The 288,358-nt window shown below is 36.7% G+C and overlaps 2 protein-coding genes across 9 annotated transcripts; one reads left to right on the top strand and one right to left on the bottom strand.

Annotated features, from left to right (window-relative positions):
• Positions 1–10,803: 10,803 nt before the first annotated feature.
• Positions 10,804–150,717, top strand: PFKP (phosphofructokinase, platelet). 6 transcript variants are annotated; one of them, XM_056800005.1, is made up of 23 exons: positions 55,709–55,839; positions 76,511–76,584; positions 93,674–93,751; positions 97,370–97,559; positions 100,305–100,470; positions 101,167–101,211; positions 103,162–103,270; positions 106,008–106,103; positions 109,439–109,531; positions 110,349–110,474; positions 112,335–112,399; positions 114,232–114,301; positions 116,959–117,105; positions 120,183–120,253; positions 122,311–122,398; positions 123,570–123,722; positions 134,827–134,979; positions 137,678–137,842; positions 140,024–140,085; positions 144,001–144,112; positions 145,029–145,128; positions 147,805–147,910; positions 150,306–150,717. In XM_056800005.1, the coding sequence occupies exons 1-23, from the start codon at positions 55,746–55,748 to the stop codon at positions 150,451–150,453; spliced, it is 2,511 nt and encodes an 836-aa protein (XP_056655983.1). In that variant the 5' UTR covers positions 55,709–55,745; the 3' UTR covers positions 150,454–150,717. The 6 variants fall into 6 exon arrangements, with proteins under 6 accessions (XP_056655981.1, XP_001374019.3, XP_056655983.1 ...); XM_056800003.1 differs by lacking the exons at positions 55,709–55,839; positions 134,827–134,979 and adding an exon at positions 10,804–10,942; XM_001373982.5 differs by lacking the exon at positions 134,827–134,979 and having other exon boundaries at positions 55,152–55,839.
• A 5,977-nt stretch (positions 150,718–156,694) lies between these two features.
• PITRM1 (pitrilysin metallopeptidase 1) lies at positions 156,695–198,878 on the bottom strand. 3 transcript variants are annotated; one of them, XM_007504710.3, is made up of 27 exons: positions 198,708–198,878; positions 194,671–194,773; positions 193,761–193,867; positions 193,089–193,240; positions 192,134–192,248; positions 191,961–192,057; positions 189,676–189,836; positions 188,618–188,744; positions 188,284–188,372; positions 187,667–187,795; positions 186,666–186,779; positions 186,298–186,394; positions 184,553–184,687; positions 182,384–182,522; positions 178,540–178,656; positions 176,064–176,196; positions 170,278–170,398; positions 170,078–170,154; positions 168,791–168,956; positions 167,623–167,723; positions 165,728–165,848; positions 163,151–163,219; positions 161,778–161,890; positions 159,038–159,163; positions 158,205–158,350; positions 157,637–157,739; positions 156,695–157,190 (listed from the first exon to the last, which is right to left on the bottom strand). In XM_007504710.3, the coding sequence occupies exons 1-27, from the start codon at positions 198,743–198,745 to the stop codon at positions 157,097–157,099; spliced, it is 3,090 nt and encodes a 1,029-aa protein (XP_007504772.2). In that variant the 5' UTR covers positions 198,746–198,878; the 3' UTR covers positions 156,695–157,096. The 3 variants fall into 3 exon arrangements, with proteins under 3 accessions (XP_007504772.2, XP_056655979.1, XP_056655978.1); XM_056800000.1 differs by lacking the exons at positions 156,695–157,190; positions 157,637–157,739; positions 158,205–158,350 and adding an exon at positions 158,375–158,673 and having other exon boundaries at positions 198,708–198,868; XM_056800001.1 differs by lacking the exons at positions 193,761–193,867; positions 194,671–194,773; positions 198,708–198,878 and having other exon boundaries at positions 192,134–192,244; positions 193,089–193,221.
• Positions 198,879–288,358: the final 89,480 nt, after the last annotated feature.

Consider the following 288,358-nt stretch of genomic DNA (forward strand, 5'->3'; position numbering starts at 1 on the left):
ACTCCAATAAGGACTAATATGATTCATTTGTGCCCTCTTATTCGGTGTGATTTTTTCCATATCATCTCATAAATCCTCCATAGAAGGGCTTCATCTATTTTTCTTGACCTGTGGATACCAGTGGAGCATGGGAGCTTCTACCTCTTATTATTTATCCCCATCATATTTCCTCATCTCTATTCATTTACCTGTCAGATGGTGCCCTATGCCAACCAAGAATCGTATGAAAGAAGTGACGTGATGTGTTGCAGCCTATTCATATTCACCATGGGCCTTTTGATTGCCCTTTGGGTAAACCATAATTTGAAAGATTATGGTGTGCTTTAAGTATTACTCATTTCAAGATTGTGCTTACTATTCAGATTGAGCATTCCAATTAGGTCTATAACAATTGCTAAAATATGTGTGCATATAAATGTGTCTTAGACTAGGGACAATAAAAGTAGATAAGGAATAACAGGCAAGTTTTTTAAAAGGCAATCCTTTAGTGCTGTTAAACTATTTTTGGTTAACTCTAACTTAACTAGGTACATCATGTAAAGGAAAGAAACTCAATAAAAAGCTTGACTCCTGCTTCTTCAATCCATTCATGCAAGAGAATCTTTCAATGTTTGTTTGATTTAATAGTCATCATTTCTACATTCCTTTACAAAAGTATTACACAATTGATTCAACCATTTCTCAGTGAATGGGCACCTTCTTTATCATTCTTTGCTATTAAAAAAAAGGTGATAAGTATTTTTGGTTGTTTTATATTGAACCTTAGTTTGTGTCTTTTGGCCTTCTGGGATTAAGCCTAGCATCAGGATGACCTGGCAAAAGAATAGAGACAATCTGGTCACTTTCCTTTTATTACTCATCATTCTTTAGATTAGCTAGACCAAATTATAGTTATACTCAGAGTATATGATTGTGCCTGTCTTCTCACAACCACTTCTACATACATAGGCTGCTTTATCAAATTTAAATCACTCTTAAGTGGAAGTTGTAATTGATTTAAAACTCTAAATTGTACCTGGAACATTGGCCATAAGTTATATAGTGAACCAAAGTAACTTTTCAAGGGAAAAAGTTAAGGGACTCAAACTAGTCATATAAAACTGTAGAAAGAGCACTAATTTGTCATTTAGAACACCTGGGTTTTCATCTCAGCTCTGCCATTCTATCTGAAAAAATCTTAGGCAACCTCTTTGATTTACCTAGGTCTCAGAATCCTTATTTGTAAAAGGAATAGATTGGATTAGGCAATTTCCAAGTTTTTTTCTTGCTGTAAAATGACCTGATTTTAATATTTCCTCCTATATCATAGATGAGGCTTTATGTATATAGAATTTGGTTTGAATGACCTGCTAAAGGTCACCTAAGACTTCTCCTTCCAAGCTGGACAGTCTCTTGAGGTGAATAATATATCAGAATCAATTGAATTCTCATTTGCCAGCTTCTCCCAGTTCCCATTATTTCACTCTCTTTGGAACATTAAGCTTCTGCAAGTAGTAACCTGTGAAAATTTCAATTTGATTTTGTTCCTTTGGCTGTAAGATTTCATTTTCAGTTTTACCTTGGTCATATACAAATTGATAAGTTCCTTTCCCCCTAACTTTACTCTACCTTCCTTTACTAGCTTGATTTGTAGCCTTAACTGCAACTTGGAATCTTTCTTACATTTTTTAAACACTATCCACACATTTGTTTCTTAGATTCCATGTCCTTCTTTCCTACTAGGCTGGAATTTTTCTCACCCACCTGCTCACTCAGCATCACATTATTCAAGAAAAGCTAGGGGTTTTTCCCCCCTCTAATTTTGTACTTTGAGACTTTTCAAAAGAATATGGTTTTTGAAAACCTTCCCATATATTAATTGGTCTATCTATAATATAAAATTGAAATCTTCTTCAACACTGAAACTGTTGTAGTTGTTCATCCTTCATTTTTGAAGAGGACCAATAACATCACAGGGTGACATCTTGACTTGCAGAAGAATTGTATTTAAATGAGGCGGAGTTGCATGAAGTTGTCAGCCTTATTCCCACTTTCAAAGTCATCAAAGTCTAGTGGTAAATCAGGATGACAAGTGGTAATCCAGGATGCAGAGGAAGACCATGGCATCTTCAGTGTCTGACCAGACTCCAAGTACTCCACAGCATCCACTTCCTCTATCTTCATAGTTGTGGTAACCTATTGTTCTCAACGGCCCATTCTGCGAGGGAAGTCCGCATATGCTTGGAGCAGACAGCTTTCTATCCATTATACCACAGTGCCTCTAAGCTCTCTGCTTAGGCAAACATATTAAATTAATGAAATAGATATATCGATAGAGACTAGTCTAAAGCCACACAGTAAGAAAGCAGCTTATTCAGATCCAAATTTAGGCCTCTTGAAGCTCTGGTCATAGAAGCATATTGCTTTTCAAATAAAGGTATTTCTTGCCATGGTGAATCCAGTTTGAAGCTAAGAACTGAAAATTAGAACCCAGAAGACAGCTAAGTTAAAATGGGACTTTATATCATGAAAAACAAAATAGATTAACATATGACATTGCAAGAAATTCTGATCAGTTGCTTAGCATGATGGGAATTTGTTGAATTTACTTTGTTTATATCATCCAACGATATACCCCCAATGCTCCATGTACCTAAAAGATAAATAATGTGAATTTTAAAACTATTCCACCCTAATTAGACTGTACTTTAGAAGACCTGATTTAGCTATTTCCTGTTCAGTAACAATGGAGATACTTGGAATAACAGAATCAGGTCTTAGAAACTCTACATTTCTCCACCCTTCTTAGTTTAACAAGATTAGGAAGGTCTACATCAAACTCAAGATTTAATTATCTGAGGAAATGGCCTTCAACAGACATATGCAGAAAAATGGACAGACCCCTGGGCTGTCCTAAGTCAAACTAAGCAATCATTGGTACAGATGAGATGCAGGAAAGTGACGTAAAACAGTCCATATAAGGCACGTCACCTCCTCTCTCTTCTCTCTGTAGCTATTGTCTGGGTTTGGTGGTGAGTTTGCCCTGGAGCTGATTTCAGGTTTGGGCATCTTGGCTTAGCCCTTTCCTTTTTGGAGTTCAAGCCTGACTCCTTCCTCCTTCATACTCCAAAACCTTATCTCCTAATCTCCCCACTTGGTACTAGCCAGGCGGGCTGGGAGGTGGGGGGAGAAAACCTACTCCTTTCCTTCCTCCTTCTCTTTAATCTCCTCCACTATCAATTAAATCACTATAAAATTTCCAACTGATTTGGATATTTCATTAAGGATTTTTTATAAATAAAATCCTTGGTGACCAAATATAATTATTACATTCAGTCTCAACCATAATTTTAACCTTTACAATACTGACAATAAGGATTGATACAAACTATTACCCAGTAGACAATTAGAATGAAGGGAGGACATATCTATAGCTGAAAACTAGCTGTTTCTGCTCTAAAATAGCATTCAGTTCAAAACTATGACATGAGGGATGGGGAGAGGAAAGAACATCCCTCATTTCCTCTTCCTAAATTCACTTGAACCACCATACAAACTTTGAATGACTTAATGTTCATATAAATAGCATTGTCTAAATATCCATCTAATAATATTGATATCTATAATTATTTTGAGTTTGGAAAATTTCCAAAAGAATCTTGAAAAAATTTACCAACTTATTCAGAGTTAAATGAATCTGTGACCTCACCAGTATGGGTATTCCTACAATGAAATAGATTGCAATACATTTGTGCCTGCTCTTCCCATCTTAATTTGTCTATTTCCAACCATAAATTCACCATAGTGGTACCAGGTGGAGATTACAAATTTAGCCTCAGACACTTATTAGCTTTTTAACCCTGGGCAAATCACTTAACCCCAATTGCCTCATTTCCTCATCTGTAAAAATAACTGAAGAAGGACTGGCAGACCACTCCAGTATTTTTCCCAAGAAAACCCCAAATGGGGGAATGAAGAATCAGACATGATTAAAAAATGCCTGAACAGAAAAAAAAAAAACTATATAGCATTAAGGAAGTAGTGTGAAGGTCATTAAACCAAGGTATAAATTCCCAAAAGTTGAACTGGTTAAGAATGAACCAGTTATAGGGGAAATATTATTGACATGGACTCCAAAGATCTGGATGGAGATACTATTCTGCTCTCTATGTAGCCTCAATCATTTATACTTTCTGGCCCTATTAGGTGGTTTCCTTACTGGGTTTTTATGGTAATTGGAGGTGCTGGGCAAACACACTGAGAAATAAGGTAATGGGAGGACAGAATTCTTTCCCTCCCCATCCCCCCCCCCCAACTTCTACTGTCTTTTTCAGTTGAAATCAAGCTGGGATTCAGAATGGGTAAGTTGACTGAAAATTTAACAGATAACTCACTCTCTAAAATACCAGAAACAGGGACTTATTTTAAGGAAGGAGAGGTAAAGGGAATTTGAATAGGAGAGAGGGAGTTTAGGATTTCCTTAATCTATTATAAATCTCAAGATGAATAAAGTTGTATAGTCTTTAAGAGGGATATTATTAACAGCTTTCAAAGGTCTTCAGAGTCATCCTCCAAATCTGTCAGGGAGAAACCAATAACTAGAAAGGCAAAGAAATCTCCTTTAGCTCTTTCCCCTAAAGTCCCAAGAAAAAGAGAGAGTAAGAAACAGTTTGTGTCTCCTTGTTCAACTGCCTTCTCTATGTCACATTTTTCTCTGGAATTTTCCTTGTTGGACAGATCTTCAAGTTTCAATTCATTGCATCTGCTTTTCTAGGTTTTCTGTAGCATTAATCTCTTACAGCCCTCAGTTTCCACATGTTCAAAATGAGATAGGTCTGTATTATCTCTAGGGTTCCTTAAATTTTAAAATCTTATGTACATGTCACTGGCAAATAGGCAGATTTTTTTTAGAAGTTTTATTAATACTTTGTTTTTATGTTAGTCATTTCTGGAAATATTCTTCTTCATATGCTAAAATAATGGCATAATAATAAAAAAAACTATAAAAGCTCACTATTTCAAATGGAGTCTTCTTTTCTCATCTTTGTATATTAAAATAGTCATGTTTATTGAGATTTATCAATATCAAATCAAAAAAATATCAATATCAAAAAAAGAAAAACTTAAAGATATGTCCATTCTAATTCTTCAAAATTTAACCCCTTCTTTTAATAAAGAAAATCATCTACCTGATAGAGGGCACATATAGCAGTATCTGCAATATACTCTGGGGCAGAGATTTATTTTTTTAATTGAAATATTTCAATTCAACAAATATTTATTTTGTTATCTACTATGTAAAAGAAACTGTAAAGAACTAACCCAAAACAGCATGACTATCAGATTTAGGAGAGTTGTGCTTGAATATTGAGAGGTTTCAGTGGATTATGTAGATTTTTTTTTCACTTCATAAAATGCTTATTTTTAGCTGTGAAAGTGGAGCCACCTTGTGTTAAAAGAATTGATTTCAGACACTGGATAAATAAAGCAGATAAACATGAAAGTAGAGCCATGATATGGCTTAAAAAAAAGTAGGATTAACATGGAATACTGATTTTACTTACTAGATACATTGGATAAATTAATCATGGTGAAAGGCTTCAGAATTATTTTACAACCAAGTAGAGGAGTGCCTAGAAAAAAGGAAAATGTTATACTAACTATTGTATAATGTAGTATACCTATATTATATAATATATTATATCAATAACATTAATATAATATATATAATATATTATATAATCATGTCCATTTGTTTTAAACTAAGCTCATTTTTATTTTCTTTTTAAATGCAAAGTTTAGGGGCAGTATAACCTCTAGGAGATCATAACCTATTCCAAAGTACTATTTCAGATAAGTTCATCTATTTCTGCACTGTACACTGTGAAGATTGGATTTGGTTCTCCCCTGATTGTAACAATGAAGGCACTTAGCTCTTCCTTGATTGTGAAGATTAAATTGTAATCCCCTGTCTATTTTTAGATTTTAATTCCCAAAAGTATAAACACAGTACTTAAAGTTGAATATGGAAATCTACCCATTTTGGATTTTAACCACAAAAAGGTGTGAACACCCATTTCATACACTGAGTGGGAGGTCTGTGACCCACATGTGAAAGAGTGGGCAGTCCTGGAGTGGCATGTCAGCTGTGATTGGTAGACATCAAATTTAGGGGAAGTGACACAAGAGAAAAAGGTCTTTAAAAGTGGAAACAGAGACACACAGAGGTCAGACACTTAGACTTGGAGTGAAGACAGACACTTGAAGAGAGACACTTGGAGTGAAGAGACACACTTGGAGTGAAGAGACAAACTTGGAGTTTGAGGCTGATAAAAGAATCTGCTGATTGAATCGGCAACATGGTGACTGTAAAGGCTGACTTCCTTACTTGCCCTTTCTGGAGGCATGAGCCTCTGGGAAAGGACCATTGTAATGAGACTCCTTTCCCCTGTCTGGGGCTTTAGAATTTCTACCTGGCTCAGAGGAAGCTGGAGCTCTCTCTCTCTCTCCCCTTTTCTCTCTTCCTTAATGTCTTCCCTCTATTGTAAAAATAAACTACTATAAATTACATTTTATTTTAGTAATTCATTTTGGGGATTTAGCAATTAAATCCCTGGTGACTAATTAAATATTCAGTCCAACCATAAATTTAATAACACTTAAGTATTCTCTAATTTTTTCCCCAAAAATCTCCTGTGCTCTTAATACTTCCTTATATATATAAGATCAAGACAGATCAAGCCTACTGAGGAAAGCCACCATGCTTGCCTGAGATTGCTGGCAAGATTCCAATCTCTCACACAAAGGCACTCCTTTCAGCCAAAGGTTACCATTAAACCCTGAGTCCCCCTCACTCTTAAGAGAAAAGAAGTCCTTGACACATCAAGACTGAAAGTACCAAACCCAACTTTCCCTAGGAACAGATTAACAATCACTGTGTCTCAACTTGCTTATGTCTATAATAGCAACCCTGGTAACATTCATGTGTGAAGTCATTTTCATAAACATTATCCTGTGGGAAAGTAACATCTGCCCAAAAATGGTATAATGCTTAATATTTTTCTCTCTATAAGTCTTTCTCTTTGTCATAATAAAGAAAAATCATAGCCCCCAGGCATGGTGCCGTGATTCTTCCACTTGGTCCTTCTCAGGCATGCTGGCCCCAGTCTTTCCTTCTTATCTCACTCTCTCCTAAAGTAACAAAACAGAAAAGGAGAAAAAGCCCAAGACTAGCCCTACAGAGGCATGAGGTAAAGTAACTTCAAAACCAGGAGCAGCCATTATTGAGACTCAAGGCAACAAAATTGGCTGGAGTGGGAGGAGCTCAATGTCAGTCCTAACTGAAGTAATAAAAGGTCAGAACTGGGAGAAGTCCAACTCACTATCAAATAGCCTAAGGCAGTGATGACAAATCTTTTAGAGATGAAGTACTAGGCCCCACCCCCACCCTACCTCCTAGAATAAGTGCCATGTTAGCCTCCCACCCCAGAGACTGAATGCCACACCCTGGCCCCCCAGAGATCAAGTTCCATGCTCCCTCTTATCCCAGACAGGGGAGGGAGGAAGCACTGCCATTTGCTGCTGGGCAGAGGGGCAGGTGATGAGAAGCATGTGTGGAGAGGGGGAGGGGAATTGTCTGAGTGCTCTCCTCCAGGTCTAAAGCTTGTGAACTGCCCACCATATCCCCTGTGCACTCCCATTGGGCTGCTAGACAGAGGTGTGGGTGATGTGAAAAAATGTCATCAGGCATGGTGGAGAGGAAGAGGGGAGCAACTCCACCCACGACCCTCTACCTTTCTGGAAAAAACTCTATGGGGGTTTAGGTGGGAGGGTGACCCAGGTGTCCACAGACAGCTCTCTGAGTGCCATCTTTGAAAGGGGAAGATAGGAAAGGGTAAATTATCTCACATGAAGAGGTACCTAAGAATCAATACAGTAGAAGATAAGATGGGGGACATGGCAGACAATGCTTCAATTTTACTTTCATCAGAATTAGCCCAAGGTGGAAAGAATATCCACATTCATTCAGTTCTAGTAACCTAACTTGCCATAAAGGATGATTGGAGGGAAAGGGGAATGAGAGGAGGGTGGGGTAGACAAAAGTAAAGTGAACTAGAAGAGATAGTTGTCTGAAGCAAAACATTTTTGAGCATGGATAGGCTGAAAGGAGAGAGGGAAATAGAGAAAATAAGATGGAGAGAAATACACAATTAGTAATCATAATAGTGAATATGAATGGGAAGAACTCACCCATAAAACAGAAATGAAAGAAAAAATGTTAAAAACCAAAACTTTGCAATATGCTGTCTACAATATTTAAAGCAGAGAGACACACACAGAGTAAAAGTAAGGGGCTGTCATAATATCTATCTATTATACTTAAGCTAAAGTTAAAAAAAAAAACAGGTAGCAATCATGATTTTAGACAAAGCAACATAAAAATTGATCTAATCAAAGATACAAGTATGGAAATTGCCTCTTGATAAAAGGCACCATAGAAAATGAAACAATATCAATACAAAACATATATGTACAAAATAGCATATCATTCAAATTCCTAAAGGACAAGCTTACATAAGTTACAGGTAGAAATAGGAAGTAAAATTTTACTAGAGGCGAACCTTAACCTTCCCCTCTCAGAAATAGATAAATAAAACCAAAAAATAAATAAGGAAGAAGTTAAGGAGACAAATAAAACTTCAGAAAAGTTAGATATGCATTGGAAGATAGGGGGAAGGGAGAGGCGGAATGGAGTAAATTATCTTACATAAAAGAGACTTGAAAGAGTTTTTATGGTTGAGGGAATGGTGAGGGAGGTAAGGAAAGTAGCACTTTCTTACTCCCATCAAAAATGGCTTCCCGGGAGAACATACACACTCAATTGGATATAGAAATCTGTCTTTCATTACAGGAAAAGTAGGATAGAAGGGATAAAAGGAAGAACAAATTGGAGGAGGCAGGATTCACATGCAAAATCATTATCATATCATATTTATCATATTGTTTATGATTTTGAGGAAAAGAATTTGGGACACCAATTTTTTTTAATTTTTTAATTTTTATTTAGAATATTTTCCCATGGTACATGATTCACAATCTCCCCCATCCCTGCTCTCTCCTTCCCCCTCCCAAAGTCAACAAGCAATTCCACTAGGTGATACATGTATCATTGTTCAAAACATATTTCAGTGTTATTTATATTTACAGTAGAGTGATCCTTTAACATAAAAAACCCTAATCAGATCCCTATTGCACTATGTTATCAAGCATACATTTTTCTAATGTATTTCTCATTCCACAGTTCTTTCTCTGAGAGTGGATAGTGTTCTTTCTCACAAGTTCCTTTGTATTGTCCTGGGTCTTTGCATTGCTACTAGTAGAAAAGTCTATTATATTTGATTGTGACATAATGTATCAGTCTCTGTGTATAATGTTCTCCTGTTTCTGTGCTTTTGCTCTGAATCATTTCCTAGAGATTGTTCCAGTTCACATAGAGTTCCTCCATTTCTTTGTTACTTTCAGGACCACAATATTCTATCACCAACAAATACCACAATTTGTTTAGGCATTCCCCAATCGATGAACACCCCCATCCCCCAGGCAGTGCTAGCCAAATTAAAAGACTATGGTTGGTTCTCATAAAGTAGGGAAGGAACAGGAAGTGACATGGAAAAAGAACTACAAAGTCATGAACTTCCTGTCCAAGGGACTTCTTGAGGCTTCTACTTTGGAGTTTTTCTTTGAAATCTCTGTTCCTTGGATCTTCTCCTTTGGATTTCTTCTTTGGAGGATGGCTCTGGCTTGCTGGTGGGTGACTAGGATTCCCACGTGGAGATTAGAACTCCGTCAAGGAGCTAGCTTCATTTCATCAGATCAGCCTTTAGGGTAGGCTAGGCAGTCTCCTTGCCTCATTCTCTTCCACATTTCCTTCCTTTTACTAATATTCCAATTAAACAAAATTGTTAAATGCTGCTAATAGTTTTCCTGACTTAATGGATAACAGTCGATGACCACTTTTTTATAACTCTCTTATTTAGTCAAAAATCCCAATTTAACCATTATACCTCTCATACATAAGTATGAAGTTCAATCTCTTAGCATCTTCAGTATTCCTCTTGTAATGTCTACATTTCCTAGTCCTTCAGAGTAAGAGTGATCATTTCAGTGAGGATGTCTGGACCATGAAGCTTTGTAGTCTTTTAGCCCTTAATAAATGCTTTTCTAGGATAATGAGGGTAGGGACACTATATATCTTTGATGGGAAACCTATGGTATGCATACCAGAGATGGCACTCATAGACCTCTCCATGGACAAGCATACCAAGGACCCAGTGCACCTGTACATTCAGCAGAGAGTTCACCAGAGTTCTTATCTAGAAAGTCAGGAAGGGGCACCTGAGCTGCAAGCCTCCCCCTTTCCCCAATAGGAATTAGTAAGCAGGTCTTTTCAAGATAGTATCCCTTATAGGACAAGATTGCCACACCCCATTCAGAACACAATGGCCTTTTAATTATCTTTGGCCTGAGTGAGACAAAAACAACTTATGCCTTTACTGTCAGAAGCAACCAATGTCTTAACTGCAAAAAGTGTTTTTGAATTTTTAGGATATGTCTTTTCAGTGTGCTTTAAAAATGTCCAAAACTGTAGTCTAGTGATTTAGGAATAAGTTTTATGAGGCTAAGCTAATAACCTCTTCCCTATTCTACAGCTACCTTCTCTAGTTTCTGTCACAAACAAACACTGGCTGCTTTAATTTGCATTCTCAATCCCCTCCAATTTGCATTCAAAGGGGTGTCTGCCTGAGGGAGAACTGGTGGGCTAGAAGCTCTGAAAAACATAATACTGGCTTGTCAATCTTCTAATCAGTCCAGAATCCAGATTGAAACCTGATTTCAACCCTTGATCATTTGCTAATAAGTTTAATTTGGAGGATACCCCCTTCAGGAAAGCTGGAACAATGAGGTAAATGTGTCAGGATGATGCTGTTTAAACTCAGGGTCATATTTTCCTTTAAAAAGGGGTTTTCCTGTAATCTGGGGCTTTTTTGCTTTTTTCCTAGGTTTGAGGTGATCATAGCTCACATAACTAGAGGGAAGCATAAAGTTTGCATCCCTTGCTTTGTGAATTTTAGATTTACTCCACCCTGTTTAGTCTTTAGAATTTTAGCAACCAGGAATGTATACACCCCCACTTAAGTATTAACTGTGGGGGAGGATCGTCTATGACTGGAGTGTGCTAGCAAGTGACAAATCAGAACAACTGACTGACTCCCCTGGGCTGTCCAAAGCCAAGTTTAAGCCACCATTGGTACATGTGAGACACAGGAAGTGATGTAAAGAACTGCCTTTATATTTCTCATCACTTTCTGTGAGAGGGTCTTGGGTGGTGTAACTTGACTTGGAGCTCAAGCATGGGACCTCAGACAGCTTCCCTGAGATGACCACGTGATAAGGCTGACTCCCCTTTCCCTTGACCTTTCTGAAAGTACCAGTCTCCAAGGAGGCCCCTCATCTTGGAGGAGGCCTTGTGGCTGGAAGCTGAGCTAGATTTAATCTTCTGGGAAGGCCCCTTGGCTGAGGTCTCTGAACTCCCCCTGGCTCAGACCAGGCTGCAGCAGATCTTCCCTTTCTCTCTCTCCCTCATTCTTAATTTCTTCCTTTTATTGTAAATAAACCCCCATAAAATTCCATTCTGACTGGAGTATTTCATTGGGATTTAGAATTTAAATCCCTGGCAACCACTAAAAATATATTCAGTCTCAACCCTAAAATTTACCCTTAATAACTTCTCCCTCTCCCCGAGCCTGACTACATCAACTGCCCCTGCCCCCCACCCAACATTCCAATGGGAGTGCTTCCTACCTCCCCTGGGTAGAGTAATTGGGAGAAAGCAGTTTGCCTGCCACTCAGTGGAGGGAGGGGCATAGAATGTGGTGGTGGGGGGACATGGGCACAGCACCTAGTCTGTGAGGTGGGGTAGGGGTGAGACCTGGCACTTCATCTCTAAAAGGTTCCTTAACACTGCTATATATAGCATGTAAGCATGTAAATCTGCACTTCCAAAGGACAGAATCCTTTATGTCAGTATTTCATTACAAAGATTCAATGAAATTTCTCTAGTATAATAGAAAGCCTTGGTACACATGGTAGTTTGGAGCTCAGAGACAATTTCTGATCTAATAAATACCTAAATACACCCTCCTTAATAATGTTTTAGCAATACATCATGTAGTTGGAGCTGAGAAATGGAAAACTATTGACTCTAAAAAACAAGAAACATAGCATTTATTCAGCACTCCTACCCCATCAGGCATTCAGAAGTCACTAAGATAAATAGGAGGCTTTGAAGGACCAAGAAATATAAGTGTTTGTGTGTATTTTTTTTCTGAATAAGCTTCCCTTATTGGTTATCAACCTGCTTGTTAAAAATACATGCTACTCTATGTAAGCCTTGAGATTAGAGGTCCCAAGCAACTGTTTTCTCCAACCTGTGACTAAGGAACTTCTACAGTCTTTCTAATTCTTGTGATTCAGAGATACTATCAGTCAAGTTAAGAGCCTCTTACCCCTGCTACTACTGCCTATTCAGCTCAGTTCCTTCTTAGTCCCTCTTCTCTATTCTCTCCCCATTTGAACCCTCTACAGTTCCTATCATTAGCTTACCTTCTAGAACACTCACTCATTTTTCAACCATTTTGTGCTTTTAAAAACTTTCCTCTTGTAAAAGACATGAAATCTCCAGCTACCCTTTAACAAAATGAAGTCCTTCATTCATGCTCTAACACACTGGACCAAAAAGAAGAAAAGTTATATTTTTCTATCACCATCATTTCCAGAACCTCTAGCTCACATAATCACTTAGCATTTCTACTTTAAGTTCGCTCTATCAAAAATTTATGTTGGATTTCTGAATGTATGTGCCATCTGTCCATGTAATCAAGGTTAGATCAGCTCCTATATATCTAATCCTTAATTTCTCTGTACCTACTGACCCTCTTCTCACTAACTACAAATATATTTATATTCCCCATCTTAAACAAATAATCCACATGACACTACTGTCCTTTTAACCTATTCTCCTATGTCACGTTTCCATTTCATAAATAAGCTCCTAAAAAAGCTTTCTACATTCTTTACTTCTACCACCTTTCCTCTCATTTTTCAATGACTTGCCCAAGGGCTTCTGACCTCATTCAATTGATACTACTCTCTCCAAAATTTCCTCTCCTTTGATTGCCAAAATCACAATGATCTTTTCTCCATTGTAACAATTAAATTTAGGTTTTGACTCAATATGAGAGTTATAAAATTGGTCACCATTTATAAAATATTAGCCCCTAAGTCAAAATGACTGTTAGTAGCTTTTATTTACAACAAGGTAGATACAGTGAAAGTGAGAAATATAGCAATGAGACAAAGCCTGGTCTAGCCTACCAGCCCTAAGTGCTGCTCCTGTGAAGTCTGGCTCAGTCCCCAGTAGGGGCTTCCCCAAGTCCCAATCTCCACATGGATTTCCCAGTAGTCCTCAGCCAGAAGTCCCAGTGTTGTCTTCTACAAGAGTTCCACCAATGTAGAATGACTCCAAGGAAAAGTGTTTCTCTTCAGTCATACTCACTGATGCAGAATCCAAGGGAAGAGTCTCTCCAAGGAAACAGTCTCTCAAAAACCAAGGAAATCAAAAGAGCCCCCCTCCAGCCCAGTTCATCAGTGCAGAGAGTGAGGAGCCTGAATACCTGGGCTGGCCTTTTTAAAGCAGTTTTCTTGATGCCATTTCCTGTCTCTCCCCCTCTTCACAGGAACCAATCACTAGCACTTCCCAGGGGAGATCAGTGGTTGTGGCCTTTGGAGGTATGAGCTAAGTGATTTGTGAACTCTTATATCTAGTGACCTACCTAAGTAGGGGCACTTTAAGTTCTTGATTTGATTAGATAAAAATAGAGAGAGGGAGAGTTAATCCTATCTTCACAATCTCTCCTGTGATTCTATTGGGAGAAGAGCATATTGAAATCTCCCAGATTTGCCTGACAGGTCTCCCCAATGAATCATTTCACATAACTAGCTTATATTTCTAAAGATCTTCTAGCTAAAGATGAATACAATGTTGCACTTTCAAAGAGGAAGTTACAATAATAGGAGATAAGAGGGAAATAAAAGAGAGCAAAACCAATGATTGGTAGGTGCATTGACAAAAAGCCAATTAGAGGACAGTCCCCTTTGGAATAAGAGTTTACATTCAAAGTAAATGTATTCAACACCCTTTAGTTCAATTAATTATATCCAAATTTCATTCTGGATCTTTAATGCAGTGTGTACTTTCTGCAGGATTTTTTATGGCTCTTTCTCCAAACAATTCACTTTCTTGATTTGAGGAGTTCGTGAGCTTCTTTTCCTGAAATTTCTCTAAAGAAAAAAAATTTAAATCTTGGATTTTACAAAAATTATACAATCTCCTCTGAGGAGAGTGTTGACCAACACCCAGATCAATTCAGGATAAATGGTTGAGTTATGGAGTATATGAGTCAATTGTCAAAAGAAAAACCAAAAACATAAAAAAAGGAAGAAAAAATTAAATTTTGGAAGAAAAAAATCTCAAAATCTAGGTATATAAAAATTATGAGTAAAAAAAGAATAAATCCCTAGCAGGTCCTTATTTACTAGCAAGGCTCAATTAAAGTGGTTTATATCCTACAAGTCTGCAGGACAATTATAGTAATATAGCACTTACCCAATTGGCAGCCAGGACTATAGAAAGTTGCCATTGGTTGTTAACTATTGTGGGTCTTCCATTAATAATTGTGTCTGATTCCAGAAGAAGGGATAAAAAAAAAAGCCATTGTACAGTGTCAAAAACAAAACAAAACACATAAACAAACAAATAACCCCCCCAAAAAATAAAACCCCACAAGGTCAAGGAGACCAAAAATCCTTGTGTGATTGATAAGATCTTCTCTAAAATAGAGGACTTGTTTTGAGGTTTTAAGAAGTAACTGTTTGACAATGCCAGACGCTGGGTTCCTCCATTGCAGATTCAGACATGTACCTAAGTTTGGCTGCCGTTTTGGCTCCCCTTTCCCTGAGTTTGAAGATAAAATCAGACCAGGGAATAATATATCTTCCCTTTTACTTCAAAATCTAGTCCTTTTTCTCTCTCTCTCTTCATACTATCTTTAACTTTTTTGAAAACTCGGATGCATTTGATACCACTGACAACTCTTCTTGTTTTTTCTTCTTACTCTTGCTTCTCTTTCTACCCAACTGCTTCTTCTCAGTTACCTTTCCTAGATCAGTCATATTCCATACTTTAGAGACATGATCTGTTGCCTCTTTGGCTTGACCAGTACCAAACTTCCAGAAAGAATGGTCTGTATTTGTTGCCACCATTTAACTAATGAAATTACTTACTTCACAGATACCAATGACCTCTTTATTGCTAAATACCCAGTCTTCATTCTCATTGATTTTTCTAGATTTTAATGTCCCATATTAACATTAATAAGACACAAGGGCTTACCTAGTCAAGAATCTTACTATATGCTTTGCCTTCTCTCTCTCTACTTAGAATGACCATCCAGAGACCATCCTATTCTTTCCATCTAGTTAATTAGTTCAGATCTAAGATTGGGCTTTTTTCTTCCATTTTATCATAGCAGAAGCCTTAGAAGTACTGATTTCTCATCACAGAATTAGAAAGTATAATTTCTATTAGATACAGCTTCAGTCCTGGGAATTCTATTGATATCCCTTGGTAAATGAAGGAAAAAGACCTATTGCCTCCATCTTACTACTTCCCATGTTCATTTTCCTCTGCAATTTGCATCTGTGATTTCAGTATGGTCTGAATATAGCTGCCATTTTTTCATATCTCTACCATACCTCTCATTTATTGCCATTCCCCATAAGTCTTTCCTTTTAAATTACCTGTCCTTAAGGGATAATATCACCATGGAGCCCCAGAAGGCTATGCATAGAGATTTAATCCAAAGAGAATTTCCTCCAAATGAATAAAACAAAACAAAACAAAAATCATGATGGAAACATGATAGCATGGAATCTAGGCACAATTAATAATCTATTTTAGAAAAGGGGACAAGAAAAGAAAGAAACATTCTGCCTTCCCTCACCATTAATAAAAAAGCAAGAATTGCCAAAGTCCATTTTTAGTAATTCTGAAATATGTAAAATTTCTCAGGAGTATATTCTAATACACTCCATCTTTGCTAACAGCATACTCTCATTCTGCTAAATAGTTCCTTTCAGAGTCAAGCATTATCTTACAAAAGAAGGAGAGATAAGACTAGGCAAATTTATTTTACCTCCATTTAAAATGCAGCATTTATAAAACTTTCCCTTCTGCTCTCTAGTTACTTTACCATCATTAATTAGGAAACTGACACAGCTCATTAAAGGTAAATCAGTGTCATTTTCACAGTAGCAGAAACATTAGAAGACACAAGATCACAGCAACAGGAAATTTCCCGACAAGAAATAAGCATTGTGCACATTAGTCTTCTCACTTTCTCTCAAGTCACAGCTTCAGAGAAAGTTTGTTTCACTCTGCCCAATAAAATCCATGCAAAAAACATCAGTGTGGAGATGACTACACAATTTTTTCAATATATGGTTCTGCTGTAATGAAACTGGAGATTCTTAGTTAGACTAATCTAGATTTAGCATATTAAATTCCCCTAGTTTCAAGTTCAAGAATGTAATCAAACCAATTCTGAAGGACTTATGACAAAGAATGATATCGACTGTAAGGATAATTTAGATTTGTGACCTAATTTAAGTTTGATTTTTGGTCACCAGGGGATATCCTAAAGAAAATACCCAAGTCAGTTTGGAAATATATGGTGGTTTAATAAATATATAGGGAAGAAATCAAGGAGAAGAGAGAGGGAAAAGTGTAGGATTTTTCCCACCCAGCCTGTGCCAAGGGAGTTCAAATTCCTCCACCATGAGGTCTTAGAATATTAGAGGCTTTCTCTAAGAGGATAATGTTTGGAAGGTAAAGGAGAGAAAAATCAGCCTAAACTCTGAGAGATCTCAGAGAAAAGCCTCACTAGAACTAGGTTACTAGACTTCCTCCAGTATGGTATCAAGGAAAATTCACCACTAAACCTGGACAATAGCAGTCGCCACACCAAGATACCAACTCCTCAGCAAGCTGCTACCAGCCACCTCTCCACCATCCAAGAACCTGGAGAAAGGAAGTGACGCAAAATATATAGATGGTTTTATATCACTTTCCTGCGTCTCACATGTACCAATGATACCTTAGGTCTGACTTAGGCCAGCCCAGGGGTCTGTCAGTTGTTTCTAATTTGTCATTTGCTAGCACATGTCTGTCATAGGCCATCCTCCTAAATACTCAATCCTTAAGTATGGGTGTAGACATTCCTGATTCTAAAGTTCACAATTTCCTGATTTTTCTTAGACTAAGTAGGGTGGAGTAATCTAAAGTTCACAATCCCCCCTAATGATGATTGGGAGACTAGTCTCCCCAATTGATCACTAAACATAATCATCCTGCACCTTCAAATTTTCTAGCTGCAGGTGAATACATAATTTCAACTTCTAAAAGGAAATTACAATAATTAGAAGAGGGACATAGAAGAAAGACAGACAGCAAAATCAATGTTTGCTGGACACATTGACAAAAACCAATTAGGGGGAAGTTCCCTTTTGTCATAGGAGTATACATTCAAATAAATGTTCAATCAAACTTCAGTTCAATCAACCACACCCAAAGTTCATTCTGGATCTTCTTGATGTAGTGTAGGTTTTATGGCACCTTTCTGCAACAGTTCATTCTCTGGATTTAGGAGTTAGCAAGCTTCTTCCTTGAAGATCTTTTCTTGAACAAAATTTCAAAATCTTGCATTTTTATTAAAATACAATCCCCCCCTGAAGTGGATGTTGAAAAACATCCAGTTCAGCTTAGGATGCATGGTTGAGTTATGGGGGTGTATGAGTCAATTATCAAAAGAAGAGAAAAACAAAAAAATATATAAAGGGGACAAAATGGAAAAAAGTTAAACTTTTGGAAGAAAGGGGAAAAAATTCAAAATAGGCCCTTATTTAGGTTTAATAAATTTCTAACAGACTCTTATATGGGTCCAATTTAAAGTAATTTCTATCCCATAAGTTTGTAGGACAAAATGCAATAATATTTCACTTACCCATTTGCAGTCAAGACTACAGGAAGTTGCTATACTATAAGAAGAAAAAGAAGTAGAAATTTATTTTGATAGGAAGTGTCATTCCTTGGTCTGATTTTTTGTCATTCTCAGGGATATGGGGAGGCAGGATGATAGTCAAACTTGGTACTTGTCTGAGTATTTCACAAAGAGGGTAGATACAAGGAAGTCTTATGACTTAACATATGTCAAACGTCTCAACCTCGAGTCTCACACTAGTTTTTCCTGAGTGCTCTTTTTAGCACTATTCAGGTTGTCTGTGCTCCTTGTTTTTATCCAATTTCCTAGAATCAGACACAAACATTAACCACAATCCCATAACATTTTATCAATAAATGGCAGGTTCACACAGTTTAAAGCTTTATGTATGCATTGATATTATAACATGCATATATATGTACATATATATACATATATACATATATACACATATATACATACACATATACACATATATACATATATACATACACATATATACATATATATATAAAACTTATATTAATGTAGAAAAATAATATTAATTGTATGCACCTTTAGTACAAGAAATGAGAAAAAGGGGAAAATCAAATATTCTAATCAAAATAAAAGAAAAGCAATAATAAAAATAAGGGGGAAAGAAAAAAAATCATGAATTCAATGTTTTCTCAAAAAACAGCATCCACTTGTCAAGGGATTATTATCTCCAATGCATGTGATATTCTTAATTCTCAACAGAAGATGCTCTCTTTACATGTGAGCAATGAATCCAAGAGTCCTTCTCTCCAACCTTTATAGATGTTGGAGTAGTTAACAATATTTGGAATGCTCCTTCCCAGGAAGGCTGAGTTGCTCCAGTACACTGGAAGTTCTTTATATACACCTTGTCTCCTGGGTTCAGGTCGTGAAGTGAAAAGTCTATTGGTTCAGTTTGTATTGCAGCTCCGGATTCATGGAGTTCATGCAGAGAGAACTATTGGAGTCAGATGCAAATCAAAATATAAAATCTTTCACATTAGTTTATTTTTTATTTATGGTTTTATTTGGGGATTTTGGTTTTATGTTAGTATTTTCTCATAACAATGACCAATATGAAGTATGTTTTTCATGTTAATACATGTATGACCCAGATCTAATTGTTTACTATCTCTGAGAGGAGGGAGGGAGACTATTTAAATGTTAAAATTTTGGAAAGAGTATGATGACAAGTGCCCCACTCAAAAATGAGCACCAATGCCCCACTTACTCAAACAAAATCTGGAATCAGAAGGTAGGCATGAAAAGAGGCGTTGTTTATCCCCTTCCTGAAAGAGTGCACTCCAATGATGGGCTAAGAAGTGCCAACTAACTAGACAGCAAACAGGCACTATATATAAGTCTCCAACACAAGGTTCCTCCTCCCTCCCTTATCAGGTCTCCTTACTGGGCCTTAACCTACAATACAAAGCACCTGTGTTTCCAAAACAGTTCAAGTGAGGTAAAGGGAGCAACCAAGTTTATTGCCTTTTTTGTCTTTTATCAGTCTCCCTCCCAAGCTTGTCCCGGGGTCCTCAGTCAAAAAAAAAGGTAACAAACTAGCCTTTGTAAGCTGAATACTCATTCTGAGAATAGTATACTCAATTCTTTCTCACACAGTCCTCTCTTTATTTTCATAGATGTGTTATTCTCACTTGCCTCAGTTTCCTCTTCTAGGTTCAATACAACAAACAATACAAATTAAAGTGCCTAAAAGTCCACAAATTCCCAGTCCAAATATAATCAGACCAACCTCATCATCAGTCACCAGTGTCCTTCTGAATGACACCTTCAGGATTGTTCCTCCAAGGCCTCAGCTGTCCAAGAGACAAGTGGAATTGTTGGCCCCTTCACTCAGGTGTAGTAGATCCATCCTTCCTCAGCCACCCTTACAGCTGCATCCATTCCTAGGCCGACCTGGAAGGGCATCTCTCAGACTGGGCTCCATCCATTGTTTTTGTCAGGATCCGGTCCTCTAGCCAGAGAGTTCCCTTTTTTCTCCCACAAACTTAAGGACCACTTTTTGCTCTCCTCCACCAAGATGGCAATGGCAGCCATAGCTTGGTTGCATGTAGGCCACCTTCTACTCAGTGGATTCAAGATCTTGGACAGGGAATCCATTAGCCTCTTTTGTCCCCCAAATATCCCATGATCAGAGGGAGAGACACATACAAACTTAAAGCACATAAAATCACATTACATCTTAAAACACATAAAATAGGTCTGAGGCACTAGACTTACAAAAGCAAACATGAAAGAGTTAAACAACTTTGCCTCAAGTTCTGATGCTCGAGCTAAACCTCCCAGATCTGCAAGAGGGGGAGATAGGCCCTTTTTCAACTCTTTGGATTTCCCTGGCCCATTCCCAGACCTTTACTAATATCAAAAGCAAGGTGTCTAGAACCCTGTCAAATTCCCACAGGCAGGTATTAGGCTGCTCAATCCTAAAGCCTGTGAGCTATCTTCCCTGATTCACTCACTCTCCGACTCAACCGATCTTTTACTGTATATTGTCTGAGATATTTTGCAAATCAAACCCTAGATTGCATCCAAACCTCAGGCTCACTAGCCAAGGCCATACTGCAGACCAGCCAGGGTGTTTCAGGCTTTCAAAATCTCAACAGGTTTGGGATGTTGGCACACAAACCCAGATTCTTGTTGAGCTCTCACCCCTCGCCATCTGAACCTTCTCTGCTTTTTAATCTCATTTTCTTATCCCTTTGGGCTTGGAAGCTGGAAGAGGCTCACTCGAATGATACACATCATTATCCCTCACCAGGTAAAGGGGGAAGGGGGGGGCACCAGTCTGACCAGTGGGACATCCTGCCAATCAGGGGAGACGGGAAGGATGCTGAGGTTATCTCTACCATTCCAGGAATCCTAGATGAGCCCATATCTGTGTGATATAAAAATGATGACTTACTAAAAAAAAAAATTCAGAGTCAGAAGGTAGGAGTAAAAATAGGCAGTTGTTTATTGCCTTCCTGAAAGAGAGCCCTTCAGTGATGGGCTAAGAAGTGCCAACTAACAGGGGGCAGCTGGGTAGCTCAGTGGATTGAGAGTCAGGCCTAGAGACAGGAGGTCCTAGGTTCAAATCTGACCTCAGACACTTCTCAGTTGTGTGACCTTGGGCAAGTCACTTAACCCCCATTGCCTAGCCCTTACTGCTTTTCTGCCTTGGAGCCAATACACAGTATTGACTCCAAGACAGAAGGTAAGGGTTTAAAAAAAAAAGTGCTAACTAACTAGGCAGCAAACATGCACTATATACAAGTTCCCAACACAAGGCTCCTTCCCCCTCCTTTGTCAGGCCCCCACTCTGGGCCTTAACCTACAATCCAAAACACCTGTGTTTCCAACCCAGTTCATGTGAGGTAAGGGGAGCAACTGAGTTGTTTATTAACTTTTCTGTCTTTCATCAGTCTCCCTCCCAAGCTTATACCAGAGTCCTCAGTCAACGAAAGGAACAAAGTAGTCTTTGTAAACTGAATAGTTATTCTGATAATAGTATACTCAATTTTGACTCATACACATGCAATTGGGAAAATGAAATATCTTTGGATTTTTAAAAATGGAGTCAAAGGACTAAATTGGCTTAATAATTATCCTTTGATACAGAATTAATTTTATGAGGAAGTAATGCTCAGTCAATAAACATTTATTAAATGCCTGCTATGTGCCAGGGTGATTTTAATTCATCTCAAAACGTTCTGGAACCATTCTACTCCTTTTTATAAAATTGTATAATGATTACATATAATTTGAAACACTAGAAATAGGCCTAGCTCTAAATGAAAACTGAGAATCAACCTTTCATTCCATATTTCCATCTATCTGCTGAATTCTTTTAATGAATTACCTGGAGGGAGATGCAAAAACAAAAGCAGTAGAAACTAGTACACCTGAATTTGAATTCCAATTCTGTCTCTTATTATCTGTGTGACCCAGAGTTAAGTGGTCTGTTTGAGTTCAATTTCAAGCCTTTTCAATCTATCTGTAGCTACAGCTACCATGTATAAATGCTTGGGTCTGGCCAGATTACCATTTTTCTTGAGGAGTTTTAGTGGTTCTCCATTGCTTATAGGCTAAAATAAAAACTTCTCTCTGGCATTTAAAATCCTTCACAATATGCCTTCAGTCTGTTTTCTTCAAATGACTGAATATTACTCAATTTCTCATATTGAGACCTACTTGTTTTTTTCTGACACATATCATTCCATCTCCTGCCTCCTTGACTTGTTTTTATATATATTTAATTTTTTTATTTCATTTGAATTTTAAGCTATTTTCCTATCAACTTGAAAATGAAGAGGATTATCAAAATAGCACCAAGGATCTTTAGTCAGGGCAAAGGAAATGCTGTTTGGTTCCTTGCACAACAATATTCCCCTATAGAGTGCCCACTCTGAGGAAAAAGGTGCAGGTATAAATAAACTTCAATAGGGAAGAGTAATCAGAGGAGGCAGCAACAGAGAGGAGTGACTAACATTTGATGCTCTAGATATGATTAAGTGGCAGATAATAGGAGTGACTGGGAGGAGTGATGAGAAATCAAAGGCTCTAGAATTTTTAAGTTTTCAGAGAAATCTCAAGACCTACTCCAACTCTCAGGTCAGTGATGTGATAGCCCCTTCTTTTTTTTCCCCCATTTGAATAAGTTTATTTAGTCAATTTAGAACATTATTCCTTGGTTGCAATAATCACATTATTTCCCTCCCTCCCCTCCACCCACTCTTCTTGCAGCCAACTTGCAGTTTTAATGGGTATTACTTGTGTCCTTGATCAGAACTTATTTCTATGTTGTTGTTTACACTAGGATAGTCATCTAGAATCTACATCCCCAACCATATCCTGTGAATTTCAAAACTAGTCCACCCTAATCAGACCATTCTTTAGAAGATGTGATTTAGCTATTTCCTGACCAGTAACATTAGAGATACTTGAAATAACAGAATCAGGTCTTGGAAACTGTACATTCTCCCACCTACTCAGTTTAACAAGATTTTGAAGGTCTGCATCAAACTCAAGATTTAATTATCTGAGGAGATGGCCTTTAAAAGACATGTGCAAAAAAAAAAAAAGGACAGACTTCTAAGCTGTCCTAAGTCAAGCTAAGTCCTCATTGGTACAGATGAGATGAAGAAAAGTGATGTAAAAATGTCCATATAAGGCACAGCACTTCCTAGCCCTTCCTCTTTCCCTGGAGAGATGACTCTGGCTGGCAGCATGCTAAGCATTCCAATATCTTGGAGTGTTGGGTGGTGAGTTTTGCCCTGGAGCTGATTTCAGGTTCGGGCATCATAGCTGAGCCCCTTTGGAGGTCAGGCTGATTCCGTCCTCCTTTATACTCCAAACCCTTATCTCCTGATCTCCCCACCCCATGCTAATCAGGTGGGGGGGGGGGGAGAGAGGAAGAGAAAAAAAACCCTACTCCTTCTTCTTCTTACTTCTTCTTAATCTTCTCCACTACCAATCAAATCACCATAAAATTTGGCAGCTGACTTGGGTATTTTATTATTTGGGATTTCCCTTGGTGACCACTTAAATTTAGATTTTTTTTTCAGGCTCAACCATAATTTCAACCTTTACAATCCCCTTGACCCATGTATTCAAGTAGTTGCTTTTCTTCAGTGTTTTCACTCCTGCAGTGTTTCCTCTGGATGTGGAGAGTGGTTTTTCTCGTAGGATCCTCTGAGTTGTTCAGGGTCATTGCATTGCCACTAATGGAGAAGTCCATTACATTCGATTGTACCACAGTGTATCAGTCTCTGTGTACAACGTTCACCTGGTTCTGCTCCCCTCACTCTGCATCAATTCCTGGAGGTTGTTCCAGTCTCCATGGAATTCCTCCACTTTATTATTACTTTGAGCGCAATAGTATTACTTCACCAAAATATGCCACAATTTGTTCAGCCATTCATCAATTGAAGGGCATCCACTCATTTTCCAATTTTTTGCCACCACAAAGAGTGCAGCTATGAATATTCTTAAACAAGTCTTTTTCCTTATTATCTCTTTCGGGGTACAAACACAGCAGTGCTATGGCTGGATCAAAGGATAGACAGTCTTTTATCACCCTTTGGGCATAGTTCCAAATTGCCCTCCAGAATGCTTGGATCAATCCACAACTCCACCAGCAATGAATTAATGTCCCAACTTTGCCACATCCCCAACAGCATTCATTACTTTCCTTTCCTGTCATGTTAGCCAATCGGCTAGGTGTGAGATGATACCTCAGAGTTCTTTTGATTTGCATTTCTCTTATTATAAGAGACTGAGAACACTTTTTCATTTGCTTATTAATAGTTTTGATTTCTTTAACTGAAAATTGCCTATTCATGTCCATTGCCCATTTATCAATTGGAGAATGGCTTGATTTTTTGTACAACTAGTTTAACTGTTTATAAATTTGAGTAAATAGACCTTTGTCAGAGGTTTTTGTAATGAAGATTGCTTCTCAATTTGTTGCTTTCCTTCTAATTTTGAATGCATTCATTTTGTTTGTACAAAAACTTTTTAATTTGATGTAATCAAAATCATTGATTTTACATTTTGTGTTTTTTTCTAACTCTTGCTTGTTTTTAAAGTCTTTCCTTTCCCAAAGATCTGACAATTATACTATTCTGTGTTCACCTAATTTGCTTATAGATTCCTTCCTTATATTCAGGTCATTCACCCATTCTGAGTTTATCTTGGTGTAGGGTGTGAGATGTTGATCCAAACCTAATCTCTCCCATACTGTCTTCCAATTTTCCCAGAAGTTTTTTTTTTTTTTATCAAAAAGTGGGTTTTGGTCCCCAAAATTGGAATCTTTGGGTTTATTATAGACTGTCTTGCTGAGGTCATTTACCCCAAGTCTATTCCATTGATCCTCTTTTCTGTCTCTTAGCCAGTACCAAATTGTTTTGATAACCACTGCTTTATAGTATAGTTTGAGATCTGAGACGGCAAGTCCACCTTCCTTTGCATTTTTTCATGATTTCCCTGAATATCCTTGATCTTTTGTTCTTCCTAATGAACTTTGTTATTTTTTTTCTAATTTAGTAAAAAAAACAAAACTTTTTGGTAGTTCTATGGGTATGGCACTAAATAATTAGATTAATTTGAGTAGGATTGTCATTTTTATTATGTTAGCTCATCCCACCCATGAGCAATCAATGTTTTTCCAATTGTTTAGATCTAGATTTAATTGTGTGGAGAGTGTTTTGTAGTTGTGTTCATATAGTTCCTGTGTTTGTCTCAGCAGATAGATTCCTAAGTATTTTATTTTGCCTAGGGTGATTTTAAATTGAATTTCTCTTTCTAATTCTTGCTGCTGAAATGGTTTGGAGATATATAGAAATGCTGATGACTTATGCGGGTTTATTTTGTATCTGTGAATTTCAAAACTACTCAACCCTATTCATACCATTCTTTAGAAGATAGGATTTAGCTATTTCCTGATCAATAACAATAGAGATACTTGGAATAACAGAATCAGGTCTTGGAAGCTACAATCTCCACCCTACTCAGGGTAACAAGATTAGGAAGTGCTGCAGTAAAACTCAAGATTTAATTATTTGAGAATATGGCCTTCAACAGACATGTGCAAAAAGGACAGACCTCTGGGTGGTCCTAGGTCAAGCTAGAGCCACCATTGGCACATGTGAGACAAAGGAAGTGAGGTAGAGGACAGCTCAGGAGTTCTCATGACTTCCTGTGAGGAGGGAGAGAGGTGGTTGGAGCTTGGTGCTTGGAGTTGGAGGAACCCACAGACTGTTTTCTCCATTTTGGTCACGTTAGTGATAGGGACTGATCTCTTTCTTTGCCTTGGCTATCCAGGGCCTTGGGCCCTCTTTGGCTCAGCCTAAGCAGAGTGGGTATTTAAGCCCTATTTCCTTCTCTCCCCTTTCCCTCTCTCTTTCTCTCCCTTTAATACTTTCTTCCTCCTGTTTATAATGAAAACACCATAAAAATTGGCAGCTGACTTGAGTGTTTCATTTAGGAATTACATAGCTGAATTCCTTGGCAACCTTAAAAAATCTATATCAGTCTTTTAAGGTGATTTCCTTATCACATATCCTACAACTTTGCTAAAATTGTTGATTATTTCTACTAGCTTTTTGTTTGATTCTCTAGGATTCTTTAAGTAAACCATCATATCATCTGCAAAGAGTGATGGCTTGGTCTCCTCATTGCCAATTTTAATATCTTCAATTTCTTTTTCTTCTCTAATTGCTACTACTAGTGTTTCAAGTACAATGTTAAATAATAGAGGTGATAATGGGCATCCTTGCTTCACTCCTGATCTTATTGGGAAGATTCTAGTTTATCCCCATTGCAGATGATGTTTGCTGATGGTTTTAGATATATACTGTTTATTATTTTTAGGAAAGGCCCTTTTATTCCTATACTTTCTACTGTGTTCAATAGGAATGGGTGTTGTATTTAATCAAAGGCTTTTTCTGCCTCTATTGAGATAATCATGTGATTTTTGTCCATTTGCTTGTTAATATGGTCAATTATGTGGATGGTTTTCCTAATATTGAACCATCCTTGCTTTCCTGGTATGAAGCCTACCTGATCATAGTGAATAACCCTCGTGATCGCTTGTTGGAGTCTTTTTGCTAGTATCCTATTTAAGATTTTTGCGTCTATATTCATTAGGGAGACTGGTCTATAGTTTTCTTTCTCTGTTTTTGACCTGCCTGCCTGGGATCAGTACTATGTTTGTGTCATAAAATGAATTTGGTAGAACTCTATCTTTGCTTATTCTGTCAAATACATTATATAATATTGGGATTAATTGTTCTTTGAATGTTTGATAGAATTCATTTGAGAATCCATCTGGACTTGGGGAATTTTTCTTAGGGAGTTCTTTGATGGCTTGTTCAATTTCTTTTTCTGATATGGGGTTGTTTAGATAATTTATTTTTCCTCTGTTAGTCTAGACAATTTATATTTTTGTAAGTATTCATGCATATCACCTAGATTGCCATATTTGTTGCCATATAATTGAGCATAGTAGTTTTTAATGATTGCCTTAATTTCCTCGTTATTTGAGGTGAGGTCTCCCTTTTCACCTTGGATACTGTCAATTTGGTTTTTTTCTTTCCTTTTTTTTTAATTAGACTGGCTAGTACTTTGTCTATTTTATTTGTTTTTTCAAAGTACCAGCTTCTAGTCTTATTTATTAAATCAATAGTTCTTTGACTTTCAATTTTATAATTTCTCCTTTGATTTTTTGGATCTCTAATTTAATCTTCATCTGAGGATTTTTAATTTGTTTGCTTTCCAGTTTTTTAATCTACATGCCCAATTCATTGTGTTAGATATAAAATGGTTGATGTCTTAAACTGTAGTGAGTTAAAATGGTAGAAGATATAAATTGTGATAGATATAAGGGAGGGTGAGTAAATTTGACCGCAGAAAATATGTTTCACTACAGTGTATTAGTTTTTAAATCAAATATAAGGTGGTCGCCAGGGAAATATTCCCAATTATTCAAATACCCAAGTCAACTGGGTTTTATAGAGGTTTTTAATTAATAATATAATGAGGAATTAGAGAAAGAGAGAAAGAGTAGGAAAGGAATAATTATGAAGGGCCTCAAGCCAATATGGCCTAGACCTGAGTCTTAAGAGAGAGAATCAGTCAGTCAGTCTTTTAACACTCACCACAAGGTCTGCCTAAACAAGGATTCTAGTGACACCAGGCCAGCTCCATTACAGCTGACTTTACCAGAGAGCCTTCCAGCCAGAGACTGTTCCAAAAAGGCCTGTCTCCAGAGCCTCTCTCAAGAGATTCTTCCCAAGCAATCCTCATCAGAGATCCTCCAAAAGGATTTCTCCAAAAGGAATATCTCCAAAAGGATCTCTCTCCAAAAGGATATCTCTTTTGCTTATATAGGGGTTTTTCTCCCATGTCACCTCCCCCAGGTCCTTACATCTACCAATCACTGTAGACGTTTTCCAAAGGACTGCCCATCTGAATTCCTGCTAAGTCGACAAATCTCCTCAGTAAGTCTGAACCAATGAAAACACAGCTGAGTTAACTAATCTCATTAAGACAAAACTTGCCTGACCCTTTTAGGTACCTAGCATCTCATTGTATCAATTCTAAAAACAGGCCTGGCTCAAAGAACTTCTTGCCCCACCATAAGCATGGATCAAAGTACTTTCTTTGTTTAGCAAGGAGTTTTCTGCCCTAAAGCAGTCTTAAGTACGGGTGGAATAGAGCTCCTCCCATTTCTGATCCTGGCGAGTTCTCACATCAAAATGGGGAATGTTTCTCAGTAGGGAATTTGTTCCAATTAAGAATTCCCCGATGGGAAAATTTTTAACATTCACAAGTCTGTGAAATTTTAAGGTTCACAATTGACCTCTGCCCTTCTTAATTTGTTAATATATGAACTCAAGGATATAAATTTCCCCCTGAGTACTGCATCCCATAGGTTTTGAAAGGATGTCTCATTATTGTCATTTTCTTCAATGAAGTTATTAATTGTTTCTATGATTTGTTCTTTAACCAGTTTTGGAGAATCATATTGTTTAATTTCCAATTAAATTTTTATTTACCTCTCCATGTGCCCTTACTAATTATTATTTTCATTGCATTGTGATCTGAGAAGATTGCATTTATTATTTCTACACTTTTGCACTTGTTTGCAATGTTTTTATGCCCTAATACATGGTCAATTTTTGTGAATGTACCATGTGCTGCTGAAAAGAAGGTATATTCCTTTTTGTCCCTATTTATTTTTCTCCACATGTCTACTAACTCTAATTTTTCCAAGATTTTATTCACTTCTCTTACCTCTTTCTTATTTATTTTTTGGTTTGATTTATCTAGTTCAGATAGAGGAAGGTTCAGGTCTCCCACTAGTATGGTTTTTCTATCTTTTTCATCCTTGAGCTCCACTAGTTTCTCCTTTAGAAATTTGGATGCTATGTCATTTGGCACATACATGTTGAGTACGGATTCTTCCTCATTGCCTATACTGCCTTTTATCAGGATGTAATTACCTTCCCTATCTCTTTTAACTAGATTTATTTTTAATTTGGCCTTGTCAGATATCATGATTGTGATCTTCTTTTTATCAGTTGATGCCCAGTAGATTTGGCTCCATCCTTTCACCCTATGCGTATCTACCTTCCTCATGTGTGTTTCTTGTAGATAGCATATGGTAGAGTTTTGGATTCTAATCCACTCTGCTCTTCACTTGAGTTTTATCGATGAGTTTATTCCATATACATTGAGTTATGATTACTAGCTGTGTATTTCCCAGCTTTTTGATTTCTACTCCTGATCCTGCCTTTTCTTCTTTCACTATTTCCTTCTACACCAATGTTTATTTTTAATCAGTCCCCCTAGTTCCCACCCTTATTTTATTTCTCTTTCTACACCCCTCCCTTCTTATTCCCCCCTTTATTTTCCCTGTAGTATTTATAAAATTACCCCCCCACCCTCTCCCTCCCTTGTACTGCTTCCCACCCCACCAGTCTGTTTATTACCCTTCTACTTCCCTATAGGGCGCAAATCTATTCTCTGCCCTAATGGATTGGATTGTTCTTCTCTCTTTGGGTCAATTTCAAAGCATGTAAGAGTTGAATGTTTCCTATCTCCAATCTTTTTACCCTTCCAGTGTATTAATGTTCTCCCCCTTCCTGCCATGAGCTTCTTTGTGACATATTAATTTATCCCCATTTGTTTCTTTTCCCATTTCTTTTAGTATTAACCTCTCTTCTTTAGCTCTAGTTGTATATATATATACACACACACACACACATATGTATATGTATTTATGCATGCATATATCTATATACCTATTATGTCTTGTCCTTTCATCCTATACAGTTTGTCACTGTTTCCTCTAAGTGTAATTCTTCTAGCTGCCCAGATGATAACAACAGTTTTCAAGAGTTACCAATGACCTCTTTTTTTATAGGGATACATATCATTTTAACTTATTGAGTCTCTTAAAATTTTTTGTTTGTTTTGTTTTGTTTTTCTTTTTTCCCTCTTTTTTAATTACCTTTTGATAATTCTCTTGAGTTCTGTGCTTGGACGTCAAATTTTCTGTTCAGGTCTGGTCCTTTCTTTGCAAATTCTTGGAATTCTTCTATTTTGTTGAATGACCATACTTTCCCCAGTAAGAATATAGTCAGTTTTGCTGGGTAGTTGATTCTTGGTTGTAGACCTAGTTTCCTTGCTTTCCGGAATATCATATTCCATGCCTTTCTTTTTTTCAGTGTGGATGCAGCCAGATCCTGAGTTATCCTCACTGTAGTTCCGTGGTATCTGAATGACTTCTTCTTGGCAGCTTGTAATATCTTTTCTTTGATCTGATAGTTCTTGAATTTGGCTATGACATTCCTGGGTGTTGTCAGTTGGGGATTATGTACAGGAAGTGATCTGTGGATTCTTTCAATCTCCACTTTTCCCTCTTGTTCTAGAATATTTGGGCAGTTTTCTTGAATAATTTCCTCTAGTATTGTGTCCAGGCTTTTTCTTTTGTCATGGTCTTCTGGTAGACCAATGATTCTTAAATGATCTCTCCTCAAACAATTTTCTAAATCCTCTGTTTAATGAATGAAATGCTTCATATTTTCCTCAATTTTTTTCATTCTTTTGGTTTTGTTTTATAGTGTCCTGCTGCCTTGTGAGGTCACTTAATTCTAGTTGTTATATTCTGGTTCTTAAAAACTGGATTTCATCCCTGGCTTTTTCTCATCCTTCTCTTTCTGGTCTGATTTTCTATGAAGGTCATCTTTCATCCTCTTTACCTCATCTTTCATTTCCTTTGCCTCATTTTCCAGCTGATTAATTTTGGCTTTCAAGACACTGTTTTCTGTTTCCAGATGACTAATCTTGCTGTTAAAGTTGTCTTCAGCCTCTCTCAATTGTGTTTTGATTGCATTTTGAGTTCTTCCAAAGCCTGTATCCAATTTGCTGGGATTTCTGATTTATCATTTGCTGATCCCTCCCCCTCTGTTCAGTTCACTGTATAGAAGCTATCTATTGTAATTTATTTCTTCTTTTTCTGTTGTTTGCTAATTTCCACCCCTTCTTTGCTCCCTGTATTTGTCTGTGATCTTGCTCCTCTCATTTTTTTTTTGTTTTGGGGGCTTCTGTCAGTCTCCCCTCTTGGAGCTTTGACAGAAGATCTCTCGATGCAGTCTCTGGGGGAGGATTGTTGGGGGTTTGCGCTTCCCTGTCCTCTGGAGGCTTCGATTAGATTAAAGTCCAGCAGTCAATGAGGGAGGCGTGTGGAGCCTGGACTTCCCTGAGTTCTAAAGACTTTTGATAGGATTAAGTTCAGCTTGATTGGGCTGGGTGTGCTCTGAGGCCAACACCTCTTGTAAGGTTGGAGCAAATATGGAGGATCGCCACAGCTCTGGCCAGGTTGCCAGCTCTGTGCTCCTTCTCTAGCTCCTTCCCTGCCATCTGTGTTCGATGCACTGACCTTGGCATAGCCCTGCCCACAAGGTACACCCTCCAGGCCAGCACCTTTGCCTGCCCAGAAGTTCTCACTGCCTCTGGAGTCTCAGCACTCTAGGTGGGTGGGGGGAGGGGTTCTGGAACCTTCATTCTGCCTTTTCCTTAAACACAAGTGTTCTTGGATTCTGGCTTTTTTTTGGGGGGGGCATACCTTTTGAATTGAGTTCAGTAGGAGGGTTCCTTGGCTCTGTCTTGTTGTTAGGTTTGATTTTCAGTCTCCTAGGAGCATTCAGTTTTTGATCCGTAAGGAAGGGTATTCAGAGGGCTGAACTTCTGCTCCTTCTAGGCTGCCATCTTGACTCCGCCCTCATGATAGCCCCTTTTGATAACATTTAATACTTTTCTTCCTCTCACTCTCTCAGTAGGTCAACAATTCTCTCTCTGTGTGTGTCTCTGTCTCTCTCTCTCTCTGTCTCTGTCTCTGTCTCTCTCTGTCTCTGTCTCTCTCTCTCTCTGTCTCTCTGTTTCTCTCTCTCGCTGTCTCTCTCTCTTTTATACACACACACACACACACACACACACACACACACGAAATTATACAATATATAGTTTCAAGAATCAGTTCTTTTTTTGAAAGTAGATAGCATTTTCCTTCACAGGTCTTTTGTAGTTGATTTGAATATTCATCTAATTCAGAATAGTTTAGTCATTCACATTTTTCTCTTTAAATAATATTACTATTATTGTATACAGCAGTCTCTTGGTTCTGCTTATTTCACTCTTCATTATTTCATGCAATTTTTTCCATGTTTTCCTAAAATTAACCAGTTCATCATTTCTTACATCACTTTAGTATTCCATCACAATCCTATATGATAACTTCTTCAGCTATTCTCCAAATGATGGGCACCCTCTCAATTTCCAATTCTTTGCTACCACAAAGAGAAGTGTTATAAAATTTTTAGGACATATAGTTTATTTTCCTTTTTCCCTGATCTGTTTCGGAAAGAGATATAAAATGTATCACTCAAAGGAGATACACAATTTTTTAACTCTTGGATCAAAATTCCAAATTGCTCTCCAAAATAGTTGTATCAGCTCAGTTTCACCAACAATGTATTATTAGTGTCTTTTTTTTTTCAGATCCCCTCTCACTTTTGTCATTTTTCTCCTTGTATTATTTTAGCCAATCTGATAGGCATGAGCTGGTATATGGATGTTATTTTAACTGGCATTTTATAATCATTCATGGCATAGCATTTTTTCATAGATTATATATAGCTTTTATCTCTCCCTATAAAAACTATCTATTGCTATTCTTTGACCATTTATCAGTTAGAGAATGACTCATTCCTATGAATTTAGCAAAGTCTCTATGTATTTGAGATATGTGGCCTTTATCCAGGAAACTACCAAACTACCAAACACCCCCTCCCTAATTTTCTGCATTTCTTCTAATCTTGGCTAAGTTGGTTTTATTTCTGCAAAAGGTTTTTAATTTATATAATCAAAATTATCCATTTTATATCTCACAGTGTTCTCCATCTCATGTTTATTCATAAAATTCTTCTCTTATCCATAAATCGCATAGGTATGTTCTACATTCTTCTGATTTACTTATGATACCGCCCTTTACATGTAGGTCATACATCCATTTTTACCATATTTTGGTAAATGGTGTAAGACATTGGTGTGAAGAGAGCCAAGATTACACATGGGGTCCCTACACTCCTAGTTATATCATCCTGTGAGGGTTATGTGACTGAGTTTGAACTACCAGATGTAATTGAAGAGTACCTGGAAGGGAGAGGGAGGAAAAAATGTTAAAGAAAAGGAAGTAGGGTCTCTTTCTGGAGGAACCAGCCAAGCAGGAGGTGGTTGAAGGAGCTATGTGGAGAGCACCCACATGGCTAAAAGACTTTTCTCTCTAACTCTCTGTCTCTGTCTATCCAATTAAATACTAATAAAAGTCTCTGGAAAAATAAGGACCATCATCCTAATTTTATTTCTTATACTGGTCTATACCTACTATTTTCCAGTTTCCTCAATTACTTTCTAGTTACCCCAAAATTTTTTACTACTGAATTCTTATCTCAAAAACTTAAATCTTTACATTTATCAAATATAAGACAACTATAATTATTTACTATGTTGTACTGTATATTTACTTCACTGATCCAACATTCTATTTCTTAGCCAGAACTAGTCATACCACCTTATACTGTTTGAAATCTGATACTGCTAAAACTCCTTCCATTACATTTTTTCATTAATTCCTTTAATATCCTTAAACTTTTGTTTTTCCAAATGAATTTTTTTTTTGTTCTTTGGTTTTTTGGTGGGTTTTTTGGGCATTTAATTGGCATGACACCAAATAATCAGATTCATTTAGGTAGAAGTCATTTTTTATATAATGGCTCAGCCCATCCATATACAATATTGATTCAATTATTTAAATCTGATTTCATTTATATAAAAATGTTTCATAATTATATTTTTTTTAGTTCTTTGGTTTGTCTAAGGAGGCATATTCCCAGTTATTTTATATTGTGTATGCTTATTTTAAATGAACCATTTCTTTGGCAAGACTTTGGTAACATACAGAAATTCTAGTGATTTATATGGACTTATTTTATGTCTTGCTACTTTGCTAAAATTATTAATTGTTCCAACAAGCTTTTTAGTTGAATCTCTAGGATTTTCTCGGTATGCCATTATATCATCTGCAAAAAAAAAAAAATAGTTTTATTACCTCATTTCCCATTATGATCACTTTCATTTCTTTTTCCTTTCTTATTGCTATTGTTAACATTTCTCGTACAATAGTCAATAATAATAGCAATAATGGAAATCCTTGTTTAGCTTCTGATCTTATTGGGAAAACTGATTTATTCACTTTATAGATAATGCTTGCTGATATTTATAGGTAGACATTTCTTATAATTTTAAGGAAAATTACATTTATATCTAAGCTTTCAACCATTTTTAATAGGAAAGGGTTTTGTGTCAAAAGCTTTTTTCTATATCTATAGATCTAATAAAGATTTTTGTAATTAATGTAATTATGTTAATAGTTTTCTTTATATTGAATCAACCATGCATTCCTGCCATAAATCCCACTTGATCATAATGTATAATATTTGTTATTGTTTGTATTATTGTAGTCTCCTAGATAGTATTTTACTTAGGGTTTTTGTATCAATACTCATTAGTGAAATTGGTCTATAATTTTGTTTTTCTTGTGTGAATCTTAAAAATTCTCAGACCCTACTTCAGATCATTTCCCATTTTAAACAATGAAGGAACTTAGTCAGGAATGTGAGAACTCTACTCCACCCATACTTAAGCATACTTTAGGGGAAGATAAAGTTGTAAACTCTTTACTGAACAATGAAAAAGTACTTAACTCATACTTATAATGAAGCAAAAGCCTTAAGCTAAGTCTATTTTAAGGAAGGTGCTAAGTACCTATGAAGGTCAGGCAACTTGCAAACTTATAAGGGACAAGCCTTAACAAAAGAGGTGTGAGGTTTTAGTCTACTCGGGTGTGAATTAAGAATGGTCAGTCCTTTGGAAAAACAACTGTGATTGGTAGATGTAAAAACTTAGGGGAGGTGACATAGGAGAAAATTCTCTTTAAAAGGAGAATCAGAAGGCCTCTGAAAGAAAGATTCAGCCTTGGAAGCTGAAGTGGAGCTCAGGAGCTGAACTGGTGGGTCTCTCTGAATACTAGAATCTTGCTTGGGACAAATCTTGTGGTGAGTGGATTAAAGACTTACTGATCTCTCTCTTAAGGCTTAAAGCCTAGGCTGGCCTAGCCCCTTTCTCATTATTTCCTCTTACTCTCTCCCTTTCATTAATTCCTTTAATTTGCATTAATTAAAATCTCCATTAAAAACCCAGCTGACATGGGTATATTTCATATTTGGGAATTTTTCCCTGGTGACCACTATATTTTTGATTTGAAAACCATATTTCCGTGGTCACAGTTTAAGGCAACCACTCTTTTATCTGTTATAGTTTATGCCAACCACTCTTTTAATTGTAACACTTGCTTTGCTCTTTATGGTTTAGATATCAACATCATATTTGTTTCATAAGAGAAGTTTGGTAGGACTCTTTCTATGCCTTTTATTCCAAATAATGCATTTAATATTAGAATTCATTGATTTTTAAAGGTGTGGTAGTATTCACTTGTAAATACATTTGGTACTGATCCTTTTTTTCTTAGAAAGTTCATTTATGTCCTATTCCATTTCTTCTTCTAAAATATGGTTATTTAGATACTTTATTTTCTATTCTCTTAATCTGAGCAATTTATGTTTTTATAAGATTTCCATTTCACTTAAATTGTCAAATCTGTAGGCATGTAATTAGGAAAAGTGACAACTTTAATTTCATTTTCATTAGTGGTATATTTATATTTTTATGTTTGATACTAGTAATTTTGGGTTTGCTTTATCTTAACTTTTAGTTATTTCTGCCACTCTAAAAAATCTGTGTTGAGGAATTCGTTTAAGTTATTTGTGGGGGAATGTGGGAGAGCTAGGCAGTTTCCTGCTTTATTCCACAGCTTCCCACAATTCCTTCCTCCTTGACTTTGTATAAGTCCATGTTGGTGAACTTACCGCACACTTGCCAGAGGGGGCTTCTCCCTTCCCCCTCTCTACTCTGCCTGAGAACATTTTTTTCACATCACCCACCCCTCTGCCCAACAGCCTAATGAGAGCTCTTCCTCCTGAACTCAGAAAGACTGTCATTGAAATCTGGCCTCAGACACTCATGTAATGAATATTTTTTAATCAATCTGAAAAACAAACAAAACAAACAAACAGAGACAAAGTTCCAAGTCAGTAACAGGTTTATTGAGAGAAACTTGTGTCTCTCAGTAAAGCATGATCATTAGATTTTCCTCATGATCTAAGACCATTGAATGAGATTTCCCCCCCCCCCCTGCTTATTATGTACCCTAAATATACATTATTCAAGATCCCACACCAATAGTCAATTACCAATCCCAAGTTTCAATGAGCAGGTAATATAATGAGAGACAACTGGAGTGTGATACAAGTAGAGACAATTGGCAGGAGATACATTTTCTTTTTTTTTTTTTAACTTTAAAAAAATGTTTTTCTATGGTTACATGATTCATAATCCCCCCTCCCTCACTCTCTCCTCCCCCATCCCAAAGCCAACAAGTAGTTCCACTGGGTTATACATGTATCAGTGTTTAAAACCTATTTCCATGTTATTCATATTTGCAGTAGATTGATCTTTTAACATCAAAACCCTACTCACATCCCTATCATACTACATGATCAAGCATATATTTTTCTAATGCATTTTTGGTTCCATAGTTCTTTCTCTGGATGTGGATTCTTTCTCACAAGTTGCTCCTGGGTCATTGCATTGCTGCTGGTAAAAAAAGTCTATTACTTTTGATTGTGCCATAATGTATCAGTCTCTATGTACAACGTTCTCCTTTTACTCTGTGTCAATTCCTGGAGGTCATTCCAGTTCACATGGAATTCCTCCATATCTTTCAGCATAATAGTATTCGATTGCCAACAGATACCACAATTTGTTCAGCCATTCCTCAATCAATGGACACTCTCTCATTTTTTATTTTTTTGCCACAAAGAGCACAGCTATGAATATTTTTGTCCAAATCTTTTCTTTATTAGGAGATACATTTTCTAGCCATGATTGGATGCTGTCTTCTTCAGTAGGTGTCTCAGCTTCTAATCGAGTCATGGTTGGTTAGAATGGTCTTCCATCAAATACACTAGCAATGTCCCTTGGTCAAGGGGGCAACACACATCTCCAAGGCCCCCATCACTCATCATCCAGTCATGACTTATATCAGTAATAGAGAACCTTTTAGACATTGTGAGCCATGCCCTCCCCAAATCTCCTCCTCCCCAGACAGGGGAGAGAGAAAGCAAGGAGAATGGACCAGTCTCTCTGCTCAGGGGAGGGAGTAAGCACTTCTGTTGGACTGCTGGGCAGAGGGGCAGGGAAGCTGGTGGAAAGGGGGAGTAGAGCAGCTCTAGCAGGCAACAGCTCGTGTGCCTACAGAGAGGTCTCTGTGTGTCATCTTTTGCAGGCATATCATAGGTTTATTATCATGGCCTTTTGTGGTTGATAGGCTTTCTACTTCCTTGATGAATCAAATCCTATTGTGAATGCTAGCTTATGAGAAAAGAAGAAAGTAGCTAAATCTACTGCATACTTTAGACTTTCCCTTATAAAATATAATTACCGGATTTCTAATAATCTTAATATAAATCTATTAATCACTAAACATTGTGCAAGATTAATCACTGATTGTGGCTAAATATTTATTGTAATAATTGAAGTCATTTAAAATGAATCAGGGGGTCAGTCAGAGAGTCACATTCTTTTCACTTACTAGCTGTATGACCCTAAGCACATTACTTAACCTCATCTGCCCCAGACTCTTCGTCTGTAAAATGATAAATGTTGGAAGGCAAAATTGGGCCATGAATACATTGTTGGTGAAGTTGTTAACTAATCCAAACATGCTGGAGAACAATTTGAAACTGTCCCAGGGGCTATAAAACTGTGCATACCCTTTGATTCAACAATACCACTACTAAGTTTCTATCCCAAACAGCATTTAAAAAAAAAGAAGGGAAAAGCATAAATTTGGACAAAAACATTTAAACAGCTCTTTTTATGGTGTCAAAGACTTGGAAACTGAGGGGATGTTCATTTAATTGGGGAATGACTAGACAAATTGTGATGGAAACTATTAAGCTAGAAGAAATGATGAACAGGATAATTTTAGAAAAACCTAGAAAGACCTACTTTAACAAACGCAAAGTGAAGTGAGTAGAATCAAGAAAACATTGTACACAGTAACATCAATATTGGACTATGATCAACTGTGAAAGATCTGGCTTTTCTCAGCAATGCAGTGATCTAAAACAATGTCTAGATTATGACAAAGAATGCTGTTCACCTCCAAAGGAAAAAAAATGATGAAGTCTGAATGAAGATTGAAGAATACTATTTTCCACTTGTATTTTATTGTGTGTATGTTTATTTTGGGGCTTTGGTTTTATTTGAGTATTCCCTCATAAAGATGTCCAACATGGAAACATATACATCATACATGTATAATCCATATCAAATTGTTTGCCCTCTTGGGAAGTGGGAATGGAAGAGAGAAAAGTAGATAATTTGAATTTTATGATTTCAGAAAATATGTTGAAATTGTTATTACATGTAATTGGACAAATACAATGTTAAATAAATAAAGAAATGAGGTGGAGAAGGAAATGGCAAACCACTCCAGTATGTTTGCCAAGAAAACCTCAAATGGAGTAATAAAGAATTGGAAATGACTGAAACAGCTGAATAATAACTTATAAAAACATATCTGCCAAGTGTTTCCTTCATATCCTAAATGTCTCAAATGCTGTGCAAAGAAGCTTTGTGTTATAGTTTTGCTTACTTTCCTTTTTTTTAGTTGCTTCCTGAATGATAATTTTCAACCATCTCTTCAAAGCCCATAATAAATATATAACTTCTTTCATTAAACTGTTTTTTCTACTGTCCCTTCAATCATTTTGATTCAACTATCACTTAGCAAGCCCCCACTATGTGCCAGACACACTGCTAAGTATACAAAGAGGAAGAGTCTCTGCCTTTAGGGAACTTATACTGAACAGAGATATGTATCCATGAAAAAATAGAGTTTGAGGTAACTGAATTAGATTGACAATACTCCTAACCTCTAACCTCAGGCAATATGTCTTCTGAGAGGTTGATAAGAGTGACATTCAATGCTTTAGGAGAAAGGAAAATGTTTAAAGTAGATACTCAGAGAATGTTAAAGTCAAATAAGAGAACAATAAATAGAATTGTTGTATAGCACTGAGGCTTTAGTTGAGATTGAATTACATGAATTTGTAGGATTACCCAAAAATAATGATAGTATAACTTCCTCCTGTGGTGTTTAGCAGGAACTAAAGACAGATGGTGGAGGTCTAGCAGGAGTTAAGGGAATCTTAAATGCTATGGATGTGGGTGTACATATATATGTATGTATATATATATATATGCATTGTGGAATATTTGTATATATATATATATACACACAAATATTCCACAATGCATATTGTGAGATTTAAAATGTTTGAGGCCTTAAACTGTAGTGATTAAAATAGTGGAAGATATAAATTGTGATAGATATAAGAGAGGGTGAGTAAATTTTGACCGCAAAAATATGTTTCACTACAGTGTCTTGGTTTTTAAATCAAATATAAGGTGGTCGCCAGGGAAATATTCCCAATTATTCAAATACCCAAGTCAATTGGGTTTTATAGAGATTTTAATTAACAATACAAAGAGGAATTAAAGAAAGAGAGAAGGAGAGTAAGAAAGGAATAAGTATGAAGGGCCTCAAGCCAATATGACCTAGACCTGAGTCTTAAGAGAGAAATCAGTCAGTTTTTTAAACACTCACCAGAAGGTCTGACTAAACAAGGATACTAATGACACCAGGCCAGCTCCATCTCAGCTGACTTCACCAGAGAGCCTTCCGGCCAGAGACTGTTCCAAAAGGCCTGTCTCCAGAGCCTCTCTCAAGAGATTCTTCCCAAGCAATCCTCATCAGAGATCCTCCAAAAGGATTTCTCCAAAAGGAATATCTCCAAAAGGATCTCTCTCCAAAAGGATATCTCTTTTGCTTATATAGGGGTTTTTCTCCCATGTCACCTCCCCTAAGTCCCTACATCTACCAATCACTGTAGACACTTTCCAAAAGGACTGCCCAACTGAATTCCTGCTAAGTCGACAAATCTCCTCAGTAAGTCTGAACCAGTGAAAACACAGCTGAGTCAACTAATCTCATTAAGACAAAACTTGCCCGACCCTTTTAGGTAACTAGCATTCCATTGTATCAATTCTAAAAACAGGCCTGGCTCAAAGAACTCCTTGCCCCACCATAAGCATGGATCCAAGTACTTTTCTTTGTTTAGCAAGGAGTTTTTTTCCCCTAAAGCAGTCTTAAGTACAGTTGGAGTAGAGGTCCTCCAATTTCTGATCCTGGCGAGTTCTCACATCAAAATAGGGAATGTTTCTCAGTAGGGAATTTGTTCCAATTAAGAATTCCCTGATGGGGAAATTTTTAACATTCACAAGTCTGAGAGATTTCAAGATATACAATATATATGAATAAGTTGAATATGGTGTCAATACTCTTAAGGGGAGAAAGGCTACATCAGGCATGATGGACTGAGAAATAGAGAAATGTAGAAATTAGAAATTAAAGAAAGAAAATTATCTAAGTAGTAAGGTAGAAGGTAAACTGGGGAGATGGGTGGATAGATGGATGGTGTAAACCTTAAAATTTCTTAGACTTATGAATGTTGAAAATTTCCCCACTGGGAAATTTCATACTTAAAAAAATCTCCTACTGATAGTAAGAACTCTATTGGAATATGAAACTCCTTGGCATGGGAGGATCCTTCTCCTCCCTACTTAAGACTACTTTAGGACAGAAACCTTTTGCTAAACAATGGAAAGGGCTTTGACCTATGCTTAAGCATAGAACAGGAAGTTCTTTGAGTCATGATTGATTTTAGAATTGATACAATAGAGATACTTGGAATGACAGAACCAGGTCTTGGAAACTACAATCTCCACCCTACTCAGAGTAACAGGATTTAGGAAGGGCTGCAGCAAAGATCAAGATTTAATTATTTGAGAATATGACCTTCAACAGACATGTACAAAGGGGGCAGACCTCTGAGCGGTCCTGGGTTAAGCTAGAGCCACCATTGGCAGAGGGGAGAGATCGACAGTGATTGGTAGATGGGAGAACTGAGGGGAGGGAACTTAGATTTTTGGCTTAAAGATAGAGGGGTCTGAGGACTGGAGGAGGTTGATGCTCTGAAGGAGGTCTGAGAGGGGAGAGGTCTTGAAGGAGGCTGTGGAAGGAGAACTCAGGAGGAGTCAGGAGGAGGATTCTCTGGAAACATTTCTTGAAAGGAGGCTCTCTTGAAGGTGGAGCCTGAGGTTGGCATGAGAAGCCTTACCTAGAGAGACCTTGGGTGAGTGATAAAACTAACTGATTGATTTATCTCTTAGGACTGAGGTCTAGGCCTTATTGGCTTGAGGCCCTTCATTCTTATTCCTTTCTTACTTTCTCTCTTTTTCTATTGATTAATCAGTGTATTATAAATTAAATTTCTCTATAAAACCCAGTTGGCTTGGGCATATTCATAAATTGGGAATATATTCCCTGGCGACCATCTTATATTTATATAAAACCAAGACACAGTAGAAAACATATTTCAGCGGTCATAATTGTTATATATTTCCCTTGCTCCCAAACATTTTAATTATCACATTTTATGGCTCCCACTCTCTTATCTACAACTATTTAACGCTCAAAACTATTTTAAATCTAACAATGGGGAGCAGATTTTGATCAGGAAAGAGAATTTCATAGTTCAATTTCATAGTTCAAACATAAAAATGTTACAGTTATGAATAATCAAGCAAGAGCTTTTAAAGTATGACCATCCTTGTGGGCACATGAAGTAGAGTGAAGCTGTATAGAATGCAAGAGCTATAAATTAATAAATAACCTAGGGAAGACAAGATGGTTACTGAGAATTTTTTTCTCCTGAAGTCCCAATCTTTTTAGTTCATGCTTTCATGTCTTGGTTATATTTTGTAAGAGAGGAAACTTAGACTTAATCTTTCTATCCCCAAAACCACTAACATAGAAGTAGATATATATTAGAGTTTGATTCATTGAAGCCTCTTATTTTCCATTTTATAATAAACAAATTCTTTCCAAGATCATTGGGCTGAGGGAGACTGAGATCAAATTGGCATCTAAAGCCTAAACACAGATGAATACATATGTCTCTCCTTATTCTCCTTCTTTGATTATTTCGCATTGACTTACTTCTTTTTATAATATGCTCTCTCGCTCTGTCTCTCTCTCTCTCTCTCTCTCTCTCTCTCACACACACACACACACACACACACACACACAATATGCTTACAATGAGAAAAACAGTTGGGCCATTTATTCCTTTAAATTTTATTATCCTGTCCTTGCCATAGAGAGGTGGGCCTGGAGAGTAGGAATCAAGAGAATCACAAAGGAAGAAGGAAAAAGCAAACCAGGCAGAGCTGTCAGAATGCAATTTAACATACAAAGACAGGTTAGGGGTATTGCCAGTCTAATACAGTCGCCTGGAACTGTGATGCTATGTGTCTGTATCTTTATCTAAAGAGGTCTATCATTCAGGACTAAGGAAGGGTCTTGTACATCATCCAATCCAATCTCTTACTCAATTCAGCAACCTCTTGCACAAATCATCAGATGCATGGTCATCCAAATTTTGCTTGAATAACTTCAATTATATATGGTCCACTTCCTCATTCATTCCATTTGTGGACAGTGGATTCTGGTCTTGATTTTAAGTTCCTTCACACAACTACAATGTGCCTCCCTATGATCTATCTGGTGAACAGTTCTCACAGATGAATCAAGAGATAAAAAATCACAGACATTGTAAACCTAGGTATGGAAGGGTAGGGGCTACCTCAGCAGAAGTAAAGAAATAGGGAAGGTTTGGGGGAAATAATAATGTAATGAAATCTACAAAAACAATCAAAAGCCAACAAAGCCTGTTCATATTGTGAGAGACACTATATTACATTCAATGAAAATGAGGAGACTCTTAAGGGTCTCTGTCCTAGAGTATAAACTACCCCTTGAGGAAACTGATGAAATAATGTAGGGAGGTTGGGGAAAAATATAGAAATTTCCCAATGAGTTTAGGTGATTGGAGCCAGATCAGAAGACAGGAGTTTGGGACCTTGCCTAAATGAGAGCGAAGGAAGACTAAAAGAATAATGGTGTGGATAAATTGGACACAAGCCTACTAACTGACTAATCAAAAAATGGGACACAATCCATCTTTTCAGACTGAGTAACTGAACTCTCACACTTAGGGCCATGTCACCTCCACTCTGTGGGAACCATTCATCTAGACAAACAGAATGCAGGTCCTATTACACTCGAGCAAATTACAGGGGCTTTCCTTTACTCCACTTCCCCCAGGCCCAAATTCCATCCCAATCTCCTTCACAAAGATATTACATGTGGGATCAAGGCAATTCTTATCTTTCTACTCAGGATTTTTTCCCCCTTTCATTTTGAAGATGGTGAAAGAGCAGAACCAGAAGGTTTCCTGTAAGATTAGGACCAGGAAGAGGATGAGAGCCATCAGTGAAGCTCGATGTAGGCCAGATAGAGCAAAAGTAGAACCAAGAACATAGCCCAGTGAAGAATCTGAGCCCAAACTGGAACCAAGCACAAGAAGAAGACAACCAAATAAGAGTACATTTCTATAAAGGAGAAATGCCACAAAGTAAATTTATTTTTCACAAAGTAGAGAAATAGAGAGGCCAAGGAAAGAACCACAGATGGGGAATAGTGAATGGGAATGTGAACACTTGATGAAGGTTAAGGAAACCAACCAAAGTGTGCAGAAAACTCTGAAGGTTTTAAATTTTAAAATATTGCTTGGGATGGGACAGCTGGTTAACTTAGTGGATTAAGAGTCAGGACTAGAGATGGGAGATCCTTAGGTTCAAATCTGGTCTCAGACAATTCCTAGCTGTGTGGCAAGTCACTTAACCCCCATTGTCCAGCCCTTACCACTATTGATTCTAAGGTGGAAGGTAAGGGTTTAAAAAAATTATATATGGTTCCAGTGGAATTGCTTGTTGGCTCCAGGAGTGGGAGGAAGGAGGGGAAGGAAAGAACATGAATCATGTAACCATTGAGAAATATTCTTAATTAATTAATTAATTAAAAATGAAAAAATGAAAAATAAATATAAATCCAATGGTATTAATCTCTTAAGGTGGATGGGAGTAGAAGGGCTAATTTCCTTTTTTTTTTTAAACATTTACCTTCTGTCTGGGGATCAATACTATCTATTCATTCCAAGGTAGAAAATCAGTAAGAGCTAAGTCAGTGTTGGTGAACCTTTTAGAGACTAAGAGCCATGTTCTGCCCCCCCCTCCCCCGCCACAGAATGCCATGCCCTGTCCTCACCCCTTACCCAGACAAGGGAGAGAAGAAGTGCTCCCATTAGTCTTCTGGGCAGAGTGATATGTGAAAAAATGTCCTCAGGAATGTGGAGATGTGGAAGGGAGAAGCTTGTCCCAAGTTCCTCTGGCTTTCTAGCCATGAACTTTGGTGGGCAACAGCACCTGTGCCCATTGAGAGGATTCTGCATGCCCTCTCTGGCATGCATGTCATTGGTTTGCCACCATGGGGCTAAGTAATGGGAGTTAAGTGACTTGCCCAGAGGCTCAGTTAGGAAGTGTCTAAGATCAGATATGGACCTAGGACTTCCCATCTCTAAGCCTAACTCTCAATCCCCTGAGACATCTAGCTGCCCCACTAATGCTTTTCATTATAGCTCTCCAGAAGAGAGGGGGGATCTTATTTGTTACCTAACCTAGAAATTTGAAGTGGCATTTACAGGTAGAGAAAAAATCCTAACCCAGGGAAAGAGATGGAAGGAGGGTGTGTATCAGGTATATGCCAGGGACAGTGAGGATGAAACCAGGTATGGGCTATATAGAGTTGGGAGAAATACATCCTAGACCCAAAGTAATTGAGTTCATGCTTTAGGTGGTCTTTGGAGCTATTCTGCTGGGAGCTCCATGAACTAGTGATAGCTGAAAAGAAAGTAAAATAGGTTAGACTAGAATAAGAGTTCACCCTTGGGCAGGCTGGTAAAACCTGTGGACCCCTTCTCAGAATAAGGTTTTTGAATACATAAAATTATATTACTATAACAAAAGAGACCCATTTTATTAAAATACAAGTTACCAAGATAGTTTAAAAAAAAATGAAACAAGTTCATGCACCCCAGATGAAGATCCTCACGCCTAGAAAAAGAAATTTTTATCACAGCTGTCAATCACATAAAGGGAAAAGTGTTCACAGCTTTTCCTTCCTGGAAAACATTGTGCGAAGGGCCACTAGAGGGCTTGAGTTCTTTAGTGAAGAAGGGAAAGAATACTATATAATAAAATGTGGGATGAATTGTTCTTTTATAGACTACTTCTAAATAACAATAACAAAAACAGAATAGCAGCTTAAAATGGTGGACATAATTTATGGCTTGGAATCAAGCAGATTTGGACTCAAATTCTCAGAATCTTATTCAATGACTCTATGAGCCTAAAGCAGTAGTTCTCAACATTTCTAATGCCATGACCCCGCAATATAGTTCCTCATGTTGCAGTGACCCCAAACCAAAAAATTATTTTGGTGGCTACTTCAAAACTGTAATTTTGCTACAGTTATGATCCGGAATGTAAATACCTGATATGCTTTATGTATTCTCATTGCTATAAATCAAACATAATTTAAACATAGTGATTAATCACAAAAACAATATTTAATTATATGTTGAGAAATATTAATCCAGCAGGAGGCAGCCTGAGCACTGGGGTGGGAGGTAAGTCCTGCCTGGGGAGGGGGTCTGCAGACGCTGCCTTCTTCTTCCTGTCGTCTCCCTCCAGCTTGAGCTGAGGCTTCACTTTGCTGGGGTTACTCGGCTTCATTAACCGCTCCAGGACTCATTCTTAACCCCTCCGCAGCCAGCGCCTGGGTGCTCTCTCTGGGTCTCTGTTTGAGTCCGGTCTCCAGGCAACAGGGTAAATCCATCGCCCCTTATAGGGGGAGGACTGCTAATAAGTAACTAATATTAGTACAATGTGCGGGCAGCAGGTTCCCCATTCTTTCCAAGATCTTGCTGTAAAGTAGCTCAATTTCTCAGTGGCTAAAGCCATTGGAAATATGTATTTTCCGATGGCTTTAGGCGACCCCTGTGTTTTGGTCGTTCAACCCCCACTGGGGCCACGACCCACAGGTTGAGAACTGCTGGCCTAAAGCAATTCCTTAGGACTTGTATATTAAATCATAGCTATAGTTCAATATCCCATAATGTAGAAAAAAAATGAAGAGAGAGCATTACCATGAAAACTCAGGGAGAAAAGGGTAACCAGGAGGAGATTTTGGTTAATACTGTAAAATGCTACTGACTGAAAAAAAAATGCCACTGTATTTAGTCATTAAGAGATTTATTGGAGTATTAAAACTTATAGTTTTTATTAGGAGGTTGGGTACCTGACTACAAGGAACTGAGAAGTGAATGGGATGTGAGAAAGTGAAAGCAAAACTAGCTTTTTCCAGGAATTTCATAATGAAAGGGAGGAGGACTAAGATGATGGTTTGAAGTGATAGGTTAAACTGAGGTCTAGTTTTATTTTTTAAGGCTAAGGATTTTTATAGATAACAGAATTAAGTGAAGGATTGATGATTAGAGTTGCACAAAATGGTAAAGGGTGTTTGCCCTTGGCAAGAAAATGTCCATCTTGTCTTCCAAAGCTGAATCAAAGCAAAATGAGTGGAGAATAATGTTAAGTAGATTAGAGGTATAAAATTAAGGGAAAAGAAAAGAGGGATGGTATCATTTTCTCAATAAAGTATAAGATGATATCCTCAGCTGAGAGGGAGCAGGGAAGAGCAAAATAAGCAAAAGTGTTATAGAGCCAGATTAAACCAAGTTTTCAAAAATATATTGTAAAATTTTGAGTATAAATGTTTATTCTCCAGAAATCAGCAAATGTCAAAAACCAGATCCTGACTTACTGTTTTGTTGATTGTATAGACTAGGGGAAATTAATGTAGCTTGTATACATGGGGAAATGTTAATAATATAAATTAAACTGAAAAGTGTGTGATGTGTAATTTTTCCCTGAGAGAGCTAGACACTAAACATTTACTAGTACATAGTTTGGAGAGTGCAATAAGAAGAGAAAAGGGACTGCCATTCAGTAGTGAGGATCCAGTTGAGAATAAATAACATGAATTTGTAGAATCCTGCTAGCACAGATGTGTGACTTCATTCAGCATGCATATAACAGTATGCAAAGTAGAATGAGAAAAAGCAGAAGATAAGTAGAGATAATCCAGGGTAGGTATTTGGAAAGAAAGGAAGAACAAAGAGATTAAGGAAGCAAGAGACTCACATGTCAGAGGGATATCCTCAAGTTGATCTAGTTAATTCTAATTTAAATTTTAGGAATGGAGAAAAAGGAGACCAAAGCTGTTTTATGGAGACTCAGAAAGCAAGGAGAAATAGCATATCTGGGGATTGAGATTAGGACAGTGAAGGCAGATGGTAAATGTGGGAAATCATCAATCAGTTTTGAGAGATCCAAAAAGGTGAAAAATCACATGGTTCAAGTACATTTGTTCTACCTACAAAGCAAAACCAACAACTTATTTGGACAATATAAATCCTACTAAAAGATAATTTTGGGGGGAGATTCCAAAGTATCTTTATCTTTTGGGGTACTCTAAACTACAACATAGTACTACAAGTACTGAGAAGGCTATGTAGAACTCTAGGAGAAAAGATGCATCCCCAAAATAAGTTACTCCAAGAGCACCCCCCCCCCAAGATTAGATACCTTCTAAGAGGAAACTGGGGAGCTTTTTGAATATATGTGTATTCATTCATGGGATCAAGTACTGTTCTTATCACCATATACATTTCTCTGGGTAGAAATACCTCAACAAACTTAGCTAGATTAGTCTTCCAATGGCAGGCAAATAATATATAACAAGTACTAGACTTGAAGCCTATCCAGCTTGACAGAACATGCCAGAGTGTATTTTTGAAGCGCTAAAGGGCTACTTCCATGTCACAATTAAGACTGTATTTCTTTTCTTTTTTTTTAATTTAAAATATTTTCTTTGATCATTTCCAAGCATTATTCATTAAAGATATAGATCATTTTCTTTTCCTCTCCCCACCCCCCATAGCCGACCTGTAAATCCACTGGCCATTGCATGTTTTCTTGATTTGAACCCATTGCTTTGTTGATAATATTTGCATTGGAGTGTTCATTTAGAGTCTCTCCTCTGTCATGTCCCCTCAACCACTTTATTCAGGCAGTTGCTTTTCCTCGGTGTTTCTATTCCCACAGTTTATCCTCTGCTTATTAATGGTGTTTTTTTCTCCTAGATCCCTGCAGATTGTTCAGGGACATTACACCTCCACTAATGGAGAAGTCCATTACGTTCGATTATACCACAGTGTATTAGTCTCTGTGTACAATGTTCTCCTGGTTCTGCTCCTCTCGCTCTGCATCACTTACTAGAGGTTGTTCCAGTCTCCATGGAATTCCTCCACTTTATTATTCCTTTTAGCACAATAGTATTCCATCACCAACATATACCACAATTTGCTCAGCCATTCCCCAATTGATGGGCATCCCCTCGTTTTCCAGTTTTTGGCCACCACAAAGAGCGCAGCTATGAATATTTTTGTACAAGTCTTTTTGTCCATTATCTCTTTGGGGTACAGACCCAGCAGTGCTATGGCTGGATCAAAGGGTAGATATTCTTTTGTCGCCCTTTGGGCATAGTTCCAAATTGCCTTCCAGAATGGTTGGATCAGTTCACAACTCCTATAGCAATGAATTAATGTCCCTACTTCACCACATCCCTTTCAGCATTCATTACTTTCCTTTGCTATCATGTTAGCCAATCTGCTAGGTGTGAGGTGATACCTCAGAGTTGTTTTTATTTGCATCTCTCTGATTATAAGAGATTTAGAACACTTCTTCATGTGCTTGTTAATAGTTTTGATTTCTTTATCTGAGAACTGCCTATCCATGTCCCTTGCCCATTTACCAATTGGAGAATGGCTTTGTTTTTTGTACAGTTGATTTAGCTCTTTATAAATTTGAGTAATTAAACCTTTGTCAGAGGTTTCTATGAAGATTTTTTCCCAGTTTGTTGTTTCCCTTCTGATTTTAGTTACATTGGTTTTGTTTGTGCAAAAGCTTTTTAATTTAATATAGTCAAAATTATTTATTCTATATTTTGTGGTTCTTTCTATGTCTTGCTTGGTTTTAAAGTCTTTCCCCTCCCAAAGGTCTGACAGGTATACTATTCTGTGTTTACCCAATTTACTTATGGTTTCCTTCTTTATGTTTAAGTCACTCACCCATTTTGAATTTATCTTGGTGTAGGGTGTGAGGTGTTGATCTATTCCTAGTCTCTCCCACACTGTCTTCCAATTTTCTCAGCAGTTTTTATCAAATAGTGGATTTTTGTCCCAAAAGCTGGGATCTTTGGGTTTATCATATACTGTCTTGCTGAGGTCACTTTCCCCCAGTTTATTCCACTGATCTTCCTTTCTGTTTCTTAGCCAGTACTAAATTGTTTTGATGACTGCTGCTTTGTAATATAGTTTAAGGTCAGGAACTGCAAGGCCCCCATCATATGTGGGTTTTTTTTTTCATTATTTCCCTGGATATCCTTGATCTTTTGTTGTTCCAAATGAATTTTGTTATGGTTTTTTCTAAATCAGTGAAGAAGTATTTTGGTAGTTCCATGGGTATGGCACTGAATAGATAGATGAGTTTGGGTAGGATGGTCATTTTTATTATATTGGCTTGTCCTATCCATGAGCAGTTAATGTTTTTCCAATTGCTCAAGTCTAGTTTTAGTTGTGTGGAGAGTGTTTTGTAGTTGTGTTCATATAGTTCCTGTGTTTAAGACTGTATTTCTTGAAGGAAAATGAACAGCTGTCTGCCTAGTGCTTTGAGGTTCTGCCCTCCAATAAATTTGAGACCAAAAAGTCTGAGAACTGCTGCTATTATTGTAAACTACAAAGAAAGAAGAATAGCAGTGGAGAACCCCAGAAACAGGACAATGAAATGGAAGATAGGTTTTAAACCCACAAATCCAAACATTTATTGTGATTGTTGATCAGTCATGTCTAACTTTGTGATCCCATTTTGTGTTTCCTTGGCAAAGATACTGGAGTGGTTTGCCAATCCCTTCTCCAGCTCATTTTACAGATAAGGAAACTGAAGCCAACAGGATAAGGACTTTCCCAGATCACACAGCTAATATCTGAAGCTGGCTTTGAACTCATGAAGATGAGTTTTAGTACTATGCCATATATCTGCCCTCAAACATCTATACAGAAATGGACAATTTAGGAAACAAACAAGAACCAAGCTCTCATAAGGAGGCAAATTTGATTATGTAGTTATCACTGGTATTTGATGTGATGAAATCCATAACTGAATTTTAGTTGTGGATGGGTATACCCTATTCAGAAAAGGGGCTTAGGGTGGGAAGAAGCAAGATTTAAAGAAAGAATGCTCACGTGCAGAAATCAAGGAACCAGTGTAAGGAAATATGAAGGGTGGAGGAAGAATTGGCATTTGGTGAAGGTCATAGGAGGAAGAAATAGAAGTGATTTTGTCATTAGAGTGTAGTATCAACCACCTAGACATAAAGAGGAACTGGACAATGAGTATGAGAACTAGAACTCTAGTCTAGCACAGAGACATGAGATAGTCACTGAGAACTTCTATTATCAAGACATCTGCTGGAGTTTTCTCCCTGCCAAAAGCCAGCTTGTGCTAACTCCTAGAATATAAAGAAAAAACAGAAACAATTCCTATCTTCAAGGAGTTTATAATCTGATGAAAAATCAACTTAGTTTTTTTTTTTCAATTTTGCATTGAAGTGCCAGACAGCAGTATTATGAAGGTAGTAGAAAAGACAAATCTAGAGCTCTGAATGGAAGTTAGGGCTCAAGATATAAAGATGAGAGTTGGGAGCGAATGAAATTGCCAAAATAGAATACAAAATGAAGAAAGGAGAGTTGGTGACAAAAACCTTGTGGTTTTGTACACTTTAAGAACTGAAGAAGAGGTTAAAGAGCCAGTGAAGGAGAGAGAGTGTGCTTGGAAAGATAAGAAAACCATAAGTTTGTGTTTTTTGAGAAATCAAAGGAGATTACAAAGTTCAGAATGAAGGATGGTCAGCATCAAATATTGTCACTTTACTAAGGAGGCTGAGAATTTAAAGGCACTGGAATTATGACTAGGTCATTGATGACTTTTAGCATGACAGTTTTAGTTGTATGAGAATCACTGAAGACATGATTGTACTTTTGTTAAGAAAAAATGAGTGACAAGGAAATGAAAACATTCAGTGTAGACTCCCTACTTCATTTAAGACTCAGTTCGAGCTCTACCTTCTATAGGGAGATTTGAATGCCCAAGTGCTAGTGCTTTCCCTACCTAAAATATCTCCTATTTATTTTGTATTTTGGAGAAAATTCATGGGGGTGGTTGCTGCTACACCTACGTATGTATATGTGGTCTTCCCTTTGTATTTTAATTTAAAATCTAAGAATTTTTTATTTTTTGTTTGAGATTGTGTTTTTATAAAAATCCAAGACTTTGAATTTTGTTCGAAAAAAGATCTTCAAGAAAGAAGTTTGATAACTCCTAAATCCAGAAAATGAATTGTTGCAGAAAGATGCTGGAAAACCCACACTACATCAAGAAGATCAAGAATGAACTTTGGATATAGTTGATTGAACTGAAGTTTGATTGAATATTTATTGTAAATGTATACATTTATGCCAAAAGGGACTGCCCCTAATTTGGCTTTCTGTCAATGCATCTAGCAAAACATTGTTTTTTCTTTCTTTCTTTTCTATTCCTCCCTCACTACTCTAATTTCCTCTTAGAAAATTGAATATTGTATATATGTATAGTTAGAAGTGCATTTAGGACTACAAGATGATTATGTTAAATGATCAATGGGGAGACTAGTCTCCCAATGATCATCAGGGGGGATTGTGAACCTTAAAAATTCCCAGATCCTACTTCATAAGATTGGATTAAGACCATTCCCCATTTGGGCAGTGAACTCTACTTAGATCAGGAATGTGAGAACTCTACTTCACCTACTTAAGTCTGCCCTAGGGGAAGATAAAGTTGTAAACTTTTTTCTGAACAATGAAAAGTACTTAAACCCATATTTATAATAAGGCAAAAAGTTCTTAAGATAAGTACCTATAAAGGTCAAACAACTTGTGAATTTACAAGGAACAAAGAGCTGAGAAACTTACTCAGAGCTTTCCTGGTGTGAATTACTCAAAAATTTACACCTTCTTAGGTGTGGACTAAGAATGGTCTGTCCTTTGAAAAACGTCTACTGTGATTGGTAGATGGAAGAACTTAGGGGAGGTGACATAGGAGAAAATTCCCTATATAAGGAGATGACAGGCTCTTAAGAAAAGACCAGGCTCTAAGGAGGCTGTTGGGAGAGAGCTCTGGAAACAGGCTTTTGGGATAGTCTTTTGAGGACAGTCAGAAGAATCCCTTTCTGGAGAAGGACGGCTGGCTGAACTGGTGTCTATATTCTTGCTTGGACAGATCTTGTGGTGAGTGATTAAGGACTGACTGATCTCTCTCTCTTAAGCCTCAGGTCTAGGCCATGTTGGCTTAAGGCCCTTCATACTTATTCCTTTCTTACTCTTTCTCTCTTTCTTTAAATTCCTCATTGTATTATTAATTAATTATAAAACCCAGTTGATTTGGGTATATTCATAATTGGGAATATTTCCCTGGTGACCACCTTATATATTGATTTGAAACAAGACACTGTAGTGAAAATATATTTCCTGCAGTCACAATTTACTCATCCACTCTTATATCTACTACAATTTATATCTTCCACTATTTTAACTGCCACAGTTTATGGCCTCAACCATTTTAATTATTACACTTGATAGAACCTAAGTATCTTTAGAGCAGAGACCAATTCGTTTTTTTTTAATTTTGTATCTCCAGAAGTTGGCATATACTAGGCATTTGGTAAATGCAGAATGGTTTATTGACAACCTTTCCAAGAAGTTTATCAATGAGCAAGAGAAAAGAAATAGAAAAGTTACTAGTTAAAAGGATCCAAATATTGCTGTAAGATTGGGGAGACTTGAACATGTTTGGGCCAGATGAAAAAGAACCAATGGAGAGGAGAGCAAAGGAATGATTTCTGAATCAAATTCCTGAAGAAAAGAAGCAGTGGAATTAATGATTCAGGATTACCTAAATTAAGGAAGGAATGTGATAAGATGAGAGTAGTTTTTTAGTAATTGTGGGAGTAGAATTGAAGGAGCTCCCTTTTCATAGCCTCTTGCGTCTTAATGAAGCAGATTACTTACAGTCATTCTTTGGAGAGACCATATATAAATCTGGAGCTAGAAGGGACCTCAAAAGTCATCTTGTCCAATCTTTTCATTTTACATATGAGGAAACTGAGGCCCAGGAAGATTACATGACTTTCCTCAAAAAACAATAGTAGTAAGCATCAGTAATGAGACATGAACTTTCCTGATTTTGAGTCAGAGCTATTTTCCTTGTACTAATGCCTTCTTATGAGCATATGCAATGGGGATGAAATTAAGGAGAGAGGAAAAGGTCTGCAAAAGTCATTATGAGGAATGGGGTAGGAAGGCTTGGGGAAAACAGACAATAAAGAGTTTCTGAAGTTTTTTTTTTTCCTTTTAGAACTTTGAGTTTAAGAAATTACCTTACACCCTGTGAGAATGGTATACCAGGCATTTAACTTTCAATAGGTTAGGCATGGAGAAAAACTTCAAGATAAGCCCTTTCTAGAAAGTAGAGATTTTGACCAAGGACTGCTTCTTTGGAGCCCAGTGTGAAGAAGATGGAGAGCAAGGAGTTAAGTTAGAATTTAGGTGGAAGTCACAAATGACCTTGATGTGACCTTGGGCAACCGAACCTCTTGTTTTTATTATTTGTTCTAATGGGGGAAAATAATGTTGCTATTCACCAGTGATGTAAAGAAAGCATTAAGCAATATATAAATGTGGACTTTCCAATGTATAATACAAAGGGTTCCTCATGAGAGGTTATTTGAAAAAAAAATTGATCATTTAAAAATGATCTTTAAAAAAATTTTTGGGGTTGATTATAATGCTAGTTCTCATTGTCTTATCTATTACCCCCCCCCCCCATCATTCCAACTGAACCTTGATTTTTGATCTGGAGTTTTCTGAAAGTGATTTGAAGGTTTTGTGTGTTAAATATTTATTTACACAACCTTTATGACTAGTCACCTTTTTTTAACCAAGAGAGCCTGGCTGGCTGCCACTGGGCTAGCCTGTAATCCCTTTTGTTGAATGAGAAAACGTGCACACCTGCTGCCTAATTCTGGCATCTTCTTTCCACTAGTTAAGTTTTAGGGGATCACAGATTTGCTGCTGGAAAAAACCTCAGAAATGATCTAATCCACCTTTACAAAAGAGATAAGTGAGGCAAAGAAAATTTGCCTAAATGTCACAGATAGTGGCATTTCTTCATCAACAAAGTCACTCGGTTAGGCTGAGCCTAAGCCTCAAAATGCAAAACTCACTGCTCAGCTGACCTGTTCACAATAATCCGCCGGGCGAAATGGGATTTTCCCTGAAGTACATCCTGCCCAAAGGACCTTGCAATGCCCTTCCTCTTCCATCAGAGCCGGGAATCCTTTCTCGGCCTTTAGGCCTCACCCTCCCTCCCAGCCGAGGCACTGAGTGACGCCAGGAGGCGGTGGAAGCATGCATCTCGGCACGCAGCAGCAGCAGCTCCAGCGCCTCCCCGACATTGGGGCAAGGTCCTCGTGCCCATTAGGTTTTACCACCCATCTCTGTCTAGCTTGTACCTTTACGTAAAACAGTAAAGATGAGCGTCACTAATCTAACCAAGGCAGCTTTCCCAGTTTGGCTCTTTAAACCCTCAGTAGCCCTATTTTCTGTTTGGCACCTGCAAGGGGACTCCCACCTGTTCTACTCCACCTCCGACCCCAACCTCAACCTAGTTGGGCTTCTCCTTTACCTCCGCCTCCATCTCTACCCGGTTCCAACCCGACCCAACTTGGGAGCTTTCAGCGCCGACCCAGTATTGGTTCAGGGACCTCCTGCAGCGCGTGGGGATTGGCTGGAGCCGCCGTCCATCCGCGCTTGAAACGTTGCCCGGGAGGAGGCGGGCTGGGCGGAGGGGTGGAGCGTGCAGCGGCCGGTAGGTACTGCGAAGCAGCTGCTGGGTCTTCGGGTTGTACCTCGGGGATGCGCTGACAACCTAGGCAGATTGAGGCTGCAATAGCGACTCCTAAGAACCTAGTGCAGAAGCGGACTGCGGACACGGCAGAAATCCACATCTCCCCTCTGGGCCCCATCTCTCACCATGGCTGAGCGTCATAGCGAGCAGATCGCAAATCGGAGTCTAATTGGTGTTGGCAAAGTCATCGCGGTCCTTACTAGCGGCGGCGATGCCCAAGGTAACACCCACGCCCGCGCCCCCCCCCCCCTCGGAAGGTGTGGGCATCCAAGGGAGGGGGTGCCCAGAGTTGGAATGTGGTATGTGGGTCCGATCCAGATAAAGCAGTTATTTTTTTTCTTACAAGTTAGGAGCTTGGGATATGTGAATTGGAGCGGGGGGCGGGGGGGGGGGGGAGGCTGCTGGCGAATTAAACCCAGATGAGGTTGGCATTGTTTATATGGAAATTTAGACGAGAGGGTTAGTGCTTGGTGCAACTTCTGGGAAACGATCCATCAGTAAACCATTTATTAAGCGCCTCCTGTATGTATCCCTGTTCCTACACATACACCCCTGGGGCGCGGAGGGGTAAGGGTTAAGGAAGGACTAACGTGTTTTCCACTCCTGGATGTAGTTGTAGCTCTCCTTTTCGGGTGGGGTGGGGGGAACCCAACAACAAAACAATCTCCAGAATTCCCCTGGTTCTGTTTGACATCCAGCTTTTCCATTGGTTTGGGGTCGCTCTCCTGTGGGTAGGAGCTGGGGTGGAGGTTGAGGTGTGAGGAGTGGGATGTCTCGATCCTTGGGTATTGCTGCATTGCAGGGAGGCTGTGGTCTATGGGAAGTTCCGGGGGCCTTGCCCACGTTTCCTTGCGCAGCCTGGCAGCTTGCTAACGTTTTGGCCAGAGAAGTTGTCACGCCCTGTCTGCCTCTTTCCTCCAACCTCACAGCCAGAGAGCCTCTTTCCAGCTTTCCTCTTTATAGGACTTAGTTCCCTATCTGAGCATAGGGGAGGCTTCTAAACCTGAGATCTTATGGACGATATTTACTTAGACTGGATACCACCTGTGATCTCTGGAAAATGAGATCTTTGATATCATATATTCCCTCTCACCCAGTCATCAGTGAACTCAAGGCTGCAAACCAGTATTGTTAATCTGGCAAGCGTTGCTGTCCAAATCCAAAGAACATCAAAGGGATAGACCAGCCATCTTAGAAACAGCATCCTAAAGCTGGGGAAGATCTTTCTCAGGAGATCATCAAATTCAACCCTCCTGGTTTACAGACTGAAAGACAGTAGGGAAATAACTTGCTCAAAGTCCCCCCGCATTAATTAATGGTATGGTTATTGCTTGCAGCCCCCTACACCCACAAAATAAAGCTGATCATTGAAATCCTCCTTTCTCTGGATCGAGTTGATCCCTACCTTATCACACTCAAATTATAGGTAGTTTCTGCTCCGGCTTCTAAGGCTCTTGAGTGCGTGAGGAAGGGGGCTTTGAAGGGGTTGACTTCGTGCTCAAGGTATGAAAGAAAGAGTCCCCAGCTGTCTAGAGGACCTAGGCTTAGTAGCGGTGGGATAATGAGGCTCCTCCTTTCTCCCCGCGTGTGTACGTGATTCTCTCCCACGCCTTCCTAATTCCGCCCTCGTGCGTCATCCTAGGGGAAATTGCCTTTCTCCTTCTCCTCCCCAAGCCACGGTAGAATGGGGGAATCCTCCTCTGGCTGGCTAAGTCCTGTCCTCCCAGATCCAAAGATTAGATTCGTTTGCGCTGGGCTGGGCTGCGCTGCGCTGTCCAGCCTAGGTCAGCGGTCCCAGAAGCCCCCGGAGTGTAAAACTCCCTCTCATTCCACCCTCTCTCATGCTCTAAAGCTGCAGATAAGTCATACTGGGGAGCCCAGGTGGACTTCGTAGCAGCTGGGGTGACATTTCTAACCTCTTTCTGAGCCTGGCACATCCCTGACAGGGCTCCAGTCTGACATCCTTATAAGGACAGTTAAAGGCACTTACTCCTTGGCCCCGCCTACCATTCTCCTCCCGCCTCCTCCTCTTTCGCTTCCTTGCAAGAGTTAATTGGGTACTTACAGGGTCGATTTTGGCGTTAAATAGAATCTGGTGACTGTATTTTGTTAGCGGATTGTTTGAAAGAAATGGAAGTGAAAAAACGTAGGCAGCAAGTGGGGGAGAGGGAGTAAACATCTGTTGGTTCTTTAGGAATTCCTTCTTTAAACATTTTTATTTCACTAGTTCCTCGCATGTACCAAGCACCATGCTATTTTAATCTAAGGTCATTTAGGAATAACGTGAAGGACATGAAGAACCTGCAGGCCTGAATCAGACACTTAACTAGAACAAATCATATGGGAGATGGGAACGTGACTCACAGGTTCCTGAGGCCTGTGACTTCTCAAAGTCACCCAGGGGCGTCAAGGTCAGAAGCTGAGAAATGGGCTAATATTTATAATGTGATGGAACAATGCATCTAGGGGCCCCTTTTTGCATAGTGTTGCTTACAATCTCCCTGTACTTCTAGGAATCCTATGTAAACTAGCCTAGCTAGTATCAACTTCCCTCTAATATATTTGCAAATGATTTATTCAGGGAAAGGAAATTTCTTAGTGCCTATCAGAATTAGCCAGCCATCATTTTGCTAAATGATAATTTAAATTCACTTGAATCATTTCTGCATTTACCACTCCCTCCATTTTTTTTTAATTCCTGATACCAAAACCAGATAATTCAGGCATTTGCCAAAGTACTTTATTAGTTTACAGGTAACCTTATGGAGTTAACTGAGCTGAAAAAAAGTCTCCAGTTTTTCTGTTGCTTACTCCAGTGAACACTGATAAATTAGAGGTAGCAAGGGAGAAAGTCATTGATTATTTGATTTTTTAGATATTCTAAAAGCAAAACTTGATTTTGTTAACCTATCTGGGCACATCAGTGTTTGCTCCATGAAAGTAAGCATTACTAATATTTACAAAGCAGCTAGAATGCCAATCTTGTCTAGATTTTGTTTTTTCTATTAGGTTTCTTTTTTTTCACCATCCTTCAGCAGTTGTTAAATATTAGTGTCAGAGTTGAGAGTACAAGCAATTTTAAAATTGTATGAAAAAAGGACTTTCACTTTCTCTGTAGTTATTGAAACATTACCTGTAAATCATAATTATCACCTTTGTGATAAGTGCTAACTTTTGTCCTTTTAACCTCTGATTTATAGAAATTGGTTGGTTTAAATTTTGAATAATCTTGCTAATATGAAGTGGTTAAAAAACAAACACAAACATGGCATTGAAATGAATAGTGCTAAAGTCGTTTCCTGAATTTCCTGGTCAGAAAAGTTACAAAATCCTGGAACCTGTAGCCATGCAGAGGAGAATGGAGAAACTTCTTTTATTCCTTATTACTCCTCAAGATTACATATGTGCTCTAAAGTGATATTCTCTAGGGTCAAATTTTTTTAGATGGATTCTAGGAAGCTTTATAAAGATAGCAGAAAAAGGGACCAGAAGTTCATTTCACCTTCTCGACATTGACCCTTTCTCATACAAATGCTAATTCAGTGCCCTAGACATTACAAAGAAGCTGTAGAAATTGCTGGCCAGCCTTCTGGATTGTGGATGTGGGGAAGGGTTAAAATACCACAAGATTTGAGCTCCAATTCTGTTTAAGGATCCTGATCAATCATGTGAAATATTAGAACTATATCAATAAGTCTGGTACATGAGCACAACTGCTCATCAGTCAGGTTTTGAATGTATGTTAAATACTTTCAAGATTTGTTTATACCTGGAACCCTACAAATTATACATGTGAAGTCATGCAAAATATTTCCATGTTAGTCATGTTGGAGAGGAGAGGCAGGAAGGGGAAAAAAATTAAACTTCAGTTTGCACTAGGAATTTATCAGTTCTCTCTCTTTAGGTGGATAGCATTTTTCATCATGAGTCCTTCAGAATTGTCTTGGAATATTGTATTGCTCAGAATAACTCTTTGACAGTTGATCATCAATGCAATATTACTGTTACAGTGTTCTCTTGATACCTCACTTTACATCAGTTCACATAAGATTTCCCAGGTTTTTGTGAGATTTTATTCCCTCATCATTTCTTATAGCCCAATAGTATTCCATCACAATACTATATGACGCTTTGTTGAGCCTTTCCCCAATTGATGGACATTGTCTGAATCTCTAATTCTTTGCCACACAAAAATTGCTGCTAGAAATATTCTTGTACAAAAAGGTCCTGTTCTCTTTTCTTTGATCTCTTTGGGATAGAGACTGAAAAGGGGTATCACTGGTCAAAGGGGTATGTATTCACAGTTTTATAGTCCTTTGGACCGAATTCCACAATTTTCTCCTAAATTGTTGGTCCAATTAAAACCTCCACCTATTGTACATCAATATCTCATGGAAAAGGCCTTCTTAAGACTCTTTTGTTCCTTAGTTAACAGTTTACTGGAAACTCAGGTCAAGATTTCAAAACCTGTTGTTACTGGCTCTATCTCTGGGAGTTCATTCTGCACTCCAGGAGAAAGAGGCTCTCTTTTAAGGCCTGGCTGTTTATTATAAGCTTTGTGGGCAACCTATTTACTCTGGGCCTCAGTTTTCTCATTTATATCATTAAGGGATGGTCTTTTCTAGCTCTTAAAACCCTTAAGAATTGAGTCTGCTGACACTAAGCTGAAGTTAACTTTGGACTTAATCTGGACATATGATTTCATTGGTGTGGGGGCATTCCCAGTGCATAAATTCCATTCCTCAAAGCAAAGTAGCAATTCATCTGTAATTAAGTCTTAAAACAATTTCATAAGGACAGTGAAAGGAACTGATTAGCTCACACATATAGCTGGTATGTATAGGTGTCAAAGCCAGAACTTGAACCCAGCCTTTGCTCAAGGTTTTCCAGTGAGGGAGGAAATCATTACCTCCTGAAGAGCCCCAGGGAGAGAACCAGGGAAGGGAAGGGGGGAAGGAGGACAGAGAAAGAGAGAGAGAGAGAGAGAGAGAAAGAGAGAGAGAGAGAGAGAAAGAGAGAGAGAGAGAGAGAGAGAGAGAGAGAGAGAGAGAGAGAGAGAGAGAGAGAGAGAGAGAGAGAGATTGAAACAGAGACAAGAGATAGACAGAAAGAGAGACCGACAAAGACACAGAGAGGAGGGAGGAGATTTGCTTTTACAGAAGGAAGGCAAGAATAAGACTCTTAGAGGGTCTATCTATATTTGAGGCACTTGTAGATAGAGTGCTGGCTTTGGAGTCAGAGAATCTGGGTCTGAAACTCAGTTTTCCTATTTGCTACCTTTACAGCATTGGGTAAATCATATTATCATCCTGGGCATGTTTCCTTATCTGCAAAATGAGGGGGTTAGACTAAATCTATTATCCTATCAACATAGCACCTCATAGTAGAAAAATGTATTCCTGGCTCCTGGGTGGGTGGGCTTCTATCACCATATCATGCTTCCTCATATACATTTTCTTTTTTGCTTTGGGACTTATTTGGCCTTAGATCAGAGTAAAGTCTACCAAGAGCTGAAATTAGCAACTTTGATTTCTTTTTTTACTATGCACTAACCAACCAAGCCACTCTGGTTAATGCTTCCTAAATTAGTGCTTCTCAGTCCTGGTTTTATGGTTTATCAAGCTAATTATTAGAAAGTGTCAGTAAATCACAAAGGAAATAAGCATAATTCACATTTTTAAAAAGTCACAGCACTAAAATTGAAGAGAGGTGGCTCAAAAAAAAATAGTATGGTGCTAAAATTCCCAGTTTGAAAAACATTCTTTGTGTGTATGTCTTAATTATGTATAAAAAAAACTAACATGAAATTTTTTGAGTTACAGATTGTCTCCTTTGCCTCTTTCCCCATCCCACTCCTTGAGAAGACAAACAATTTAAGCAAATTTATATAGGTTATACACGTGTAGTTATGAAAAACATTTTTATTTTACCCATATTACAAAAGAAAACACAAACCAAAAGTAAAAACAAGACAAATAGAGTAAAAAAGTATGCTTTGAACTGCATTTATACTCCATCAGTTCTTTCTCATTATAAGTCCTTTGATATATTTTAGAACACTGTATTGCTCAGAATATGTAAATCATTCACACTCTAATCATCTTGTAGTATTGCTGTTACTGTGTATGATGTTCTCCTGGTTCTTCTTACTTCACTTTGCTTCGGTTCATAGAAGTCTTTCCAGATTCTTCTGAAAGCCTCCTCCTAATTTCTTATAGCACAATAGTATTTCCATCACAATCAAATTTGCCTTTCAGAATATCAAATTCCATACCTTCTTGTCCTTTAACATAGAAACTATTATGTCCTGTGTAATCTTCTCTGTGGCTCCTCAATATTTGAATTTTTTTTCTTGCACCTTGTAGTATTTTTTCTTTGACCCAGGAGTTCTGGAATTTGGCTATAGTAGTCCTGGGATATTTTATTTTGGGGTCTCATTCAGGAAGTGATTGATGATTTCTTTCTATTTCTATTTTTCCTTTTTTGTTCAAGGATATCAAGGCAGTTTTTCCTGAGAATTTTTTGTAATATGCTTTCTGGACTCTTCTTAAAAAAAATCATATGTTTCAGGTATTCCAATGATTCTTAGATTATCTTTTCTGGATTTGTTTTCCAGGTTAGTCATTTTTCCCGTGAGGTATTTTAGATTTTCTTCTACTTTTTTTTTTACTTTTAGAATTTTGCTTTATTGTTTCCTGCCACCTCATGATTTCCATTAGCTTCTATTTGTCCAATTCTAACTATAAGGAAGTTACTTTCTTTCTTGAGATTTTGTGTTTCCTTTTCCATTGCCTAATCCTGCTCTTTAAAGAATTGTTTTCTTCCATTCCCCCCCCCCCCTCCACTTCCATTTGGTTGATTCTGTTCCTTAGAGAGTTATTTTCTTCAGTGAATCCCCCCCCCCCCCCCCCAAACTGTTGAATTTTTCTGTCAGTTCTGTTATTTGGTTTTTAAAACTTCTTTTCAAGTTCATCCAGAAATTCTTTTGAGGCCTGACATGTTTTCACATTTTTCTTTGAGACTTCACATGTTTCCTTTTTGGCATTGTTGTCCTCTTCTGAGTTCATATTTTGGTCTTTTCTATCATTTAAATAACTTTTTAAACTCAGAGGTTTATCTTTTGATCATTTTTCTAGTTGTTTCCCACCCATCCCCCATTGTTATTTCTTTCCTCTTCCCTGGGTAGAGGGTACATTGTTCTAAGCTTACAGAGTACTTCTCTTTGGTACTTGAGGTAGGACTGGCTGCCCTTATTCTTCTGGTGTGTCTGTCAAGGAGGTGGTCTTGCAGGCTTGTTTTGGCAATGTTTGTAGCTGTTTTATCCAGCTATATTCCTCATCCTATACTATCATTTCCCCTGTTATTTCATGGGCTAGTCTGATACCCACCGCTGCTTTCCTGCCCCTGCCAAGTGGCCTAGACTGAGGCAGGTTCCTTGCTTTTAGGCTTCATCACCTCAGGCATTTTGCTGCCATGTGGGAGTAAGTGCCTTCACTATCGTTCTAGTTACTCTCTCTGCTCCCTAGAACCCTTTGGGTTCTGATACCATTTGAGAGTTTGTGGGTTTTCTATTTTCTCTACCTGTGTGGAGTGACTCAAGCTGGATTATTCTGTGGGTTGCTCCAAGATCTGCCAGTTTTTGAAAATGCTTTACTGCCTGGGATGCTCTCTCCCCTTACCCCAGTGAGACATGTTCCTCTGTCTTTCCTTTGTTTTGAGGTAATGTCTTGTGTGTGTGTGTGTGTGTGAAAGAGAGAGAGAGAGAGAGAGAGAGAGAAAGTAGAGGGATTGTGGGAATAGTGTGTTCTTTACTATTCCATCTTAACTCCCAGCAGGCAACTCTCATGCACTGAGTCTTGTCTATATTTTAAATAGAATTTAGCTTTCTATCTCTTCCTGCTGGACTTTGGTGATAATATATTGACATGTGGATTTATTTTATATCCTGAAGTTTTGCTCAATTTATTTCAACTAACTTTTGATTGGATTCTCTTAGTATGCCATCATATCATCTGGGAAAAAAAGTGATAGTTTTATTATGTATTATATAATTCCTTCCATTTCTTTCTCTTCTCTTAATGCAATAGCTAGCATTTCTGGAATAATATTAAATAATAGCATTGATAATGGGCATCCTTGTTTCACCACAGATCTTATTGGCAAGGCTTCTAGTTTATCACCAGTAAAATTAATGCTCACTGATAGTTTTAGATATGTACTCTTAGCATTTTATTATTATTATTTTTTAAACCCTTACCTTCCATCTTGGAGTCAGTACTGTGTATTGGCTCCAAGGCAGAAGAGTGGTAAGGGCTAGGCAATGGGGGTTAATTTACTTGCCCAGGATCACATAGCTAAGAAGTATCTGAGGCCAGATTTGAACCCAGGACCTCCCATCTCTAGGCCTGCTCTCAATCCACTGAGCTACTCAGCTACCCCCTTCTCTTAGCATTTTAAAGAAAATTCCATTTATTCCTATGCTTTCTAGTGTTTTTAATAGAAATGAATGTTCTATTTTATCAAAAGCTTTTTCTGCATCTGAGAAAATGATAATTTTTCTTGATTTTATTATTTATATGGACAATGATGCTAATAATTTTCTTGAACCAGCTCTACATTAATGATCTATATATCAATTTCACCTCATCATAGCATATAATCTTCATGATATATTATGAGAATCTCCTTGTTAATATTTTATTTATTTTGCCACAGTATTGGAGAAATTGGTCCACAATTTTGATTGGTTTTTTAATCTTTTCAGGTTTAGATATCATCACCATATTTGTGTGGTTAAATTTGGTAGTACTTCTTTGTCTGTTTTTCCAAACAATTTATATAGTATTAGAATTGTTTGTTCTTTAAATGTTTGGTAGAATTCACTTGTGGATCCAGCTGGATCTTGGTATTTTTTCTTAGGGAACTCATTTATGGATTATTCATTCATTTTTTTCTAACCTAGGATTATTTAGATATTTTATTTTATATTTATATTTATAGATTTGTAAATTTATTTTATATATTTGTATATTTATATATTTGTAAATATTCATCCATTTCATTTAGATTGTCAGATTTACTGACAAATAATTGGGCAAAATAGCTCCTAATAATTGCTTTAATTTAATCTTCATTGGTGGTGAAATCAAATTCACCCTTTTCATTTTTGATACTGGCAATTTTGATTTTCATTGTTTAAATTAAATTCACCAGTACTTTACTATTTTTAAAAAATAAAATAAAACCATCTTCTAGTGTTATTTATTAGCTCAATATTTTTCTTATTTTCACCTTTATTAATATCTCCTTTGTTTTTTAGGATTTCCCATTTGGTGTTATCTGAGTATTTAAAATTGTTCTAGGTTTTTTGTTTGTTTGTTTTTTAAACCCATATTTTCCATCTTAGATTGATTCTAAGGCAGAAGAGAGGCAATGGGGGTTAAATGACTTGCCAAGGGTCATATAACTGGGAAGTGTCTGAGGCCAGATTTGAACCTAGGACCTCCTATCTCTAGACCTGGATCTCAATTCACTGAACTACCCAGTTGCCCCATCCTTCTAGTTTGTTTGTTTTTTTAATTGATAATTAATTCATTGATCTGTTCTTTTTCTACTTTGCTGATGTATGTGTTTAGAGATGAAAATTTCACCCTTAAGTACTTTTGGCTGCATCCCAGCAATTTTGATATATTGTTTTACTGTCATATTCTAATTATTTATCATTTCTGTGATATTTTCTTTCACCCATTCATTCTTTAGGCTTAGATTATTTAATTTCAAAAAATTTTTAAACCCTTGCCTTTTCTCTTAATATTAATTCTAAGAGAGAAGAGTAGCAAAGGTTGGGTAACTGGTGTTAAGTGAACTGGCTAGTTAGTTATAGAGCTAGGAAGTATCTGAGGCTAGAATTGAACCCAGGTCCTCCTGGTTTTAGGCCTGGCACTCTTATCCACTGTGCTTCCTATCTGCCCCTCCAATTGATTTTTAATCTATATTTTTGTGGCCAATGCATTTTTGAATGTAATTTTTATTTCATTATGGTTTGAAAAGGATGTATTTAATATTTCTGCTTTTTCTGCATTTTTATAAGGCTTTTAATGCCCTAATTTGTGGTCAGCTGGCTAGTGTAATGGATATAGTACTTGCTCTGAAGTCAAGTAGATTCATTTTCCTTAGTTCAAATCTGGATTTAGACACTTATTAGTGGTGTGATCCTAAGTAAATCACTTAAATTTTTTTTGCCTCAGTTTCTCATCTGTAAAATGAGCTGAAGAAAATGGCAAATTGCTCCACTATCTTTACCAAGAAAACCCCAAATGGAACCATGAAGAGTCTCACAGATCTGAAACAACTGAACAACAATGAGAATATATGGTCAGTTTTTGTGAAGGTGCCATGTATAGGTGACTAAGAGGTATCTACTTCTTTTTATTCCCATTCAATTTTCTCAAGAGGTCTAACTAACTTATCTAAAATCCTATTCATCCTCTCAACAACTTTTTTTCTTTTTTTTTTTTGTGGTTGGATTTATATAGTTCTGAGAGGAAGGTATACTACAAGAATGGTTCTAGTGTCTGTTTCTTCCTGTAACCCATTTAAATTTTCCTTTAAGAATTTGGATAGAATGCCATTTGATGCATACATATTTAGATAATATTTCTTCATTGTCTGTAGTACCTTTTAGCAAAATGTAATTTCTCGGTATATCTCTTTTAATTAGGTCTAGTTTTGCTTTTGCTTTGTCATGATTGCTATGCTCACTTTTTTTAAAACTTCAGCTGAAGCACAATATAATCCAATCAAGCCCCTTATTTTTACTCTGTATCATCAAGTATATTTCATATATACAATATATTGTTGGATTCTGGTTTTTAATCCTTTCTGTTCTCTGGGTCTATTTTAAGCGTGAGTTCATTCCATTCATATTCACAGTTCCGATTATTATCTTTTTTTGCCTCTATTTATCCTTCTATCACTTTTTATCTTGTCCCTCCTAAAATGTTTGTTTTTCTTTTCTTCTGACTACTACTTCCTTTAATCTGCCCTCCTTTCTTTATGCTCCCCAACTTCTCTTATGCCCTTTAACTCCTGCTTCCTTGTTTGGTAAGATAAATTTCTATACCCAACTGATTATGTATATTATTCACTCTTTGAATCAATTCTGTTAAGAATAAGTTTAAAGAGTTGCCTGCCACTCCTCTTCCCCATTATGTTCTCCAGTATAAAAGTCCTTCCTTTCATGCCTTTTTTATGTGAAATAATTTTCCTCATTCTACCTCTTCCTTTCCCCTTCCCTGAGTGTCTCTCTTTCTTTCTCCTTAATTAAAAAAAATCCTTCTATCTTAGAATTGATACCAAATATCAGGTCCAAGGCAGAAGAGTGGTAAGGATTAGGCAAATGAGATTAAGTGACATGCCCAGGGTAATACAGCTAGGAATTGTCTGAGATCAGATTTGAATGTAGGACTGCCTATCTACAAGTCTGGTTATCTGTCATTGAGCCCCAGATATCCTATCTTAATTTTATTTTTTTGAAATCATCTCAACATAGTCAATTCATGCCCAAGACTTTTGTCTATATATACTTCTTCTAATGATAAAGTTCTGAGGAGTTAGAAGTATCATTTTCCTATGAAAGAATGTAAACAGTTTAACTTTATCAAATTCCTTATACTTTCTCTTTCTTATTTACCTTTTTGTGATTCTCTTGAGTCTTATATTTGAAAGTCAAATTTTCAATTCAACTCTTTTTTTTTAAATCAGGAATGTTTAAAGTCATCTATTTCATTAAATATTTATCTTCTGAATGATTATTCTCAGTTTTGCTGAGTAGGTGATTCTTAGTTATAATAATAGGCTCCTTTGCCTTACAGAATATCATATTCTAAGTCCTAGTTCTTTTATAGACGCTACTAAATATTGTGTGATCCTGACTCTGGCTACATAATATTTCAGTTATTTCATTCTGTCTGCTTTTGTAATATATTTTTCTTTACCTCGGAGTTCTGGAATTTGGTAATAATATTCCTGGGAATTTTCTTTTGGGGATCTCTTTTAGAAGCTAATCAGTGGATTCTTTCAATTTCATTATATCTTCTGGTTCTAGGATATTAGGGCAATTTTCCTGGATAATTTCTTGAATTATAATGCCTTTATTTATCATGGGTTTTCAGGTAGTCCAATAATTTTTTCCAAGTCAGTTATTTTTCCAATAAGATAATTTTCACATTTTCCTTCTATTATTTTTTCATTCTTTTGATTTAATTTGTTTCTTGATGTATTGGGGAGTCATTAACTTTCATTACACAATTATAATTGTTAAGGGATTTTTTTTTCTTCACTGAACTTTTGTACTTTTTTCATTTGGCTAAATCTACTTTTTAAAGGAATTTATCTCTTCAGTGTGTTTCTGTGCCTTTTTCCTTTGGCTGATTCTATTTTTGAAGGTGTTATTTTCTATAGTTTTGTGTGTGTGTGTGTATGTGTGTATGTGCACATGCCTATTTTACCAATATGTTGACTCTCTTTTCATAGTTTTCTTGCAACATTTTCATTGCTTTTCTGAATTTTTCCTCAGTCCATCTTATTTTATTTCTAAAATCCCTTTAGAGTATTTCAAGAATTCTAGCTGAACTTTTCTCTAATTCATATGTGTATTTGAGGCTTTGCTTGTAGCTATCTTGACATCTTTGTCTTCTGAGTTTGTTTCTTCATCTTCCTTTAAGTTTCTATGCTCAAATTAATTTTGGTCCTGTTTGATTATTTTTCTAGTCTATGTCTTGACTTTTAACAAAGCTAAAGTTGGGCTTTGCTCCCAAGGTCAAAAGGGCATTGTTCCAAGCTTCAGGTTTTTTGTGCTGCTGTTTTGAGAGCTTGATCTGGGATCCTGTAAGTTTTCTTTGCTTCCAAGATAGTATGATCTAAGAGGAAATATGGTTACTGCTCTCCTGGCCTGTATTCTTATCTTTATTCAAGAAGATCTTTGTTGCTCTGAAAGCACAAGTGTCTGTGGTCTTGTTGATTCTAGAACAGTGACTAGGTCCTCTGATCTCTGATAGCTACAAGCTCTAATAGTGCTTTCTGCCACCAGGATCTCTGTTCCCTTGTGAGTCACCACAAGCACTCTTCTCCACCCCTAGAACTATTGATATAGACTGTTCCCTTGAAGCCACATGTGCTAAAGTTCCTCTTGGCCCTGGAACTGTGACCACTTCCCTTACTTTCTTATAACTACAAGTCCTAGTGCTCTTCTTCTTTTTTTTTCTTTAGAATATTTTTCCATGGTTACATGATTCATGATTCCTCCTCCCCTTCCTTCTCCAGTCCTGGAGCTGACAAGTAGTTCCACTGAATTATACATGTATCATTGTTCAAAACCTATTTCCTTGTTAGTGATCTTTTAACATAAAAACCCTAATTATATCCATATTGAGCTACATGATTTATCATATGGTTTTTCTTCTGCATTTCTCCTCCCACAATTCTTTCTTTGGGTGTGGACAGTGTTCTTCATAAGTTCCTTTGGATTGTCCTGGGTCATTGCATTACTGCTATTAGAAAATCTATTACATTCAATTGTGCCATAATGTCTCAGGCTCCTGATTCTGCTCCTTTCACTCTGCATCAATTCCTGGAGGTATTTCCAGTTCACATGGAATTCCTCCTGTTCATTATTCCTTTTTGCACAGTAGTATTCCATCACCAACATATACCACAATTTGTTCAGCCATTCCCCAATTGATGGGCATCCCCTCGTTTTCCAATTTTTGGCCACCACAAAGAGCACAGCTATGAATATTCTTGTACAAGTCTTTTTCCTTATTATGTCTTTGGGGTACAAACCCAGCAGTGCTATGGCTGGATCAAAGGGCAGACAGTCTTTTATCGCCCTTTGGGCATAGTTCCAAATTGCCCTCCAGAATGACTGGATCAATTTACAACTCCACCAGCAGTGCATTAATGTCCCAATTTTGCCATGTCCTTGCCAACATTTATTACTTTCCTTTGCTGCCATATTGGCCAATCTGCTAGGTGTGAGGTGATAACTCAGAGTTGTTTTAATTTGCATTTCTCTAATCAGGGATTTAGAACTTTTTCATATGCTTATTGATAGTTTTGATTTCATGATGTGAAAACCATCTATTCATGTCCTGTGATCATTTGTTGATTGGGGAATGGCTTGATTTTTTGTAAATTTGATTTAGTTTCTTATATATTTGGGACCTAGTCCTATTCTTAACCCCTGGACTGTGACCAGGCACTGATTATGGGCAATGAAATGGGGTCTTCAACACAACACCAGAAAAATATAACTTGTAATCTCTTTCTAACCCGTTTTACTACCCCCTTACTGTCTGTGGGCTAAGAACTCCCAAAGCTGTTGGTGATGCATTCCCTTCCAGTTTTTGCTGCTGGCATGACATGACACCACCAGTGGTCTACATTATGCTTCTGGACCAATCCTCCTCAAACCTCCCCCCACTGCCACCCTCTGTGTTACAGACCTCACTGCTGACCTTCTATGTTGTCTTGGGATGGAAAATTCATTCCAACCTCATGTTGGTTCTTTTGCTCTTGATTCAAGACATTATTTTAAAGTTGTTGGGGGTTGGAAGAATTTAGATTTCAGGCGAGTTTCTGCATCTATTCTGCCATCTTGATTCCTCATCAAGAAACATTCTTTAAAACACTGTTTCTCAAGCTTTTTGGTACTAAGACCCTTTTACACTCAAATATTGGGAACCCTTCCAATAGCTTTTGTTAATATAGGTCATATATATTAATATTTGCCATATTATAAATGGAAGCATCTTGCTTTATTGCAAAGATAGTTTTGACTTCGAGGACCCCATTAGATCTCTAGTGCTTTCAAAGCTTCCCAGATAATACTTTGATAACCAGTATCCTAGAAAGGTAGATAAATACAAAAGCAGGATAATGCTTGTGAGTGGTGGTTTTGCAATTTTTTTCCTCTCACAAACAAAATAGCATATAAAAACTTAGGTTCTAGGGCAGCTGGATAGTGGATAGAGCACCAGGCTTGGAGTCTCAATTCAAATCAGGTTTCCAAATACTTCCTAGTCATGTGACCACAGTCCAGTTACTTAGCCCCCAATTACCTAGCTCTTGCTACTCTTGTGTCTTGGAATTTATACTGAGAGAATATAAGGGTTTAATTTTTAAAAAGGTCTTTTTTACTTTGAACTATTCAGTAGAAAGTCAAAGAAATCTTCACAGAAAAATTGATCTAATCCAAGTAGCATTTCTTGAGTACCTATTATATTGTTTTAGAAACTTGAGGTCACAATCTGGCTCCTAAAATCATAATGTGCTAATAGCATCCCTCCCCTTCCTCCCTCTCCCTCTCCCTCTCCCTTTCCCTCTCCCTCTCTCTCTCTCTCTCTCTCTCTCTCTCTCTCTCTCTCTCTCTCTCTCTCTCTCTCTCCCCTCCTCTCCCCTCTCTCTTCCTTCTTTCCCTTTCTCTCTCCCTCTCTGAGTTTTGAGTTTTTATAAGTAAAATCCTCCAATGAATTCCTCTTATTTTGGAATAGAGGTGATCTTTGGTTCTCAAAAAGCTTGCCATCTGGCTTCAGGTACCACTATATCCAAGTTGCCCCCAGGGTGATTAATTTTTGGCCATAACAAATCTCAAAGACCATCTGTTAACTCAGAGAGAGGTAATGAACCTGGTTCATGGAAAACTTTAACCACAAATTTATAGGTCCTTGAAATAGTATAAGTGTATACAATACACACATATAGATGTGAGGGTCATTGATTTCCAACTTCCTAATTTTACATTTGAGGAAACTGAGGTCCAGAAAATGTAAGTAAGTTGCCAAAATCACCCATGTACTAAGCTACTACTAGAGTTGGATTTCAAACTAAGGTCTTCTTCCAGATCTAATGTGTTCTTTTCACTGTACTGTAAGTTACAAATATTTATACTATTCATGTGTTTACAGGATAGCCATCAGTCAATACACTGACCCTTCTTCCTCTGGCTTCAGGAAAGCACCAGATTTGATGTCAGATTTTAAATTGTAATTCTACTACTTAATGGTCTATGAGATTTTGGACTGAGAACTTCATCTATGGGCTATATGGATTTTCTTGATCTAAAAAATGAATAGGCTCTCTAGTTAACCTCAGAGTCCTTTACAGCACTACACCATAAGATCAGAAAAAATAATGTCAGTATGGAAATCAGTACTTACAAAATGAGGGATTCTTCTGATTTGGGATGAGATCTTGCTAGGCTCCTCCATTTCACTACTTTGGTATTGAATTAAAAGGGATCTTAATGATTCTGTCAGTAGCTTTTGTCATGTCAGCATTCATTCAGTAGTTTTCATTCATTCAAACAGTAGATCTAGATAGACTAGATAGACTGATTATAAGATCCCATTGCCATTTAAGTTATATAGTGTGGGTCTTTAGACATTCATAGCAGATTAAGTTTACCAAGGAAAATGGAATATTTTGGAGAAAATTTCAACCCATTTGTGTAGCTTTTAATGGACAGATTTTGTATTGTATTGTATTGTAAGAGATAAGAGTGTATTTCTGCTTAATGTGAAATCCTTTCAGTAAATTGATATATTTGTGAGTGATGTCTTTGACCTTTAAATTCAATTCTTTTGTTAATGTTCATAGCTTTAAGGAAGCCAAAAGCTTTTGGGGGTTAAGTCCAGGTTGCAGGACAAAGCTTACTTATTGCCTTTGTCATCTGAACCTCTACCACTCCCCACAAAAGCAAAAATATATCAAAGCCCTGATAAAACTTTGATCTTTAAAAAAAAAAAAAACCTAGAAGAGATGCACCATATCCATTGGTTTCCAAAGTCTAACAGATTAATTAACAGTTCCCTGGTGAGAGTCCTTTGTCTAATGAGACAAACTGTTTCTTTATGATCTTTTAGTCTAAAAAAATTACTTTCAAATATAATTTCTAATTATGTACTTCATAGATTTTTTGGCTTAATTCAGACTTGGAAATTTGCATTGGGAAAGAATGGTTAAGTAAAAATTTCTAAGAATTTTGTATTTCAAATTGGATTCAATTTCTCATTTAATCTGATCTCTTTGAAAATTGTGATTGATCTTAAATACTAATGTTAGGTCAGTTATTCTTTATAATTAATGCACCTTTTTAAATGACCTGGTACTCATTAAGAGTCATTGGAGCATGATTTTTATCTTTTTTTTTAAATCTTAAGATCTAAAGAAGTGACTCAAAAAAGACTTAAAACAACAACTTTTACCTTTTACTTTAGAATTAACATTAAGTATCAGTTCTAAGGTAGAAGAGCAAAAAGGGCTAGGAGATTGGGGTTAAGTGACTTGCCCAGGATCACATAATTAGAGAGTAAGGTCAGATTTGAGCCCAGGACTTCCTATCTCCAAGCCTTTTGAAATATCCACTGAGTTATCATCCTGCAATCCATGAGCTAAATTTCATTTAGTAAACTCTCATTTGGAAGCCAAAATACCAGGGTTTGACTCCTAACCCTTTCCTGCCATTTACTACCTCTCTGGGTTGCCCAAGTGAAGTGACTCTTTAGTAGCCCAGTAGACTATCAGTCTAGTAAGTTGAAAGTCCCGAGTTCAATCCTTGAAAGGAGAGTGTGATACAGTAGGAGAGGCTTCTAGAGGCAAGAAGAGTCCCTTGGGTGCAGCCCTATCTCATGGGATTGTCTTTACCTTAGGGTCCATTATTCATTATGAAACTACTAGCCTGAGATTCCCTTCAGGGTGGATTCTCCTGGGAACAGGGAAAAAGGACAAACTTTGAGGTCTCCAACTTACAAGCTAGTCCTAAAACTTGGGGTTCACCAGATCTTATGAAGCTACAAGTTTGGGGTTTCTAGATTCCATGTTGACATTATGAAGGAAAAAATCATGGAAATAAGAGTAGGAAAGGAAATAATTCAATTCAAAATATTGATTATGTATCAATCATATGTTGCTAGGAGCTGGAGATTCAGCATGAAAAAAAAAAATGATAGAATCCTTTCCCTAAAATGTGCTCTGGGGGATAGAACATGTTGATACAAGCTAGTGAGGAGTAGGATCAAAGAATCTACTGAGACCATCTGGTTTAGGAAATGTTGGGGAAGGATAGAACCCTTGTTGTGTAGGGGTGGGCTGGTGGGGAGAGTGGGGCTCCTGAAAGGAGTGGCTCCTGAGGAATTACCCCTCCAGGAAGAAAAGATTATGACTGGGAAATGTTTTTAAACAATGAAGTCCTTTCTGGGAATGGACAGAAACAAGAAATAGCTGGTCAAGGAAAAACACTCTAGTATCACATATATCTGAAATATAAATCCTGTAAAGAATAGTTTGAAGTAAGGTCAGAGAGGCAAGTAGGAGCCAGATTGTGGAAAACCTTAACTGCCAACCTAAGAAGGTTGTAATTTGTCCTACAGCTAATTGGATATCATAGAAGGTTTGGAGGCAGGAGAGTGATGTGGTCAAAAGTAATTATTTTTAATTAGAAAAATTATTTTAAAAAATTATTTTGGCAACCGTATTAAAGATGGGTTAGAGGGGATAGGAAGGAACTAATTAGCACACTAGTATACTCTTTGGACAGATGCTGTAAGTGGATTATTATCCTTATTAAGGGCCTTATTAACAAATAACTTGCAATACATAATAACATAAAATTATAATAATTAATACAATAGTTTTTTAAAAATAAGGTCCACAATTGAATTTGAAGAAGAGGGTGGGTTTGATGACATTTTGAAAATGGTTTAATACTTTCAACAATCCCAAGTTGCTTCCTGAGACAAAAAACTTAACTTTTTAACTCATATTTCTCTTGTCCATAGATATGACTTTAGATTGTGAAGCTCCACAATAGCTGATAATCTAGATTGTTAGGAATAGGCAATGGAGGCTGTGTGGTAGCCAGAAGGCTTTATGTCTTATCAGTGATGATAATAGAAGAATTTGGTAGGTTTCTAGGCTGTCTAGGGACCTCTTTTCTCTGTCTTCTCTTTTGGTGGCCTCCTATGGATTTAGTTATCATCTCTTTACAAATGATTCTGAAATTTAGCTGCTGCTTCTTTCCTGAGCTCTAGTACCATGTGGACAGCTTCTTGTTGGACCAGAATGTCCCATAGATATCACAAAGTCAGCATGTCCAAAATGGATCTGCTTATCTTTCTCCTTCAACCCCACCACTTCTCCCACCTTCTTTTTCTATCAAGATCACCATCATTCTTCTGGTTACCTTGGTTTGAAACCCAGGAGTCCTATTTGATCTTCCATTTTCATTTGCTCCACATATCTAATCAATTGCCAAGTCTTATCTATTTTATTTCTAGTTTACCTCTCACATCTACTTACTTGCCTACACTTTCATAGCCACCTCTTTTCTTTTGTCAATTCTCAACTAGACTATTGCAAAAGCCTTCTGGTTGGTCTCTTTTTTCAGTATATTATTTCTCTAATTTTCCTTCACACAGCTGTCAAAGTGGTATTCTAAAGTTTACATCCAGTCATGCTATTCCACTATTCAAGAACCTTCATTGACTTCCTGTTGCCTCTGGGATAAAATATAAATTCCTATTCTTGACAACTAAAACCTTTCACTTCTCCAATTTTATTTTTCCAGGCTGTTTATTGTTATTGTAGACCACTTTAGGAGCTTATAGTCTAATGGGAGAGAAATACATAAATAAGTCAACTGAGGAGAAGTATAAGAAAATTGATCTTGGTGGGGTTTGATAGCAAACATACACTTGTAATTTTTGCTGCCAGGGAGACTGAAGCAGGCAGATTGCTTGAGGTTAGTGGCTCTGACAAGTGGTAGGCTAAGCAATTTGGGTGCCTACACTAAGTTTGGAAACAATATGGTAATATGGTGAAACCTTCACCCCGGGGCTGGCTGGGTAGGATGGGGGTCACCAGGCTACCTAGGGAGTGGTGAATTGGAATAGGTTAAAAACATCAGAAGTCAAGCAAGTCATAGCTCCCATGGCTGTCAGAGTGGGACTAGGACAGTGCAGAGCTCTTGCTCTTTCAGCTTGAGCAAGATAGGGACATCTGGTCTTTTTTATTTCTAAGAAGCTCTTTGTCTTTATGATTGACTCTTTTACTTAAAAAAATTTTTTTTAACTGATTTCAGCTTGATCAATCTTCTCATTTGTTAGATTTGACTCCAAGTAACTTGGTTCAAAGAGCTCAGTTATCCTGGCAAAGGGTGTTCAAAAGAAATTCTCTCTTTGGAAACTAGTTGCTGGACAAGCCACATTGCCCCCTAAATTGGCAGGGATGCTTTCTGCCAATTTTCAGAGCCACTTTTAATGTTTAATCTGATAAGGCTTAGCTAAATAACCATTAAAAAAATTGTGTAGCAAATGTATGTGAGGATTCATGTTGATAACATAGAATTTTCCTAGGTATGAGATTTATTTATAAGAAGAGGACTCAACAAATGTTCTCATTTGTTGCTGCAAAGACTAGAGAAAACAGGAAATCCCATTTAAAATCCCTGGATGCATTTCTTTTGACCTAAGACCTACATGAGTACTACTGTTTACCTCTTTTTACCCAATAATTATATAAATTTAGAACAATTGCTTTGGGGGCTGTGTCTAACTAATCCTTTACAAACAAGATGGAAAAAAAGAGCCATACTGCCCTCTGCAAATTATAGAAATAATTGCTCTCATTATCCCCATGATTTTCTTTCAGTTTGACTAACTGTAATTCAAGGGGAAAAGGGTTCTGTGTTATTTCAGAATTGGTGATAGTTCTCTAGGAACTCTGAGCCAGAAGCATTTGGCTAGGTGACTTTTGGGATTTAAGGCTATGTGATAATCTTTGGGATTTAAGCCTGAGTGTTGAATAGTACTGACCTCTACCTCCTTCCTTCCCAGGAATGAATGCAGCTGTTCGAGCTGTGGTGCGGATGGGAATCTATGTGGGAGCCAAAATGTTTTTTGTGCATGAGGTTAGTCTAATATACGTTCCTTCTTTATCTACATTCATCTGTTTCTTGATCAGTAATGGCAATTGTCCAAATAATTTATATCGCTATATAGATATATACTCACTCTATATACACATCTATATTCATATAGATAATATATTAATATATACATCTGTGTATGTGTTGTGTATTCATCTTTGGGGAAATTTTCATACACATGTACTTGCATATCTATATGGATACCAGAACATGCACACATTTCTATATCTTCATATATCCATGTGTATCTTCACCTGTATTATGCACACACCAACATCTAATATATTGGTAGTGTTCTAAATTGTTCAATCAGACTGAGTCTATTGGTACCTGCCAGTGATACCTAGGACAGAGGCTAGGGGATCCCTTGAATTTGGAAGTTCTGACCTATAATAGGGCTAAATTAGATGTTTATCAATATGGCATCAATTCGGTAGGTCCTTGAGAATGAGAGTTCCCCAGGCTGCCCGAGGAGAGGTGATCCCATGAAGATCAATATAGAAATAGGGCTAATGCCTAGTCAACTGCACCTCTACCCTGGGCTAAACAGAGGCACAATCTAAAAATAAATAAACAAATTACATTTTCCAAGCAATACCACTTGTGTCTTTTGTGTGTCCATTTGAGAGAGGGAAAATGTATTTTGGGTGGGCAAGGGAAGGAATCCCTAGGCTATGTTAATACTGCCCAATCTTGGGCAGCTGGGTATCTCAGTGGATTGAGAGCCAGGCCTAGAGATGGGAGGTCCTAGGTTCAAATCTGGCCTCAGACACTTCCCAGCTGTGTGACCCTGGGCAAGTCACTTGACCCCCATTGCCTAGCCCTTACCACTCTTCTGCCTTGGAGCCAATACACAGTATTGACTCCAAGACGGAAGGTAAGGGTTTAAAAAAAAAATACTGCCCAATCTTTCTAGTTTTTTTAATTGAAAATTTTTATTTAATTAATTAATTTGGAATATTTTTCCAGGATTACATGATTCATGGCCTCCTCCCCCCCACATGCACGCATAGCTGATGAGCAATTCCATTGGGTTTTACTTTTGTCACTGATCAAGACCAATTTCCATATTATTGATAATTGTACTAGCTGCCCAATCTTTTTAGAATCCTGTGGCATGTGTCAAAAATGGGGGCTTTCGAGTTACCTCAGACCCAAGACCTATCAATTTTTTTTTAAAGCCAAAACTTAAAGGAAAAGAACATTTTAAAATACTGAACTTAATCAAAGACTTTACAGGCTCCTGTTTTGCCGCTTCATGCTCTTTGGATGTTAGAAAGCTAGACTGCCATAGACTGGGAATTTCAGTTCCCAGAGCAGTTGCTTTCATAACCAGGTGCCACCATGATGCCTGCCCAGACACTTCATTGGCATGAAACGAGTAGTTGGCACCTTGATGAGCTTGGGATTCCTTTGCCTTCTCCCCTTCCAAGTTGCCTTTTGAACCTCCTTTTGAATGTTAGTGGCATGTCAATATCCAAAATATTCCTTTTCTTGAATCTACTTCCTCTTCCTCCTTTGAGCAATGTAAACTAACATAAATGTTTTTATTATCTTCTTTGTAATTTTTGGCCCCAAGATCTAGCACTTAAGAATTTTCCTGACCCTCTCATTTTTTTTAAACCCTTACCTTCTGTTTTACAATTTATACTCTCTATGGGTTCCAAGGCATAAGAGTGGTAAGAGCAAGGCAACTGGACTGAAGTGACTTGTCTAGGGTCACCCAACTAGGAAGTATCTGAGGCCGAATTTGAACCCAGAACCTCCTGTATCCAAGGCTGGAGACACCACTTATTGAAAATAAAAGTTTTTGAAAGAATTTTTCTGACTCAACATACTTAATATGTTTTTTAAAATATTTTTTTAAAAAATAGCACAAACACATTAGCTTGTTCTCCATAATCCTTTATTTCTCTCCCCATTTTTAACTTCTATAACCTAATAATCTATGGAAATTATTCCAAAGAAAAATAAAATGTTTTCCATCTCTCAATAATATATCATATCATTATGATAGTTTATAATTTCTAAAACGTGTGTGTGTGTGTGTGTGTTTGTATAGTACATATATTTCCTCATTTGCTCCTCAACAATACAGGTAGGCAAAACAGGTAGAGAAGCCACATGCTTTTTTTTTTTTAAACCCTTACCTTCCGTGTGTATTGGTTCCAAGGCAGACGAGTGGTAAGGGCTAGGCAATGGGGGTTAAGTGACTTGCCCAGGGTCACACAGCTAGGAAGTGTCTGAGGCCAGACTTGAACCGAGGACTTCCTGTCTCTAGGACTGATTCTCAACCCACTGAGCTACCCAGCTGCCCCCAGCCCACATTCTTTTAGATGGATTCTGTTAGTCTAACTTCTGATGTCATGCGGAATTACTTTGATAATTTTCTGACTTAACATTATCCTATCTGGGACATTTCCAATTAACTTCACTGCCTCTCAAGGGACCATGCATATGCATTTCTTCTGAATTGCTCTAATGATTAGTTTCTTCTTTGGAACTAAAACCTGCCCCATTTAAACTTCTATGACTTCTGTGCAAGGGGCATTGCTTAGAATTCCTCGGGGCTTAGGGATAGCCTTGCTGGTAGAAGGATAGAAGGTAGAAGCAGAAAGCCTTTATTTACCATGACAAATCTGGGAACAACAGCTTGAGGATTTTGATGGTTCCTCTGGTAGTCTTCAAGTGACTGTTCTTTTCTTTGCCAGTTTTCCTACCAACAATCTCCCTGACTTTTCCTTTTATGAATGTGTGGTGTGGGGGATATTCCTAGGAACTCCCTAAACCTTCCTTTCCCTTCTACCCAAAGATAAGAGGCTCAGAGAGACGAGGTCACAAAGTATTTGCATTGGAAAACTGCTCTATTATTGCTGGAGGGAAATGAGGGCTAGTCTATAGTCTCTTTTTTTGGTGGGCTAATAGAAGAGCCCAGGGGGAGGGCATTGTACAGCCCTTTTAGGAGATATTTTTATCTTCAGTTTCATATTAATATTTTACTTCAGTTCAAGGAACACTTTTTTGAGTACTATGTGCAGATCAGGGAAGATTCCAGAATAAATAAATAAAACACAATTCACTCAAAGATCACTATCTATTAGGAAAGATAAGAAATATACACATAAAGATTTCAAATGTGATAAATTCATCTAATAAATGCTTTGAGAGTTCAGAAGAGGAAAGTGCAGCTTTTGCCTGAGGAAACCAAGAAAGGCTTTATTTTATGGAGAACTTTCAAAGATGGTTAGGATTTGAGCAAATTGAAATGGGAGGGGAGGCAGGGAGAGTATATGCCATTTGTAGAGAATGACAGGGAGGAAGGTCAATGCAATTTAAAATTTTTTGATGATATGTTTATTTCATTGTAAAATTTTTTTGTTGCTATATTTTCTTTCTTATCACTTTCCTATCTTAATGTTTCTTGCCCATGTGACCTAGTGATACATCATTGTAATAAAGTTTTTAAAAAGATGGAGTCATCGCCGAACTTTACATTGTTGCTCCCTATTAGTCAGTAAGCAACTTGAGGGGAAGGTCTATCTTCATTTCTGCATCCTTATCCCCAGTGGTTGACACACATTAAGTGCTTAATAAATGTTTTCTACTCATTTAATGACTATATCTAGCAGTGTATGCAACATTCCACAAAATAATTATAATGGATTTTGTAAATTTATAAAAAATAAGCTTGACTTTAATGAGGAGATAGGAAAAAGTATTTACTTTGCAAGATGGGAGGACTGTAAAATTCAGTTTTTTCCATACATTGATTGTTATGGGGTTCAGATATGTACCCCTGGGGTTCGGGAAGGATACCTTTTGCAAGAATTCAAGACTCCAAAATTTAGCTTAAAAACATAAAGGGAAATTTATTAGTTTAGGGAGTAATGTTGAGAATGGCCAGGAGGATAGCAAGGTGGGACAGCAAGATGGGGAGCAGTTCTTTGGGAGGACAGCATGGATGGAAAAGGCTGTTCCCCAGATGACATCAGTTCTGGGGCTTTTATACTCTTTACAACAGATGCTATATCCTGGTGTGGACATGACCTATAGAGTGTTAGTCCCTCAGGCATTTGGCGGGGTGGGGTGGTCTTCTGACTGGGGTCTGCCTGGAGGCATAAAGATTCACCTCTTTGTCTATCTTAAATCTAGAGGACTATCAAAGAGGATAAACATCTCAGGACCCTGGGGGGTGGTGGTCATTGGGTGTTTCTAGGATGCAAAGGCAAGGGAGTTTCCCTGATAATAGTTCACCTGGGTTTCTGGGGGTATACTGCCCATGTCAATTTGTTTCCCTGACTTTTTCTATTCTTTATCTTTTTTTTCTTTTAAAAGTCTTTTTAAGGTGGCCCTCTGGGAGGGGGTAGAGAAGATAGAGGACATTTAGAAGATATGAAAACAAAAAGTAGCAATAAAAAGGTAGTTTTGAAAAAAGAACTGGAAAGAACCTCAAAAGTTTCTACTGCCTCTTCATTTTACAGATGGTAAAACTGAGGTCCAAAGAAGGTAACTGAATTGATCAAATCCAGCATTTTTTCCACTGACCTACACTGTCTATATTCTATAGCTTCTAACATTATCTAGATCTTTAACAACAGATAGAAAAAAAGTTTATAGGTGAATGTTTTAGTTATTTAAATATTATCATCTTTTATTACTAGAGGGTGTGTCCAGTATGCTCCAGAAGTATTGATGGGTCTTCTAAAGACTGGCATTTTATATGATTGAACCAGTTCTGCCTGGTTTAAACTGGTACAATCATAAATCTGGGACAGATCTACATGTGGTGCCTAATTAGTAAAAGGCATGAATGCAAGACAGACATTTTCAGGGTCTGCTGCCCCAGTAATGAATGCTTTTCTAGCAGAGCAATTAGTAGTCAGTGTTCTGTTACAGAATCCAAAAAATGTCTTTAGAGTGTTAGTCAAAGAATGTCCCTGGCACCAAATACTTTTAAATATAATAATAACATCCTTATGAAATTGGCCTTTTATCTAAGTGATGAAAAGGAGGATGTAGGTTGGCATGTTGCTACACTAGTTCCTGGATATAAGCTTGAAAAATAATTTAGAGCTAAAAACAATTACATGGAGTCGTGAATGATGATTGAACCCTGGTCACTGGACACTGACCCTTGGGAAAGTCAATGCTAGATTGGACTATTCTGAGGAGCCATTAAAGTTGGGGAGCTTAAATACATTTCTAGGTGAAACTTGGGGGCTGAGGATGAGAGGGGCAGTTGATTGATTTTACATTGGTAATAAAGGAGTTCCAGACAGGAATAACAGTGAGGGGCTGATGTTTCACAATGGACACAGAAGGGAAAGACCCATCCAAGGGCTGGGCTACTTCCTAAAGGACTTTGGCCTTCAGGGGAGAAACCATTGGGACAAAAGAGATACTTAACATCTTAGAGTCTATTATTAGTCTAAGACCCTTGAAGTTGGACCCCTGAAGTAGGTTCCCTTGGAGGAACTCTCTTGTGAGGAGGTCAAAGCCTGAGGTTTCCACCTCCAAGCTAAGTAAACCGGGGATCACTAGTTTGGGGACTTCTAGATTCCATGTTGACAGTGGTAGAGAGAAAGGACACAATAAAGAAAGACTCAGAGGGGGCAGCTAGGTAGCTCAATGGATTGAGAACCAGTCCTAGAGATGGGAGGTCCTAGGTTCAAATCTGGCCTCAGCCACTTCCCAGCTGTGTGACCCTGGGCAAGTCACTTGACCCCCATTGCCTAGCCCTTACCACTCTTCTGCCTTGGAGCCAATACACACGGAAGGTAAGGGTTTAAAAAAAAAAGAAAGACTCAGAGACCAGAGAATTTTAGCAAAAACATACTCTGATGGAATAGAGCTTCCTCCTTTCATTGGCATTACCAAAGGAAGGGGGGAAGGGACAAAGGTGGTCCTACAAGTTAGGTAATCATCAGCACACTGCAGTATCCTAAAACAGTGGATGTAGCTAAAGCCCAAAATCTAGAGTCCACTTGGCCTAAGGCAGATGAGTTTGGCTAATAGCTGTGTTAATTGTTGTTGATAAAACAAAGATTCTGAGATATCTGGTCTGTCTTCTGGAGTGTAGCTTCAGGGCTGGGTCCCAATTTGACAAGGTTAAGTACTAAACCAAGGACATAGAACTTAGCTTGGCAAAAATGATCATGTAGGGTGGTACCCCTAAAATATAACCACCTATTTTAGGGTGGTACCCCTAAAATATAACCAAGGACTGCTACAAATCTAAAGCCTATATAGGTTAAATGACTTTGCCCAAAATCTCACAGGTAACAAGGAGCAGAGATGGGACTTGAACCAAGGCTTTCTTTAAAAAAAAAAATAATTTAACTCAAATTTTTATTGATACTTGCTTTTATGTTACCTACATTTCCCTTTATAAACTTCCCACTCCATAGAGAACAATCCCTTATAAAGAAAATTGCTTTCTACTTTGTTTCTAGTTCTTTGCTACCATATAAAAAGTGCTGCTATAAAATATTTAGTATACATGGAGTCTTCTCATTCAGTTACTTTAGGTATATGCCCAATAGAGACATTTTGCAGTGATAATTGGCTCTCCTTAAAAATAAATGTATGCAGGTCACACATTTAATACTCATTAGGAACATTTTCTCCATAGCTTTCTTAAGTTTAGACAAAAAAGGAACCAAAGCCCAGATTTATTGCATTTGCCAATTTTCAAGGTCTCAGTGTTCCTACTGAAAATTTAACAATTGGCTTATAAGAGCTAGTTGAAGCTGGCTCCAAAGTGTCCCTGGATCTCTGGCCCAATGAGTAAGGGCTTTGCATAATTACAAATTGCTTTCCTGAATGGTTGTTAAAGTTTACAGCTCCACAAACAATACTGCACTCCTACATTGATTATTCCCATATTTTGTTATTTTTGCCAATGGGTTAAATGTTAGATGAAACACCAGGATTGTTTAACTTTCATTTTTCTTATTACTAGTGATTTGGAACATTATTTTCATCTTTTTTTTTGTTGCCAGAAATAATTTCATTAAGATTATTTTAATTTGAACATTCATATTTGGAGAACTGAAGACAGGCAGTATCCCATGGTTCTGAAAATTACTCTGTCAAGCCATTTTAAGTTATAATTTCTACAAATAATATTATACCCAAACTATGGAAATCTCACAATATAATAGAACACATTTACAAATTTCACATGAAAAGTTTAGTTAGCTTTTGCTTCTTCAAGCCGGACAAAATATGCTTATTTTGGCATATCCTTTGATAATCATTTCCCTAAAATCATTCATTTCCACTCTGACAACTCCCTCCATGGATTCCCCTTTTCAGCTTGTCCAAGATAAACTTTGAGAGATACTTCCTTTTACTAAAATAATTAAAGATTTCTTCCTTCTCTTAGCTGGATCATTGTTTTCATCTGACATTTGCTGATCTGGCCAAGGATGCTGCTCCCTGGCCACTGCCCTGATGCTATCCAACTTATAGGTGGTTTACTTCTAAGGGAGTGGTTAGGTCTTTAGTAAGGAGAAAGTTTCAGAACTGAAAGTTAAAGAAAGACAAAGTTTTAAAAGTAATCTATGCTCAGCAATTCTAGAATCCCTTTTTCTATCTGCCAATAAGCTGAGAAATATATTACTCTAATTGGATCAATATATAGTAATTCAAATTTTACTTTCATACTTGTTACCAGATGCAACAAGGTTCAAAGCTGAGAATTATTTTTTTAACCTGCACCTTCCATCTTAGAATCAATACTAGGTTTTGGCTCCAAGTCAGAAGAATAATAGGGGCTAGGTTAATGTTGGCAAATCTTTTAGAGACTACCAACATGGAATCTAGTGTATTTTAATTTAAAATCCAAGAATTTTTATCTTTTTTTTTTTGAGATGTATTTTTATGAAAATCCAAGATTTTGATTTTGTTTGAGAAAATATCTTCAAGGAATACACTTGCTAATTTCTATATCCAGAGAATGAACTGTTGCAAAAAGATGCCAGAAAACCTACACTACATTAAGAAGATCAAGAATGAACTTTGGATATGGTTGATTGAACTGAAGATTGAACATTTATTGTAAATGTACACTTTTATACCAAAAGGGACTGCCCCTAATTTGGCTTTCTGTCAATGCGCCTAGGAAAATATTGGTTTTGCTTTCTTTCTTTTCTATTTCCTCCCTAACTACTCTAATTTCCTCTTAGAAATTGAATATTGTGTATATCTGTAGTTAGAAGTGCATTTAGGACTACAAGATGATTATGTTAAATGATCAATGGGGAGACTAGTCTCCCAATGATCATCAGGGGGGATTGTGAATCTCAAAAATTCTCAGACCCTACTTCATAAAATTTGGTTAAGACCATTCCCCATTTTAAACAATGAAGGGACTTAGGAATGTGAGAACTCTACTCCACCTATACTTAAGCATACTTTAGGGGAAGATAAAGTTATAAACTCTTTACTGAACAATGAAAAGTACTTAATCCATACTTATAGTGAGGCCAAGCACTTAAGCTAAGTCTATTTTTAGGAAGGTGCTAAGTACCCATGAAGGTCAGGCAACTTGCAAACTTGCAAGTTGCAAAGAGGTGTGAACTTAATCAGAAGTTTTAGTCTTCCCAGAAAAGTTTAGTCTACTCAGGTGTAAATTACTCAAAAGTTTAGTCTACTCAGGTGTGAATTAAGAATGGTCTGTCCTTTGGAAAAGTCTAGTGTGATTGGTAGATGTGAGAACTTAGGGAAGGTGACATAGGAGAAAATTCTCTTTAAAAGGAGCTAAAAAGAGGTCTCTAGAAGATTCAGCTTGCCAAAGCTGAATTGGAGAGAGGCAGCTTGCCAGAGCTGCCTTGAAGGGCTTGGGTGGCTGGCTGAAAATTCAGTTTGCCAAAGCTGAATTGGAGCTCAGACTAGTTGGAGTAGCTGGGTCTCTCTGAACACTAGAATCTTGCTTGGGACAAATCTTGTGGTGAGTGGATTAAAGACTGACTGGTCTCTCTTAGGGCTTGGGCTGAGGCTGGCCTGGGCTGGCCTACCCTTTTTCTCATTATTTCCTCTTACTTTCTCTCTCCCTTTCATTAATTCCTTAATTTGTATTAATTAAAATCTCCATAAAACCCAGCTGACTTGGGTATATTTCATATTTGGGAATTTTTCCCTGGCGACCACTATATTTTTGATTTGAAACCATATTTCCACGGTCACAGTTTAAGCCAACCACTCTTTTAAATGTCACACTAGAAACCCCAAACTTGGAACCTAGTAAGATCTGATGAACCCCAAGCTTTGGGGTCTCCAACTTACAAACTAGCCCTAAAACTTGGGGTTCATCAGATCCTACTAGGCTACAAGTTTGGGGTTTCCAGATTCCATGTTGACAAAACCAAGTGCCCAAACAGTAACTCTTAAGCCACATGTGAGCCCCCCACCCCCTTGCCCCAGTCAGGGGAGGGAGGAAGCATTCCCATTGGGCTTTGGGGCAGAGGGGAGCACATGGAGAGGCCATAGGTTCACCAATATGGTGCTAGGCAATTGAGGTTGTGTTTTGTCTCGGGTCACACAGCTAGGAAGTACCTGAGGCCAGATTTGAACCCAGGATGTCCCATTTCTAGGGCTGACTGTCTATCCACTGAGCCACCCAGATGCCCCTATAAGAACTATTCTTGATCTTGTACCAGTATGCCAGTATTCCAACATTATGACAACTCTGCATAATAGTGTTGAGGAAACCAATTTTCAGTTTGTGGCAGGCTATATTGATAGAGGTATAGAAAACTGTGCCGTTGGCATAGACAAAAAGTCTTGTGTTCGAGTGTCAAGTTTTCAGCCCCATAATATTTTGGAGTAGACAGATGTCTATACAGATTTAAGCTGTATGGAATTAATATGATCTAATTTAAAGGCAATTAGAATTGAATTTTAATTAGAATTGCTGACCTTCCTGCTGTCAAGTTTGCTAAGTCCCTTTAGCCAAACCTATTACAGTGGACTTCCTAAATCTTATCATACATTGCTACTAAAGCCTCATCTCTAAAGTTGGGGTATATTACAACTGGTTGACTAGTCACTAATTTTCTATTCCATACCAAATACCTGGTTTAATTCCAGAAGCAGTTTTAAATAGATTAGCCTGTTTCAGCAGTTTGGTCATTCATACATCATGATGTATGATATTGAAATCACTTTTAAAAGACTGATATATATTAATTTAAAGTTGCCAAGGAATTAACTTATGTAATTCCTAAATGAAATACTCAAGTCAGCTGCCAAAATTTTTTTATGGTGTTTTAATTACAAACAGGAGGAAGAAAGTATCAGAGAGAGAGAGGAGAGAGAAATAGAGAGAGAAAGAAATAAAGAGAAAAAGAGAGAGGGAGGGAGAGAGAGGATAGAGGGGGGACAGAGAGAGAAGAGAGAGAGAGAGCGAGCAAGAGAGAGAGAGAGAGAGAGAGAGAGAGAGAGAGAGAGAGAGAGAGAGAGAGAGAGAGAAGGATAAGGATAAGAGAGAGAAGGAAATAAGTTTAAATACCAACTCTGGCTCAGGCTGAGCCAAAGCAGGCTTAAGGCCATGGATAGCCAAGGCTATTAGGGATATGTCTAAAGGGATCAGTCCTTATCACTCACGTGACCAATCTGAAGGAAAGCAATCCGCAGGGCTCCTCCAACTCCAAGAACCAGCCTCCAACTGCCTCTAGCCCTCCTCACAGGAAGTCCTGAGAACTCCAGAGGCTGTTTTCTACCTCACTTCCTGCATCTCACATGTGCCAATGGTGGCTCTAGCTTGACATAGGACCACCTAGAGGTCTGTCCTTTTTTGCACATGTCTGTTGAAGGCTATATTCTCAAATAATTAAATCCTGAGTTTGCTTCAGCCCTTCCTAATCTTGTTACACTGAGTAGGGTGGAGATTGTAGTTTCCAAGACCTGATTCTGTTATTCCAAGTATCTTTATTGTTATTGATCAGGAAATAGCTAAATCCTATCTTCTAAAGAATGGTCTGAATAGGGTGGAGTAGTTTTGAAATTCACAGATGAACTACTCAAACCCATGCCAATTTCCCAAAATCCCTGAATCATGATCTAAGCTCCTTTGGTCTTCAGAATGTACTGAGAAATTGAGAGTTGCTGAGGAATTTCTTAATGGTCATAGGTCAGAAGGGATGCTTGATTCTTTGTTTAAAGGGTTAGTCTAACATCCAACAAGGATGAGGGAGGCTATCCTTATGGCTTACAGCTCCTCATTTAAGAAATTATGAACCTCAAAGTATGAAAATGTGCATGTTTTGTTCTGGTGGGATGTTTCGGGTTGTGGGGACAATCTTCCTCTTCAATGAAGAGAATTCTTACATGGTCATCTAGTGCAGAAATGTGGGGTTCTCCCACTGGTAGCCGATTCCTTTAGACTCTTTTCATGATGGCAGTGATTTTTCCTAATTGTACTGATTAGTACCTATGAAGGTTTTTGTGTACATTTTAAACCCTTAGCCTGTAGTTTCTAAAGTTCCTTTACAAATGAGCTATTTGTAATTCTTAAGTATTGTCCCATTAGTGCAATGCCATCAATGTCAGTTGAGTTCCCAGGTCAGCCAGCAGCAGCCTCTTTAATCTATAATGCACTATAATGCGTGTGAAGTAGAATCTAGCCACCACTTATTCCATATTTCTGTTGTAGAATGCATTCAGAGTTCTGACCTGGGGTGCTGCTGTTGAAGTATTCTTCCATTTCCCTCAATTCTGACTACTCCCTCAGAACATGGGAGATCTATGAACAAAGAATGAATAAAGAACTCATAGGTTCTAGTCTTGACTCCCCTGCGTACTCGTACTCTCCTTGTAAATCTGGGGACAAGTTACTGTCATTCTCTGGGTGTTAGATTCCTCATGTAAAATAAGAGGACTTGAAGTAGGTAACTTCCCATTTCCAACTAATAGGATTTCCATGTTCATGTGAATATTTTTTTAAAAACTTTTATGACAAGTAACTGTTACCTTTAGTGTTTGGATTCTTAACCTTGTTTGGATTCCTTTGGTAATCTAGAAAAGCCTATTTTGTCTCTTTTCAGAATAATGTTTTCAAATGCATAAAATAAAATATAGAGGCAAAGAAAACTAATTGTATTGAGAGATTATTATTGAAAAGTTAAAAAAAATAAATGTATGGGCCTCAGGCTAGGAATCCATGTTAAAGTTTTATCTCTTTTACATCAGGGACTGGAGGAAAACATAGAGTATGCTTTTTCCTTTTTTGGTTTGATGTTCTAATTTTTCCTTGAGATTTCTATTAATAAACATGGAGTTGTTATAATAGTGAAGTGAATGGGACAAACCAGTCCATGTGGAGACAGAATGATAATGCCATGCATCTTAAAAATCACTATACTAGGACACATTTGTACAAATGAATACTTCCCTTCAAAATGGAAAAACCCTGGAATGCTGTAGACTTAGTTGTATGATTCTGCAATTGCTGAGCTTTTCTTTTGGAATTACTTGCAAAAACTATGGAATTTTAAATATCTACACACTTGGCAGATTTTATGATTCCAAATTGAGAGATAGACAACAATGGGGAAAATGTGTCTGAGAAGTGAAATGACTTGCTCTCTGTCATACAAGCCAATTTAGAGATGAAAGGTGTGTGAATTTAACATAAATCTGTACCCCTCTTTTATTTTTAAAGGGAAAGTTTTGAAATTCCATCTTAGTCTCCCCCTATACCCACACTTTGTTAGGGTTAAGTACAAGGCTTGAGGCTTATCTATATAAGGAGGATGCTTTGTGGCTTCCTGGGGTCCTAGAAGACTCTTGCCTTATGCCCCAGAGATACCCAGAAAAAGTGACATCACTAGGGTTTATGAGTTATGGATCAAAGAAGTAGTGAGGACTCTTTGCTAGGAAGCATCGGGGATGACATGGGTGAGTGGAGAGCTCAGGATAGCTAGCTAGGTGACTGGCCATGTGATTACATGCCTTTTCTCTCTCCAACCCGCTTGAACTGTTTAATAATTATAAAGTAACATTCAGTCTTCAGAGAATTTTAGTCTTAACAAAGGTCCTTGAAGATCATGTAAGAAAATTGAGACCAAAGGAAGTGTACTTCTCTTGCCCAAAGTCAAACAAGTTTAGATAACAGCAGGATTTGAATTCTCTGGTTTCAAATCTACTGCTCTTCCCAATGCTCCTCATTCATTTGAAGCAAAATCCATTTAAAATAAACAAACAAACAAAAAAAGGTGGACTATCAGACTGGAAGAGTAGCTTTGGAGGGGCAGAACTTAGAATATATAAGACCTGGCTTGTTTGTTTTGTGTGTGTGTGTGTCTGTGTTTAATAAAAAAAAGAATGGAAATGTCTTTATAGTCACACTTCATATATTAATAGAAAATACTTAACACTGGACCTCTTAAAATAACTATAGTTAAGAGTTTTTTCTTCCTTATATTATTTGGGCCAGATAAACCAGAATTTCCTAATGACTCAACCTATTCATGAATATAAGAAGAAAACTTTGACACAGGCACAACATAGAAGACACTGATCATTTTCCCGTTCTTTTCCCCCTGTTTTTCCTTCACTAAAAATAGCTCTTTACTACCTAAAAATAGTAGAATGATTTATGCCATAGCTATTTTACTTTTTTAAATGTATATGTTCTGCTATTTAAAGTAGGAAGATGTGGATGTGTTGATAATTAAAAGAGGGGATAGAAGAGGGAAGGATCCTTTAAAATATATTTTTTCTGCTCTTTAAAAGAAATCATAAGTAAAGAAATTATTATATTGTTGTTCCATCATTTTAATCTATTAAGGGTTTTCTTAAACCCTTATCTTTTGTCTTAAAGTTGATACTAAGGATTGGTTTCAAGGAAGAAGAGTGGTAAGGCCTAGGCAAAAAAATGACTTGCCCAGAGTTACTCAGCTAGGAAGTACCTGAGTTTAAATTTGAACCCAGGACTTCCCATCTACTGTCCTGACTATCTACCACTGTGGCACCAGTTGTTAATATTTTTGACAAGGGTGATGTGAAGAGAGAACTGAAGCTTTCGTTGATACCTAGGTAATGACTTTATAAGAAGAGTCCCTGTGCTCTTGGAGTAAAGTTAAAGACCCTTACAAACAGCATAGCATCCTCAGCCATTCTACACACAACCTTCCAGCACCAAGAGCTGCTTTCCCCATTGCAAAGAGAATTGTGCTTGACTATCAGTTGTAGTTTTTCCTCCAACTGTACCTATGAGAATGAGCCCCAGGGGAGGGAGGAACAAGGGAAAAAGAAGGGAAAAAGATAATTGTCTTTCATTTTTGGCTTTGGCAAAGCCTATGCCCCATGATGACAGGCAAGCATAGAACCTGAGAAGTTGGTCCAAGACATACATCGACATCACCTCTGCTTCTTTCTCACCTCACCCTTGGATCTTGGTGTTTCACCACAGATGGGAAAAAAAAAAAAACTTGAATTGGGATATCAGGAGCATCCTCTTCATATGCAAGCAATTCTTTATGGGACAAGACCAAATTTTATTCAGAAATTCAGCAACACATTAGGGGTTAATGAAGATTTTTATAAAGATATATAAAGGCTGCATCATGGGATTCAAAGGTTTTAGTCTGAGCAGAGTACCATATTTGTGTGGGAGGGAAAGAAAGTTGAAATAGGACAGATATTCACTCTCATGGGGTTTTAAGCAAAGCAGGAACATGAGATCTATAATCAAATAATTCTCATGTACAACTAGACTACATGGTAAGTGCTTGGGAGGTCATTGTAACATCTGGAGGTAGGAAGACTGAGGCATCCCCTTCCTGTAGAAGCTCAGTGAAGCTTTAAGGAATGATTAAGAACTCAAAACAGACAGGATTAGGGTACAGACTTTTCTATTTATGGGGAAAAACTTGACCATCACAACGGCAGGAAATAGGATATGGTTTATCAAGCCACATAGTATTTGAGGTTGCCAAGAGTGCTAAAGAGAGCTAGTAGAAAAAGGCAGTTCATAGTACCATAGCCTTCATTTTAGAGAGAGCGTGAAGAGGGAGTAGTTTATGTTTTTTTGGTTCTTAGTTTTTTAGTGGGACAGTAGGGTGGAAAGTAGAACCCTAGCTGCTGGTAGAATCAGCCCTGTCTCTCATAGCTGAGTTTTAAAGAAAGCTAGGGATTCTAAAAGCCAGAAGTGCATTCTAGACATGGCGGGCAGCCAATCCCAGGATATGGAGATGGAATATTGGCAAGACAGTTTGAAAGGACGCTATAATGTATGAAGAGGACTAATGTATTACAGTCTTGGAAAGACTTGTTGGAGACAGGTTATAAGGAGTTTTAAATGCAACACTGAGTTGTTTGTATTGAGTCCTAGCAATAATAGAGAATGACTGAAATTTATTGAAAATGGTAGTGATGTGGTGGTAGAAGGATAATTTTGAGTTTGACTGTATTTCTTTTCCACACATTTATATGCCTAGAAGAGAAGCAGATCAAGAGAAAGGAGAGATTTTTTTTTTCTGTGCAGGTTGAGTTTGGTATGTTTACAAGATATTTAGGAAGAGGGACAAAAGGAGTAAGTTTTTATATAGCACCTACTATGTGCCAGGCACTATGCTAAGCCTTTTATATAATTTCTCATTTGATCCTCCTAACAACCCTCAACAACAACCAAATTATTCTGATCCCTGTTTTGTAGATGAACAAACTGAGGTGGCTAGGAAATGTATGAGGCCAGATTGGAGCTATCCACTATACTGCCAAGCCAGGAAGAATTGTCTCACAGACTTCTGAAGATGGAGGACTGGAATTCAGGAAAGATAGTAGGATTTGATGTACAGAAATACCAGTTATCTGTTTATTAGAGACGATACTTGAACCCATTGGGAAGATGAGATCACCAAAGGAGATTATAGAAAAGAAAAAGACAAAAAAGTATCTAGGATAAGTGGCATCAAACTCAAAAAGAAATGGAGGCCACTAAACTACATAAGGGCCCCTGAAGACTACACACTGAGTTAGTTTTATAATGTCATGCTATCTATGTTTTATTTTTATTTATTTTGTTAAATATTTCCCAATTACATTTTATTCTGATTTGGACCATACTTTGGGAGTGTTGTGTGCTACATCTGGCCTCTGGACAAAGTATTTGACATCTCTGTCTGGTCTAGGACATAACCCTGTGCTACATCCAGTGTCACTGAAGCCAAACGAAGAGTAGAGACGATGAGGGGGGGTGTGTATGGGAGGATGGGGTGTTGAACTCTCAAAAGCTGAAGGGAAATGAGAAGAAATCTCAGAGCTTACATAGTTCAACCCTATCATTTTATAGATGAGAAAACTTGGGCTGATCATCCCTTCCAGCTTTAAATGTTATGTCTTTATGATCTGAAGTTTAAATCTTTATTAAAATGTGATCAAAATAAATTACCAGATAACATTTAACTAACTCTATGAACTTTTCCTGTTTATCTCTTGTATTTTCCCCTTCCTAACTTAATAAGCATTGGGAATAAATATTCAAACAGAAAGAGACTATCTTTCTCCTAAAGTATTGTAATAAGAGAAGAAAACAAAAAAAATGATTTTGAAAGGAGGGGAAGGGAGATAAGGTCACAGAACTTTGGAAGAAAAAGTTCTGTGAAGAGTGTAGCCTAGAGAGGAATTATCACTTAATCTAAAATAAACACTTTGGGGCTTCTGTAGTCTCTTGTTTTTTTTTTGTTGTTGTTGTTGTTTTGAGAGAATTTAATTGCATATCCTTTAATATTGTTGCCTAAAAGTATACATATATATGTATACATATATAGTTTAGACTGAAAAATCATCTTAAATTTAAAAAAATCATGGTTATTCAGCCTAATTAAAAGACTAGTTGTCATTCTTAAATATTAACTTAAATTTAAATTCTAGATATCAACTATAGACCAACCCCAAATGAAATTCCAATTAGTAGAGTTCGTTAATGGCGTATTGTAATTTATTACTTTTAACTCATAATTTTATTTTCTTATCCTAGAACTGTTAGAAACATGATTTTACTTAGTATTTGTATTTTGTACCATTTAACATTCTCCACCTCCCTTTTCTTCCTTTCTTTTCTTAGGGTTATCAAGGTATGGTAGATGGAGGCTCTAATATTGTTCAAGTGTCCTGGGAAAGTGTTTCAAGTATTCTCCAAAGGGTATGTAATTTTGTATTTGTATATATCTAATATAACTGGGCATTCTTGTCATTATAGGACTTGTAATATTTAGAAACATCTTACTTCAGCAAAACTTCAAGAATATAAAGATGCCAGCTGCCATTTCCTTTACATTACTTAAGCATTTTTTCATATCTTCAAAATATGTATCAGAATTATCTAGAAATGAACTAGAGTAGAATGGTTTAGAATGATCTCCACAGAAAAAGAGCCGAGATAGTATATTTCATCCAGTGTAGAACTTAACAGGTTTGCTTTGGAAACATGAGCACATTCTCTAAATTTTGGTGCTAAATACATTTTTTAGTTTTTCATATTTTTGCATCTGTCTTAGTAACAATTCTAAGACAGAAAGGCAAGGGCAGGCAAATGGGATTCGGTGACTTGTCCAGAGTCACACATCTGGGAAGTGTCTGAGGCCATATTTAAACCCAGGTCCTCCCAACTCCCAACTGTCCACAGTGCCACCTAACTGCCCCCTGTTTATATATGTTTTCATGACATCCCCAAACCAAAACCACATATGCAAAACAATTTGATCTTACATATAAATGAGCACAAAGTAGAACTTAATATTTAAAGATAGGAGGCTATTTTTTCCCAGCACATTGGCATCTACTTTGCCCATTGCGATTAGTAGCTATCTTTAAGAAAAAAATGATGTGAAATTAGGATCCGTAGCTTCTTCTTATTGGGAAGGGAGATGAAGAAGCAGGGCATGGAAGCCTTAAGGCTTCATAGATCGTGGCACATAGTAGGTACTTAATAATTGCTCACTTATTGAGTGTCCTTCCTCAAACCCTCACAGACTTCTCCTAACCCCTTATTCACTCTTCTCACATTTATTTTCCTCCCCTAAAGTTAAAGAAAGTGCCAAGTTTGCACCTCAGTGAGATAGCTCCCTTGATGGAATAATTACCCATATCATTGCCCAATTCCGGGACTAGGATCAAGATTAACTTACTGTTGATCTGCCAGTCAGGATTTGTTAATTCCTGATCTACTTCCTTCCCTGAGGCCATTTAAAATGTGCCTGATATGACTCAGGTTTTCCATAATTCCTTATAATTATAAAGATTACTTTGATTGGCTAGTGTATCATCTTCCAATGAATACCTCTTCCCTCTGTGCTTAATTTCCTAATACTTGTCATGTCCAGGAATATTTCCTTAGTTCCTAGGGTAGCAGACAGCTTCTTTATTTGAGTTTGGAGTTGGATAGTGGTAGGCAGTCTTCTTTGGTTTGTACTTAAAGAAGAATATTTACTAATAATAGCTGGCTTTCCGTCCATTGGGAAATAGTTGAACAAATTGTGGTATATTGATTGTGATGGAATACTATTGTGCTATAAGAAATGATGTTCAAGAGGGTTTCAAAAAAATCTGAAAAGACTTATATTAGCTGATGCAAAGTGTAGTGAGCAGAACCATGAGAAGCAATGCAGTGATCAACTGTGGAAGACCTAACTGCTGTGATCAATACAGTGATCCAAGGCAATTCCAAAAAACCCCAATAAAAATTTTTTTCCACCTCCAGAGAGTGTTGTGGAATGCAGAATGTGTACCCTTGGGGTTTGGGAAGGATACCTTTTGCAAGAATGCAAGACTCCAAATTTAGCTTAAAGGTAAAGAGAGATTTATTAGTAATGTTGCAGTTTTGGCAAGCAAGACAGCATGAGTGGAGGTTGCTCCCCAATGCCTCAGTTCTGGGGTTTTTATATTCAATGAAGACTTGACTCTGGGGCAAGGGGCTGGGGAGGAGTTTTCCTTGAAGGCATGGGGGTGGTTCTTATGATTTGAATCCATGGCACAATCAAAGTAGTATAATCCTCTCAAGGTCAGATGTTTTGGGTTGGGAGTCAGAGGGTATAAGGGAGCAAAGGAATTTCCCTGATAATAGTTTGTCTGAGTTTCTGGGGGTACAATGCCCATGACAAGAGGACTGACAAACTGAGTGCAGACTGAAGAAAGAGTGGAAGTATCTGTGTATCCACATGAAGCATGAAGTACCACAATTCAACATTCTCAGTTTTCTCCTCCAAGACTATATGCATGTTTTCCATGTCATTGGAGTATTTGTAGCTTACAGATTTCATTTCAGCACTATAAATGACATGATCCTGCAAAGATTTAACCAAGAGAATCTTGAACAATCAAGAAAAATTGCTGCTCTGCTAAATACCTGGCAATTTAGACCTTAAATCCACCTTTGCTTTGCATAGTCATAATTTACTTATTACTATTATCAGAAGAGCACAATCACTTGAACTATAGTGGGGAAGTGTGTGTAGTAAAAATTATTCCTGATAAAATTTGAACTTTTACCCTGGAACAGACTTGGTTGATAATATGCCTATAATTATACAAAGGATATTTGTTTTGTATTAAATTGCTTTTTTATGTTTTAGATAGTATCATGACAGCTTTTGTTTTGAAAGGAATAAAACATTTCTAAAATTCAGCTTTACATATTTTATACATTTATACACATTATACAATTTTAATTATTACAGATTTAATCATGTTAAATATATAAGGTAGTTTAGTATTTAAAGGAGACCCTAAGTAAATATTTTTTGTGAAGAATCTTTTTTTTGTTATAAGTAATTATTTACTTCATATATTTTATGAATTTAGATTTTTGAATATCACTTCCTATTAAAGGAAAACATAGTCAAAAAATAAAAATCAGCACACATCTTCCTTCCCTTTTCTCAATTTATATGAGGAGCTGACCAGAAAATGTGAAGCCTCAAATCATCTAGAATGACTTCCTAAATAAGACACTCCCTTAAAATACAGCAAGGTATCTTATTCAGGAAGAGGACTTTATTCTTTTCAGTGTACCTAATGTATAACCATTAAGTACTGATATTACTCTCTATTCTCTTTGTTATTTCTGAATATATGCAGGCCCTTTTTGCATTTATCTATACTTTAAGGAGTAGCATTTTTGTTCCCCCCCCCCCCCCCGCCCCACCCCCCAGGATTGAGTTTGGCTGCCATTCTACTTATCTATTTAAGTGTTCAGATTCCTCATTCTATAATCTGCTTAGGCTGTGTATCTAGACAGCCAGCTTTGCATTCAGAAAGACCAGAATTCAAGGTCTGCTTCCCACATAGGGGAGGGATCTGGGTGCTTTCTAATTCTTCTTCTTAGTGCTTCAAGCAACTCTTTTAAGAGGGTCTTTTACTGACAGTTGTGCATATGCACACAGATAAAATTGTAGTCTCCCTCCTCAAAAAAAAAAAAATCCCCTAACCCAAAATAATTACAATGTAGTAAAGTTAAGGTTGTAAGCTTCTTCTTTGAAGACTTATTTCTATTATCTTTCTATCTCCCCAGTGTGTAGTTCAATTTGTTGGACAGCTTGGCATTTAAATCTTTGTTGAATAAATGAATGAATAGAATGAATGAATGGCAGTTCCCATTCTTTTATCTTAATATATCATATATAATTCTAGAACTCAGGTAGGAGATTAGCAAGTCTTTCTTACCTTCTGAAGTTGGAGGAACTAAAAAGAGGAAATTTCCATATTCTCTGATATCCAACTGTCCATCTACTTAGGAGGTAAATGACTGTGATTTCTTTTCCAGGGAGGAACAGTCATTGGCAGTGCACGTTGTTCAGCATTCCGTAACCGGGAAGGCCGTTTAAAAGCAGCTGCAAACTTGCTTGAAAAAGGAATTACTAATCTGTGTGTGATTGGTGGGGATGGAAGCTTAACTGGAGCTAACCTTTTTCGGGAAGAATGGAGTGGACTATTGGACGAATTGGCTAAAAATGGTACTGCCTTCAGAGAAAATTAACTTTTCTCAATCACAAATTTTGGTAACTTGAAGTAGGTTTTGCTAAGTCACCCTGTGAAGACTTTGATTTTGCCCACTGATTTAGGTAATTTTTTTCTTAAGTTTCTTAGGTAATTCACTAAGTGCAATATAAGATTGTTAACTTAAATTCAGAGGTTCCTTTGCTATAGTACTTTGTACTTCTACAGAAAATTTTCCAAAAATCCTATCTATAGGATATAATGGAATTCATTTTTTAAATAATCTATGCTCCAGATATTTGGATATATATTAATATGTATACATACATATAGAGTATATGTATTTAGTTTAACATGTATATGTAAATACGCAAATATATTCACATATACAGCTGTAATCTCAAATCCATTAAAATATGGTATATATTAATTTCCTCCTTCAAAGTTCTGTTTTAATGTCCCATATGATGCAGAGGTGATCTTGGATTCTTCAAGACCATTCTAGCAGAGTGTAGACTCACTAAACTAGAAGATGGAATCTATGCCCAACAAGACTGTTCATTAGTTATTAATTAGAGGTGCAATGTAGCCAGATCTGGGGTGGTTCAATGTCAGAGTGACATGGGCACCAGGTAATAGACTTTTTTTCAACTACAGCAGCTCAAAAAGACCCCTAAACTATACAGCGTAGCTCTCTGTGCCAGTGGTGGGAATGTCTGAGATGATGACATCTCGGATCCTTGAGTTAGTGATTTTTAACTAATGACAGCTTTAAGAAAGCCTTGGAGCTGGGCAGAAGCAACTATAAACAATTATTATAAATTGCATATGGAGAATTAAGAATGACTGACAAATGGTAATGATCCAGAGCTGAACCTGGACTTTTTCTATTTTTAATGTTTTATTTATGCTCTTTTCTAAAATAGATACACAAACATGATCACTTAGAGATGTCTTTCTATTCCCTCATCCCTCTCCTACTCCCAGAGTTATCCCAGGGTTTTTCCTTGTTCCGTATATTCCTATTAAAAGGCACAGGAGAGCCCTTTAGTCATGAAAATGAGGGATTGTCACCATGTCTTTCTTCCCTCTTTCTTTCTTTCTTTCTTTCTTTCTTTCTTTCTTTCTTTCTTTCTTTCTTTCTTTCTTTCTTTCTTTCTTTCTTTCTTTCTTTCTTTCTTTCTTTCTTTCTTTCTTTCTTTCTTTCTTTCTTTCTTTCTTTCTTTCTTTCTTTCTTTCTTTCTTTCTTCCTTTCTCTCTTCCTTTCTCTCTTCCTTTCTCTCTTCCTTTCTTCCTTTCTTCCTTCCTTCCTTCTTTCCTTCTTTCCTTCCTTCCTTCCTTCCTTCCTTCCTTCCTTCCTTCCTTCCTTCCTTCCTTCCTTCCTTCCTTCCTTCCTTCCTTCCTTCCTTCCTTCCTTCCTTCCTTCTTTCTTTCTCTTTCTGTTCTCTCTCTTTCCTTCCTTCTTTCTTTCTTTTCCTTACATTCTCTTAGAAGAAATATTAAGCATCAGTTCCAAGACAAGAGCAGTAAAAACTAGGCAACTGGGATTAAGTGACTTGTCCAGGATCACACAACTAGGAAATATATAAGGCCAAATTTGAACCCAGTACTTTCCATCTCCCAGCCTGACTCTCCATTCACTGAGCTACTACCTGACCCTTCCTATAAGGAATACTTAGGTACTTCTGACCTAAGCTAATCATTGCCATTTTAGTTCATGCTTGGTATAGGCTTTGAATGCTTAGAAAACTGCCACCTCATTAGTCTATAACTCTTTTTCTGAGTTGGATTTCCAAATATTATTTGGCCTTGCACATCAGGAAAGAAGAGAGGAAGGAAGGAAGGAAGGAAGGAAGAAGGAAGGGAGGGAAGGAGGGAGGGAGGGAGGGAGGGAGGGAGCGAGCAAGGGAGGGAGCATTAACTACTGCAAATAAAAATATAAGAAAGAGAACCATTCCCGATCGCAGGGAGCTTACATTCTAACAGAGAAACACAATTTGCAAAAGCGAACTGGAAAGAAGACATGATTTTACGTTCAGAAAGGAAGGAACAGGGCCAGGAGAGTCAAGAGTAAGAGACAAAAGAGAGACATATTTAAAATATATATTTTTTTAAAACCCTTACCTTCCATCTTGGAGTCAGTACTGTGTATTGGCTCCAAGGCAGAAGAGTGGTAAGGGCTAGGCAATGAGGGTCAAGTGACTTGCCCAGGGTCACACAGCTAGGAAGTGGCTGAGGCCGGATTTGAACCTAGGACCTCCCATCTCTAAGCCTGGTTCTCAATCCACTGAGCTACCCAGTTGCCCCCCATACTTAAAATATTAACAGTACAGTTTCTATGTTGGCTGAACTTCAAGAACATCAATAACTTGAGTTTCTACAGCACATTGAAGCTTACAAGGGACTTGCTTACAACTTTGTGAGGAAGTTACTCGTGCAAGTATTAGAAACTGTGACTTGTTCACACAGGTTATAAGAGTTGGAATCAAAATTTTAAGCCAGATCTCTCAATGACAAGTTAGGTTCTGGCTATTATACCTGTCTGAATAGCAGCTTATTACATGAAAATATATATTTTCTAATCTTTGAAAATCCCTCTTTCCCCACATTCTTGAGAAATTATTTAAAAAATTTGGGAAGGAAAAGTAATAACCTAAATGGGTAAATCATTTTTCACTTAAGATCATTTTTCTTTAAGCATTTTATTGATCCTAGAACAGCTGGTGGTAGTGACCATGAACATTGGCAATATTTTTAAACAGGTAAAATCAGTAATGATGACGTCAAGAATTATTCCCACCTCAACATCGTGGGGTTGGTGGGTTCTATAGACAATGACTTCTGTGGGACGGATATGACAATTGGCACTGACTCGGCTTTGCACAGAATCATTGAAGTTGTGGATGCCATCATGACCACTGCTCTGAGGTAAAATATTAGAAAGAAATGAGCAAAGAGAACAGAACTGGGCAAACTAATTGCCTATATTTGAATGCTGGCAAAGCATATCTAATTAAATTGGAATATCAGGGCAATTTGCTAAGGAAATAATTAAATAGCCCAGGATTCATGATATCCCCAGGAACAACTTGAATGTTTGAAAGTATGAGAGTAAGAAAATGGACGTATGATTTTTTTACTTTCCCTTCACTCCTTAGTCTTAAATCCCCCATGTTAAGAGAATTCACTAGGATTTTCTTATTTTCACAGCCAGCTGGGCACCCTACTTCTGGATTTCTCTTGTGTGAATGTATCCAATTAATGGTTCTTTATATTGGAAATAAGTCTGCTTTTACAAATTTGCTCTCTCCCCTAAATAAGCATGAGAAAGTTTTCTAGAAACAATTAGGAATTCTCATAATCTATGAATGTATTTTCAAAATTGAAAAATGTTTTGAAAAATAGAAGTTTTCAATAAATTGAGAGACAGATTCATACCAAGTAATTTGAAGCATCTACTTGAATAAACTGAAATTTGCTTTTGTAGAAAATCAGTCTTTATGTGGTCAGTTTGCATTGCTATAGAATGTTACAGTAAGTTTATTTGACTTTTTCCCATAGCATTCTCTTCATGCCAGTGTTAAGTTTAATTTATTTCCTTTCCCTATTCTTTTTTTCTTGCAGTCACCAGAGGACCTTTGTTCTGGAGGTTATGGGAAGACATTGTGGGTATGTGTTTAGAAAATAATACGCGTTAGGGACACTAGAGATCACCATGTCCAAATCTCCTCCTTTAACAGATGAGGAAACTGAGCCCCACAGATATGAAATAGCACACTTTGAGTTATTGACAGTCAGGACTCTTGACTTGAGTTTGGATTCAAAATTGTGTTCTCTTTTTAGTTCCCTTTCATGAGATGTGTTCCTCTGTTAGAATGTAAGCCCAGAAAGGCAGGAACAGGGCCAGGAAAGTCAAGAGTGAGAGATGTGACAGAGGCACATTTAAAATATTACCAGCACAGTGTCTGTGTTGGCTGAACTTTGAGGTCACCACTAGTAATCACTTGGATTTCTGCAGCAAGTTGAGGCTTACAGGGAGCTTGCCGTACCACTTTGTGAGAGAGCTAGTGCAAGGATTTGAAGTTGTGACTTGCTCCCACAGATAGTAAGAACTGGCGCTTGAGCATACTATCCATTGTACTGCCCTGTTGATCTTAGTGCCCAGTGTATACTTATTTCACAGCATCCATGATCTTGGTGATGTTGGGGTTCCCTTCATCAGAGTATTTCAAGACCCATCCATACCTCATCCTATGTGGTTTTTGTCCAAGTCTTTTCATGGATCCTCCTTAAATGTTCTGCATTTTGTGTGGTGCAAGAAGCTTGAATCTAGGTCTTGGAACATCGCCTTGGTACCAGTGTAATATTTGGGCTATTTATCTATTTCCCTCACTCTCAATCCATGACCAGCCCTCTTTTTCTGATTACTTACTTCTGAAATGATACCCTTTATGTTACTTCCTATATATACAATCATTGATGATTTAAAGAAAAAATTAGTAACATTGAGAGCTCTCTAAAAACAAAACAGGTTTGTTTCAGGAAGTATCGAGTTTCCCCCATTTTTAGTTCATTAGGTAAAGGCAGAGTGGATGACCCTTCATTGGGTGAGGAATATCCTTTTATTATATATATTTATATATATATATATATATGCACATATATAGAGAGAGAGAATGAAAAAATACTTTTATAGGTCCAGGTTTTTGGACGAAATGGCCTCTGAGGTCTCCTCTGACTCTGAGTCTGTAATGTGCTGTAAACCAAACTTATTTATGCTTACTCTTTGTTTTTCCATTGATTATTGAATCAGTCGCAATTCTGATTCTTCAGGGATTGCATTTTTCCATAATTTCCAGTCATTTATCATCTTAGAAAAAAAAGTTTAATATGAAAAAGATAGTTCTGCAGGTTATGAGTGTTAATATTAAAATTCTCTGCAGACTGTATTTTAATTTGTAAGTATTTACTAAATAATAGAAAGCAGGCCAGAAAAAGAAAAGGCCTATAACCACATGTGGCTGGTCATTACCTTAGGAAGCCTCTCCAAGAGCCAGGCTGAGAGCCAAGAAGAGCTAGAAGCTGAGCCTACCCACACCTTCTCCCCCTGGATTCCCCAGAAAAAAAGTCCCTTCTTTCCTATTCATGCTCAAATTTATGCTCTTCATGATGTCTCTTTCTGAAGTCTCTCTGCCTAGAGGACTCTGACCTCACTCTGGGCAAGAGGACTTCTGGACACCAGAGAGTCACACAGGCAAGAGACAAGGGTCTTCTGGAGGACAGAGGTCTGAAGACCTTGAGAAAAACTTCAGAGAGTGCATGTCCACCATCTTTCCTCTATTCACTCTGCAACCTGATTCAATCAGAGAGTGGGACATTTCAAATTTAATATCAAAACTCTCCCTTTTTAAAATTTAAAGTTAATCTTGCAGTCCCAAAGTGTAAAGGGTACAGGCTAGTGTTCAATGTTCATGTGGGCCCCCTCATTTGTACCAAGGGATCACACTTGGGCTTTTCCCAAATGCTGTTCACCCTGCTCTCTTCCTCCTATTCAATTCTCAGTCCAGTGTAATGTCACCTACAAAACGAAATGTCTTCCTTTTGATATTTCCTGAATAGGTACCTGGCCCTCGCAAGTGCCTTAGCTTGTGGTGCAGATTGGGTGTTTATTCCTGAAAGCCCACCAGAAGACGACTGGGAAAAGCACATGGTAGAAAAGCTATCAGAGGTGATGGATCACTTTAATGCCACTTGCTGTACATGTTGTCTTCAAATATTCATGCATTCCAGTGGTAGCTGCTCTATTGAATTAGCCAAAAACATTTCCTTTTCCCCACAAGTACCAGAAATTCATTTAGGCTAGCTAATGAATGGGTCTCGCCTATGGGTTCAGGGCTTTTGAGAGCATATTTTGCCAGAAAATCCATTTGGCTACACATTAGCTTAACAAATCACCAGAAGATCATATCCAGAATGAACCTATTTTCTGTTCTCTTAGCCTAATTCCTCTTTTCCATCACATGGCAAATGTAGCCATTAACCATGTTCATGATGTCTAAACTTGCTTTCAGGTTTAATGGCTCTTCACTTACTACTTTGGAGAGTACCTTTCCTCCCTTTTGTGGTGTGAAAGTTTTGGTTTTTTCTATGAGAATGTTAAACTGAGAGGTTGAGCTAGAGATTTTAAAACACTTTTCTGTGTTCATGGTTTTAATTAAAGCATAAACCATTTTTACACCCAACTTAGTTCTGAGAACAGAAGCACAATACATGCCTCAGTTGCCTGTTCTTCCTTACCTTTTCTCCATTTTAATAACTACTTTATTGAGCACATATTGTATAAAAATGCTGGAGATTTGCAAAAGGGGATCAAAGGTGCCCATCTTTATTGAGTTCACAATCTACATTAACGACTAGAATGGATATCATCAGTCCACAGATCTGCAGAATATAATTTCTGTGAGTCTATATATTTCATATATATATTTCAGTCATATACTGAAAAACTTTTAAAATATAAAAATGGTATATATAGTAAAGTGCCCAGGCTTGAAGGAAGGAGAGTTTCTTTAGAGAAGTGTGGCACAGACTGGAGGAAGCAAAGATAATTATATGTTCTAAGATTGTGTAATATTTTTAAAAGACTTAATTTTAGCATTAAATATTTTAGTATTTTGAATCAGATTAACATTTTCCAAAGATGGGGTTTTCTTTTTTTCTTTTTCTTTTCTTTTTTGGAGATGTAGATTTGTCCTTCCCTTGTTTACATGAGTTAGTGTTTGAGGGCAGAGTGGGAGGATAGGGAGGCATATCATTATTCAGCCAAAACAACATGTATATTCCTGTAGAATTCTGCCTGGAAGCCTACAAGTGTTACGGTTTTTCTTAGAATCATACATCCTTAGATTTAATTAGAACATTTGCAATCTGAAAATGGCCCTAAGATTTAAATGTGAATGTTTGTGTAATTTCTACAATAGCTATGGCTAAAAGTATATTTTTACATACTCTATTTTAGATTCCCTGTCCTCATCAGTAGCTTGCATTGGGTAGGACTAACACATCAACACATAGCATTTTAGGAGAAAACCAGATGTTCTTGGTCAAGTTTTGAGATTTTCTCTTTTTATATGTGTATTAGTGTGCTTGTTTTCTCTTCACATTTGATTGTTAGGTCCTTGAAGGCAAGTTCTTTGTATCTCCTAAAGCATCCAAGAATAAAAACTCAGTCTGGAAGTATTTGTTGATTGAATTGAAAGGATATAAATGGCAATGCTAAAGTTCTTCCTTTTAAACATTTATGCATTCAGCAAGCATTGCTTGAATACCTACCACATATATATAACAAAGCACTGTATTAAGCTCAACTCCTGAAAGAGATCAAGGGAAATGTGCATTATGGTTAAACATTTTATAATATACTGGGGATATGAGAGGACAAGGGAGTAGATTCACTGTACTACCTAGTAAAATACTATTAAGTTCCATAAGAGAGAGGGGCATAATGGGTCTCAGGGAGAAAAGAGGAATTCCATTTTGAAGGAGAACTCCATTTTGATTTTGGTCTCATAAAGGAGATATTGTCTGGATAGTTGGGCTTGGTAGGATATTGATGGGAAGAAATGAGGAACAGTGGTATCCCCTTGATGTAAGAACAAAGACTTTACAGCAGAAGAATCCACAACATATTTGGGAAATAGAAAGTAGTTCAGTTTGGCAGGGCCAGGCATATGTGAATAGGTAAATAAAGCTGAAAAAGCAGATGGATGCCCCTGAATACAATGCTAAGAAGTGTGGTGGGCAGTGGGGGATCCACAGAAAAGTCTTTTAGCATCAAGATGATGGAAGCAGATATCTTAAAGGATAATTAATCTGGGAGCAGTATGTAGGCTCAACTGGAGAAAGGGGGAACTAGAGGTGGGGAGAGGAGCAAGGAAGCTTTTTCAGTAGTCTAAGTGAGAAGTAATAAAGTCTCGAGTAAAGGTGAGACCAATGGGAATAGAAAAGAGGTGATTGCTGGAAAGATTTTGGAGAAAATAGCTTTTGGTAAATGATTTAAAATGGAGAACAAACAGAGGAAAGGTAATGGAGTGAGTGGGTGAATGTTGGTACCCTTCTTCAATATTCTCTTCAAAAGAACACAATAAAGAAAACAACTTAAGAAAAAGACAATGAAGCAATCATCATCTCCAGTGTGTGTCCTATCCTAGAAATGTTTTATGTCTTCCCTACTCACAAAAATTTCTCGTACCCTCAGTATAAATAGAATGGTGCTAAAGGAAATAGGCAAGTGACTTTTGTTATTTTCTGGCATCCAAAAGGAGGCTGGAGGATGCAGCTCTTTTAGCAGGAGAGTGGTTGATTGAATATGGATTGGAAAAGTGGAGCTTTTCCCCTACAACAGAGAAATGCACTCTTCTCTTTGATTCACATCTTTGAAAAATTCTTATTTTCTTTTCCCATAGAATCGTGCCCATAAGAAGAGACTGAACATCATAATTGTGGCAGAAGGGGCAATTGATGCCCAAAATCAACCTATTACTTCAGAAAAGATTAAGAATGTAAGTTGCCAGGGGAAGCTGAGGGGTTCAGTGGTTTGAGAGCCAGGCCCAGAGACAGGAGGTTCTGAGTTCAAATGTGATCTCAGACACTTCCCAGCTGTGTGATCCTGGGCAAGTAACTTAATCCCCATCACCTAGTCCTTGCCACTCTTCTGACTTGAAACCAATATACAGTAATGATTCTAAGACAGAAGATAAGGGTTTAAAAATTAAAAAAAAAAAAGGAATGCCAGTTGTCTGCTTTTACTGTAATGCTTCTGAAAATTATGAATATAGATAGTTATTTTTGTAAACCCTCACAAAAATAGTGCTTTCCAATGTAGTAAAAGGCATCAAATTTATAATTGTGGAATGCATGTTAATATGAAAGGTAGGAGAGGAAGCTAGGTGGTTCAGTGACTGGAGCCCCAGGTCTATCTGGAATCAGGAGCATCTGGGTTCAAATCTGGCTTCAGACACTTCCTAGCTGTGTGACACTGAGCAAGGTACTTAACACATTGCCTACCCCTTACCCCCTTCTGTCTTGGAAGTGATACCTAGTATTGGAAATGATGCTTAGTATCAATTCTAAGACAGAAGATAAAGTTTTAAAAAAAGAAGAAAAGTAGATACTCAAGGAGTAAAATTTTTTTCCCCCTCAATTAGAATTTTTTCCTTTAGGAATGAGTACAGATTTTAAAAACAGAGATTCTTCTTTTTGAAGCATCCAGTCACTTAATTTTATTTTATCTTAGCCTCCCCACTGCCTAGCCTAGTGCCTGCCCTGTAGGGAAAAGGATATTTATGATTGCTAACGTTTATGTCGCTCTTTAAGGTTTACAAATCACTTTCCTTTTTGTCTCATTTGATCCTTACAGCTCTGTGAGGTAACCTCATTTTACAAATGAGGATCTGGCTTATGGTTTCACTGGGCTAGGGAACTTCCAGATGAGAGATCTGCTTCTCTCAGTGCTGATTATCTCCTTATCTGCATCTCCACAGCAGGAATATTGCCCAGATCTTAAGATCTAGGCGATTCTCATAAATGTACGCAAAGCCACACAATGAGTCTTTGTCAGGGACAAAATCAGAGTTTGTTGGGTTGGACGGGATTGCTGGTTTCTGTCCTGCTGGAACACTTTGGCGTCCTCTCCCGTTTGCTTCCCTTCCAGCCTAGAGAACCAACTCTGAGGTTTGTCTGGGAATAAAGCCATCTTGAGTTTATTAAAAGTGAATCACCATGTTATTTGCAATTCTGAAGAAGGCACAGACAACAGGAGGCTTTTTGTTGGGCTGTCCTGGCGAGTACCAACATCTGTCGGTACAAACTTGCCTCCCCAGAGGCTTCCCAGTTCATCATCCCACAGGATTGCTATTAGGAGGCTCCGCAAAGGAAGCCATCATTGAGAAGTGGGAGTAACTCTTGGAGGTGTTGAACACTGTCGGACAGGACTAGGCACCTTAAAGCGGGTTGTGTCTTCATGCTTATTGTTAGTGATATAAGCAATCAACAGGTATTACTGAATACGAGGCTTTTTTTTTTTAACCCTTACCCTCTTTTTTAGAGTCAGCACTAATTATCCATTCCAAGGTAGAAGAGGTAAAGCTTAGCAACTGGGACAAGTGGAGAGCATCTCTAGGCTTTGCTCTCAATCCACTGAGCCACCTAACTGCTCCCTACCTTTATACTTTTGTCATATAATGAGTTCCAATCCCCAAAAGCTGGGATCTTTGGGTTTATCAAACACTAGATTGATAAGGCCTTTTAAGCCCCATATATTGTGTATCTAATCTATTCCATTCATTCCCCATTATATTTCTTTTTTTTTTAAACCCTTACCGTCTATCTTGGAATCAATACTGTGTATTGGTTCCAAGGCAGAAGAATGGTAAGGGCTAGGCAATGGGGGTCAAGTGACTTGCCCAGGGCCACACAACTGGGAAGTGTCTGAGGCCAGATTTGAATTTAGGACCTCCGGCCTTGTAACAATTAAAATTTGGGGAAACTGAGGCAGGTAGAAATTAGCTTTTCTCTGCAAGGAGTATTTTATTTTTAAAGGTTTATTAAAGGTTGAGAATTTAAGAAAAATACAAGTAAGAAGGGCACGTGCTAGGTGAGCCGAGAGGCCCAATTCAATTTCACTCACATCATGAGACGTGTCTACTTGCCAGCGGAGACAGGAAGAGAAGAGACCCCACCTACGGCAGAGACCCTTTATATCATAATTTGCTTTCGACCCAGGTGAGAATTCAGTGAGATTACAAAGCATTCTGGGGAAGTGGAGCAAGGACTTCTGGGGATTGAAGTCCTGGATTCAAGTCTCCATTTTTATAGTCTCTAGTCCTGGCTCTCAATCCACTGAGCTACCCAGCTGCCCCCTCCCCATTATATTTCTTAACCATCCCTTACCTTTACTCTTAACATACATTTCTCTTATAAATTGGTCTTACTCTTATTAACATGAACATTCTAAATTAAGAGGATATTCACCAATATTTCCAGGAAATAATATTTGATTCTAACTCCAGACCCACCCAGAAAGAATATCTTGTTACATAAAACTCAAAACATTTTAGAAGCTAATTCATTACAGGCTGTTAGCACTAAAAGGAACTTGGGGTAGAACTAGTCTAGTCCCTTCCTTTTACAATCTAGGAAACTGGAATCAGGTGCTTTGTGCAAGGTTGCGTGTCTAGTTGAGAGCAGATTTTAGGAGCTAGAGTTGAGGTCTCCTCCCTTAGGGTACAGAATCTTCCTATTGTGCTATGCTGCCACATAAACAAATACAGATCTGTGATTTCATCAGCCTCCATCATTTTGATGGTAAGTTCTATAGCACTGATTGAGGGCCATGGAGATATGAAGTTACTTACTTACTCAAGATCACATAACTAATAAGTGTCAAAGGCAGAATATAAACCCGTCTTCCTGATTCCAAGCCTAATCCTCAATAACATATTATCTCATACATAGCTTTAAAAACACCAGGCAATTTACATGATTAAAAAAAAATTCTCAAAGCCTCTTAAGTCACATTTGAATTAGTAATAGTTTAGTATATACTGCCAAACTGTTTTCTTTATATTATTATTATTATTTACCTTTTTTTGGCAAAAAACAAATTCAAGAGCAATTCTGAATAGATTTTTAGTTTAACAGCCTTTTTCAGAGGAGAGAAACTGGAGGTTTTAACTTTCTCTGATTATATCCTGATAAAAAAGAGTTAAAATCCATACATTTTCTTCAGCAAAGATATAAAGTGGTCTATACTAAATATTCCTCATATGTTATTCATATGGAAATAATACACAACTCTCTGTTGCTGTCTTGTTTGATATAATGAATTTCTCTGTAGCTTGTAGTTGATGAGCTGGGATTTGATACTCGTGTGACTATCCTTGGACATGTCCAAAGAGGAGGAACCCCTTCAGCTTTTGACAGGATTTTGGTAAGTTTGTAGAGTAGCTACCCTTTTTTATTTGGCATTTCTCCAAGGAAAGAGTTTAATTTTGGACATGCAAAGGAACTAGACTGTAACTTATTAAATAGTAGATAACCTGAAGATAAATTCACAAATAGGGCCATTTGGTAAAATGCAGGATATCCCATTTCTGGGCAGATTTAGGAGCCCTCTCATCCAAGACATTAATGGCCACTTGTATTTGTTTTAAAGTCAGTTTGAGACTAGCCAGTTTAAGAAAAGTAAACCAGATCCTCACTAAAGAGTGCTAAGGGACCTTCTAACTTATTACCATGGTAGCCTTGGCACCAGGAGAAAAGAACCCAGAAGGCAGAACCAAATGGGACAGCTAAAGGTATTGACTTGCTAATGGATGAAAGGTAGGGCAAGAGAATAAAAAAATGTCTATATTGGGGATTCGTGGTTTTATGCATTTGCTAGATTCTTCTCAATGTTAGGAATCCTGAATGAGGCTAACCCTCCTCGATAAAAGTTAAACTAGCAGGTTATAAAGAGAGGGGCTAAAGGCTATTAATATCAATGCCTAATTAAGGTTTTCTCCTCTATTTTAATAAAAAGAACCCTCAAAAAATTAAAGAAGGAGATCTAGCAGGAATGTGGGCAACTATCCAGGTATTTTATATTAAGAATAAGTACCTATGATCTTTTTATTCATGGAGACATCTAGAACCCATATCCTGAGAAAAGGAAGGGTTTGAGATTGTAGACCTCTTCCAAAGGGCTTTTTTCAGAGAAGATAATAGTTGTCTTTTCCCAGTTTCATGTCAAAACATTTTGTCTCCAGGCTAGTCGCACAGGTGTGGAGGCAGTATTGGCTCTTCTTGAGGCTAAACCGGAAACCCCAGCATGTGTTGTGTCTTTGTCTGGAAACCACATCGTGCGTCTGCCCCTGATGGAGTGTGTAAAAATGGTGAGTTCCTGGAATGGAACCAAGTAGTAGTTCCAGTTAAGTGATCCGAGTAAGAAGGTGATGGATGATAACAGATATCTGTTGATGACAATCTGAGGGAAACTTTTCTGTCTTTCCTTTAGTGAATGAACAAAAAGGAGACTGAAATCTCCAAAATCATAATTGGTGGTCTAAAGGATTATATAGAGTAATACCAGTTTAACAGTGAAACACAGCTAGATCCCAAGTAGTATGAATAATTAGTCTTGTGAAAAGGTCACTTGTATTTGAAATCATTCTGTTCAAATTATAATTACCAAAAATAGGATATTTAGTTCCACTTCAATGAAAATATTCAGTGTGAATTCAAATAATGAATCTACTTCATTATTCATATTAATCAGGACCTACCTTTTTATTACTCTTTTATGAAACTAGGGGCAAATATTACTTTATAATTTTAAACATTTTCATCTATGTTTCTTTAATTATAGTCCATGTGATACTTTTAAATAGCCTTGTCTAAATTAGCTGGATTTTTTTCTTTTCTTTAAATGAGTTCTCCCTTGGCATCTTTGGGTTTCCAAGTAGATGAGTCATTAATGATTTACTGAGCACCAGTTCTCTGTTAAACACTGAGAGAATACAAAAGAAGAATAGAAGGGTTCTGCCCTCAAGGGCTTCAGAGTATTGCTGGAATAATGGGATATGCACACACAAAACAATTAGATTACAGCATGAAGCAGTATATAATCAGGTACAAAATTATGTGGTATAGAACCATAAAGAGAGGAGACATCTGAACGGTAACACATCCCATAGTCAGAGAATATTTGTAGCAGTCCGCCCAAAACTATCCAGGTCTGTTAGGAGAGTTTGTGAATCAATAAATGGAAGAATCCATAGGTTTACCAACATGGATGCTCTGTTGATGCATGCTCCACAACCCTTCCATCCCTTCTCATCTGGTACAACTCTTATGCCTGTCCTTCCATAAAAAGCATGGCACAGTGCCTTTCACATATCAGCTCTGAATTAATGTTGAATAGGACTGATTAGAGCCAGTTCCCTGGGCAAATAGCAGATAAAAATTATTGACATTGAAATTCAAGGAGCACTTTGGGCTCACTGAAAGCACTGCAATCCAGCCAGCAGTCCTCCTCTCATTAAATCTTGGACCCATGTTCTGGCCATCCACATTTAGATGACCAAGGTACTGATCCCTCAGGGGCCGAGGCAGCCAAATGACAGTGGTAGTAATGCTGCCTCACCTTTAGAGAACTCAATATTTTTCAGAATCTTTACAAGTTCGATAAAATAGCAATGGAGTTGCCCTGGGGATTGTCATGACTATACTTTGTATATAAATATTAATTCCAGCTTTTCAGATTATTTTCACATTTGTCATCTCTATTATTCTGAGCAATTTTGTGAGATGGACAAGGTAGGTAGTATTATTCTTCTTTAACATAAGGGAAACTGTGGCTCAGAACTCAAAGGTGACACAAGGCATATAAAATTTGCCCAAACATTGGCTCTTTTAGGTGATGGAGAGAGAAAGGAGGACATCTTGGAGGAGGGGCAAAAACCCCGCCATATCTTGTACTTTGAAAATGGAGTTATAATTTTTTTATTTCTAAATTAATATTGCTATTTAAGGAATATGAATACACATATTGTGTATACAGCTTGGTTCACTCATTAAATTATCAAGTTTGCTTTGTTTAACACTCTAAAGGATTAGAGAAAAAAATGAAACAGAAATAGAACCCAGATCTTCTTACTTAGTGACTTTAGGTCTGGCACTCTCTCCATTGTACCAACTTAGGAAATGTCTTAGACTTTGACATTTTTAAACTTGCTTTTATTGTTTTGTTTTAGACTCAGGCTGTTCAAAAGGCAATGGATAAAAAGGATTTTAAGAAGGCAGTGAAACTTCGAGGAAGGTGAGTCGAATTGGAGAGATTTCAGAAGAGCCAAATGTTGTGTTTTGCTTGAGCTGTCAGGGAGATGTGTGCACTTACAAACTCATTCTTAATGTTTCCCTTGGTTATTCCTGTGAATTTACATGGGATTCATATGGATATGCTTTGAAATTGGTGTCGGAAGGGATAAACTACTATTATTTCTTAAATTCTTACCTTCCATCCTAGAATCAATACTGTGTATTAGTTTCAAATCAGAACAATGATAAGGGCTTGGCTAAGGGGTTAAATGAGTTGCCCTCAGTGTTGCACAGTCTGGAAGCGTCTGAGGCAATATTTGAACCCAAGGCCTCCTATGTCTTAGTTTGGTTCTTCACTGAACCACCTAGTTGCCCCTGGCCAATGACTTTCGGTACAATGACTACTTGAAGTATGTGATGAAAAATTCTTGAAAACCATTTTTTGCTGAAATTAAAATATGTAGTAATTATATTGTGGGGCTTTAGAAATTGAATGGAAAATTAGCAAATAATGAAAAGTATTCTAAGACTTGAGGGATGGCCATGTAAAAGAAGCATTCTCAAATTCAGGTTGGGGATCTTGTACAGCAAGGGTGAAGGATTATAAGGAATCAGATTTTTCTTCAGCAAAGAGCATTGGTTGGATTTATGAATCAGAAGGAATGGATTATTAGAGATGGAAACAAGGGCACATATAGTAAGAAGGGAAATGAGGGGAGGAGGAGGGAATGGGCAATAATGCTGAAATATTGAAGAGTTGAGAGAGAGAATTTAGATGGTCTCAGTCTCAGAGAAGCTGACTGAAACCTAAATTAGCTGCTGTGAGTGGGAAGATATGAGAGTGGGAAGGGTGGAATTATATTAGGGTTTGATCAAAAGAAAGTGACTTGGAAAAGTCCCAAAGGATAATGAGATAGGAAATAAATGCAGAGTAAAAGAGAAGGAAATCTGAAACAGCAGACAGAGCCCTTGCTAAGTTTATATAGCTCATAAATTTACTATGGGTGAAATAAATTTGATGTTAGTAATTAGAGCATTCTAAAAATGAAATGGATTGACTTGTTAGGTAGTGAGTTCCTCATTAATGGATGGGTTTCAGCAGAGATTAGGTCACTGTGTGTCAAGGATTTTGGAAATGTGACTCTTGATTGATTATGAATGGGTTAGATGATGGATAGATGGGACTTTGAAACAACAGGCTTCAGGCACTTCCTCAAAATGGGAGGAAGGAGGTATGACCAAACAAGGCCCCTAAAGATTCTTATAGGTCTGTAAGACTGGCTTGAAGATATTTACCTACATATTTTTTGCCCTGACAAAGTTTCGGTTTATTCCCTCATTCTGATCACATGATATTTTGACAGAATTTTTGCAATGAACAGTCACCACAACCACCACTACTAAAAAATAAAACTCAGAACCCATCTCATTATTTTTTGCTATTATGAAGGGATGGTCAGAGGGGAAGGAAGGAGATGAATATTAATTGTCACAATATTGTGTGCTAGGCACTGTGCTGGTACTTTATAGATATTATTTCATTTGATGTTCACAACAACCCTGGAAGGTATGTAGCTCTTAATATCCTTTTTACAATTAAGGAAACTGAAGTAAACAGATTGAGTGATTTGCCCAAGGTCACAGAGTTAGTAGGTGTCTGCGGTGGGATTGGAACTCAAGGCTTTCCAATTCCATGTCCAATGCTCTATCCACTGAACCACCTAACACTGAAAATATTATGTGGCTGAAAACTCCTTAGTATGATCTGGAGGGTAGATCTGTTTTCTTTCAAACATTATAAAATGACAATAAAACATTCTTCATTACTTTTAGGAGCTTTGAGAACAACTTACAAACCTATAAACTACTTTCTCAGAAAGAAACAACGGCAGAGATTCCAAAGGTAGGTGGTCTGTGAGACCAGGGCTAAGAGTCAGGATTGTAAAGTTCAAGGAACATGAGATTAAGTAGATGAAGTAGTTGGATGGAAACTATTGTGAATGGGAATACTACTCTGTGAATGTGAGATTATGAGGAAAGTGTCATTAATTCCAGGAAATTAGGTTCCCTCTTTGCAAGAAGGGTATTGAAAGGTTGTGGGAATAATGACAATAAGGGATGTTTTTTGTCCCTTTCTTGAACCGGTACCTTCTTTTTGTAGAGAGGAAATATTCTAATAAATAATAACGGAATATAAACAATCTACTTTAAATGTGTTTATATGTGCATGTGTGGGGGGGGGGGAGGAGGAGAGGGAGAGAGAGAACAAGCATGTATATTTGCTGAAGCTACTCCTTGAGTTTTGTTTTTTTAAAGCCCATAGGTATTCTTTACCTGGAATTGATGGTATTTTATAATTTTGTTAACTTTTAAGTCAAGCCAACAACCATTTATGAAATGGCTATTACTAATTATTGTTATTTATTAAATGTTGTCTACTACTGCTACTTATCTCATTTCTCAGTTGAATTTTTACACTCTGGAAGCTAAATGGTTACTATAAATGGAATATAAAAACAGTATGCTACCAAATGACATTCTTTTAGGTCTTTTCCTTTCTTCTTAGCATTCTAAGATACCCTTTCCCATTCTCTCCCACCATAAATTTCCAAAGTTCAATCCATGAACAAAGCCTGAAAACACCATAACATTGGATGTGCATTAAGACTTCTGGGTCACAAAAGTGACCCACTTTTCTGGAATTATAGGACATTGAATATCAAAAGAATTTCTAGAATCTATGAGTAATTAATTATTTTAAGAATTATTCTTGAGCAGTAGAATCTATGTGACAGATACTGATAGAAACAACAACATATAATGAATGATACTTTTTAAGAATATAAAATTATTTGTTATGAATTAATGGGGCACAGTAGAGTGCTGGGCCTGGAGTTAGGAAATCTCATCTCAGACACTTACTATGTGAACTTGAAATGTGGATAATAATAGCATCTACCTCCCAAGGTTGTCGTGAAGATCAAATGAGATAATATTTGTAAAATTCTTAGCACAGTGCCTGGCACAAATTTGACTTTTAAAAATGCTTGTTTTCTTTCTTAGAAATCAAAATCCTTGATATTCTTATTTGGTTACAGAATTAAGCCAAATTGAGGACAGTGGTGTGAGATGTACGAAATCAGTTTGATATTTTAAAATATAAAATCAGGTTGAATCTGTGCAATGTAAGCATTCATTAACTGTATGCACATATAAGAAATGTTTGTGTGTGTGTGTGTGTGTGTATACACACACACACACACACACATATATATACATACATATATATACATATATATATATAAACCATAGTTCTTTCTGCATATCAAAAGTCAGACAGAGGTACACAGTTAATAGGCTTAATTTATCAATCATTTTTTATTTTTAGTAAGTCAAATCTGATTCTATCAAAAATGAATGATTTGAAGAGATCCTCTTCTCTAAGGCCATTTTGAAGAGTCAACAAATGCTCTCAGATTCTCAATAACAGGAAATTTTTTTTATTTTTGCTGATAAAGTTGATCAACATTGAGTATTCCATTTCAGCTATATTTAATAATACTATTGAATCTTCTAAAACATACATGCATGTGAATTGGTAAATGATACTGATTATACATTTTGACAGATAAAGTTTCTGGAGGGCCATCATGCATTTTAATAAACCAAGGTATAACTTTTTGCTAATATTTTACAAATACATTTTAAGTCATTGTACTATAAAATTATCATAGCTATATCTATGGCATTATAATGGATACCAGGCTTTGTTTTAAAGCATGACTCAGTGATAATTGAATCATATGGTGCTATAATTGTTACATACTTTTCTCTGCTTCTGTTGTAATATTGGCCATCTTGGATACCTTGCTCATTAGCTAGATGACTCATCTATGACTATACTGTAAGTGACTATATGCTGGGAAACTTTCCAAGATCCATCTATTTCCAGCTCTTTGTGTTTACAGAATTTTCCCTGTGGCAAATGGCTGTATTAGCCAAGTGTTGTTGCATGGATTAAAGAAAGCACTATTGTCAAGGTCTTTCCTGATTCTTAAAATGACAAAAAGAACTGTTTTATGATGTAGGTAAGAAAGAACTCCAGCTAAACTTTTTCCCTTTAAGTTGCACACCATTTTCTCATATAAAAGAAAAACAAATAAACTGATGTTTGTTGGTCCAACTGAGGTTGGCTAGGCTTTAGAATACTAATGTATTCTGAAAGTGATCCTTCAGAAAACCAATGGAAGTGGATGTAGAGGTCCATTGACATAGTAATTAGTTAGATAACTGGGTTTAATTGGTATTCTCTTGTAGCTCTCAGTCAAAAAGATTTTTCTGAACCTAGTATAAAGTTGGCAGATTGTGCCAGTCATTTTCCCCCAAGCTTGTTATGTCACTCCCACTGATTTCAGCAAGGTCAGCCAAAGCATTTTTTCTCTGCGGCACAACTAAGTTCTCTAAGTCCCCCTCACTCCCTCCCCCCCAAAAAGCACTATGTTGTGGTATTGTGCTATTCTTGAAACAGTTGGTAATCTAATTTCTTTTTCTCTTTTGAAGAGCAATTTTAACGTGGCTGTTATGAATGTGGGTGCTCCTGCTGCAGGGATGAACGCTGCCATCCGTTCAGCAGTGAGAGTGGGCATCACTGAGGGTCATAAAATGCTGGTTGTCAATAATGGCTTTGAAGGATTGTCTAAAGGTGAGGTAAGAATCACAAGGCATTAATGGCATCCCAGAAACAAGCCAAAGCACTTTAATGAATGTTGAAGGGACTTAGGTATCATTTAACCTGTTTTATAGATGATGGTGCTGTGCATTTTAAAATGGATCTGAACCCTGAGAGAGTACATTTCCCAGTGCTCTCCAACTTCCTCAAACACATCCCACTTCCTTTGTGGGGGGTGTCTGAGAAAGTATAAAAGAAGAGAGAAGCAAGGGTTTTGGTACCTTTTGCCCTGGAGAGCCCTTTTCCTAAGAAGCACCCTTTCTGAAGAAGTGCCTTTTCCTAAGAAGTGAGATTTTCCTGTAGAGCCTTCTGCCCCCCGGATCTTTGGTCCCTATGTAGCTGCTGGAGATCAAACTTTCTCTAGCTTTCCCAAACTTTTCTTTTCCTAGCCCAAATAAAACTATCTAACTTTCCCTAGAGTCTAGCTTGGTTTAATTTAATTCCCTAGCCTAGTTATAATAAAAGAAGAAAACCTGGTCAATTTCCCTACTGTAATGCAGGGGGGGGGGACCCCTGGCTACCTTCCTTTTTTCCCTACCTTTTCCCTCCTTTTTCCCAATCCACAGTGCTCAAGGAGGTGTAAGATTTAAATTAGGTTTTGACTTAATATGAGCGTAATAAAATGAGATTGTGGTCATCATTTATAAAATATTAGCCCCTAAGTCAAAATGACTATTAGCAGCTTTTATTTACAACAAGGTAGAGATAGTGGAAGTGGGAAATGTAGAAAGGAGACAAAGCCTAGTCTGGTCTACCAGACCTAAGTACTGCTTCTGAGAAATACAACTCAGCCCCCAGCAGGGGCTCTACTGATCTCCATGTGGATTTCCTGGTAGTCCTCAGCCAGAAGTCCCAGTGGTGTTCTCAGCTCTACTCACTGATGCAGAATCCAAGGGAAGAATCTCTCCAAGGAGCCAGCCTCTTGAAAAACCCTCCAGCCCAGCTCATCAATGCAGAGAGCGAATCTGAATGTCCAGGCTGGCCTTTTTAAAGCAAGTTTTCTAGATGCCACTTCCTGTCTCTCCCCCTCTTCACAGGAACCAATCACAGCTTCCCAATTTTCCTAACTGCCCAGGGGAGGGCAGTGGTTGTGGCCTTTGGAGGTGTGAGCTAGTAAGTGATTTGTGAACTCTTCTATCTAATGACCTACCAGTGATAAGCAGGGAGACTTTAAGTTCTTGATTTGATTAACTAAAAATAGACAGAGGGAGAGTTAATTCTATGTTCACAATCCCCCCTATGATTATATTGGGAGACAAACATGTTGAAATCTCCCAGATTTACATCCCTAGTCTCCCTAATGAATACTTTCACATAGCTAGATTATATCTCTAAAGATCTTCTAGCTAAAGGTGAATACAATATTGCACTTTCAAAGATGAAGTTACAATAATAGGAGATAAGAGTGAAATAAAAGAGAGAGCAAAACCAGTGATTGGTAGGTGCATTGACAAAAAGCCAATTAGGGAGCAATCCCCTTCACCATAAGAGTTTACATTCAGAATAAATGTGTTCAACTCCCTTCAGCTTGGTTGACTATATCCCAAAGTTCATTCTGGATCTTCTGATGTAGTGTAGGCTTTCTGCAGGCTTCTTTATGGCACTTTATCCAAATGGTTCACTTTCTTGAGTCAAGGAGTTAGCAAGTTTCTTTTCCTGCAATTTTTCTCAAAAATTTTTAAATCTTGAATTTTATGAAAATTATACAAAGGTTAAAACCCAAATCTATTGATACCTCATCCAGGTCTCTTTCCACTATAATACTACCTCACATTTATAGTGTGTGCATAATATGTACCAGGTACTATGCTAGCACTTTACAAATATTATCTTATTTGATTCCTGCAAATAAGTTCATTATTAACCCCATTTTATGCATGAGATAATTGAGGCAAACAGGTTAAATGACTTGTCTAAGATCACAAAGCTTGTGTCTAAATCAATCAGGTCAAAATCTGAACCCAAGTCTTCCTCAAAACAGGATTCAGGATCCTCACAATTCTTTGTCCCTACTCTACAACACCCCCTCAACTCTCTATCTACTGTGCCACTCAACTACATTATCCCAAACTTCCTCACACTGGCCCTGCCCTAACCCTCCCTCAGAGGCAATATGTGACCACAAGCTAAAGGGCTATATTCATTCCCACCTTTTATTTTCCATTTAAGGGATGCTCATGGGGAGGAGCTAGCAAGTATCACATCACTCCACTCTTCTTCAAATACTCTTTTGCATTAGAGACTTGATCTCAGGTGAATGGTAGTGGCTGAAAGTCAGACAAAGAATAGAGTTGTATTATGTCACAAATACATGCAGGATTCCATGGGGGAAGACCCAGAACTCCTAAAATGAGACATCTTACATAAGCTGGTCATGTTGATGCAAGTGAAAAATAAGCATGGATTGGGGGGGTCTTCTAAGCTGCTTTCCAACTCTTAGAATTCTGTATTGTTATAGTCTGAAGTCATACTATTTACTAAGTTAGATTTCTCTCCTAGACCCTAGGTGGTGCAGTGGATTGGATCTGGTTTCAGAAAATCCAAATTCAGTCTCAGATACTTCCTGACTATGTAACCCAGGGCAAATCACCTAACCTCTGTTTGTCTCAGTTTCCTCTTCTGCAAAATGGGAATAACAATTGCATTTACCACCCAGAGTTTTTGTGAGGATCAAATGAGGTAATAATTATTAAAAAAAAAACCCTATACCTGGCACATAGTAAGTGATGTAAATGCCAGCTGCTACTATTATCTCTTCTCTTTGGTAAGATCATCTACTCTCATGGGTTCATATAACATTTCTGTGAATATGCCTATTAAACCTATGAACTCTGATCTCCTTCCTGATATGCCCTTCTATGTCATCAAATGCATTTGCCCTACATACAGCACTGGCACCTCAAATTGGACATATCCAAAACTGAAGTCTTTCCTCTAAACCTCTGGGCAGCACCATCCTCTCAGCTACCCAGGTTTTAGACCTCCATGTCATCCTGGGTTGTCTAATTTCATTATCTGGAGATTGACTGATCGATTGATTGATTTTACATTTTAGATAAAAGAATTCCACTGGACATGTGTTAGAGGCTGGACTGGTCAAGGAGGATCAATTCTTGGCACAAAACGGTAATTTTCCTATTTTGGCTTTTTCTGATTCCACACTGAAGAAGCTAGGTATTCGAATCCTGTTGTTAAGATGAACGTCTTACTTGAGCAATATCTATTCCCTATCCATAAAGGTCTTTGGGAGAAGTCGCTGAATTGACTACTGTCTCTTCCTTGATGAAGTATCAGCAGCTATACTCTCCTGTTGCTTTTAGTTATTTCTGACTGAGGAGTGTTTTGCCATTCACCATCCTTTCCTCTAATAAGTCATAAAGGAGGATAACAAACTCAAGTATTTATGCAAGACAAAGTAGGAAAATTTATTTGGAACTATACTTTCCTTCTTTGAGGGATCCATATTTCTAAGCATTTAAGATATAAGGAGATAATAAATATCTCTTTGGCTTTTTAAAATAAAGTAAAATTGTTTCATTTATGTTAAACTATGTTGCCACTTTGGTCAGCAGCAAGAGGATTAAATAAATGCGGTAATAACATTGACTGGCATGCACAATGACAAAATAAGTGAGACTATCTGCCATTCTTGGCCAGGTGTGCATGGAAATATGAGCCAGATTTCAAAGTAGTTACCTGAGTGACCCAAAAAGGAGCTCTGTCTTGAATTAATGGAAAACCCCCATTTATCCGTTACAGATAGCAATTTGTATTCTGGGTAATAACATCTAGGTCCAAATCGGTGAGCATAATGAAATGCTCTGAAGTTGTACCATGCATCTAAATTCATACTGCTCAAAATTCAAATTATGTAAACTATGAGAAATGATTCCAGACCAGCAGAAATATGTATTGTGAATTCAAATAATGTAACTACTTTGGGGATTTCATTATTCTCATGAATCAGAACCTAACCATAATACTCTCCTTAATGAACATTCCTGCCTCCATCATATGTGAACAGCCAGTTTCAAAAGGTTAAGAGTACAAAGGATTAAGAAGGCATTAGGAGACCTTGGCAGTGCCTCAGGGTTGCCATTATGAATATCATTTATTTATAAAATAATGTGAATGTGATGAAGAAAAAAAATTATAGCTATTGAACCAGTCTAGCTCTTTGGATTATAAATAAAAGAGTTTATCAGAAAAGAAGAATGGTCTCATCCCTTCACTTTGGCCTCAAAATGTCTTTTCAGTGTAGGTACAATTCCAACTGCAGTGTTTACCTGGCCTCCGGGTGTCTTCTTGTTTTCTTTGGCTCTGTGCAGTGAATGACACAAAGCTGTATTAAAGAGCCTGTTTTGTTGATGTTTATTTTAATCTGGACCTTCATTAATCCCAAAGAATTTGACCACCTCATTTCTCAGGACCTGGTGTCCTAGTTGGAAGTGATTTGACTGGCAGTTGTGGACAAGTCCTGACAGTAGCTCTGAGCATATTAAAAATAGAAAGCAATATTCAAATGAAATTTTGGGGTTTCACAATGTGCCCTGTGTTTTTTAATGTGAGCTGGCATGATTTTTGTGGTCCTATCTGGCCCACTTTCTTGCAGTAATGAGTTCTACTATTCCATGAGCATAAAAGAAACCTTGACATTTTCTTGTGACACATACATGGTCTAAATGTTATCCATCTGGCCTCTATTAGGGTAATACTTTTGAAATAGATGAAGCTCCATGATGGGAAAAGCAAATATAAGTTGTAATTTATATATAAGCTCAATATGGGAAACTCATGTCATTCAGATCCACTTAGAGAAAAATTGTGTGATTCATCTGGACAATATTTTATCATTTCTTTTCAAAAACCTAGTCCTATGGTCCTTGCTTTCTTTCTGGGATCACTTTCTTAAGGGTGCTATAATGCATCTGTTTGCTAACATTTTGGAATGCTGAATTTGGGGTGAGATGGGAACTATTCTATTTTTTATTGAAACTCGAACTTATGAGTTTGAGAATGTGGTATGGGGAGATAGGAGATGCTGAAGTCATATTCATCACTGGCTTTCATCAGATCATGTGCTTATTTTATTTATATTAACATGTGATCACTTTAATGTTTAATCAGTTTTTCAAAGATTTTTACAAGGGTTTGACCTCACTTCTTGATTTAACTATTTTTAGTACTCTCCCTGCAATGTATTTGGAGCAGATTGCTGAACAGATACGTACTTATAAAATCAACGGTCTTTTGGTTGTCGGTGGATTTGAGGTACATTATTCTGTTTTACTATTCACTTGCTAGTTGGCTTATCTAGTCCTAAGTGTTGCCATTTCTGTCCTCTTCAAGCATACTGTCTGAAACCCTTTGGGAGTTGGTCATACAATTAAATTTCATACAATTTCACACATAAAAATTATACAACTAAATTTCCCATCCCAGTGGGATGTGAGGACAGAAGACAGTGGTTGAGCCAGTGGGTTCTGGGAGCCCATGGAGGTGAGTGTATAATATTTTAAATCATGCAGATCACAAGTGAGAAATGCCAAGTCTATCTAGAGGGACTTTTAACCATATCTATAGAGCTGAAGGGGAAGGAGGGTTTATCAAACATGAAGGATACCACAGATTTCATTTGAGAAACTTTTGGTAAATAAGGCATCAATTTTCCAAGACTTCTGAAATTCCAAACTTGTCTTGCAGGAAACTTGTAGGTTTATCTGCCTTGTTATAGGAAAGAAAGCTAGTCAGACAAAGAGTTCTAATCTCTGGAACCTTTGTGCTAACTCATGTGTTTAGTGAATTTGAATTTTTTAAACCTTTAGAAACTTACTCAGACTCACTCTTTGCATTATTTATTTAATTATTATTTAATATTTTAATTTTAATTTTATTTAAGTTTTTAATTTTGTTATTTTATATACAAATTAATAATAATTTTAATTTAATAATAATACATATTTAATGACAATAATTATTAATTACTTAATCAGAAATCCAGTGATCATTATCAAAGGTAAAGAGTCTTAAAAATCCACCCATTAACATATGTTGGAGTCTAGCCCTCCTTGAGAAGCTTAATTAAATGAGTATTTTTTCCCAGGTGTTAGGTTCATTTATAGGGGGGAAATGTAAGAAAACTATTGGAGTAATGAAGTGTTTTGAGAGGAAATTTTTAATCCTTTTAAATGGGAGATAAGGATGGATAGGTGGTGGTTCTGTCATTATTCCTTTAAAAAAATGCCATTCCTGTTTTGTGTTCCTAATGCATGTTATGTTGTTTTTTAGTAGTCCCTGCTATCCCAATGTGTGACTTGTGTGTTGTGGCAGAGGTGGCTCTCCTTGTGGCGCTTCCATGTCCTTCCATGTTCCAGTGATGTCCACTCTTTTTCTCCCCCGATTATCCCTAATTATTGTACTGTGCCTGTCCCTCACCCAATAGGCCTACCTGGGATTGCTGGAACTGTCAGCTGCCCGTGAGAAATATAAGGAATTCTGTATTCCAATGATTATGGTTCCTGCTACTGTATCCAACAATATACCCGGTTCCGATTTCAGCATTGGTGCAGACACTGCCCTGAACACTATCACCGATGTAAGTCTGTGCATGCGTATGCAATCTTCAGGCTAATGCTAATGGCAAAATTGGAGGCACCTCTGTTTTATATACCAGTACCCTGGAAATGATCTGCTTGAGCTATTTGGGTCCTTCTGCCAAATGCATCTTGGTGTTTTTTCCCCTAAACCCTGACTTTCTGTCTTAGAATCAGATTATGTATTGTTTCTAAGGCAGAAGAGTGGTAAGGGCTAGTCAATGGGGGTTAAGTGACTTGCTCGGGGTCACACATCTAGGGAATGTCTGAGGTCAGGTTTGAATCCAGGGCCTCCCATCTCTAGGCCTGACTCTCAATCCACTGAGCCACCCATCTGCCTCCCATCTTGGTGTTTTTTAATAGTTAATCTACAGAAATGAAGTCCCCCCCCCCCCAATTAACCAGACTACCCAAATATTTTGTATAACTAGTAAAACTTTACCCACTCCATACCCTATTTCCTAGCAATGATTTCTTTAATGACAGAGTTCTTTTATAGTTTACAAAATAAAACAGAAGTAGCTCAAATTTGAGTGTAAACCAGAGGCATCAAACTCATGGTGTAGGGGCTATAAGTAGCCCCCAAAACTCCCAACTGTGGCCCAAATCAGATTAAATGTAAATGAGAACTGCTTAGCAAAATAAATAAAAATATAATACAATGTAGGTAATGTTGGTTTTTGGTTTTCCAAGTCAATATGAAGCCTTACCTTTTATATTAGAATAATACCAATACTAAGTATGGTTCTAAGGCAAAAGAGCTGGGGTTAAGTGACTTGCCCAGGGTTACACAGTTGGGAGTGGAGTATCTGAAACCAGATTTGAACTCAGGTTCTCCTGACTCTGGGCCTGGCTCTCCATCCACTGAATCTCTTAGTTGTCCCTGCCTCCCTTTTTTCAGGACCATGAAGTGATAGTCAATTTGTTGCTTTGACAAAACCATTTACCTGTTTTCTCTGCAGTTTTGATTTTCACTGGGTAAACTCCATTTCTTGCTATATAAAATGGGAATGTTATAGAAAAGTAGATGATTATACATTTGGAACTAGAATTTCCTTACATTATTTTAGATCACTTAAAGCCATATTCTATACTATACAAAACCATAGTATAAACACATTCTTGTTTTCTAACTTTATAACCCAATAAAGAGATTGTTGTCTCTTCACATTTTACAATCAAGGATGCATTTTTCCCCCTTTTAATTTGCATTCAAAATTTATCTAAACAAATCTGATTTTAATTTTGCTAAGAGACCTGAATTTTGAAGATTTATATGTCTAGTGTTCTTTGACATCAGACTGATTTCTAGTACTGGTAAATAAAAGTTGAGGATTCCCCCTCCAAAAAAAAAAAAAAACTAAAGCCCAAATTTCAGCACAGAAATAATGCTAGGTTTATGCTACTTGCCTTTCTTTTCTTTATAATCTTTCCATACTGATCTAACTTTAGATCTTCAGGAAATATCTATGATTGAAATTCCTTTTCAATATACTAACCCTATTAAAGTCTTCTAATTGGGAATTTCCTCTTTTGCTCTGCTAATATCTATCCAAACCACTAATCATAACCTCAAATTTACTCTTATTCATTCTTTCCTGCTATCTGCTCAAGGTGTGAATGGTGTTTCTCTATGCTTTACTTGCAACAGAATCAAACTAATATGCGTAATAAGTTGTGCTTAATAAAACCTTAAGAAAGTGGGCATATGTTGTGAATCTGAAGTTAATTTAAAATCATTTAAAGTTAATAAGATTTTTCTTCACAGCCATCAGAAAGCTAATATGTATTTCTAGTATGTGATATAATGTACTTTGAAATGTAATGGAAAACTATAAAAGGAAAGTGAGATTTGACAATCTTTAAAGTTGGATATTAGGACCGTCAATCATCATCTTATATTATGGTGCTGACTTTGTGTCATGAACCTCTTCAGTAGCTTGGTGATGCTGATGGCCCCTTCCTCAGAAGAATATTTTAAACACGTAAAAGAATATATAGAGAATTACAAATGAAACCAAAGGATAATGAAGATAAAGATGTATTTATTTTCTCATCCAAGTTTAAGAGACTGCTTCCCCCATCCTGAAATCTGTCCATAGGCCCCTTGGGACCCATGCTTGATGCCCATGCTGGCCAGTTATCTTTCACACAGAAATGTGGGGTGGGATAGGGACAAACCCCAAACTATTTACCTTAGCTCTAGACTAAATCTCTAATGCTTAGAACTAGAGATCAGATAAGAAGGTTTGACCAGATTATTGTAAACAACCAAAACAACATCAACCTCAAAAATGTGTTTGTCTTAATTTTGAATCAATAGTGTTTTACCAAGAGCAGTAAGAAGGAAATAACACAAAAGGAGACTAAGAAGCCAATTTACATTGGAGATTTAAACTCTTCTTTTGACTACTGATCCTGTCTCCTTCTGTAGTCCTCTATGTACTATATATGGGATAGATAAGTATGGAGTCTGGAGTCAGGAAGACTCATCTTTTGAGTTCAAATTTAGTCTTTGATACTTACTAGTTGTGTGATTCAGGGCAAGTCACATGACCCTGTCTGTCTCAGTTTTCTCATCTGTAAAATGAGCTGGCGAACCACTTCAGTATCTTTGCCAAGAAGCCCCCAAATGAGTCACAATGAGTTGGACATGACTAAAACAACTGAATGATGATATTCTACTCAACTCCTATGTATAAAAATCCCAGTCCTTCCTTATGAAGAATCATCTCTTCTGCTTTGGAGACAGTAGAGGGATATTCTTTATACCTCAACTAGTGACTGATTTTTTTCCAATTATGTGTAAATACTGTTTTAAACATTCATTTTCTAAAATTTTGAGTTCCAAATTCTCTCCATTCTTCCCTTTTTTCCCCTCCTCCCTCCCTGAGGTGGTAAGTAATTTGGTCTCTTTTATATAGTATGTATGGTCATGCAAAATACATTTCTACATCCGTTATGTTGTGGAAGAAGATTCATTAAGAAATTAAAGAAAATGAAGTTAAAAGTAGTATGCTTCAATCTGCATTCAGATGGTATCATTTCTTTCTCTGGAGGTAGAGAAGTAGCATTTTTTCATCATGAGTCCTTTAGAATTATTTTAGATCATTGTATTGGTAAGAATAAATCATTTATAGTTGATTATCATACAGTACTACTGTTACTATGTACAATGTTTTGGTTCTGTTCACTTTACTTTGTATCAGTTCATATAATCATCCTGCTCTTCATTATAGCTCAAGAGTATTCCATTACAATCATATACCACAACTTGTTCAGTTATTCCCCAACTGATGGACATCCCCTCAGTTTCCAATTCTTTGCCACCAAAAAAAGAGCTGCTATTAACATTTTAATATGAATATATATTTTTCCTTTAATAAAATCTCTTTGGGGAGTATACACCTAGTGGTGGTATTTCTGGATCAAAGGGAAAGTACAGTTTTATAGCTACAAATTGTTCTCCAGGACAGTAGGATCAGTTCACAACAGTGCATTAGTGTTCCAATTTCCCCCACTTCTAATACTTGTCATTTTCCTTTTCTGTCATATTAGCCAATCTGATAGATGAGTTGATACCCCAGAGATGTTTTAATATGTATTTCTCTAATCAATAGTGATTTAGAATATTTTTTCATATGACTATGAATAGCTTTCATTTTTTTGCCTCAAAACTGCCTGTTCATATCCTCTGACCATTTATTAACTGGGGAATGAATGACTTGTATTCTTATACATTTGATTCAGTTCTCTATATTTGAGAAATGAGGCCTTTATCAGAGACTCTTACTGTAAAACATTTTTCCTAGATTGCTGTTCTGTTCTCAGGTAGCTGAATGTTAATGATGAATATATTATGAGCACAGAGGTTACAGAGATTCCTGTTTAGATTCCAGCCTTTTTAAGAACCTCCATGAATTTATAAGATATACTACTGAAGGTGGTAATGGGAATTGAGACACAATAGTTCTAAAACAACCCTATAAGGATAAGAGTAGCCAACTGATCAATAAGCATTCGTTAAGTGCCTACTATTTGCTAGACAGTGTTTTAGCTGTTTTTTGTTTTTTGGGGGGATTTTTTTTTGGATAATAGATTTAAATAGACTATGGGAATGCTGGAGTAACTTTTACATTTAAATATGGGTTCATTAACTGGTGACTTTTTTTTAAACTCTTACCTTCTGTCTTAGAATCCATACTGAGCATTGATTGTAAGGCAGAAGAGCAATAAAGGCTAGGCAACTGGGGTTAAGTGACTTGCCTTGGCTCCCATAGTTAAGAAGTATCTGAGGTCTGTAAAGGTTAAATTTTGGGTGGAGACTGAATATAAAATTTGTTGGTTGCTGGGGATTTAATTTTTAAATCCCAATGAAGTACTCAAGTCAGAATGGAATTTAATGGTGATTTATTTACAATAGGAGGAAGAATTTAAGAAAGAGAGTGAGAGAGGAAGGAATTTTAAACTGCTCCAGCTCAGTTTGAGCCAGGCAGGAGTTCAAGCTTTAGCCAAGGTGGCCTCCCCAGAAGGCCAAGGGAAAGGGGAGTCAGTCTTATCACTCATCATGTGACCATCTCAAGGAAGCTGTCTGAGGAAGCTCCTCCAGACTCCAGTTCCAGGGTCAACTCACTTCCAGTCAGTCCCCACAGGAAGTGACATGAACTCCAAAGGCAGTTCTCTACATCACTTCCTGTGTCTCACATGTGCCAATGGTGGCTCAAGCTTGGCTTAGGACAGCCCAGGGGACAGTCAGTTGTTTCTGATTTGTCACTTGCTAGCACATGCCAATGTAGTGTGGGTGTATACATTCCTGGGTGCTAGACTAAGCAAAATGGAGAAAATCTAAAAAATCACAATCCCCCCTGATGATGATTGGGGGGCTAGACTCCCCAACTGATCACTAAACATAAGCATCCTGCACCCCCAAATTTTCTAAATGCAGGTGCATACAAAATTTTACCTTCTAAGAGAAAACTACAATAGTTAGAGATAAGAGGGAAATAGAAGAGAGAGAGCAAAACCAATGTTTTTGCTGAGCGCATTGACAAAAACCAATTTAGCCCATTTAAAATCCCTGCACTTAGCTTACCACTATACTTGCTACATCATTGCAAAGGAAGAGAGTGTGGGAGGCGTTACTGCCAGTTAAATACCAATAACGTGATGTCTAACATGATCTCGTCAGTGTGGAAATTCAGGAGAGATTATAGGGAATTCTGGAAAATACCAAGGGCTTCTGGGAATTGAAGTCTAGGATTCAAAATCTCCATTTATATAGGTCACACTTGAACTCAGGTATTCATGACTTCAGACCTATTCATTATGTTACCTTGTTGCCCCAATTGGTGACATTTTGAAAAATACTTTTAGAAAATGCATTATCTCTGTTCTAAATATCAAAAGTTTCCTTTTAAAATTCAAACTTTTTGGTTCAAGTGAACTTTTTGAGGTGAAGTCAGTTATTGGAGATCCTTTGGAGTCTGGAAGTTGAAGTGGCTTTTGTATGCCGATATGTGATCCTCCTATCTAGTATCTTACCTAATTAGCTTTTCTAGAACAACTAATATCACTTAAGCTTTTTTGAAAAAAAAAATTATTTTCTCATTTCCCAATTCCATATAATTTTTTAAAATCTTTTTTTTTTTTTAAATTTTGAGTTCCAAATTCTCTGACGACTTCTCATTCCTTCCCTCTCCCACCTCCTTAAGAACTCAAACACTTTATTTTAATGCTGAACTTCCTTTACTAATATGGGTGGGGAGGGACTTTGTTTTCAAGTTTCAGGGCTTTTTGCCTTGCTGTTTTCAGAGCTAGTTCTGGCATTTTAGGAGTTTCAGATGCTTCCAAGATGATGTGATCTTGGAAGAGATGAGGTCACTGCTCTTTTAGTCTGTACTCTGGTCTTTCCCAAAGAAGGGCCCTGATCCCTTGGGATGGAAGTTTTTACTCAGGGTCCTTCCTCCTTTGGTACTAGAAGTGTTACTGCCCCTCAAGGTCCCTGATCCCTTGGGGGTGATCCTCAGGGCTTCCACTTCCTTTTGACCAAAAGTACTCTTCTCTGCCCTTGAATTGTGACCCCAAAATGGGTATAGGCTATGGTGTTGTCAAACAATGAGTGGTCCTGTGTATTTCAACCACATGGGCTGTGGACCAGTCTCCTCTCCAGTGTCACAGATTTTTCTTCCCTCCTTTGTTGTCTTAGGTTAGGAGAATGTCTCACCCTGACCTTTTGTTAGTTCTGCAACTCCAGAGTTAAATTTGGGGTATTATTTTAAAGTTGTTTAAAGGGAAATATTTGGAGAGTTAGACTGAATGTTTCTTTCCTCTACCCCTGGAAGTCCACCCTGATTTTTAACTTCAACCTAAGCTTAGGAACTGAGTGTGGCATCTCTAAGAAGCAATTATCTTTCACCGTGATTGAGTACACCCAAGGCAGGGTGTACCCAATCATAAAAAAAATTTCCAAAACTGGAATTTGGAAATTCACAGGGAATTTCTGACTCCATTTTTATTTTTTTTATCCATTGTTATAGTTTCCCTATTTGTAAACTGGGGAGGGCAGCACATGTGTTTTACTTCAAAGAGATGAGTAAAGGCTAATTAAGAATTTTTAAAATTTTGAACATGAGAAATACTAAACAAACAAAAAACAAAACATTTAGTCTATTTGTGTTTAACACAAGTTAACTTTTCATTGGTCAAAAATTTTGTCCATTTTTTTTTTTATTAAAAACCCTTACCTTCCGTCTTGGAGTCAATACTGTGTATTGGCTCCAAGGCAGAAGAGTGGTAAGGGCTAGGCAATGGGGGTCAAGTGACTTGCCCAGGGTCACACAGCTAGGAAGTGGCTGAGGCCAGATTTGAACCTAGGACTTCCCGTCTCTAGGACTGGCCCTTAATCCACTGAGCTACCCAGCTGCCCCCAATTTTGCCCATTTTTCAAACTAAAAAGTAGCTTGCATAGTAGCTCCTATGGAAAATAGATTTTCCAGTATGTGCATCATAAAGGCTTAGATGGCAGAGTTTTTATAAATATTTGCCTTATAATACTTAATAGAAAGATTTGGAAGTTTTTACAAGGCTATATGAGGTCCCTAATACAAACATTTTTGCTATACCAAATAACATTTTTCTGTAGTCAGTAGATAACAACAGTAAGTTGAATATATTAAATGCTGCTCCTGATTGTCATTGAAACTTTTGCTAATAGCCACAACTATTTAAAACCTCAAAAGATTCCTTTGGTAAATAAATTGACCTCCTTTTTTAGCATACATAAATGAAGAACATCTGGGGCTCCTTGGACATATTTAAAACATTTTCAGTTGGTGTCATCAGCAAATTTAATAAATATCCTCTACTAGCAACTGCTTCTTGCAGAATTTTGTCCTTTTCATAGGAGTCATAAGCCTTGAGTGACCTATACTGACTCTAGCATGCCTTTGTGCTGAGACTATTTTATTCTCTAAGCATACTGTTTGAAAGTTGTCCTTTCTTCCAGAACTCATAGAGGGGAAATATTGAATGTGCAGCAATATAAAAATTACCAGCGGCTGTAAAGGGTTGATAAAAAAATATTTTTTTTTTCACTTAAGGGCTTGCAAATGACAGGTTTGACAAGCCTAAGCAGGTATTTTATTTGCTTATTTGATGAAATCACTGTTAGAACTTTTTCAAAAAGCAGTGTATTTAAAGGGGTGGTTTCCTCCCTAATGTACACTGTAGCATCTTGAGTTATAGGGAAGGATACTTACCCTAATACCAAAGGAGAAGGTACTAGAAGGTTCCATGGGGTCTTCATCTTGATACATCATCATGGTATGGAAGTGACCTCAGAAGGCTATACCATTGAGGCACAAGCTCTGGTATTTTCTCTCATGAGAGAAAGGCTCTGAGCTCCAAGCAACAGTGGACCAACCTAACAAGATACTTCTGAAGAGATTCACTACCAATAGCCTGGCAACTTGTGATGAATTCTTTGGCCACAGCAACCTACAAAACAAAGAAGTCCATTCAAGCTGACCTCAATTTGCTTGATCGTTCTGTAATGAACTAAAAGAACATTGGTTTAGTTTCTTGGAAAATAAGTTCTATATCCTCTGGAAAGTAAAAAAAGCTTATCCAATAATAGTCTATTTTCCATAGTAGGAAATCACTAAAAACCCACACCAAGCATACTTAATTTCATATTGAATTGGTTTAATGAAGGCAATGCAGGAAGAGCAGTCAGTAAAGAAAAGCGTCAGTTCTTACAGGAAAGAATATCTCAAACTGAAGTTTGATTATATCCATTAATTTCTCCCTGATGTTGATGCTGGTAGTGGTAAGGGAAGACTACTTATAGACAAACTATTAATGAAAACAGATAGATAGATAGATAGATAGATAGATAGATAGATAGATAGATAGATAGATAGATAGATAGATAGAAAATGACTCAAACTATATGAGTTATACCACATAGGTGGTATATAGCTTTCATTAGTTAAGTGCCTTTTTAGAAATTATTGAGGTCAGGGCAGCTGGGTGGCTCAGTGGATAGAGATCCAGGCTAAGAAATGGGAGGTCCTGGGTTAAAATCTGGTCTCAGACACTTCCTAGCTGTGTGACCCTGGGCAAATCATTTAACCCCCATTGCCTAGCCCTTCCCACTCTTCTGCCTTGGAACCAATACACAGTATTGAATCTAAGATGGAAGGTAAGAGTTTAAAAAAAGAGAGCAAAGAAAAATTATCAAGGTTCTAACCAATGGCTCACAAATATTGAGGGATAATTTTTTTACAGCAAAAAAATTTTAAAAGTATGTTTTAAAAGTATGAGCTGGGTGGCTCAGTGGATTCAGAGTCAGACTTAGAGATGGGAGGTCCTAGGTTCAACTCTGGCCTCAGACACTTCCCAGCTGTGTGACCCTGGCCAAGTCACTTGACCCCCATTGTTTATCTCTTACCACTCTTTTGCCTTAGAACCAATATACAGTATTGACTTTTAAGATGGAAGGTAAGGGTTTAAAAAAAAAAAGTATGTTAGGATTCTGAGATGAATAATTGGGTCCATGCAAACCTGGGCAGGTAGGTTGTGGAATGGTGGATAGAGTGCGGGGCCTGGAGTCGGGAAGACTTGTCTTCCCAAAATCAAATCTGGCCTCAGATACTTACTAGCTATATAAACCTCAGAAAGTTATGTAATGCTTTTTGCCTCTGTTCCTCATTTGTAAAATAAGCTGAAAGACCACACCAGTGTCTTTGTCAAGAAAACTCCAAATAGTGCCACAAAGGATGGGACATGACTGAAAATGACTCAACAACAAAAGTAACCCACCCAGATTCATACAGACTAGTTACCAAGACAGGGAAGGTAGATTACCCGGAGGCAGAAAAAAGAGAGCTAATGCAAGGAAGGAGAAGGCTTCGTCTGGACAGCTTCAAAGAAGTTACCATGGAAGTAATCCCAGAGAGAAGAGTATATGAGTAACTGACCCAGAATATACAGGCAGGCTTGGTAAATGCAGGTGCCTTTTGTTCTCCCCCCAATTACATGTACAAACTATTTTTGCCATCAAAAAAATTATTTGTGAAAAACAAAAGACCAAAAATACACACACACATGCGTGCAGATTCCATTAGTTCTTTCTCTGGAGGTGGATAACATTTTTCACCACTTGTCTGTTGGAGTTGTCTTGGATCAGTGTTTTGGTGAGAATAGCTAAGTCATTCTCAGTTGATCATCATACATTATTGATACTTCTATTCCTGGTTCTGTTCACTTCACTTTGCATTGGTTTGTGTAAGTCTTTCCAGGTTTTTTTGAAAGCATCCTGCTCAGAGTAACTTCCTACAGCACAGCAAAATTCCACCATAAGCATATACCACAAATTGTTCAGCTATTCCTCATTGAAGGACATCCTCTCAATTTTCAATTCTTTGCTATGACAAAAAGAGCTTCAGTAAATATATATTTTCCTCTCTAAAAAATCTCTTGGATACAAACTTAGTATTGGTATTGCTAGGTCAAAGGGTATGCACAATTTCACAACGCTTTGGGTATAGTTCCAAATCCCTCTCCAGAATGGATCAGTTCACAACTCCACCATGTAATGGGGAAATTTAGGGGAGATGGGAGAGGTTATAATATTGTAATGGTTAAGAATGTGGCTACAGGATTTATGTAATATTAAACAATGGCAATTCACAACCAACAGTGCATCAGTGTCCTGGTTTTCCCATATCCCCTCCAATATTTGTCATTTTCCTTTTCTGTTATACTAGCTAATCTAATAAGTGTGAGGTAGGGAATGATGTATATACTTATAAATGTAAATCAGTTCTCTATATATTTGAGAAATAAGGTTTTTCTCAGAGTAACTTGCTATAAAATACCCTCTCATTCTCTGCATTCTTTCTAATCTTGGTAGCATTGGTTTTATGCAAAAACTTAAAACTCGATGTAATCAAAATACCCATTTTGCATTATGTTTTAAATCACTGACATGAAGTGATGCGAGTTAGAAATGTGGCAAACATTTTGCATGGCTGTGTCTGGGGCTGAGCCAATTTCATCCCATTCTTCTTGGCCTCTTTTGCAATGGTGCTAGTAGGTTATTGTTTGGTATTGATAATTTGCTTCACCCTGAAGCAACAAGAAGAATGGTATTTTATTCTAAATATTTATTAAAATTTTAGTTTTGCTAATTTTCACAAGGTTTAATCTGACAGACTCACATTACTAATATAACCTTCTAATAATATAGCCATACTAACTGCTGCTCCATCACTCATATTTCTGGCTCTGCTTGTGTCTCTTATCTGTTTTCTGCATGCTTTCTGTCTCAGATTCACTGATTCACACTGCTTTTCAGAAATAAGATAGTGCCAGGGTGACCCCCATGCATTGTTGTAGATTTCTTTACTGTTTTATTCCCCTCTTATGCTTCCTATTATTTCTCAGATTTCTTTTTGATCCACAAATGGGTTTGCCACTGGAAAAAAGCCAGTCCTCTTCCACACATGCAATGAACCACCACCAACCAACCATCTATTGACTGATAAGTATGAAATGCATAGTGTGGATTGATAATGCTATTTCTATTTGTACTGCTACTCGCAGGCTTTTCAAGGTTGTATTAACTTATTCGAGGCACGGCCCCAACATAAGGAGTTTTGCATCCCTATGTGCATTTTGCCTGCTACTATTAGCAATAATGTGCCAGGCTCAGACTTTAGTATTGGCTGTGACACTGGCCTGAATGCTCTTGTGGAGGTAAGAGAAGATCAACTACACAAAGAATTACCAGTTAATCAGTCTTAGAGCCTTAGTTTATCTTTAAAATTTTTTTGTATTATAATTTTTTATTTTTCAGGTAATGGCTTAAAAAATTATTCTCTCCTTCCCATTATTTTCTTTCCCTTAATATTGTTATTTTTTTAACAAAAGAAAAAATATGATAAGCAAATACCTTCAATGCATATCTTCAAAGTCCAGCAAAACAAAGTTTCACATTAGCCATGTTCATCCTTTAAAAAAATTTTTTTTTAACCTTCCATTTTAAATCAATACTGTGTATTGGTCCCAAGGCAGAAGAGTGGTAAGGGTTAGGCAATGAGGGTTAAGGTATTTGCCCAGGGTCACATAGCTAGGAAGTGTCTGAAGTCAGCTTTGAACCTAAGACCTTCCTGCTCTAGGTCTCATTCTCCATGCACTGAGCCACCCAGCTGCTCCCCATGCAGACCTTAAAACCTTACCTGAAACTAAAGGTGGATGAGATGATAACATTAAATATTTATCGACTTTGGCAAACTAAATTTGCTCTTTTTCCCCTCCCTTTGCCCAATGGCTGCTATTTTGCCACTCCTAGCTATATCAAGAATACTTTTTCAAGATAAAGAATTTTTTAGAGTTGTCTTATAATCAAGTTGTCTTATTTATAATAAGTATATACTTATAATAATAAATATAGAAATAACTTAGACGCATAAATTAACATGTTTTGTTATGGAAACAAAAAGAGGGTGATGATTATCCACAAAAGGTATACCTAATGGTGCAGCTAGTTTTCTTGGGTGAGGGAAGAAGGAATAGAGGAGTGGTCCCTCACAGGAAGGCTCTGCCTTTAATAATTGTACACATTCTTATTGCATAGGAAAGTGTTCTAAGTCCATTGGATTGGATAGAGTAGCTAAGGGACAAAAAGCTTTGAGAACAGTGGCCCCCTCCTTGGAGAGAAGTCATCGGGCCACCATGAGGCACATTTGTGTCCTGCTGTTGCGCTCCATCCTCATCAGGCTGGGGGAGCAGCTTATCAGAAAGTCGGTTTCACGTTGGAGTAAGATTGTAGACACTGTGCAGGGTCCCGGAACGTGGAGTCCCACAGCGAATGACTGATGAGTTTCTTGGTTTTTCCCCTCATCCCAATGTTGACGCAGAGGGCTGGTTGTGTTTCTAGTTTCTGGAGCTGCGCTCCTGCTTTTTTTTTTAGAGAGTACCAATATGGTAGCCGTCAGGCAGCTCATGGGTAGTTCAGAAGCTCTTGCTTATAAGGAGAAGGAGAAGGGTAAGTGGAGGCATGAAGCCATAGCGAGAATATGGTCAATGGTAAAACTCAAAGGAGCTTGATTTTCAAATGTTTCCCTGATTTTGTTTCTTTGGGTTCAGGCAGGAGTGGCGTGCTGGGCTGCCCCAGGAGATGTTTTCTGAGCCCTTTTCCTCGTCTTTCTCGCCAGTTTTTAAAGTCCTCTTGAGAGCTCTTGGCGCGCTGGGTGGTTGTCTGTCCTCATATCTGTTGGGGATTTGGCTCCTATGGATGGGAGGCTTTATACCAAAACGTGGGCAAGAAGGGACTTTAAAGGAGGCTCAATCCTAGCTCCTGCCCATGTTTAGCGATAAACATTGGTTGAAAAGGTTTGAAAGAGCCCATTATCCTTCCTGTGCACAGCAAGGCAAAGCCCACGCTAGGATCTCTGGCAGTCTGCTTAGTTTAGTGCATGGAACTTACTGTGTTCTAACCTGGTCACCATTATTAGGAAGCCAAGAAGGTAGCCTGGACAGTTTTACAAAGATATTGCGAAAGACTAACATAATACAGTAGTAGGATAGAAAGAGCGCTTGATGAAGCAGCGGCGGGCTTGGAGACGCTGCATTTCTCTAGAAAGTTGTGTTAAATGTCCTTAAGCTTCCGCTCTAAGGCTGGCTCTTACCCGATTCCTTTCACGGCGGTTTCTTTGCTTGGCAGGGGTAGGAATCCTTTGCGCCGCAAGGTGTGTTGGTAGCCCCCTAGACAGAGAACGTGTTTGAGAGGTGTGTGTGTGTCACATTCCTTTAGCCAAATGCCACTAACTAGGAGCCCCAAATCCACACGTTGGTGACAATTACGCCGATTATTTGTATGTATAAATCACTCAACAATGTCTTTGACAACAATCTCTTCGTTTTTTGTTAGTCAACGTGTTCAATCTTAATCCATTAAAATCTACTTTTCCAAAATTGCTAGAAGGGGGAAAAGTAGAAACAATTGGGTTGAATTTTCATCTTTATTGTATTTTCATTTTCCACTTTAGTGAAGGTACAAATAAAGAAATGAACATAGCAAAGACTGGTTGAATAATATATTTTTGCGTTTTTTTTTTTATGTTCAACATTTTGCTATGAATAATAGGAATGACCCCAATTGCTTACTAACATTAACCCAAATGGTAAGTCCTCTTTTTCTTGCTGGTTACTTATAAACTGCGGGCTCAGCACTGAAATGATAAAAGAGCTGCAGGGAAAGCCAGGAAGTTCTGGGAGGAAGAACTTGTGCCTATCAGTGGGCCAAATAGCTATTCACTTTCCTTTGAAAAGTGTAGATTGTTAAGCTAAAACAATTTTAAAAGTCTGAGAGGCTAACAAGGTGGATGTGACTTGTGGAGAGGAAAACCGAAGCAAGTTTAATTAATTAATTAATCCCTCATCCTGTGAACAGACCTGTGATCGAATCAAGCAGTCCGCGAGTGGGACCAAGAGGCGAGTCTTCATCATCGAGACGATGGGCGGCTACTGTGGCTACCTGGCCAGCATGGGGGGCCTCTCTGCTGGGGCCGACGTAGCATATATTTTTGAAGAAAAATTTGACATCCGAGAACTACAGGTTTGTAGCCATTTTAGGCCACAAGGACTTCTTTTATTCCCTGTGTTTTCTGTGTGTGTGTGATGCGTGTGCTCGATATTGGGAGAGAGGAGGAGCATCCCACCTCCTTCTGGAGAAGAGCTGGGGGAACATTTGGGCTATTCCGAGTGAAAAACGGGTCAAATCTGTATGTCTCCTAGTCCATCCCCTTCTGTAATAGGAAAGTCATGAAGTGCCCTCTGCTGGTTCACTGCTTCTTACATGTAAGGATTTTTTTTTCTCCCACTATAGCAAGAGTATCAGGTCTTCCGTGGAATTAAGGCCCATTTCTCCCAAGATGACATTAGGTCTGTCTCTAAAGAACCCCTGCTGGATCCTGACCAGTCTCAACCAGTTTAAGGTCTAATAATAACATAACAAGAGCCAGATTATACCCATCAGCCTCACTGCTACAGAGGAAGAGAAGTATAACAGAATTAGAGAGAGAAGGCTGTGCTGAGGAATAAAAAGCAGCCAGGAGGCACAAAATAAATTTTGAAATGTCATCATAAAACTCATTTGATGCAATAATATAGTTGTGAATTAGGTCTATCATGTAGTCTTCCTCATTCCACTTTCTAGCTCATCTCTTCTAAAGTAAAACTTGGGTAGTACATAATGAATAGTAAAATAAGTCATCATTTAATTCATGTATTCCCAGAGCACTACACATGCCAAATAAATTTATTCATCCCAAATAGAGCGTCATATTGAAAATGTGCAAAAAATGGATGGCAAGGAATATGTTCTTTAGTTCAAATTCTCTACTTGGTAGCCCGATAGATATGGAATATAGTTGTACAGTCTCTTCTTCTGATGAATCTCATGTTAGGTACCTGAGAGATGAATTGACTTGCCAACTGTGAAACTAAAGCTTGAATTAGTACTTTTTCTCTGCTAATCAGGCTATTTATGCTTCAGGAGTCTGTAAAAAAAAAAGTAGGAAAGAATAGTTCTGATTATATATACATTATCAAATTTTATAGTATTGACTTGAGAGCCATCTTCACATTTTTAAATCCTCGTGAACACAGAATTAAATATTTGGAATAGAGGTGGATATATACAAACTCATACCTTAATCTGCAGAGAATGACTTTTCAATATATAGAATTCTTTGTTGCCAAAATAGTCCATAAGAAAGCAGTTTTATTTACTTATTTGGTTATTTTGATATGAAGACCTTTACATAAGGTCCATGCATAAAGGAAACAAGGTAGCTTTCAGATTTGATGATGCCACAATAAAAATATGTTGGGAAGAAACAAAATGAATAGGAGAAAATCAGCAAAATTTAAACTTATCATTTTGTTTCAATTATATTAAAAAAAATTTATACCACAGCCAGCCATGTTGATTTAATATAAGGTAGTGGCTGATTATTCTTCTTAATAAAAATCACATTTGTAGAACAATGGGAAGAATTCCAGATTTGGAAACAGAATGTGGATTCATATGTCGGATCTTATACTGTCTACCTATTACTTTGAAGAAGTGACTTAGCCTCATTGGGCTCATCAGTTTTATAAAAAAAAGCATCCACTGAACTGGATGCTCCCAGGTCCAGTCTAGGGTCTAGGATCCAGCTCTAAGTCTGATTGATAATACCCTTTACTGGTGTAAAAACACCATTACTGGTATAAAATTTGCCTTGTTTTATAAGGCAAAACATGTAACATAAATGAGGAATAAGATTTCAGGAGCAGAAATGCTAACATGAGGAAAACATTTACTAAACATATGAATTGTTTTTTGCTTTTAAGGTTAGCCTGAGAGATTCATAGAAGTGTACACGTGGTATAAAAATCATCCAAAGTGGGAGAGAATATGATAGTCCAGTTTGATTTAGCCTTAAAAAATCAGGGGATAACAATTTGTTACTATCGGAAGTCAGTTACACATGGAGCTGTGCAATAAGGAGGTAAACCTATTCACTGCACTCAGGGAGCTTTGAAACAGTCAGTCTTTTGAAACAGTCTTATATTTTGACAGTCAGGCAGAAAGATAAATGACAAATGAACTAAGTATGTTTTAAGTGTATAAATTATTAAATAAATGAATGTGCCAAATCATTGTTTTTTTTTTCAGCAGAAATTAAATAATTATTTACTCGATGCTAATGGTAAGCATTTCTAATGAGAGATGATTTTCCCCCATTTCTAGGCTAACGTGAGGCATTTGACAGAGAAAATGAAGACCAACATACAACGAGGCCTGGTGCTCAGGTACTAAAGGGTTATTTCCTGGGAGTTGAGCTTTAAATGCTTGGAAAGATAACTTTTTAAAATGCAATAGTGGCATAGAGTTTATTATTTGATCATCCAAGGACTAGCCTCTACGAAGCGCTATTTTATTGCATCATCATTGTATGTGGAGGTGACCTCAGGTTCTCGAATGGTAGCAAAATGTAAGCCCTGGTAGATTTGATCACGATGGAAAGATTTTGCAAATAGTACTGGCTCAAGACTGTTTTCTGAGGATAAATTAACCAACTAAGTGTGGACAGGCTTCTCACCAGGAGGCTGGCCATTTGGCAACATGAATTCTTAAGCCATGGATACCCAAGAAACAAAGAAAAATCTATAAAATGGCCCTCAATCCTGTGCAGGCCCTTCTACTTATGCTGTGGCAAAGGAAATCCCATAAGAATTATAGTTTTAAGATCATCTATAAATACTACCAGTCATTAGTACTTTAAATGACTTTTCTAGTGAGAGATCAGTAAACAGGCATACTACCAAAAGAACAATCATATTAAAACAAAATATAAACAAACAAGAACCACCAACAAATACAAATAAATATAAACAAAAACCATAAGCAAAATGTAGATAAAACTAGCCAACAAAGCAAGATGTTTCATACTGAAAAGATGTTTCATAAGTTTCCCATGGAGAAGAAAATAAGAGTTGATAGAAGTTAGTTTTTATTCCCATCCCTAAGACAAGAAACATTCTCAGGGGACATTTGGTCATCTCATAATGCACATTGCTGTTGTTCAGTTGTTTAGTTGTCTGACTCTTCAGGACTTCATGGACCATCCTGGCCATGGTTTTCTTGGCAGAGATACAGGAGTGGTTTGCCATTTCCTTCTTCAGTGGATTAAAGCAGAGGTTGAGTGCCTTGCTAGTAAGATTTTGAGGCCAGATTTGAATTCAGCTTTTCCTGACTCCAGGTCCACCACCATATCCACTAAGCCACCTAACTGCCTCCTTAGTCGATGCTCATAATGTGTGCAAAAAGACCCCCATGAAAATAGTCAGAGTTTATATGCCAAAAATCTATAAAAGAGGATGAGAATGTAGCTAAATTGCAGGAATGTGGTAAGTCCATCCAATTAAATCAGCTTACATTTAGGGACTTCAACATAAAGACATGCAGAGATAAGGATGGCAAAAAAAAGTGCTTTGTAAAATAAAATACAAGAGGGAAGAATTTAAAAAAGAAAAACAAATTACAAAAAATGTTAAGCCCATACTTTCTTCAAGACAACTATCTGAAGGAACTGAAAATGGTGTATACCAAGAAAAAAAAAACAACAAAATGACTATTTCAGTGGACAGAAAACTCCTTTTTTAGGTGGAAGTCATTCCTGAATCAGCTGTGCTTGTATAGTAAGACTACAAACTTGTTATACTAGTAATCAAGTTAGTTTAAAAGCTAGAATGACAAAAAAAAGGTACTACATATAATTAAAAGTTTAAACCTCAAGTTATTTGCATTAAAAAAATTGGAAAATGAGGAGAAATGAGCAATGAAACAGGTTACATTTTGTACAAAAGTTTTAACCATTTCTCTTATCCACAAGACCAAAACAGCATTAAAAACAACTCTATTCAGACTCTAACTTCATTTGTAAAATATTTTGCAGAAGGATGATTTAATATTCAACTGTATTGCTTCACAAAAGAGAAACAATGGAAAGAAAAATTGGTTTAAAAAAGTTTAGGGAGATAGCTAAGTAAAATCACCTATGGACATTTAAAGATGAAACTAGAAAGAGAGCAGAATAAAAATGAAAAAAATCACAGAGGTGTTAACAAACTTAATAAACTTTTTACCATTAAAAACATTAGAACCATCATTTTTGCACTTAACAACAGTCCTAGATTTGCTTAGGGAAGACAAGGCTCTGAAGTTAAAAATGATTAGATATGGGTCAATGGGGATAGGATTGGGGATGTACACTCTAAACGATCACCCTAGTGCAAACATCAATAATATGGTAATAGGTCTTGATCAATGACACATGTAAAACCCAGTGGAATTACACACCAGCTACAGGAGGGGGTTGGGAAGAGGGGAGGAAAGAACATGAATCTTGTAACCATGGAAAAATATTCTAAATTGACTAATTAAAGAAACTTAAAAAAAAAAAAGGTCAGAAAAGTGGCTAGACTAGATCAAATAAACAAAAAGGATGTTTGTGTTGGAGATGACATAATTTTGAAGGCATTAATTGTTGAGGTATCCGACGAATACAAATAAATCCTTAGGGGGCAAGGGGACTTACACATTACTAGCTACAAAAAGGCAATTGATAATATCAGTAACTATTAATCCAGATGCCTTTTCTGATCTATATGAACATTTATGGAAACATAGTATGCATGCATTAGAGTATGGGTAGGAGAAGGGAACAAGACATTTTTTGCAAACTATTCCACAATAGACCCTATTTTTTACCATTTTGCCATTTTATCTTACATCTAAAAAGTCAAGAATACAAGATCTCAATATTGTTTATCAGAAGAAAAAATGATTCCATATAAATAGCTTTTTTAAAAGGTTCTCAAAAAAGGTGTCTCACCTATGAATAACAACAATTCTGTGAAAGGTAACTGATAATCTTGTTCAGTTACCCTCTCTGAGCTTTAATAACAAGGGAGGAATCAAATTGGGGGACTTATGAAAGCCAATGGTGACATTGTCATGAAGATCACTGTTTGTAAAACAGGGACCCCTATTTTTAACATTAAAATTCATTGTATGCAAGTCATGGAATACCAGTCTCCAAAGAATTAAATTTGAGGACCAGCTAAGGGTATTGTAATAGAGAAGTGTCTGGTGGACTCAGGTACAATATATTACAAACAAGGGATTGTACATGAGAAGTGGCATAAAGAATGTTGCCACAAAATGTATGATTGAAAAAGATGGGCCAGGGGCAGCTAGGTGGCTCAAAGATGGGAGATCCTGGGTTCAAATCTGGCCTGACACTTCCTAGCTGTGTGACTCTGAACAAGCCTTGCTTTTATTGTTCTGCCTTGGAACCAACATAAAGCATTGACTCTGAGATGGAAGGAAAGGATTTTAAAAATAAAATAGAAAAAGATGGGCTGGTAACATGTCAAGAGTGAACGATAATTTTGAGACACTATGATGTACTGACATCCTCATGTGGTTGAGAAAAAAAGTTTTAAGTCCTTATCCAGCTGGTTGGGTGGACTTTCCCGGGGAACTTAAGACATGGACAGCAGAGTCTGTAATTTGCATCCTTGTGTAGGATATGCACATTGACAAGATCGCGGATTTACTGTGGTGAAGTCCAGTTAAGTAACCCCTTATAAGTAAATCATATTCATTGTGATTTTCTTCCGGAGGGCTACATCTAAAAGTGTGTAATTGGAGAGTAAAATAACTGTTCATTTGCATATAATTCACTTGTCCCTACATAGGTAACTGTCAAGATAAAATTTTATGTGACTTGGTTTTTCTTTGATCTTTTTTTTTTCCTCAGTTACTCTATCCAAAAATGTTTTTTTAAACCCTTACCTTCTGTCTGAGAATCAATACTGGGTATTGGTTCTAAGGCAGAAGAGCAGTAAAGATTAGGCAATGGGGGTTCAGTGACTTGCTAAGGGTTACAGCTAGACAGTGTCTGAGGCCAGATTTGAACCCAAGACCTCCCATCTCTGGGCCTGACTCAATCCACTGAGCCACCCAGCTACCCCCTCCAAAAATGTTTTATTAGAACTTGGAAGTCAAAAACATAACCATGAACTGAGAATTGAGAAAGGAACCTCAAAGAGCAGGCGCTTTTATCCTCTAAACCAGCAGTGATACTTTGTCTTGGAAATTAAGATATTTTAAACCTTAGTGTTTGACAAATCAACTAGACTGTTTTCCATTTATTTTAGAAATGAGAACTGTAATGAAAATTATACCACTGATTTCATTTACCAACTCTATTCTGAGGAAGGAAAAGGTGTATTTGATTGCAGAAAGAATGTCTTGGGTCACATGCAACAGGTAAGATTGCTGAAATACCTTGGATTAATTTGTTGCTAACAAATCTGATCATTCACAAAGCAGAAGCTTTAGATTAATTTGAACAAAATGGTTCTTTTCCTTACAGACTTTAAAACAGTCTAGTTTGATGTTTGTTTTTTACTCAGATTTATGCCATTTTACATATTAACAAAAATATTGATGATAATTTTCTGAAATGATTACTAAAACTAGGTTTAAAATGTATTCTGTCTTTTTTTAAACTAAAGGACATGGATAGTTTATGGTGTTTCTTTCTCACATATATTTAGAATTCACTTATTTAACTCTGATAAAGGAAGAGATTTGCTAAGATTCCTAATTATTTTGTGCTTGCACATTTCCTAAACCTGTACGTTAAGCATAAAATGTTATTGATAACAATGACATCATTTCCCATTATTTAACAGCAGAAGATAATTTGATAAATTTCTTTATTAAGAACAAAATATTTCAGGCAATTAAAGTTAAGTTAAACTGGAATGTAACATAATTTCCATTTAACAACTGTTTTTTTTAAAACCATTTAGCTAACCTAAGGATAGAGGAAAATAGAAGGCAATGACAGTACTCTAGTGAAAAAATAAAACTAACCAGAATAGCAGTAGTTCTTGCTGACCTATAGCTTGTGTCAGGTCTTGTGCACACTAGGAGTTCAAAATTTATTTGTTGATGAGTTTTTTTCCCATTTGATCTGAGTCATCTCACTTATGATGTTTATATGAGACAGGCAGGTATTGTTATTCCTGTTTTAAAGATGGGAAAATAGAAATGTAGATAAGCACAATATTTATAAATTTGAGCTTTTTAAAGAAACTTTTTTAAAATAAAATTCTCTGATATTTAGTTCTAATAGAGGAGAAAGACTAACTCATAATGTCACTTTAAACTCCAATAGGGTGGAGCGCCTTCTCCTTTTGACAGAAACTTTGCAACAAAAATTTCTGCCAAAGCTATGCAGTGGCTTACTAAGAAACTACAGGACAACTTTCAAGACGGTATGGTAGTCTCCTTTTAATGGTTGAGTTCCAAGTTAAGATAGTCTATATTAAGACTTCTAGAATGCTTGTTACTTAAATGGTTTCATATGGCACTGGCATCTATGCTATATAATTATAGAGACAATTTCCATGAATATTTCTACTTAATGTCTTTCTGGCTTAGAGCACAATTATATTATTTATTAATATAGATGAGAATGTTTTTACAAGTAACTTTAACAGTATTTTGTGATGTTCCTCCATTTTTTCCTCCTAAACATAGAAGGAATTCTGTAGGCACTTAACATTAACATTGTATTTAAAATTGTCATTTCTGGTTTATTTCTCTGGTCCCTAAGTGGAGCACAGAAAAAAGATAATTTTTTTTTCTTCTTTAAGCTCTTTTATTTTGCTTTTTTAAAGACTATCTGTTGATTGATAATCCTGAATCACATTTTTCCATACACAAAGAATTATACAATCTTTATACTAGGAGATAGTCTAGCTTATTTTTTCCTAGGAAGGTCCTCCAACCCACATGGACCTTGTTCTAGTCTTCTTTCTATATTTTGCCAGAGGAGATTCTATAATATTTTTTGGTTAACTGGTTCTAAGATTTTGATATTAAAAAAAATAAAAACCCTTACCAGTACTGTGCATTAGTTCTAAGGCAGAAGAGCAGTAAGGGATGGCAATAAATTACTTTCCCAGGATCACACAGCTAGGATTTATGATATTCTTTATTAGAAACTTCATATCCTATCCAAATCTTCCTCCTACAATTTATTATTTTTTATTTCTTTTTTAAACTCTTACCTTCCATCTTGGAGTTAATACTGTGTATTGGCTCCAAGGCAGAAGAGTGGTAAGGGCTAAACAATAGGGGTCAAGTGACTTGCCCAGGGTCACACAGGTAGAAAGTGTCTGAGGCCAGATTTGAACCTAGGACCTCCCATCTCTAGGCCTGGCTCAATCTACTGAGCCACCCAGCTGCTCCCCCTCCTGCAATTTAAAAGCATTCTCCCTTTCCAGTACTCAGGAAAGGGACAAAAATGTTTATGCCCACCTATATAATAGCTCCCAAATGCTGATGTGCTTTGCTTCATACACATAAATCTAATTTTTATAAAGAACCCACATTTTAAGTGCACCAAATCATGCTTTTATAAAGCAAATGATTACCTGCTACATGATTTTTATGTATTGATTCAACCTAAAGAACTGCATGCTCCCAATTCAGCCTTGATTTATTGAGCCTGCATAATCTACCTTCTAGAGTTCTGTTAACAAAAAGATTATTTTCAGCCTTTATAAGAAAACATGACTGTTCTAATCTAATCTAATCCCTAATTCTTCACCATCTTTCTTCAAATTGCCAGAAGTAGTGATTCCTATAAAAAGTTTGTGCATGGGAAAAGGCAGTGTGGCAAGAATGCCTGTATTTGTAAATACTTCATGTCAATGATGTGGTGGAAAAGCCCACAATGTTTCTCAGGATTCAAATGGATACAAAAGTAAATATGAGACATTTGACAGGTTAGAGGAATGGCTCTATACATCTTCTCAAGATGTGCCTGGGTGACATTCCTTTGCAAATATTCTTCCCATCTACTTTTCCAGGCCTGCTGAATCTCATTAATGAACCTATTGTTCTATTTAAGATCTCATTTTATAAATAGCAAACTTTTGTTGCAAAGTCTCAATGTGTAACTAAAATTTAGTATTTTTACTGGTACTTACCAAGAATATTTCTCAAATCAAAGCCTTTATATTGCTACTTTTTATCCATTCTAATTGATTCTGTTGTCATAGATACCACTTTTGGGTCTTAAATATGAGATTATATTGATTTAAAAGCTATATCACAGTTCATTTCTGACAAATTAAAGATTTTGTAGGGAAGGGGGAGGGACCATCCTTAATCCAAAAAAACATGTAAAAGGTTGAGTCTTAAACTTTAAAAATACGCATCTTTTCCTAATGGGAAATATAAGAGAAAGCTTGAAAAAATAGTAGAGGGTTCATGTATTCCTAGTCCACCAGAAATACAAAATAATGGGGACAGCTAGGTGGCTCACTGGACTGAAAGCCAGGTGTAGAGATGTGAGGTCATAGATTCAAATCTAGCCTCTGACACTTACTGGCTATGTCACAACCCCCATTGCCTTTCCCTGACTATTCTACTTTTGAACCAATACATAGTATTGATCTTAAGGAGGAAGATGAAATATAAAACAATTGGAATGCACACTAATTAGGAAACCTTTGAAATAGGAAAAATTCATACTACTGAACTCAAATCTCTCTTCCTACCTTTGGGAACATGTAACTAATATGGGAGGGCCCCTTTCAGATCCAGAATTTCCTCTCCATAATAAGGTGCATGAACCAAGAATAGATTTAAGAAGCATCAGCACATCCCAAGTCTTTTACTCTTTTTTTGCCCTGAGAACTAGAGGAAGAAAATCAATTTAGAATACAATTATTTCTCCCTAACATTACAGCAACTGGAGAAGGCAAAATGAACCTAATGAGTCTGAAGGACATGTCTTTGTATTGTTAATAATATGTCTGTGCCTGATTGCTGGAATTCTCCAGCGTAACCCAAGCCCCTTTTTATGGTTTTGAGGCCCCTGCTCACCACTTAATATTAGTATGACTTATTTTTACATTATTATTTTATTTCTTTTATAGGAAAAGTATTTGTCAACGATGATGATTCAGTTTGTCTGCTAGGAATGCGCACACGGACTCTACTTTTCCAACCTGTGGTTGAACTAAAGAAGGAAACAGATTTTGAGTAAGTAAATAAATTTCACCTTCACAAGGGTTGTACCACTGCAATGCTTTCATTAATTGCTTGAAAAATTATGCAAGCTAAGTGAAAATTAACTTGAGCTAGAAAGATCAAGTATGGTCCCAAGTAAAGCAGTTAACCATGCCTGTTATTCAAAGAACAGCTTAATAAAAGCAAGAGAAGCTCGTTAAGTTTGACTAAAAGGTAATGAATGTTTTTGCAAAAGGTAATGAATGTGACCCCAAAAAATTACTATGAGAAGTTACTTTTTCTACAAAGTAACAGGAATAAGTCTGTTGACAGTCAACAAACAATAAGTGTGTATTATGAACCTGAAACTGTGCTAAATGCTGGAGTTAGAAAGAGAGGCAGAAAGAAAATTATCCCTGCCTAATGGGAGCAGTTGGGAGAGAGTACCTGTAAATAATTGGCTAAAGAAAAGACTGATACGGAGAAAAATCAAGTGAGATTATGATGATCTAGATAAGCTGAACAAAGGCACTTTGGGAAGCTAGAAAAGCCTGCAGAAGGTAGGTTTGAAATAAGACTTGAAGAAAACCAGGGAAACTAAGAGGCAGACATGAACAGAGCATCTCGGGTAGGAGAGAGCCACTGCAAGTTTGCAGAGCTGAGAGATGGTGATGGGTAGCTGGACTGCAGAGACTGTGGAAGGAAGAAAGGTATAAGAAATCTAGAAAGGGAGGGGCAATATACGAAAAGTCTTCAAATCCAGAGTTTTTTGTATGGTCCTGGATGTTCAAAAAAAGAGAAAAGAGATATTAAGAGTCATGCAGTTTTAAAATGAACATTTGTAACTAGCCTAACTGATAGTTGAATGATCTTCTTGGTATAAATAAAACTAGAAGACATACAAGTTAGAAGTGAATGGAAGTGGAATTCATGGGTTCTACTAAGGGAGATATATGTAGGTCAAACAGGAAAGAAGATAACCAGAGGTGAAATGGGTTAAACACTGGCTTTATTACTGTGATCTAGTTTTTCAGCTATGACAGGATTGGAAGAAGTGGCAGTGACACTTAAGAAACTGAGAAAAGCAATTAGACTTGTCCAAATATTCAAAAGAAATCTGTGATGGAACAATTTTAAAGGGTTCAGGTATCAATTTTTCAGATCTGAGACACTGGCAAAGGAATGGGAAAAAATTAAATCCTAAATTTATGTAAGTAAAGTTTTTAGTAATTACTGTAAAACATGTAACTGAGAAGGTAAAAATGACTACTATACATATCCACTCTCTACAAAATCATGAGTATTTTGATTATATCAGATTATATATTCACATTCAAATGATTGAAAAAATATGAGATTCTTCTTCTATGGATTTATATTTTAAAAATCGAAATTTCCACAAAATCCAGCTTCTTCAAGGAAAGTGTGCCTCATATGCATTAAAATTATACAAGATTCCCTGATGCAACTGCAAAGAACCGTTTAATGATCCACTGATTAGGAACATTCAAATGATTTGAGAGTAACATAAATCATTCTTGTAGATATTTTTCAGTTTCCTAAAAATTACTGAAGAAAATTCAGTTGTAAGAGATTCCCTTCAAATAATGATAATCTCCTGTTGGCATATGATTTTGTAAGAACTGAACCGAATCTAGGAAACATGTACTCTCAACAATCAATTACTCTCTTAGGTCACATCATGCAATATGCTATCTATTTTATTGTACTAACTAAAAATGAACAACAAAATGGGCTGGCATACAAATGGAAAGCTGAATTTTGCTTTCACTGCTCCCTTACTATTTACTGCTAAAAAGCTCATCTTTTTATAGCACTATTTTCCTGGCAATGCTATGTGGCTGTTGTCAGAATAAGAATGAGATGAGTCAAAAAGGTAATGGAAAAAACATGGTGAATATAAACAGTGGTAGAAGACATGACTGAGTTATACATTTTCTAGTCAGGTATTTAGATAAGAGGAATACAAGGTGTTACTCTGGTACCCATGACATATGAGGATCACCAGAGATCTTCAGTGTGCTGGGTAGAACCACTAGAGATGATTTATAGAAAGACTTGAATAAGCATTTCACAGAATTATGCAATATGAACATGTTATTATCTTCTCTGAAGGTGAGTGTATTCCACTGAAATAAAAGATTCAGTCAGATCAAGATTTGATAGAAAATACACCACCCACGTTTAAAAATTAAAACTTGATATTAATTACAGATAATATTTTTAAGGAGCATGATTTCCACAGATACAAAGAACTGGTAAATAGAATTAAATGAACTGCTTCTAAAAATTTTGCATTCTTTAGGAAATATTTGTTTATCTTCAAGCAGGCTGATAAAAATCAAAATCTGATGATTGAATATAGGATTAAAATGATGTAAATCGCTTTCTCTCCCTACCCCAATAGGCACAGAATTCCCAAAGAACAATGGTGGTTGAAACTACGACCTTTGATGAAAATTTTGGCCAAATACAAAATCAGCTATCAAGTTCCCTCTTCAGCTAAGCTGGAAAATATAGAATGCAGAACGAGAGAAGGAAATGAAGCCTCATAAAGATGACATTAAGTCATGACAGTAGAATCACACCGTGTTTCTGTAATGATGTTTTAGAATTTTTTGGTCACTGCTGTTTTTTGTAACATTTAAATTATTCTATCAGCACTTTAACCAAAATAAGGATGATGATGCCATTTTTTTTTCAGTATTGTATTAGCATTAAATACCCAATCCCTAACAGCAAAGTACCAATTATCTGTCACCCTTATATACTGAATACCTAAATGATCCTTATAAATAAATAACTCAAATCCAAACTAATACTATGAGTAAATTTTCTTGTGTGCCTCAGATAAAAACTTAATTATTTCATATCACACTAAAGGTGTGTTTATCAAAATGGAATTAAAATGAATATTGCAACTATAAATTTAATATTTATGAAAAATAAACTAAAAAGGCATGGTCAAACCCAATATGGTGGAAAAGGCATATAAAACTGTCTGATCACAACCACATTACTCTCCAAGATAATTTCAATTTAATGCATCAAATTGAAATTTGGAGTAGCAAACCCACAAAAGGATGAAGTGAAACAATTTTTTAGGCCAAGATAATGTAGAAGGTCAGCAGGGGAGTGAAGTACAGATGAGCTCACCAAGGTAGATCCCACCACACCAAGTCACCACAGACCCTAGACGTGGCTCATTTAGCAGATTCCAGAGCTCTCAGTCAAAACTGGTAAGGGGATCAGAAAACTGGTCAGAAGGAGAATAACAGGGGGCCCTTTTGCTGGCTCTGGGTACAGGGTTCTGTAGCATTTCAAAAAAGAAACAACATAGAGTTATTTTGGTGACAGAGAAGACCTAAACACAAACTTAGAAGACAACAATGTCAATATTGCTATATTCAGGCTCCAAGAAAAAAGCAAATTGGTCTCAAGCCCAAAAATAATTGCAAGAGGAGCTCAAAAAGGATTTTGAAAATCAGAGATAGAAGAAAAATTGGAAAAGGAAATGAGTGATGCAAAAAAATCATGAACAGTCAACATCCCAGTAAAGGAGACACAAAAAATACTTAAGAAAACAATTTTTAATAAAAGGAAACCCCAAAAGGCAGACAGAAACCATTTGGGGAACTGAGGTGAGGGGGAAGCAGAGCTAGCCAAGAGGCTATACTAGGGAATGAAAAAAAAGCCAAAAGCAACCCCCGCCCCACTTCCCACACACACACCACCACTTCTGCTGTCACAGGTTCAGAACTTAAGTTCTAACTAACATTCAGACCCTGAGGTCCTACAGGGGCAAATAGTGCTCCAAGTCAACTCATACCCTTTGAAATTGCAAACATGGGGAAAAGTCCAGAGTCCCAGCCCAGGGCAATCTGGGATGACAGGGGCTAGATCCTCATGGGCCCAGAGTAAAGCCAGGAATTCCAGTCTGGGCTTGGGGTAAGGACACAGTTCTCAGGGAAAGCCTCCATGGGATCTTTTTGCCCAAAACTAAGGGTGGAGATCCAGGGCAGGTCAAGAGTGTGCCTGATAGAATCAAGTACACAGTGAAATAAAAAATTTGAGCCTAAGTCTGGGGCTAGAATTTGATCAGCCCCTGACCTGATCAAGTTCATACTGAGATCAAAAGCTTATACCCAAGTCTGAGGAGTCTTTAAGCTAGCAGCATCTTAAGGGTCAACTGAATCAGCAGGGGGAGGGGGCTCTCAGAGCTCTCAGCCCCGAGATTTTCTGGTAAACTAGTAACAACCCATAATATAAGCTGAAAATAGCATCAAGGAAGGACTAAAGTTTAAGAGGGTACCCCTAATTCCCAGAAAGCAGAGCCTACCTCTAATTAGATAAGATGAGCAAACAACAAAAAAAGCACTTAACTAAAGAATTTTTATGGAGATAAAAAGCAATGTATAGACACAGAAGGGGACAGTGAAAGCAAAGAAAACACATGCAAAGTCCAAAACAAAAATATGGATTGGACACTGGAAGAACTCAAAAAAGACTTCAAAAACAATTAAGAGAGGTAGAGGAAAAGGGGGAAAGAGAAATGAAAGCGATGCAAGAAGAAATGGGCGAATTGAAAAAGGAGAACCAAAAGTTGACAGGAAAACCAAGCCTTAAAAAATCAGAATTGGCCATCTAGAAACTAATGATTTCATGAGAAATCAAGAAACAATAAAGCAGAATGAAAAATATAAAATATCTTATTGAAAAAACAATTGACCTAGAAAACAGATCTAGGAGAGACAATTTGAAAATTATTGGACTACCTGAAAACCATGATGAAGAAAAAAACCTTGGACATCATATTAAATGAATTATCAAAGATAACTGCCCAGAAATCCTTGAATAAGTAAATAAAATTGAAATTGAAAGAATTCACAGATTTCCTCCAGAAAGACTCAATTGACAACTTTCAGAAAAGAGATAAATTCAAGAACCACCAAGTCAAGGATAAAATACTTCACGCAGCCAGAAAGAAACCATTCAGATATGATGAGCCTACAATCAAGATCACACAGGATCTAGTAGCTTTTACATTAAAGGATTGAAAGGCATGGAATATGATATTCAGGAAGGCAAAATATTTAGGTTTACAACCCAGTCACCTGTCCAGTGAAACAGTATATTCTTTCAGGGGGAAAAATGGTAATTTTACAATAAGATAGAAGACTTCCAAGCATTCCTGAGGAATAAGCCAGACCTAAAAACAAACAAACAAAAAAATTAGGTCCAAACACGACACAAGTGAAGTCCAAAAAGGTAAAAAAGAAAGAGAAAATTTAAGGGACTCATTAAGGTAAAAATATTTCTATGTCTATATGGAAAGGACATTTCTGTAATTGAAAAATTACCCTTAATAGTAGAGAAAATAGAGGGACTTTACACAGAAAGAGTGTGGAGAAGCAATTGGCTGATTAGGATGTATATATGATATGATTTATATGTAAATATGATTATATAGAATGATACATATGAATGACATGTAAAAACAATCAAAGGCTGAAAGAATGGGTTGCACTGAGAGAAAAGGGAAGGGAGAGATAGAATGGGGAAAATTATATAACATAAAGAAGTGAGAAAAATCAATACATAGAAGGGAAGATAAGGGTGGTAATGGGCAATGCGTAAACTTTACTCTCATTGTAACTGGCTCAGAGACAGAAAAACTAGTATACTCAGGGTATTGTCGAAGAGACATGCATGCAAAGGACAGAAAAAGCTGAGGATGGATCATCTGTCAGTCAAAATGAACATTCCTTTTGGAATGTTACCGGGAAAACAGTTGGAGCTAAGGCAATGGCTGAACTGTGCTGGACTGGGCTTTTGGCTTCTGACAGAGGTGGAGAAGAAGGTGGGCTTTTGGCTTGAGGCTGATGGTGGAGAAGAAACTATTTGTGTCTCTGGGACTGATCTGGCTGATTAGCAGAATAAGAAAGAAGACAAACAGTTGTCCTCATATCTCTCTGACTTTGTTTCACAGTTGTGACTAGATTGCCATTTCTCCCAATATCCTCCTAACCAAGGCTCCCTGTAGATAATAGGGAAAACCCCATCCCTCTTACCTTATCCTCATCCTTATCCTGTCTTCCCAAATAAACCCTTACTTGAGTTAAAGAAAAGAGTATTTTCTCTAAAGCATCATAGTTCATACTGAGTGAAACTGAAGAAAGGGGGGAGGGAGAACTGAAAGGCTTCTGAAGAGTTGAGGAAACGGGAGGTATAGGGAGGAAGGGTAGGCAAACTTGATCCATTAGTTATCCAGAGTCAATCAATATACACCCTCAGAATTACCATCTATTACAGTATAGAATTCTGTTTTATTCTACAAAGAAGTAGAAGGGGAACATGACAAGGGAAGGGTGGGGTTACTGAAGGGAAGTGGAACTGGGGAGGTAACAAAAAGCAAAATACTGGTGAGGAAGAACAGAGTGAAAGGGAATACAGCAGGATCTAAAGGAGTTAATACTATGGAGGGCAATACACAGTTAGTAATCATAAAGCTAAATAAACTGATTCTTCAAAACTAGTGGGCCAAAGAAGAAATCACAGAAAAAATTACAGACTTTGTTAAAGAGAATGGCAATGAGGAGGCATCATATCAAAACCTATGGGATACAGCCAAAGCAGTTCTCAGGGGAAAATTTATATCTCTGAGTACCTATAACAAAATAGAGAGGGAGGTGATCAATGAATTGGGCTTGCAACTTAAAAAATTAGAAAAAGAACAAATTAAAAATCCCCAGATAAAAACTATATTGAAAATCCTAAAAATTAGAGGAGAAATTAATAAAATTGAAAGTAAAAGAACTATTGAACTAATAAAATAAGACTAGGAGCTGGTACTCTGAAAAACAAATAAAATAAAGTACCAGTTAATATAATAAAAAAGGAAAGAAGATAATCTAATAGTATCAAAGATGAAAAGGGCGATCTCACCTCTAATGAAGAGAAAATTAAAGTAATTATTAAGAAATATTTTGTTCAATTATATGGCAACAAATATGACAATCTAGGTGAAATGAGTGAATATTTACAAAAATTTAAATTATAACAAAAGAGGAAATATAATATTTAAATAATCCCATCTCAGAAAATGAAATTGAACAAGTCATCAAGGAATTTCCTAAGAAAAAATTCCCAGGGCCAGATAGATTTACAAACGAATTCTATCAAACATTTAAAGGACAACTAATCCCAATACAAAACAAATTAATAAAATAAAAGCAAAGAAGGAGTTTTACCAAATTTCTTTCATGACACAAATATGGTACTGATTCCAAAGCCAGTCAGACCAAAGACAGAGAAAGAAAACTATAGACCAATCTCCTAAAATGAATATAGATGCAAACATCTTAAATAAAATACTTCCAACAAGTGATGTTAAGGATTATTCACTATGATCAGGTGGAATCTATACATCAAAACAATCTAGTACTGGCTAAGAAATAGAAGGGAGGATCAATGGAATAGACTAGGGGTAAATGACCTCAGCAAGACAGTGTATGATAAACCCCAAAGCCCCAGCTTTTGGGACAAGAACTCATTATTTGTTAAAAACTGCTGGGAAAATTGGAAAACAATATGATAAAATTAGGTTTAGATCAACATCTTACACCCTATACCAAGATAAATTCAAAATGGGTAAATGACTTAAATATAAAGAATGAAATCGTAAGTAAATTAGGTGAATATAGAATAAAATACCTGTCATATCTGTGGGAAAGGAAGGAATTTAAGACCAAGCAAGAGATAGAGAACATTGCAAAATGTAAAATGAATGACTGATTATATTAAAAGGTTTTCTTACAAATAAAACCAATGCAACCGAAATTAGAAGGAAAACAACAATCTGGGAGAACATTTTTAATAACAAAACTCTGACAAAGGTTTAATTTCCCAAATATATAAGGAACTAGTCAAATCTACAAAAAAAATCAAGCCTTTCCCCAATTGACAAATGGTCAAGGGACATGAATAGGTAGTTTTCACACAAAATCAAAATTATCAATAAGCACATGAAAAAGTGTTCTAAATCCCTCCTGATTAAAGAAATAGAAATTAAAACAACTTTGAAGTACCACCTTACACCTAGCAGTCTGGCCAATATGGCAGCAAAGGAAAGTGATAAATGTTGAAGGGAATGTGGCAAAATTGGGACACTAATACACTGCTGGTGGAGTTGTGAATTGGTCAAACCATTCTGGAGGGCAATTTGGAATTATGCACAAAGGGCTTTAAAAGAATTCCTGCTCTTTGACACAGCATTATCACTGATGGGTTTGTACCCCAAAGAGATAATAAGGAAAAATACTCATACAAAAATATAGCTGCGCTCTTTGTGGTGGCAAAAAATTGGAAAATGAGGGGATGTCCCTGGTTGAACAAATTGTGATATCTGATGGTGATAGAATACTATTGTCCTGAAAAGAATGATTAACTGGAGGAATTCCATGTGAACTGGAAAGACCTCCAGGAATTGATGCAGATCAAAAGGAGCAGACTCAGAAGAACAGTATAAAGCACTATAAATAAGCAAATGAAACTAAGAAAGGATTAGGATCCCCAAAGATAATAATCAAATAGGGTCTCTTCCAAGTCAGATTCAACTGTTGACCTTTCATAGAAGTTTTCCCAGTTTAACTCATCTCTGGACAGGAAATAAAACAGAAGGAACAAAGAAAACAAAGAAATCACTGGTTAGTTAGTCCTGGATAAAAAGAGTGAGATGCAGAGAATTACCTTATACTAAATCAAAACATTGCTGAAAATAGATAAATGATGCACATATAGGTCAGAATCTTGTTTTATTTCTAAAAGTGACAGCTATTCAAAGGTATGGGGTTGACATGCCAATAGAGGGTCTACAGAGTGCAATAAAAATGATGTCCCTGAAGTTTAACAAAATACACAGTTAATACATTTTTAAAGCTTAGTCACAATTCCTTCAATTTTGCATTTCATATTATGATATTTTACTTGTACCTCACAATTGGCAGTTTTGTCCTCAAATAAATCCCTCTGACATAATGAATTTCTGAACATGAGATATTGTACATGATAAAGTTTTGTGCAAAAGTCATTAAAGTATCTGACCCATTTAAAGTGGTTTTAGGTCATGAGTCTAATAATTTAAGAGCATACTTAATATGTTGTCAACTAAGCTCTTATTTTGAGACTCTTTTGACTTAATTATCTTATTACCCATGATGGGTCTTTATCAATATTCACATTATCTGGTCCAAGTATTGCTAATCCTCGTGTGCTCTGTCCAATTCCAAGGTACCTAAAATAAAAAAAGAGATAGCAATATGCTTTACCCTCATTTCTCTTAGTACTCAGCCATATAAGCATTTAGAAGCAATTTTAACCATTATTATTTATTTGTTTGTTTCTAAGATTCTACCTTCTGTCTTAGAATAGATAATCTTCTAAGGCATAAGAGCAGTAAGAACTAAGCAAAAGGGGTTAATCATTCACCAAGAGTCACAAAAGTCAAGAAGTTATCTGAGGGTACATTTGAACTCAGGCCCTCCCAACTTCTGGCTTGGTGCTCTGTCTACTGTACTACTTAGTTGCCCCATAACCATTATTTTAACAATGGTATCATTCATATAATGAATATTTAATACCATTTTAAATTATTATTTTCACTAAATGGGTACAATTCTATTTTGAAAAAGTTTTTCTCTGAAAAACAATCACATGGAGAATATTTAAAAACATACTCACTTATTGCTAACATTAATAAGTTGTTCATGACTAACAGCAAAGAGTTGTTCTCTGTGTGCCTGCTTCATCTCATCTGAAAGCCCATATAAAAACTGGTCCATTCCTGAAAATAAAGCCAAACTTCAAAAAATAGCATTTAGCTAGAGCAATGGCACCCCTCACACTTGACAAAAATGACAATTCAACATCCTTCAGCAGGACTATTTTCTCATAAGTAGAGCTCAATGCAAAAAATCATTTTAAGTTTAAGATCTAGCTTTATCAACCAATAAGCATTTTATTAAGCATCTATGAGTCAGGTGATGAGAACACGAGTGAAAAGACTAAAACTATATTTTCTAAAATCTAATGGTTTATAGATTGCTATAACTGAAAATCATGCTTTATAGGAAGAAGGAAAAGCAAATAATTTATTGAATACATTAACTTTTTTTAGTTAAAGTACCAAATAAAAGCATATTTTACTATTCAGAAAAAGTATATTAAAAGAATAAAAATATGACTCTTATTAAAGCTTTGTTATACCAAATGTGTGCGCATGCACATACACACATGACTTTCTTCCTACCTTTGTCTGAAGGTGCAACTGGAGCATCTGCAACTGAAAAAACTGAAAGCTTTGCTTCATCAATATCTTCTAATGTGAAGCTTCCAGATTTGGCCCAATTGACTGCTTTTTCAAAACACTGAAGAGTTTCTATTGAATTTGGATCTCTAAATAATTTGATTGAAAAAAGTATCAGTTTTACACATGAAATTCAGATAACAAATGATTAGAAATTGGCCATTTTTTCTTCAGGAACCATGTTTGTCCACACACTCATATTGCCAAACTACAACCCCCCACAGCTTAGGATGCCATTTTCAAAAGGAATTTAAACATATGTCACCTGGCTAAACTTTCAATGATGAGAGCTTGCTCTGACTTGGGGTCTCTGACCATTTGACACTATGAAGGACCACAAGAGCTCATGCTCCACTTGTGCCTCTGGAGACTCAGGGGTTCTTCCACCCAATGATAAGAGGTCACAAAAGGCCTTTAAGGGAAGGATTATCATTGATAAGCAAACTATGTCTCCATTAAAAAGCCCTATATTATGAGACATGGTATTAGATAAGTAGTCATTTTAAAAAAGTAATTTAAAGAATGCAAGAGATCTCTTCATTTTATCGTTTTATCAGTGTGAGAATTTCCCTTCAACATAGATCACAAAGATTTAGACTTGATATTTAAATCCTTTAGATGGACTAAGGCCACAAAGTTGAAATGATTTGCTTAGGACCACCTAGCTAGTGACTAGAAAGGGATGTGAAGTGTATCATACTATAAGCCCAACACTCCATCCCACTGCCACATCTCTATAAATGGCCATTACCTGAGGTACATGTTGGACAATTTACCTATAGGAGTAAAAGGTGAATATCCCATTACTGCTGAGTTTAGCACCTCCACCATAGGCACCACCTTTCTCTCTAATTTCTGTATGCAAGAACTTAGCAGTCATCAAACGTGCAAGGATCCTAAGACTGGAAAAAAAAAAGGAAAATATGTAGAACACATTTAAAGTTGTTCAAAATAAATTCTCACCTTGGCTAAAACTAAGTCTTGGCCAATTGCCTGGGGCACAGAGATGATAAGATCTTGCTCAGGCTCACACATCAGGGACTGAATATAAAGCCAGGTCTCCCTGATTCCCAGGGCAATTCTCTATTCACAAGTGCCATCTCTCACCACTTCAACATTTATCTGTTTTGATTTTTGTTGTTAAGATATATGTGATATTGAAATTTTGCTGTGTCACAGATCTTATTATGCATGAGGGGGAGTACAGTAATGCAATCATTAAGTTCTCTAGCATCTGTTATGTGCTGTGCTAGGCACTAAAAATCAAAAATCTTTCAGTATACTAAACTCGTTTTGCTCAGGTCACCGGCCTAAAATCACAGTTATCATACGCCGAGAAGGCTCAGTTTACTATTCAATTTAACAAGCATCTCTTGATAATTTACTATGGAGAAAGGCCCAATGTCACAGGTGCTAGAGACACCGAGGCATGAAAGACAGTTCTTGCCCAGCAGAAATTTACATTGCATCGTGAAGACCAGATGTGTAATGGAGGAACAAATGCAAATGATATGAATGGGACTAAATACTTGGGGGAGATGGATGTCAGATGACTTCTAAGAGGCTCCTTGAAGGAAAATGAGGCTTTTTGTGGAAGAAAAACATGAGGGAGTGCAAGAACTACATCTTAGAGTACTGGAGAAACTGAAGATATAACTAAGGAACTATTTTCAGTGATCCCTTTGGAGAAATAGCCTAGGATTGGACAAAGTCAAATGTTCTGATTGTCAAAAAGCAAAGCATCTGTAACCTACAGGCTAATGAATCAATTCCTGGACAAAATTCTAGGTCATGTGACTATAGGTATGGTTACAGAGTATCTAGAAAAGTAAGCAATGATCACAAGCACGAGAGTGGCTTAAAAAACAAACTAAGCCAGACTAATCCCCATTCCTTTTCTGACAAGAGAATTTTGTCTTACTAGATCAGGGACATCCTTAGATATTTAGATTCCTGTAAAGCACCAAATCAAGTGTCTTACACTTCTCTGGCACAAAAATGGCAGGAAAGGGTCATTAAGTCGCTGGAGGCAGAGTCTGTTCAACAATGGGCCTGGAAGCCCGGAAGATCTCCACTAGCTCTTTAACATTCTTATCAATGATCTGAATAAAGGTACACATATCAGCCCCTTCAAATTTTTGCTAAGTACAAAGTCAAGGGATCATTGAAGTACTCAATGACAAGATTCACTAAGTTCTTGACAGCTTAGAACACTGGACCAAAAACAAATAAAAGCGTGCTTAGGTTTAATTTTTTTTAATTTTACAAGTATGGTTTTGTCTTTTTTTTTTTCTGTTTAGTAGCTCCAGGGTCATATAACTAGGAAGAGTCTGTGGCCAGATTTAAAATCAGGATGACGAATCTTCCAGATTCCCAGCCTGGTGCTTTATCCAGGGTATCATCTAGCTGTTCCTATTCACAAGCATAAGATTTATTTATTATCTGGTTAAACAGCTGGCATGTCTTGGTACTTTACAAAGTGTTTCACATAAAGTAATCCCCAAACTCAAGATCTTCATTGAGGGGAAAACAAACATGGACAAAGAAAGCTTAACTATAAAATACACACAGCCACCTTCAAAGGAGGGCACCCAAAAGCAAGGAAGGGAGTACGAGAGGCCTGGACCTGAAAGGAAACTGCCCAGAGGGAGAGAGGAGGGCCTTGTGACAGGGAGCAGCAGGCAAGTCCCTGGGCCTGAATGCAGAGTCTGTGCAGTGTTGTACTGGGATGGGCTTCAAATGCCAAATAAGCCTGGAACTTCCTAAATAGGGAAGGGCTGGAGAGCAGATCCCAGAGGGAAGCAGGAGAGAGCTGAGACACTAATCAGGAGGTGACAGCAATAATCCAGGAACCTGAGGTAGGGTGGAAGCTGTGTGGGTGGTTAGAACACTTAGCATCAATGTTGTGCCTTAAAGGCTTCTGAGCACTGTGCAGATTCTCTGACTGGATCTTCACAACAACCCTGGAAGGTAGGTACTAGAATCATTTCCATTTTACAGATGAGGAAACTGAGGCTAAGAGGTTAAGTGATGTGCCCAAGGTCACAAAACTGGTAAGTATCTGAGGTGGGATCTAGGATAGAAGCAGTGCCAAGAGAAGAGCTTGGAAAAAAGAAAGATTCAGCAGAGTTCACTCTGTGAGTGGAGAAGAAGGATGAGCTGAAGATAACATTGAGGGTTTGAAGTTGGATGACAAAATAATGATGCCATCAAAACAGAAGATTTTGAAGAGAAACTTTATTTTCAATAGTTAATATTTATTAATAGGACTGTGAATATCTCCTTATCTGTTAGAAATTTTCTATAAGTGCTCACTTCCTGAATGGATGTATACTAAGAGAACGTCAAGTTCAAGACCATGGTCCAGGAAAAATAACTTCTTTAAAGAGGGATGGAATGAATTATAACTCATGAATTCTCTAATCTCAGAACCCCATGACAATGACTTCTTGTTAAGAAAAGGATGCCTTTCTAGTTCTATCAGTTCCTTGAGCATTAGTTCATTATGTTACATACCTGGCATAATCTGGATCTGTGTAAGGAACAGTCCTAACACATTCACCTACATAATTCACAGGGAAAGGAAGTAGGAAATGAGTCTTCATCTGACATGGTTTGAAAGTAGGGTCCTAAAGAGAAAAAATAACTTCTTTAGTCCGTGAAGTTTATTATAGTACAGACACTAAGTAAGATTTTTAAGAACACATCATAATTCATGATTTTCCAGTGAAATCAATTATTTCTCACTTTATACAAAATAATTGATTTCAGGCAACCCTGCCACTTAACATATCAAGAGAGATTCAATTTCAGTTGCTTTTAAAACATTACTTTTACTTTTAAAATATGCTCACTAACCCCACCATTTATGCAAACATTTGTGTTTGATTTTGTTCTTCTTGATAGAGAATACAACATTCCTAGACTGGGCAAAATAAACCAAATAGATTTCTAGATTTGTAAGTAAAATAAAAATAGGATAAAAGTAAGAGACAAAAAGACAGTAAAAAAAGTATCATTTCTGGAAGCTAAGGATGGACTTCATACAAAGGCTTCAAAAAATATGTGCTAAAAAATTTTAGGGAGGAGAAAAAAAATCAATCAGTACAATTCCAATCAAAGACCAAGAAGATTCACATGCAAAAAAAAAAATTACATATAAGAATAAGAGCAAAGTGGAAGTCCTAATATCATGTAGTGTAATCTTTTTAATAAGTAGCAAAAGTTTTCCAAACCAATGTAAGAAAGTCCTATCCTTATGGCAAGGAAAAGGGGGAAATCAGTATTTTAGACAAAGATGTGTCAAACATGTGGCCACTTGGCAACACTTCCAAAGTAGGTGAATCTAATTAAAGTGTAATTGGGAATTTAACAAAATACATATACAATCAAACATAGTTAATGGTAATTTGCAGTTTTCTAAGTCCACATGTCACTCACAAAAATCCTTATGTATGGTAGTTCTAGGTTTTGTTAGATTAAAAAAAAAGATCTGAGTTCAAATGTAGCTTCAGAGACTTAGTTGTGTGACCCTGGGCAAATCATTTTGCCTCTATTTGCTTCAGTTTCCTCAACTTTAAATGGGACTAATAAGAGCATCTACCTCACAAGGTTGTTGTGGGAATCTAAAAAGTACTACAAATGAATTAACACTTTGAAGTACTTGGCAAGGTGTCTGACACATAGTAGGTGCTATATAAATGCTTCTTTTCTTCCTTTCTCCCTTTTCCTGTTTCTATTTATGTCTCATACAATTTTTTTTCTAGACAAACCTGTTCTAAACTGTCTGAAGAAATGATGGAAAACAATTTTAAAAATTATGGTCACAAAGCTCTATAATTAAATTTACCACATTTGTACAATGTAGGTATACTGAGTTATTAACTTACAGTAATTAGCTTTCTTATAATTTGGGGACAGTTGATAAAATCACCACCAACTGGTTTGGAATCAGGTTTCTGGAAAAAAAAAAGACCAAGTTAGAAACATGACTAAATAAAAAATAACTTTGCAAGGAATGTACATGAATATAATAAATGATGATAAAGTAGCATAATTTATACAGAAAGCAGATTTTTGTCCTTAAATTTGTTAACTCAACTTTTTATCTTTTACCATCCAGTTCATTTATTATTTTCTTCAAAGAATATAGATTTCTGTCCAAAATTAAGTTTAAATTTGCTGACATAGTTAAAAATTAATTCTGCTGACCTTTCTTTTTTTTTTTGACCAGTTGAATTAATTTAGTCAATTTAGAACATTATTACATAGTTACAAGAATCGTATTCTATCCCTCCCTACCCTACCCCAACCCTTCCCGCAGCTAACTCACAATTTCATTGGATATTACATGTGTCCTTGATCAGAACCTATTTCCATGTTGCTGGTGTTTGCATTAGGATGGTCATTTGGAGTCTACACCCCCAACCATATCCCCTTGACCCATGTATTCAAGCAGTTGTTTTTCTTTGGTGTTTTTACTCCCACAGTTTTTCCTCTAAATGTGGATAGTGTTTTTTCTCACAGATCCCTCCAAGTTGTTCTGGATCACTGCATTGCTGCTCATGGAGAAGTCCATTACATTCTATTGTACCACAGTGTATCAGTCTCTGTGTACAATGTTCTCCTGGTTCTGCTCCTTTCACTCTGTGTCAATTCCTGGAGGTTGTTCCAGTCTCCATGGAATTCCTCCACTTTATTACTCCTTTTAGCACAATAGTATTCCATCACCAACAGATACCACAATTTGTTCAGCCATTCCCCAATTGAAGGGCATCCCCTCATTTTCCAATTTTTGGCCACCACAAAGAGTGCAGCTATGAATATTCTTGTACAAGTCTTTTTCCTTCTTATCTCTTTGGGGTACAAACCCAGCAGTGCTATGGCTGGATCAAAGGGCAGACAGTCTTTTAGCACCCTTTGGGAATAGTTCCAAATTGTCATCCAGAATGGTTGGATCAATTCACCACTCCACCAGCAATGCATCAATGTCCCAACTTTGCCACACCCCCTCCAGCATTCATTACTTTCCTTTGCTGTCATGTTAGCCAATCTGTTATGTGTGAGGTGATACCTCAGAGTTGTTTTCATTTGCATTTCTCTGACTATAAGAGATTTGGAATACTTTTTCATGTGCTTATTAATAGTTTTGATTTCTTTCACTGAAAATTGCCTATTCATGTCCCTTGCCCATTTATCAATTGGTGAATGGCTTGATTTTTTGAACAATTGGTTTAGCTCTTTTTAAATTTGAGTAATTAGACATTTGTCAGGGGTTTTTGTTATGAAGATTTAAAGCCTTTCCCTTCCCAAAGATCTGACAACTATACTATTCTGTGTTCACCTAATTTGCTTATAGTTTCCTTCTTTATATTCAGGTCATTCACCCATTCTGAGTTTATCTTGGTATAGGGTGTGAGATGTTGATCCAAACCTAATCTCTCCCATACTGTCTTCCAATTTTTCCAGCAATTTTTATCAAATAATGGGTTTTGGTCCCAAAAGCTCAAATCTTTGGGCTTATCATAGACTGTCTTGCTGAGGTCACTTACCCCAAGTCTGTTCCACTGATCCTCCTTTCTGTCTCTTAGCCAGTACCAAATTGTTTTGATGACCGCTGTTTTATAGTATAGTTTGAGATCTGGGACTGCAAGGCCTTCTTCTTTTGCATTTTTTTTTTCATAATTTCCCTGGATATCCTTGATCTTTTGTTTTTCCAAATGAACTTTGTTTTTTTTTTTAGTAAAGAAGTTTTTTGGTAGTTCAATGGGTATGGCACTAAATAAGTAAATTAATTTGGGTAGGATTAATATATTAGCTCGTCCTACCCATGCGCAGTTGATATTTTTCTAATTGTTTAGATCTAGTTTTAATTGTGTGGAGAGTGTTTTGTAGTTGTGTTCATATAGTTCCTATGTTTGTCTCGGCAGTTAGATTCCTAAGTATTTTATATTGTCTAGGGTGATTTTAAATGGAATTTCTCTTTCTAATTTTTGCTGCTGAGATGTGTTGGAAATATATAGAAATGCTGATGACTTATGTGGGTTTATTTCGTATCCTGCAACTTTGCTAAAGTTGTTGATTATTTCCACTAGCTTTTTAGTTGATTCTCTAGGATTCTTTAAGTAGACCAGAATATCATCTGCAAAGAGTGATAGCTCAGTCTCCTCATTGTGCTAGTGTTTCTAGTACAATGTTAAATAATAGAGGTGATAATGGGTATCCTTGTTTCATGCCTGATCTTATTGGGAAAGCTTCTAATTTGTCCCCATAGCAGATGATGTTTGCTGATGGTTTTAGATATATGCCGTTTATTATTTTTAGGAAAGACACTTCTATTCCTATGCTTTCTAATGTTTTCAATAGGAATGAGTTCCTTCTATATATAAAACAGTAATTTGAACCAACGAGCATTTTATTATACTAGCTGAGTAAATCCTAAAATCTGATCATAGATTCAGTCTTACCTCAATTACATGGGGACGGACAGATTTTCTTTCCTTTTTACTTCGACCAAGGTTTTTTATGAAATTTTCAATTTCTTTTCCTGCTTGAGACATCTGCTGAGGGGCAGCATTCACTGAACATCTATTTGAAAATGAAAATATGCATATATGTACAAAAATCTCTCTATATAAAACATGTATGCACAAAGGTGTATAATCAATTACTACATGGCTTTGATGCTTCACTGGGGTGTGGTGATGATGCTGGGTTCTGAGCTTATGCCAAAAAGCACAGATTTTCTTCACTGGGAAGGCTTCAACATCAGTCTCATTTAAGACTCTAGTTTCTAAGGATCTATGTAGAGAGAAGTTCATCGCAAGTAGGCTGGCTACTAGGTACAAATATTTTGACCTTAAGCATGAAAAAAAAATAGCATGCAATCTTTGGCAGTCCTTTATCAGTGGTAGCAATAAAAAAAAAGTGAGCAAAATGGTATTAAGAATAGAAGCCTTTGAACTTTGCTAATACTAGAAATGTAAGGTCTTTATTCAATTACAAACTCTGGGTTAAATGAATCTTACTGGTCTTGATCTGCTCACTATAAAGCATGGGGTCTTTTTAATATTTTGATAACTTGCTTTTCTTTTCTTCAAAAACCCTTACCTCCAGGCTTAGAATCTATATTGTGTATTGGTTCCAAGGCAGAAGAGAGGCAAGGGCTAGGCAACTGGGGTTAAGTGACTTACCCAGGATCATATAGTTTGGAAATATCGGAGGCCATTTTTGAATCTAGGACCTCCCATCTCTAGGCCTGGATCTTTTTTCCAATGAGCTGCCTAGCTATTCCCTCAATGTCCTTTTTACTAGATAATATTATTATGAACAATGCATAGCCTACTAACCCTATGACAAAAATCACTCAATATTATTCAGTCAAAAAATATACATAGAATGAGGAGTTAAGAGTGTTTATTGTCCATACTGTAATACACAACTGGATGGAAAACCAATGGAGCTAATGCATCAGAACAGATTTCCTTGATAAATGCTGAAGAAAGACAATGAACTAGGCCAATGATGGCAAACCTATGGTAAGGGTGCCAAAGATGGCATATGCAGAGTACTCTTTGTGGGCACAGCCCTTCCCCCTCCCCCCACTTGGGTCTACCATCCCACCTCCTTGGCCAGTTTGTTACTAGAAAGGCAGAGGGAGTTGGGTGGAGCTGCCCCCTACCCCATGCCTAAGGACATTTTTACATTATCCATCCCTCTGCCCAGTAGCCCAATGGAAGTGTTTCTTCCCTCCCCTGTGTGGAGTGAGGGGTGGGGCAGGGCACACCAGGCACTCAATGAAAGGGTGGGGCAAGGCAAGAGATCTCAGGGGGTGGGGAACAGCATGAAGACTTTAAAAAGTTTGCCATCATTGAACTAGGCCCAGAAAGAAAGAAAATATCCATATCAATAAGATAATAGATATACCAAATAACCAAATATTTAACTAATATTCTAGTTAGCAATTTATTTTAATTTTGTTTCTGAAATGTACATTTTATCAACCTGATTTTTAATTGAAAATTTCATTGCTTGCTGTAGAGGACTTTGTAAATGATGCAATGCAGATCTGCCATAGTCCTACAGCCTGGGTTCATAGGCTGTTTCCTGGGGCACTGAGAGATTAAGGGGCTTCTCCAGTGTCCCCATATGATCAGAAGCAGAACTTAATGGCCACATCTTCCTGATTCAAAGTTACTGTAATGTGGGTATTTTTTTAGTATAGATAAAGAATAGAAAGAAAGAAATCAACCTACATAGAAAGAAATCAAGATTATCTTTGAAAATATAACACAAAAATAATATTTAGCAAAAATGAGTAAGTTACAGTTATTTATATTTTTGAGAAGACATTAATTCTTACCTCATATTATCACAATTTAACAAATGTTTCTTGATACGTGGAAGTTTTCTCAGGATTGGCTTAAGGTCTGATGTTTCTGCAATTCGCTTCATTAGTCTCACCTAATCCAAAGCAATAAGTTAAAACTATTTAAAAAAATACAATCGACAGCGAATCAAAGTAAATTTATACTAAGAGTTTTTGTGCATTTGTTCAGTTCACTATGAGGAAAATTTGAAGTTTTTTTGCCAAAATGTGGGCAGCAAGATAGATTCTATAAGCATGCACATTAGAACCTTTGATACCGGTAGAGAGTAGGGCCTCTTGAAGGGATGGCCTATCATGGATGGCTAAAACCATATACAGTTCTGACAGACATATACAGACAGTTCTTGCTTTAACTTTTAACATCTATGCTAAATTTACTGTACAGTACTCTGCTCTCTCCCTCCTCCTGCCCCTTAGCTCAGTTCTACTTGGCTCCTCTTCCCAACAAAAAAATCAAAACAAGAGAATTGTTCAAGTGAAAGCAGAAAAACTGGCCAATAGAGAGACTACCATCACAGGTGGACCTCTGCCCCACTCTGCCCATCAGGCTGCCAGCCTACATGTCTGTCTTCCGTTTGTGTTTGGGCACTGCCAGTCTGTCTCTGGCCTCTATATGTCCTTGAGCCGTATGCTGGTCTCCTGTCATATCCAGTGGCAAATCTCATCCTTCCTCCCTCCTTCCTTCCTCTGGAATTCCAGGAGGCAGGGCAACTACAGAAAGTGAAACTGCAGATAGGGAGAGACTCCTATAATTTGTTTCTAAATCACCTCAACCAACAAAGCACCTATAATATGTGAAGATGAACTGTACTAGGACCTAGGAATACAAGAGAAAAACCAAGCAGTCCTAGCACTCAGCAAGCTTTTAGCAGGCTAAGCTATATATTCTGTGCATGACTACATGTGCTATAAGATGAGGGGAGGGCACTAACAACCATGTAGGTCATACCATTCTTTCCTGAAAGAAGTGATATCAGTGCTAAAACCCCAAGAAGGGCAAGTTCTATGGGAAGTGGATGGGAGAATGAAGTTCATTCCCAGAATAAGAAATAGCTCTTGCAAATACACAGAAGTGGGAAATGCATGGAATTTTCCTTATTTAACTAAAGCTAATATATCTAGTAGTCAATTATTTCTTTACCTGATCCATGCCATTAAAGGTTTCTTGTAAGTCTCCGGCAGGAGTAAGTGTTCTACTAGCTCTAATAGATGCATATAAGTGACCAGAATCAGGAATTCCATTTGAAAGTTCTTGAGCAGTCATTTTAACTAACACCTTAAAGTGCTCCTCATCTTCAAAGTGAGGGCTATAAGAAAATAAAAGCACAACAGTTTACTGTCAGTACAAAAAACAATCCCCTAGGTAATCATGGAATTGAAAAACAATCTGACTAACCCGATTACCTAAGCCCCTCTCAGGAGAAGCTCACCAACTCTAAACTCGCCTTAGCTCCTAATTCAAGGTTTGGCTAATACCAGCTCCTGTGGCCTCCTTTCCCCTTAGGAGGAATGGAGGGCTGAGTACCAAAGTCCTCCCACAGCCCTCTTTTAGGGAAAGCAGAAACTGGACTCTCCAATCACTCCACTTTGCATCTGTTGCTTTACCTGGTTTCAACTCCAGAGAACAAGATGCCCCCTTCCAGTCTTCCCATCCCTCCATTCTCCTTTTATGTGTCATCTCCTTCTTTGATGACTACAATCTTACTGAGGGCTAAGACTTTCTTTTTATTATTTGTATCCCCAACATTTAGCATAGTCCCTAAACATACCAGGTACTTAAATGTTTATTGGATTCAAATATATCTATATCCAACTTGGGTATGCAACAATGAGAAGCAATACAAACCCCATCTTTAAGATACTTACAACTCCAGTAAGAAACATTAGACATGTTACCAGTAAATCTTGGTCATATATATTTTCAAATTAAATTATGATTAAATATATTAAATAAAGTAAAATAAAGTAGCTTGAGAGAAAAGAGAATGACAGAAGATTTTTGTGTAAGAGGTAGACCTTGAGAGAAAAGATGAGGAGAATCCGATCTACACATGGAAAGTGCTATGTGTAAACACAAAGGATGAGAAAGGGCAAAACAAGAAAGAGAATAGTAAGTTGTCCCATTTGGTGGGTATGCTATGCACAAAGAAGAATGAGGAAAACAGCTAGAAATACTACCTGGAGCCAGACTATTTGCAATGTTAAAAACCAAGCTAGTGGATTTAAACTTACTGAAAATCTACTTGGTATTAATTTACAAACTGTAAAAATTTGTCATAATCTGGTGCAAAGTCCAAAATTACAAGTTGTTTGTTTAAAAGTAAACTATCAATGATTTAAACACTCCAACTAAATCCTCTTTAATTTCAGGATATAGACTTCTAGAGTATCTAAAGGCTAATATGTACAAGGAATCAATTCATGTTACTTGTTAAATATTTCACTCCATAAATGCATCATGTCTGATAGATTTCGATCCAAGCATAAAGATGAAAAAAGCACACCCTGCAAAAAGAAAAATAAAATCCAATGTTAGTCAATCTATGAAAAGCTAAATAATATTTTAAAACCCTTTTAATTGACTTTAAACTGGAGTTGTGATCATGGGAAAGACAAAACATTATTTACCTGTTCATACATATCCAAATGTGAATCATCTGGAATCACATGTGGAGTGACTGACATTCCTCCTGTTTTTAGTTCTATTTGTTGAGCTTGTTCTCTGTAGTCATAAATGCCACAACCCATCCTGTTAATTCAGAAGTATTCATTAAAATTTCATCATTACTCAAAAAAATGCATATGTACATATAAATTTCTACTAGGTACTCTAAATCAATTCACTATATAATCAGAGCACTGAATAAACTATTGCTTTTTTTTTTAAACCTTTAAACTTTAGCAAAATCTAAGACAGAAGGGAAAGGGCTAGGCAAACAGGATTAAGTGACTTGCCCAGGGTCACAAAGCTAATAAGTGTTTGAGATTAATTTTGAACCCAAGTCCTTCTGACTCCAAGCCTGGTGCTCTATCCATTTAGCAACCTACCTGCTCTAGAAGCTATTCCTTAAACTTCATCATAAAGTATCCATGACTGTTTTTTTAACACCCTTCTAAATGGCTCTCTTAATTCCACAGGAAAATAAATTATAGTCAACAGATTATATGTGTATCTATATCTATCTATAATATTCTTATGAACTATACCAGTACTGTAAATAAATCATAAACTTTAAAAAATATTCAGTCTATCCCTAAACATAATTAATTTCTTTAGCCTTATCCTCTTCTACCATACTCTTCACCCCCCAGTTAAATGGTTCAATGTTTTGGAAGCTAAGAAGAAAAGAATTAAGCAATAATTGACTCTATGGAAAAAGGAAGAGTAACTTCCTTGGTAATTTACAATGTTAGGGCATTTGAATTCCAAACAATTTTTAAATTAGGATTATCCCAACACAACCTACAAATATGATATATAACCTAAACAAAAGTAAAACCAAAAGAGTATCTATTATGCTAAAGAAAAGTACCAACTTTTTAAAAAATCAATAAAATATAACAAAGATTTAATGAAAAAAATTATTCTAAGCAAGGGCAGAATAGTAAAAACAACAAACATTAGCCCAGAGACATTCAACTTGGAACTTTTTAAAGAAATGATGGATCTGGAGAACAAAAGGAAGAAAAATTTTGACATTGGGCTCCCCCAAAAAGTATTTTAGAAAAAATATGGCTAAATGATAGTGAAAGGAAAATTTCTGGAAAATAGTGAAAAAAAGAGTTACAGGACAAATTGACAGAAGTGAAATGCTAACTAACAGTAAAGAATGACAAATCCTACTCACTCAGATAGTATTTTCAATTTTCAAAATAATACCACTATTAAAATTACTTAAAAAGCAGAAAAAAACCAATGCATCATATATCAAAACACTATCATTTAGAATTACACAATATTTTTCTTACAAACAAAAAAAAGTATAGGACCTAGAATTTGACAAAATGAATAATCTTTTCAAAGATGAGTAAGTCAAAGCTTTTAGAATTTGAGAAATTTATGATGGTAAAAATTTTAAAAGGTTTTTTTACACAAAAATAAACACAAGAACATAAGCTGCATCAAGGCAACAAATACTGAAATTAATGACAACTGTAATAAACTAGTCCTTTTCTCAAGGTAATCTTGGAGGAGGGAACAACAGAAAGATTATATGGGTTAATGAGAGAGTGAGCCAAAGAAATGGGAATTGGGGGAAAAGGGTGAGAATAAGTTCACTGGATTCTGAGTACAGGGATAGGACCTGTGACTGTAGCAATGTATGAACTCTCAGATGAATAAACTCCTTGTACTGATGCAGGATGGCACCTTCTCTGAAACTTATAATTGCAGAGAGCTGCCTGAAGGCCTGACAAGTTAAATGACAAGTCCCATGTCATGCACAATCCAAATGTGCCAGAAGTAGGGAATCTAAGTCTTTACTTTAAGGCCAACTCTAGCCACTAGCCATGCTGAACCTCAGTAGATAATACAGTTGTATATTCAGAGCTGAAAAGGTCTCTCGGGAAGCCATCTAGTCCAACTCCCTCATTTTATGGATAAGGTAATCAAATTAAATGGTAGTTGATGAGGGAGGCAGAGTAATGAAGGTAAAAAAGAAGTCTAGGGGGACACTATCCAAAAGTAACACTCCTTTCTCAAACATGGTGAAACATATTTGGAAGATTATACTGGACAATAGTGGCCAAACTATATTAAATAATACAAATAAAAAATATAAAAATTATGGTTCTATCAAAAGATACAAAAAAGGTCTTTGATAAAATACAAAAATAATTTGTTAAAAACTAAGAGCATTCTATATCAAGGAGAAACCTTTTAATACATTATTATTTAATACACCATTATTATTTGGCATAGAATGTGTTGACCATCCCTGGAAGAAAGAAGTTCTATCTACCAGTAAAATCACTGGTCCAATCTCTATTTCTATCCCAGGGAACATTCTTTCCCAGCAAGATAATATATTTTATTAGTAGGGTACAAAAATATCAATAGAATGATCCAAATGATTGCCTCTATTCTGCCAGAAGACAAGACACTTAAGAGGTAACTCCTTTTTACAAGCATAAAACAAAACAGAAACCATATAACTGATTATGAGTCTGGAAGCATCATGGGGGTGAGGGATCATATTTAGTTATGCTAAAGGAAGGGTTTTACACACAAATGGGACCTGGACTATCCCTCTGTCTTAGATAAGTTACGTTCTGAACTAATCTGCATCCTTGAGGTCAGTGATAGTGGCCTGAGAGTAGCAGACTCATAGGATTCTGGGAATAAAACTACCTTCAATTGGCAAGGATGAGGCTAGGGTGGACAAGGTCAGCTTGTCCATGCTCAAGGGTAACACAGATGTCATAGTTCTCAGGAGCTGGGGTTATGCAGGATAACAAGCTTCCTTTCCATGAAGTGATTTGCAGTTGGTGCTGAGATAACAATTTCTTTTTCTGTGTTTTATGAGGGCATTGAATCTCTGTGTGCAGTTCAGAGTTTCCCTTTACCAGTCTGTGGTTGTGAGAAAGCTTAAATAGTTGCCATCTACCTTGAGAAAGGAAGACTGAACTTTTGCACTTATTGAGTTTCTATATTTAGGGATAGAGAAAAGGCTTAAGTTGTTATAAAATACAGAAATTACTGAATAAAATTAATTACAGAGTGAAATCAAGTATAAAGCACAAAATTAATATTAATTGTCACATTAATGAACGCCCTAAAATTGTTTTGACACTAATGACCAAGGAAATGCCCTCTAAAATATCACCTTCCAATTAGTGAAAACTAGTTTTAGTTCTGATTCAATATTAGGCATGCTGTGGATAAACATATGCTGTCATATCATTAGCAACAATCTTTCTGGAGAGCAACATAGTACAGACTAAGCCACAAAACTTTTCATAGCCTTTGTTCCCAGGAACTATATCTTAAGAAAGTTGACAGGAAGAAAGATTGTCAAACATTTACTATGGGAGTCACTTTTAAGCACATGGATACAAATACAAAAAATAAAGACAGGCTTCTTCAACTCAAGAAGTTCATACTCTGATGGGAGATACCACACAACTTATCTGCACAAAAATATCCATAACGTTACTATACAATACTGGAAAAACTAGAAGTCAATCATCTATCCAAGAGTTATACATATTATGGAACATGAAAATAATGAACTATTATCATGGCATAAGAAATGCCAAATGTGTAATCACTGGCAAGTCCTTTAACCAGTCAGCACTCAGGGCAATATTCTAAGAATTTAAGACAAAGGGGGCAAGCTGGGTAACTCAGTGGACTGAGAGCCAGGCCTAGAGATAGGAGGTCCTCTGTTCAAATGTGACTTCAGACAATTTGTTAGCTGTGTGACCCTGGATAAGTCACTGAACCCCCATTGCCTAGCCCTTACCACCCTTTTGCCTTGGAACCAATACACAGTATTGATTCTAAGACAGAAGGTAAGGGTTTAAAAAAAAAATTTAAGACAGATTAGAATAGCTCAGGTGCAGAGATAGATAGTTTCCATCCTGAGCAATGACTTAACATTTGAGCAATATGCATATTGCATGTAAGCAGTAAGTAACAACAGCAACAAAAACCAGAGTGGAAAAATACAGAAAGGAGAATCATAGAAACAAACAGGACAGTTTTACTCACTAAAAATAAGCTTACTTTCAGGTACAATTGCTTTTTTAAAAAAATCATTGTTTACCGGAATGTTTTAATGATAACCTTATGAGAAAAAGAAAAGAAAATAGAAGATAATTTCCATTTATTTAAAGTTATCTCTGAAGGCAAAGGAGGAAGGATCATCTGGCATGGAGGGCTTAGTACTATCAGATGCTAAGACTTAGTAAGCTTAGAAGTTGAAAGGGAAGAAATCAAGTAGTGGTTGGATGAAGCATCTGCCTATCTATTCTTCAAAAGATCAACAAAATAATCTTCCTGAGGCCCATATTGAGCCATAACATTACCTACTTAAAAATAAGGGCAGAGGAACAGCTAGGTGAATCAGTGGATTGAGAGCCAGGCCTGGGGATAGAAGGTTCTGGGTTCAAATCTGGCCTCAGACACTTCCTAGCTATGTGACCCTGGGCAAGTCACTTACCCTTCATTGCCTAGCCTTTTCCGCTTTTCTACTGATACTTAATATTAATTCTAAGACAGAAGGCAAGGGTTTAAAAAAATAAAAACAAAAATGAGGGCACAGCAGATTATTTAAAACCTAATAAAATCTACCATCAACCTCATTTTTTACCCTTATTTCACTTTACATAAGATCCATTCTGTCACCATGATTCACAAAGCTGCTGGGATGAAAGCCCTTTGTACACTGTCAAGTACTAGAAAAACGTGATCTCATTCTTCTTTCTTGGCCTGTGCCCCCACTGGGCACAATCTCTGCCTCACAAATACACAGGCTCTCCCAGTCTCTCTCACACACACTCCATCTTGCCTAGAATACAATTGTTCCTCGTCTCTCACTTTTGGAATCCTTCTCTTCTTGCTGAAAGACTCAGTCCAGACACCAGCCTCCCCCTGCAGACTCCAGACACATGAGTTGAAAGTGTCCTCTTCCTTTTCAAATTGTCTAGCATTACTCAGACTGGAACCTTCCACCCCCACTTTATAGATATTAGTGTTAGTAAAGCAGGTGCTAAAATAATGCTTGTTGACTGCCTAGATGCTACAAAGCTCTTTGACTGTAAGAATTCTGTTGTTTTTCCTGCATATCACTGGCACTGTAAGAGCATGCCTTGAACATCAACATCACTTAATGTTAAACCGGATTCAAAGGGTAAAGGGAAGGGGTATTTTCTCCCCCAAGACTTAACATTTGTACAGTGAGAAGGAGCCAAAAGACAAGCAATGCATATGAGAATTCCTTCTCTTCTGGCTCCTCCTCATCTGTGTACAAATATGATTTTATAGGTATTACTTTTAAAATACAGCAGTGTAAAGCATAAAAGAAAAGAATTCTATCTTGGAAATAATCACTACAAATCAATGTAGGTGATAAAAAAAATTCATCCCCTGCAATACTAACAATAATAATAGTTAGCCTTTATAGGGCACCTAATATGTGCAGGATGCTATGATAAACACTTTACGAATATTATTTCACTGGATTCTTATAACTACTTTGGGAGACGTTTATTATTTATACCTGTTTACAAATGAGGAAACTGAGGCAGGCAGAAGCTAAGTGATTCCCCTTCCCCCCCACCCCAGGTCGCATATCCAGGAAGTATCTGAGACCACATCTGAGCTCAGGCCTTCCTGACTCCAGGCCTAGGGGTTCCATCACTGGGCCAGAGGGCCATCTTTCTCCTCATAATGAATCTCAAAATCATCTTACTTGGTGAGCACACTGCAGAAGAGAGGCACGTATGGCCTGAGTTCCTCAGGAAGTGTGTTCAGACTAGAAAAGGCTCTGAAATAGACCACACCGTTGGTTGGCTGAGCACAATACTGGACAGGGATTTCATCAGCTACAAGAGAAAGAAAGAAATTTATAATTAGCATGGAGTTAGCAAGAACAACTACTAGGAAGTAGGATTACTTTTGATGTATGAAAATGTTACTGTTGCAGATTTAATGTAATTCAGCTTACTTTTGTTCAATCTATTTATATCAATTGGTCAAATATTTTAATATTTTATTCATAGTAAAATCTGAAATATAATCATGGATAAACTGCCTTCAGTTAAGCTTTATCTTTTTGAAATTGCTTTTTTGTGACTAGTATTATTTCACCATTCAAGGCTTAGTCTGGCTTTTAAGGTTTCTACCCTCTCATCCAATACTTGAACAAGAATTATGAATTCTGAGCTACACATCTTTGCTCATACAATAACATGGATCCTGCTCTCCCTGCCTATTATTTTATTTATTTATTTATTTATTAAACCCTTGCCTTTTGTCTTGGAATCAATACTCTGTATTGGTTCCAAGGCAGAAGAGTGGTAAGGGCTAGGCAATGGGGGTTAAGTGACTTGCCCAGTGTCACACAGCTGGGAAGTGTCTGAGATCACATTTGAACCCAGGACCTCCTGTCTCTAGGCCTGGCTCTCAATCCGCTGAGCTACCCAGCTGCCCCTCCCCCTCCCCCCGCCTACTATTTTAAAATAAGATGTAGAGTTGGCAGGGACCTTCAAGGACAAACAAATTTCTCATTTTACAGATAAGGAAAGTGATTCCCAGAGAAATTTGATGAATTGTCCATGGTCATATGACTAACAAAGATTTAGGACTCAAATCAGGTCTAAATATACTTTTCATTCCATTAGATAGAAATAAAATAAAACTTTAAAACTTACAATTTCTATCACTAAACCACTCATATATCCTCACTCAGAACAGGGAGAGGCAGTTGAAGAAATAAAGTGTGAATTTTTATCTTGAGTACTAGGGAGAAGGCAGCATTGTGCTCAAAGGGCACTAGCCTGGGAGTCAGGAAAGCTGGTTCTGGATTTCTGAGGGAGTGGGATCCTGCCTTCCTTCTTTCCTCTTTCTTTCCCTTCCTTTCCTTCTTTTATCTTCTGTCTTAGAATCAGTTTTAAGACAATTGAGATTAAGTGACTTGTCCAGAATCATACAACCACAAGTATCTGAGACCTAATTTGAACCCAGTTCCTCTTAACTTACATGAAGGACTACCTACCTACTGTGCTATCTAGCTGCCCCAGGATTCCACTGATTCTCTAAGCTTCAAATCTTTGCTTTCCTCCCTTAGGCCCTAACTCAATAAGTTTTCCTCAATCAAATCAGCTCTTCAGGATCATTTGCAATTGTGAACTCAAGCATTTTTTTTTAAGAATTGTAACATTTGCTACCTTATACTGTTATTTATTTTTTACACATATAATCTCATCCCCAACAAGTCCAACCTCCTCAAATTCAGTATCTTTTTGTAGATCTATTGGATCTACACAAAATAGTTCAACAAATATGGATGATGATGTTGTATCTTCATGACAATAATCCAAATAATCATTCGTTTCCTTTTTTTTACAAATAAGAATTGATGCAATATAAAATCCCTCCTTACTTTATCAAGAACTCTAGCATAAAAAGGTTAATTTCTCTATAAACAATGTGAGAGTACAGTCATGCTACAATAAAAGCAGACAGAACAAATACAGATCTTCCTCATGAAAGGTCTAAATAGGACCACATACCATGGTAAAGTTAAGATCCTACCACTGTGACCTAAAAATGGCTAACGTGGGTAGGTACAAAGGAAGCAACCTAGAAGGCAATCTGATTACTACAGCAGTGAAGGCTCCAGGATCTGGTCTGTCTTCCTTTTCCTTCCTCTGAAAGAAAACCTGCACTACGCTAGTACCAGGATCTATGCCCTTAACTAACTTCAAAAAGGGAAACATATAAAATCACACCAAGCCATCTCCAAAGAAAACCAAAATCAAAATACTAACTGAACAGGTCATCATACTAGCAAGAGGATAGGTTCCCAGGAGGTTGGCAGTCACAGATATAGGCAACTAGAGATAAAGATTCACTGGTCTGAATTCTGAAATCCCTTTTTTTTTGCTAAAACCCTTACCTTCCATCTTAGAATCAATACTATGTATTGGTTTCAAGGCAGAAGAGTGGTAAGGGCTAGGCAATGGGGGTTCAGTGACTTTCCCAGGGTCATACAGCTAGCAAGCATCTGTGGCCACATTTGAACCCAGGACTTCCCATCCACAGGTCTAGTTCTTAATCCACTGAGCCACCCAGCTGCCCCATGAAACTATAATTCTTAAGAGAAAAGCGCATTATGTGTCTCATTTATTCAAAGCAATTTAAATGAAGCCAAATTTTACAATGACCTGCCAATGCTATATCCAGCTCAGTAAAGGATATAGTACGCTCAATGTCAGACACTTTTAATGCTGGTAGACAGGAAGCATCTTGTGGTTTACTTTGCAAAGTCCGTAACTCTAAACCTAAAAGACAAAAAAATAGGTTATTTATGGTTTCAATTTTTTAAAATGTATACAATCCTATTATATTAACTGATTCTGCAACCATGCAGACTCAATTAAACATTATAAACCTTCATTTTTAGCTGATTGTTTTGTGAATACTGTAGTTCTAAAACTTTGATTAATATGTTTCATAAATTATTTTTAAAGCTTTCTAGATCATAAAACATCCCACAATGAAAGTAAACAGTATTTTCCAAATTAATAGTAGTAGCCGTCAGTCACAAAATCTGTGGACAAGAGACCTCTGTGATCATCTCCTTTAAGCCACATCTGAACAGGAATCATTCCATTAAATTCCAAGTGAGTATATAGTTTCTGCCTGAAGAACTCTAATGACTAGGCCTCCATAACATCCTGAAGTAGTTCCTTTTGTTTCGACAGCTCTGACTTGATAGGAAGCCAAAATCTGCTTTTCTACAACGGTCTTCCATCATTCCTAATTCTGCCCTCTGGGACCCAATGAAACAAATCTTATCTCTTTCCACAAAGAGTGCTTCAAACACTAGACAGCTTTGTTGGCCATTTACATCTCCAGTTTAAACATTAATTCCATAAGTTGATGCATATTGCAATATCCTAATTGCTGGCCTCTAGAAATGTTCTAGTTTGTCAGCATCCTTTTTAAAATATGGATTCAAGATGTGGTCTTACCAAATTATAACAAAGCTGCATTTTTCACCCTCCTGATTCCATGCCTCTAAAGTGAAGGAAGAAATGAAAGCACTGTATGTGCAAAAGGACTGCTTTACCAAGTATTCTTGTTTTTCCCCCCTCTTCTCATTCCTGTCTCCTGGCTCTCTTGAGCATCTCTAATTAAGCCACATGCCCTTCCCTTCTAGGTCTTTCCTCAAACATGCCAAATAAATAAACTTTTAATAGCTAACATTAAATCATACTTACTAATACTAATGCTGTGACTATATATGCTGGGACTGTGCTAAGTACTTTACAACTATTCTTTCATTTCATCCTCACAACTTTGGAAGGTAGGTGCTATAATTACCTCTGTCTTACAGATGAGAAAACAAGGCAAACAGTGGTTAAATGTCTTGTTCATGGTCACACAGCTAATAAGTGTCAGAAGCAATATTTATTCTCAGGTATTCATGACCTCAAATTTGGCATTGTACCACATAACTGATCCAAATGTTTTTATCATTAACTCATTTATCTGAATTCTTCTGTAAAGACCTTTTAGTTGTAGCAACAGATCTGACAGTAACTACTTAATAAATATTTAAAGTGAATAGTTGTGCAAATGGCTACATGATCTAGACCTAAAATAGGTCTTTATAAGCATATCAAAAGAGTAGTGAGGAAATTACTTTCTGCTCTATTGATAAGGAAGAAATAATTATGAAACAAGGCATAGAAGAGATCACAGAAGATAAAATGGATGTTGATTACATGGCATAAGAAGTTTTTGTATAAACAGAACTAATACAGTCCTTGAATACTAATTTGCCTAGTCATCCTGAAAGCAATTTGCAACTAATCCAAAGAAGTCCCTAGACAGTGCCTATGCCTTAAGCCAATAATATTACTACAAGGCACAAACCCCAAAGAGATTAAAGAAAAAGGACATTTAAGTAGAAATATGTTAACTGCATTTCTTTTTTTTTTTAATAGCAAAGAACTGTGAATTAAAGAGGTGCTCATTTACAGAGGAAAGGCTAAACAAATTATGGTACAGGATTGTAACAAAATATTATTGTAGTATATAAAAGGACAAAGTGGTTTCAGAGAAAACTAGGAAGACTGGTATGAACTGATAATGATAAAGAACCAGAAGAGTGATATATAGAATAACATTATAAAGAAAAACAAAAGACTTTAGAATAGGTCAATGCAACAACAAATTCCAGAGAAGTGAAGATGAAGCTACGTTTTTTTCTGCCAATGCAAAATGAGACATACATTTTTGGACATGGCCAACGTGGGAATTTGTCTTGTTTGACTGTATTTGTTGTGAGCCTTTTGTTTTTCTTGTTTATTAGCTATGGAACCTGATTAAGTCACTTATACTCTATGTACCTCATGCAACTTCCTAGGACTTAGGCTTTAAGTCACAGACAGTTTGCAATCTGTAAAGCAATGAGGAATATGATGGATTCTGAGAATTAGATAGAGGCTCATAATAACCAATGTAGAGTGAAATTAACATAACCAAGAGAATAATTTATGTAATGATCAAAAACAATCAGGTGAGAGGAAACCAAAATCAAAAGACCTCAGAATCATGTCCAAAATAGCAACCAATCATGATTTGAAAAGAATAAGGATGAAACATATCCCGTAATAGAGAGGTAATCGACTAATGGGTCAAAATGTGCATTTTCAGGCATGGACAATGTTAACTTGTTATACCTGATTATATATACTTGTTATGTTGGGTGAGGGGTGGAGAAGCTGGTTAGTAAGAGATATGAGAAAAAAGTTTTATTTATTCTGTAGTATTAATCATTTTAACTGAAAAACAAACAAACAAACAAAGAAGTTTAGGTGTTTGTAATGATTAAAAGTAGTTCTTTCAATTAAACATTTACCTTTTAATATAATATGTATCTTTTAATATATGATATAATTATAATAATAATGCCTTTTAATATAAAATCCCTGGTAATTTCTGGAATAAAATAAGTTATAGAAAAATAAGCACTGCTGAAATGTTTTAACAAAACAAATAAAATCTAAAAGTTAATAAAGCATTAAAAAGGGAAGATAGAACTATGAAAATGTATCTATAAACATTGTGGGATCACACTATTAGTTGATGTCAGTGACGTTTCACACATTTTCCCAAATTACTAAGACTTTGATCAAAGGTAGTCACATTATTGGGAACAGCCACAGTAATGGCATAACAAATCAATCAAAGTATCATGATTAGGTCAACACACAAAAAAAAATATTTTCTGACTTAAAAGACATATTTGCATATAAGCAAGAATTCGCATGTAAAAGTTAGAATAAATTGATATTAAAGATTAAATAATATATGTAATATAAATGTTGCTCCTAACTTAAAAAATGTAAAATTAATCTTCTCCCTCCCAAGCCCAAATTCTCTCCTTTTAGTGGCAGCACCATTGCATTAGTTTTCCTTCCAAGAAACCAGGAGTTTTACTATGCCCTCTCCTTTCTTTACTCCCCATACCAACTCACTAAGTTGTATCATTCTTCTTTATGTCTGACATGTTTTTGCATTGCTCTAAGAGCCAGGAACATATTATATATACAAAAATAATATACATATTGTTTCTGTTGACTTGTTTTCGGTTGTGCCTAACTCTTTCTTGGCAAAGATATTGGTCTGGTTTATTATTTATTATTATTATTTCCTTCTCCAACTCATTTTACAGATAAAAAAATGAGGCAAACAGAGTTAAGTGATTACCTCCAGGGTCACACAGTAAGTGTCTGAGGCCAGATCAGAATTCAGGAAGATGAGTTTTCCTGACCCCAGACCCAGTATTTTTTCTACTGTCCCACTTAGCTACACCAATTTACACATAATAATGGGTATCAAGTAAATATGTGATTGACTGAAACAATACCTGCTTCTTTCATTAACTATGCCAGTCCTACTAATGTGAGCTATAGGTTTATATCACAGAATATTATATGAAAAATCCCATTTAATAAAAAGACAGTTTCTCCATATTTAAAAACCTACATTCCTAACCTTTTTCATATATTTGTTGCCTGTCTTTCATAGAAAGAGAATCAACTTTTTGTTTCAGTTTTTCAGTTTCCATTTGTGCTTGCTTCTCATAATATTTTTCATCTGGACTCATAGATAAAGTCAGCCTATGTTGATTATTCTGTAACAAAAAACAATAGCAAAATAAATCAAGACAATATTAAAAAATAGCATATTGATTGGTCTTTCCTCTTAACTCTAACATTACCATTAATAGAGAAAATACAAAGAGTGTTTACAGGATAAATCTAGCCAAATGAAATAGAGAATTTTGCCAAGTGTCTTAATTTCTATAATTAATTTTAAAAATTGTCTAAAATTATCCAGACAATTGTTTTAATTCTATTTGCTTTTACCAATGGAAACTCTCTCTGTGTATAACCAAACAGTTATTCTAATTACTACCATAACTATTTATTTACATAAAAACAAATTAGTCTTGCAAAAATTAAGTAGAACACTGACTAAAAACTCAACCTTGTATTTATTCACTTTAGGTCATTAAAAAACAATTCACACATTTATTGTATTAATTAAAATGTAACCTAAGGAGAAATACTTGTAATTATCATCCTGCACTCATATAAGACTAGGAAAAAAGCAACCACTGAAGAGAAAGTAAAACTGTGTTACTAGGGATTTGGGGTGCAGGGAGGCAGAGAAGGTTCTCACTACAGAAGGCTTTGTGAAGACTTTTGCCATTTTTATTCAAGCATGTCAAAAATTAAAATCAACTTTGTTTTTAAAAAATTGACACCTGTAACAAATATCCCAAAACTTTATAAAATAGAAATGTTTTTCCTAAGCAGAGTAATGTATGTAATGAGTATGAATACTTTTAAATTCAAATTGATTGCTAAAGACTTTCCATGACACACTGAAAAATTAGGGTTTTTTTGGGGGGGAGGGGATAAGGGAAGGAACGGACAAATAACTATGAAAGAATAAGACATTTAATGACAGCCTAATTTAGAGCATAACACTCTCTATAGCTAAGAGGTTAACTTTACTTCTATTAATAAAAATATCCAATCATAATCACATGAAGTCTCAACAATCTATAGTTGTAAAACATTCCAAGTAGCATCTTTTGGGATACTTCAGTAGATTCCTATCATTATAATGCTTTTCCAATTGCAAAAGTAAATCATTCATTCTAACCTTATATTGCTGTAATTCATTGCAAATAAAAGAATGTGAAGGTAATTGTTATTTTAAAACTTAAAGCAAGGAATTATATTTGCAGCAGTCTAAAAAATAAGAATGGAAATCTAACTTGGTATTTCGAACTTAAGTTGTAACCAATTTTGTTAATATGCTTGTTTTAAGTATTCATGTGTAATATACTTTAACTTGTCCTATCTTTATCAGATTGTAAATTCCATAAAAGAGCCTACTGCTTTAAAAACGCACAGCAGGTTGCCAGATAAATAGTAAACAAAATAGTAAAAAGTAAACTGATTTAAAATCATGTGTACAATTTCAAGAACTAAAAACTTGTGAGGACACAAAGAGATCACAAAAGCATAGTAACCATATTTTATAGAGTAAGAAAATACTCTTCCTTTCCACAATAGCAATATGATTCATTCTTAAAGTGATTCAGATTTAACACAGGTTGACACATCCTTTGAAATATGTGTGTATGTTTTGAAAAAACTGTGTATAGAAAATAACAGTTACCCTTATCCTATATTGTTACTTTTGCTCAACACTAGTGTTATACAAGGGCTCTGCCACTGTTAACATGTACTAAAAAAGTAAGATAGCATCAAGGATAGAGTGCTGGCTTTCAAGTCCGGAAGAATGGGATCCTGTCCTGCTTCTGACATTGAAGGTTAATTTTTGCCTTTGAGATGTACTAGATGTGTGGCCATAAGCAAGTCAATTAACCTCAGTGTCAACAATTCTTTAAGTTACAGATGAATTGCTGACATTAAACAGTAGAGTACATTGATGAAATCTCCTTATTAAAAGAGATCAGCTTACATGACACTAATACTAATAAGCTCTGTATAACAGTTTTCAATCGTTCATCTCCCAAACCTATGATTTCCTATTTAAAAAACTAAAATAATTTTCTATTTTTATCTTCTTCTAGTTTTTCCCTAGATCATTGTGATACTGTGAATATAATTTGTTCATTTTTACCTTAAAATATTGCTTGACTTTTTCTTGCAGAAAATTTGGATTTTCCTTAAGGCATTTCCTGAACTGAGTCACTTGTTTTCCTAGATTTAGAAGTTCAGTTGGATCCCCTTCATGATTCCAGCAGGAAGCTATATACTACAATAAATAATTTTCATTAGGTATGCAATGTATATTCTGGTTAGAAAACATTCCTCTAATCACAATGTACTGAAGTAGGACAAGACTACTTATTTTCTTTCAGATATGAAATCCTATGGGCATAATTTTATATATGATATACTGACCACAAAATCCCAATCCAAATTGGGAAAATTAAAGCCACTGTGAAGATTAAATTAACTCTCCCCTGCCTATTTTTAGATTTAATCACCAGAAATATATACACCCCACTTACACTTGAGTGGGGGAGGTAGGTCTGTGACCCACATGTGTCTCCTGGGCAGTCCTAAGAAAAGCTTTAGCTGTGGTTGGTACACATGAAATAGAAGGATGTCACAGGAAGTAACAACAAGAAAGAAATGATCTTTTAAAATGCCAAGAACTTCCTGTGAGGGGTCTTGTGGTCTTTCGTCTTCAACTTCACCTTAGAGAAGCTCTGGCTGAAGACCTCAGACTGCTTCTATCTTCTTTAGAACTACCACTTGGGGTGAGTGAAAAGGCTGACTCCTTTCCTGGGTTTTCTGAAGGGACTAGCCTCAGGAGAGGCCTACCCTTTTGAGAGAGGCTCCCTGCATCCTCAGGTCCTTGGCTTAAGACTGAGGCCCCTCCAGCTAAGGACTAATTAGTCCTGCCTGGGTTGAGCCTGGGGCCAGAACAAAATACTTAGTGTGTAGGATCTCTTATGTTCCCTTACCTATTCCATTACCATTATCATTACCTATTCCATTATACCATTCATATAAGCCATCAGGAACACAGGGAATGACAAAAGGCTTACTAAGTTTGGTTTCAAGATATACCAGTGCCAGTAAGTTATGATAGATTATTTAAGGTCACTTGACCTGTACATATCCAAAAGTTGAGGATAGCCAAGTACAATTACAATACAGAGTAATTCCTTTAAATTAATATTCAATATTCAATTCTTTAAAGATCTATGATTTTACTGATAAACCAATACCCAACTGTAGACTGCAATCATTCTATGCCTGACTTGAGCTGATAAGGCCAAAAAATTTTCCTCTCTTGACAGGTAACCTTCCAGTGGTAAACTTCTCTAAAATGAGCCTGGTCCAGGGTTAAGAGACATAACATATACCTGAAGTCTTTTCAGCTTGATAAAACCTACAAAGTGTCCAGTTTACGATGATATCTATCTACTAGATAAATACTATGAAAATCCAGCATTATGTTCTTGCCGTCATAATATGGCACTGAAAAGTTCTATTTACTATATAAATAGTGGACACTAACATACAATTTAAAAAAATAGTAAGTTCCACTTTAAAGTATAATAAGGAAATGACCCTAAAATCAATTGAAAATGCCCACTTTATGTATCAAATATATAAATGTACTTCTCATGAAAAGACACAAAGTATCTCAAAATTAAACTTGATTAAACTAGATTAACATTTCAGATTAAATAGGAAGATTTTACCTGAAAATGGTTAACCAAGGCAAATGAACAATGCAGACAAAATACTTTATTGTTTCAATATTAACAAGGAACATTAATTGTATATTTCTAAAAATATTTGACTTTTTTAATGATCTAGGTGAAACAAAATTAAATAATTACATACTGATGTTAGAGCAAGTCCAAAACTGGTAGATTGATGCTTCATTTGTATTTCTATTTTATGTAATAAAGCTTCAACTCGATTATCTTCAAATCCTTTCCTAAAGGATAAAAACAAACGAAAAAATAAATGAAGCCTCTAAAATTATAGAACAAACTAAATGCAAATACTATTATCAATTGTGACATAATACATTAAGATAATTAAAGATGAGCTAAATACCAGTTACACACTTTAGGAAGTTAAAAAAAAAGAAAAAAGGTCATCTTTTTCACACACACAAAAAAAATAGATAAGATCACTTAATGCTTTTTAAACTATGGTCCTGGAGAGAACTTGTTCAAAATTGTTAATAATCCATTCTTACTTACTCAATAACCTCATCAATTGTTCTAGTAATAATGTTTTTGACTGTTTCCATGTGTTTATCAGCAATCCCTTGCAGGCCCACACTGAAGTATGCTTCTCTTGTATAGCCGTTATACCTGGAATACAAACATCCTGAAAATGCTGGAATCTGAATAGCTTTTATAAATAGCCACTTTCAAAACTGACTTATTGATATCATGTTTAGAAAGAAAAAATATCTATAAAAAACCTTAGAAGTCTCTAAACACTCCATGGCTAAATGAAAGCATCATTGTTTTAAAATAATAGTTTTCTTCATAGATGCAGCAACCATTTCTAGTGTAGTTAATGAAACTTCTAAAAAATTAAACCTAAGGAAAAAGAATAGCTAAGCTATACAAAATACTGAAATGTAAAAAGTTGTTTTCTACTTAATATAATGCAGGGTAGAGATAGGCAGTGGATCTGTGATTTCATTAGTATTGAGAACTCCTAGGTAAGGAAAACCCTTCTACCAAAGCAAGTTGGAACCTTTTCAGCAACAGATGTTTTAGGAGTTGCCTATATCTATTAGAGAGATGTAGAAAGAGAGAAAAAAGACCAAAATGTATAAAAAAATTATGATATGCAGTGGAAATTTATTGTGCCATAAGAAACAATGAAAGGAATGGTTCCAGTGAAGCCTAGAAAAGCTGAATGAAGATGAAAGATGAAGTAAACAGGAAAAGAACAATTTCCACAATAATAATAGCAGCATAAAAATAGATAATGTTGAAAGATTTAAGGATTCTGATCAATGCAATGCTCAACCACACTTCCAGAGGTCTAATGAAGAAACACACTTTGAGGGGACAGACTCAGGGACGAAATGTGCCATGTGGTTTTTGGACATGGCCAATGCAATTTTTTTCCCTTTGGTCCAAATGCGTATTTACTAGGATCTCATTTTTAACTTTTTTCAATGAGGACAGTAGAGAAAATCTAATTTTTATTAATTGAAAAAAATAACAACAGTAACACTCACCCAACCTCAGGAGAAAAATCTGTGCCAAGACCCGATTCAATTAAAGCTTTATAAAATGGAGAATTAGGTCCACCAATGAGTAGTGAAGACAAAAGATTCAAGGTAAAGGCTTCAAATATATCTGTAATACTGCATTGATAAGAAAATTTAGAAACTGAACTACAATGTTCATTTTTATGTAAAAATGAGAGTTGGGCAAGATGGTCTACAACCACCCTTCCAAACTCTAGAACTATGATCCTATATTTCCTTGTCCCTTCCATCATTTCATAAAATTTACAAAATGAAGCACCAAGCTACACATAGTCTAATAAAACCCTTCTCCCAAATCTCCTTTAGAACAAGCAGTGTGCTTCTTCTCAATAATCACTTTATAAATAAAACGAATTAATGTTTACCTTGTTGACAGTTTATAAAATACAGTTCATTATTTAACATTTCCCTTTTCCTAAAAACTGAAGTATGAAAATTTCTTTAACATAGTTTCAATTAAAATTTTTTATTTATAGAAAAATATTGAATCTTTTCTGAAAGTTCTTTATATGCCTGTTTTTCTAATGGACTTTAAATTCTCTAAATTAAAAAAAAACCAACAACTTAGTATTTAGCATACTTACTCTGGCAAAAGGAAACTGACACTGATGGTTGTTTGTTTAGTTGAGTCTGTTGCAAATGTATCTGGACCACATGTCACATGGTATTCCCTCTAAAAATAGAGCAATATTTTAACAAAAATTTAAATTACATTTAAATCACAAAGCATAAGTAATCTGTTTCAAAGAAATGCCTTTCTCTACAATGTTTTCTTTTTAAATAATATAAATTTTTTTTCTCTTTGGGGTGAAGCAAGCTTAAAAAAAGCATGTAAACTTTTTTTGACTTAAAAATCATCTGTCAATCTTAATCAATAGAAACTATAATAAGTAAACACATTATAGATCAAATGCTTACAGGTATATCCCAAAGCTTCTGGGCTGGAACTGTAGTACTAGACTCAATTCTCTGAAATTTACTTAGTGCTTCTTCATGAATTTGCCTCAAATGCTGTTCCAATGGAAGGTTGCCATAAGTAAAAAATCTGAATATTTAGGAAAAGAAAGTTGGCTTATTTTAATTTAGTTTGGCCATAAAGAACTACCATAACAATTTCTTAAATAGCTTGTTAATATATACAATTCAGAACAGTCTAAGGTAATTTCCTGGCTCAAAAAAGATTCAGTTAAGAATAGTCTTCAGTTTAACCACAAAGACAAAAGGGAACCAGTGCATCAGAAAAAAATTGGGAATTTAAACAAAAACAAAGCCGAAAAAAGGTTAAGTGCAAAACAAGCAGTCTTTTAAAAAGTCAATAAGACAGTTACTTCAATACTCTTTTATCCTAATTTCTATGATTACTTAATTCTACTGGAAAATAGCTGCCTGGCCTCCCAAAACCCCGGCCCCAAATTGAAGAAGGTCCCTATTAACAATTCTGAATATTAACACTATCCCCTCCCCTCAACCAGACCTCTATCTACTAAACAACAACAAAAAAATTTAAGTTCACATCCCTACATCAAGTTAAAATTATTTTTTTTTACATTATAGCAAATAGTCTTCTTTGCCCATAACACTTATCATGGCCCAAGATAACACATGTAGTAAAACAATTTAATGATCTTTATATTAAATATAATTTTAAGTTATCAACAATAGTAAAACAGCTTGTAGAATTTCTAAATAGAAGTTACACTGGCATTTAATACAAAAATCAAGAAACTTCTCAAAACGTACACATTTTGTCCAAGTTCTATTATTTTCAGTCTCTTGGTATCCAAAAAGCTTAAATAAGTAATCTAAGTTACAAAGGTACTGGTGAACATTAAGCAGAAACTTCATATTTAAGTTAATTACCATAAGAATGCAATCTTTTATTAAACTTCAATTACATAATCATTTATAAAAATATATGGTAAACTAAAAGAAAAAAAATTGTTAACAAGTTTAAGTACCAAAAGAAAGACTATTACCTAGCATTACTTGGATGATAATGAGTAGCATGGAATTGTTTAAGTTGTTCCCATGAAAGATCAGGGATGCTTAGTGGATCACCACCAGATACAACTGAGTAAGTATGATCAGGAAGGAGTTGGTTTTGAAGATACTGTGAGAATATCCTCTCATTGTCTGTCTTGAAATGAAAACATTAGAATAATAAACAGTCTTTGTGGCATGCATTTATAGCATTTGTTGAAATTAAAATTTGTTTTAAGAGAAAATATATGTGCATATATGTATATAAATACAATAAATATTATATAGTTTGAGAGATCAGGGAAGAATAAATAACTGAAATAGAAGCCAGTGACCAAGAATAATAGGGAAAATTATATAGTCTACTTCAGGGTGGGAAGAAGGTGAAATGATGTCATTATATGATGTATCCACTACACTTGAAAACTGGAAACCAAAAGTTACCAATCCAGTCAGTCTAATGGCATTTTCTGAACCTCTGGGACCAATACAGGACACATCTAATCATTCCTTCTCTTAACATTCTTCCCTCAGCTTTGTCAGCTCTTCTAGTTTTATACTTACTTCTCTTTACCTTTCCTTCTGCCCATTTATAGGTGGTTCTAATATTTTAGATTAATATAAAAACAAAATTAACAAAACACTAACATAATGGACTCTATGCCATCAACATTTATTGATCAAAAACATATCTGATAATTGAGAGCCAGGCCTAGAGACCAAAGGTTCTAGGTTCAAATGTGACCTCAGACACTTCCTAGCTGTCTGACCTTGGGCAAGCTACTTAACTCCAGTTGCTTAGCTCTTACACCTCTTCTGCCCTGGAGTTGATACTCAGTACTGATTTTTAACACAGAAGGGTTATAAAAAATCTGATAACAAAGAACTTCCATAAATTCAGTAATCCTTTCATGTTACCTATTTTAAAAACAGCTACATATCCTTGAAAAACATCAAGTCAAATTGAATATTTTGTTGGAACCAAAATAAAAATCAAAATGGCAACAATTGGTATGGCTACATTACCGGGTTCCTTGCAATAATGTTGAGGTTCCACAGGGAACACAACCAGAAGGCATATCTCACTCAACATTTCATCTTATCTTTTATTCTTTTTTCCCTCCATTTTCTCTTAGGGTTTCAACTATCTCCTCTATACAGACAGCTTTAAATCTTATTACCAGCCCTGACCAAAATCCCAGCCTCAATTTCAAAGTTCCTACTGAATACTTCCTCCTAAAGATCTTGACAGATCCTCAAAATCAGGTCCCAAATCTAATTCTTCATTCTCCTCTTCCTCATCACTGCCTCCCCTCCCTTTTAATTTCTCTATTACTGATAATGGCATCGATCACTCTCCTAATCACATCTGCTTGACATCTCATGCTAATCTTTGAATTCTCCCTCTTTCCTTCTCAAAAATAGTCTGCTGGGAAATCCCGCTAGTCCTTCATAAAGTCTTATAGTTATTCCCTGCTTTCTATTGCCACAGTGACTACCAAAGCTAATAACTTCATTGCTTACCCTACAGCAAAAATATATTAACTGGTCTTTCTGACTCCCAACTCTCCCTTTACATGCCATTACAAAAAGGTAAAACAGCACAGTATATGAGAAGGAAAACAGATTCGTATTGAGTTTGCTTAGTATTAGCCTTGCTACTAGTTAATTACTTAATCTCTTTGGTCTTGGAATACACGATTTCCTAAAGATCACTTCCAATTCTACTTAGGGATACTCCTAATGTGCAGATCTGATTATGTTAATCTCTACCAATCAAAAAATTCAATTGCTCCCCAAAGCATTCCTAATAAAGTCCATACTACTTTGATCTCATGAATGTCCCTCTATAATTTGATTCCTTTTCTGTATTAGTCCACAAGGCTTCTCTCTGTATACCCTATATTCCAATCATAGTAAACTACTAATTATTACCAAGGTTCCTAACATTGTACCTTTGTTCATATCATTCCCTAGTACTAGAATGTTCTCTTCTACCTATTATAATCCTGATTATCCATTTATCTTACTTCTTTGAACTTTTAGTAAAGATGGAAAAAAATTAAGACTTGCCATGAGCAACATCTATTTCTACTGATTTTCACCACCTATTACGCATACTGGATCTATATAGTTATAAGATAAAGGTTTTCAGTGAGGGAGAGAAGGGGAGGGAGAAGGATGAGAACTAGGTGATAATTTCAAACCAGAACAAATACATTTGTCTTATTCAAATATCTAGGGTAATCCTTTTAATATAAATTACAAAAGAAAAACTTACAAATGCTCCTTTCATTTCATTAAAAACGACTCCTTTAAAAACCAGGGGTGATTGGGGGTCAGTTGGATTTTCATGTTCAAGTCTCCAACCTTCTTGCCTAAATGACAAATAATTATAAGATCATTGGTTTTAATTGATTCTTTTTAGAATCAATATGTTTAGGTGCTACATACCAGAAGTCTAATTCCCTCAAACATGGAAAGAAGACTGCATCCAGATATACTGAGAGGAGATTCTGAAAATCCTTGGAATTTTGGGTTGAAAATGGATATAATGTGTAATCACTAGCTGGGTAAAATTGAAAAGAAAAATTTTATGTTACAAAAAATCCTTAAGAAAATTACACATTTTCCACTCAACTTTTCCTTTACGGTCCTTCACTTAAGTAGGAATTCAATTTTACATTTTCAATTTTATAATTAAGAAATACTTAAATCTAAGTGATGCTGCTATGCATGCTAAAGAGGAGTATGACTTTTTAAGTTCTATCTCTGCTACATATACTTCAAATGTTTCTGGAGAAATTGTGAAATATTATTCAAAATCATATGATCCTTTAATCAGATGAACAATGAACAATGGTCAAGAAGAGTCCATTGGTGGTCAACTGATCACACCCACATCTTTTATCATATCTTTTCTAAATGACAAAAATAAGTCACAAAGCTCTAATACAACTACTTAATAGTCTGATAGTTACTGAAATCAACATTGGAAAGAAAAAGGTATTATTGAGCAAGTTATTGCTTTCGTTTATATTCTCTAGTTCATAATAAAATATCATTAAATGTGTTTTGATTTTTAAATTGATTATTTAAAAATATTTTCTAATTTCCTAACTAAATTTAGGGCTACATTTCTGAGATTCTGAAACCTTAGCTTCCATAATCCTATTATAGGTATTAACATCTGATTACTACAACAACAAGACTGAATATATAAAACACCTTCCATTACTCTAGCATCCCAAGCCCATTAAAACTTTTTAATTCCATTTAATTACAGTCTTCTAATAGTGCAGGCAAAGAGCTTAGAAGAAGACAACCATCATCTACAAATACATTTTCAAAGTCAATCCTATTTCAGCAATGGTAAATGTGACAATCTCAAAAGACAGACTGCACTCACCTGTAAATGCATTCATAAAAGTGGCTAATGATCTGTTTAGCATTTTGAAAAAAGGATCTCTGCAGGGATACTTCATAGAGCCACAAAGTACAGTATGTTCAAGAATATGTGGAACACCAGTACTATCCATTGGAGTAGTACGGAACTGGACACTGATCGGGGGAAAAAAGATTTTAAGATCTAACACCACAAAGAGTGCAATTCATACAAATGTCAAAATGAAACTATCCAAAAATTTGCTCCTCTTTTAAATGCTATACCAACAATAATTTTAAAAGGTTTCCTTCTATCAACATAATACTTTATTATTGTTTATGTAGAAAAATATTTTCTCAAATTATAGTAAAAATTCTAATATAAGTAAAAAGAAACTTGTAGTGAAATTACGTTTTCATCATTCATTTCAAATTACTTCAATCAGCAAAGCACACATTTCTTGAACACTATGCAGCAAAGCACTATGCTGATTATTAAGAGAAACTCAAAACAAATAAGGTATTGTCTCCATTTTCAGGGACTTTATAATCTAATGCAAAAGAATTTTTCTATGTACTAGGGCAAATGGTAAATAGTAAGGAAGGAAAATAATTGAAATGCTATTTTAATTTTCTTATAAATGTGTAGTGTTTCAAAAGGGAAAAAAATCTCAAGAATATACATTTTGTAACATACCTAAATAAATTATTTTTGTCTTCTCTTGCCACATGTAAATATTGAGCACCTGTGCTGTCATGATTGAGTTTCACAGCAGTTAAGAATAGCTCAGGGAGAGGTGTTACCTACATTTAAAAGAAAAATATAAGTAACATTTTAATTTACACATAATGAGATTTAAAAAAATTTTTTTAATTTAAGCAACAAACAGTTTAAATTGCTTTTTATCAGTTAATGCTGTGAAACTAACTTAAAATAATTACTTTCCCAAGACTGAAATAGTCTGCTGGACAGTTATTTGAGCATAATTTGCATATATTAATTTCCCTGTGGTTTCAAATTTCTAAAGGTTAACTGAATACTATGAAAAATGAACCTACAGCTTAGATATTTAATAATATCCTTAATGAGTTATTATTTTACTTTTTCAAAATGGACTCAGAATTTGATTTGAAATTTTATTTCCCTAAAATTTGACATGAGACAAGAATTTAAAAACACCTCTAAGGAATAAGTTGCATCAAACTAAGGAAGCATAATTTTTCTAAAACCATTAAAAAATAAAGAATGAAATTTTTATTTCACAGTAAAAATTTTTGCATCTGGCGATGCATCTTTTCCTTCTAAGTAAGTATGAAGGAAAACAATACAAAGGAAAATAATATCTATTATCTTACTCATAGATTTTAACTATGCAATAGAAATTTCTACAATCGTTATGCCTATAAATAATATATCACAAAACTATCAAAACAAAGAGCATCTGGCCTCAGATACTTCCTAGCTGTGTGACCCTGGGCTAATCACTTAATCCCCATTGCCTAGCCCTTACCACTCTTCTGCCTTGGAATCATATATTAGAATACACATTATTGATTCTAAGATGGAAGGTAAGGGTTTTAAAAAAAAACAAAAACAAAGAGCATACCTGATTTATAGTGAATCCATGGATTTTTTCACCTATTTTATACTCTAGAGCTTTATCACATGCTGTACTACTCCTCCACCTCCATGGCTTGTAATTTATAAATCTATATGTAACAAAAACAAAATCAAATAAAATTAGGTTGCTTTGAAAAAAGCTATCTAGATACATGAGTCAATAACAAGCTTCAATGACTGTGAATAGTTTACATTCAGAGTTAATAAAGGTGATAATTAAAATTCTGCCCCTTATTCACAAATCTAGAAATAGTGCCTTCTATTCAAAGTTTTTCAATGGTAAGACCTTTTTGTTTTCCCCTTATATTTTCATAATGGTTGTATGAAAGTCTTTTATCAGTTAACATTTTAAAACATTATTAAAAAATGTTTATCTTTGTAAAATTACTTTGACCCAAACTTCTCAAAGCAATATACATTTAACTTTATAAAAGTAAAATGTCATCAAAACTTTCATTTAACTATGTTGTCTTGTGCCATTACAGTGTACTGATAATGAGTTTTGTCTTCATCACATAATTCATGAACCAACAAATAATTGGAAATGTAATAAGTTTCAACATGAGCAAACAAATTAAATCTCCAATTTATGAATTTAGTTATGTTAACAAAATACTACAATCAACTATTTGATTAGCAAATTCTAGAATCATACAGCTTGAAAGAGCTTTGGAGTGGTCAATTAGATATAATTAGAGCATTTACTACAAAAAAATTATACTGCAATGAAACAAACTTCTGGAAGCTCTGCTAAGATGCTATTTCACTTGTCCAGATACATCATGGATAAATGGGTTAAGAATATACAAACAATTGCATTATACTATGATGGTGAGTAAGAGTTACAATGATCAAGATCTAGGCAAGGATTGACTATACATAAGGCCATACTACTCCTAGTGGCTTAAGGAAAGCTGTAACAATTCTTCTCTAACCTTTGTTTAATAGGAGATGCTGCTTTATTCCAAAAATTTATGACTGGTTTTATGTGCATTGGGATGAATTAATGAAAGATAAAGGGAATGCAATTATTAAAAAGAATTATAGCTATCACCAAGAAAGACAGCAGTAGGACTCAGATATGAACCCAAGGATTAAAAAGAAAGCTCTGAGACAAGGACTGGAAACAAGTTGGTGCTGGGCTTAACCCTCATTGCCTAGCCCTTACCACTCTTCTTCTTGGAACCAATACACAATATTGATTTTAAGATAGAAGATAAGGGTTTAAAAAAAATAAAAGAATTATCCTTTTAGTCCAGCCATCCAATCAGTTCTGAATCCAACTAATCCATGGGTAAGACTTTGCATACTTCAATAAATAATGGGTAGGCTATAAAAGGAGACTGAGAAAAGGCAGAAAGAAGCATCAGGAGAGAACCATGAAAATCCAAAGAGGAGAGTATTTCTGTAAGGAAAGGGTGATCATATCAAATGCTGGAGAAGCATAAAACAAAATTAAGAATGAAAAAAAAGGTCATAGAATTTGGCCATTGGGAGATCAGTAGTGATTTTGAAAAGAATAGTTTCAAATAAGTGATAAGACTAGAAGCCAAAGTGCAAGGGGTTAAAATGTGAATTCAAGGTAAGAAAGCAAAGAGAAGGTCACCTTGGAATCTGGTTGTGAAAGAGTATGAACAACTTGAGAGAACAATTGGTTGAAGTTTCATTGAGAATAGGCAAACTCTAGACACATTTGTAAGGCTCTAGTGCATAGGGAAAGACTGAAAATTAGAGAAAGAAGGCAATCAAAGGGAAAAGCTTAAGAAATAGACAGGAAGGGATAGGATCAAAAGCACCAGAAAGGGAAAGGACCTTCTCTTCTTCCAAGAATGGAGCAAAGAAAAAAGTGGGAAAATGATAGAGAGGTGATTTGAAGTCTAGTTAGAAGAGGAAGGGCCCCTTTCTATATTTCCTCATTTATAAAATGAATTGGTTAATTTACAACCCATAGCACTTTCTATGGAAAAATAATAGGATTTGGAGCTGGAATGAGACTTAAAAACCATCAAGTTCAAGAATTTTAACTTTTTTTTGGTTTGTTTCATAGACCCCTCTTTGGCAGTGCTGATAAAGTCTACAACCCTTTTTCAAAATAATTTCTTTATATGCATAAAATACAAAAGTTTAAAAAGTAAACTAATTATATTGAATTACATTCTCCAAAATGTTTTTTTTCTCCTACCGAATGGGCCCCCTGAAATCTATATAGACCTCATGACTCCTTGGATCTCAGGATAAAGAACCCCTAATTTAATCTAACCCCACAAAATTCACAGATGAGGAAACTGAGGTCAGGGGGCAGCTGGATTGAGAGTCAGGCCCAGAGATAGGAGGTCCTGGGTTCAAATCTGTCCTCAGATACTTCCTAGCTGTGTGACCCTGGACTAACTACTTAACCCCCATTTCTTGGCCCTTACCACTCTTTTGCCTTAAAACCAATACCCAATATTGATTCTAAGACAGAAGGTAAGGCTTAATTAACATATATATATAAATTCAAACCCTAATCCTCTAATATGTTCTAATGTTTGTTTTAGAAATTCTACAAAATACAAGTGATCCCATAAGACTTTCTTATATTAAACTTAAGGAAGAAGAGAATTAAGAGTGTAGTTCAGCCTCTTAGGTGTCCTCTTTCAACCCTAAATAGGCAAGGTTATTTAATGACTTTGTGCTCAATAAAATCATACTTACCTCATGGAATCAAACATATTATTAATACTTATGAAGTAGCGGCTTTTCTAATTACTGTTTCATTATAACCTACATCAGTAATAACAGCCTTAAACCAACAGAAGAGGGAGAATCAGGACTCAGTGAAGGGAAGAGAACCATCATGGCTAGTCTACTTGAGACCAGAAGAGGAGGTGCCTCTCTCATATTCTTGTTTCTTTTTTTCTTTTTGGTATTTAAATGCCTACCTTGGGGAGGGGGTTTGAGACATGGATTAAAAACATACAATAAGGAGAAGTGTTGGGCTCAAACCAGGGAGCTTAAATACTTCCTCAAACCCTTGCTATTCAGGCAAGACACTGAACTACTGGTTCCTTATCTTTGAATGGAGGTAATAACAGCACACACAGTTAAGATCCTCTGGGACAGAATTACAGACTTAAAGTTAAAAGAGAATTTAGGAACCATTCAAGGCCAACCCCTTCATCTGACAGATGGGCAAACTGAGGTCCAAAGAGGTTAAGTGATCTGCCCAAGATCATGAAGCTAGGATCTGATCCCCTACCTTTTCTGACTCCACAATCCCACAAGAACAAGGGCAGCTCACGTGGAGGAGCCTTTTAAATTTGGTGTGGACTGGGGAAGAGTAAAGACCCAAGTATAAATCCCACCTCTGCGTGATATCGTAGGCCAATCCGAGAAGCATTTACAGTGAGCTTCATAAACTTAGGGAATGGACGCAAAGAAAAGGAAAGCAGTCCCTGCCCTCCAGGAGTTCACAGCCTAAAAGGAGGAGGCAACATGCAAACAAGTGGTACAGAGCATAAAAGGGGCATTCTCAGAAGAGAGAAGACATCTGAACTAAGAGACCGGGAAAGCATTCCTGCATTAGGAGGGATTTTATCCCGGACATGAGGAAAGCCAGGAAGGTGAAGATGAGGAGAGAGGGCATCCCAGGCGTGATATATAGCTAGAGAAAGAGCCTAGAGCTGGGGAACGGACAGCAAAAAGGCCAGACTTGTAGCCTCTCTGGGTCTCTGTTTGCCCCACTGTAACCTTGCTGGGCTCCGAGGTCCCCTGCTGCTGTAGACAGATAAGCCCCTGGTCAGGCTGTGCTTTGCTCCCGGTCAAATGTCTGGCCCCGAAGCCCCAGGAATAGGCGGCAGCGGCAGCAGCAGCAGCAGTATCCTGGGCAGTATTATCTACTCGCCACAGCAGGGGCCCGCTGAACATAGGTTCCTGGTCCCCGTCGGGCTTCCTTTCCTTACGTCCTTCACCTCACCTACTCCGCACCCACCCCAGGCCCAGCCAAGAGGCCCGTGACTGCGGGAATGCGGCCCTCCCGCTCACCGGCAGCCCAGGTTCAGCAGCTTCCAGCGGCTCCACATGGCTACGCCGGCCGGAAAGACGTCGAGGATGTGGAGGGTAACCCGTGAGGTGCTGACACTACGTCAGGTCCGATCACAGCGTAGCAAATTACTCTCGCCCCGGGTGACCACCAGGGAAGAACCCCTCCGCCCACTTAACTTCCCATTGGTCAGTTGGAGGCTTCCGAGGCGACCGATTGGCTCTGAGGAAAAGGGGGAGGAGACGTCCTCGCGAACTCAGGACTGAACGGGAAGGGGGCGTGGCCCTCGCAGAGGACCGCCCAGGCTTAGAGAACGGGGCAGGGTCAGAGGAGGAGTCTCAGCTGAAGCCCTCAGGGATAGCAAATAGGTCACATCTCCCCGAGGTATTCCAGCCTCTGCTGTACGTCCCAGGCAGTTTTCCACAAGGAAACTAAAGTCCAGACGAGTGAAGGGATTTAACCAAAGTCACACACGACACAGGTGATCAAAGTCAGACGCAGAAGTTTCCCCCAGGTCTTCTGACTCCCACTGGGCCACCCTCCAATGCTATTTATAAATGATTCTGTTAAAAAAAAAAAGTGTTAGGGAGAGAAATAGTGGACATCTTTGCATCAAATGTCCCTAATGGGAGTCTGATATCAGAAACTGGCAAATGCATCTGAATGGCTTGGTAGCAATTATTTTATTAACTGATGACAGCCTCTCAGCCTCAATTTCCCCAACTGTAAAATGGGGATGACAATATAACCCCTACCTTATAGGGCTGTTGAGAGGATCAAATGAAATCATCTATAAGTCACTTTGCAAATCCAAAACTGTATAATTGCTAGGTATTTTTTATCATTAACACACACATAACTATTAACTATAGGAAAGAATACTTTAAATCGCCAAGAATAAGAGAAATGCAAATCAAAACAATTTCTTGAAGTTTCACCTTAAAGACAGCAAATTGGCAAAAATACCAAAATATTGGTATAGTTAATGCTGGAGGGACTGTGTAAAGGCAAGGATATTAATGTATTGTTGTTAGGGCTATAGATTTGTACAAATATACCAGACAGGAGTTTGTTTAGAATTATGAAAAGAAAGTTATTAAAATGTCCTTTCAACTGAAACTTACTCCTTGGGATACACACACACACACACACATATATATATACACACAAACAAATATATATGTGTATGAAATGTAGATATGTGCATATATACAGGTAGATTTAGATAATGTATGGGTTGAAAGTATTCACATGTACATGCATATATGTATGTATACATCCACAGTATATGTGTATATGCATAAATCCTTTCCTAGGAGGTCAAATGCCAAGAAGAAAGATCTTATGTGTGTTGACTGACAACAAAGCAGAGAAATGCTTTCCATGAGGGAAACGTATAACATAACAAGCTATATAAATGGGTGTAAAGGAATATAATCGTACTATAATAAAGACTATGATGATTAAAGAAAATCATGGGAAGACATAAAATGATGCAAAATATAGTAAGTGGAGTCAGAAAAACAACATATACAAGGATATAAATGGAAAGAATAATGACAAAATAAATGAAACAGTACTGTGAAATTAAAATGATCCAGCTTGGTCCCAAAGAAAAGGTATGAGAATATATATTTTCTTCCTTCTTTGAAGAACTGAGGGGCTATGGAAAACTACATATACTTTAATAATTGATTAATGTGAATATAATTTTTGTTGAACTGATTTTTTCTTTTCACTCAAAAAGGAGGACTATTTTAGGAAATATGAGAGGTATAAAGACAAAAAATAATAATACAGCTTAAAAAAAAGTTTTAAACTTTCATTGGCTACATTCCCCTGAATTCTCATTTGTCTTTTTTTGTCATTTTTTGTTGCCATTATATTTATATCCATACACATACACATCAGGGCCAAGTCTTGTGAAAAGAAAATGGAGATATAGAATGAAATGTAGCATTTAATTTTTTATACTATGAAATGGCTGATAAACTAACAATGATTTTCTGTGACTTACTTCTTTAATACTGTCTTTATATCTCTTTACTTATAAGGAATTAGCCAGTTCTGATGCTTAATACTTTAAATACTTCCAAAAATATTATTATAATTTGATCCTATGGTGCTTACTGCCCCAGAGTCATTTAATAATTTTTTAATCCACCCATTCATTGCCTCATTTAACTCCACTATTCTTCTAGTGTAGAAGAATAAATTATAATAATTTCATCTAGAAGTTAAAACAATGTAAATTAACTACAATAACACATTATGATTCTTTCATTTCCTGGCTGTAAGCATTTTCTCTGGCCATACTACATGTCTGGAATGCTCTCCCCTCCTCATCTCTGTCTCTTGGACTATCTGGATTCCTTCAAGTCTCAGCTAAGGTCTCACCTTATGTGAGTAGATTTTCCTGATCCTCCTTAGTTTTTGTACTTTTCTATCTCTACTCTATCCTATGTATACTATTTATACACAGGTATTTGCATGTTTTAATAGACTAGGAGCTCTTTGAGTAGAATTTTTGTTTTGTTTTGCCTTTCTTTACATGTCTAGCACTTAGTACTGAGCTAGGCACATAGTAGGCATTTTTGTCAATAGAAAATAAAGATTGCCTAAGGCAATACATGATTAAAATATAAATTCATTTCTAAAATCTTATGAAGAAGAATGATGGACATATGAGCTATAACACATCTATTAAGACATCTCAAAAAGCAGAGAGAAAATGAAGGGTAAAAGCAGTTTAAAGATAATCTGGCAAAATAAAGTCATCTCAAGGTCATTTAAGGATGAAAAAGGAAAAAGAATTATGAATAGCAGAAAAGGGGAACAAAAAAATTTCAACAAACCGAAAAGGTAAATAGAAAAATGGAATATTTTTTTTTCTGAAAAGGCTAGTGTAAACATCACATTTGGACCGTGACACTATAGTCCTTGAGGTGTTCATAGAGGAGTGGGCAAATCTTTTAACTTCTCACAGCCTCAATTTCCTTATCTGTAAAATGGGGATAATAATACTTTCAGGGTTGTTGTGAAAATCAAATGATTATACACGCTATGAATCTTAAACCTTAATGAGATATTTAAATGCTAGTTATTATTATTAAAGAGAACAAAGACAAGAAAAGCTACAAGATTGAACTAAGTATACAAAAAAGGAAATCCATGCTAAAGGTGATACAATTATGAGGGAATTGAAGGACTGATGTACTAAGTATCCAAAGTTGGGAAAGATGGGAAAGTCAAGGGTGGTGTGGGAATCTCTGAATTTGTTAATTCTGAAAAAGATAACTGAAAAAAATGTTAATATCTACCAAGCTAAATAATTCTTCTTCAATTTATACAAATATTTATGACAATTTTCTATATGCAAATTGAAGGTATTCTATATGAGGACATTGATAGGATACAAGAAGGCTTTTGCAAACAATATCCAACAATGGACACATCTTTACCATTTCATAATTGACTGAAAGATGTTGAGATTACAAAATATCATTGGATTTATTGTTGTTGAATTACCAAACAAAAAATGTATTTCCACAAAACAAAACGATTTATAGACTATTTTATAATGAGATATTTCCGATTCAAACATCAAGATCATTTAGGATGCCTTAGAAGAGAGTATAATAGATATAGACTGCATTGCTGAATGATCCTGTCATTACAAGAGGTGTAAAACAATATGTCTTTGTCATAAAGGAGACCTCATGTAGAATAAAGGAAGAATTTTCCTGTGGATGATAAGGCACTCTTGATGCTCCTGTTTGGAGATGACATTTTAGTTGCATCATGCCCCAGAACATTGCACTGAACAGTCCTCCTATAGAGTTTGTCCAATAGTGTATATATTTGGAGTAGCCAGTTCAAATAGACTGGGTCCAGAATTGAAAAGAAAGAAAGTGACTTGAATTCCTTTTAGGAAATTAAAAAGATCTTTTATAGGCTCCAAACTTCTCATGAAAAACAAAATCCCATCTTTCTAATATCAACATTTTACTTGTATTGCCATATGACAGCAAGAGGAGGAATACCACTGGTTCAGGAGAAAACTGGATGAGTAGCCCACAGAAGGCAATAGAAATGCCTTATATTACAAATCCATGATGTGTGTTCAGGCTTCATAGGTGACTCCAAAAAAGAAGAGTAATGTATGTCATTAAGGAATTATATCACATGAAAAGGAGATGGGCTAATCTGATGCATGGGATGAAAGCAGAAAACCAGAATATTCTATGGTATCCTTATCCTCACTTTCAGGGGAAAGTGGAGAAAACCTTCAGGATTTGGTCACTAGTACCAAAATTTGGGGGAGATTATGCAAAAGCCATACAGTAGGAATAGACATGCATGACTTGCCATCTAAATCATAGAAGGGAACTCCTGAATTGATGCAATCACAGATCCATTTGAGTACTCCTCTAGTGATATGAAGTTGCTGTGAATCATGAAATCAGCCTCAGAGGAGCCAAAATTATAAATAAACCAAAAGAGTAATGGAAAAATGGACTACAGTAGGTGTAAGCAGACTTCAGCCTCTTGCCAACAATTATTTGGTCCATTCATTTGTTGGCTCTTAATTTTTTTTTTTAACTCTTACCTTCAGTTTTGGAATCCATACTAAGTATTTACTCCAAGACAGAAATACTATGCCTGTTATGGCAGGAGAAGGTATGTGACAGATTTCTAAAAACCCTTACTTTCTGTCTTAGAATCAATATTATGTGTTGGTTCCAAGGCAGAACAGTGGTAAGGATTAGGTAATGGGGGCTAGGTGACTTGGCCAGGATCACACAGCTAGGAAGTGTTTGAGTCTAGATTTGAGCCTGAGTCCTCCTGCCTCCAGGCCTGGCTCTCTATCTACTAGACTACTTAGCTGTCCCTATTGGACCTCATTCTTGAAACAAGCCTGATTCACTTCATTTCCATTTGTACGTGTAATAAATGCTGCTCTTTTTATGCTATTTCTTGAACATTAAGTTATTGTTTAAGCATTTAAGCAATGGCTTTGTCATTGTTTAAGCAACGGCTTCTACAGGCCGGCTAAACCTTGTGAGGGTAGCTATCGGGTCATCGACCCCTGGTGAACTAAAGCTTTACTCACCGAGCATGTGAAGACTGCTTCTGCTGAACAGACGGAAGAAACCAATAAGAAGGTTCAACGGCTGAGAGGGCGACGCAGCAAAGCACTGTGGAGTGCTTAGGGCGTGTTGGAGCACAAAAGACAACACAGCCATCCAATGCAGCTGAGGAAGTCTCCAGGTGTAATGATTTTTCATGCCACTGGACCCAGGCTTCCAACGCCGAGAGAGTGGGACTGTCTCTGTGCATCGACTTTTCCACTAAATCTCCTTCACACACAAGTGTCTTTGTGCAAAAACACACAAAGACAATTGTCATTCTTGGTTACTGAAAGACTACTACTAAGTCATTGTAAGAAACTGAAGCTTCCTTGCTTGCTTCCACTATGCATGTTCCTTTAAATTACTATCTGTATTATTACATTGTGTTTTATTATTCCTCTTTAAAACAGAGGAAGATTTTCAGCATGTTGGATAGATCACCTGTAGAGAATGATTTATGGAAAGACATAGTAAGAATGGCACAAGATGAGAAAGCATGGAAAAGTCGTAATTTTCATTTGTAAATATGGTAAAATCCTGAATATCAATAAACAAATCAACAAACATTTCTGAAAGGACTACTATGTGCCAGACACTGTTATTATCACTAAAAATGGAAATACAAAAAATAAGTGGTCTCTGTCCTCTAGGAACTTATATCATAGAGGGGGAAGACTGGGAAGTAGAGACAACATATACATGTTTAAGTGTCTGTACAATAGGTAATTTTGATGGAGGAGTGGCCACTGGAAGGATTATAAAAGGATTTATGTAGAAATTAGTCTTTGAATTAATTTAGAAGGAAACCAAGGATTCTAAGAATCAGAAATGAGAAAGAAGTGCCTTCCAGACATGGAGACAGCCAGTTCAAAAGCATAGGCAAAAACCCTTCGGTTTCGTCTCCTCAGGCACTCCTCTCAGCTTTTAGATATCTGATTCTCAAATATTATGTTATTAATTTGTTTTCAAGTGTTACACTTCCAGAGTAAATATTAGAGAGGAGTTGGGAAAGGCAAGGACAGGACCATGGTCAGTGAACCAGCTCCCCCCAAAACCTGAGAAAAAGTTGACCAAAATGCAGGGGAACAGATGCCTCCATGCCTGAGACACTGATTCACCAACTCAAAATTCAAAGGGAAAAAAAAACAAAGACTAGGGCACACTAATAACATTAGTATAAACATTGATGCATTTGCATTAAATTATAAACATTAATGAATCATCACAACATATCTTTGATGATTAGGTATTATTATTTCTATTATATGTATTGAAGGAACTTCTGAAGCACATGGAAATTAAGGTCAGTTATTTTGATCTATCTGGGAAAAGAGTTGTATATAAATCCAGTAATTACTATTTATTAGTTTGTTCCCATACAATATTTGTCATTTGTGGAACTCATGTTTGGGGAGAGGAAATGCATGAGAACAAATGAATAATGCTTATGAGAGAATATGAAATGTTATATTTGATTAAGATCCATGGAAAGGAGCTTTCACAAAATTTATAAATAATCTCAAATTATATTGAAGACAACTTTTGCAGATAGAAAAAGGGAAAATTGAAACTGTTGTTCATGCCTCTGTCTACCCAATGTCATGATGTTATTTTAAACTCAGATTTATAGTGCATGGAGAAAACATCATAACAATGCATGACTTACAAAAGCATAGGAAGATCAATAATTGAGGTGAATTAAGGATAGGATCTAGAAGACCCATTAGAGGCAATTACAATAATGCAGGTGAAAAAGTGATAAAATATCTATACCTTTTTGCCTATGATAATAAAAGATAAAATTAATCATACAGTAATTTTGGGAAAAAAATCACCAGCCTTAATGACTGATTAAATATGGTGATAGAAGATGAAGGATGAGTCAAAGATGATTCCAAGCTTTTCAGCAGAGGCAATGGAAAATCAACTAGTTGAATGTATTTCTAAAGTACCTATTATTTGCCAGAAGGTGTATGGGATGCTTAGGGCAGACTATTATTTCTTGTGTGGGCTTGCCTAGCTTTTTGGGTCTGGTTTCCTTCTTTTGTGTTCCATATGTGTATATGTAACCATATAAATATATATATGTATGTGTATGTATATCTGTTGGTACAAGATGTCTTAATAATCCAAGTCTAATTTTAAGCTTAAAAGTGTACTAAGACCTTTGAGACACTTTTTATTTGGCAATATACCCTCTCCTTCACACCCTACCCCCATGAAAATATGAAAGTATGAAATATGAATCAGAGGAGAGGTGGAAAGACATCAGAAGAAATGATATTTAAACTGAGCTTTGAATGAAACTAAGGATTCTTAGAGGCAGATGTAAGGAAGGAGTGCATTCAAGTTGGATACAAAAGTGCAGGTACTGGGTCTGTTGACAGAAATGAGAAAGGAAAGAGGGGAAATAAATCATGATAGTGGAAAATGATAGAGTTTGACTTTATATCTGTTAAATAGTTATCTATAAACATGCTCAGATAACCCTAATTCTAACAGGAGGGATGCCAATCCAATTTTACTTAGAAAAAGCAACTGTGCCATCTTTCTCTTTTTCCAGTGGCCAAATTCCCCGGAGACTAATTCAAAGTTGATGCTCCCTCTTCAATTCTATTCATCTCCACCAACCACACACCTCTAAAAGATTGTGTTTATACTTTTCTTAGGACTTATGTCATCTTCTCTTTGGACTATGGCTCCATATCTACATATCTTATCTTTTCTACTCTATTATAGTTCCCTGAAGGAAAGGAACCATTTTCCACTGGCTTATACATAATAGGAATTACAGAAAACAGTTGCTTAAGTGAATTGAAATTAACAAATAAGATTGCCAAGCACTGTCCAAACTGTAATCCATTTACAAATAGTAGGTTGAGGTCTGCCAATTTATGGGATTTTCCCAGATTAATAATAACACTGTAATATTATGAAAATATCAGTTTGCCCTATTGATTATGTATTTGAGATCAGAGATTTGTCTGTCTGAAATGCCTAATGCCTTTTTGATGATTTTAGAATTTGTAATTAAAAAAGATATATTGCATTTGGAGTTGGGACTCTTGGGTCCAAATTTAGGCTCTAACATTGAGTAACTGTGTGCCCACAGACTAGTCACTGTCTGAGCTTTAGTTTTCTCATCTGTGAAACGGGAACAATGACATGTATGCCATCAGCCTTTAAGGCTAGTCAGTTATTCACATAGAAACTTTTAAGCATGACACAATGTGCCATGTGCCAATAACCATGAAGCAAAAGTAACTGAATTGGAACAAAGAAGTTCAAAGTCAGTATGGGACCATTTTCTTAACTACATTATAGTGAAAGCAAAATGGAGTAATATTTAATTGTGATCTTAGATGATCAAACTTAGTTTTACATATCAAAATCCTTTATTCTTCCTTTGATGAAAGGCAAAATAGACAAGAACACCACTACAAAGCAATTGAAATTAAATGTTGCAAAATTATAAAGAAAAGGGTTGGCTCCAAAGAAGAGATATGAGACACTTTCCTACCTCCTTACTCCCTTGCCAGAAGATGAACTCTGTGAGTCTGAAACCTTTAATATAATGTCAAATTTTTCATTTTTATTTCTCTATTTTGATGATTTTTTTAGTTTCTCTAAATATTTCTTATTAAAAAATTACTTGTTATACAAACTATTTGACATGATAAGCAAAGAGGGAGTTCTACCAAACTCCTTTTATGACACAAACATGGTACTGATTCCAAAACCAGGCAGGTCAAAAACAGAGAAAGAAAACTATAGACCAATCTCCCTAATGAATATAGATGCAAAAATTTTAAATAGGATACTAGCAAAAAGACTCCAGCAAGTGATCAGAAGAGTCATCCACCATGATTAAGTAGGATTTATACCAGGGATGTAGGGCTGGTTCAATATTAGGAAAACCATCCACATAATTGACCACATCAACAAGCAAACCAACAAGAACCACATGATTATCTTAATAGACGCAGAAAAAGCCTTTGATAAAATACAACACCCATTCCTATTAAAAACACTAGAAAGCATAGGAATAGAAGGGCCATTCCTAAAAATAATAAACAATATATATCTAAAACCATCAGCTAATATCATCTGCAATGGGGATAAACTAGATGCATTCCCAATAAGATCAGGAGTGAAACAAGGATGCCCATTATCACCTCTACTATTTGACATTGTACTAGAAACACTAGCAGTAGCAATTAGAGAAGAAAAAGAAATTGAAGGCATCAAAATAGGCAAGGAGGAGACCAAGTTATCACTCTTTGCAGATGACATGATGGTCTACTTAAAGAATCCTAGAGATTCAACCAAAAAGCTAATTGAAATAATCAACAACTTTAGCAAAGTTGCAGGATACAAAATAAACCCACATAAGTCATCAGCATTTCTATATATCTCCAACACAGCTCAGCAGCAAAAACTAGAAAGAGAAATCCCATTCAAAATCACCTTAGACAAAATAAAATACCTAGGAATCTTTCTCCCAAGACAAACACAGGAACTATATGAACACAACTACAAAACACTTTCCACACAACTAAAACTAGACTTGAGCAATTGGAAAAACATTAACCGCTCATGGATAGGACGAGCCAATATAATAAAAAAATGACCATCCTACCCAAACTTATTTATCTATTTAGTGCCATACCCATGGAACTCCCAAAAATTTTCTTTACTGATTTAGAAAAAACCATAACCATAAAGTTCATTTGGAATAACAAAAGATCAAGGATATCCAGGGAAATAATGAAAAAAAAAAAACATATGATGGGGGCCTTGCAGTCCTAGACCTCAAACTATATTACAAAACAGCAGTCATCAAAACAATTTGGTACTGGCTAAGAGACAGAAAGGAGGATCAGTGGAATAGACTGGGGGCAAGTGACCTCAGCAAGACAGTGTACAATAAACCCAAAGATCCCAGCTTTGGGGACAAAAATCCACTATTCGATAAAAACTGCTGGGAAAATTGGAAGACAGTGTGGGAGAGATTAGGAATTGATCAACACCTCACACCCTACACCAAGATAAATTTAAAATGGGTGAATGACTTAAACATAAAGAAGGAAACCATAAGTAAATTGGGTAAACACAGAATAGTATACATGTCAGACCTTTGGGAGGGGAAAGACTTTAAAACCAAGCAAGACATAGAAAGAATCACAAAATGTAAAATAAATAATTTCAACTACATCAAATTAAAAAGCTTTTGTACAAACAAAATCAATGTAACTAAAATCAGAAGGAAAACAACAAATTGGGAAAAAATCTTCATAAAAACCTCTGACAAAGGTTTAATTACTGAAATTTATAAAGAGCTAAATCAATTGTACAAAAAACCAAGCCATTCTCCAATTGATAAATGGGCAAGGGACATGGATAGGCAGTTTTCAGATAAGGAAATCAAAACTATTAATAAGCACATGAAGAAGTGTTCTAAATCTCTTATAATCAGAGAGATGCAAATCAAAACAACTCTGAGGTATCACCTCACACCTAGCAGATTGGCTAACATGATAGCAAAGGAAAGTAATGAATGCTAGAGAGGATGTGGCAAAGTCGGGACATTAATTCATTGCTGGTGGAGTTGTGAACTGATCCAACCATTCTGGACGGCAATTTGGAACTATGCACAAAGGGCGATAAAAGACTGTCTGCCCTTTGATCCAGCCATAGCACTGCTGGGTCTGTACCCCAAAGAGATAATGGACAAAAAGACTTATACAAAAATATTCATAGCTGCACTCTTTGTGGTAGCCAAAAATTGGAAAACGAGGGGATGCCCATCAATTGGGGAATGGCTGAACAAATTGTGGTATATGTTGGTGATGGAATACTATTGTTCAAAAAGGAATAATAAAGTGGAGGAATTCCATGGAGACTGGAACAACCTCCAGGAAGTGATGCAGAGCGAGAGGAGCAGAACCAGGAGAACATTGTACACAGAGACTGATACACTGTGGTATAATCGAACGTAATGGACTTCTCCATTAGTGGCGGTGTAATGTCCCTGAACAATCTGCAGGGATCTAGGAGAAAAAACACTATTCATAAGCAGAGGACAAACTGAGGGAGTAGAAACACCGAGGAAAAGCAACTGCCTGACTACAGCGGTTGAGGGGACATGACAGAGGAGAGACTCTAAACAAACACTCTAATGCAAATATTAACAACATGGCAATGGGTTCGAATCAAGAACACATGTAATACCTAGTGGAATCACGCGTCGGCTATGGGGGGTGGGGGAGGAAGGAAAAGAAAATGATCTTTGTCTTTAATGAATAATGCATGGAAATGATCAAACAAAATATTATAAAATTTAAAAATTTAAAAAAATTTAAAAAAATGAAATAAAAGATAAAAAAAGAATAAGGAATGAGAGAGGCTAAAAAAAAAATTACTTGTTATGAGAGATGGCATCCTAGAAGAAGATAAAGGGAGCAAAGAAATGGAAATCTAGCTGATGTACAGACAAAAGATATGATTAAAACACTATTTTTAAAATTGTGGCATTGTTATAAGGAAGAAATAAGTTTGCAGAGGACAGTGGCATGAGACCAACAGGGAAAGATTCTGGAATCTTGAAAGGGGGTGAAGCTGAAAAATTCAGAGACTGTTAGGGTCTGTCTCTGGATTTGAATCTGGAGAGTGTGGATGCTGAGTCCTGAGGGTTTGACCCTATCTTTTGTTGCTGCCTGTGTTGCTGGTTTTGGTGCTGTGTGTCCTGAAGAAGCTATCTTTGTTCTGTGTCATTTGTGGCTGTCAGTGAGTGAGAGGCCCAGGTCTATCCGGACTTGGGACCTTTTCCTGGATCCCTGCCTGATCTGTTATTGACCAATATCTCTAATAACCATCAGGAGAGGGGTTTAGATAGACAGGGACTGAGTTTTACAGCATAACAGGACAGGAAGATAGTGTAGGAAACAACTCTCAGAAAATCCTTTGTGAGAAGGCATTAGCTTTTGGGTTATTCAGCTAGTAAACTTTTTGTTAGGCTTTTCCCCTTACCCTCTTAGCCTCTCTCTTTTAAAATAAAATACGCTATCAGGTACTGAAACTTTGTTTTCTGTGTACTGGTCATCTAGGCTGACTGTTTGGCCCTTTCACTGTGATAAAGGATGAAAAGGTTTGCAATTTGCAAAACTGTTTTAAAAAACTGAGAAATGCATACCTTAGGAATGATTGACAGTGGCATGTGACATGGGAGCCTGAGCCTGAGGATCTGGGACCAAGAGTTTTGTCTTCTGAGTGTGTCTGCTCTCCTTGAATCATCTAGTCTGCTCTCCTGAAGATCTTAAGAGAAATTTGCCTGTGAGCAACAGAGGAAGGAGTTTTTCTGGATTCTGGCTGGCAGCATCAATTTGGATTTACTTGAGCATCTAACAGCAAAAGACCCTGGCTCTTTTTGATTTAGACTCCTATTGTAAGATTGGGATATTTGAGAAGTTAAGGTTTTAGTTTAGTAACATAGTTAATATAGTTTAGTTAGTCTTAAAATAAGAATAAGAATAAGTATATCCCTAAACCCTTATTTCTTTCCCTTCCCAAACAATAAAGCAGATTTATTTATATGTTTTCCTCTTGTTTCTCCCTTACCTCAAATCCTACCTTAACACCATCCACAATGTAGAAACTGTTATTGGCCCAAAGTATATACTTAATTCTATCTAATCCCATCTCTTCTCATCCCCCAAAAGTACCCTATTACAGCATCAAGTAGACCTTGAGTTTAAAATAAATTGCATTTTCTGGAAGGTTGAACTAAGTATTTTCTATAAGGTTTCTTCTGTCTCTAAACTGCTGATTCTATGTCTATAGAATGACTGAATAATTAATTTGAACTCACCATTTGGTTTCAATCTACCATCAAAACAATATCCATGAAACCAAATGAATAATCTTTCTCTATTATTGACCATATGCCCATTAAGAGGGCTAAATCAACTCCCAAGTCATCAATCTTCTATTCTTTTTCACTTTTGCTCCTACTTTAGGCATACTTCAATGGTCCTTGACTCATGGAGGTTGACTTTTCCTTAGAAGTATTCTTAATTTGAGGTAGGGGAAGTGGGGCTTACAGGGTTTGAGGATGTTTTCTTAGCCAAGGAGGGCATTAATGCATCAAAGAAAGGTTTGCCTAATGATTCCTCAGTGATTCAACTTGCCTTGATAGGGATTGTTTCTTTTCTCAATTCAATCAATTTGTTGTTTTTATGTACCAGTACTCAGATCTTCCTCATTCTTTAATCAGTGCTCTATGCTGCCTCACTCTCTTGTAAAATGTTTTAGCCTACAGATGAAGCTTGTACTTCAGATTTCTTTTTGTTTTGTTTTGTTTTTGTTTTCCTCCCCTTTATTAATTACCTTTTTATGATTCTCTTGAGTTCTGTGTTTGGGCATCAAATTTTCTGTTCAGGTCTGGTCTTTTCTTTATGAATGTTTGGAATTCTTCTATTTTATTAAATGACCATACATTCCCCTGTAAGAACATAATCAGTTTTGCTGGGTAGTTGATTCTTGGTTGTAGGCCTAGTTCCCTTGTTTTCTGGAATATCATATTCCTTGCCTTTCAGTCCTTCAGTGGAGATCCTGTGAATCTTAAATTTTCTCAGACTACCTTGGAACATTATCTTAAGGTTATGGTTAAGGTTATTCCCCATTTAAACAATAGAGGTACTTCATCAGGAATATATTGAGAACTCTAACATTACTCCACCCATACTTAGGCATACTTTAGGGGAAGATAAAGTTGTAAACTCCTTACTGAACAATGAAAAAGTACTTAACCCATACTTATAGTGAGGCAAAAGCCCTTAAGCTAGGTCTATTTTTAGATCTAATACAAAAGGGTTCTAAGTACCTATGAAGGTCAAATTAATCACTAAAAGGTCAGGCAACTTGCAAGGGGCAAGATTAGCAAAGAACTGTGAAATACTCAGAAGGTATAATCTACCCAGAGAAGGTGAGAACTAAAAACTAAGAATGGGCAGTCCTAGGAAAAGCATCTACTATGATTGGTAGATGTGAAAATTTAGGGGAGGTGACACAAGAGAAAATTTTATTTAAAAGGAAGGAGCTGGAGGTCTCTAGAATGAATTCAGCTTTGGTAGCTGAATTGGAGGTCAGGAGTCAGAGGAGGCTGCTGGGTCTTGAACACTAGAGTTTTGCTTGGAAAGGTCTTGTGGTGAGTGATTAAAGACTGACTTAGATTCTCTCTTAAAGAGAAAAGGCCTAGGCCATTGGCCTAGTGTAACAGTTAAAATTTAGGGAAACTGAGGCAGGTAGAAATTAGTTTTCTCTCTGCAAGAATATTATATTTTTATGACGTTTATTAAAGATTAAGGATTAAAGAAAATACAGGATAATAAACATGTGCCTAGGCCAGAGAGCCCTAGACAAGATAATCTCACATCATGGAAGAGCCATGTCTGCTCCAAAAAGGAAGTCCAAAAGAGGCCCAAGCCTATTCACAACCAGGTTTAAATACCTTCTCGATCTCGGCCCACCTGAGAATTCCATAAGATTACAAAGCATTTTGGGGAAGTGGAGCAAGGGCTTGTGGGGATTGAAGTCTAGAGTTTGAGTCTATTTTTACACTAGGCCCTAGCCTTTTCCTACTATTTTTTCTTACTGTCTCCTTCTCTTCCCTTACTTTCTTTGTTTGTATTAATTAAAATCTCCATAAAGCACAGCTGACTTGGGTATTTCATATTTGGGAATTTTTCCCATGGCGACCACTTATTTTTGATATAAATTCAAGACACTAAAATTATCTTTACAGTTTTGACAATTCAAAGTTTTGAACCCATATTTTCACAGTCACAATGCAGCCAGACATTGTGTTATCCTAACTGTAGTTCCATGGTATCTAGAATGACTTCTTCTTGGTAGCTTGTAATATTGTTTCCTTGGTCTGGTAGTTCTTGAATTTGGCTATAACATTCCTGGTTATTGTCAGTTGGGGATTTTTATAGGAGGTGATCTATAGATTCTTTCAATCTCCACTTTTCCCACTTATTTTAGAATGTCAGAGGAGTTTTCTTGGATAATTTCCTGTAGGATGATGTCCAGGCTTTTTCTTTGGTCATGGTCTTCCAGTAGACCAATGATTCTTAAATTATCTATCCTGGACCAATTTTCTAAATCTTTTGTTTTATGAATGAGGTGTTTCATATTTTCTTCAATTTTTTCATTCTTTTGATTTTGTTTTATAGTGTCCTGCTGCCTTGTGAGTCACTTGCTTCTAATTGTTGTATTCTGGTTTTAAAGATTGAATTTTGTCCCTGAGTTTTTATCCATCCTTCCCCTTTTGGTCTGTTTTTCTTTGGAGGTCATCTTTCATCTTCTTTGGCTCATTTTCAAGCTGATTAATTTTGGCTTTCAAGACATTATTTTCTCATTTTAGTTCAAGTACCTCTGTTTCCAGATGACTTATCTTGCTTTTTAAGTTCTTTTCCCAGTTGTCTTCAGCCTCTCTTAATTGTACTTTGAATTGTATTTTGAATTCTTCCAAGGCCTGTGTCCAAGTCATTTGAGTGTCTGTGATTTTGCTTGCTGTTCCTTGATCTTCCTCTGTTCCATTTACTCTTTGTTCATTGCCTGGATAGAAGTTGTTGATTGCAATTTCTTTTTTCTTTTTCTGTTGTTTGCTCATATTTGCTCCTTCTTTCTCCCCTGTAGTTGCCTGTGCTCTTGCTCCTCTCATTATGTGCTGGATCTGTGGGTTTGTGCTTTTCTGTCAGCCTTCATCCTTAGTACTTAGTCAGTAAGGTTCTTAGAGCATTCTATGGGAGAGAGGTGTTGAAGCTTGAGCTTCTCTGCCCTCCAACAGCTTGATAAGATTAAAGAGTTGATCTTGCAGAGCTGGATGTGCCCTGAGGTCAAAACCTTGGGAGGGGGGGGAATTGTGGAGTGTTTCAGCTGAGATTGGGCTGCCTTCTCTGAGGTTCTCCTCCAGCTGCCTCCTTGCCGCCTATGTTTGAAGACCTGAGCCTGGCACAGATTTGCCCACAAGGTACTCCCTCCAGACTAGCACCCTTGCCCGCCCAGAGATTCCAGCCACTACTGGAGGCTCAGTATTGGGACCTTCCTTATTCCTTCCCCTTAAACCCGAGTGTTCTCAAATTCAGGCTTTTGGGGGGCATATCTCTCAAGTTTAGTCCAGCAGGAGGGTTCCTTAGCTCTGTCCTGTTGTTAGATTTGGTTTTCAGTCCCCTAGGAGCCTTTTGTTTTTAATTGTTGAGAAAGGGTTTTCAGAGGTGTGAATCTTAAAATTGCTCAGACTCTACTTCAGAGGATTTGATTAAGCTATTCCCCATTTTAAACAGTACAAATACTTGGTCAGGAATGTATTTAGAACTTTAAATTTACTCCACCCTGCTCAGACAGTGCCTTAGGGGAAGATAAAGTTGTAAACTCTGGATGGAACAATGAAAAGTCCCTAGCTCATACTTACAGTAAAGCTAGAACCTTAAGCTAGGTCTATTTTTAGATCTAATACAAAAGGGTGTTAAGTACCTATAAAGGTTAAATTAATCACTAAACGATCAAGCAACTTACAAAAAGCAAGCTTAGCAAAAGAGGTGTGAAATACTCAGAAGATATAATCTACCCAGAGAAGGTGAGAACTAAAGAGAGATGTGAACTAAGAATGGACAGTCCTGGGGAAAACGTCTACTGTGATTGGTAGATGTTAAAATTTAGGGGAGGTGACATAAGAGAAATTTCTCTTAAAAAGGAGCTCTCTGAACTGAGTTCAGGAAGTTTGCCATGGAGGTTGGAGTTTGGAGTTAGTTTGGAGGAGCTGGCTCTCTGAACTCAGTTCAGGAGTTGAGGATTTCAGTGAATGATTGGAGTTTTGCTTGGGACGATCTTGTGGTGAGTGATAAAGGACTGAATAGTCTCTCTTTCTACTATTTTTCTCTCTTCTCTCTCTCTCTTCCCTTAATTCCTTCATTTGTATTAATTAAAATCTCCATAAAACCCAGCTAACTTGGGTATTTTCATATTTGGGAATTTTCTCATGGCGACCACTTATTTTTGATTTAAATCAAGACACTAAACATTATCTTTACAATTTGGCAATTCACAGTCTTGAAACCCACATTTTCGTGGTTACAGAGGTCTGAACTTTTGTTGCCTCAATGCTGCCATCTTGACTCTGCCTCCCGTCTACTTCAGATTTCTTAGCAAAAAAAGCTTTCAAATTCTGTGAAAGTCAAACAGATACAGAATTGGGGTCTGGTAATGAACTATATTGAATTGGGACCATATCTAGGGTCAGCAAGATACATGCAGAGGAAACCTAGCTATATGTGACTTTGTGTTAGGAATTTAGGGTGGGAACATCTCCTTTCTCCATACATAGTTTCAACTCCTTTTCTACCCTTTACCAATGTGTGAATTTTTTTAAATGGATCAAAACTTCCACTAAGGTTTAGTAGGATGAGGGGTTATAATATGACTTGTATTTACACTAAGGTGTAATTGACATAGTGAAATAGAGAAAGTAAACTGACTGGAAACTGAGTCTTTTGCAATGACTGCTATCCTTTGGCTTTGACTAGAGAGAGCTACTAAGGAAACCTGAAGCTGCTTATTTGTAATGGAGGTAGGAATCTACCACAATAGGCAAAGTTAAAAGCTTTTGGAACACTCTGTATCATCCTTTCCAGTTTGTGTTTTTGAAAGGGATAGAAGTAGGAACGGTGTATATCAGCACAGCCATCTAGTATCCTCTGAACTGAAAATACCCAATATGAGAGTAGAAACATTGACTTATATTTATCTTAAGGTATAGTGAACTCATACATGATCCTTTCTAGGTTTGGGTTTTTTTTCTGGGGTGCAGGGGCAGGGAGGCAGGGTGTTAGAATATGACAGCATTGGTTATCTGAGGGAAGGTCAGAGAACAAGAATAGTGCACAGAAAAAGTAGAAGGGCCAGAATGGAGTGTCTACAGGAGCCAAAACAAACTTCATGGTCTTTGGAAACTTTATCTATAGCTAATTGTAACTAAGAAGATGCTCAGTAATGACTGAAAGATAGAGAAGTTAATATTTTGTTCTGAATGAACTGGTTGCTTGTATAGCCCCATCATGATTATTTCAACCAGTTATAGGACTGGAATAAGGAAGCCAGATTCTTGTGCTTGATCCTTACTGGAATTGGTTAACCTCATTCTTTCATAGGGCCATAGACCCTGACCTTGGCAAGTCATTTCCAGAAACACATGTCATTAGCCAAAACACAGATTAGGCAAGAAATGTGTAGAGAATAGTGCTAATTTATTACTACTATAGAAAACACAATTCAAGGATACTTCCTGTGGTGATGAATCATTTCTATTATGTTGAAATACAAAGGGAAACATATTACTGAAATATTAAAAAAAAGTTAGGAAAGCCTCATTTAATTCAATCTATATTGTGTCTGGTCGACTGTAAGGTACTTGATGGAACAAACTGTTTTTGTGGTTTGTTGTTGTTCAGTCATTTTCAATCAATCTGACTCTTCATGGCTATATTCGGGGTTTTGTTGGCAGAGATACTGGAGTGGTTTGCTATTTCCTTCTCCAGCTCATTTGACAGATGAGGAAACTGGGGCAAACAGGGTTAAGTAACTTGCTCAGTGCCATCACGCAGCTAATTAAGTGTTTGAGGTCAAATTTGGATTTGGGAAGAGGACTTAACTAAGGACTCTACTCACTGCTTTACCTGCCCATTCTGTTTTTTTTAAACAATAGCTAGTATTTGTATTATGCTTTAAAGTTTGAAAAATGTTTTACGGAGTATTATTTGATTCTTATTACCATCATGTGAAGCAATGTTATTACATCCTAATTTTAAAGCTGAGGAAACTGAGGCTGAGAAATTTTGAGCAACTTGATCAGGATCATATGCCTAGTAAGTACCTAGGACAAGATTTGAACCCAGTTCCTTCTTATTCCAAGGTCGACAAGTTAACCACTGTGCAGGCTAGCTGCTTTCTTGTCTTTATATTTTCAGAGGTTAGAGCAAAATACCTGTTTCATAGCAGGAGCTTAATAAAAAGTTTGTTGAATGAATGCATATGTGTTTTATATACCATGGGCACAAAGATGAATGAAATATAGTCCCTTCCTTCCAGAAGCTTATAATTATATGAGGAAAATAAAACAACAGCATAAATAGCTATAATGCTAATTAGAGTATGATAAGATAAGGGATCACAAGAGGTACCTGTATTTGGTTAAGCAAAATTAATTTCTGGTCCTCCCATTATCATTATTCTGAACAATGGAAAGAATAAGGACACAATAGGAAGATATATATTCCTTTAAAAGGCTATAGTTTATTGATGTTCATTTCTTCCTCCTTGTCTTCTTGCCAGATGTGATCAGATGCTATAACTTCTCTCTTGAGTGACTTCTTTTCATAGCCAGCATTATTGTCTTGCCCAGGCAATGTTTGTTCATTCATAATTTGGAGGTTACATTAGAGATGGTTGGTATTTTCAGAAATGAAATAGTGCAATGTTTTATTCAGTGGGCTTGAAGGTGGGATTTTATGTGCCAGGGGCAAAAGGAAGGAAATGAATATTCACAATTAAATTTTCATGCATCACTGTATAGAGTATTGAAATAAATATCCATCAGCAATAAATGGGTACATGTCAGGAATCAGAGGAAGGAAATGAATACCCATGATAACATTTATATTCCCTTTTTTATGCATTATTGTTTGTGGCACTGAAATTAATATCCATTAGTAAAATGACTTTTTAGTGGATACATGCCAGAGTTGATAAGGGACTATTTATGCGCCATAAAACCCAATGAAAAAAGCTTATTCTGCACCAAAATCTCTTTGTCCGCAACTCATTTATCTCTAGTCCTAACAAAATGGTGTAGCCAAGGTAGCTTCATCCCAATACACTTCCCATCATCTTGATCTTTAAAATCGATGACTTTCTCATAAAAACTAGACTTCTATTAGAGAATCAAAGGGTTTGGAAACTGAAAGGGGATTGTAGAGATGAAGTCCATGTCTGTCCTCCCCTCTTTCCACCATTTTGTATAAGAGAAAATAGAGATACAGAGGATCAAAGGTAGAATATATTTTAAATTCTTGACATCTGACCATTTGTACTTTTGGCTATCATATGTTTCATTCATGATTGTTCCTTTTTTTTCCTATTTTGCCTTCTCAAACATTCATGACTTCTACTGAGTCTCCTTTGCCTTTGTCTTTATTCCTTAGAGAAAATGGAAAAAGCACAGGATTTGCAATCAGAAGAGCTAGGTTCTGGCTCACCAGTGTGACCTTACCAATTGTATTAGGGGGTTATTTTAAGTGAGAGATGATAATTTCAAGATCAGATCTGCCAATCTCGCCCCTCTTCCCTCCCTTCACCCTCCCTATTTTACACACCTCTTCCCCCCCCCCCCCTTTTAGTTGATTCTGTTGGTAGCACTGACATCAGCTCAAAGTGAATATCTTGGTATAGCAAACAAAACACTCTCTCTTTTATAAGTTTAAGTAAGGGGGTTTATTTGGGAAAAAGGGAAAGGTAAGAAGTTGAGCAGAAAGAGGGTTTGGGGTTTCTCCAATACTAAAAGAATTCCTAAGTTGGAGGATGATGGAATAGAGTTCAAATTTGGGAAAATGGCCAACAGTTTGAAGATTCAGTCACTGTAGTATAGTACAGAGAAACCAGAGAGCAGGACTTTCTGTCCTCCTTCCTGTCCTAAGGGCAAGAGATCCAGTTTTTTCAGTTTGGCTCTTCTTCTTCAACTGTCCTTCCCCAGTTCTCATTCCAAATAGAATATTCATCTTGATTGACAGGTTCTGCAGTCCTGGATTCTTCAGCTCTGCTGCAGACTTTTCCCATTTTCTGTCCTCCACAACATTACCTATATATCATGTCTTCTGAGATCTCAGTTTGCTCATCTTTAAAATGAGTGCATTAGATGGTATTTTCAACTTACATCCTCTTCTTTTCTTATTATCATTGACGTGTTGTAACCAAGTCAAATAGACACTGATTGTTATATTTTCAGTATCAGCATTTACATCTCAAAATCATTAGATGCTACAAATGAGAACTTGATTTATTTTTTTGGTGATTTTCTAGACTTAAGAAAATGATAGAGAAAAATGTTAAATAGGCAAATTAAATTTAAAAGTGTAACTTGCATACTTTCAAGATCTGGATGTTCAACATTTACCAGCACATCTTTGCTAATAATTCTGATTAATATCATAATATTGATGTTAGCTAGTCTGGAGAAGTTAAAACAAATTTTACAACTTTCTGATTTAATGTAGAAACTGAGACTATATCTACCTGACACTAAAATACCTGGATTTAAAAATTTATTCCAAAATTTATTCCCTAGGATAATAAGCATCTAGATAATTTATAGCAGGCTATAAAATTTTCTATTCCTGCTATGGAGCCAGGAGAATGCTTTGTTGCAAGACTTCTTGGGTTCCTCCAGGGAAGCATGCCCAGATAATGTGAATAATTCACTTTAGAAGGAACAAAGGTTTGTATGAATAATTGGAAAGGGAAAATTTGAGGCCCTGCTTAATTTCTAGAGTTTAGACCTATGAACAGATTAAAAATACAGTCTGGGTACTGGAGGAAAGAGGACTTTAGACTGTGAATCTAATACTGACTCAACTTGGTATTAGCAAAAGAGACCAATTGAAAATGTTGGGAGAAAACTCATTACAAATTCCTAGGGGAACTCTTCTTCTGTGAGGTCATAAGTCAAGGGAGCTAGAGTAGAAGTAGAGGCAAACATGCATAAAACTATGTTTTTGAGTTGTTACACAGTACACCATGATGGGAACTCTGGAATGATCTTCTATGAAGCTCATGATGAAGAGCTGATAACTTGGGAAGGAGAACAGACAATGAGAATTCCTTGGAACTGAGTAGAAACTGAAGGTAGGGGGACAAGAAGAGCTATAACTATGTAGAATGGCAGAAGAGGACCAGTGACATTTGATGGAAGCTAAGAAGAACCATAGACATGTTAGTGAACAACATGGTACAATCACTGAAACCCTGGAATGGATGTTTGGCTGGTGATGTGAAAAGCCTCAGAGCTAAGCAGTCACCCTAGAAAGAAATTTGCTTGGAGCTCTACAAAATGTAAGATAAGTGATTGAGTCTACACAAGTCTCTGGAGAACAATTACCCAGTCTTGTATTATTATTTCCTGTAAGCTCTGATGAGAACATCATTTGATTAACTTGTTAATGAGCTATTCATTCTTTGAGCTTTGTGAATTCTATGAGTTTAAGGTAACTGACAACATATTGCTGGTACCATAGTGATTTTAACATATACTTGTTAATTCATTGATTGATGGTATATGGTGGCATTCCTAAATTGTCTCCATGGGAGAAATCACCTAGAGAAGTGGGAAATCCTATTTTGAAAGAACTTTTGATACTGGTTACATTTCAAAACATCCTGAACAGTGTCTACATTTGTCAGGAAAGTAGGGTAGAAGGAAAGAAAGGAAGATGGGAAGGAGGGAGAGAATTTGGAACTCTAAACTTAAAAATGAATGTTAAAAATTATTTTTACATATAGTTGGGGGAAAATAATAAAAAAAAAACACTCCTTAGAGCTGTGAATATCCTTCATTCTTTCTCCAAACATGTTTTGTTATTCTACAGATGAGCAGTGTAGCCTTGGTTAACACTGGGGATGGATGGGGAGGCATAAGGTATGAGAAGTCCTATTATGATTTCTCTTACTGCATACTTTGTCCCATACTGCCTTGTGGTCCTATATTTTTTGGGTCAAATACAATCAGTGTGGGTAATGGTACTCTCCCAAATACTTCTGGGTAGTGTTGAACAACTACTTGAGAAACTATTCTCTCCCACTCCAGTACCATTGTGAATAGATGATAAGCATTCAAATATGCTGGTCTCTTGTTATGGGCTTCTTTGCTTCATCCATTCAATGAAAATTTGGGCAGCAATTATGTGCTAAGCACTAATTTGATTATATAGAGGTATATAATCAAGGGGATAGGAAGCTACTCAGGCCTTTTTCCTTCTTCTTGAGTCTTGGTGCCAGAAATCCAGATGGAAAATGACAAATGGAATATGGTGTGATATGTTGGTCTATTCCCAGTCGCTGCCATACCATTTCCTATAAGAAGTGGTTTCTTACCAGTACCTGTGATTCTGCTCAGGGCCAGGACTTGACCTAGAAAAATTACATTTTGCAACTTGTCGCCTATGTCTTTGAACTTCACAATTCTTTCTTCTTCAATGTCATGTTTACTTTTTAATTCCTTCAGCACCTAGAAGGCAGCTAGCTGGTACCATGGAATGAGCACCAGACCTGAAATCAGGAAGACATATCTTCCTGAATTAATATCTAGTCTCAGACTTATTAGCTGTGTTACTCTGAGCAAGTCACTTAACCTTGTTTGCCTTAGTTTCTTCATCTGTAAGATGAATTGGAGAATGGCAAACCACTTCAATATCTTTGCCCAGAACACTAAAAATGGGGTCATGAAAAACTGGACATGACTGAAAAATGATTGGACAGCATCTAGAGCTATTCATTTTTCAATGGAACATGCCTAAAATTTAAGTTTTTAAAGATTAATTGATGCAAATTTAAATTTTTAACTAAATCTTTTTTTTTTTAATTTTTAAAATGTAAGTAATTTTTTTTTATTTTTAAAGCCTTTAACTTCTATCTTCAAATTGATACTAAGTATTGGTTTCAAGGCAGAAGAGCAGTAAGGGTTAGGCAATTGGGGTTAAGTGGCTTGCCAGAGTCACATTGCTAGACAGTACCTGAGGCCACATTTGAACCCAAGATCTGTCTTCAGGTCTGGCATTCTATCTACTGATCCACCCTAGCTGCCCCTCACTAATTAAATTTTAATGAAAATTTGTTGTATTGTATTGATCTTGAAATTTTATAATATAATTAAGAAAAATATTTTCATAAATATTTTTGATTTTGTAATAGAGATTTGGAATAAATGAAGATATGTTTCAGAACTGTATAACAATATTTAAAGAGGTTTCAAATTTTATTAATGACTAAATGATTGGTATTCTGATTTTAATGTAATTGAATTAGATAAATTAATAGATTATTTTATTTATTGCTTGATAATTTGCCCAAAGTCATCCATTCTCCTTAAATAGCTGATTCAATATATTTTAGATAGAAACATTATAAATATATATTCATATGAATATATTTTCATAAATATATATTCATATCCTGATCTTAAATAAAATTATGAGTTTACAGTTAAAGTGATTAAATTGAATCAGTTGTTAAGTATTTAGTTGATTATCCACTGCTCATTTGTGATACTTAAAAAAAAAAACAACTGATCCCTCCATTTTCACTTTAGTGTCACCATTTAGATTCAACCAAAATTACTCTGAATTTTGTTTCCATAGAAAAATTTAAATATATATTAATAAACATTAATAACTTGATTGCAGATGAAGGAAGAAAACAACACATTCATCCTTTTATCCCTTATTTTGAGTGGAAGGGAATAGTAGATTTGCAGGATCATGGAGAAGAAAATTACTACTCACTTCAAGTTTTATAATCCCTTTGCCTCTGAAAATTCTGTTTTTGCCTCTATGTCTTCTAAATAATGGGAGTAGAGAGCTCATTAATAGCTAATAATTATTATAGAGCTTCAAGGTTTTCAGAGCCCTTTACAGATATTATCTCATTTGATCCTCACAACAATCCTCATTATGTTATGCTTCATATATTTCATGGTTCGTTGTGTTTAGCATCATTGCATAATCCATTTTTAAAAACTGGTAAATTCTGTTATAAATGATGATGGTTTAAAAGAGATAACTCAAATTCAATAAAAATTTATGAACTGAATACTATGCTAAGCAGCAAGTGAGGAAAATACAGAGTTTTAAGTGTTAGGTCCCTATCCGCTGTACTGGGAAGAGAAATATTGCAATCTGATCTGTTCTTCACAGGTCAAGAGAGAGAAGACATATTCTGGTAAATCTGTGCTTCAAGCTAAGACCCAAGCTGGGCTGATATCAAATCCAAGTGCTCACAGAGACAACTGCTATAGAAGGTTAGGCAGAAGTCAGAAGCTTAGTCCATAAGCAAAAGGTCTAAAATTTGGAGGAAATCTAAATAGTTTGAAATCAGAAAAAAATTACAGAAAGAGTATTATACTTCAGTGTTTCTGTGAGTAATCAGCCTGGAATAGCATAGTGGAATGCTAATCATATACCTTCTTATTTTAGCTGTATTTGTATAGATGTGTCCCAAACAAACAACACAAAGACCCTACTCTCTATCTACACTATACTGGAAGAAATCCTGGACATTTTTGTTTATTAATTCTTTGACCTTCTTTACCTTTTAATGGGTATCAAATTTCATTAATTTTACCAACCCAATATCTCTTACATATTTTCCTTTTCTAGGAGAGAAAACAGTTTCAGTATTGAGCATAAATAACAATTCCTTGGCCAATGAAGAAAAACAATCATCCCACATTTTGTGCAAGTCACTGCAAAATTCTTTCTGTTCTTTTTTGAAAATCAAAAGTCCTTTGCCATTCTTTTGTAATAGAAGTTGGTCAATGCTTTGCAGAAAAAAATAGGAGCCACAATCATTTTGCAATATCTTGACAGACTAAAAATATAGAAATGCCCCCCCCCCAAAAAAAAACCAACTAGAAGCCTACTAGTAGAAAGTAAGGAGGGAAATAACAAATTATGCAAGGATAAATTAAAATAGAGTATTTCATCTACTGTTGTAATGACTACTTACTTGCCTTGAATAAAAGAACTTGTAATTTTGTCTAAAAGGACATCTTTCACAATTGTAAATGCATTTGATCATTTCCACTTGTCTCTTGTCCTTGAAAGGAAATGTTATTCTTATAATCCATCCTGTCAGTTTCCATTCCAGATTGGCCTTCTTTCTCTCTTGACTCCCTTGGTCCTTCTTTTTCTACTTCTCCTTCTGCAATGAAATGCTTTACTCTCTATCCTAAGTTACTCAGAATGCTCCTGACTGACCAGGTACTCTAACAAGACCTGAAAGATAATAAAAACCAAATCTATTATCTGGTAATCTGAATCTACCATAAGCAAGAGCAGATTCCTTAGCATGCTGACCAACCTCTCTGCTTTCAGTTTAACCTCCTACCTTTGACCCAGAGTCATCAAACCTCTACTGATAGCTCTGCCTTTTCCAAGATACTGAGAAGATTCCCCAGTTCCCTGTATATAGAGTGAGCTTATTTTTGATGAATTCAGAGTGTTTGCTATAAATAAGTGGACCACACAAAGGGAAAAAAGGAAACCTGACATCATATGCCTTAAACAAAATCTTTCCTTTTCCTTTTCTATTATAAGCCTGGAATCTTTAAGAACTCCTTTGTGTCAGGTCTCCTATTCTCAATATCTTTGTGAGTATAGACAAGTGACCTGCTTAAGGCTAGACAAATGAGATGAGCCTTGTGTGTAAGGTATTTGATCATCTTAAAAAGTTGGCCACAAGTTGGGTAGGTATGGCTCTTTCCCTCCCTCTCCTCCTCAACCAGTTGTCATTCTTTGGCATCTCTGTTGAAGCAATATTACTTTGTCTCCTGACCAGTTTAAACATTGGGAAACCCAAATGGAAATGAAGTGAGGCTCAGAGAAGGAAGCCCAAAAGGGAATTCAGTTATAGAAATAGCTCCCTAATCCTTTCTACTTCTCTACCCACAAATCCTACATAGACACTGATGCTTAAGCTTGGTGTTGGGAAGATAGATTTGGTGTCTTGGAAGCACTAAAGGGGATTTTTCAGCTACTGCATTCTCTGCATTCATTATTCACCTGAGATCTGGTCAGCTGTGTTTTAGCTTTCAATATATGAGTTGTATAAAAGATCATTCTTTCACTTGACTAGTGTATCTATAGGTTTAGAGTAAAATCATTTGAATAATTGAGAATAAGCATGAAAAATTGATTGCCTTTCTGATTCTAAATCTGTACCCCCCCCCCCCAACTGTATACCAGCTGAACATATGACCATCTGGCATGCTTATTTTTTTATTTATGTATTTTTAAACCCTTACCTTCTGTCTTAGTATCAAATCTAGGAAGAGTGGCAAGGGCTATACAACTGGGGGGTAAGTGACTTGCCCAGGGTCACACAGCAGGGATGTATCTGAGGCTGAATTTAAACCTAATCCTCCTGAATCCAAGTCTGGTGCTCTATCTACTGTGCTACCAAGCTGCCCTATCTGGCCTACTTATTCACTTTCTCAGTATTAGGAAAAAAATATATAGCTAAGTAAACCTGTAATTGGGTAACATATTAATTACCATACATATTAATTACCAACATATTAAAATCCAAAAATAGCATTTCTTTCATATTTTATTTCATAGTCAACTTCTTTATGGCCAGATCATAGGCAGTTATGATAAGTTTTATAAGTTACATATAAGTTTTGAACTTATGGAGTTCAAAATATAATGAAAAGTAGTGAGTGCATATGTTTTGAGACCTCTAGCCTAAAGCTCATTTTTCAAATTAGTAGGTCTGGAGCTGTAGTTAGAAGGTAGCATGGTACTTGGGGAAGAGAATTGGACCAGAAACCAAGAGACCTGATTATAGTTATAGCAATACCACTGGTTACAGGACCTGAGGCAAGGTGTTTAACTTCTCTAGTTTCTACACCTACAGATGATCTCTGTGGTTCCTTCTAGGTTTATAATCTCATGATTGCATTAATTAGAAGGGGCACAAAACCATTCTTCCCTTCAATCCTAGGAGAGGACTCTTAGCTTGCTTCCCCCCCGCACCCCCCCCCCCCTCCAATCCTCCTTGAATATACCTGGTTTATATCACATGTCTTACAAGTTATTGCTGTTCCTATTGGTTCTAACAAAGTTACTACTGGGACATGAATGTTGTCCCTAATGGAAGGACTACAGAATTACCTCAGTTGGTGACTGTTGCTATTCTGCACAAAAGAAAGTTTGGGTCAACCTTTTCTTTTAAGGTTGTAACTCTGAGGCTGTGACAACTAATCGGTGAGTTTTATTGAGCATCCACTCCCTTCTTCCCCATGTGAGAAAAACAGTTTTCCTCTCTCTTTTCTCCTAACTGCTCAACTCAATTTAAAGCAATAGTGGCAGCAAGAGCACCACCACCAAACAACAGTGATGCCAAAGAATGTTTCCTTGTATATTCTCAATACCTACCCAAAGAAAAAGTGGGTGATCACAGACTCTAGAACTGAAAGATCCATCTATTCTAACCTCCTCATTTTGCAGAGGAAGAAAACAAAGCTCAGGGATAATAGGTGACTTGCCCAAAGTCACACAGATAGTAAGTAGAGGTGAATCTAGGTCCTCTGAATCCATTGCTCTTTCTATTATAGCATAAATTAGGCAAACTAAGTAGTTGGGTATTGTGACAGTTATTTAGCAGAAACTTTCAACCCCATAATTATAAAAAGTAAGGTTCCAGTTAAAAGTAGGTACAATGTATAATTTTCTCCTTTCCAATTTTTTAAACCCCTATCTTCTGCCCTAGAATCAATACTGTATATTGGTTCCACAGCAGAAGAGTGGTAAAGGCCAGGCAATGGGAGTTAAGTGACTTGCCCAGGTTCACATGGCCAAGAAGTATCTGATGCCAGATTTGAACCAAGGATCTCCTTTCTCTAGACCTGGCTCTCAATCCACTGAGATATCCAGCTTCCCCCAATTTGTTTTTAAGGTATAGAAAATAACAGGTTTTTTGTAAGTATCCTATTGAATTCTTCCCATCAATGGATGCTTCATCCATTATCTATATCCATCAAATATACTAGAAAGAGCATAGGAATAGGAAGTAGCAAAAGTATAATTGTGTATATAGTATTTCACATGTAACTTTGGGCATGTCTAGATGTCTAGATCTTAGTTTCTTCATTTGTAAGATGCATCAAAATATTCCTGAAATTCCATGGAGACTGGAACAACCTCCAGGAAGTGATGCAGAGTGAGAGGAGCAGAACCAGGAGAACATTGTACACAGAGACTGACACACTGTGGTACAAGAGAACGTAATGGACTTCTCCATTAGTGGCAATGCAGTGACCCTGAACAACCTGCAGGGATCTACAAGGAAAAAAAAAAACTATCCTCAAGCAGAGGACAAACTGAGGGAGTAAAAATACCGAGGAAAAGCAACTGCATGACTACAGAGGTTGAGGGGACATGATTGAGGAGAGACGCTAAATGAGCGCCCTAATGCAAATACCAACAACAAGGAAATGGGTTCAGAGCAAGGACACATGTGATACCCAGACGAAATGTCGGCTAGGGGAGGGCTTGGGGGGGGCGGGGTGGTGGTGGGGAGGAGGAAAAGAAAATGATCTGCTTCTAAAGAATAATCTATGAAAATGACCAAATAAAATAATGTTTTAAAAACTTTAAAAAAAAAGAAAGAAAAAATATTCCTAAAACGAATATGTCTGTTTTCCATGAGCTACTTACTATACAGATGCACTGGACACAAAATAAAGCCCATTTACAGTCCAGAAAGAGCTAATCAGGAGCCTGCAGTAAGTCGGAAGTCTTGTTCACTCCCAGAGGCCCTCAAATGGTTGCTGGCTGACCTTACTGAGCTGTATATCACAGACTCTATCTGAAGCAGCCCAAGCTGGTTTATATCATCCTTGTGGTCCACCATTGCTTCCCAAATGTCCTAAAATTTCCTGCTTCTGTGTTCCACCTGTCTCTGGAAGAGACTGACCATTTTCTACCCCCAACTCCTTCTCTCCTTTCTTGTGGTTCAAAAGCATAAATAGTCTTAACCCCTCTCAAGCTGTGAAGATTTCCATTTTTAATTCCTCCACTATGTATTTCTAAACTTTTCCTTTTAATCAATAATTTTTTAAACCCAATCCAGATTTAACCCAACCCAAATATAGAGATCACTCTACATTTGAGGGATGGGTTTCTCACAATTGACACCAGACTAGATGATGACTAGGGTTCCTCTGTTTCTAACATTCTGTGATTTATAATGCTATCACATGTACAGCCAAGCAAAATTCCTTTTATTCTTAGCTATCTTCTTACATCAATAAAGGAAGAGTATATGTGTGAACCATAATGTGTGTAGCATAGTACTGTCTGGTACCAAATAGGACCAGATATTTAGAAATGAAAGCAACCTCAGAGATCCTCTAGTCCAACTCCTTTATTTTACAGATGCAGAAATTCAGCACCCCTCCTTCCCTGCCTCCAGAGTGTGAAGAGTGAATCAAACTTTCTATCAATCAGCAATTTTTAAGTTAATCAATTAAAAACTTAAGGACCTCTATTTAACACTAAGTAAGAGTGTTCACAAGTCACTTGCTAAAAGTGAGTGGCAACTTTAGAGGTGACTGACTACCCCCCCCCCGCCCCCCCCGATCAATGCTAAGCAAACTGAAAGACTGCAATTGGTTCCTGTAAAGTGGAGGAAAGGACAGGAAGTGACATGGAGAAAGGACTATAAAAAGTCCTGTACTTCCTATCTAGTGATCTTTGGCTGGTGTCTAGCCTCTTGGAGGTGGCTAGGGACTAGGACTTTGGCTTTGACTTGGGACCTTGGCTCTTGGACTGCTTCTTGGAGGACTGCTCCTAGATCTGCTCCTTTGGACTTTGTTTTCAGTAAGTGAGTAGCTGGCCTTCCTTTCCTGGCTTCTGGAGAGATTAGTTCTGGAGAGGCCTTCCTTTCCTGGAGGAGGCTGCTTTGTGGAACCCTTTCATAAGATACCACTGGGTCCTCTGGCTAAGGGTTACTGAGTCTTGTCAGGGCTGAGCCAGACCCTGGAGCAACATTTAATGTGATAGGCTAGACATTTTCTCTACCCTCTTCTTACATTTTTCTACTTTCACTCTTTCCACCTCTTTGTAAACAAAAGTTATTAAAAGTCATTTTGACTTCAGCTATAATATTTTAAATTGGCAATCACAATATTAATTTAGAATTCTCACATTTAGTCAAACCCCTAAATTTAAATTCTTACAAGAGGCTATTTGACTATTTCAGGGTCACACAAGAAAAAGTATCATAATTTGAACTCAGGTCTTCTGACTCCACATCCAACACCCTTCTGATCACAAATGTTCCTGATACTGTCTTTTATATACCTTTTGCTTGTAATAATATGCTATGGCTTATATACACCTATCTCTTATGGCCATTTGACTCACTGGCAATTTAAATTCTTCTGAAATCATACTTATTTCTCCATAATTCATAGCATATCACCAGAAAAATATTGGTGTTTAACAAATGGGCTTGCAGTAGGGAAGATTTGGGGATTATGGAAAATTCTAGCAGTCTCTAATATGCAATTTAGTCTACTCTTCTCCAACTAGGAAATTTAGGGCCCCACTAATTTTCAGTATACAGTGCCTGCCCAACTACACACACACACACACACACACACACACACACACACACACACACACACACACACCCCACAGATGAAATAACTCAATAAGTTATCCATTTAATTTCCTGTTATAATATAAGCAATATGTACTCTTTATCTTCTAGGTTTTTCTGGTTAAGATTTACAATTAATCTCTTTTTAATGATTGTGGACCTCATTAAGGAGTCCCTATAATATTCTTGCCTTAATAAATGAATAAAAACATGACTAAAACATTTATTAAGTGCTTACTACATGCAAATTTCTGGGAATACACACACAAAAAGGTAAGCAGTCTCTGCTCTCAAAGAGCTCATGCTCACATATGGAAATTTTTGCTAAGAGTCAAATAGAAAGGGCTATGATTTCTAGGGTTTGGATACAAAGCAGATGGTTAATACTCCTTCTATTTGAGCACTACACTAGTTATCCTTTCTTTTTTCTTTTCTTTTTAAACCTTTACCTTCTGTCTTAAAATTGATATTCAGTACTGGTTCCAAGTAGAAGATTGAAAGGACTAGCCAACAGGGGTTAAGTGACTTGCCCAGGGAGATACAGTGAGAAAGCATCTGAGGCTAAATTTGAACCTAGGACTTCCCATCTCCAGGCCTGGTTCTCTGTCCACTAAATCACATAGTTTGTCCACACAAGAACCATTTTTGTTGTTCATTCAATTTAGTTGTATACAACTCTTTGTGACCCCATTTGGGCCTTTCTTGGCAAAGATTCTAGAGTGGTTTGCCATTTACTTCTCCAGTTCATTTTACTGATGTGGAAATTGAGGCAAAGAGGGTCAAGTGACTTGCCCAGGCCCACACAACTAGTAAATGTCTGGAGTCAGATATGCACTTAGGAAGATGAATCTTCCTGACTTCAGTCCTGATACCCTATCCACTGTACCACTTAGCTGCACCAGCTATCCTTTCCAATACTTGGAAAAACTTTGACAAATATCTTCTATTGAAAAAATCCTAGCCTGATTTTTCCCTCTTTTATATTATGGAACTATTCTTGAGTTCTTGGAAGCTATGCCAGTAGACAGACAAATCTTGATGGGTTCTGCTAACCTAGAAAGATTTGTGTATGGTCCCAGTTACTGAACTTGTTTACAATGTAAGAAACAGCTCATTTAAAGGTGACTAAGTTCATTTTTAATGTTAGTTGATCATTGAGTAAAGAATTTTTTGGTTATGATAACCTATGAAACAAGTAGAAATAGAAAATATATTTAATATGGTAGAACAATAAAAAATTATATAGCCTTAAAGACTCTCCTCTCAGGAACCTCCCATTTGTGTTAATTTCATCCAATATTCCTTGAAAGATGCAAACACAGAGACAATTTTGTTCAACGATCCTCTTAGTATCTATGTCAAATAAAGTATAAAATATACTCATTAATCATTTATTTTTATCTCCCTTAAGCAGGAAATGACACTAATGTAATTTTTCCCTATAAGAGATGTTCTTCCAAATATGAATTTTTTTTTCTACAGCAAATAAAAAAAGAAAGAAAAGCCACTAGATGGTGCATTTCCACTGAGACTTAAACAATAACCTTGGCAGGAATGCTGCTTTGGATAAATATGTCCTTTTCTGCTCTTGATTTGTTATTACTAAAGCCACTTTCAATGACAGTTTGTTCAAACTTACAACCATTTCACACTGCCAGCATTGCATTTTAAAATGAGACAAGTGTCACACAGAGCATACCAGTTACGGTAAATAAATCAAAAGTGATGCTGAGATGTGAGGATGACAGAAAGTTCTGTTTTGCATTTTGTTGGATTCTGCTCCTCATTTATATTCACAGACTATGAATAAATTCTGTGCTAATCCTTTACCTGATACTTCTGATCAGGGAGCAATTCTTAGCAAGCTGACTAATCGTAGTTCTCAAAATTATTTTCTTTTTCTCTCACTGAAGTTCCCCAAACTACTTCCCTAGATCTGAAGCTGAGTACCATTCACCTCTAGGAATCAAAGAACCAGAGTGACAAGCTGTCCATATATCTACATAGTAGAAGGGATTTACCTTTAGTCAGAGAAAAGGGAGCAAAGAAGGACCTCAGCGGAGAGCAGCTCATGTGGAGATAATACTAGCTAGATAGCATCCTCCAACATTTATTGAACTGTGTGCTGGGCTCTATTTAGGGTGATATCAGGGGAAGATTTTGCCCTTTATTTAGAGAACTTATTGTTGGGGAAACAAGCTAATGAATCAATTTCAATCAATCAATCCACATCCATCTGGAATTTTCCAAGTCCCATTCGTGTCCTTACCTATTTTGCAATAAAAAATGTTTATTTTCCAAGTAGTTTTTATTTGGTTGCTAGGAGACAAACTGATTTAGAAGTAAACCAAATTTCAATATTCCCAGAAAGAAAACTGGCTGACTAGGATTATGACCTATGAGGTGATTAAATATCCAATATTGAACTTGGTCCATCTATTCTTAGTTGACCACTCCCTCTACTTGTATACTTTTTCCTGTTCTGTCTTCCAAGACATTTCTCTCCCTACACCCTATCCTTCTGTCCATCTCTTTTCAAAGTCTGTAGTCTCTTGATTGATCATTATCTGTATCAATCCTTTAAATATGTCTGTCCCTCAAGGTCCTTCCCTTCTTCCACTTTTCTTCTCTTTTTATACTTTCTTCTGATGAGCTTAATTATTCCTATGTGTTCAGTGATCAGACTTTATGCAGATGATTCCAGTTCTAATCTCTCCCCAGAACTCCAGTTCCACATTTTCAACATTTCTGGAGATTTCCATGGAAATACTCAAATGCCATCTCAAACTCAATATATCTGAAAGAGAACTGAATATCATTCACCTAGAAGTAATCCCTTTTTCATATTTGTCTGTCTGTTGAGAGTACTGTTATTCTCCTAATCAACCACATTTTAAGTAAATAAATAAATATGTATAGATACATATATACAGATACATATCTATTTATCTATCTATTATCCATCTTTATATCTGTCTGTCTATTTATCTACATATGAGTTATCCTTGAAAATTTCCTCTTTCTTATCCCTTATACCAACCAGTTGTGACAAATGAAACAATTTTAAAAAACTAAAAAAATTTTGATCCCATCCAAACTCAGTCTGGGATTTAAAACCCTCCACAATATGGCTGCAATCTACTTTTTATATTCCTTAATCTCTGAATTCAGCATTCCTTCTACTCTGCTCCTTGAAATGGCTATTCTATAGGTAAGAAAATATTTTCATTTTAAGCCTCTTTTCTTTCTTATTCTCTCAACCTTATGATTTTCCTCCATTCCTACCCTACTTTCCTCTTGAGGATACAGATTCCCTGGCCACTCTTTTCAATACTAGTTATACTTTACCTATCCCTCCTGACTCATTGTTCATGATGGAAGAATTGGAATGTCTTCTCTATTACTAAATCCAGACTCTTCTCCTCCTTTGAGGGTCATTTAATCCATATTTATCACCTAGTCAAGATTCTAGTAGCTATTATCTACCAACTCCCAGGATAACCTTCTTCCTTCCTCAATGAGTTTAGTGCCTGCTTCAATCTCTCTCCATCTCAAACCCTGCCCCCATCATAGAGAATTCCAACAAATATACTGAAACTTCCTTAAATACCCTAACTAACCAAATCCTCAATCATTCATTTTCTTTAATCTATTTCTCCATTCCTCCTCAGTTATACATTGAGATAGTAACACCCTTGATCTTTCCACAAGCATTCCAATCCTGTGTTCATTAATGCTGAAATTTCTTTATCTGATCATTTTTTTTCATTCCATTTCTCTCTGTTTTATTTTTAATTCTCACCATGACCTTCAATCCCTCTTCTCCTCAGCTTTGTCTCAGGCAGTCACTTTAGCACTGACACATACTCTTTTCTCTTTCCTATCATGACTTTTGGTGAACTAGCTCAACTTTTCCCTTGCCAGCTTATCTTATCACTGGTTATGCCTTGCCAAGGACTAACACTGGATGACTCCCGTCATTTATTAACCTTCATTCTTATTCATGCGCTACTGAATATGACTCACAAAGCCATGATGACTGGATCTAATACAAATTTATTAAATAATTTCAACTGGGCCCTGATTGTACCAAGGCTATTCTGCTGTACTTCTTTTATCAATTCATTCAGCACATCAGCTCTTCTAGACCTTCTTATCACCCCCTCACTCTTTCCTCAGCCCTTTCAGCTGAGAACTTCACTTCATCCACATAGTTGGTTCTTCACTTATATTTGTTGTACTCAGTTATAGAAGGACACTAAGATCCAATGATAAGGTTCTATAGCTTAAGGTCTCACCAGCCAGTAGAAAATGAACCATTATAATACAGTTCGCTTTGAATACAGCATATATCACCAACTCTGTCCTTGCTTTACTTTCCATATCTGGGCTGAGCTTCCTACCACTCTTTTGCCCACTCTTTATGGCAGTGCTCACATCAGTATGGGATGACCATATATCTGTATCTATAACCATTCTTTAATGGTTGGGTCCATGAGTGGTTATACTGACTCCTTCCCTGGATAGTAAAGTAGGTTAATAGGACTGATACATTTTGGTGGAATTCCCCCAGTTCCTATCTTTATCTGTCCTTCCATGGATTAAAAGTGGAGAAAAATAACAGATAAAAGATAACAGAACTAGGAAGGACTTCTAGCCATGGGCCATGCTTTTCTACCCCATTATTATGTGAGTCTTTGAGGGATAGCCAGAAAAAGATATGGAAAGCCTTTACTAATAATAGCTAGCATTTATATTCCACCTTTAAAGTTTGCAGAGCATCTTACAGGTGTTATCTCATTTGATCCTCACAAAAGTCCTGGGAGTTAGGTGAAATTGTTTGCATCATTTTACAGATGGGGAAAACTAGAAACAGAGTGACTAAGATTTTGTCCAGAGTTATGAATCTTTTTAAAAAAATGAATCTATTAAAAAATTTTTAGTTACATGTGGAAACAATTTTTGATAATTTCTTCCCTAACATTTTCTCCCTTTCTACACTTCTCCTACCCATCTAGTCCCAAAGTGGTAAATAATTTGATTTATTATACCCATACTTTCATGCAATACATATTTCCATATTGCTCGTGCCACTAGAGGGGATTATGACTCTTTTAAGTGTCTTGGTTAGGATTTGAATTCAGTTTTCCTAGCACTTTTTATACTGTATTTGCTCTTTTTTATGTAATAGGCATGTTTGAAAGTGATAAGACTACATTGCCTGGCCCATATTACAAATATAAATTAAGAAGCATGTTTTCATGCCAATTATTTATGGGAGGATTCTTTTTTGCCTCTTTTCCCTTTGTAAATGAGGCAGAGGAAGAACATTTTCTCACCTAGAATATAGATGGCTCTGCCAGGCTTTTGATCACATGGAACAGAGTAAAGATGAGGCATTCTGGAGGGGAGGAGACTGATGAATAGGGATTGTGGTCAGGCCCATAGTGAGAGGTTCCTGAGGCAAGCCAAGCTGAGAGCTGCAGAGAGATTTTACAGACATAATTGCAAGGGAAATGAGCTATAGAAGTAGGCAATCCTAGGCTCATATTCAGCTTTTCACTAGTCTTTAGCCATGTGACTCAAGAGTATACCCTAATGGATGAGAGAGACTGAATCTGTCTTCATTCTGTTCAGAGGATCTCAAATCCAAAACTGGTTTGAGTGGAGAGGGAATTAAATTGTGATTATTTGCAAATGGGACTAAGATTATTTTCTTTTGCTTTATTAGTCATTTCTGTCTCTATTAAATATTTTACTGTTTTGGAGCTATTCTTTGTATGGGTTTGTTATTACAGTGAATAATTGGACACTTACAACTGCAGAAATTCTACCCCCCACACACTTTTTTAGCCAAATAGGGGCAAAAGATGAGTCATAGAAAGGTAAATAATTAACAATTCTTAAGATTTGAACCCAAATCCAAGAGGGTCCAATGTTAGTAGAAGCCATGGGCTTTACTTGAGTAAGGATCAGTGTCTCCATCTTCATGATTCCTGTGGATATTGGAATGGACGCAGCTTGATTTAGTGGTAAAAGTACTGGATTTAGAGTTTAGACACGTAGGTTCTTTGTCTCAGCTCCCACATATTTCTCTGACTTTTGACAGGTTACTTCAATTCTCTGGACCTCCTTTTCCTCATCATCTGTAAAAAAAATAAGGAAGTCATGTATAACTTTAGGAAATCTTAGCAGCTGCTAAAAGTTAGCAGGGGAGCTAAAGGAATGGCAGAAGGACATTGGGAAGCACGTGGGCCAGCTACTCTCTTCTGGGAACCCATGGCAGCAGATGGACTTGTTCAGTGGGTAGCCATCCAAGAAGAATGGCTCAATTTCAGCCAGCATGTTCTGGAGCCCTTGAGACACCCATGCTAGAACCATAAATAACTTATCCTCGAAGCAATAGCTCACCTGAAGTTCTCATGCATGTTATCGCTGGGAGAATATGCTGTTTGTCTATATGATTTTATTAGGCATCCTTTCACATGAGTTTACAAGCAATGTGACAAATCTCTACTGCTATAAGTAGAAATAGTCATAGTAGTAGAAAGTACTAGAAAGCAGAGGAGATAGCAAGTCCAAATCAACGCAGTTTGCCCTAGTTTGTAGCCCATAACAGCACCCTTTATTTCTTTACTCCTGCCCTGCCAGATATCTTCTACCCTTCAACTGTCTGAATTTCTGTCTAATTCTCACTCTTTCATGGTTGTCAAATAGTCATCACAACAGTGTTAACTGATAATTATGAGGCTAAATTATAATTAGAGTGAACTGTCCTAGGTGAGGGAGGGGGGAGGTTCTTATAGATATAAACGTTTTCAAAACCCAAATGAATGGTCCTCAGCTAGTGGCATTATTGATGGTTGAGACTTCTGAAGACCTTGACTGATGACACTTCAAAACAGATGATCATGAAGGCTGCCTACAGTACTTATTTGAAGGTCCTGAAGGTAATAACCGAGCTGAAAGTGGGGCACCAAAACTATGAAATGAAGATGTACACCAGCCAGTACTGGCCTCAGATATAGCTGCTAATATTACCGCCAGCTGGACACAAATGGAATATTTTCTCAGTGGTAAATGGTATCAGATCATGTGTCAGCCTTTTCAGCGGCTGTCATCATCATTAAAAACATTTCTCAAGCACCTCTTTGATCTTCCTGGTGCAATACATACTATGCAAAGCCAATTAATTAGGCAAAGTTCTTAGAGTGTGAGAAATATAAGACAGACAATCCTGACACAGATGGAGATATTACAGATGTTAAAAATGTAGAGAGAGAAACAAAGGCATGATTTAAATTGTTAAGTTAAATATTTATGCTATATTTAAGAAAAGAGATTGATACATTGAATGGGTGAAGGAGAAATAGAGTCCTGGGTGCTGAATGTGGGGCAATAACCACCATTCTTTCTATTCATCAGGGAAGGATTTCTGGAGGAGATGGATTCTCTGGAATGTTTAAAGTGATAAAAGGCAGAGTTCTTGCTAGGTGAAATGTGGAGAGCATTCTAGGAATAAGTAGTGTCTGAGGGAAGGGTTAGAAGTAGAATTACATTTAATGACAAGGCTTTAAAATATATTGACCTTAAATAATGGAAGGAATGGATGGAGAAGAGGGAGAGAAGGGGAAATATATATATATATATATATATATATATATATATATATATATATATATGTATATTATTGTCTGAATCTTCACCAAAATTTCTACCTAAGTAGAAATACCAGCAAGGGACTAAATAAGATATCTTTTGGGTTTGTGAAGACCTAAGAAGCATTAAGTTAATAACAGGCTTTAAAATATATTTGCCTTATAGAATGGAAGGAATGGATGGAGAAATAGAAGAGACAAGAGAAGGAAAATTGGCAAATTGAGGTGCCCTTTGGGTTTGTGAAGACCTAACTTGAGCATTATAAATATCCATAAACAAAGAATCATTAGCAAATTCAGGCTGATAGTTATAAACATAGCCACATATTTATTGAGAATGACATGTTCTTTTTTTTTAAACTCTTACCTTCCATTTTAGAATCAATATTGTGTAGTGTTTCTAAGGCAGTAGAGTGGTTAGGGTTAGGCAATGGGGATCAGGTGACTTGCCCAGGGTCACATAGCCAGGAAGTCTGAGGTCAGATTTGAACCAGGACCTTCCATCTCTGGGCCTGCCTCTTAGTTCATTGAGCCAAGCACCTGTCCCCCAAAATGACATATTCTTAATTTGTTACTGTTTCCAGGATTATGGTTGTTATTACATTTTAGGGCTCTCAAATTTTATTAATAGAGAGAAATGAAAATGATTTCTATTTTCTCTGAGGCTCATTATACCTAATATTATTACAGAATAATGGTGCATTTTATTCATTTTTTTACTGAAGCTCTCTTTCTTGCCTAAGCTGGAAGTACAGTGACCAGAGAGCTCTAACCAGTTCTGTTTCTTATCTGGACTGATTTGCCATTCTTTTGGCAATTATTGGCTCCACCCCTACTCTATTGGTGTCAGTCTATGTGAATATGTGATTGGCCTAGCCATAGTTCTGTAGCTCTGAACTCTTGAGCTGAAGAAATCTACAACCATAGCCTCACTGGTGGAAGGGCTTGCAGAAGCGCAACTACAACCAATTCAGAATGATTAATCTCAGAAAGATATCGAATCTTACTTTAAACTTACAAATGATTGCCTCTCCCAACAAAACAACAAACAAGGCTCTAATTAATGAATTGGCTAATAAATTCCCCTGTTGATGTACTTTAGTCTCAGTGTTTTAAAAGATAACACCAGGGACACATCTTCATCAGGACATGCAATATGAGATGTTTTCTAGTAGTGATTATGGACTTTAGACATATTGATCCATTCAACTTCCCCATTTGGGCCAACTCCTATAATCCAAAACCCATTTATAAAATGGCAACCACATTTTATGAGTGTGGAACAGGTTTTTCGCTGTAAAGCTTATATGTGTATAGGTTGTGTGATGAAATAGAGTAGGCTATTCTCACATTGTAAATATAAAACTAATTCATAGTTGCTCTTATAACTCAAGAATCAAAAAGGTAGAAAGTCCTTTGTCCAGAACTATGCCTCTGTGCTATGGCTTTTTCCTATTTCCATTTTTCCTTTGTTTTATTTTTTTCTTTCCCCCATCCTGATCACTATCATAACACACATAATTATTTCAATTGAATGTCTAAACTTTAAATCACATGCCCACCCAACCTCACAGTTTTTAGTTGGGTAGGCTTTCGTTTAAATTACTCAATTTTTTCCAGACATGACCTTGTCATTATTCCACATAGTCCACAAGTCCTTCTTTTAGTCTCAACCCTGTGAATTGTGGTTCTTCATGCTATCTCATTGTACTGCCACCCTCTAGTGCTAGTTATTACTTTTAATCCTTCTATCAGTGTCTAGGGGAATTACTTACTCTTTGGCGGACTCAGGTCCACTCCCCCCCCCCCATTTGAATTAGTTTATTTAGTCAATTTAGAACATTATTCCTTGGTTACAATAATCACATTGTTTCCTTCCCTCCCCTCCATCCACCCTCCCCACAGCCAACTTGCAATTTCATTGGGTATTACTTTTGTCCTTGATCAGAACCTATTTCCATGTTGTTGATGTTTGCATTAGGATATTCATCAGGTCCACTCCTAATGGGTCCTTGTTGAATGCTGAACCAGCTGCCACTTTCTACACCATTTTAGCTGAAATCTCTCTGATTTTGCCCCTCTTAATCTCTTCTCTACGTGTCTTTTTTTCATTGTGTGGTCTTGGGAATTTATCCTGACTCTTTTTCACTGGGGATAATGATGATGATGATGAAATCCTCAGAAGAGTTTATAGAAAGAGAAAAGTAGGTATCTGGGTAGATAAATAATGATTGTTTGTTAATTACCCTTTTTTTGGAAGTCAAGTCAGCAAGTCAAGTAGACAAGCATTTATTAAGCACCTGTTGTGGGTGCAATACTGTATTCAAAACATATGAAAAAGATTCATGATTTTTCTATGTGTTTGGTACGTTTTCACCTTTCCAATGTGATAGTCATTTATTTAAAAAGCAGCTATCTTTGCCCAACGATAACATCAGTTTCTTAGAGTAATGACCAAAGTTAGGAAAAAAAGAAGAAGATATCCTAGTACAATTGAAGTGACTTCTGGTGGGAGCAATATCCCAACTCCTCCTCTAGTATTTGCTTAAAAGGTATTGAGCCATTAATCAAAAGTTGGTTGGCTTAGGGCACTAGAGGCTGAGGTTATTGACATCACTTTCTCATTGCTTCAATAAAAAACAAAGATGAAGAGCTCTAGAGGGGCTCTCATGCTTATTTCCTGGATCACAATGAGTAACTCAAGGCCAGAGGATCTCACTCAGTGATTCATTATTCAGCCTGAATGTTCTTTTTCTGCTATGGCTAAATATCTCATTTTGTCTCAATATTGATACCAATGGAATGTCCCACGACTGGCCCAGCCCCTTTTAATTAGGGTATTGCTCACCACATCCCTGCAGCCAAACCTATTTAAACAATTTTCATTTGACACTCCAAAATGGGAAATGGAAAAACAACAACAGCAGATATTGATACACATTGTCACTGATTTGGTACGGGGGGTGGGGGGGATTTAACTAATAGAAATCAATTGTCACAAGGAAAGAACCAAAAATTCTTAGAAATTTCAGTCAGCAAATACCCAAACTCCTTGCCAAGCAGAAAGATATAGAGAAGAAGGGCAAATGGGATTTGAAATGAAAACTTTTTTTTAAGACTATTATGAGGGAAGATAATAATAATACCTGACATTTATAGAGTACATTTAGATTTGCAAAGTGCTTTCATGTATATTATCTATCAGATCCTCCCAATAGTATTGTGAAGCAAGTCCAGTCGATATGTACATCTCCCATTTTACAGACCAAGAACCTAAAGTTCAGAGAACTGGCCCTAGTCATGCAGATGGTGTTTGAGGTAGCATTAGTAGGATCATTTCCTTTCTGTCTTTGTCTTCTCTTTTTTCCTTATAAAGAACTATTTGAGTTCTTGCCCTTCCCATCTCTACCATGATCAGGCTGCTTGGATGTATTATAACTCATTCTTTTGTACTATATTATTCTATCAAAATGGCCATATTCATATTAAAAGCAACTATCATTTGTCCTTGGGGAGACCCTACTGAGATTATTTAGAATATTTAAAAATACTTAAGTCCCCTTGTTAACATTATGTCTCAAAACCTCCTTGTCTGGGGTAGCTTCTGATTTTGAGATGTCTTTGGGAGAGGGATATTTCAGAAGAAGACAAGGAATCAATCTAGAAGCATGGTTTCTTGAATAATTATCCAGAAACGAAAGTGATATGTGTGGCCAGCAGCATTACTTTCAGATCTAAAATTAACATGCATTATTACCTAATCCATGTCAATACTGAAGCCACTTTTCAGTGTATAAAGGGTTAATTCATTTGCTGATTTAGCTTAAGGCAAGATTAGATATTTTGGTAAAGAAGGAACTGTTTTACACAATTAAGCTTGAAAAACCTCTCATGGGAGATTAGTTTTGAGAAAAGATTGTAAAGAGAATTTAATACCGGGTGATTAAATTTCAATTGAGTTAAAAATTTAAGACTTATGGATATTGTATTAGAGAAACCAATTTTACAAGTGCTTTGGTGGGGGGTATTTTCTTCTCTATTATATTAAAGAATGAAATATCTAATTGCCTTTTTTTCCCCTTTCCATATAAGTCTATTCATAGTGATATGGTTCTTTGGCCAAAGCCACAATTTTTTATTTGTCATTTTAAAAAATAAAAATAAATTAATCATTTAACCACAAAATATTTTTATCCTATGTAAGGAGCACAGACACTCTTCTGTGGTCACATTTCTAGGCTGCACCCACAGATGTTGAAGTCTTTGGCAGTTTGCTGCCTTTTATGCTAGTGGTCTTTACCTCACATATGTTACTTACCATGAACTATTTTGAAATGTGCATCTGGTCAACTGACAAGCATTTATTACATACATAATATGTGCAATGTATTGCTGAACATGAGAGATACAAAGAAAGGCAGCTCATATTCTAATGAGGGAGACAAAAATAAATATCTAGGTACATTTATGCTATGAACAGAGTATGTAAACATAATCTGAAAGGGGAAAGAAGATATTAGCAGTTGAGAGAATCAGGAAAGACCTCCAATATAAGGTGGATTTTTAAAAAACCCTAATCTTCTCTATTAGAATTTATACTAAGTATTAGTTTTAAGGCAAAAGAGTGGTCAGAGCTAGGTTTTTGTGGTTAAGTGACTTGACTAAGGTCATATAGCTAGAAAGTATTTGAGGTAAAATTTGAACTAAGGATCTCCTGATTTCAGATCTGGTTTTCTATTCATTGAGCCACCTAGTTGTCCCTTAAGGTGGGTTTTAAGCTGAATCTGGATAAAAGCCAAGAAAAACAAGTGGTAAAAATGAGGGGGCAAAGCATTCCCAGAATAAGGGACAACCAACACAAGAGGGCTGAGTGAAGAATGGAAAGGAATAGTAAAAGCCTGGGCTGGGAGACCCTTGAGAAGGCTATGATAGTAGTCCAGGCAGAGAGTGATAAAGCTGAATAAAGTGAATCAAGAGAGGGGAACTTGTCTACCTGATATTTTGAAGGCAGAAATGACAAAGTTTGGCAATGGATGGGAGTGGGAAGAATGAGAGTGAATATTTGAGAATCATACAGTCTGGGTGACTGAGGAGATGGTGTCCTAGATGGTAATGGAGGAATTTAGAAGAGGGGATGGTTTTTAGGGAAAAGATAATGAGTTTTCATCTATATGTGTTCTATCCATGTAAGCTACTTGAGGACTTATACTTAGGCTAAACTGTACTATTTATCATTAGCCAAATGTTCTTGGCATTTCACCAATCTGCTCTCTATTCACAAAAATTTACAAATATTTAATCAATGCCTACTACATACAAGCAACTCTATTAAGCAGTAGAAATACTAAGGCAAAAACAAACAAAAACAAAACCAACAACAACTATATAGTTTCTGACCTCTAGGAGCTTACAATTTAATAGGGAGGGTAGGTTACAATATGCATATAAATAAGTACAACACATAATACAATATTCTAAGAAAATTTCAGTATGAAGAGATTGGTTATTTTTAGTTAGAGAGCTCATCAAAGCTTTATGAAAGAAATGGTACTTGACCTTGATGTTGATAGAAGAGAATATTTCAACAGAAAATTAAAATTTCTCCTTGATAATTTTCCCCTTGAAGACTGATCTAGAAGGACTATTTTAGCTATTTTCAGTAGCTAACTGGCACTAAAGGATCTGCAGGCAGAGGGAGGATGACCGCTTTGAATGGAACTTGTAGAAAGGATTGTGGCTCAAGTGGGGATCGGGATTGAACTAGGTGACTTTTGAGGTACCTTCTAACTCTGAGACTGTGAAAAAGAAGCTGGTAATTGACAAATTGGATGTTCTTGAACTGTAGAAGTATTCTTATGAAGAATATTCCTTAACTTGATTTCATCTATATATAAATTCATGATCATTCATAAATTTAGCACTGGAAGGGACCTTCAAGACCCTTTTGTACAATGCTTTCATTTAATAAATGAGGAAACTGAGGTCGAGAAATGTTAAATGATTTGTCCAATATCACTCAAAAAGTAAGCAGGAAAGCAATGAACTTACATTAGGTCCTTCGAATTCCACATCTAGTGCTCTTTTAAATAAAAAGAAAAATATATGTTAAAAATCAAATACTGGATAGTTTTCTTTTGGCCCAGCATTTCACTTAGCATGCTGCTATAGATACATGAATATATTTATTTTTTCTTTTTCTCATGTTAATCTGTGACTTTATTAAAATTTCTTGGCACATGGTTGTTATTTCAAAGCAGGTTGAGGTTCTTCTAGAGATAGTTCTTTAATGAAAGATCTAATGATTTCTAAAATGCTGTGCCAGTAAGACGTGGAAAATCAATTGACCTTCCACTCTTCAGCCATTAAATTGAGAAGAAAGGAAGCATGGGGATATTAAAAGCTTACAAATAAACTGGAAACCTCATTTCTATCAGTAAAAATTTCACCTCCTTCCCCACCAAACCTTTTTAAAAATCCTTTTACAAGAACTGCTGACAAGTTTGGGAATTAAATGGATTGTTTTACCTCCTTTTATTTTCTCTGGATCATTCAAGTTGAGCAGGTACAAATGAAGGGAACATTTGCCCATAGGCTAGAAGCAAAAGAAAGAGTGTTTGAGAGAAGGATTATCAGAGACTCATCCTCTGGACACTTGATTTTTGAGGCATATCAGGCAGATTTTGAATTCAAGCCAAACCAGCCTACCTTGTCTTTTCTGGGTCTGTTATTACTTCCACTTCCTATTTCATAGTGCCATATCTTAGAAAGGCCATTGACTAACTGGAACACAACCTCCATAGGAAAAAATGGAATGGTGAGAGGATTGAGAACTACCCTCCAGGAAGACTGAAGGACACTCATTCTGGAAAACAAAGGATTTGTCAGGGGACTTCGTAGTGGTCTAAGTCTTTGAAAGGTTGTTCAATGTGGAAAAGGCATTGGGCTTGACCCCAGAGAACAGAGATACAGTAGGTAGAAACTGTAGACACTGATTTCTGCTTGATTTAAAGAAAAATTCTGAAGTTGACTTTTTGTTGTCCTTTCTTTGCACATGAAGAGGAGCAAAATGACTTCACTAGGGTTTTCAGTGAGGCAGAAGTCAACCTGATTCACTCTTCCAGAGTCATTGAAGTCTAGTGGCAAGAAAAAGTCAAGATAACTGGTGCTGACTTGGAATACAGTGGATGACCCTGGCTGACTAAGCTCTAAACACTACAGCACCTGCTTCTGCTGCCTTTATGACCATTGCAACAGATTGTTCTCATCTGCCCCTTCCCCTGGAGGGGTGAGGAGGGAGTCTTCCCATGCCTGGAGGAGACACCTCCTCCCCCAACTCACCAAAGGGTATGAGGTCACCCTCATCGTGGGGTAGCCCATCTGCCTAGGTCATTTGCCAAAGTGTGGTCATTGCACACGCTACAGCTTCTTGAAACCACAGGTGAGAGCTAGGTGGCAAGTGGGAGGCAAAGGAGGATGAACAACCATGAAATGAGCTCAGCAAACCATCACTGCAGAGGTATTAATTTTCCCTGAAAATACCACACTGCCCTTTGATCAAGTAGTTCAGTCTCAAAGTGGAATGGGCTGCTTCAGCAGGTAGTGAGTTCCCTCTTGCTGGAAGTCTTCAAGCAGAAGAATTACTGCTGTGGGGGGATCGAAATTGGATTAGTTGACTTGGGAGGTACCTTCCAAATGAGATTCTGTAAAGGAGGTGAAGTAGATAATAGACAAACTAGACAATATGTCCTTGAATTGTGAAAATATTGTTAGCAATGAGGTTTCTTAAGAACAGTGAATTTTCCCTAGGATATCTCCTTTTCTAGGATGTAGATAGTGATAAAATAATGCATATTATTCTAAGAGACTATTGCCCACTCTCCCATATAGCTGACACTTAATTATTATAGCTTATTCTTATATTGTCAGAGGAGGCAGCGCTAAGCTTTGACAAGCAGGAAGACCTGAGTTCATACCCTGTCTGAGACTCCTTTTATGACCTTGGGCAAATTATTTAACCCATCTCCATTTCAGTTGCTTCATCTGTTAAATGGGGCAAAAATAATTCACAGGATTATTATGAAGATAAAATGTAATAACATGTAAGGGGCTTTGCAAAAACTAAAGTGCTATATAAGTGTACAATTTTCAAGGACTTTTGTATTTATTACCTTGTTCATGTCTGCCAACAATGGGTAATCATTTGGTGTGAGAGGTCAAAGCTAGTTCTACTTCTTGGTGCTAAAAAGGACCTGAAGGTAATATCTATATAATTGGCCTTTTTATAACACTACCACAACAATCATTTGTGCTATGTGATTATACCACCTTTTTGTTGATCACAAAGCCTTTGATTCAATTTCTTCCCTTCTAGCTTATGCATATCTCATCAATTTATAAAATAAAACTGTGCTGAACATTCATAACCTCCAAACTGCATGGAATAGAAAGGATTTAAATTGTAGAGATATAGCGGAAGATATCAAAACTATGTGGAACACAGCAAAGTACATGTCCTCCTCATCTTATAGATGCCAAATTCATCTCTCTACTAACTACTGATTTGCCTACTCTGCTGCCCTGTGAAAACTTTCCCCTGACTCTCCCTACACTCGACTTCCCTCAATGCAAATAATAACCTGATTTTACTTAATTATAATATCAGGGTGAAGGGGTTGAATACAGGTTGTGATTTATTGCTCTCTGGAAAAAACTGGGCTCAATTAGTTCTGAAGACACTTAAGAGGTCTGTAAATTTAAGCTTTATGCTCTGCTAATCTTACTCCTCAGTGACACTGGATGGCAGCAGAGATCCAGATGACTGGCTACTGGCCAGGAGCATAGAACTTTAAGGGGAAGCACTTGTAAAATTTTCTCTCGGATTTCCGACTGCCCTGATCTAACTAACAATGCTAGCTGTGTTGATTCATATTAATGAAAACAAGGTCAAGTTCTAATCTCCTAATTACTTCATGAGCAAGGAAAAATCATTCCTGCACAGCTTTTGCTGCAGCTAGTTCTAAGGGTTTTCATTGATGGGTCTTCCAAATTGTAGCACTTTTCAAAGATGCTCTTCTGTCTTGGGATTTCTTGGTGTTGAGTCATTATGAGTAATATGACTTATCGAGTATGAAGATCTTTGCTCTACTTTCATTGAGAACAAAACAAACAGAAAGGCTCATTCAGATCCAGAGTGGCTAATTTATGTCAATGTGCCTAATTGCTGAGTTATTGTGTTCTTAATTCTTAGAGATGGCATGGCATAGACTTTCTATGCTGAGGCAATGAAAAAAGACCATAATAAAATTGTTTTCAATTTTATCCAAACAAAATAGACAGTGTTTGGGATATAGCCTCCAAATACAATTAAAATGATGTGTTCCCAGGCATATTTATGTAATATGGGAAAATTCAATCAATATTTCGATGTTTTTTTAAAATAAATGTTGATAACAAGAACCTGCCCGTACAAAAATATGCTAGCAGCTCTTTTTTGTAATGGCAAAGATCTGAAAACTAAAAGGATGACTATCAACTGGGGAATGGATGAACAAGTTGTGGCATATAATCATAATGGTGTCATGAGAAGTGACAAATAAGATGATCACCCCAAAACCTGGAGAGATTTATATGAAGTCATGCAAAGTGAACCAGGAGAAGGTTGTACGCAGTAGCAATAATAATGGATAATGATCAACTGTGAATGACAACTACTATCAACAAGCAAGGATTCAGGACAACTCCAAGAGACTCATGGCAAAAAAAAAAAAAGGAAATCCACTGCACCATAGAAGGAAACTATGGATCCAAATGCAAATTGAAACATATCATTCTTCACTTTATTTCCTCCATAAATTTTGGTCTAGCATAAGCAATATATATGTTTTTTTCACAACATGATGAACATGGAAATATGTATTATATGATAAGATACATATAGCCTATATCAAATTACTGCTTCTTAGGGAGTTGGGAGGAATGAAAGGAAGAAAAAGAGCATGGATTGCAAAATATCAAAGATGTTTATTAATAAATTTAAATGACATGTAATCTGGAAAAAATAAAATTCACAAAAAGTGATGACTTTCTTTTGAAGTTCGGAGTCTTTTTTTTAAAAAGATTATTATGATTCTTTAATATTTAAATAGAACTTCAAGTGCCTAGTTTTAATCAATATCCCAAACATTTGAAGTTTTAAGGCAGTGTGGTAAAGTCAGAGGACCTTGGTTTGGCCAGTGAGATTTAGCAATACACAGTCTCTCTGGGCTTTAGTTTCCTCATCTATAAAATGAGGGATTGGAGTAGAAGATTTCCGAGGTCTTTTCCAACTCTTAGTCTATGATCTTATACATATGAATAGGATAGGAAGTCACTAGTGGACAATCATTTTAAGGGAACTGAGCAGGACTCTCCCAAGACCCTAGACAATCTCATTGACTTTTCCTTGATGTTTGGTTAAACATTGCCTCAATGACTTTGGGTAAAATCACTTAATTTCTCTGAGTCTCAGCTTTCTCATCTGTAAAGTGGGACTGAGAATATTTGTTCTAGCTATTTCACAGGGTCACTGAGAGGAACCAATGAGATGATGGTTGTGAAAATTCTGTTTCACCTTAATATTTTTAAAAACTATAAACCATTGCTAGAGCAAGACTACCATGTTCTAAATGGGATAAACTTTCTATGTCACTAACTCGAGTAACTGGAAATTGCCAATCTGTGCATTGCTTGAGTCCTGAAAAGCATTAGGGATACAAAGAAAGGCAAAAGACAGTTCCTGTCTTTAAGAAGCACACAATCTAAGGACATCTGGCCATTGTAGCTTCTAGTGCAAGATCATTTGCCACTGGAATAACAGAAATACAAGGAAGCAAATCCACAAATTAATCTAATGCATCGAACTTCTGACAAAGTCAATGGACTGCTTTTATAGATAAGACTCATTTCACACTGATCTGCATGAGAGGTAGCTACCTGGGTATCTGTGGGATTCTTCCATGTATAGCTCCTTTTTACTTCTCAAGAAGGCATTATGACACAGATTATCTTTACTATATTCCTATTCAGTTTCTGCATAGCAATGACCTACTTTAAATCTAAATGAATGAATAAAGAAATTGAAAAATGTAAGCACATGTAAACATGTTCATGATTATTGCAGAGGATTAGTATGAAATCTTAGCTTCAGTGATGCCTTGATCTTCAAAGGACTGTAAGTCAACAGCCTTATTGCGAATCTCAATATTTGTAGGCAATTATGAGCAATCCATATCAAGGTTATGGGAGCCCCAAATGATAACATTTCAAAGCTTCTGAAAATAGGCACATCAGCCTAGATTTGGGATTGCAAAGGGTTATTTTCACCAGCTTCTCAGATATTTTACCTTGAATTCATCATCAACTAGGGAAAGCAGTGTGATTCAGTGGAAAACAACAACAACACTGAACTTAGAGTCAGAAGACCTGCATTCAAACCCTGAGGCCATTTACTAATATTTTGTCTTGGCCACAACCTCATTGGACCTCCCCCCCCCCCCCCCCATTTTTATCTGAAATCAGGAAGACCTGAGTTCAAATATATTCTTAGATACTAACTGTGCTATCCTGGACAAGTCACTTTACTGTTATCTGTTTCAGTTTTCTCAAGATGGGGAGAGTAACAGCACCTATCTCACAGGATTATTGGGGGGATCAATTGAGATAAAATTTGAAAAGAGCTTATCATAGTACTTGACACATAGTAGGTACTTAATAAATGCTTATTCCCTTCCCTTTCCTACTTTTAATCTTCACAACCCTATAAAGTAGATGCCTTTATTATCCTTATTTACAGATCTTTTCAATTTTTTTCTGCCCCTCTTCCAGTTTCACTTCTAGATAAACTGGGTTTCAGGATGATTTTGTTTGTGTCCCTTTCCAAGCATTCAATAAAGTGGTTTACCAATTCACTGATTCTTGCTCTTTTATGACGCCATACTGCCCACAGAATTATAAAACTTTAGAATTTTACATTTTGAGTGGTCCTCAATGGCCATCCAAGCCCATCCATACCTGAAAAAGAATTATTACTACCTCAAAAGTGGCCTTCCAATGTCTGAATGAAATTTCCCAGAGAGAGGACACGTATTATATACCTAGAGGCAACTCAATACACTTTTGGATAAATCTTATCTGATGTTAAGCCTACATTTTCCAGTCAGAATAGAAAATAAGTTTAATTTGGTGTCACCTGCTTTTGTTGAAGACTATTTTCTTTTGGAAATCACTTTTTTAGAGATATTCACCATCTATTTAATAATTCATGCTACAATTTCACAAGTAATTGAAGTTAAATTGGCCAATACATTTCAGTTTCCATTTTCTTCTTTAACATACACACACACACACACACACACACACACACACACACACACACACACATCCTCTTAAACATTTCCCTGTATCCAACTCTGGATTACCTCTTTAACTTCCTATGATCTTTCAAATACCCCTGAAAGCAGCAGCTCAGCAACTACATTTGCCAGTTCTTTTAAGACTTATGGATATAGTTCACCTGTGTCAGGTGATTTAAATTCATCAATGAAAACTAGGTGCTCTCTTACCCATCCTTATTTATTGTAAACCTTAAAATTTCTCAGGCTTATGAATGTTAGGGGTTTCCCCCATTGGGGAATCTTCTACTTAAAAAAATTCCCTAGCAGATGGTGAGAACCCTACTTGAGTGTGGGGGCTCCTAGCTATGGGAGTGTCCCTGCTCCACCCTACTTAAGACTGCTTTAGGACAGAAAACTCCTTCAGAACAATGAAAGTGCTTTGACCCATGCTTATGGAAAGGACAGGAAGTTCTTTGAGTCATGCCTGTTTTTAAAATTGATACAATGGGATGCTAGGTACCCATATAGGTGGGGCAACTTGTAAACTACTTAAACCTAAAAGGGTGATAACTTATTCAGAGGTTTTTTCTTAATGAAATTTGTCGACACAGCAGCATTTTTTTCTGACTTACTAAAGAGATTAAAACTACTCAGCTGTGAATTCAAAATGGGTGGTCCTTTAGAAACATCTACAGTGATTGGTAGATGTAAGGACTTAGGGGATGTGACAGAGGAAATTTTGCCCTTAAAAATAAGAGCTTGGATCTCATTCAGGCATCTCGATTTCTGATTCTCATTCTGGGGGATCTCATTCTGAGAGACTCATTTCCTTGAGGACTGATGCTTGAGGACTCTTTCCTTGGAGATAGATCTCTTTGAGGAGAAGTGCTCTTGGAGGAAATCTCATTCTGAAGGAGAGCTCCTTGAGGAGCTCCTCTGAGGGGCTCTGTCCCTCTGGGGTAGGAGCTCTGGAGGCTCTTGAGAGAGGCCCTTTGAAACAATCTCTGGCTGGAAGACTCTTTGAGGAAGGATGCTGGCCTGGTGTCACTAGTATCCTTGTTTAGTCAGACCTTGTGGTGAGTGCTAAAAAACTGACTGATTTCTCTTTTAAGAGTCAGGTCTAGGCCATATTGGCTTGAGGCCCTTCATACTTATTCCTTTCTTACTCTCTCTCTCTTTCTTTGATTACTCATTTTATTGTTAATTAAATTCTCTATAAAACCCAATTGACTTGGGTATTTGAATAATTGGGAATATTTCCCTGGCGACCACCTTATATTTGATATAAAACCCAAGACACTGTAGTGAAACATATTTCTGCAGTCAAAATTACTCACCCTCTCTTATATCTATCACAATTTATATCTTCCACTATTTTAATCACTACAGTTTAAGGCCTCAACCATTTTAAATCTCACATTATTCTGGCATCAATTTGTTATTAGCTAATTTTGTTCTGTATTTTCCAATTCAAAGATCATTCTTCTTGACAGAGAAAACAAAAGCAAAATGAGAATAAATTAGTTTGCCCTTCTCTCTGCTGCCTTGTTATCATTGCCCCATTTTGTTTAACTTAGTATAACTACTTGATGATCCTTTTGTCATCCTTGGTTTTCCTTGCCAACATTAGCTTTTTCTTAGTCTAATGCTTCATGGACCACTTTTGTATTCACACTTTACTATCAATCCTTCCATCTTCTGTACAAATATTTGTTAAGTCAAAATTAGTTGGTGAGTGTTCTATGTAGCCATTTCAGTGTCTTCAGACAATCCCCATCAAAATGGTTTCCCTTTAGTCTTCAAAATTTCAAACTTTAGTGTATCTTATCTCTCTTGGAATGGATTCTTCAAAAGAATATTAGTCATTGGGATCCTATTTATTTTTCTTCTAAACCCTTTGAAATCATTCCTAAAATATAAGTTCTTTGTTAGGTTATTCTTTAGTTTCCTTTCCATCTCTAGCACACACTAAGGGGGAAGGAGGGAAAGGGTGATCTCTGCCCCAAGATTCTCATAATTTCCAACCCAACATTCAATTTGTCATTTTAGTTAGAGTTAATCCAGGATAGGATTTCCCTTTTGTTTGTTCTTTTTTTGTTCTTTTGTTTGTTCTTTTTTCACATTTTGAATGATTTCAGCCAACTAATCCAATCTATGCATTAAAAATAATGTTCTCAAAATACTTGGTAAGTATTCATTTGCCTTTCCTTAAAAAACTCCAGTGGTGGGGGGAACCCACTAATTCATTAAACCACACTTTCTCCAACATAGACTTTGTTTTCTTTTTTCATCTTTCAAAAGTTTCTGTATATGAAATAAAAATATACTTACTTATTTTTCATTTTTGTTATTTATGATTTGAAGAATTTTTCAAATGTTTGTTGATGGCTTGTATTTCTTTTGAAAAATGTTTATAACCTTTGACCACTTATCTATTAGACATTGACTTGTGGTCTTAAATATCTGCATAAATTTTATAAACATTTTTCTCCAAAATAAATTCTCTTCTCATCATAGTTACATTTTATTTGTTTACAAGCTCTTAATATTTCCATTAAAATTATGGGCTTTTTCTTTGGTCATATCCTCGTCTATCCCCTGTTTTGATACAAATTTTCCCCTAAACCATAATTCTGAAATGTATTTTTGTCTTCTGTTTTTTGTTTTTCCAGTGATATGACCTTTTACACTAAGGCTAATTATCATTTTGGAGCTTATTTTGGTAAGTGGTATAAAATGCTAGTCTAAACTCAATTTCTGCCCGATAACTTTCAAACTTTCCCACAAGTTTCTTGTCAAAAAAGCAAATTTTTCCTTTTATAGTTTAGATTCCTGGGTTTAAAAAACTCTGGGCTACTGGGTCTTGCATATTTAATGAATTCCATTGATGTTTACAGAATGAAGAGTTTTAAAATGCTTACTCTGTGCTCATTTGGAAGTAGTAGCATTTTCTTCATAATTAAAATAAATTAATCTTTTATGATCTTTTTGTCCCTATATTTTGTGAGATGTGATAACCTGACATTTAAGTAGAACCTGAGATGGAGATATACCATCATTTCATATAAGGGGAAGATTATTCTTTGTTTTATTCCTATTACCTTTCCTGAAGGTGCCTGTTTATTTTGTTGACCTTTCTGCCTGTGGTTGCAAGGTTCCACTTGGGGTTTTGGCCATAAAACAGGAATTTCTTATGTTAGTCTTCAAGACAAAAACACTGCTAAGTTTGGTAGTTGAAGATAAGTATAGTTTTGTAGTAAATCTTGTTTTTCTCCTTTCCCTGGTGCAATACTTTTGCCTAAACCATGTTCTTTCCATGAGTTACTCAATTTTGTATTGAATAACAATAGAAGGATATCATCTCCAAGGAATACATTGTTAAGGTACATGAGGTGAGAACTAGGTCTTTATGTGCCTTGTTTGTAAGTGGATTTTTATATGTCCAATATTTTTAGTTCAAATTAGTCTTTTCTGGAACATGCTTCTCACTCCCTTTTCCTTTTTACTTTTTTTCCCTTGCTTTAGTTAATAGGACTGAATTTTTAGCTTTTGGCTGGCTATGCAGATAAATATATTTGCTATCAAAATTATTTGATTAATTTGAATAATCAAATGGCAAGAATAATGTCAGTTCATTAATGCATTGTTGGTGGAGTTGTGAATTGATCCAACCATTCTGGATGGCAATTAGGAAGTAAGCCCAAAGGGCTTTAAAAGACTGACTGCCCTTTGATCCAGCCATAGCACTGCTGTGTTTATACCCCAAAGAGATAAGGAAAAAGACTTCTACAAAAATATTTATAGCCACGTTCTTTGTGGTGGCAAAAAATTGGAAAATGAGGGGGTGTCCACTGATTGGGGAGTGGCTGAACAAATTGTGGTATCTGATGGTGATGAAATCCTATTGTACTGAAAGGAATGATGAACTGGAGGGATTCCATGTGAACTGGAAAGACCTCCAGGAAATGATGCAGACTGAAAGGAACAGAACCAGGAGAACATTATATAGAGACTGATACACTGTGGTGCAATTGCATGTAATGTAATTCTCTACTAGCAGCAATGCAATGATCCAGGACAATTCTGAGGGATTTACCACATTACCACAATTAACCACATTCAGAGAAAGAACTGTGGGAGTAGGAACACAGAAGAAAAACAACTGCTTGATCACATGGGTTGATGGGGATATGATTGGGGATGTAGACTCTAAATGATCACCCTGGTGCAAATATCAATAGAATGGAAATAGATCTTGATCAATGACACAAGTAAAACCCAGTAGAATTGCACATCGGCTATGGATGGGGGTTAGGGAGAGGGGAGGGAAAGAACATGAATCATGTAACCATGGAATAATATTCTAAATTAATTAAATAAAAATTTTTAATTGAAAAAAAAAATAAGGTCATTTAAGCAATATAGCCTGTTAGTCAAAATAGTATGTACAGACATGTTGGGTAGGTGGTCTGCAAGATATCTGACCTTTTCAATGTGAATATGGTTGTGCTGAGAATAATAATGGGAGAGGCAGCATGGATAGTGGAAAGAGCCAAAGAATGAGAATTAGGAAACTTGAGCAGTAGTTTTGGTTCTGTCATTATAACTTTATGAACTTGGACTACAGATTTATCCATGTGATGCAGAACCAATACTTTCAACCTAGACTTTTGCTGTCAAATAGGATATCCAGTCCCTATATTTGAACATTTCCTATTCCTCCTACTTGGTACTCCCCATTACTGATCCTTCTACAGGACTCTTCTTTCATCTCCCTCCCCTTCATTTTATATTTGAAATATTACAATTGGCAACTTCCACTTTCCTAGCTGATTGGGGGCTCCTGGCTGTGCCCTCAGATTTGGGAAACCCATAATGTTTTACTGGTCAGGATCCTTCTCCTCTCTGTAAGGTGCTAAGCAGCATTTATCTTGGAACTGCTCTAGAATTCTAGAACATCATAGACGCCCACTTTCTGATACAGCTGAAAGACTTGTTATTTTACCCAAAAACTCTTTCATAAATTCCCTGATTCTCTTTCCTGCTTCTTCCCAGTACTTCTTTGAAAGTGTTAGCCCCAGATCCATCACAAAGGAAGGCAAAGGACTGCCCTAGTTAGGAGGTGGTGACTCTTGCCTCCAGGGTGATGGGCTCCCTGGGCTTTCTCAGTACCCTTTCCTTTGTTGTCTCTTTCTCTTGATGTCTTTGGTTTCTCTAGTTATTTCTCACTTTAGGGCCTTCTCTTAAACCTGGCAATTAAAAAGCCCTATGGCTTTCATCATCTAGTTTGTCCAGTTCTTCTGTAAAGGCCTTTTGCTCCTAGGAACAGCCCTTTCTTGGCAATTTTTAAGAGTGTGTGTGGACCAAAAGTTACTAGTCTCAAGTCAACCTGACGAACAATCTCTTTAAACTTAGCTTGAGTGGGCCTGGCACAACAAATCCATCAAAGGCATATTATTATATTTTCATAGAAATATTACCTTAGAAGTATAGCAAGCAAATTATTAAGGTGATAACTTTAAAATTTAGATCTTCCATTTTATTCTAGGTCTTCTTAACCCTGCGACAAACAATGAATTGGCAGATCTGATTTCCTATTGCAGTGCCTTATGGTGAAATCAATCCATAGCCATTTTGGAGCAAGTCACAGCAAACTGAGAATGTGGAATTTTATGGATTTGATCTAGTTCACCCAAATTGAACTAGCTCATTCAAGCCTTAGACCTCACTATTGAGTGACTAATGGTCTTGGGCATTGATCCTAAGAAGACTGGAGACTTCCAGTCTGAATTTTCTCTGTGCACCCTGGCATATTTATGGTGTCTTTCACCACAAAGAGAGTTAGTAGGTCTTTCTCCTAAAAGGTACTGACAATATGGTATTTAATAAGAGAACATTTAAAGTTTTATAATAAGGTCCAAGGGTGTTTTCTGTGAGCTCATAGGTATAGTGAGGTGAAGAGAGATGAGAATAGACAAATTAATATTTGAGTATTTCTGCCTCATTCTAAAAACAAAATCCAGAAGTTTGTCTTCAGTTTTTCCCTCACTTACTCTTCAGCACTCCTGTCATTTCTTTTATTCTTTAGACATCTAATGCCCTTATAAGACTTGCTCCTCATTTGTACCCCACCCCAGTTATTCAAAGCTCACAAATCTGCCCATTCCAGGTTATGCTACATATTTCCAAAACTTTTCCATTCATCAATTTTTGCCAGATCTTGTCCTGATCCCCCAAGGTCATATTCTCTTCTATGTGACAACTAATCTGATAAATGATTCTCTGTCAGAACTGTATTATACCTCTCAAATAATTCATGTAAATTTGAACAAGATTTTATCCCTAAAAATTTCCACTTTCCTGGCAGATTATATAATACTTTGGAGTAAGCAGGACCTTTTGTCACTCTTAAATTCATACCATGTAGGTATCCTTAAGGTAAAAGCAATCCCATATTTCTATCGGTTGTTTTCCTTTTTGTTGAAAATGAGCCTAGGGACAAGGAATGATGGAGCCTCCTCCTTTCCCTTTGCCTCCAAAAAAGGAAAACACCCACGAAAGTCTTAGCTAGTCACTGGCGTCAGTTTGTTGTGCCACTAGTGGAAATGTTTATGCAATGTACTCAAATTCTAGAAATAATGAGTCTTTATTTTCATTTTTACTTGGACAAAAAGGAGGAAACTGAAGAGGAGGACAATCATTGGACAGTTATTTTCCTGGGTGGCTGTATGCAAAGTTTTGTTTTATTTTGCTTTTTTTTTTTAAAGACTACAGACACTTCAAAAGGGCTCCACTACTCCCCTGTGGCTTAACTCCTAGGAAAATATGTACTATTTGAAGTAAATAAAGCCAAGAGAAAGATTAGTGCACTCTAGTAATTCTCATGGCAGATGTATTTTAAGATGATTGAAAACAACCACCAGGAAAGATTTTAGAACTCCACATTATGCTACTAGTTGGCCTCCCAATGCTATGTAATTTCCCTGTTATTATGCTGATTAAATAAGATTACCTTTAATAATATAATTTTTTTTCCTTTTTTTTTGGTTCAATTGATTTCTACTTTAAGGTTGCCTACAGCAATGCGAAAAAGAAACTATCTGTACCTGTACTCATAAAGAAGGCTATACAGAAACTGTCCCACAAACATGAGTAAGATGAGAGGTTTATATTTATTTCTACATTTAAACTTTTATGTAGCACAGCGTATTTCAGATGCCATAATTATAGGGTCATAATTGTTAAAGACGACACCATTCTTAGTATCACACAATCGATTGAAAGATAGAGTAAACCTGAGTCCCTATGTGCTGATTATTTGTGGATTCTAAAAAAGCTATTGATTTGGGAGAGCAAAATATCAGCTGAAAGACTTTTCTCCTACAAGAGATTTCCTGGACATGTCCAAAGTATACAAGACTGCTTAAAAAATGCAACAGAAATAATTAAAGGCTCAATGAACCTGTTATCATTAATATCAAGTGAGACATAAAACAGGAAGATGAGTATTGACCAAAAGCGTTCACTACTTTTCATGGGGGAAGTCCAGCACAGGGTCTGGGTTGATGAGGGATTCTTTATAGTTGGTGATGTCCTCCAGACATTGATTGCATCTAGTCCTAGAATACTATAGAGCTTCCTACGTGAGAACCATAATCTCTCAAAAGAGTTTAGTCTAACTCTACCTAGAAAAGAAAAAACCAAGTAGATAAAGAAGAACTATTGTCCTGATGTTGATATGCCACAGAATGGACAACCTATAGAGTTTGTCCACCAGAATATATCTTGGACAAATACTGCAAATGGATAATAATAGGATGTTGAAATTCAGAAAACAGATTCATGAATTAGGTGATATCATCCATAAATGAACTATAAAGAAATCATTTCATTGGGTATACCTGTATGCTGCTTAAAAGCATGTAGAATTATTTATGGTATCTCCTAAAATTGTCTGATTTTTTATCATGACAACTCTGTTCATGGCCATTATATGCATGGATAAAGTGAGGCAGAAAGCCTTGATGTGACTTATTCAAAATCATATGAGCAACAGATGGTTTGGTAATTGAACTTATAGTACTTGAGCATGTAATTCAATGCTGAACTGGTTGAGTGATAGGGCTTGATGGCAAATCAGTCACCAATGAGGCTGGTTTCTCCTAGTATACCTACTTCTGTTTTCCTGCAGGAAATAATTTTTATTTGTGAAATAAAGGGTCAAATGCTATCTATGGGTATGTGAACACAGTCTTATTTGGGGAGTTATGCAAATTGAACTCAAGGACAGAATTTTTCTTTAGACTTTTCTTTTTCTGTTCCTTGATTTACCTTAAGTATTCAAACAGTGAAGTGTTCCTAAGATTTTTGGTTATGAGTAAAGAGTACACTTATTCAGAGATAGATTGGGGGGGGGGGGGCGGGGACAACACAGTTTAGTCAAACTAAAGCTTGCTTTTAAGCCTATTGTCTATATATGCATCTACATACATGCATACACATTTATGTATACACACACCCAAGTATTCATTTCCTTGACATCTTGGAGCCTGTTTAATTATAAGTGGGCTTAATTATTGGAAAGCTCTGTGATCCACCCACAGAAATTGAAAGGGATCAGGGCCTCATTAGTTAAAAGTTCTTTGGCACAAAGAGATTAAGTCACTTACCCAAGATCACACAGTTAATAAGTTTTGGAGGCAGAATCTGACTTTGGTGTTCCTGACTCTAAGCTCAGAACTTTATCTCCCAGCTAATGCTGCCTCTAATGGTACTGATAGGAAAATGTCATTACCTATGTACAGAAAACCCTTTTCAATCTCAGGCACTTAACTATCTCATACATTGTAATCAATACACAGATTGGTCTTCCTTCTATATAAAGGAGAAACCTTTGCCCTGAGGTCTGATCTTCTGATTGGTCATTTCCTAGCCAGGAACACAGTTTCATAAGGGACCTCAGCTTTGCTCACTTCATTCATAATTTAATTCAGTCTTTGGTTTTCTCTACCATGCCAGATACCTTTAGGGTATCCTTTCACCCCCTTCCACTTTCTAGTTCCCATTTATGTATTATCTTCTCCCATCAGACTGTAATCTTCCCAAGGACAGAGACTTTCATTTCCTTGTCTTTGTATCCCTAAAACTTATATAGTTTTTAGGACAGAGTAAACTTTTATAAATGCTTTATTCATCTGTCTGTCTATCTCTTTCAGATACTTTTTTCCTGGTCCATACCCTGCATTGAGATTGAAGGCACAGTTTTAGGTGAGAATCAGGCCTGGCAATCATTATTAATTAGAGAAATACAAATTAAAACAATTCTGAAGTACCACCTCATACACGTCAGACTGGTTAATATGACAAAAATGGAAAACAATAAATATCAGAGAGTATGTGGGAAAATTGGGACATTAATACACTGTTGGTGGAGCTGTGAACTGATATAACCATTCTGGAGAGCAATTTGGCACCATGCCCAAAAGGTCACCAAACCATGCCTACCCTCTCACCCAGCAATACCACTACTAGGCCTATATCCCAAAAAGATAAAAAGAAATATAGATTTATAGCAGTTCTTTTTGTGGTGGCCAAGAACTAAAAACTATCATCTGGTGAATAATATCAAATTATGCGATTGTAATAGAATACAATTATGCTATAAGAAATGACAAAACAGATGATCATTAAAAAAGAACTCTGAAAAGATTTGTATGAAGTGTGTTACATTTATTGGCTGGACTTAATATTAAATTTTGTGGTAGCCAGGGGTTTAGTTTCTAAATCCCAAAATGAAATCCTAAAATAAAATATAATTTATGGTAGTTTATTTACAATAGAGGGAAGATATTAAGGAAGAGAGAAAAGGGAAGAGAGAGAGAGAGAGAGAGAGAGAAAACCTCTGGCTTACTCAGAACCAGGTAGAAATTCTAAGCTCCAGCCAGGGAAAAAGAGTCTCAAGATGATGGACCTTTCTGGGAGGTTCACAACTCCAGAAAGGACAAGGAAACTAAGTCAGACTTTTCACTCATCACAGTGACCATCTAAAAGGAAAGCAGTCTGATGTCTCCTGCACGAGCTCCTCCAGGGGTCCAGTTCCACAGTCAAGTGTCTTCAGTCTTTCCTCTGAGTGACTCTTCTTTATTCTTGATCTATATCCAACGATGTGTGCCTCTGTTTCCTTTATTTAAAGATCTTTTCTCTTGTGTCACCTCCCCTAAATTTTACTTCTACCATTCACAGCAAGACTCACCTCTCCAGGACTACCCACTCTTTCACATGTAGGTCATAGACTTCCCACTCAATGTATGAAATGGGTATTCACACATTTTTGTGATTAGTTTGCACCTTTTTGTAGTTAGTTCACACCTTTTTTTGTGGTTAAAATGGGTAGATCTACTTTAAATAGTGGGTTAACACTTTGGGGATTAAAATCTAAAAATAGACAGGGGATTACAATTTAATTTTCACAATAAAGGAGGAGCTAAGTACCTTCATTGTTATAATCAGGGGAGAGCTAAATCTGATCTTCACAATACCTCCTGATGATCATTGGGAGACTAGTCTCCCCACTGATCATTTAATAGAATCATCTTGTATCCCTAAAATCTTCTAACTACAGATATATATATATATATATATATATATATTATATTTCACTTTCTAAGAGGAAATTGCAATAGTTAGAGAGAAATAAAAAAGAGAGAAAGCAAAACCAATGTTTTTCTAGGTGCATTGACAAAAAAAGTCAAATTAGGGGGCAGTCACCCTTGGCATAAAAGTGTACATTTACAATAAATGTTCAATTCCCTTTTGTACAAAGTGAAGTGAGCAGAACCAGGAAAACATCAAAACAATTAATTAAATTAAATTAAATTAATTAAAACATTAAAACAATAACAATAGTGATCATTTATGAGTGACAACTATTATCAACAAGGCAAGGATTCAAGACAATTTCAAGGCATTCGTGAAAAAAAAAAGGCTATTATTGCCACAGAAAGAACCGAAAATGTCTGTGGAATTATTGAAGTATACAATTCTTTACCTTATTTCCTTAAGGAATTTTTCTCTAGGATGAGTAATATGTGTCTTCTTTTAAAACACGACGAACATTGAAATATGTATTACCCAATAATGGTACATGTACAACCCATATCATAATACCTGACTTTCTTGGGAAGAGAAAGGGTGGGAGAGAGAGAGAAAACATGGATTTCAAAATAGCAGAAAATGTTTATTAAAATACATCTTCATATAATCTGGAAAAAAATTAAGAAAGGGAGAATCAGAACTGGACCTTGTCTAGAATTTTTAGGACTCAAACTCTTTTTGATCACCTGCTATGTAACCATCATTCTTGTTACCCCATTCAATTGTCAAAGAAAACAACTCCAACTGCATCTGAAAAGTGCAGCAATGATAGATCCTTTCCCTTCAGATTGATTCAAGTCATGGTGGAACTAGGAAACTAAAGATTATCAAAAATTATGTCTGTTGACTCTTTAAATGATTCTTGACATTTTGGGTATCAGTGGCTCTGGCAGGTTGCTGGTTGCTTTGTTGGTATAATTCCTAATGTCACAGGTTTATTGGCTCTTCCCATTAAATATTAACCAGCACTATCGGTGTTCATATCTTGGATTTTAATTTGCTAGCATAGTTTGGGGAATATTCTGATTAGTACTTGCTTTTCCTCTCAGAGTAGGAGTTAATAGGAATGTTTTGCAAGGGTGTACTGAAATACCCAACCAATGCTCTAAGAACATATTTATGGTTTCATTAAGATCTCTTTTCTTTTGCATTCTCTTCAGTGTCCTAATTTTTTTTTTTTTGCTTTTTCTCTAAGGTACTTATTGATAGCCTTGAGTTATCTCTCTAGACTCTCTTATCCCTTTCCACTGTCAACTAGAAAAAAAACACAGAACTATTAAATAGTCAAAAATCACTCTTTAATCAAGGGAAAAGGGGTTAGCGCTACTAATACAACAGAGCTGCTTTCCAAGACTGCACAGAGTCAAGACACCCTGGTCACCAGCCCGTGGGAGTGCCACCAACTCAGGATGGAGTCCAAGGAACAAAAGAAATTGGGGAACCTATATACCACTCTAGATGACCTGGGGGCTTTAGGATTAGAGGGACAGTTGATTGACTTTACAATGGTAAGAAAGGAAAATGAAGAGTTCCAGACAGGAATAATAGTGAGGGGCTGGGGCCCTACAATGGACACAAAAGGGAAAGACTGAGCCCAGGGCTGGGTCACCTAGGTCATGGACCTTACCCTAGGAGGAGGAACCATTGGGACAAAAGGGATGTTCAATATTGGATGGGATTAGCTGTTCCCACCCAGACTACCAGGAAGTTCACTGTCTGGTGAAGAGGCACCTTCCCTCAGGGGGAAACCTCTCCTGTGACAAGGTCAAAACCTGGGGTTTCTACACTCAAACTAAATAAACTGGGGATCTCTAGATTTCCATGTTGACCCCACCTATGCCCAAAGTCATGTTTGAGATCTCTGCAACAACTTCAAATTCATCTTCGTCTTCTCTATAGGACACAGATGCACATAGGAAAATTAAGTCATAGGAATAAACTTGAATTGTCAATTACCTTTAATTGCCTTTCCCTCATCTTAAATCTATCCCAAACAATGTCACTAATGAACATAAATTTCTACTAAAATTAACATATATCTTTATAAAGCATAATTCTGATTTTGTCCTTTCATCCCTTGTTTTACCCTCTCACCTTCAGAAATCTTTAATTCTCCATTTCCTAAAGGGGTGGGTAGGTAGAATTCAATTTAGTTTGGCACTCAAAATCTTTCATAATTTGGCCCCAGCCTATCTTTTTACTTTTTTTTTTACCCTTATTCTCAATTACATAGCTGGTGCTTTAGCTAAATTATGCTGTTTTCTCTCCTCTAAAATGTCTTCACTTTCTCATCTCTGTGTCTATAATAGTGCTCTTCTATCCACTTGAGATGCCCTTCTGCCTTGACTCCAGGTATCTCACTCCTACCAATCCCTCAAGGGCATGCTTAAATGCCACCTCCTCCTTGACCTTCCAGAGTCTCCCATTGAAAGTAACTTTTCTCTTCTTTGAGTATTGTTTATGGTTCCCTTGTTGAATGTATACACTCTGCCCCTGCTATGGTTATGTGCATATTTGACTCCCCTTTTCAAACTGTGCATTTAAATAGGGTAAGGATTATGCATCTTCCAATGGGCCTGGTATAATGTCTTTGACACAGTAAGCTCTAAATACATATTGAGTAAAACTCAGTTCTTGACCTCTAGAAGTTATATTCCAAGGCTTATCACTAAGGATTATTTTCTCCTACTTTAAAAAGAAAATAATTATAGTTCTCTTCCCCATGAATTTAGATCTGTTTCAGAAACTAATATAGGGTCACTGGCAAGTGCAAAACAATTTGTGAAACCTTCAAAGTAATCACTGTCAAACAAAAACAAATATGAATTGGCCTTATTCTCCATAAGCAGTGGAAGCAGACTTTTTCAGGCAGCTGATACTGACTCTTATCAGAATTTCATTGTTATGCTACTCTGTGGAAGAAGCTGACAAAAGTGTGTACATATACATATACACATATACATATACACGTACATACTTACCTATTTTATGAAATAAGAAGGTGTAAAAGAGATGAAATTTGCACTTTGGTTCTGCTTTCTCTACCCAGGACTCCATTCAGGTGACTGGAAAGGATAAAACAAAAATCGCTAATAATAAATTAATATATAAGATAAATGAAGAGTTAATAAGAAGCACCCTGCTGTCCTTAATGAATTCAAGTCACCTGGTCCACATGAACTTCATCTTTAGGAGCTAGAAGATCTGGATGAACTGCTATCAGGAATTTTTGAAGACCAGAGCCTTTCTTGATATTCCCTCATCTTCAACAGCTGCTAGTGTAGTCCCCTCATCTCCAAATCACCATTATGTATTAATTATATGTATATATATATATATATATATATATATGCTGTACATGCTTATTTTAGCAGATTGTTTCAACAGAATATGGAAAATGACATGTACAGATATGTTGAATAAATATAAAAGAAAATATAAGGTAGTATATAGAGAGAAGTATATAGTAGTTGGAATAAGGAATTAGTGGATTAGGGGAAAAGCTTCAAGTAGAAGATAATACTTGAGTAGAGTCTTGAAGGGAATAAATATTTTTATGGGGTAAAGGTGAGGAGGGAGTATTATATTTATTATGTGGAAATGGGAGAAGGATACTGCAGGACTGGAGAAGGGCAAATGTCCTGTTAAAGAAAGAATAGAATTTATAGATCATAAAGAAATGAGATTGACTTCAGTTTCTGAGAATATTCTGGAAATTGTTATGAAAGAGAACTATTTCTAAATCATCTCTATCTTATAAGATACCTGGTTTTTGCCAGTGATCTTTAAACATATGATGGAGGGACACATGGAATATACAAAATGGTGGTTGGGCCAAGGTATTTATATAAGTAAAATATAATTAAAATGAATATGAAAGATAGGCTTCAAAGTCTGATTAAAACCAAAGAAGGCTAGAGTTAGGGGCATATGAAGAAGGGGAAAGGAGATAGGAATTTCCTAAACATATTATTCCAATAACATATTGTTCAAGGTGGAAGGGAGGTTTAATGTACTAGTATTAATTTATTTAAACATCAATTCTGTTTTAGCACTAACTGATAGTCACCACTTTCTTCCCCTGGCTGAATGGATGAATTACTGCCTAGTGCCAGCAGTGGAAATAAGTTAGGAAGGAAGGAAGGAAGGAAGGAAGGAAGGAAGAAAGGAAGGAAGGAAGGAAGGAAGGAAGGAAGGAAAGAAGGAAGGAAGGAAAGAAGGAAGGAAGGAAGGGAGACACACATTTATTACATGCCTACCATGTACCAGGACTCTCATGGTAGTGATCTCTCTGGACTCTCATCTGAAGTGATCTTGATTTGTCATATTGAAAAGATGACTTTAAAAGAAAGTATTGCATAGTGGATAGAGAGCCAGCCTTGGAGTCAGAAGATCTTGGGTTCAAGTTCTCTTTCTTTTTTTTTTTAAACCTCTATCTTCTCTTAGAATTGATACTAAGTATCAGATCACAGGCAAAAGAGTAGCAAGGGCTATGCAACTGGGGTTAAGTAATTTGCCCAGGGTCACACAGTTAGGCAGTGTCAGAGGTCAGATTTGAACTCAGGTTCTCTTAACTCAAAGTCTAGACTTTCTATACATGATTTTAGCTAGTTTCCTTCTAAATATTGTTTCTAATACATACTAGCTTTGTTTTTGGACAAATCATTTGAGTTTTCTGAGATCAGGTTGACATGGGCACTGTACCCCAGAAACCCAGGTGAACTATTGTCAGGGGAACTCCCTTGTTGTTTTTTTCTGAGACTAAAAACACCCAATGACCCCACCTAGAGTCCTGAGATGACTATCTTCCTTTGATCGTCCTCTAGATGGTTAGAAAGATGCACCCTCAGACCACACCTCGATCCTATTGAACATCTGTTTGTCTCCTAAAACTAAGGAATCTTTATGTCCCCAGGCAGACCCCAGTATGATCACTCCACCTCATGCCTGAGTGACTAACTGTTGTGAAGAATGTATAAAATCCCCAGAACTGATGTCATCTGGGGGACAGCCTCTCTATCCATGCTGTCCCCATGAAGGAACAGCCTTTCCTTTCATGCTGTCCTCCCAGAGAACTGCTCCCCATCTTGCTGTTCTACCTTGCTATCCTCCTGGCCACTCTCAACATTACTTTCTAAATTAATAAATCTCTTTTGTTTTAAGCTAAGTTTTGGAGTCATTGCATGCTTGCAAAAGGCATCCTTCCCGAAACCCAAAAGGGTATCCTTCCATGCCCATAACAATGTCAGTCTAAAAATATGTTACAGATGAACTAATATTTTATATTAGTGTGGAGCTTAGTTCTTGCCACTGATGAAGTCATTTAGGGCTTAGATTGCTTGAATCAGAAGATTCTAGGTTCGACTCCTATCTTGCTTGACAAAATTGTAAAAATAAAATGTAAATGATTTAATTATTGATTAGAAACTCTGCTTGCTGTGCTTACAAAGTATCTTCAGTTTATAGCAATGAAGTAAAGGTCATAAGTGAACTTCTCTTCAGGATCAGGTCGAAAGACACTAAGGAGACTCTTGTTATATAAAAATAAACTATTTATTGAGAATATAAGGATAAAAAAGAAAGGATTTATAACTCTAAGAGATTCTAACTCCACCCAAATAAAACTCCCTGGTTCCATAAGGAACCACTTCTCCTGTGTCCACAAGCCACACTGATCCTTTCTGATCTGACTAACCCAAATTTTCACTATTCTATAATAAACTAAACACTATTATCCTTATACAAAGTATATAACTCTTAACTTTGTCTCCAAGTTATAAAAATAGCAAAGGCTAGCTGGCTGAACCTCAGCAAGAACCAAGCCTTAATAGGCTCAGAGTCCAAACCAAAGATTAGGTTTTTCTTTGGTCTTCTCAGATATAAAACCAATTTATAAAACAGCAATAGACAGTCACTAGTGTCTCCCAAATTGGAAAAAGGAAATCAATTAGTTCATTCAGGGTTTTCCCTCCTTTCCTTCTACCTCAGATAGTGAGGAGAGAGAAAAGATGTTACCTCCTCCCAATACTCTGAGAAAGAGAGTAACTGCCAGAGACCAACAGCCTCAGAAAAACCATTATCCCTTCCCACACACTGTCAATATTTGAAACTGACACTGTCTCAGCTCTGTTTCTGAACCCAGCTTCTCTACTTCTTATTTCTAAACTAATATAACAGGACTTAATTTCTAATATCATCCTTTTAGGCAGAAAGATGCAGGTTCAAATCTAGCCTCAGATTCCTATCTGCTATAGCCCAGGGCAAATCATTTGATCTCCTTGGGCCATACTTTATTTGTAAAATGAGGGGGTTGGACTCAATGGCCCTTCAGGTATTTTCACTCCAAATTTATGATCCAATGATGTCTCTAACCCTGTTTTCTCATCTACAAAATGAAGGAATTGACTAGATGGCCTCTATGGTCCTTATAGATGTCTCTAAATCTATGATCTTATTCTACATCTCCTTTAAATCCTACAGAAAAAGTAAGGATAATTTCTTTCTCCTATCACTGTGCCAAACTGTTTGAAGTTCCTATTAATTACTCCTGCTGATCTAGACATTTTACAACTGTTAAAAGCTAAATATTAGGAAAGGAGATCCATCAAGTTTCTAGTAGCTATTAACATCCCAGTACACATTAGTTTGTTAGATTAGCTGTTAAGGAGAAGAGGGGTCAGAGGTGATGAAAATGACAAGGCTCAGTTTTCATGAGAGGAAGGAGTATAGGGATTTAGGGAAAAGGCAGCGTCTGGTGAGGTTTCATAAAGAGTCATGAGGAACCAGGGGGAGGTGAGGCAACCAAAGGAAAAAAAAATCTTCCCTTGCTGAAAGGGGGATGGAACCAAAGAGGAATTTAGCCTACTTCTCAATATTGCCTCAGGCAGAATCTGCCAATACCAGCCCTTTAAATTCCATCCCAATCTTCTACCTCCTGAGACATATTTAACATATAATAATTTTCTTAGTACACTTAAATTTAATGCATGTTTTAACAATAAAATGTTAGGCACAGTGACAGTATAAAGGATTAATCCCCTTGCTTAGACTTCACAGAGGGGTGAAAACTGGACAAAGTAGAATATTTCAATTTCACTGCCTTGAGTTCCCTTAGGGGAGACTTTCTGTTTTTTATTTTACATGCTGTGCCCTTTAACTAATGAGTCTAATCTATTCAGTCAGCTATACTCCATCCATCTGGTTTCCGAAGTGCCAAGTTTTCAGTTAAACATTTCTCTTTTCAAATGGGTCTGGCCTGAGAATACATCAAACATTTGGGTGATGAGAGTTTCAGATTCATCCTTCCCCTTCACCTCTCCAAAAGTAAATACAAAAATACACCCCCCCAAAAAACCACTCTTTCTTCAAAAAAAAAAAAGGGGGGGGGCAAAAGGAACTGAAACCTTTATGCCAGAGCAACACTAGCCTTTAGAACCTTCACAATAGTGTCTGTCATCCCTGTCCCATAACACTATGTCTTGGAAAACTATCATTCTTGGAAAGAAATAAAAGGCAAAGGGGAGCTGGCAGCTTCTAGATATGAGCTTGTGAGAGGCCTGGAAAATGATCTGGCACTGACATTATGAATCTACAAGTATTGTGTTACCCCTGTTTCATTCTGAAGATCCCTAGTAAGTTAATGGAAGGAAGCCATAGGAAATTCTCAAGATTTCTCAGAAGGTTACTTAATATCTATGCCCTTTCTAACACAGAGAGAGCCTGATCTGGGCAAGTTGCAAGGCATTTGATTTGTACCAGGAAGATAAGATATCAAAGTTGAAGGACTCCAAGTAAGACAAGAGGCATTCATGATTTGACAGTGACTCACACACTTGGTTTTCAGTTCTAACAGCAAGCAATTAGTCTAAATAGTAATATCACCAAGGGGAAACATAACTTTGTTAAAATTTACATTTAAATGAGATCACTTGAAGACTCAAATCTATGGCAATCTATTATATTTAATGCAATGATTCATAATATTTTCCTCTAGTAGGTATTCTAAACAATATGATTTTATTACTTCCTAGTAGCAAAGTATCATCATCCACACTTGAAGGGTTTTTTGATTTCTACAAAATGTAATTTCTTATCTGTTAATTATTCTTTGTAGGGCTAGGCAATATTGCTGAATCAGAATTCCATGGTGTTAATTTTTTTTTAGAACCTTAGTGCTATGAAAAAAGAACATATGAATTCAACTGATGTTGAGTTGAATGAATGAATGGAAAATCATTTATTAAATACTTAAGTGGTGTAATGGGGAAAATTTTTAGCTCCTGGGATTGTTATAATATTGAACAATGGCCGCCAAGGAATTTACTTATGAAATTCCTAAAATGAAACACTCAAGTCAGAATGGAGTTTATGGAGGTTTAATCACACTGGGAGTAGGGAAAGGAGAGGGAGAGAAGGAGAGAAGAGAAAAGGGAAAGGGGCTACTCAACCTCTGACCAAGGCAGAGTGAGTTTTAGGCCCAAAGGGCCAAGGTGGAAAGAATCAGTCCTTAACTCACGTGAGTGATCTGAAGGAAAGCTGTCTGCGGGCGTCCTCTCTCTCCAAGCTCCTAACACTAAATCGCATCTAGCTCTCTCCACAGGAAGTGAGCGAATTCCAGAGGCTGTTCCTTACCTCACTTCCTGTGTCTCGCAAGTGCCAATGGTTGGCTCTAGCTTAGCTTAGGACAGCCCAGGTGGGCAGTTATTTCTGATTTGTCATTGACTAGCACATGCCCGTGTAGTGTGGGTGTGCACAATTTTTGGGTGCTATACCAAGATGGAGACTTTTAAAATTCACAGTGGTAGGGAACATGATTGGTACTAGAGATGCAAATACAATAATGAAATCTCCCCTGCCCTTAAAGAGTTTACATTCTAATATAGGAGACAGCACATCTACGGCTCCCTTTCTGGGTCTATGGATAGTCTTTGCTAAATACAGCAATTTTTATTCCAAAATGGTCTAGCACTTGTTCCTTTGATGTTAGAATGGTGGGCAGAAAAGGGATAGCTTCTGCACTCAATCTTTCCACTGTCCTAGATCTCCTATGATATGGGGGAGTCTTTTTACAAAATAATATTTTCTTTTATTCCTCAATTAAATGAAAAAAATTTTAACCTTTTTTTTTTCTTGAGTTTGAGTCAAATTGTCAGACTCCATCTCTACAACCTATTCCCTGAGATGATAAGGAATCTAGTATAGATTTTATATATATAAGACTGTAAAATATTTTTTCATATTAGTCATTTTGTTAAAGAGAACTTGAACAAACCAAAGAAAAATGAAGAAATAAAGTGAAATATAGTATGTCTCTATGTATTGTGGAAAGGAAACAAGATTGACAGTTTGTGGGGGAAGGGCCCAACTGGGAGTGGCAGTTGGGTCTTGGGACTAGCACTCCCTTCCTGCCCTGTGGGACTTGCGTCCTGGTGTTGGAGGAGAGTGGAGCTTGTTCAGCCCAGTCTGGAGTGGCATGCTCTTCTTGGTTCAGCAGGAAGACACAGGCTTCTGAAGGTTAGAATTGTTCTTGTTTGCTTTCTGTGTACTGCTAAGATTCTGAATTAGAACAACGAGAGTAGACGGGAGTGGGACAAACTCTCTGCCAGCCTCTGGGGCCTGGCCTCAGGTCTGAAGCTGAGAAAAAACTCCTATCCCAACTGAGTTATTATACTTTATGTTATTTGAATTCGCAGTCAGATAAGTGGACTATCTTTCTGGTCATAGAGGGAGCTGAACTTCAGTTTCAGTCATTCAAAGACCTCATTGGACCCCTGCTGTTTCCTCTCAGCAGGGGCATCTCCCTCCTTTGCCTCACCAAGCAGTGTTCCCTCTCTCCCCTTAACTCCTCCTTACCCCTATATGAACCTCCCCTCTTTCCTCCATACCCTGCTACAAACCTCCCATTATTCCCCATTTATCCCCTGTTTTCCAATCTTCCTATTTCCTTTCCCAATAAATATTACAGTATTCAGATTTCTTCAGCTCTTTCTTTGGAGACAGATGATGTTTTTCATCATGAAGGCTTGAGGGTTGTCTTAGATCACTGTATTATTAAGAATAGCTAAAGCTTTCATAAATAGTCCTTATATAATTTTGCTGTTACTATGTACAATGTTCTCTTGGTTCTGCTCACTTTAAATCAGTTCATGTAGGTCTTTACAGAATTTTCTGAAATCAATCTTCTCATCATTTCTTATAGCACACTAGTATTCCATTACAACCATATACCACAACTTGTTCAGGCTGGAAGAGTCTTAATATCCTTCCCAATTCCTAACCATGATTGTACTTTTTCTTCCTCTGGACTTTGATTCAATTATTGGGTACCAAATATTCATCTGCATTTAGTGGACAGAACATTTGGAGTCAAATTCCTCAACTCCTATATTTTTGTCTCTGTTTAACTAATAGTATTTTGTCTAAAAATTGGTTATGATAATTGGTTATGATTGGTTATGATATTTGTAAAGTTTTGACCATTTTCAGATACCATCTTATTCACTAATAAATTATCTAAACTTATGAACACTTGGTATGGAATGAATTTCCACTTTCCGCTTTCCCAACACACTATGATTTTATTACAGGACTCTATCCTCTAGCTTGAGTTCTTAAAAATGAAATCCAGTGTAGTATCAACAGTAATTCCTTGTACCTTTTTGTCCTGAGTCCATATCTAAGCAACAGGACTTCTTCAACATTCTCTCAGATAATCATTGTACTCATTGTGCCTTTACATTTTTCCTGTTTTCAGAGAGTAAAAAGCACAGGTCAATAAGCCACTGTGGCTCTTGATCAAACAGCAACAGAAGTAAAACCTAGGAATGATAGAAAAATAGCTAGTGGGATGAAAAAAAAAGAAGTGATACTCTATCTACTAATTTGTGAAAGACAGAAAAGATGGGGAGCCATATTTATAGAAAGAACATAATTAAAATGACTAAGAGAAGGATAAGGCAAGAGATCATGGATTAAAATTATATAGAAGTAAGTCTAGGATGGAAGAAACATTCTCAAGAATTAAATTTTGGAGACACCATTAGAAATATTTCAGTTGAGGAGAAAAAGGGAAGTTGTCTAAAGAGACCAGTGCAAATATATATCTATGTGCATGCATATATAATATTATAAACATACTTACATGTATATATACATATGTATGTATATATTACTAATTTGGATTTTTAAGACATATTTAGAAGTTGAAATAAGAAAGCAAGAAGAATGAACCACAAGGTTCTATGTCAATAGAGTCAGGATACTAAAGTTCAAGAATGAACTGAGATTGTTTTGTAATTTAAAGACAACAGAAAAAAGATTTTTCTGCTTTGTTTTGCTTTTAAGGTATTTGAGGGATGGAAGAAGGGAGATTACCAGTGCTCAGGGTGGATGGGGAAATGATAATGGACAGAAGAGAAAAGTTGAGCTGTATTTACTTTATTTTACTTCTGTTTTCTTTGGTAAAGGGTATGATCTTTAAAAAGGGAAGTATAAACTTGCTAACAAGGAATTAATGTTCAAAGTAAGTAGGAACCTGGGAACAGATTCAATTCACAAGGTCCAGATGAATTGAACTACATGAAAGAAACATTAAAAAAAAAATATGCAGATAGGGCACTGGTAGTGGCTCAGTGGATTGATAGCCAGGTCCAGAGATTAGAAGTCCTGGGTTCAAATTTGACTTCAGACACTTCCTAGCTGTGTGACCCTGGGCAATCACTTAAACTCTTTTGCATAGTCCTTACAGCCCTTCTGCCTTGTAACCAATACACAGTATTGATTTGAAGACAAAAAGTAAGGGTTTAAAAAACATGACAACATGCCACAAAGATTGTTTTCTCATTTGAACTTTTTTTCCTTTTAAGTTTTAGCTGCATTAATTTTGTTTGTGAAAAATATTTTTTATCATCTGTGATATGCTTTGTCTCTTGTTTGATCATGAACTCTATTTATAATTTATTTTTAATTAAAATAAAAACCTTACCTTCTGTCTTAGAATCAATAACATGTATTGGTTCTAAGGCAGAAGGTCAGTAAGGGATATGCAAGAGAGTTTAAGTGACTTGCCTAGTGCACACAGCTAGTGTGGGTTTTGAGAAAAAGAATGTATGCTGGAACTACATTCCCCAGAATGCCTTGCACCTCCCAGGGTCTCTGCCCCCTACTTCCTGGTATGGAGTGGTCTATAAAGGGACCAGTCCCACACCGGAGGAGGAGCTTTGAAGGGAACTGGGAGCCAAGGAGCAGTGGAACAGAGGGTAGAGCTTTCTGGAGAAAAGACTTTTCTTTTTTTCTTAATAAAACCTTTTTTCCTTGATCCTTTCTTCTGTTTTTCTTCATTTCCATTCATCTCAACTGACGACCCACAAAGAGACAAAAGACCTTCAGGTAAGTAGGAACCCCCTCCTGCCCCCAGTTTCCCAGGATCTCTGCCTTCCCTGCCCACACAAAAGGCAGGAAGTCGATTTCTAGCAGCTCCTTTCCCAATCCAACTTCTACCCCATCTCCTACTCTTCAACCCTCATCCCCTCATCTTTCCGCCTTCCCATTCCTCCTCGTTCTCTTTCCTCCTCTTCCTCTACCTCCTCCTTCCCTTCAGACTCCCCACAGAACTGAGCTTTTTTTTTCCTGCCAGTTCCTCTAGTGGACCCCCTGCTGAGCTAGGCTCTTTTCCCCACCATATCCTCCGGTTGACCCACCCCTCCCCTTGTTGTGAGCTCTTCTCAGAGCCACTTTCCTGCCATCCTCCTTCCACCTCAACCTTTTCCTCCTCCTTACATTAGCAGCTGCTGCGGCCACTACCCCTGTGGGTTGCTTTCCTGCCATCTCTCCTCCCCCAACCCCTCCCTGTTGTGAGCTCTTCTCAGAACCATGTTTCCACAATTTTCCTCCTCCTTTGTAAAGATGAAAATTAATGTCTGATACTCAAAGTATCATTTTAATATTATTTATTAAAATCAACTTAGATCAAAGGGAAAGTAACTCCATAGAAAGAAAGCTGCTTCCTTCCTCCATGCTGGTCCAAGCCAGAGAGAGCTTCTAGGGGAGAGAGCCAATGTGGAGGAAACAAAAACTGAATACCAAATTAACCAATGACACACATACAGGAAAAGGAAAAGGGAGTTGTGGGAAATGTAGTTTGGAGTACACATTCTAAATAATATACCTTCCTCCAGTGGCTTTCCTCCTCCCTGCTACCATTGCTGCCCTTCCTGCTCTACACTTGAAAAACCTTAGGAGTTCAGATTGATTTTTTCTTTTGCTAATCTTAGGAGTTTTTCTTTTTTCTTAACCTCAACAATAAATGCCAAATGGCTAGCCTACTTTATATGCAGATCCAAATGTAGGCCCAAACAGAGGTTTTAAAGTGATCCTTTCCTGGTCTTCAGCTGCAACAGGAAGATCACTCCCCACCTATACCTCAGAAGGAAGATCCTTCCCCACTTGTAACTCAGATGGGATTTCTCCTCTCTTATCTTGTCCAGCTTCTGGTCACCTTAACATCTATGTCCCTTCTCCTAGTGCCCTGTCCTCTCCTGCCCCTTGTCCTAGCCCCCAGCCCTGCTCATACCCAGACCCAGCTCCTCCCCCTCCCCCAACCTCTCTCCTTACTTTCTCATTATCGACACAGACATTCACTAAAGAGATTAGAACTGCAACTGATTCATATGAGTTTCTTTTCCCCTTAAGGGACATGCCTACCTTAAGGACATATGGGAATGTGGTGACCTTAAGGCATTGCACACCTTTTACTTCCCAGAATATCAAGAAATTTTAACAAAATATCCCTTCTTTTGAGGATGAGCCTCTTGTTATTATTAAGACCCTGAACAATATATTCAGACCATATGATCCTGCATGCCAGGATGTACAAAACTTGCTCCAGGCCTTCTTGACTGAACGGGAGAAAAGCAAAATTATTTGTATTGTTAATAAAGCCCAAGGAAGGAATGTGGTTCATTGGCCAGAACAAGACCCAAAATGGGATGTTAATGAAGATGGAAAATATTTACAACTATGCCATGCTAGAGAAGAAATGCTAAAGACTTAGACAGACCAGGTACATGGACCAAGTTTGAGAGCCTTAAGCAATTGGAAGATGAGACACTCTCTCAATATATGGATAGACTTATTGTGCTGGGAGGAAGGTACATAGACCTTAACCTTACTAAAGAGAGGGATGTACGGCAAATAAGGAGACAGTTTGTAAATAACTACTGCAAAGTGGTCCAGGAATAATTTCAGAATATTTTAAGTCCAAATTGGTATAATATGAACCTCGAGGAATTAAGGAGGATAGCAGTATACATATCAAAAGGCCACGAACAGAAATATGTGGAGACCAATAATTTGGTAGCAGTATTAAGGAAGGAACCAAAATCCTTAACTGAAAGACTTGATAAACAAGAGAAAGAAGATCAAGCAGTGGTCATTGCCTCTTTGCAGGAATCCAAATATCAATCACTTATATGTCACTTCTGTGCATAAAGGGGGTACATAATGATGAACTTTAGGAATTGGAAACAAGCAATTAGAAATAATACCTTTAGAAATAATAACTTCAGAAACTACAACTTTAAAAATAATAATTATAGAAATAATAACAATTATGGAAATAATACTCCACATCCAACTTCAAATCTGGCAAACGATAACTCACACCAAAATACCCAACAATAATATATCCAAAGTGAGGCTTGTCCAGACTATATTCAGGGTGAGACTTCCCTTCAGCCTAGAGGAGCCCAAAGAAATCTCCCAAACACACCAAATACCCAAATATCTTTATGATGGTGTGAGAGGGGGAAATGGCACTGGATTCATAGGGTACAATCTTTGATTTCCCAGACCCTGGTGTCTTAATGCTGGAAATTGAAAAGGAATATTTCCCTTCCAACAAAATATTGCAAGTATATACAAGAGTTTATAAATGCCTGTCATTGAAAAGATTCTCTTAGAAAATTAACCACTGGCTAATTAGCATAATGAAATATCCAAACTACTAGAAAATATTAATTTGGATCATTATTAAACAATAATACAACAAATACAGTATCTGTATTTTTAAAACAGACACTACACTGTGATTGATGTAAATCTTTTGAAGGGAAAAATTGTGGCTCCATATTTAAAGTGTTTGTGTTTGTTAATCATATATACTGCTATTATTCTATGTATATATAGCTATTGTAATTTTGCTATTAGATATGTATTCTGTTACACTGTCTTTATTTGTACCATCCTATATTTGAACCTGAAAAACCACCTTTATAAAAGTCCATAAACTAGTTGAATAGAAAACTTGTATTAGTAACTTGATGTGAATTGATTCTTTTTTTACTTTTGAGAATTCTAGTACTTTCTTTGAATGTGCATTGTCTATTGCCTATTTTATAAACCTGTTACTTGAAAAAAATCATTTGCACTCATGCTATGGATCATGGCTGAGTTAAAAGGGAAATGGATATCAATTTTTGGGTAGGAAACCTTTGTATTCTATCTCTCCTTGACTGACACAGTGTGTCACTGATTTTAAGATATATTCTTCCTTTCATGTGCAATATAGTATTTGACCTTTTCTTCTTTCTTTCCCCATTTTTTTTATACTTGAAGCACATGTCATCACATTAAAAGAATTTTTTGATTTTGCGGTAATATAAAGTTTAGGAGGTCCATTAGCCCTAAATGTAAATGCATGCCAACATCCTTAGACTGTGGGACTTGCCACTAGTTATTTAACTATTATGGGACTTTGCTTCATAAATGTGTCTGATTCAAGGAAGGAGCACAGACTTCATCTGCACAGTGCCAAGGAAACATAGATTTAACCTGAATAGTGCCAAAAGAGCACACAGGTCAAAGACGCTAATCAATCATGGTAGGACTCATGAGATTTTGCGCCAATATGAAAGGACTTGAACCGTGTATAAGATTCAAGGCTGTGGCACTTGACATATGTTAAGACACAGGACTCCTTGCATCACATTCCTTGTATAATACTTTCTATCAAATACCTAACAGTTGACTGTTCTGGCTCCTATATCCCTGAGAGATGACAAAAGATCAGACCAGGGAATGATATTTCCCATCTGTTTCAAAACTCTAGTTCTTTTTCCCTTTCATACTGTGTCAATTTACTGTAGTCCTGGCTGCTGAATGGGTAAGTACATGATTACTATTACAGGCTTATTGGACAGAAATTACTTTGATTGGGCCCTAATTCAAGAACTTGTTATAATTTTATTTTTCCTTACTTGGGATTTCTTAATATAAGATTTGAATATTTTTTATTTCATCTAGTAGTTATTTGGATTTTTGGAATGTTTATGATATTTTTTTCAGCAATGATTCATATACTTCATACCTCAGCTATGTATTCCTGTATGATTACTATGTTCTATGTTCTCCTAAGGGGGGGAATATGTTATTATCTTATAATGAAAAGTTTAAGTTCTTTTAAAAGTAATTTTAGGGTAAGAAATTTGCTGCCTCCCAGAATCCAGAAAGTGAATTCCTTGCAGAAGATACCATAAAGATGCCTGCAGAGACTACATGCTGCTCCAAGAGGTCCTGAACAAACCTTTTGATGAGCTGAATTGAACTTTGGGGGGCTAAATGCATTTGTTTTATTAATTGCATTTGTTTTGTTGAATGCATTTATTTTGTATGTTGTGCCAAAGGGGACTTCTCCCTAATTGGTTTTGTTCTTTTTCTCTTTTGGTTCCTATTCTCCCCAAGGTGTTGTATATTCCCCTTTAAAAACTATATGTATCTTTAGTTTGGTTATGTTTGTAGGATCCATTGAGGAGTCTATTCTCCCAACAGATCCGGGGAGGAATATGGGTTTTGAGAAAAAGAATGTATGCTGGAACTATATCCCCCAGCAAGTCTTGTACCTCCCAGGACCCCTCCCCTTTACTTCCTGGCATGGGATTGGTTTATAAATGGAACAGTCCTGTGTCAGGGGAGGAGCTTTGAAGGGGACTGGAAGCAGCAGAGCAGTAGAGCTGAGGGGAGAGTTTTCCAGAGAAGAGACCTTTCTTTTTTTTTTCCTTAATAAAGACCTTTTCCCTTGATCTTTTCTTCTGTTTTTCTTAATTTCCATTCATCACACTAGGAAGTATCTGGGGCCAAATTTGAACCCAGGACTTCTAGTCTTTGGGCTTGGCTCTCTGTCCACTGAGCTACTTATCGTCCTCTGATAATGAATTCTTCACCTATCCATAGAGGATTGGAGGAATATTTTTTTCCTTGTTACTCATGTGACTTTCTATATCTAACTCATATAGTCAGTTGGCGTTAATATTGGTAGATAATATATGGTAGTGGTCTAAAACTAATTTCTGCCTGCTTGTTCATCTCTGAGCCACCAACTGTGATCTTTTAAAAGGATTATGGGCAACAGAAGATGTAGCTTTTGTTGCTCCTCAAATTACATCAATGATATAGGTGCTTTCTTTAATAATAGAAGATTTTGAACCGTAGCATATTTTTTACTCTTCTTCCTTTCACATTTTAAATTGCACCATGTTTGACTTTTCTTAATGATTAACTTACGTGCCTAAATAATTGCTGAAAACAGAACTAATCCAAATCAAGACTTGATTTCCCCCACTGTTATCCCCCAACCCTCACTTGCCTTCAAGTTGTAATGAACCCTGCCTGAACAGAGTGAAAAAAAAAAAAAAAACTCCTTGGGTAGGGGTAATTGGAACAAGAAAGAGTGGGACTTGGTGACAGCAAGCTCAAAGTAGCAGCCAAGTGCTGAGGCCAAAAAGTGATGTAAATTAGTACAAGTTTGGTCATTTTAAAAGCAAATCCCAGACTCATTATTCATTCCAGATCAATGCTGTAAGTTCCAGCATAATAAAACAGGATTCTAGGCAGTCTCATTTTGACATGTTTATGTGCTCCTGGTACACTGCCTTTCTCTGTTTCAAAGCCTCATTCTGTCCCTCTCAAGAGGAGAGCAAAGGAGGGATTCCTTTAGAAACTAAACCACAGCACTGTCTCTAGTCCAGGTTAGAGTTAAGGGCCACTTATGGGGCAATGTGTTTTAGGGTCATTAAACATTTCCAGAACTACTTCCCCATATCTTCCAGAATGAGGTCTTTGGCCTCTCTTTACCTAAATTTTCTCTAAATCTATAGAATATTTTATACTTGGCAGGAGAAGTATATACCAAGAAACTCATGTAGACTGTTAAAAACCACAATACATTTATAATTTTTTTGGGGGGGATGCAAAATCTCTCCACAAGTTCTAATTGACTCTTTTACAAAATAAAACAAAACTAGACTAAGGTCATCATAATGACAATTTCTCCTCTCCTTCTTTCTTAAGAAATTAATAGAAAATTATTTAATTCATATATACAAACATGCACATATGCCCATATATTATGCACTCAAGATGCCAATTCTATCATCAGTATTGTATAATGGAGAGAATGTTTGACTGAGGGTCAGGAAGGCCTGGGTTCAAATTTGGTTTCTGGAACTTACCAGCTATAAATAATATAGCTATGTGGCCATGGCCATAAATCACTTAACCTCTCAAAACCTCAGTTTCTTTTCTAAATCTTATTTCAATGTCAGCTGTTACTATTGTAATTTACAAAAACTCTTTACTTTGTACAATGTACGTGATGTTTTATGAATTAAAGACATATATGCCCACTAATCATATTACCCAAGAGTTTGTAGATCCAATCAAATTTGTGATAACCCATATTCATCACTGGCCTACATTCATGAGAGAACATAAAAGAGAAGAATTTGGAATGAAGTGAAAAGTGTGCTGATCTCAAAGTTGGAAGACCTAGGTTCAAATTCTAACTAAATGACCCCGGTAAGTCATTTAGCCCAACTAAGTATTAGTTTCGTCATCTACAAATAGGTACTAATGATGATTATACTTCCCATCTCACAGGCTTGTTTTGAGGACAGTAATTTGGGAACATTCATGTGCTGTAAAGGTAGGATTATTTTGAAGAATGAATCCATTACATAAGCCCTACTTCCACATATAAAAAATGGAGAGGAATAAACTGAACTTTTGAATTTGATGCTAGATATTAATTTCTCAATGAAGTAGGTGGATTGGCTTCAACAGTTTTTAAAAATTAAAATATGTTTCAAAGAGTGAACTGTGTTATATGTAGAGATTTCCTATCAAAAGTCAATAGCCATTAATGATGAGTTTTTCTGTAATGGACTGTGTGTGATAAGTAAGACAGGTTGACAGATCTCTGATCAGTGGGGGATACCAGGTAAATCAGAAAGCTGGAATTTGAGAATTCAAAGGCATCTTTGAGACCAGTTAGTTCAAAATCCCATCTGATAAAGAAATCCTTAAAACAGGAGATGATTATTTCAGCTTCAATATATCCAGTGATAGAGAACTCACTATTTCAGGCAGTTCATTTCATTACTAATTAAGTTCTTCCTTATATTGAGCTAAAGTCCCTCTCCTTCAATTTTTATCCATATTAGTTTTGCCCTACATGATTTATACAATCAATCTCCTCTTTCTTTTACTTGGTAGTCCTTTAGGTATTTCAGGATAATGTTAATGAACTTCTGAGGTTGGAGGTACTATTCACTTACTCCACTTGGCAAAGACTTAACATGAATGGTGCTCACTTGCCTGAAGCATAAATAGTTTCCTGTCAACGCCAGTACTCAGTATTGTACATTGTCTGTTGGCATGTTCTAGCAACTGGATCAGTGCTAACTGATGCCTCTGGTTCACTGCCTGAATAAAAAATAGAGGTGGGAGCAAAGTATTTTTGTAGATTTCCCAGCACCCAAGCTATTATTGCAAAAACCACCGAAGCCCAGTTAGGATCACCCAGGATTAAATTTCTGATTCTGTCTTTATAATGAAAACTAAAACAGATGTTTTATTGAACGGGAGTAGCAAATAGTAGTGTGCCTGCATGCTTTATTCTAGATGCTGTTTACATAGGAAAAATATATAGGGCACCTGCTGTGATTGGATTGAAGGCAGTAATTTGGTCAAGGATTTTGCTGACATTGGGAACTCTATTGTAGTTCACACAGTTGAATATAGACTGAGGATTGAATTACAGCTCTTGCATCTATTGAATTGCATGTATTGTCATTCATAATGGAAAAGGACAATTCTCAAGTTTAAAAAATGGCTGCACTTGAATAGAGCCAGGATATTTACCAACTTGTCACCACAAGGGAAATTATTATAGTCAGACAAGCAGAATTTCATTGAAAGATTTAAGTGACTGAGGGCAAATGGACTTCTTATTTGAAATCACCTTGGCTTATGGGCACTAAGCCTTTATTTTTGTTACTATTTTCTTGGAATCATGAAAGTATTTGATTATTAAGGCACATTAAATCAGTTTTCTATCATATGAATGCTAAGTCCATCAATCCTTTAATAGTAATAGTAAAGCAAATGAAATTCAAGAGATTAAAAACTGAGAAATAAGCATGAATTAACTGTTAGAGCAGGGTATTTTTTTTAATATGTTTTATTTGATCATTTCCAAGCATTATTCGTTAAAGACATAGATCATTTTCTTTTCCTCCCCCCCACCCCCCATAGCCGAGGCGTGATTCCACTGGGCATTACATGTGTTCTTGATTTGAACCCATTGCTTTGTTGATAATATTTGCATTAGAGTGTTCATTTAGAGTCTCTCCTCTGTCATGTCCCCTCAACCGCTGTATTCTGGCAGTTGCTTTTCCTCGGTGTTTCCACTCCCATAGTTTATCCTTTGCTTATGAATAGTGTGTTTTTCTCCTGGATCCCTGCAAGTTGTTCAGGGACATTACACTGCCACTAATGGAGAAGTCCATTACGTTTGATTATACCACAGTGTATTAGTCTCTGTGTACAATGTTCTCCTGGTTCTGCTCCTCTCGCTCTGCATCACTTCCTGGAGGTTGTTCCAGTCTCCATGGAATTCCTCCACTTTATTATTCCTTTTAGCACAATAGTATTCCATCACCAACATATACCACAATTTGCTCAGCCATTCCCCAATTGATGGGCATCCCCTCGTTTTCCAGTTTTTGGCCACCACAAAGAGTGCAGCTATGAATATTTTTGTACAAGTCTTTTTGTCCATTTTCTCTTTGGGGTACAGACCCAGCAGTGCTATGGCTGGATCAAAGGGTAGATATTCTTTTGTCGCCCTTTGGGCATAGTTCCAAATTGCCCTCCAGAATGGTTGGATCAGTTCACAACTCCACCAGCAATGAGAATTAATGTCCCTACTTTGCCACATCCCCTCCAGCATTCATTACTTTCCTTTGCTGTTATGTTAGCCAATCAGAGCAGGGTATTTTTTAAAGGATTTGTTGATTTCATTATTTCTCCATTTATTCATTATTTAATAGGCATTTTTGAATATCTACCTCATGTACTGTAGTTGATTTTTATAAAAGAGGATGATCAATCAAAACCAATTAATTAATGAGACACCTAGATAGCACAGTGGATGGAGCTCCTCATTCAGTCAGGAAGACCTGAATTCAAATCCTGGCTCCTACTTATTAATTGTGTTGTCTTTTGTGAGAGAGAGAAAATCCTTTTGGAAGGAAAGCCTGGTGGAGCTGCAAGGATTCCATCAGTGGGGGGTGGGGGTTTGGGGGGAAAGGGTTGGGCATAGAGAGAAGGTTTGGAACTCTGAAAGGAAAAAACCCTGAGAGAGTCAGTCAGTTGGCTCTGCAATCTTGACTAAGACCTGCTAAGGAGGAGAAAGTCCATTCTTTGACTGGAACCTGATCCCAGAAAAATTTTCTCCCTGAAACCTGATCCTAATCCTCCCAGATCAACAAATGGGTAAAGACCTGAAGAAGGAAGTAGTCCACAAGAAGAACTGTCACAATCTCCTTTTACCCTGAACTTAATTAAGACACCTGCTGGGCTGTGTCAAAAGCCAGGGTTCACTACTCTGAACCCCTCTGGGGCTCAGGCCACCTAACCTGAGTTGTCTAACGTTAGGGGGAAGAGTTAATCTAGATAGAGATCCCTTTCTCCTTCTTTCCCTTTTAACCCCAATCCACCAGCCAGTTCAACCTTGACCTTCATCTTTGTTTTTATAGAATAAACCTGTTATCAAAACCTTTAAATAACTCAAATCTGACCAGTCACACCTGGGGGGGGGGAGTGACCTCTCTCTCCCCCTAGAAGGAAGGAGCTTGTCATTTAGGAAGAATCTGGTAATAGAGAGAGAAAAGGCAGACACCGTGAGGAGCCAAAACCAGAGAAGACTGAAGGGGGAAAAACAGACTCACCCTCCTATCTCTTGGCTTAGCCAGAACATCAGCTCTAACTCCTTTGCCTTGAGGGAGGGAAGACTCCATTCTCTCCCTCTCTTCTCTCTCAACACCCCCATTACTACACATGCAACTTACATTTACATCCTTTTCTATTTAAAATATCCTACACCATGCTAAGAACTTTTGAATGCTTAAGAGAAAGTAGAAGATCTTACAAAGATAACAAAGAATAATGTATTATTCTGTCCACATTCACCCAGATCAGGAGTTTGGACCTGAGGATTTTACATGTAACAGGCAGAAGCTTTTAGTCCAGGGAACTTGGGAAAGTTGTGGCCAGAAAATTCTTTCTTAGAGAGGGCCCAGAAATGTTTCACTGGACTTAGTTACTGGAGATGTACAATATTGAGGTAACCAGAGGCAGAATGCTAACTTTGGATCTGAAGCATTAGAACCGGTCTCAGAAAGATCCAATACTAGGAGAGCAGAAAGTTTTGAGTTCTGGACAGAATTTGACAAAATCTGTAGTACTGGGCAGGGATGATTTTCTGTAGACTTGGAGGATCCCTGAACTGGAGACCAGTTTGCAGATTCAACCTTTCTCCCAACATGCCTGGGTAGAATCAGTAATTGCTGTGTGTTGAGGATGGAGGGTGGTGGTAGGTATGGTGTGAAGTATACAAGTAAAGTTTTTGCAGAAAAAGAAAACCCAATATGGACCCTTCTATTGACCTGTAATCTACCTGCTTGTAGCTCCTTCAGGCATTGATACTATTCCTATTCTCGGAGGTCCAACAAAATAAATCGAATCCCTCTTTTTACAGAGCAAACTCATCAATCATTTTAACATAGTTATGTCCTTTTTGAGCCTTCTCTTCTCCAGGATTATAATACCCCATTCCTTCACTTCAATGTTTTTTTAAATTTATTTATTTATTATATCTACATTAGGGACCTTGTTTTATGAGAACTCAACACATGTGAATTCAGGTATCTGTGATTAGCAATTAAAAAATAAAGATAGAAAAATATGTAAAATAAATAATTTAAATTACACCCTAAATCCATGTCACTTTCCCATGAAGTGTAAAGTTTCCTAGTACTTTGCCCATTGACACTTATTCTTGCTTTGGGAAGCATTATTGTGAATTATTATCTTGTTTTTTTTTTTTTAACTCTTACCTTCTGTCTTAGAATCAATACTGTGCATTGGTTCTAAGGGAGAAAAGCAGTAAGAGCTAGGCAATGGGAGTTAAGGGACTTACCCAGTATCACACAGCTAGGAAGCTTCACAGGTCAGATTTGAATCTAAGACCTCTTGTATCTAGCTCTGGCTCTCAATCCACTGAGCCACCCAGCTGCCCCTCCCATTGTCTTTGTCTTGTTTTGACCCAAAGCTAAGCTTCTCTCAGGCTTTGTCGTAAGTTCTCACTTGTAACAAATGGTGTCAGTGTCAGAGCAGTGCTTCTCTTTGTTTCTTTAATGCTATTTAGTTATTAATAATGTATCAAAGTACAGGTTCAGTCATGGCAGGAGCTCTGATAAGCCTAAGAAAAGTCATAAAGTGGAGTGGAGTCAAGGTGGTGGAGAAGGTACAGAGAGCCTCATCTAATCTCTACCAAACTACCCTCCAAAAACTATGATATGATGCCTTAAAATGAATTCTAGAGCAGCATAAACCACAAAAAGATAAGGTAAAATAGTTTTCCATCACAAAGCAACTTAGAAGGCCAGCACTATGGATCTAGTGCACTGGGGTGGAAGTGGAACACAACACCAGGGTATATCCCACCACAGCAATAGGCTTTGGGCACAGCTAAAGCAGCAGTAAAGGCTTCTGAAACTCTTAGGCACATATGGTAAATGGAGTTGGACAATTGCTCAGAAGGAGATTATAGGCATATCTTTCACTCTAGGTGCTAGATTCTTGTCACATTGCCCATGCACAGATTCATATACAGACTGGGGGTGCAATTTAAGGGTGAGGAGGATCACTAGCAGGCACCAGTACTTGAGACTACAGATTAGGAAACCCTGGTCATAGTTCTGAAGGGGAAAAGAGTGCTCAGGGTTTTTTACAGACCATATGCCAGGCCAGGAGATTATTAAACATACCTCTGCATACATCATACTACCTTGGAAGAACTGAAAGTAGATAGATCCTTACAGATAATTTTCAAGGCAGCTGCACAAAGAATCTGAAGCTTAGAATAGTGCTTCCTTCACCACAGGCTCAGAACCCAATATTAACAATTCTTTAAATTAAAAAGAAAGAAAAAAGGCTAGAAAATGAGCAAACAACAACAACAACAAAAGAAACAACATAAAAAGTTATTTTGGTGACAGAGAAGACCAAAACTTAAATTCAGAAGAAGACAACAAATTCAATATTGTTGCATCCAAGAAAAATATGAATTGTTCTCAAACCCAAAAATAATTAATGGAGGAATTAAAAAGGATATTAAAATCAAATAAGAGAGGTAGAAGAAAAATGGGTAAAGAAGTGAAAGTTATGCTAGAAAATCATGAAAAAAGAGTTAACAGCTTGGTTAAAGGAGGCACAAAAATACCAAAGAAATTAATATATTAAAAAACAGGATAAGCCAATTGGTAAAAGAGACACAAAAATCTGATTAAGAGAAGAACTTTTTAAAAAGTAGAATTGGCCAAATGAAAAAAAAGATATACAAAAATGCACTGAAGAAAAGAACTTTAAGAAAGGCAGAATTGACCCTATGGAAAAAATAGGTACAAAAATTCACAGAGGAAAATAACACTTTACAGAGTAGAACTGGACAAATGGAAAAAAGTAGGACTAAAGCTCAGTCAAGAAAATAATGCCTTAACAATTAGAATTGGACAAGTGGAATCTAATGTGTCCATGAGACATCAAGAAACAATGAAATAAATTTAAAAAAAAAATAGAAGAGAACATGAAATATTTCATTGGAAAAACAACTAACCTGGAAAATAAATCCAGGAGAGCTAATCTAAGAATTATTGGACTATTTGAAAGCCATGATAAAAAAGAACTTAGACAGTCAAGAAATTATCAAGGGAAACTGTCCTGATAATATAGAACTAGATGGCAAAATAGAAATTGAAAAAAACCCACCAATCATGTACTGAAAGAGGTCCCAAAAGGATAATTCCCAGGAATATTATAGCCAAATTTGAGAAAATATTGCACGCAGCCAAAAACAAAGGATTCAAATATCATGAAAACACCATCAAGATAAACATAAGATTTAGCAGCTTCTACATTAAAGGATTGGAAGACCTGTAATGTGATATTACAGAGGGCAAAGAAAGTAGGACTTCAACCAAAAATCATTTACCCAGCAAAACTGATCATAATCCTTCAGGGCAAAAACTGGGTATTCAATGAAATAAAGGAAATTCAAATCTTCTTGATGAAAAGACCAGAGCTGAATAGAAAACACAATTCTCAGATTCAAAACTCAAGAGAAGCATAAAAAGGAAAGGATGGATAGAGAATCAGAAGACATTCAATAAAATTAAACTGTGTACATACCTACATGGAGAGAAGATTCTTGTAACTCCAAAGAATTTTGTCATTACCAGGGCACTTAGAAGGAATTTGCATATACAGAGGGCAAGGGTGTGAGTTAAATATGATGGGATGATAGAAAGAATAATTCATTGGGAGGAAAAGAGAGAAAAAATAAAATGGGCTAAATTATTATATATAAAAGAGGCATGAGCTTTTACTGTGAAGGGGAAGTTGGCAGAGGTTGAGAGGGGAGCATGTGAACCTTATTCTCATAAGAATTTGTTCAATGAGGAAAGAACATACAAAATTAATTGGGTATAGAAAGCTATCTTACTCTATAGAAAAGTAGTAGGGGGAGGATACAAGAGAAGAGGGGTAGGGCTGATAGAAAAGAGGGCAAATTGGGGGAGGTGGAGGTCAGAATCTAAAAAAGGGGTGTATATATATATATGATATGATGCAGAGAAGTACACAGTAATCACAATGGTGCAAATGTTTTTACAAGTCTCTCCAGTAGAGGCCTCTTTTTTCAACTATATAGAGAACTGAGTTGAATATATAAGAGTACAAATCTTCCTCAATTGATGACAAGTCAAAGGATAGGAACAGGAAGTTCTCAGACAAAATAATTCAAACTCTTTATAGTCATGCAAAAATGCTCTAAATCACTATAAACTAAGGAAATGCAAATTAAAACAACTCTGAGGTACCACCCCACACTTTCAAATTAGGTATTATGACAGAAAAGGAAAATGACAAAACTTGGTAGGGATATGGGAAAGTTGAGACATTAGTGTCCTGTTTTGGGAATTGTGAATTGATTCAACCATTCTGGAAATCAATTTGGATCTATGTCCAAAAAGTTATAATAGTATATACCCTTTAACACAGCCATATCATTACTAGATTTGTATCCCAAAGATATTTTTTAAAAAAGAGGAACCTATATGTACAAAACTATTTCAAGCACCTCTTTTGGTGGGGGTGAGGGGGCAAAGAATTAGAAAGTGAGGAAATACTGTAAAAATGGAGACTTGAACCCAGGACTCCAAACCCCAGAAGTCCTTGCTCTGTCTCCCAGAATGCTTTGTAACCTCACTGAATTCTCACTTGGGCCGAGAGCAAATTATTATTTAAAGAGTCTCCGCCTACGGCTGGCTGTCTTTCCTGTTTCTGCTTGCAAGCAGAGGGCTCTTTCAAGATGTAGGTGAGGTTAAAATGGGCCTCTCGGTCCACCTAGCAGGTGCTTCTCTTGTATATTCTCAAATTCTCAACCTTTAATAAAACTCTAAAAATATAATACTCCCTACAGAGAGAAACTAATTTCTACCTGCCTCAGTTTCCCCTAAATTTTAATCATAACAGTTGAATTTTAACTGTTACAATACCCATCAATTAGAGAATGGCTGAGTAAATTATAGTATTTGATTGTAATGGAAAACTATTGTATTGTAAAAAATGACAAGCAGGAGGAGCTCAGAAAAAAAAAATTGGAAAGACTTATATGAACTGAGAGGGAAATAAACAGAACCAGGGAACATTGAACATGATGACAGAATACTGTACA

Source organism: Monodelphis domestica, chromosome 5 (assembly GCF_027887165.1).
Source record: "Monodelphis domestica isolate mMonDom1 chromosome 5, mMonDom1.pri, whole genome shotgun sequence".
NCBI classification, from domain to species: Eukaryota; Metazoa; Chordata; class Mammalia; order Didelphimorphia; family Didelphidae; genus Monodelphis; species Monodelphis domestica.

Bases quoted from the DNA above. Each gene is read 5' to 3' on its own strand.
- PFKP (XM_056800005.1), top strand. From the start codon at position 55,746: ATGGCTGAGCGTCATAGCGAGCAGATCGCAAATCGGAGTCTAATTGGT. The intron at 117,106-120,182 runs GTAAGAATCACA...TTTACATTTTAG, and splicing joins AAGGATTGTCTAAAGGTGAG to ATAAAAGAATTCCACTGGAC. The intron at 144,113-145,028 runs GTAAGATTGCTG...AAACTCCAATAG, and splicing joins TCTTGGGTCACATGCAACAG to GGTGGAGCGCCTTCTCCTTT.
- PITRM1 (XM_007504710.3), bottom strand. From the start codon at position 198,745: ATGTGGAGCCGCTGGAAGCTGCTGAACCTGGGCTGCCG. The intron at 192,058-192,133 runs GTATGTAGCACC...TTTGTCATTTAG, and splicing joins TTGAGGGAATTAGACTTCTG to GCAAGAAGGTTGGAGACTTG. The intron at 178,657-182,383 runs GTTAGGAATGTA...TTTGTCTTTTAG, and splicing joins GCAACAAATATATGAAAAAG to GTTTAGAGTTACGGACTTTG.